Source organism: Phascolarctos cinereus, unplaced genomic scaffold, assembly GCF_003287225.1.
Source record: "Phascolarctos cinereus isolate Bilbo 61053 unplaced genomic scaffold, phaCin_HiC Scaffold_5;HRSCAF=322, whole genome shotgun sequence".
Lineage (NCBI taxonomy): Eukaryota > Metazoa > Chordata > Mammalia > Diprotodontia > Phascolarctidae > Phascolarctos > Phascolarctos cinereus.
This window is the reverse complement of record NW_027555958.1, coordinates 53,018-302,138: the sequence shown is the minus strand read 5'-3', so window position 1 is coordinate 302,138 and position 249,121 is coordinate 53,018. Positions and strand designations below refer to the sequence as shown.

Here is a 249,121-nt window from a genome sequence, read left to right as displayed (position 1 = left end):
GTTCAAATGCGGCCTCAGACAAATAACACTAGCTGTCTGACTCTGAGCAAGTCACTTAATCCCAATTGCCTCACCAAAAATAAAAGTCTCCCCAGTGAGGTGTAAGTCCTCTGAGGGCAGGGCTCAAGCTTTCTGTCTCTGTACTCTCCACCAACAGTACCTAGTACCTAGATCAGAACCCAGTAGAGTTCCTTTGACCAAGTAGGGACTTCATAATAGATTTGTTTTCAAAACCCAGGCTGCTCAATTTAACCTAGATATTGAGCAAAATTCTGGGAGGGATTAGTAAGCAGATGGAGAGTGAGGTGACCCATCACCGAAGCCCCTCAGAACAAGTCCTGTCAAATTCATCCCAGTTAGTTTCTTCAGGTCTTTGAAAGAGGGTGTTCAGGAGAGAGCCTAGAGATGGGGGGAGGGGGTGAGAGCTCAGCCCTCAGATTCGGCCTTGGTTGAACAACCTTACCCAGAGAGTGATCGGTGCTGACCTGGAAGGCAGTGTGTGGAGACATCTTCGGGGCTCTGTCTACACCCCTGTCTTTTCCATTTTGGTGACTGCTTGTAGGGCCCTTGGGAGATCACCAGGTCTTCCTGTCCCTCAGTTTCTCCTGCAAAATGAGGGATTCTGCCAGCTGAGAGATAAGTGCCCTTATGGCCATGGCAGGCTCTGGCTCTGTGATATCTGGAAGACAGATTGGGCTCATTCAGTGTCACTCCGAGAGGCCAAACTGGATCCAGTGATCCAGTGGGGAGAAGTTTCAGGGGGACAGATCTCATGTCAGTGGAAGCTGCCCAGTAATGGGATGAGCTTCCTTGAGAGGTAGTGAGCTCCCTGCCATGGAAGTATACAAAAAAAGGAAGATAGCCATCTCTCAAGGATGTTGAAGCACCCTTACATTGGGAGCTAGGTTGGGCTCTGTGGTTTCTGATGCCCCTTCCTGCTGACAGGGATGCTGTGACCATAGGTAGGCTTGTGGGTGAGTGGCTCTTTGCCTCCCCTTTCCCCAGGTTAATGTCACATTTCATTCACATTTCACATTTCAGGAGGTGAGGACATTCAGAAATTCTCCACCAGGTGCCTCAGAATAGGTCCCATGCCCTGGGGCCCTTGTGGTGACCTGCAGGGCTTGGAGACTCCTCCATTTCCTAGGCTGGTCTGGGCATCTGGGGGTCCCTGGCTAGCGCAGTTCTGTAACCCCTAGGGCAGGGCTTCTTCGTCGTCTCCGTCCTGGACTCTCTTGGCCCAGGCTGCCAACGTCAATGCGGGGAAGCCTCTGGCTCTTTTCTCAGAATCGTAGGCATCAAATAAAACACACAGGACTACAAAGAAAGCCAAATGTATGAGATAGTTGTCCAGCTATTTTTAAAAGTGAAATTCGTGGACCCTACCTTGGGGGAGCCACAGGACTGTGCAGGTGAGGGAAACCAAGGACAAGGACGTCTGTCCTCCTGGACGGAGACCAGCAAAGGGCCTTCTTCCAGCTCACCCTATCTCCAGGGGGCCTGGGCCGAGTGTGCCCAGAAGCAGGGTCTCACCCTTCTCCATTGGGAGGTCATGGGTGCAACCTTCTCAAGACTGTCTCATGAAGACTTCAGGAATCTCCCCACCCTGATCTGAGCTGATATCAATTGTCCTACCACACTGGAAAACCTTAGAGTCCGATCAGACCTGGTGACCAGCTGGCTGGGGGACAAGCTCTGGTCTGTCCCTGTGATGAAGCTTAGGACCCCAGCAGGTGAGGGGGTCAGCTACACAGTCCTCCCCAATGGGGCTCCTCGGGCCTTCCACCTTCAACATGCTTGAAGAGGAAAAAGAATTCCCTTGTGGGCCTGAGCTGGGACTGCTGCCCCCACATCTTCATTCAGCATTTCTGCCTGGAGCCCTCCCGTCCCCCACTCTTCTGTGGCTCCCAGTGACTTAATGATATTTAGTCTGGTTCCAAGCCCCCACTCAGTGTGACCAGCAGACCAGCCCTCAGGAGAGCTCTTTTCTAATACCTGGCTCAAGGACTCACCTCCTCCAAGAAGCCTTCCTGGATTAACCCCAGGGATTCTGCTGATGTCCACCAGGCATGGCCACCTCCTCTCCTCACATCTAAGGGCTCTAGTCTCCTTGCCAGGGCTAGCTAGCTCACCTCCAAAAGCAGATTGCTTTCTCCTTGTGAACAAGACACCTGTCTTCACTTCTGCATTCCCTACCTCACCCAGTTACTGAGCACGGAGAAACCCCAGCCCTACTCTGAAATTCTTTGCACCTGGGGACATGTGGAGGGTCTCTGCTCAGGGGAGACCCTCAGCAAAATCAGGAGGTAGCTGAGGCTTGGTAGACCCAGGCCTCCTCTCGCACCCATCCCCCTGCAGGCCTGCTTTCCCTCACCTCACCCCTGGTCCCCCCCTCCAGATGGGCAGCTAACATTTCAGGATGAGTGAGCTGAGGGAGCTTCCTCCCCCAGGAGGAGTTGCTTGTGTTTAGACCGAGCACTTCCAGGAGAAGGACCCCAGGGTTGTGGGACCCTCCCTAGGTTGCCTCGTTTTCCTTCTCCAAGAAATTCGGGGATGAGACCAGATGCCTCCCAGGCTCCTTCCAGCTCCGAGGCTGCTTCCAGTTACTGGGAACCAGTAAAGAAAAGGCTGAGAGGAGACAAGGCAGAGGGAGTCACCCTGAGGTCCCTGCCTATGCAGGCTGCTGTGCCCACACAGGAGGCCGGCTCCTCCAGTGTTTTAGAGGGAAGCTCCTGTAATGAATCATCTTCCCCTTCTCAAATGATTCCCCTGGCCAACTCCAAACGACAGGCGAACTCTTCCCCTCCCTGGGCCTCAGTTTCCCCTTCTGTCAAATGAGTGCGTTGGACTTGATGGGCTCCGAGAAGTCCAAGAGTCTGTGACATCCGAGAGCCTCAGTTTCCCCCTCTGTAGAAGAAGGGGCCCCTGCTAGCGTTTAACCCCCTCTTCCCAAGCCCAAGGCGATCCCTGCTTCTGTCAGCAGGTGGCGCTGCAGAACCAAGTTTCCCGGGCTCCTCCCAAAGATCCCTGGGGAATGTGGTGAGCCCCACTTCAAGCAGCTTCCAGAGACCAAAGACTAGGGGCTTTACAGGGGCGTGTCCCCTACGGTCCTTTTTAAGGACAGGTTCCAAAGGGGCGGTGAGGAGGAGTGGCTGGAGACCTGGAGTCCAACAGACCTGCTGAATGCAATTCTGCCTTTGAAGTTTTCCTAGCTGTGTCTGTGTGACACAGCCTCTCTGAGCCTCACTTTGCTTATCTGCAAAATGGGCATCCCTGCAGCATCCTTGGGAGGCCCAGCTATGGACCCTTCTTAAAAGGCTCCAGGTGTGTGGCCCTCCCTCCACCATAGTGCATAGCTATCTCTTCATGCCTCAGGCTGAAGCATACCCTCCTTGTGGCCGGTCTTGTGGCCACGCTCCTCCCCGTTTAGATGGGCCAGACTCTAGCAAGCCTTTTCAGTGCCCTGCCCCCAGCCATGAGAGGCACTGAAGAGTGGCGGAAGGGGGAAGAAGCTGCGAAGGTGAGGACCATGGAATAACAGAGACTTAGTTCCTTTGCTGGGCAATGTGGCACAGTGGGTAGAGAGCCGGTCTCAGATTTCATCCTAGGTACAAGGCTTACCTGACACATGCTGGCTTTGTTACCCTGGGTAAGTCCTTTAACCTCTTGCCAAGGCTCCAAGGCGCAGAGGAGGTGCCCCTGGCTGGGAGTTTCCTATAGCAATACCATCAGAAGTCTAGCCAAGGCCACATTCCATTCTCTTCTTCTTGGGCTGCCACACCAAAGAAAGCCTTTCCTCCTCTCCTCCTACCTTCCCAGAAGCCCAGTCATCCATGGACCCCGAGGGCTCCCACCTTTCCACCAAGCTTCCATGGTTTGGGCCCATCCCATCTCCCTGCAGCTCCCCTAATGCACATTCCAGAAGCCAGAGTTCTCTCGGCCTGTCCAGAGTCCCACCTTCTGAAATGGAACATCTGAGGGAAGCTCCACTCACCATTTATTAAGCTCCTGCTGTATGCTAGGCACTGGAATATGATGAAAAGAAAATGAAACAGGCCATACCCTTTAGGAGCCTGCCTCCTATTATGGAACACAGCAGGAATCTAGCTTAGTCGAGTAGATACATAATAAACCCAAGGTGGTTCAGGGATGTGAGGCCCTCATGGTCGGGGGCATCAGGAAAGACCTGCTTTCTATGGAGAAATTGTTGCCTGTCCTGAGGGGCTTTCTACAAGGCAGAAGTGAGGAGGAAGTGAGCTGGGAGGGGGAGAGAGAGAGAGAGGCTAGTGTGGCTGGACCAAAGACTTAGGGGAAGGGAGGGGGAAGGGAGGGGAGGCTGGAAAGGCAGCTGGGGGACAAGTGCTTCTTTAAAAGCCAAATAGAAGCAGTTCTGGTTGTCGCTCCATCTTTTTTCAATTGCGCCCTCTCTTCGAGCCCCCACTTGGAGTTCTCTTGGCAAAGACACTGGAGGGGTTTGCCATCCCTGAATGTCAAGGGGACAGCTGGAGTTTGTCGAGTTGGGTGGTGGGATGAAATTGTCAGACCTGCTCTTCGAGAAAGTCTTTGACATCAGGTGGAGGACATCAGATAAGGAGGCAGAGAGGCAGATGGGAGGGCGTCGGCGTCGGCGTCTTCTGGGCGAGCCGTGAGGAGGGTCTGCACCCGGCTGGGACTGTCCTTCTTCTGACAACCCCTACATCCCATGCAGTGAAGTGGACCCAGTGTCCAGGCTCCCTGATACCCCTTCTGGTGCCAGAGGCATCTAAGTGGCATAGTGGATAGAAGTCTGGTCCTGGAGTCAAGAAGATCTGAGTTCAAATCCAACCTTAGGCACCTACTAGCTGTATGACCCTGGGCAAGTCACCTAATCTCTGTCTGCCTCAGTTTCCTCAACAGTAAAATGGGCCCATATGCCTGGAATCATGGGAATCATTCCAAAGGCTAACCTCATAAAGTCTTCACAAAGGGAAAATAATTACTTCTGGGGCCAGGAAGAAGGAGGTATCCCTTGGACAAATGTATTATCTACTAAGTTTGAATGTCTTCTCCCCAAGAACCTTGTGTGTTCTAGAGCAGGGCATCTTAAACTTTTTCCACTCACGACCCCTTTTTGAGTTTCAGCTTCTTCGTGTTCAGAACCAAGGCTGCAGGGAAGTTGCTCCATTCAACACGGGCAAGAGCTGCCAGAAACACCTCGGATTCATTATGCATGTGATTTTGAATTAATTAATTGATTAAATCATTGCATGTTCAGAACCCTTTTACTTGCCTACAGCTTAAGAAGTGCTCTTCAAGAGGAGAATGTGTCCTTGGTTTAGGGAATGTTTTCTCACTACTGTTCTCGCTCTGCCTTCTCAGTAAACGTGCTTTTGTAAAAACTCATTGCTATCATTTGGTCAGCTGATATTGGGGAACATGCCAGAGGGGGTCCTGGGAGTGGCAGTAATGGAAACCAGAACCTTGAGGGGAGCAGTAGTCATTTCCTTCTTGGGATCCTGATCTGCTCCTCCGATATGAGTTGGGAGAGTGAGCCTAAACAGGGTGTTATAGTTGGGGGGGCAGCACTGATCCCTGAGGAGGCCTTCTCCTCAAGCCTTAAGTCTCAATCTCAGCCACCAGCTGTTGTCAGCAGCCTCGACCTTGGGTGACCTCCACCTGTTGGCCCTGCTGTTTCAGGCTCTTGTCCGAGGTTAGCAGCTGCCGGTCAGGAGTGATCTCGACCGTGTGAATCGCCAGGCCTGGTTCTGGTGTCTCAGAGACTGTTCAGATCTGGGCAGAACAGTCCAAGTTGCATTTGGAGGTTGGCGGGGCTGGGCCTGCCCAAGCCCAGCTTCCTCAGGAGCTCACTCTGCAGACACTGGCTCTGTCCCCTGCTAGAGCAGCAGAAGAGAGAGACCACCATGGACCCCATGGTGGCAGAGGCTGAGACCTGCCCTTCTCTGTGGAGCTACAGAGACCAGCAGGCCCACGTGGCTGGCCCACAGCTCCGATGGCTCTCAGAAAAGCCCTGCCAATTGTCTGGTCATGGTGGCCGCTGGCTTTGTCCACGAGGGGCCACGAGTACGGTCATTCTCGTCACCTGTGCGGGTGAAGGTGCTCAGTGTCATCAGCTTCTAAAGGGAAGCTCCTAGACCCCTGAGGGGCAGAATCAGAAGAAGGGTCTCAAAGTTGCCTAGGCCAGCCCCCTTCTCTAGTTAAGAGGCCACCATCCACCAAACATCAGCAACAGAATGGGGTCAGGCCTGGCCTGAGAGGCATCACAGGCCATCTGGTCTGAACCCTTATGGTAGCAGATGTGGAAACTGAGGCTCAGAGAGAAAGTGGATTACCCAAGGTCTGAGCCCACTCCCTTGGTTCCAGAGCCCATGATTAAGGCCTAGGCTCTCATTAACTGAAAGCCTCGAAGGGGCCTGAAAGAGGTCCCTTGGCAAAGTGAAGGATCACAGGGGTCATGAATTCAGGACAGGGAAGGATCTTGGAGGTCATAGGGTGCAATCCAATCCCTTTAAAGATGAGGAAACTGAGGCCCAAGGTCATACAGGCACTACACAGCAGAGCCAGGCCCTGATCGAGGACCTCAGAGTCCACCCTGCCTCCTTAGCCCCCAACCCGGGTTTTAGAGACAAAGTTAGCATCCGCATATGGACTTGTCCCCACAAGTATTTAAAAAATGCATTGCTCTGGGTTCCCTGACCAAAGGATGAGCACCTTTTCTCCCTCTCTCCAGCCCGGCTTATCATACAGGTTTTGTTCCAGTGGAAAGAAAGGGCCAAGAGGAGCCCCAGGGCTGCCAGGGGGTGGATGTCTGGGCTGAGGCGCAGATAAGAAAGGCCCACTCAGCACCCCAACACACACATACACACCACACACAAACATACACGCACGTATACATATACACATATATACCATACATACCACACACATACAGAGACATACACACATACCACAAACACACAACACACATACACATACATACCACACACACATACACCCCCCATGCATATACAGACTACACACACCACACACAGAGAGACATACACACACACCATCCACACACCACACACACACACATACCATACACCCCCCCACATACATACCACACACACATACACCCCCCATACATATATGCACTAAACACATACCACACACACACACACACACACCACACATACATACCACACACATGACACACACACTCACCCCCCACACATATACACACCACACACACCACACACCCACCACACACATACATACTACACACATCATACACACACATACACACACAGCTCCCTTAAGCCTGGACAGTGGCAACTGCAGTAATTATTGTTATTGCCTGAGGGAGAGAAGATGCATAGAGACAGACAGCATCCTTCCCAAGGGGGTTGGGTCCGAGGAGGTCGGAAGTTGTCCACCAGGCTTCAGATGTGTCTAACTTCTCCAGCGGGGCTGGTGGACTTGGCCACCCCCAGGGTCAGGCACCCGGCTTGGAAAAGCCACTAACTCGAATTGTGCTTTTTATACTGAATGAAAGCAAAAAGCCTTTTAGGGACTAATAGAGGGGACAAGAAGGAGGAGAGGCCAAGCTGCCCTGACAGGTGCAGGCAGGGACAGTAAGGATTCTTGTCCTGAAGCCTGTTCCACCCAGCCAGGTGTCTGGACAGGTGCCTCCCTGAGCAAACACCCCACTGGCTCCAAGCTCAGAATCTCAGGGCATTGGGAGGCAGGTAGATGAGCCTGAAGTCCAAAGGCCTGGGTTCAGATCCCAGGGCTGCCCCTTCCTACCTGTATCCCCATGGGCTGATCACTTATTTCTCTGGATATCAGCCATTATATAATTCAGATCCAGAGTGGGAAGGCAGCCCAAAGGTCATCTAATCCACCCCCTCATTTTAGAGATGAGGAAACTGAGGCCGGGAGAGCCCAGAACTCATCAAGCATTTGTTAAGCACAAGGTACGATGCTCGAGGCTGTGAGCACAATTGCAGCACCAAGAGACGCTGCCCTGGGGGGATACAACCTTCCACTGAGGCCCCCCTGGACCTTGGGCAGGTCCCCCCACCAGGTCTGTTTCCTCACCTGTAGAATGAGAGGGCTCTGCACACTCACTTCTAAAGTGCTTGCCACCTTTAGCGTTCTGATCCCAATTTAACCAGGTAAGTGCATATAAGAGACAATGAGAGAAAAGAGCTAACCCCTGGGGGGGATTGTCTGGGCTTCCCAAGGAGGGGGCACCTGAGCTGAGCCTTGAAAGAAGCTGGAGAATCTAAGGGAAGAAGAGGAAGAGGAGGGGGCCCCCTGGGCCAAAGGCGCTGACCGTGGTACCATAGCTGGGGAGAAGCTAGCACCAGTCTGCCTGGAGTCGAACATGTGAAGGAGGATGAGCTGAAATAAGTCTGGGAAGAAAGGCTGAGGCCAGAGTGTGAAGGGCTTGAAATGTCAAGGCAGGGAGCTCGTACGTGGTCCTCAGGGACAAAACCTGTATGATAAGCCGGGCTGGAGAGAGGGAGAAAAGGTGCTCATCCTTTGGTCAGGGTGTGTGTGTGACAGAGACAGACAGAGACAAAGGCAGAGAGGGCTATCCTGGGGAAGAGAGATTAATCTGGCCCGCCTGGGTGCTACTGCTCATGCCTGGCTGTCATTTACACACTCCTTAATTAAAGAGAAGGAAAAATGCCTCTAGTTCACAGTGAGCTTCACAGACAAGATCTCTGATCCTCACAGAGAACATCATCCCATGGGCCTCTCAATGCACTGGTGTGGGAGACAGGGCATGAGTCATCCCTACCTCACAGATGAGAACACTGAGGCATGAGGCGTAGGTTATCATGCAGAGCCTTGGCCTGTTGGAGCTGTTTCTGCTGACACCCTCATTTCACAGCTGAGGGATCTGAGGCCAAGCAGAGTTTCCTTACTGCCTGCTGAGTCTTCATTCAGCCTCTCAATGCTGCCCCTGTGAGGAGGGTGGCACCAACCCCTGCCCACCTTGCCCTTTAATTGAACAGGAGACTGGGCACCAATCAGAGCCATGCCCTGCAGCCCAGTGGGTGGTTCCCTCCCCCATCCCAAGGACTCCCCCTCAAACCTCCATTCTGTCAACTGAAATGACAGAGGCCCCACTGACGGCTTGTCTGGCCAGATGTGCTCTGCCCTGCCAGCCGGGCCCTCTTCTGCCAGGCTGGGATCCACGGTTGCCTAGTTACAGATGCCCACAAGCAGGTCAGCATTTCTGCCAGAGCAAGAGATGAGCTGGAGGCTGCAGCCCTGATCCCCAGAGGCACTGAGCCCAGCCACGATTGGCTCCTCTTGAACAGGACTCCCACCTTGCCCTGACCTGAAGCAAGGCTTCCTTTGCCCAGGCTGCAGCAGCAAAATGGGGCAAGCCCCCACCCCCAGGCTGAAATAACCATCCTCTTGTGGCTGAGCCCCCTGGAATGATCAGGAAGGGGGGCTGTGGGATAGGGTCCCAGAATCTCTGGAGAGGCCTCAGAGCACTTTGCTCCAAAGGAACCTCCTGGGCAACATCCCAGTCAGAGAAGCCTCCAGTCTCTGCTTGGAGAATTCCAATGATGGGAAGCTCATCACCTCCCAGACAAGCCCTTCCATTTGGGTTCAGCTCCCAACTGTGTAAAGTTCTGACTGACATCAGCCTACTTCTGCCCCCTTGCTTCTGGTCCTGCCTGCTAGGACTGAGAAGAACAAGGCTAGTCGCTCCTCCAGCAGGACAGGCCCAGCTCCCCCTAGCTCTCCAACTTGTTACCTTGGCCAACTACCCTTCCAGCCTGGTTGTCTGAGGCTCCCCTCTCAAAGCCAGTCACCCACTGGGGCCTCAGCCCACTCCCTTGCCACCCTGCCCTCCTGGCACCATGCCCCCCAGTCTAGGATGGCCCCACCCATCCCCACCCAGGAAGTCCAGGCTCAGCCCCAACATTGCTGCTTCCTCCCCAGGTAGTTTTCAGACCACAGAACCAAGTCCTGGCAGTGCTGCCTAGGAGTGTGTGCATGGGAGTGCACGCCTATTGGTGAATACAGGTGTTTGGGCATGTATGTGGGTGGTGGTTGTTTCTTTTTTTAAGAAAAGCTCATGTGAGGCCTCCCCATCTCTTCATCTGTGAAGCTGCCCTCAGATGTCCAGGCCTCAGCAGTGAGATGGGAGGGGGCATCCATGCCCCCAGATACTCCAAAGACTTGGCAAAAGAAAGGAGAGGGGTTCCATGGGACAGCCCCCTCAACATCCAGGACTGAGTGGGCTGGAGGCAGACCAGCCATCTTACTCAGATGGAAGCCCCAGAGCTGCCCCAGGCAGGGCCTGTTCTTTCCCTCCTAGTCTTGGCCTCCCACGTGATCCATCTACAGACATAGGGGCAGCTCTGAGTCACTGGGCACCAATGGCCTGCTGAGTCATGGGACGGAAACTAAGCTATACTCAACCCACCCACAGAGCCTTCAGTGACTCAGACTGCTCAAGCCCCCAAGGCTCCAGAGCTGGCCACCAGCCCAAGTCCTCACTGCCCAGGTATGTGTGTCTGCATGAGTTCACATGTTCACACCAGTGCTGTGTGATTTCATGTCTCAATAGCACAAGGTGACCTCCTTTGGGAAGGAAGGGCCAGCCCTGCCTGGCCCTAATGTGGGGGAAGGTGTAGGAAAGGTCTGTTTCACTCAGATAAAACAGGAGTGCATCCCAGCACAGGATGTGTCCAGGCAAGTCATATCAGGCAAGCCCCTAGCCCCAGCACAGATCAACAACCAAGGTCCTGCAACCCTGGTGCAGCAGGCAAGTCCTCAGGCCCAAAGAGCCTAGCACAACAGGCCAGTGACCAGGCCCCTGGGTGCATGAAGCTTGGAACAGTGCCCTCTGTACCCCAGAAGCAGAGCCCAACTTTTAAAGTCATGTAATAGACTGGAAAGTAAGTGAAAGGAAGGAAGGAAGGAAGGAAGGAAGGAAGGAAGGAAGGAAGGAAGGAAGGAAGGAGGGAGGGAGGGGAGAGAGAGAGAGAGAGAGAGAGAGAGAGAGAGAGAGAGAGAGAGAGAGAGAGAGAGAGAGAGAGAGAGAGAGAAAGAAGAAAGAAAAGAAAGAAAAGAAAAAAAGAAAGAAAGAAAGAAAGAAAGAAAGAAAGAAAGAAAGAAAGAAAGAAAGAAAGAAAGACAGAAAGAGAAAACCTCTTGACCATGGAAAGCTACTACAGCAACAGGGAAGATCAAAACACAAACTCAGAAGAGGACAACAATGTCAAAACACCACACATGATACCTCAAAGAGAAATATGAATTGGTCTCAGGCCCAAAAAGGACTCTTGGAAGAGCTCAAAAAGGATTTTAAAAATCAAATAAGAGAAGAAGAAGAAAAATTGGAAAAAGAAATTAAAGTTATATAAGAGAATCATGAAAAAAGAATCCACAGCTTGGTAAAGAAAGCACAAAAAAATGGGGGGGAAAATGTACAAAAATTCATTGAAGAAAATTACTTCTGAAAAAGTAGAATTGGCCAAATTGAAAAGGAGATACAAAAATCCACTGAAGAAAAGAACTTCTAAAAAAGTAGAATTGGCTACATGGAAAAGGAGATACAAAAGCTAACTGAAGAAAATAATTCATTAAAAATTAAAATTGGGTGGGTGGAAGCTAATGACTGAGATATCAAGAATCAATCAAATAAAATCAAAAGAATAAAAATAGAAGAATATGTGAAATATCTAATTGGAAAAACAACTGACCTGGAAGGTAGATCCAGGAGACAATTTAAGATTAATTGGATTACTTGAAGGCCATGATCAAAAAAAGATCTTGGACAGCAACTTTCAAGAAATTATCAAGGAAAACTGCCTTGATATCTAGAACCAGAGAGTAAAATCATAATTGAAATAATCTATCCATCACCTCCTAAAAGGGATCTCAAAATGAAAACTCTCAGGAATATTATAGGCAAATTCCAGAACTCTCAGGTGAAGGAGAAAATATTGTAAGCAGCCAGAAAGAAACAATTCAAATATCGAGGAGCCACAGTCAGGATTACACAGAATCTAGCTTGGAACATGATATTCTGGAAGGGAAAGGAGCTTGTATTACAACCAAGAATCAACTACTCAGAAAAACTGAGCATAATCTTTCAGGAGAAAAATGAACATTCAGCGAAATAGAGGAATTTCAAATGTTCCCAATGAAAAGACTAGCAATAAACAGAAAATTCAATTTTCAAGCACAAGATTCAAGAGAAACATAAAAAATTAAACAGGAAAGAGAAAACATAAGTTATCCAATAAAGTTAAACTGTTTACATCTTTACAAGAGAAGATGATACTTGTAACTCTTAAGAACTATATCACTATTTGGACAGTTAGAAAGAGTATCCATGGACAGAGGGTATGGGTACAAGTTGGCTTTGATAAGATGAAAATTAAGGATGAGAAAGATGATTGCAGTGGCAGAAGAGGGAAAGAAGAGGTAGAATGAAGTAATTTATCTCACATGAAGAGGTATGAAAGATCTATTACAGTGGAGGGAAAGAAAGGAGGGGATGACCTGAATCTTACTCTCCTCAGATTTGGCTCCAAGAGGGTACAACATACACCCTCAGTTGGATATGAACATCTATCTTACCCTATAGAGAAACAGAAGGGGAGGGGGATAAGATAGAGGGCTGATAGAAGAGACAACTGATTGAGGGAGGCAGTGGTCAGAAGCAAAACACTGACAAGGAGGGACAGAGTGAAAGGAGAGAAAGAGAGAAGTACAAATGGGAAAAATAGGATGGAGGGAAGTACAGTTAGTAATCATAACTGTGAATGTGAATGGTACGAACTGTCCCATAAAATGAATAGCAGAGTGGATTTAAAAAACAGAATCCTACAATATGTTCTTTACAGAAACACATTTGAAAAATAGTGACACACACAGGGTAAAGGTAAAAGACTGGAGCAGAATATATTATGCTTCAGCTGAAGTAAAAAAAAAGCACGGGTAGCAATCATAATCTCAGACAAGGTAAGGGCAAAATTAGATCTAATTGAAATAGATAAGGAAGGAAACCACATCCTGCTAAAAGACACCACCCAAAATGAAGTAATATCAATACCAAACATATATGCACCAAATGATATAGCATCCAAATTTTTAAAGAAGAGGTTAAATGAGTTACAGTTAAATGAATACAGTATTGGGCAGCTAGGTGGTGCAGTGGATAGAGCACTGGCCCTGGATTCAGGAGGACCTGAGTTCAAATCTGGCCTCAGACACATAACACTTACTAGCTGTGTGACCCTGGGCAAGTCACTGAACCCATTGCCTAACCCAAAAAAAAAAATAAACAAACAAACAAGCAAACAAATGAATGAATGAATGAATGAATGAATGAACAAATAAATAAATAAATGAATACAGTAAAACTATACTAATGGGGGACCTCAACTTTTCCCTCTCAGAACTAGATAAATCAAACCACAAAATAAACAAGAAACAAGTTAAGGAGGTGAATAGAATTTTAGAAAGGTCAGACATGATAGACCTCTGGAGAAAACTGAATGGGGAAAGAAAGAAATATACCTTCTTCCTAGCAGAATTTCACAATCAAATGCAGAAAGACAGACATATTAAATTCATTTTTTCAGATCATGATGAACTAAAATTACATTTAATAAAGGCCAATGGAAAGATAGATTAAAGTTAATTGGAATTTAAATAATCTAATCATAAAGAATGAGTGGGTCAAAGAAGAAATCATAGAAACAATCAATAAAACAACACACCAGAATTTATGTGATACAGCCAAAGCAGTAATTAGAGGAAAATTTATATCTCTAAATGCTTACATCAACAAAGTAGAGGAAGAGCAGATTAATGAATTTGGCATGCAACTAAAAAAATGAGAAAGAAGAACAAATTAAAAATCCCCACACACCAAATTGGAAATCCTGAAAATCAAAGGTGAGGTTAATAAAATTGAAAGTACAAAAACCATGGAACTAATAAATAAAACTAGGAGCTGGTTTTATGGAAAAAAAACCCCAATAAATAGACAAATTATTGGTTATTTTTTTAATGAAGAAAACCAAATTACCAGTATCAAAAATGAAAAGAGTGGACTCACCACAAATAAAGAGAAAATTAAAGCAATAATTAGGAGTTATTTTGCCCAATAGTATGCGAACAAATCTGATCATCTAAGTGAAATGGATGAATACTTATGAAAATATTAATTGCCCAGATTAACAGAAGAGGAAATAGAATACTTAAACAACCCTATCTTAGAAAAATAAATTGAACAAGCCATCAATGAACTCCCAAAGAAAAAATCCCTAGGGCCAGATGTATTCACAAGTGGATTCTACCAAACATTTAAAGAACAATTAATCTCAACACTATAGAAACTGTATGGAAAAATAGGTGAAGGAATCCTACCAAATTCCTTTTATGACACAAATATGGTGCTGATACCTAAACCAGGAAGAGCCAAAACAGAGAGTGAAAACTATGGACCAATTTCCCTAATGAATATTGATGCAAAATTTTTAAATAAAATATTAGCAAGGAGGTTATAGCAATATATTACAAGGATCACACACTATGACCAGGTGGGATTTATACCAGGAATGCAGGACTGGTTCAATATTAAGAAAAATACCAGCATAATTGACCATGTCAATAACAAAACCAACAGAAATCATATGATTATCTCAATGGATGCAGAAAAAGCTTTTGACAAAATATAACACCCATTCCTATGAAAAACACTAGAGAGAATAGGAACGAATGGACTTTTCCTTAAAATGATAAGTAGTATCTATCTAAAACCATTTGCAAGCATTATCTGCAATGGGGATAAGTTAGAAGCTTTCCCAGTAACATTAGGAGTGAAGCAAAGATGCCTATTATCACCACCGTTTTTCAATACTGTACTAGCAATGGTATCTATAGCAATAAGAGAAGAAAAATAAATTGAAGGAATTAGAATAGGCAACAAAGAAACAAAACTTTTACTTTTTACAGATGATATGATGGATTACTTAGAAAATCCTAGAGAGTCAACTAAAAAACTAGTTGAAATTATTAACAATTTTAACAAAGCTGCAGGATATACAATAAACCCACATAAATTATCAGCATTTCTATAAATTACCAAGAAAGTCCAGTAGCAAGAGATAGAAAGAGAAATTCCATTTAAAGTAATTGCAGACAATACAAAATACCTGGGAGTCTACCTGCCAAGACAAATCCAGGAACCATATGAACACAATTACAAAACCCTTTGCACACAAATAAGGTCAGATCTAAACAAATGGAAAAATATTAATTGCTCATGGGCAGGTAGAGCCAATGTAATAAAAATAACAATTTCACCTAAGTTAATTTACTTATTCAATGCCATACCAATCAAACTCCCAAAAATTACTTTATAGAGCTAGGAAAAATAATAACAAAATTCATCTGCAAGAACAAAAAGTCAAGAATATCAAGAGAATTAATGAAAACAAATGTGAAGAAGGACAGCCTCACTGTACCAGATCTCAAACTGTATTATAAACAATCTTCTCCTGGCCAAGAAATAGAGTGGTGGATCAGTGGAACAGATTAGGTACACAATACATTGTAGTAAGTGACCATAGGAATCCAGTGTTTGATAAACCTGAAGTCCTCAGAATTTGGGACAAGAACCTACTATTTGACAAAAACTGCTGGGAAAACTGGAAAACAGTATGGCAGAAATTAGGTATAGACTAACATCTCACACTCTATACCAAGATAAGATTAAAATGAGTACATGATTGAAACATGAAGGATGATATAGGAGAGCAAAGAATAGTTTACCTGTCAGATCTATGGAGAAGGGAAGAATTTGTGACCAAACAAGAGATAGAGAGCATTACAAGATGTAAAATGGACAATTTTGATCATATTAAATTAAAAAGATTTTGCACAAACAAAACCCAATGCAACCAAGATTAGAAGGAAAGCAGAAAGCTAGGAAACAATTTTTACAGTCAGTGCCTCTGTTAAAGATCTCATTTCTCAAATATATAGAGAACTGAGTCAAATTTATAAAAATACATATCATTACCCAATTGATAAATACTCATTGGATATGAACAGGCAGTTTCAGATGAAGAAATCAAATCTATCTATAGTTGTATGAAAAAAAAATGCCCTAAATCATCATTGATTAGAAAAATGCAAATTAAAACAACTCTGAGGTACCATCTCACACCTATCAGATTGGCTAATATGACAGAAAAGGAAAATAATGAATATTGGAGGGAATGTGGGACACTAATATACTGTTGGTGGAGTTGTGAATTGATCCAACCATTCTGGAGAGTAATTTGGAACTATGTCCAAATGGTTATAAAACTGCACATACCCTTTGACCCAGTAATAATACTATTAAGTCTGTATCCCAAAGGAATTTTGAAAAAAAATGGGAAAGGACCTATTTGTACAAAAATATTTATAGCAGCTCTTTTTGTGGTGGCAAAGAACCAGAAATCAAGGCAATGCCCATCAACTAGGGAATGGCTAAACAAGTTGTGGTATGGAATTGTAATGGAATGTTACTGTGCTATAAGAAATGATGGGGGCAACTAGGTGGTGCAGTGGATAGAGCACCGGCCCTGAAGTCAGGAAGACCTGAGTTCAAATCTGGCCTCAAATCAAACACTTGACACTTAACTAGCTGTGTGACCCTGGGCAAGTCACTTAACCCCAATTGCCTGAAAAAACAAACAAACAAAAAAAGAAATTATGAAAGACTTATATGAACTGATACAAAGTGAAATGAGCAGAACCAGGAGAACACTGTATATGGTAACAGCAGCACTGTATGATGATCAGCTGTGAATGATGGAGCTATTCTCAGCAATACAATGATCCAAGACAATTCCAAAGAATCCACGATGAAAAGTGTTCTCTACCTCCAGAGGAAGAACTGATGGAGTCTGGATGCAGATTGAGGCAGACCGTTTTTCACTTTCTTTGTTTGTGTATGTGTTTTTTCCTTCTGGACTGTGTCTTCTTTCACAACATGACCAATATGGTAATATGTTTTATATGACTGAACATGGATAACCTATGTCAAATTGCTTGCTGTCTCAGGTAGGTGTGAGGTAAAGGATGGAGAGAGAAAATTTGGAATTCAAAATTTTTAAAAAATGAATGTTAAGGGGCAGCTGGGTGGCACAGTAGATAGAGCACTGGCCCTGGATTCAGGAAGACCTGAGTTCAAATCCGGCCTCAGACACATAAGACTTATTAGCTGTGTGACCCTAGGCAAGTCACTTAACCCAATTGCCTAGCACCCCCCCCCCCACAAAAAAAGGTGAATGTTAAAAATTATCTTTACGTGTAACTGGGGGGAAATAAAATATTATTTTTAAGCTGCTAATGGGCTGGCCTGGCTTGCCCACTAGGGTGCTTGACCCTGTCTGAGTCTCTTCCCCTGCCTAACTTAGCTGCCAAGCTACATCTTCTATGTACATGAACTGACGTGAGTGAAATGAGCAGACCAAGGTAGGCTGTTTTCATAACTACAGCCCTGTACACGGACAGAGCAATGACCGAATGAAACAATGCTGTGAAACTGTACTCCATCAACCAATCAGTACTCCACCCTTCTGCCCAGGAGGAGGAGGCACTGTAGTGACAAAGACAAAAAAGAAATAGTTCCTGCCCTCAGAGTGCTTCCAGTCTATCAGAGGGGACAGCATGTCCAGAGTAAATTAGATATAAAATGCCTACCAATTTAATGCATGAGTATGTAGCTCATCTTTGCCCACGCCCCAGGGGCAGAGAGACATGGCGGAGGGGATGACCTGTTGGATCAGTGACCCCACTTTCCACTCTTCTGGTCCCCTAGACTCTTCTGAGTGTGGCTGAAGATGGTACAAATCTCCTAAGACAAGATAATGGGAGATGGGGAAGAACTCTGGACACAGAATGCTGTGGACACTACCAGTCTCATTTGGTGGGTCAGCTAATTTTTCTGAGTCCCTTTTTTCCTCTTTCCTTTTTCCTTTTTATTTTAAAGGACAGCTCAATAGGTGGGGAAAGGGAGGGTATATTGGAGGAATGAAAGTGATGTAAAAACCAAAATGACCAACAAAATGTTTTTTGAAAACCAGTAGGCTGTGTCTCCTGCCCCTCCTCCCCAGACCCCAACACATTCCTCAAGTTTCCCATGGCATCTTGTGCTGTCCAAAGATCCCCTCCTAGTTACAAAAACTATGGGCCTGACTTTTTAGGCAGAGAAAAATTTGGGAGAGGAGGGAGGCAGGGGGTGGGGGGAAGAGGAGCTCCCAGTGTCTAATGGAAGAACGGGAGGGGTGACCTAAAAGCCAGGGTAGCCCACACCCAGATCCTCCTTCCATGAGCTGTAGCTCCTTAGCCCTGGGCGTGAGCCACCAGATTCCCGTACACACTTTACCGGACAAGGACGACCAAGTGAGCAGCCAGGGCCGCACAGAAATTCACCTAATCCTTCAAAGCCCCTAGCAGGGCCCGTGGGGGAGGGCTCCCAACGGCTCTGCACTTACTGCCTAAGCCTGCGCAACGCCCTCTGGACCCTGCTGAGCCCTCCAAAGAGTCACCAGTTACCTCACAGCCCCCAGGAGGGCTGGGGGATAACGGGTCCTACAGAGAGAGTACAGGCTGGGCCAGAAAAGAGGGCTGCTTCCTTCCTTGTGGTCAATCTTAGTGAAGCTTCATGTTCCTTACTTGATTAGATACAAAAGAAGGATAACCACAAGTGTCAATGTCTTCTGTAGCTGCTCCCCCAAGTCTCTGTGGGGACTCCTACAGTGCCCCCCCCACAGAGACCTCCCCACTGTCTCAAACAGCCTGCTGCTGACACCACTGTGTTCCTATGCATGTCACACACGTATGTCCAAAAATGTGGACATACATCTATGTAAATGCACTCCCAGGGACAAGCAGCAGAGCTCCAATACACTATGAGTAGGTAAAGGACTTGTCCAGAGTCACACCATCAGACAGGACTTGAACCCAGCTCTTCCTAACTCCAAAGACAGTCTATTGTCTGCTACCCTATGCTGTCTGTGTATCTCAGAGCCAAAAGACATCATAGGAATGGTGCTAATGTTTCTTAAAAAGGGGTAGTGGTCCCCAAGTTCAAAGGAAGTGAATGAAGAATACTCACTGGTCTACTTGGCTGCCTACTCATGTCCTACCTGCCTGCCCTTCTGCCTGCTAGGCTTGGATTTTTATTCTTTGGTTCACACTCCGAAAGATGTAGGTGGGGGGTGGAGCCAAGATGGCTGAGTAAAAGCAGTGACTTGCTTGAGCTCTCCCCCAAACGCCTCCAAACACCCATAAAAATAGCTCTAAAAAAATTCTGGAGCAGCAGAACCCACAAAAAGACAAAGTGAAACAAATTTCCAGCCCAAGACAACCTGGATGGTTGATCAGAAAGGTATATCACACCAGGCTGGGAGAGGAACACAGTTCGCCATGGGCACGCAGGCTGCAGTGAACCTGGAGCAGGCCTCAGAGGCCTGAATTGCAGGCAGCTATGGCAATTTCCAGACTCCTCAACCCATGAACACCAAAGACAGCTTAGAAGGTCAGTGGGAAAAGTCTGTTTCTTCAGTGGTGAGAAAGAAGCGCAGGGTCCCAGCCCCATTCCCCAAGCTGTGGCTGCCTCCTGAGCTTCCAGCCCACAGACTGAGGGAGAATTGAGTGGCTGATCAGAGGGGGATTGCAGGGACCTCTCTGCTGGTGTAGGATTCTCTTGCTTTGCCCATGCTTGGATCTGGGTCACAGTTCTGGGTGGTGGTCCTGGGGCGAGGAGGAGCACTGGTATGGCAGAGCTTGTAGTAGCTGTGAAGAGAAAATCCTCCTCACAGTTCCAAGACAGATAAGAGTTCTTGTGATCACTCATACAGCAGAGCACAGAACAGGAAAGGAGTAAATACCTCGCCCTTGATCATAGCACCTTAGAAGAACTGAAAATTTACAGGTCCTTAGAAGTATCTCTGAAAACAGCTGCACAAAACCCCTGAAGCTTGGGACAGTGTCCACACTGGAAACAGACCCCTACCTTAATGAAGAGTTTATAATTCAAGTAATTATCTGGGATCATGAGCAAGCACCGCGAAAAGAGTCAGACTATATTATCTTACTTTGGTGACAAAGAAGATCAAAACACACAGCCAGAAGAAGACAACAAAGTCAAAGCTCCTATATCCAAAGCCTCCAAGAAGTATATGAATTGGTCCCAGGCCATGGAACAGCTCAAAAAGAATTTTGAGAAGCAAGTCAGAGAAGTAAAGGAAAAATTGAAAGTGATGCTAAAGGAGACCCAAAAAAATCAAAGAAAATAACACCTTAAAAAATAGCCCAACCTAAATGGCAAAAGAGGTCCAAAAAGCCAATGAGGAGAACAATGCCCTAAAAAGCAAAACTGGCCAAATGGAAAAGGAAGTGCAAAAGACTACTGAAGAAAATACTTCCTTAAAAATTAGAATAGAGCAATTGGAAGCTAGCAACTATATGAGGAATCAAGGCACTGAAACACTAATCTGAAAGAAAGAAAAAAATAGAAGAGAATGTGAAATACCTCATTGGAAAAAAACAACTGACCTGGAAAATAGATCCAGGAGAGAGAACTTAAAAATTATTGGACTATCTGAAAGCCATGATCAAAAAAAAGAGCCTAGACATCATCTTTCAAGAAATGATCAAGGAAAACTGCCCTGGTATTTTAGAACCAGAGGGCAAAATAGAAATTGAAAGAATCCACTGATCACCTCCTGAAAGAGATCCCCAAAGGAAAACTCCTAGGAATGTTACAGCCAAATTCCAGAATTCCCAGGTCAAGGAGAAAATATTGCAGGCAGCCAGAAAGAAGCAATTCAAGTATTGTGGAAACACAATCAGGATAACACAAGATTTAGCAGATTCTACATTAAGGGACCAGCGGGCATGGAGTATGAAATTCTGGAGGGCAAAGGAGATAGGATTACAACCAAGAATCACTTACCCAGCAAAACTGAGTACAATCCTTCAGGGTAAAAAATGGTCATTCAATGAAATAGCAGAATTTCAAGCATTCCTGAGGAAAAGACCAGCGCTGAACAGAAAATTTGACTTTCAAATACAAGACTCAAGTGAAATATGAAGAGGTAAACTGGAAAGAGAAATCATAAGAGACTTATTAAGGTTGAACTGTTTACATTCCTACACAGAGAAAGATGATATTTGTAACTCATGAGTCCTTTGTCAGTATTAGGGTAGTGGGAGGGAAAAAATTACATGTATGTATACATAGATAGATACAGGGCACAGGGTGAGTTGAAGATGAGGGGTAATATCTGGAAAATAAAATTAAGGGGTGAGAGAGGATTAAACTGGGAAAAGGAGAAAGGGAGAAGTAGAATGGGGTGAATTATGTCAATGAAACAGACAAGAAAAGGCTTTTACAGTGGAGGGGAAATGGGGGAAGGTGAGAGGGAATGAGTGAATCTTAATCTCATAGAATTTGGCTTAAGGAGGGAGTAACATACACAGCGGGGTATGGAAATCTATCTTACCCTACAGGAAAATAAGGGGGAAGGGGACAAGAGAGCAGGGGGTTGATAGAGGGGAGGGCAGATTGGGGGGTGGGGATAATCAAAAGCAAACACTTCTGAGGAGGGACAGGGTCAAAAGAGAGAATAGAATAAATGGGGAGTAAGATAAGATGAAGGGAAATATACTTAGTTTTTCACAACAAGACTACTATGGAAGTGTTTTGCATGACTACACATCAATAATCTGTATCGAGTTGCTTGCCTGTTCAATGAGGGTGGGTGGGGAGGGAGGAAGGGAGAAAATTTGTAACTCAAAGTTTTAAAAACTCATGTTGAAAAATAAAAATAAGTTTAAGAAAAAAAAGGAAGATGTAGGTGGTTGGTTATTGTTTTTTTTTTTATTATAATACATCAGTTGTGTCTCCTTATTCATCCTGTGTTTTTTGTACTCTCTGAGTCAGCAGGTCTTACCCAGATTCATTCACTGGTCTTGGTGTCATCCATGCAATGTTCCTGTACAGGCGAGGTGGCTCCTTCCACTTCAGCTGCCCAACTGAGAAGTTAGAAAGACTGTCATAATGGCCCATGGGCATCCTCTCGGGGCCACTCTGGTTCACTCTCCATTTGCTAGTCCACATGTGGCAAATGGCTGGCCCTTTGGGAATTTTCTCCCTCCCTCTAGCCCCAGACGTTGTACACTGTGCCATGGGCTTTCACATGGCACACAGCCCCCAGGCCGGCAACACCTCGCCAATCCCTGCCTCTGTGATCTCTCCCAGGCAGCACAGCAGACTCCCCTGGGCCACAGACCCATCTCAGGTAAGCAGACTGACCAGCAGTATCTGGAGCCTGACAGCTTTGCCTTCTTGGCTTTTGGTGAATAAAAACAAGGCACACTCATTGCTGGAGACAGGAATCAAGACCCATGAGGCACAGAAGAGCATGACTGAAGGAACAAAAAGACCCTATTTTCCTGGTTGGTAAAATGGGTGGGTTGGACTCGATGCTCTCCTCCACCCCTTCCAGATCTCTGAGGAGCAGCCACAAGAGGCCCGTCTCAGATTCCTTCCCCCGTGAATCTCAGTAAGAGCTCTGAGCTTTGGGCAGCTGGTGCCCAGGGCCAAGTAAAGACAGTCTGCTTTGGAAGCAAACCCTGGAGTCCTCCAAGTCAGCTCCCTCCCCGAGCTCACTAGACAGCTCCTGCTCCTCCATGGGGCCTTGGGGAGGTCTTCACTAACGTTTTTTTCCTTCAGGGATCCTACTCAGACATGGACAATTAGGGGCTTGTGTGTTTTTGACAAATGCACCTTTAGAAGAAAACCCAGTGAAATCAAGAGCAGCCTGCTGGCGATGTGGCTGTGGTCCCCTCAGCCTGGGCTTATGGGAAAGCTCTGTACAGTCAGCAGGGCTGGGACGCTACAGCTCCAGGCCCACACCAGAGGCACTGCCAATGGCCAGGGTGCCAGGGGACATGTTCTTCAGGCACTCCAGGTGCTTCCTGGCATCGTCCTGGTTCTGCCGCACATAGTGTATGATGTAGGTGATAACCATGGCAAACCAGCCAAACATGGTAACGAACATGGCGACGTCTGTGGTCTTGTGGCGGGAGCTGCAGAAGTTGGCTCCTGAGTCGAGGACTTGCACCAGTGGCTTCCCTATGGCCTCTTCCTGCACAGATGTCTGGCAGGCCATCTCATTAACAGACACGGGGTCCAGCTTCACCTCCCAAAGGACTTCCTGCAAGGTGCATTCACAATGCCAAGGGTTATGTGACAGGCGGATCTTAGCCTTCAACCTGGCTAATGCCTCCTTGGGAAGGCTCCGGAGATGATTGTGGGAGAGGTCCAGCAGCTTGAGGCCACTTGACAGGCCCTGGAAGGCCGCAGTATCCAGCTTCTCAATCGTGTTCTGAGATAGGTCTAGTTCCTGCAGAAGGGTCAAACCCGAGAATGCGTGGCTTGGGATGTGGGTGAGCTGGTTGGCATCGAGCTTTAAGAACACGGTGTCCTTGGGGATGTCCCTGGGGATTTCCTTGAGGTTCTTTGAACTGCAGTGGACAGTCATCAGACCACTGCCATCTGAGCACTGGCAATGTGGGGGGCAGGAGATGCCCAGGGGGAGGTAAAGCAGGAGGAGGAAGAGGCAGAGAGCCCCTCTGGAGGGCACCAGTGCTGAAGACCGAAGGTCTGCCCCTATCTGAAGCATTGTGATCATGGTGCAGAGAGGCTTTGTTGGATCAGCATGACAGCCACGTTCTCCCAGAGTTGACCGATCTCTGCTTAACTTAGCTTCCATCAATCCCAAGCCAATCCACAGGGATTCTCTAGAAACAGAAGGCTCGCCACCTTCTCTGATGTCCCCAAATGTACCATTGCCAATCCTAGACAGAGACAGAGAGACAGAGACAGAGAGAAACAAAGAGACAGAGAGACAGACAAAAACAGAGAGACAAAGACAGAGAGACAGAGACAGAGAGACAAAGACAGAGACAGAGAGACAGAGAGAGACAGAGACAAAGAGACAGAGAAGTGGGCAGTCCCAAAGGGACTTTAGTGACTGTACATGAAAGAGCCTGAATCTAAATAGGGGAGTGGAGAGGTGGGGATGCATGAGCCACTGGATGAACTGGGCTCTGGGATGGGCAGAGAGGTGAGCTTCCCTCTATACCTGTCACCCACTGGCAGTTTCTTTCCCCTGTTAAAATCTGCTCAGTTGGCCACCACTCAACATCAAGCCAAGGCAACAGGTGTGTAGTAAGTGCCTCTATGTGCCAGGCTCATGCGAAGCACTTCGGGAAATCTGGAAATTAAACTCAACCCTTGGATTTCTCTGAGGCAGCCTGGTATGGTGGAAAACAGCAGAGACTGGAGTCAGGGGATCTGTGTTGGAGCACCAGCTCAGCCACATCTTACTTGTGTGACTGTGGCCAAGTCCCTAGCCCTTTCTGCAAGCCTCACTTTCTTCCTCTGTAAAAGGAGGGGGTTGTATTACATGGCTTCTTAGGGGCGCTTACAGTTCAAGGTCCAGGGTCCCAAGAATCAGGCTGAATAAAAGTAGGGAGCACCATGTTAACTGAATAAAAATCGGGAACTGACTCCCTCCCTCACATTGGTCATGAGATTAGATCAGAGCTTCCCCACCAAAAGCAGGAGGTCTCTGCTTTTGCAATCCTGGCTAGGTAGGCCAAGGTTAGAGACAACTTTCACTTTGGGGCCAGTAAGCAGCCAGAAGTGGCCTCCTGAGAGGTGGCCTTATAGCCCCCAAGTTACTCAAGGTCACCTCCACTAGAGACAAGAAGTCACAAGTGTTCCCTTCCCTCAGGAACCTGCTGCCTGATTTCCTACATCTTGCTCTAAGAATAAAAGGGGAAGGAACCCATGCCCTGTCCTCCCTGTCAGCTTTCCCTGAGTCAGGCATCTGGGAAGACACTGGCGGTACTATGGCAAGAGAGTATAGCCAAAGTCCCCAGGGCTGGCCAGTCTGAGGGCACCCAGAAAAGGGCTGGAAGAGCCAGCCTGGGTTCACTTTCCTTAGGGGTGTGTGTGTGTGTGTGTGTGTGAATGAGGAGTATGAATTTGTGTGTGCATGTGCACATGTGCACGGCCCTCACACACATGACCCAGAGGCATTACCAGCCTGGGACTCTCACTCACCTGTCAAACCAAAGCTTAAGGAAAGCAGTTTCGAAGGAAGGCTGACCTGAGGCAGAGGGCTCACTGCCTGCCTTCGGGAGGGCATCGGCGTCGGAGCTGGGACAGGCTCTGGGAGGGGCTGGATTTTGGGCAGCCCGGGAAGGGGGCTGGAGCTCAGTCACTTCTGGCGGTTGCTTCTTGGGGTGCTCCTCAATGCAGCGGTGAGAGCCTAAGGGATTTCTCTCTCTCTTTCTCTCTCTCTCTCTCTCTCTCTCTCTCTCTCTCTCTCTCTCTCTCTCATCCTCTCCTCCCCCCCCTTCCCCGCCCCACCCTGCAGCTCCGCGTTTCCCATCTCCTCCACCCTAACCTCCCCCTCCCTCCTGACCAGGACCTGCCCTGATTCTCATTGGATTGATTCCTCCGTTCTCCATCCTTCCTTTCTCTACCTCCCTCCTTCATCCCCGCCCCCATCCTTCCCGCCCCCATCCTTCCTCGGCCGGGTCTCCATTTCACCTACTCAGTGTTTGATCGGGGACATGGGATTCAGATGGACCCCAGCTCTCCGGCTCCAGAGCTAGGGAGGGGACATTCATCCCATCCATCCTTGGTCTCTCCTTTCCCCAGACCAGGCGCTGGCTCGCTCTCTCTCTTCTCTCTCTCTCTCTCTCTCTCTCTCTCTCTCTCTCTCTCTCTCTCTCTCTCTCTCTCTCTGTCTCTCTGTCTCTCTGTCTCTCTCTCTCTGGCTGTCTCTCTGGCTGTCTCTCTGTCTCTTGTCTCTCTCTCCCTCGCTTTTCGATTTCTTCTTCTCTCACACCAGGAGTACTTTTGGAGCCCCACCTCCCAGCCATGATGGGAAATCATCGCTATCATGGTAGGGGAGCGCTAGAGTCCCACTCAGAGAGTGATAGAGGAGGATGCCTAACAGCCCCCGCCCTGGGACTGGGGCTGTCTGCCTTCCAGCCTGCCCTGGCTTTGTGCTCTAGGATGGGGAATAACCCAAAGGGCGCCGGTCACTAGCAACATCACATGTGAGGCAGTTAGCATTGCTGGCTCTGCTAACAAGCTAACATGGAGATTCCAGGGAAGGTGGGGGGACTTCCAGCCCTCGCCTCTGCCCACACCCCCGTCGAGCTGTTCTCTGGTGACTCTGGGGTGGGGAGGAAGGTGCTGCTGCTGCTGCTGCTAGGCCTTCCTTAGCCCCCCACTCTCATACAATGCTAGCCCCTTCACAGTCGGTCAGGGTGACTGTCCCTGGCTTCCTTTGAAAATCCAGGATACTGTCACCTGCATTTTAATTTCCTTTTTGGTTTTGTGTCCAGGACCCAGGGTTCAGTGGGTGCTTGCTTCTTAAATGTTTGTTGAAGAGTGGATTGAGGGGGGGAGAGGGAGGCAGGAATAGGGAGGCTGCAACTTCTGCTTAGCACAAGAGGAAGCTATTCCAGTATTGACCTTGGAAAGGCCTAAAGCATTTCCCCCACCCTTCTTTTCATTCATCCATGAGCCCCTTCCCATCTCCACAGAGCTTGGAGGCACCTAAAGACTTGGGCCAGCCTCTAAGGACTCCCCAGAGAGGTTCTGCATTTTCCCAAAGTTTCCATGGGATAACTGGTCTGCCCTCAAAGATCACTCTGGTGCCCTCTGCCCTTCATCTAGACTGAGTCCCGGATCTTCATCTCCACAGGAGGCTAATTAGATTCTCCGCCTCCCTCCCTACCCCAGCCCCAAGCCTGATGATCTCAGTCACAGTCGTCCCCATGTGGCCCTGCCTGGGACCCAGAAGAGAGCATTGCATCTTGTCAGCCCATGTAAGCCTTTTCCATCAAAATCCAGAGCAATAAATTGTCACCCATCATTAGAAAGGAGCTTCTTTAATACTGCCCAGGTCCTTGACTTCCTCGAGGAGTCAGAGGCATGGGGCAGGATCTGGAGGCTGCTGGTTTATTCTGTGTTCATCATTGGGCTCCAGGATGGATCATGCACAAGGGGCCCCACCCAAGATCCAGCATGGGGAGCTCCCCGACTCTGCTCCTCTGGGACTGATGCCCCATAGTAACCCTAGCCTCCAAAAGTCTTTCTTCTCCTTTAGTGCACACCCCAACTGTGTCCCTCCTGGCCATTTACAGGATCAAATCTAGAGCAGCTCACTCTTCACTTTCCATCTGCAAACCTTCCCCCATTCCTCAGTCTCCTCTCCCCTCTGATGGAGGAAAGAGGGTGGGGCATTCAGTTCTTCCCAGAGGGCAGAATCTTCACTTTCTGTCTGCACAGAACAAGAAGCCTTTGGACCAGACATACCCTGGTATTCCCTGCCCTCCTTCCAGTCTCCTCTTGGGGTTGTCTTCCCCTAGACTGTAAGCTTGTTGAGGGCACGTGTCATCGTGCTCCTTGAGTCTGCCGCAGCTCTCCAGGGAGGAGGGAGGCACAGAGATTTCCTCACCAGGAAGCTATGACTGACAGTGACAGAAAGCAGCTTTTAGAAAGCCTTGCAATGTTCTTTTCCTTTTCATCATTATGGTTGTTTGGCTGCCTGGCACCCAGGCAGTGTTTAATGGATGTCACCTGATTGATGGGCTGATTGGTTCTAATATTTCACTTAACATCAGTTTATGCAAGCCTGCCCACCTGCCCTTTTCCCATGGTTGCCTCTGTCCTCCACCAGTGACAGCCTGGTTAGGGTGCCCCCCTTCTAGTCACCTATCTGGGTGTGGGAGGCATGGTGACTCACTCGCTGTCTCTGCTCTCTATCTCTATATCTGTCTTTCTCTCTGTCTCTATGTATCTCTCTCTTTGTCTGTCTCTCCTTCCCTCCCTCCTCTCTCTCTCTCCTCTCTGTCTGAGTCTTTCTGTCTCTCTCTCTCTCTCTCTCTCTCTCTCTCTCTCTCTCTCTCTCTCTCTCTCTCTCTCTCTCACACACACACACACACACACACACACACACACAGATCCATCTAAAACAATAGGTCTCAGGAGAGGATGTAGTGATGAGTCAGTAACTGAAGGAGCAGCTTTCTTGTAGCTAATTGGGACTAACCTCTTTAATATAGAACACACACACACACACACACACACACACAGAGAGAGAGAGAGAGAGAGAGAGAGAGAGAGAGAGAGAGAGAGAGAGCGAGAGAGAGAGCTCTGACCACCATCTTCTAGTGCCAGCCTGACTAAGGTGCCCCCCCTTCCAGTCACCTATCTGGGTGTGGGAGGCATGGCGACTCACTCTCTGTCTCTGCTCACTCTGTGTATCTCTATATCTGTATTTCTCTCTGTCTCTGTGTGTCTCTCTCTTTGTCTGTCTCTCCTTCCCTCCCTCCTCTTTCTCTCTCCTCTCTGAGTCTCTCTGTCTCTGTCTCTGTCTCTCTCTGTCTCTCTCTCTCTCTCTCTCTCTCTCTCTCTCTCTCTCTCTCTCTCCTCTCTGTCTGAATCTCTGTCTCTCTCTCTCTAACACACACACACATTTAGATCCATCTAAAACGATAGGTCTCAGGAGAGGATGTAATGATGAGTCACTAACTGAAGGAGCAGCTTTCTTGTAGTAATTGGATCTAACCTCTTTAATATAGAACTGACTCCCCCTCCCCACAGCTCTGACCACTATCTTCCAGTGACAGCCTGGCTAGGGTGCCCCCCTTCCAGTCACCTATCTGGGTGTGGGAGGCATGGCGACTCACTCTCTGTCTCTGCTCTCTCTGTCTATCTCTGTATCTGTCTTTCTCTCTGTCTCTGTGTGTCTCTCTCTTTGTCTCTCCTTCCCTCCATCCTCTCTCTCTCACCTCTCTGTCTGAGTCTCTCTGTCTCTCTGTCTCTCTCTCCTCTCTGTCTGAGTCTCTCTGTCTCTGTCTCTGTCTCCCTCTCTCCTCTCTGTCTGAGTCTCTCTGTCTCTCTGTCTCTGTCTCTCTCTCTCTCTCACACACACACATTTAGATCCATCTAAAACGATAGGTCTCAGGAGAGGATGTAGTGATGAGTCACTAATTGAAGGAGTAGCTTTCTTGCAGTAATTGGATCTAACCTCTTTAACACAGAACTGACTCCCCCCATCTTCCAGTGCCAGCCTGGCTAGGGTGCCCCTCTCTAGTGGGTCAATCAACAAGCATTTGTCAAGTGCCTACCATGTGTCAGGCCCTGTTTGAGGCACTGGGGATTCAGAGAGTCGATAAAATAATTCCTCCTTGAAAGAAGCTCACACTCAAATGTGGGAGGAGGGAGAGATGTCATTTGGCCTCTGGACAGAGCTCTCTGTCTAGCCCCTCCTTTTTCAGGCCCAGGGAGGTTGCACGACATGCCTGGAGTCACACAGCATGGGGGCAGCACCCTTGCCTCTATGGCTTCCTGTGGCGTCACCAGTGACAGACAGTCACTTCTCCAGCTCCTGGTTGAGCAGTGGTCGTGAAAGGAAAGCACAGGAGGAGGCCTGGGGAGAAGCCTGAGGGGCACTGTCTAGCAGGCATCAGCGGGAGGGAAAGAAAATGAGGGCGAGTTGGCTGGAGAAAACCCAGGCAGAAAGGGTGGGGGCAGGGCAGAAGCTCCCCTGGGAACTTGGCCGTGGGGGGTCCCACATCCCTTTCAGGCCCAACTCAACTTGTTGCTTTGGTTGCCCAAGTGGAGATGACTTGACAGCCAAGCCAGGGTCCTCCAGTCCTGTCCCTTCCCAGTCTGAGGACTCCTGGGTGCTTGTGTCTACACCTGGCCTCCACTGGGGATCATAAACTCCTCAAGGCCAGGAGGCACACTTTTTCCTTCTGTAGTCGCCACTTCACCCCCAGGACCTAGTCCAGCATTGGGCATCCAGTGGGTGCTCAGTCAATAAGCACTCATTAAGCCCCTACTGCATACATTCTGGCCAATGGACCAAAACACAGACTGACCATCCAAATTGAGCAACTAGTTGATTGGTGCCCATACTGACCAATGGACAGGCCAGCTAACCAACAGACTGACTGACCAGCCAACCAGGGAACTGGCTGAGACAAGGAACTGTCAGGGTTCAATCCTCCTTCCTTTCTAAGATCTACAACCCTATAAATCAACCAATCTACAAGGACTCGTTAACTCCTTGCTTTATGCCAGACCCTGGGCTGGGCACTGGGGAAACCAAGACAGTGACAAAACAATTCTGCCCTCATGGAGCTTACAGTCCATCTGCCGAAGACAGCATGCATACACAGTCTACAGGTACATGCAAACTATAGCCCAGCTGTGGGGGGGCTGTGAGGAAGTGACCAGGACATGGGCCCCTGCTGGAAGAGGGATGCTGGCCATTAGCCTTAGCTAAGACAGTGTTCTGCCTGTATGTGCTCCCAGGGAGACCACAGGCTGTGGCACTGGCCATGGTGCTGAAGTGGTCAGCATGCCTCTGCTTGCCCAGAATACAGGTAGGGGCCATGTTAGGCCAGGCCCTCCAGCCTTGCTGACGAATTTCTTTGTTTGGAGCCCACATGGAGGCAATGAAAATGGTGGAAATGCAAGCCACATGAAGCAAAGTCATGTCTGAGCTGCAAGTCTCCAGGCAAAGACAACAAAAGCCTCTTTGCACCGAGAGCTGGTGAAGGCAGCTGGCCTTTGCCTAATCTGGTCCCTTGCAGGGTCCTACACCTTCCTAAGAGGATGTGTCTCCCTAGGCGTGGGAATCTATCCCATGTAGCCTCCCAAGCACTGTTTATCCCCCAGACTGGAGGGCATCTAACTCCCCAGGGGAGCTAAGATTGTAGGAAAGCCCCAGGAACATGGGGCTGGCAGCTTCTCACCTCCTTATCCTTCACTGCCCCAGAGCCCCGGGCAGGGGCACCCACGGACTACCTTCCTGAGCCTACAGCCACACCCTCCTGTCCTGGGTCTCCCTTCCTCAGAGGAGCTGCTGCATACTTCTTCAATAAGTCTGTCTGCTGCTAAGGTGTGGGTGGACAGGCACACAGATTATTTGACCTATTATTTCAGCCAGACACATCTAAAGTGTAATAAGTTCAGCCATTTTCAGTTGTGTCCGACTCTGTGGTCCCATTTGGGGCCTTGCTGGCAAAGATAATGGAGAGGTTTGCCATTTCCTTCTCCAGCTCATTTTGCAGATGAGGAAACTGAGACAAACAGGGTGAAGTGACTGGCCAGGGCCTGGGTGGGGGAGGCAGGGGCTGTCTGTCTGGGCTGGCAGGCAGATTGAGATGGAACTCTGTGGATCTGTGCTCATGGCCAGAGCCAATGAAATGTGAATCTACTTACAAAACATTATGCCATCTTTCTTCAGGTTTTCCTTTACAGAAGTCAATTCGCTCGCCATCGCCAAATAATTCACAATTCACAGGGTCATACAGATAGTAAGTGTCTGAGGCCAGATTTAAACTCAGGAAGGTGAGCCTTCCTAACTCCCTGCCTGGTGTTCTATCTACTGTGCCACCTCGCCACTCCTTTAAAGTGGAATAAAGGGTTTTAATACTTTAGCTGAAATAATGAATCTCTAATAGTGAAAATTCCAGGGACTGAAATTTTACAAGCACCTAATTTGTTGAATTAGGATTAGAGGTTTACAGGGCAAGGTAGGTGGCAGAGTGGATAGAGCACCGGCCCTGGATTCAGGAGGACCTGAGTTCAAATCTGGCCTCAGACACATAACACTTACTAGCTGTGTGGCCCTGGGCAAGTCACTTAACCCCATTGCCTAGCCAAAAAAAAAAGATTAGAGGTTTGGAGAAAGGGGCAGAGAGATCTTGGGGTCACAAAGACAGCATTGGAACTGTTCAGGAAATCAAGTCAGGAAACATGGATGAGTGTTTTCAGATCTAGAAAGGATGTGACAAGAGCCTTGGGCTGGAAGTCAGGAGCGCTGGGCTCCCATGCCAACCCTGGTGCTAGCAAACGCAGCCGTGATGCTTGCCCTTCCTCTACCCCATCTTGGGCCCCTCTGTGAAAAGGGGAGGGCAGTGGGCTAGACCAGGGGTTCCTAATCTGGGGCTTGAACCAGGTTTTCTATACATTTTTATGACTCTATTTTGATATACCTGGTTTTCATTTTGCGTATTTTATTTTGTGCATTTTAAAAACATGATTCTAAGAAAGGTTCCGTAGGCCTTGCCAGAGGAACAAAAAGAGTTAAGAGTCCCTGGCCTGGATCGAGCAGAGGTTGCACGGTGTAGAGGGCAGGCCCTGGACTTGGCATCAGGAAGATCCGAGTTCAAATCTCTCCTCAGACGCTCTCTTGGGGCCTCAGTTTCCTCCTCTGTAAAAGGATGGCCTCCAGGGTCCCTTCCACCTGCAGATCAATGAGACTATGACCACAGACACCATCAAGGTCCCTTACAGCTCTGGCTTTCTAATAATAATAGCAGATAATTAGTAATAATAACAGGGATCTAAGTCATGGCACTGCAGGACAGTGGTAGAAGAGAGATGAGGGCCAGTTCAGGAAGCAGGCCTGAAGCAAAGGGGTGAGCTCAGTAAACTGAGGAAGTTCCCAGGGAAAGCTCTGGGGGCAATTTGGGAGGCCGGGCAGAAGGGTCTGTTTCCCCTACAGTTGGGAGAAGTCCCATGACCCCTTTTCCCTGCTCCTTTGTACCCCCAAAACTGCTCACACTCAACATGTTCATATTCTTCCCAGGATTGTTTCAAAATTTAGGGCCATCTGATCTTAGCTGGACAGGACTCTGAGACATCCTTAGACAGAGTTCCTTGTGAAATGGTGAACCAGGGTTCTTAATGGCCTGGGGCAGAGGAGGCAGGGGGCCGTCTCTTCAGGTTGGCAAGCAGATTGAGATGGAGCCCCTGTGGATTTGTTCTCATGGCCAGAGCCAATGAAATGTGAATCTATTTACAAAACATTATGCCATCTTTCTCCATGTTTTCCTTTACAGAAGCCAATTCACTCCCCACCTCTAAATAATTCACAAATATCCAACCTACATTCTCAAAAACAGTCTTCACTTTCCATGCTCACAGGACCCAGCTCAGAGCTGGATGAGACCTCAGCATTCCTACCAAAGGGTTGTCCATCACTGGCTGGAAGCCCTCCAGGAATGGGGAGCCCCACACCTCCCAGGGCAGCCCACTCCCCTTTGAGCCAGCTCTCACTTTCACTTGGTCTCCCTGCAGCTTCCACCCATCCCCCAACCCAGAGTCATCCCACAACTAGTCCAGCAAAGTTTGAAGATGCTCCTTAGAAGGAGACTGGCCACCAGTTGTGAAGTGTTTTGGCTGTACCAACATGTGGCAACTGTGTATTCAGACACTGATGGACTGAAATCTAAATTTGTGTGTGAAATCCCTGCACCTTCAAAACATGCAAGTCAGAGTTCTCTTGTCATGAAGGAGTCTCATCACACCTATGGGCTGTGAACTCCTCTGAGTTGTAGCTTAGGCTTCTGGTTCACTCCCCACCCACAAGCCTAGTAGGATCCTTTGAATGGGTTCAAAGTGCAGTCAGTAATAACCAATCAATTGATTAGTCAAGGTGTCCATGGATGCTGTTCCAATGGATGCTCCTGGACATAGATTCAAGGCTCTTCATCATCCTCAGATCCTCTGGTCATTCCACAGATTGTTGATTTCCTTCCTAAAGTGGGGCACCCACGACTGAAGACAGCGCTGTCGATGTCATTGGAGCAGGATGGATTAGGTCAGGGCTGTCCCCTCACTAGCCCTGGACACTCTCCTAAAGCAGTTCAGGCATCATATCACATGGAGCTTGGGGTCCACTGTAACCCCCAGATTTTTAGATGAGCTGTTCTCTAGACATACTTCCACCATCTTATTTGATTTTGACCCCTTTTAAAACTTTGCATTCATTCCTGTTAGATCTACCTTATTATATTTGGCCCAGGACTCTAGCCCACATAGCCTTCTTGGACCTTGACTATTATTCAGTGTATTAGCTGTTATTCTTTCCCAGATTTGCACCCTATCCCAAGCTGATCACTATGCCATCCCTACCCCCCAAGTCATTGATAAGTTTCTATGAGCTCATTTTCCTCAACAATCAATGGGACACATCCCCCATTACCTGGTGCCCCTTCCTATGGGATGCATGGATATGTTCTGGGCTGCTTAGCAGTTGTTTCATTCTGGCCTAACCAAATCCCTCCTCTGAGATCTCTTCCTGGTGGGAAGGCAATCCCTGGGGCTCTCAACAGCCCTGGCAGGGAAGTATAAGCCCTAGAAGATGCTGCTTCTCTGAGGAAGCTTTGGGCATGCATCTGTCAACTGGACCAAAACACTACACATCTGCCAGCCAAGGATGGTCCCAGACAACCAGGCTAACCTGGTTCCAGTACCCCTCTGGATTGCACATATGCCAAGTCTGAGCAGGGTAGTGAATCGCACCAGCAGAGATGAGACCTGTACTGAGCCAAAGTGCTGAATCTAAGTACTAAAGGACCAGGTAAATGTCCAGAACATCTTGGTTCTTCTCTTAGCACCAAAAATTCTTGCAGCCTCTATTTATGCAGCCCTGACTCTCCCTGATCCCCAAATGCCAGTGAAATCTCCACACTGATACCGAGGTTACAGTGTTCCCACCTAACACCTATAGCCTGACAATGAGACTGAGCTGGGAGCAAATGTTGGCTGTTATGATCCACCAAGGAAGAGAAGGAATACTCTAGGCTGGGGCATGGCAGGCCAGGAAGAGGCCTCAGAGCTGGAATGCGGGTCACAGGATGATCAATGGGAACATTCTAGGAGCAAAGCTGGATCGCGGGCAACGTGGTAGGAATGAGCTGAGCATCAAGAAATCCCTGATTTAAACCTGCTCAGGTTTGGGAGGTGGGGGTGGGGGGAGAAAGAACATCAGACTAGGCATGGGGTCTTAGGGATGAAGAGATTCAGAGAAAAGCTGCAGGGTTTAAGCAGAGCTGTGCTGCCCCAGGGTCAGAAGGCTACACATTTGTTCCTTCTGAGTCACATCAAGCAGGCATGTGGGGTGGTGTGCAGGATAAACTTGGAGACTGGGAGGAAGGGTCTTGTGAGTGACTCAGCCCTGTGGCCCTTGGCTCTCCTGTCTTCTGCCACCTTCAGGAAATCGAGCACACAGAAGTTCAAGGACATCCCCACCCCCATTCAATCCCATGTTTGTCCTGATCAGCATCTACAGGTCAACCCAAACAGAACAAGGCAGCAGCATGTGAGGAGGAGTCAGTGAGCAGGTTTAATGTCACATCTGTTACCAGGTCCCCATCCTCAGAGCCACTTGACCATGGCACATCTCATGAGAAGACACTAACAGACACCGAGGCGGCTTCATTAGGGCCCTCAGAATCTGGCCTCTCTCATGGGGACCAGCCCACCCCGGTGGTCCCATGAAGCCCTGGGACACTCCTTGCTTACGACAGTTTGGCACCTGCTGCAGATGGGGAATATCCCCAGACCACAGGCCTGAGACTTTCCCGGGGGGGAGGAACTGGGGGGGGTTAGATCCATGCTAAGTCCCAATTACAGAGGCTCTGGGGTCAATCTCATGAGAACATGGAGCCTAGCAGAGTTGGAGGGCCCTGGGCAGGGGCAGGGAAAACACTATGGAAAAGAACAGAAGGGTGGCATGGGCTGGAAAGCAGTGGGCCTCTCAGGTTAGCCCCTCCCTGGGGACTGGAGAAGGTGAAGAAAGGGGATGCACTTCCCCTGATGACACTAGCTTATCATCTGCAGACAAGACCAGTCCCTGCCCCTCCCTGTCCTTCACCCCAGGCCTGGATCTTAAGACTGCTCCCCTTCCTCACCCCCCAGCACCACCATCAATGTCTCTAGGGCAGTCTGATTGCCAGTCTGGATTGCAAGGAGACAGGGCGTGGCAGGAGGAGGTCAAGGCCAACACTCCAAGGTGGATTCTGACTCTTCTGCTGACATCTGGCCCACGTTGGCAGCCTACACCCACCAGGAGCCTCGGTCCCACCTCTAAGAGGATGGTGGTGAGTCCACAGGAGCTGAGTAACAGGGTGAACATCTTTCTCATCATGGCAGGCATGGAGATCATTAGACCAGATGGCTCATTTCTGGCCAATAAGAGCCCAGCCCTTTGCCATCTTCCCTTGTCAGGGCATGTGGAGTGGTGGTCTGGTCTTAGTAATAGGCACCAAACAGGGCGGAGGCCTTCTGAAGGATCTCCTTGTGATTTGCGTAGAGCGGGATTCGCTTGTCGACCACCTGCCATCGGATGGAGACCTCTGGGTCGCAGACTTGGAGGTGCTGGGAAGAAAAAGTAGCAGCCACTCATCACTCAAATCTCTTTCCTCAGATCTTCCCAGCCCTCCTGAGTCAACTTTCACTAGACAATTTTGTCCATGGGATGCTACCTACCTTTCCCTTCCCCATTTGAAACTAGCTCCTCCAACTGCTATGGCACATGACACACTACGCTTCTCTGTCCTGCACCAGGAATGCCCAGAGGGAGCACCTCCTTCATTGATCAGGTCTTCCTTGGTGTCCTCACATGGGACGCTCTGCCTCCCATCTCCATGACTTTGCCATGCCCATCCCTCATGTCTGGAAGGCCTTTGCTTTCTCTCATAATTCCTGGCTTCCTTCAGGACCCAGCTCAGCACCACCTGCAGCTTCCCCCAGCTGCTGGTGCCCCTCCTCCCATCATCTTGCATCTACTTCGTATATAACTGCATGGTACACGTTGTCTCCTCTCCTCACTCCCTGGAGTCAGGGACTGTTACTCTTTATCTTGGTATTCCTCATGCCTACCACAGAGTGTGGCACATAGTAGGCACTTAATAAATATTTGCTGATTGATTGATTGATTGGTTGGTCAAAACCAGATTTGTTAAAGAAAGTAGTTCCATCTGCCATTCCCCCACCTTTTAGAGAATGACTCCTCATTAAGGGAGGTCAAAGAGCTGCTAGCAGCACAAGCCAAGAACTGATGCATCGTCCTTTCCAGACGCCCCTGTCATCATCAAGCCTCTGTCTGTGATCTTGGTCTGCAACTCATCCTCTATCCCCTTCTTTGGCCAAGCTGTCCATTGGACACATCTGCCACCCACTGATTCAATGTCCTCCTTCGCCGAGTCACATACACGTGCTTGCATCCCCACTGTGGGGCCATCACCTGAGGCTGTCTTTGGAATACAAGGGGCTGTCCACCATCCTTCCTGAGCCATGTGCCTGTCACGGATCTCATCCCACCAAGTCTCAGTAAGACCTGTGAGGTCAAACTGACCTTGGTGCCCAGGCTAAGAATAGTGGCGTGTCGGCACCCAAGCCCCCCCCCTTGTCTTAGGTATCCTCTGCCACAAACTGTTAGTCATTTCCATCTTTTAATGCTGCCATTTATTCTCTAAGAGACCTTGGGCAAATCATTTCACTGCCCTGAGCCTCCTCTGCAGAATGAGAATAATAATCCTTGTACTACCTTGTATTACCTGTGAGGAAAGAGACTGTTCCACCATTAAGTGGGACCTAGACCATGCTGCTCTTGCTGGGAGAAGCAAAGGCTCACTTTAACAGTGAGACTAACAATTTCATCGACCAGATCACATGCCTGTGACATTTTCACAGACCTTTGGGTGAGTGGGGAAGGCATCAAAAGGTGCTTACTGAATTCAGTCGCTTCAGTTCCAAGTCATTCTGGTCCTTGAAGTGAACACTGATAGCAATGGTTTCTATCCAGGCATTATCTGTGTTCCTCGGGTCATCGACATAGCCTTTATAGACCTGGGGAGGCAGAACAGGGGAAGGCGATCACTCAGTCTTGAGGAAGCACCCACTGTGTGTTGGGCACCGTCAGGGCCACAGGGCTTCTTCTTAGCTCTGCTTGCCCAGGGCCACCACCTGCCCTTGTCATCTCCTTACTGGTTTCCCCACCTCCACTACCCTCATCTCTAATCCATGTGCCACAGCTACCAAAATGAACCTTCCTCTTACCCCACTAAAAGCCTGGGGCTCATGTACTTCAGTGGCTCCCCACCCTCTTCTGAATGGAGTCCCAATTCCTTATCCTGCTCATCATGCCCCTCCCCAACATCCCACTTCACCTCTACTGAGTCTAGCTGGGCTGGCCTTCCTGCTTGTCCCCTCCCCAGACCTTTCCTCATCCCCTGGGATGACCTCTCTCCAGTAACCTCTACACCCTCTCAGCCAGCCTCCGAGGGAGCCTTCCCAGATCAGCACTTCCCACCTACTGAGGCAGGGACCCCCAAGGTCACCTTACCTCAGCACCTTGCTTCAGCAGTGTCTCAAAGTACTGCCAGAATTCCTGGCTTAGGATCCTCTTCAGTTTTCGGGGCAGCATCTCACCTGGCTCCAGAGAACCCTGGAGAGAACCAGAAAATTACATGCAGCTGGCCAGTCTCAATCCATGAACAAGGGGGCTTTTCAGCTAATGGAATGCCTTTGTCCCAGCATCCCCGTTTTATAGATGATCAAGCCAGGAGTCAATAAAGGCATTTGCCTGTGGTCAAACAGTCAGAAATGTCAGAGCTAAGAATGGAGCCCAGGGCTCTGCTGGACCACAGAACTAGAGCTGGCAGGAGCCTTGAAGGCCACTGTGTCAAATTCCTAACACTTGACTCCCTTTGGCAACATTCTTGGAATGTGGTCACCCAGACTGCTGGGAGATGGTCCAAGGCAGCCTAGTTCCCTGTAGGGCAGCTGCAATGCACCAGGTCCCAGACGATTTTAATGTCAGACTTAGAATGTATAACCTCTGAGGCAGAAGGGACCTCAGAAGCATCTGCTCCAGCCTCTAGCCATCCAAGGATTCCCACAGCAATATATTTGACAGAGTGTGGGGTTCAGGACCTGGAGAGAGGGAGCAGTCACCCGACAAGTGACCACCCAGACCCCAACGATGAAGGTCCCCCCACCTCCTGGGGCAGCCATTTCCTTTGGTAGTTAGGGAAGCCTTGCCTTTTGAAGTAGTCCTGCAGCAGGAGCAGGGGTGGTCATTAGACAGAAATGAGGCTATACAAGTAAGAAATTGCCAAAGGGTCCAGAACAAAGTCTATGGAAAAGTGGTGAGTAAAATATTATGTTGCACAGTGGAAAGAGCATGAATTTGGAGTCAAGAAGGCCTACATTCAAATCCTGGCCCTACAACTTACTACCAGTATGACCTTGGGCAATCCTCTTCACCTCTGTGAAGAGGCCAGAGTTCCCTCATTTGTAAAATGAGGGGGTTGGGCTGGATGACCTCAAAGGTCATTCCAGCTCTCGAGCTGTACTACTATCATACCAAGGCAAGGAATGGAGATTGGTGAAGTCAGAGAGGAAATTGGGCTGGAATAATCAGGTCCCAAGACTTCTGAATTCCTAGAAAGGATGAAGAGCAGGATGTGGGGTGTGTGAGCATATAGAAGAGGGCAGAAGATCGGGGGCTATGGTCAGAGAGAAAAGATTCAAGTTCTCACTCTTCTAAGTGGTCTGTTTCTTAGGGATGGGGTGGACTAAAGGGTGACCATTGTGGGGCTGAAGGAGAATGGAGGAGGCCATTTGAATTTGGGGATTAGGAGGTCAGGTTATTATAAGGGGGCATCAAAATTAATTTGATGATCTCTAAGGCCAATGGCAAGAAGAAAGGTAAAGAAGACTGTGAGCTAGGTCCTATGTGCGTTGAAAATGCCAGAAGAATGACCTGGAAGCTGATAGGTGAAAGCCACGAAGATGAAGAGGAGATAAGATGAGGCCCATGTGCTCTGAACGATGGTTTTATATAGCCCTACATCACTCTCCCCTCCTGTAAGGTCCCAAAGGAAAGGGAAGTGGTTTATTGCCCACCCCCTCCATTCCTATCAAAGTTCTGTTTTGGTTCCTCAGCATGACTTGGGAAGACCAAGGATCTTCAAAGCCATCCCAGTGGAGGCTATAATGATGGAAGGGCTTTGAGACTGGGCCCAGTAACAGACTGTAGATGTCTGCCAGCTGAGGACCAGAAAGGATAATTACCTGGCTGGCCACAGGGACATGGACATTTGGGCCATGGCTTCTCACAAAAAAAACCTACCTGAGGCATATAAGCACTGTCCTCTGCCTTTGTGGAGAGGCCATGCCCCACACCAATTAAGTCACAGATCCTTGAAGAAATTATTCTGACACCAACACTAATGAAGTATTTATCCCTTGCCTTTTAGCACAGGTCCTCGTGCAGAGTGAGTGTTTAACAAATATTTGTTGAATAAATTAATGAAAGAAAAACTGAAGGAAGGAAGGGGCATTGACATCCACCCATTGGCCAATGGCCACATACCCCCGGCAAAGCCCAGTGTTCTGACAGGGCATGCTTGACGACCAAAATTTCCAGCATCTTCTTTATGCTTTTTCTACAAATGGCTCCATCTTGATTCCGCCGCCAACTGTAAGAGATGAGAGATACCTGCCCTGGATCACCCTGATGTCCCAATTTACCTCCCAACCACCAAACCTAGGAAGAATTCAAGAAGTTTACTGAAGGGGGTCCATCTGCTCTCCTCAGATTTCCTTTGAGGTACAGAATAAAAGAAGCTGGTAATTGTGCTCCCAGCAGCATAGAAAGAATGCCCACCACCATAAGTCTACTCACCGTGTGATAACAGGGTGCAGGGCGTGGTTCGGTCCAAAGCAACAGAGGCTTCCCCTGCCCCGTAATCCTGTGCGCCCCATGGGGTTCCTGGCACAGGGAGGAAGCGTGGTCAGCATAGGGTCTCTCCAGAACAGAGTCCCCAAGGTCAAGGGTAGAGCCACAGCTAATGGAATGCAACCTTCTTGTGACAGGTTTTCGGCTTGAAACTACAGAAGCTGCCTCTGCCAGCTTCTCTCCTGTGGATGCCTCTTTTGGAGAAGCCCTGGACAAGCTCAGGTTGGGGAGGAACATCCCAGATGGCCTGAGGCTCTTACATGTGGCAACAGCCAGAGGCTGGAGGGCCAGGAAGACCCAGGTTCAAGTCACCTCCAGAAAACCCCTGACCTCTCACTGCTCTAGGCAGCTTTTCAAGATTATTAGCTGGAGAAAACGTGCCAACCTGCCCTGGTGGAGGGAGTTCCCTCACAAGAGAGTTCCCTGCATAAATGAAATCAGAGCCACTACCTTTCCAGGAAGTGTCATTGCTCACTGGATCATGAGAGCCTGGGTGGGGAGGGGGGAGCGGTGGGTCCATCCGGCAGGTGGAACCGAGGGGCGGGGTCAGAGTGCAAGCAATCCAAGCTGACTCACAGCGAGAGCCCATCCTGCACCATATAAGGTCCATGGAAACTCTGCCTGTTGATCAGTCCATCCATGGCGTTATAATTGATCCTGGACAGGGACTCCAGAGAACTGAAAGACAGCAGAGGCAGCCCGGGGCTCTGGGCAGAGCAGGGAAGGCCAGGAGGGGAAGTGCTCTATCCCAAGGGGCTTTAGCTCCCACAACATGGGAGGGCTTCAGGCTGGCCTGACAGAGCCTGCAGTCACCAGTATGTTCCACCCCACCTGGGCACCCTGGCGGGTCGTAGCAGCAGTCCCAGAATGCCAGGGTTGTCCCCCGTTCTCTGGATGACCCAGCTCCTCCTGACGGGACCATGGCCTGCGCTCCAGCCCGCCCCGCCCCCCGGCCCCGGCTTCTCTGCATCCATCCCTGTGCCCCCTCCCCGTCCAGAGGCCCAGCATCTTGTGGAGGGCAGGAAGCTTATCACCGACTGACTCACTTTCCCACAGGGTCTGCTGTGGCCTTCTCCTTCCTCTCTGCTGTGTAAAAGGGAGGATCATAGATATGGAATTCCTGCTGTGAAGAAACCATCTTTCAACCACCACTCTCCCCAGGCCCGAAGGCTGGCACCTAGTCTAGGGCACAGCGCACAATCCAGGCCGCTGCCCCCCAGCTCCCTTGGGTGGCCGGCACTGAGGGGCCTCTGCTCGCTCTGCCCCGAGGCCCTTACCTCCCAGGGCACCTTCTCATTGGGCACAGGGAAGCGCATGACGGTGGAGTTGGGGTACAGAAGATGGCGGGCATTCACGTGGTACAGGTCCTCTGTGTCCTCTGGCTTGTCTCCTGGGTCATATTCCTTCCCTTCCGGCATCTTCCTGGACACTGGGGGTGGGGGAGGGGCCAGGAAGACTCTCAGGAGCCCCCCTCCCCACCAGGACTCTGGAGGCCCCAGCCCCTCATGTCAGATCCGCCTATCATTCCTGACTCCCCCTCCACACACACACACATACGTTAATGCACATACGCACACGCATACACACATGTGCACACAAGCGCACACGTGCACACACACTGCACACACGCACAGACACACTTGTGCGCACATACACACGCGCACACACACAAACAAACTCTCAGAATGCATCTTCACCCCTCCCCCCCACTACTGCTTGTCCTGGAACCTTCCTTCCTTCTAAGGGGACACACTCCACCTCACTCCTGTCACCTCACCCTAACTCTGAGTCCCCCAGAGCTCACAAACTGTGCCCCATCTTCCAGAATCTCTGACCCATACCTCCTCCTCTGGCCCCCAATCACAGTGAGCATTTAGACAGTATTTTAAGGTCTATAAAGCATTGTACAAATATCTCGTTTGACCCTTACTACAATCCTGGGAGGTAGGTGCTATCATTATCCCCATTTTCCAGATGAGGAAACTGAAATCAGATGCCCCTTTCATAATCTTTCAGTAACTTTAGTAAGCACGTGAAACGTGGACTGGCTTCCAGGTGGCTAGACCAGAGCTCCTCCCTCTCCTCCAATCCCCCACCCGAGGGTGGGAGACCTTCAGGACTGATCTCCACCCTGTCCTTAGTAGACTGTCAGTGAAGACTCAGGTGTGAACCACTGGTGAGCCCTAGCCCCAGAGCTGGCCATGACCAATCAGTCCCTGGGAATCCGACTGGGGGGAGGGGATATTCCCACAAGCCAGGAAATAGCTAGGCATGGCTTTCCTTTCCTGATGCTCCCATGGTGTTTAAACAGCAGGAAAAGAAAACCAGCACCAGCCATCCCTGCAAAGCCCCTGGGAGCCAGGGCAGGAGAGACAGTGTGATATAGTCGGGAAAGAGCTGACTCTGGGGCAGGGGACCAGAGTTCACACTACCAGTGCTCACTTGGGCACATTGCCCATAAGACTTACCTAAGACGGGCACGTCCTCCTCAGAGCCAAAACCATTGTCCCTCAGCGCCCGGATGATCCAGGTCAGGGCTTTAGTTGACTGGAACATCTGACCAAAACATGCCAAGCAGCCTGGGTGAGGGGCCTTCTCAGTGCCTCCTCTCAGGCACCAGCAGGTCTGAGCATTGGGGAAAGCATCGTGTCAATTCCATTCTGTTCCTGACTAGGGCTGACTGACGTCCAGAGACATTAGCTCAGCTACCCCTGAGACCAGGGGCCCAGGGATGAGGGCCTGGAGCAGCCTCTCATGTCAACCACAAATGAAAGCCCCACTATGTGGGTACCTCGCCAGACCTTTGGAGCTCCACAAGAAACGTGGCTCTAGAGACAGAGCTTCCTGGGCTGGGAAGTGGCTGGGATGTGGCCCTCAAGCACCCCTTTTCCCCCCAGCCCCCAAGAATAGGCCTCAAGGACATTTGGAGGCCCAGAAGAATAAGTTAGGAAGGTCACCTCCAAATCCAACCAACGGCAGCCAAGTCCCTCCTAAGGTGGATCATCCAGGTGCAAGGGGCACCTGGTGGCCAATGGTGCCACTGAGGAATCACACTCTGGGTGTGGCCTGTGGTCCTTCCAGCTCCATGTTCGTGTTGTTCGGGGGGGAGGGTGTGGCAGTTGACCCCATCATCCAGCCTCAAAAATGAGGGAGGCCTTTCCCAAGCTAACTCTGTGCCCTCCTCACCCATTCTATGCTCCAGCCAATGAGCCTTGACATTAGCTGTACATGGCATCCCCTCCAACCTCCCCATGCCATCCCCTCTGCCTCTGGAGATCCCTCCCACCTTTGAGGCTCAGCTCTCCTTGCACCTTCCGAATTCTCCCCATTGTGGGGTGTCTGGCTTATGTCTTGTTTGCTTATCTGTGGCCCTGCTGCCTTCCCTAAGTAGAAAGTAAGCCCCTTGAGGGCAAGGCCTTGTTTTAGTCTTCACACAATGGCTGGTCCATAGTGAGCAATTAATAAATGCTTGGTATGCCCCTACCCCCCACTCCCCATCCCTGAGTCCGCCTAAGCCTGAGAGAACCTAGCCCTGTACAGAGTCTAAGCAGGAGCCCACATAGCTCTGACCCGTGACGCCTGAGCCTTCATGGGCTCGTCTGTAAAATGAGGCAGTCAGGCTGGATGCCCTCTAAGCTCCTGCTAGCTCTTGAGCTAGGAACTTAGCACAGTGCCTGGCACACAGTAGGTGTTTAATGCACGTTTACTGAGTTGAATTGAGGATGCTATGGAGGAAAACCAGTCCAGGAGATGTGGGCCCTGGAGGAAGCTACCTGTCCTCAATCTAGCCAGGAATCTCACCTCCTCGAGGCGTCTCTCTAGCATCTGCCCCAGTGGTTGGCATACAAAAATCATGTACTGAGTGCTGGTTTAATTGAACAGAACAAGTTCATGTCAGCCTTGTCCACATCCACCCTACACACGCTTGCGTGCATGCGTGCACACACACACACACACAATCTCTCTCTCTCTGCTCTGCACTTCCCCTTCACACTGAGGGTAGAAAGTGGGTCTCCCGCTTTGCCCCCTCCTGCCTGCTCAGGCCACAGTGCCGGCAGAGTGAGCACAGGTGGGCACCAGCCCCTTCTCAGAATGTCAGTGCACCAACCTAGATCCTCAGCAAGTTCAGGAGGGCTGCTGCTCAGAGGCACCCTCCATGCCCTGGGGCAGCGGAGCAGGGTCGCCCAGGATAAGCCGTGAGCATCTGCTTCCCTAATGCAGGGGGGCACAACCCCTCACTGCCGCGTCGTGGGCAGGGCTTACCTCTAGAGGGCATGGGGCGAGTGGACAAGTCCACTCCTTGGGTCTTGTTGCTCAGGGGCCTTCCAAGCCCACCTCTGTCCCCTGCTCCACCCCAGCCCAGAACGCACTGTCCTTGTGCCCACCAGGTCTTGCGGCTGACCCAATGTCCCAGGTGTCCCAGGAAAGGTTGAGGCCACCCACCCCTGCTTCGGAGGGTCCAGGCTCACCTGCTCTTCCAGGTACCCCAGCCGCTGCTCCACAGAGCTCATCCTTTTCAGGTGATCCAGGTCCAGCAGATCCATCATGATGTCAATCCTGGGACACAGCACACATCCTCTCCCTCAGAGAGGGCAGGCACCAGGCCAGCACCTGACACAGATGGCGCCGCAGCCCTTGTGTGTTCACGCAAGTGACCCGCCCATGTGCGCGGGACCCTCTTCCTCCCCTCCCACATCCTCCTGGTCCTTGCTCCTCCCTCTCAATTCTTGGGACTTGGGGCTCCACTGAAGCCCCAAGTCCCCCATCCTCCCTCTCCTAAAACGCATTCCTGGGAATGGCTACGCAAATGAGGAATAAGAGGAAGAGAGCCAAAGGGGCCAGGCTTGGCCCCAGACAAGAGAGAGGAGAGGGCGCCTCCCCTCCTTTCTGTGCAGAGGTGGGGAGTCGCGGGGGCCAAATGCGGCACAGACCGCCAAACCTGGCCGACACGTGGTCAGGTTCACTGAGCCTCTTCCCCTTTGTTTCTGCTTTGTTCTAAGAGACAGCTCTGGGAAGAAGCCGTGAGTGGGTATATGTTAACCCCTCAAGCCTCCATTCCCTGGACACAAGGCCAAGGTCAATCCGGCCTTCCTCCCTCATCTCTCACCAGCTGCTGACCAACCCCCCCGCAACCTGCCATGTTTCTCAAGCAGCCTGTGTCAGTCTGCCCATGAGAATTCTTAGCTCTTAGAGAGCAGGTACTGGGACTTGCTTTCCTTTCCCAGGATGCCGGGAATATGCCAGGCTCACAATAAAAGGTGTGGTAAACCCCAGAGGGCCCTTCCTTTCTGTTTCATTGAACCCTGGCGACTCTCAGTCCTCTTGACCACTCTTTGGCTGCCCTCTGCTCAGAACTTAGTACCCTGGTGACCTTCAGCCTGCCCACCTGCCTGCCTGGCACCCATACTCAGAACCCAGTACCCTGGTGACCCTAGGCCAGGCTGCCCACTTGGCACCCCTGTTCAGTACTTAGTACCCTGGTGACCCTCAGTCTGCCCACCTGCCTGCCTGGCACCCCTGTTCAGAACTTACTACCCTGGTGACCTTCAGCCTGCCCACCTACCTGCCTGGCACCCCTGCTCAGAACCCAGCACCCTGGTGACCCTAGGCCAGGCTGCCCACCTGGCACCCCTGTTCAGGACTTAGTACCCTGGTGACCTTTAGCCTGCCCACCTGCCCACCTGGCCTAGGCCAGGCTGCCCACCTGGCACCCCTGTTCAGGACTTAGTACCCTGGTGACCCTCAGTCTGCCCACCTGCCTGCCTGGCACCTGTTCAGGACTTAGTACCCTGGTGACCCTTGGCCTGCCCACCTGCTCGCCTAGCACCCCTGTTCAGGACTTAGTACCCTGGTGACCCTTGGCCTGCCCACCTGGCACCCCTGTTCAGGACTTAGTACCCTGGTGACCTTCAGCCTGCCCACCTGCCTGCCTGGCACCCCTGTTCAGAGCCTGATCGTACTTGTTACCCATGTCTTCAATCTTCTGGTCTGTCCTTTGCTTGAGCTGGTACTGCTGACTCTGCAGGTAGTTCTCCTTCAGGTAGATCTCCCAGGACAGCAGAGTGGCCTCCTCATTCTTCTCCAGCTTCTTCTCTGTTGGAAGCGAGGCTAAGGTGGAGAAGCCAGCATTTCCACAGGCCGTGGATATGCCCAGGCACTCCGTGGCAGCCCACCATGGTCTGGCTGGTAGGTCATGCGGCCCAGGAACTGGGCAAAGGAGGAAGAGGGCCCCTGTGCAGAGGAGGTCCAGGATCCTGGAGCAGTCCTACCAGCTGCCTGATCTCAGGTGTCCTCTACAGTGCCAGGGTCCAGACAGAGGCCACGAGGGAGCCAGGCTTAGTTTGGTGCAAGCCCAACAGGCCTCTTGTGGGCCTGCCACTGTGCTCAGGCTGGAGACACAGGCCTGAAGGACCCAGGCCCTGCCCTTGGCCTGCAGACAAGGAGTGTCATCTGATTGACACTGAGGCCTGGGAAGCTAGAATTTTAAAAGACATGGAGGTGGGGGGGGTGGGCAGAACCCGGAGGACGGGTAGGCATGTGCAGGTGAGAGGAAGAGAAGGCAGCCTGGCTTCTGAGCCCTCCTGGAAGGATGGGCCAGAGCAGATGGTAACCCCCTCCCAGCAGAGGGCCATGGCAACAGCCAGCATGACAGGTACAGGCATGTATGTGGGTGTGGGCATGCGCATACATGCATGCCTATGTGTGCACATGCATGTTCTTGCGTGAAGCCCCGTGCTGGGTGCATCCTCGAGCGTGCATGCGCGTGTGCACTTACTCAGCTGCTTGTGCCTCTTGGCTGGCTTGCCCAGGATGACTCTCTTGACAAAGAGCTGCAGGTGGTTGAACAGGATGAAGGGCGGGGGCGCGGGGGGCCGCCCATGATACTCCTCGATCAGGTCGTGCCGCTGGAACTTCCAGATCTGGTCCGTGTGCTCCTGGACCTGCTGGAAAGTGTAGCTGGGGGGGGGAGGGCGGCTGGTGGTGACCCAAGGCCCGGCCACTCCCCGCCCGCTGGACCCCACCAGGCCAGGCTGCGGGTCACCCGGGCCAGCTCCCCATGCCCTTTGGCGAAACTGAGGCCTGGAGAAGGTACGTGACCTGGCCATGGCTACCCAGGCCCCAGCACGGCAGAATGGGGCTCCAGTACCCTCCTCCCCGGAGCCTCACAGGGGCCCCAGCTCCCTTCGCTGGGAGTCTCTGTGTCTCTCGGGGAAGGGTGGAGCAGCTGGACGGGGGGGGCAGGGGCTGAGGGAGATGAGCCGAAGGGTCCAGTCCCACCCCACCGCATGGCCGGGGCTCACTTGAACATGGCGATGAGCAGGTTGAGGAGCAGGATGTTGGTAAAGAGCAGGTAGAGGCAGAGCAGGATGACCGTCAGCCACTCGGGGAACACTGGCTTGTTGCTGACCTCGCTGCTCTCAGGACACTTGGGCTTGTAGGGGTCTGTTCCATTGGGGCTGCACTGCTCCGGATTGAAGTTCACCCCTGGGACACAGCCAGGCAGAGGCAGTGGTCAGCCAAAGCCAAACATCCTCACCCGCAGTGAATCCAGGAAGTTCTGGGTTCAAGTGCTGCTGACTGTGGGGAGGCCCATTCACCTCTTTGGGTCCTCTGAGGCACGGGCAAAACTCCACTCAGAGAAGGAGCTTCCACACTGGGAGCTCTCCCCCCACCCTCCCAGAGCCAAGGGGACAGAAAAGGAGGAGGAGCCAGAGCCTGGGCCAACAGCTCTTGGCTGGCCTTGGCTGCTTTCAGTCTGGGTAACTGTTGGTTCCTCTGTGACCCTCCAGACGTTATCTTGTGTGTGTAAAGCTGTGATTCTCAGTAGGGGACCACCCATGGGCTTCAGCAGCTGACAGCTGAAGGGGTCACCACCCCTGCCTGATCTACAGTCCTGCTCACTTCAAGGAATTCACCTGTCCCCTTGGATACAGAAGAACCAAAATCCCCAAATCTCCCTGGGCAGGGCAGAATATAGAACAACCCAGGGCGTTAGCACTGTGGACTGCCTTTATTAAGCACCTACTGTGTGGGGCACTGGCTGAGAACTCTGTGAATAGTCCCTCATCTGATCCTCACAACCACCTTAGGAGGTAGGTTCCATTATTATCCCCATTTTACAGATGAAGAAACTGAGGCAAACAGAGGTTAGGTAAGTGACTCCCAGGGTCCCACAGCTAGTAAGTGTCTGAGGCAGGATTTGAACTCAGGTCTTCCTGACACTCTGGGCGCCATGGTGCCCCCTACCGTCATTTAGCACACAAACAAGGGAAGCATCTGAATCTGGTACCGTCGATGTAGGTCGGGATCTGCCCAAAGATGGTTAGATAAGAATGGTAAACCACCCCTCGGAAGATCCAGTCCACTCGACTCTCATTGTGGATCAGGATGGCCTGCTTCGCAACCCCAAAGGACACGACCCAAACAGCCAGCAAGAATAGGAAGAAGAAGACGTCCTTCATCTGCAACAACAGGGGCAGAGGCAATGGTGGATGTGGTCTGGGGCCTCCCCACCCCCGACTGTGGACTCATCCCACATCTTCTTGTCACCTCCAGAGCCCTGGCCACAGGAGCCATGCCAGCACGGCTCAGGCCACCCCGAGACAAGGGGGACAGCTAACCACAAGCGCAGCTATGCTGCTGCCCTCCCTTGGCAGAGCAAGGGCTCCCCAGGTCAGGGAATGGACCTTCAGCCCAAATTCTTCAGGCATGTCCCCTCCCCCTTGGGGACACCAGACTGGACATTGGGACTGAGTTCCTGATCTACCATGGCCTTGCCATGTGGCCTCAAGCCAATCTCCTCCGATCTCATTCTAAAATGAGGGGCAGCTCATTTTATGCCATGGGTTGGCCCAGGCAGGCTGGTTTGGGGGCAGGTGCCCAGGCAAGGGGTCCTCCTGGCCCCATCCTCCCTACATATGCCATCATGCTCCTTCCTTCCACCCAGAGTGGGCTTACATGCAGGCACTCACCATTCTCTTCACAATGATGATCTTGGGCCCCAGAGTTTTGCTCACTGTGAAAATGTGCATCAGTCTCAGACAGAACATGATGAAGTCCAGAGACAGTATGATCCGTCCTGGGTACAAGGTTGCTGGGATCAACCTGGTCAGCACAGTGGGGAGTTAGAAATGAGGGAAACTGGGACTTTCCACAGGCAGGAGAAAGATATTGCAAGGGAGAGAAACTTGGCAGCTTTTTGTCTACTAGGAGGGAGTCTCCCAAGGCCAAAACACGTTATGGAGACCAGAAGTCAGAGCATTCTGCACCACCCCAAACTGCCTGGAGAGCCAGAACCAATGTCCACCCTCTATCCCTCTAAGCACATGTTTGGTCACACAGCAAAACTTGCTCCAGAGGATAAATGAGGGGTGTGGTCTGGAGGAGGAAGAAGATGAATGGGAAGGAGGAGGAAAAGGAGGGAAAACAAGATGAGATTGAGGATGATGAAGGGGACAGTAACAATGATAGGAGTCTTATATTGCACTTTAATGGGAGTGCAGCACAGTGCCCTGGCCTCCTGAACTCCCAGGCTGCAGGGGTTTGGGGACGGCCTTGGGGTACTGGCTTCAGGCTATCCTACCTCTGATCCAGTCCTGTGAGCTCCAGTCCCCCCCCCCCAGAGGTGGGATACAGGGACAAATCCATAGCTATGACTGACATTATTCTTAGTAAGGAGATTCAGACAGCTCATTGTAACCTGGGCTAGCAGGGAAGTTGGCCAATCTGGGCTCTGCAATTCTGTACTTTTCTGTCCAGCAAAGGTGCTGGAGAGAATCCAAGAGCTGAAAAAGATCTTCTGTTGAGAGGTCACAGAAACCAAAGGACAGATAGCCCAGAGTCTAGGGATGCTGGAGGAGCAATGATTTCTGCCCAAATTGGCAGATTTGGGCAAGAACCGACTATTTAACCAAAACCATTCTGGCAGAGATTAGATCTGGGTCACACCACATAGCAATTCACATCAGAGAAACAAGATACATAAGGAATTGATTCAGATTTATAAGAATAAAAGCTATTTCCCAATTGATAAGGATATCAGCAATTTTTAAAATAAGAAACACAAACTATCAATATAATTGATAATATAATTTAAAATGCTCCAAAACATTAATAATTAGATAAATGCAAATTACGACAACTCTAAGTTTCTACCTCATGACCATCCAAAGAAAAAGGACAAATGTTGAAGAGGCCATGAGGAAGCAGACATGTGCATGTGTATGCACTGTTGCTAGAGCTCTGAATTGTTCTATCCACCCACTGGGGAGAACAATTTGGACCTATATCCCCAGAGTCTCAGGTGTGCATACCTTTGACCCAGTAATAGCGCTGGGCTCTGCCCCCAAGAGATCAAAGAAAGAGCAAAGGGGCCCTTATGCAAAGGGGCATATATACCTTCTGGAGAATGGCTGAGTGTGAATGTGATAGAACACTATTGTGCCATAAGAAGTCATGGAGGAGGGGTGGAGCCAAGATGGCAGAGTGAAAGCAGTGACTTGCTTGAGCTCTCCTCCAAACCCCTCCAAATATTCATAAAAAATGGCTCTAAACAAATTCTGAAGCAGCAGAACCCACAAAAAGACAGAGTGAAACAAATTTCCAGCCCAAGACAACCTGGATGATTGATCAGAAAGGTGTATAGTGCCGGGCTGGGAGCACAGTGCAGCGCGGCGTGGGTACACAGGCTGCAGGGCGGGCTCGCAGGCTGCAGAAAACCTGGAGCAGGCCTCAGAGGACTGAATCTCGGGCAGCTGTGGAGGTTTCCAGACTCCTCAATCCACCAATGCCAAAGACAAACTAGAAGGTCAGTGGGAAAAGTCTGTTTCTGTCGGTGCCTGAGAAAGGAAGGCAGGGTTTCAGTTCCATTCCCCAAGAGCGTGGCCCTGTCAGGGGGCAGCTGCTTCCCGAGCTTCTGGCCCACAGACTGAGGGGGAATCCAGTGACTGATCAGAGAGGGATTGCAGGGATCTCTTTGCCAGTGCTGAGGCAGGAATCTCATGCTTTGCCCGTGTTTGGATCTGGGCCACAGTTCTGGGCAGTGGTGCTGGGGAGAGGAGGAGTGCTGGCTTGGTGGAGTTGTAGTGGTTGTGGAGAGGAGCCCCTCATCACAGTTACAGGACAGAAAGGAGTACTTGTAGTCACAGGCCAGGAAAGGAGTAAACACCTTGCCCCTTATCATACCACCTTGGAAGAACTGAAAATTTACAGGTCCCTACAAGTATCTCTGAAAACAGCTGTACAAACCCCCAAAGCTTGGGACAGTACATTCTCCACACTGGAAACAGACGCCTACCTTAACAAAGAGTTTAAAACCCAAGTAATTGGCCGGGATCATGAGCAAGCAGCGCAAAAAGAGTCAGACTATATTATCTTACTTTGGTGAAAAAGAAGACCAAAATATACAACCAGAAGAAGACAACAAAGTCAAAGCCCCTACATCCAAAGCCTCCAAGAAAAATATGAATTGGTCCCAGGCCATGGAAGAGCTCAAAAACAATTTTGAGAAGCAAGTTAGAGAAGTAGAGGAAAAACTGAGAGTGATGCTAAAGGAGACCCAAAAAAATACTGAAGAAAATAACACCTTAAAAAATGCCTAACCCAAATGGCAAAAGAGGTCCAAAAAGCCAATGAGGAGAAAAATCCCTAAAAAGCAAAATTGGCCAGATGGAAAAAGAGTCCAAAACTGAAGAAAATACTTCCTTAAAAATTAGAATAGAGCAATTGGAAGATAGTGACTTTATAGAAATCATGACACAGTAGAACAAATCCAAAAGAATGAAAAATTAGAAAACAATGTGAAATATCTCATTGGAAAAACAACTGACATGGAAAATAGATCCAGGAGAGACAATTTAAAAATTATTGGACTATCTGAAAGCCATGATCAAAAGAAGAGCCTAGACATCATCTTTCAAGAGATTATCAAAGAAAACTGCCCTGATATATTAGAACCAGAGGGCAAAATAGAAATGAAAGAATCCACAGATCTCCTCCTGAAAGAGATCCCCAAAGGAAAACTCCTAGGAATATTATAGCCAAATTCCAGAGTTCCCAGGTCAAGGAGAAAATATTACAAGCTGCCAGAAGGAAACAGTTCAAGTACTGTGGAAACACAATCAGGATAACACAAGATTTAGCAGCTTCTACATTAAAGGACTGCAGGGCATGGAATATAATATTCCGGAGGGCAAAGGAGATAGGATTACAACCAAGAATCACCTACCCAGCAAAACTGAGTATAATCCTTCAGGGGAAAAAATGGTCACTCAGTGAAATAGAGGACTTTCAAGCATTCTTGATGAAAAGACCAGAGCTGAATAGAAAATTTGACTTTCAAATACAGGACTCAAGTGGAACATGAAGAGGTAAACAGGAAAGAGAAATCATAAGAGACTTATTAAGATTGAACTGTTTACATTCCTGCATGGAAAGATGATATTTATAACTCATGAGACCTTTGTCAGTATCAGGGTAGTTGGAGGGAAAAAATTATATGTATATGTAGATAGATAGAGGGCACAGGGTGAGCTGAAGATTAAGGGGTCATATCTGGAGAATAAAATTAAGGGATGAGAGAGGATACTTGGAGAAGAAGAAAGGGAGAGGTAGAATGGGGTAAATTATCTCACAAAAAAAAAAACCAGAAAAGTCTCTTACAGTGGAAGGGGAAACAGGGGAAGGTGAGAGGGAATGAGTGAATCTTATTCTCATAGGATTTGGCTTAAGGAGGGAATAACATAACATTCAATTGGGTATGGAAATCTGTCTTACCCTACAGGAAAATAGGGGGGAAAGGGGACAAGAGAGCAGGGGGATGATAGAGAGGAGGGCAGATTGGGAAAGGGGTTAATTGGAAGTAAATACTTCTGAGGAGAGATAGGGTCAAAAGAAAGAATAGAATAAATGGGAGGGCAGGATAGGATTAAGGGAAATAGAGTTTGGTTTTCACAACATGTCTACTATGGACGTGTTTTGCATAACTGCACATGTACAACTTATATTGAGTTGCTTGCCTTTTCAATGAGGGTGGGTGGGGAGGGAGGAAGAGAGAAAATTTGAAACCTAAAGTTTTAAAAACACATGTTTAAAAAAAATGTTTTCACATGCTACTGGGAAATAAATATAGGAAATGGGGTACAGAAGTCTATCCTGCCCTACAGGAAAATAGAAGGGGAAGGGGATAAGAGAAGGGGAGAGAGATAGAAGAGAGGACAGAGTAGGAGAAGGGATATTCAGAACGCATGACATCTTGGGGTGGGGGGAGGGGGGGAAATGGGGTGAAAATTTGGAACTCAAAAACTTGTGGAAGGGAATGTTGAAAACTAAAAATAAATAAATTTATATTAAAAAAAAAGAAGTCATGGAGGGGGAGTGAAAGCAGTGACTTGCTTGAGCTCTCCCCCAAACCCCTCCAAATACCAATAAAAATGGCTCTAAAAAAATTCTTAAGCAGCAGAATCCACAAAAAGACAGAGTGAAGCAAATTTCTAGCCCAAAACAACTTGGATGGATGATCAGAAAGGTATATCGCGCCGGGCTGGAAGTGGAGTGCAGTTTGGCATGGGCGTGCAGGCCACAGGGAACCTGGAGCAGGCTTCAGAGGACTGAATCACAGGCAGCTGTGGCAGTTTCCACAACCCATGAACACCAAAGACAACTTAGAAGGTCAGTGGGAAAAGTCTGTTTTTGCAGTGCTGAGAGAGAAGCGAGGTGGTCTCAGTTCCATTCCCTGAGATTGCCCAAGGCAGGGGCTGCCTCCTGAACTTCCGGCACACAGACTGAGGGGGAATCAAGTGGCTGGTCAGAGGGGGATTGCAGGGATCTCTTTGCCAGTGCTGAGTCAGGAATCTCTTACTTTGCCCATGCTTGGATCTGGATCACAGTTCTTGGCAGCTGTCCTGGGGCAAGGAGGAGTGCTGGTATGGTGAGCTTATAGTGGCTGTGAAGAGGAAGCCCTCCTCATAGTTCCAGGACAGAAAGGAGTGCTTGTGGTCACTAATAGACCAGAGCACAGGCCAGGAAAGGAGTAAACACCTCGCCCCTTATCATACCATCTTGGCAGAACTGAAAATTTACGGGTCCCTACAAGTATCTCTGAAAACAACTACACAAACCCCCAAAGCTTGGGACAGTACATTCTCCACATTGGAAGCAGACTCTTACCTTAACAAAGAGTTTAAATCTCAAGTAATTGGCCAGGAATGTGAGCAAGCAGTGCAAAAAGAGTCAGACTATATCTTACTTTGGTGACAAAGAAGATCAAAACATACAAAGAAAAGACAACAAAGTCAAAGCTCCTACATCCAAAGCCTCCAAGAAAAATATGAATCAGTCCCAGGCCTTGGAAGAGCTCAAAAGGGATTTTGAGAAGCAAGTAAGAGAAGTAGAGGAAAAACTAAGAAGAGAAATGAGAGTGATGCAAGAAAATCATGAAAACAAGTCAACAGCTTGCTAAAGGAGACCCAAAAAATACTGAAGAAAATAACACCTTAAAAAATGGCCTAACCCAAATGGCAAAAGAGGTCCAAAAAGCCAATGAGGAGAAAATGCCCTAAAAAGCAAAATTGGCCAAATGGAAAAGGAAGTCCAAAAGACTACTGAAGAAAATACTTCCTTAAAAATTAGAATAGAGCAATTGGAAGCTAGTGACTTTATGAGAAATCAAGACACTGTAAAACAAATCCAAAAGAATGAAAAATTAGAAAAATGTGAAATATCTCATTGGAAAAACAACTGACCTGGAAAATAGATCCAGGAGAGAATTTAAAAATTATTGGACTATCTGAAAGCCATGATCAAAAAAGAGCCTAGACATCATCTTTCAAGAAATTATCAAGGAAAACTGCCCTGATATATTAGAACCAGAGGGCAAAATAGAAATTGAAAGAATCCACAGATCTCCTCCTGAAAGAGATCCCCAAAGGAAAACTCCTAGGAATATTGTAGCCAAATTCCAGAGTTCCCAGGTCAAGGAGAAAATATTACAAGCTGCCAGAAGGAAACAGTTCAAGTACTGTGGAAACACAATCAGGATAACACAAGATTTAGCAGCTTCTACATTAAAGGACTGCAGGGCATGGAATATAATATTCCGGAGGGCAAAGGAGATAGGATTACAACCAAGAATCACCTACCCAGCAAAACTGAGTATAATCCTTCAGGGGAAAAAATGGTCATTCAGTGAAATAGAGGACTTTCAAGCATTCTTGATGAAAAGACCAGAGCTGAATAGAAAATTTGACTTTCAAATACAAGACTCAAGTGGAACATGAAGAGGTAAACAGGAAAGAGAAATCATAAGAGACTTATTAAGATTGAACTGTTTACATTCCTGCATGGAAAGATGATATTTATAACTCATGAGACCTTTGTCAGTATTAGGGTAGTTGGAGGAAAAATTATATGGATAGATAGATAGATAGATAGATAGATAGATAGATAGATAATAGATAGATGAGATAGATAGAAGATAGAGGGCACAGGGTGAGTTGAAGATTAAGGGGTCATATCTGGAGAATAAAATTAAGGGATGAGAGAGGATTATACTAGAAGAAGAAGAAAGGCAGAGGTAGAATATAGTAAATTATTTCACAAAACAAAACATGAAAGAAAAGGCTCTTACAATGGAGGGCAGGAGGAAGGTGAGAGGGAATGAGTGAATCTTATTCTCATAGGATTTGGCTTAAGGAGGGAATAACATACACATTCAATTGGGTATGGAAATCTGTCTTACCCTACAGGAAAAGGGGGAAAGGGGACAAGAGAGCAGGGGGATGATAGAGAGGAGGGCAGATTGGGAAAGGGGTAATCAGAAGCAAATACTTCTGAGGAGGGACAGGGTCAAAAGAAAGAATAGAATAAATGGGGGGCAGGATAGGATTAAGGAAATAGTTAGTTTTTCACAACATGTACTATGTTTTGCATAACTGCACATGTACCATATTGAGTTGCTTGCCTTTTCAATGAGGGTGGGTGGGGAGGGAGGAAGGGAGAAAATTTGAACTCAAAGTTTTAAAAACATGTTTAAAAAAAATTTTTCACATGCAACTGGAAAATAAGAAATACAGGAAATGGGGTACAGAAGTCTATCCTGCCCTACAGGAAAATAGAAGGGGAAGGGGGTAAGAGAAAGAGGGGAGAGATAGAAGAGACGGCAGACTAAGGGAAAGGGTATTCAGAATGCCTGCCATCTTGGGGTGGGGGGAGGGGCAGATGGGGTGAAAATTTGGAGCTCAAAAGCTTGTGGAAGTAAATGTTGAAAACTAGAAATAAATAAATTTATATTAAGAAAAAAACAAAAAAAAAGTCATGAAGGGGACAGTTTCAGAGAAGCCTGAAAATTTGTATGGACTGATGCAAAGTGAATTAAGTAAAACACAGAGAGCAATTTCTATAACATCAATAGTACAAGCTTAAGAACTCTGATTAATGCAATGACCAACCACATTGCCAGAGGACGAGTGATCAAGCATCCTTCCCATCTCCTGACTGATGTGGGGGACTCAAAGTACAGAAGCAGACACACATTTTTGGACACAGGAAATGGGAAGAATTTATTTTGTTTGACTATGCATAATTGTTACAAAATTTTTGGTGTTTTGCTTTTCAAATGGGGGCAGTAATAGGGAGGAAATAGTTGTTTGTTAATTGAAGGAATAAAATTAAAGTTTAAAAAAAATGAATCAACACTTGGACAAACAAAAATCATTGGACACAGATCGATGAAATAAGTAATGAATACTCCAGAAAGACAGGTAGGTGGTGCCATAATGCATAGAGCACCAAGCCTGTAATGAGGAAAACTCATCTTCCCGAGTTCAAATCCAGCTTCAGACATTTACTAGCTGTAGTAGCCACTAGCTGTAGTAGCCTGACCTGGGCAAGCTGCTTAATTCTGTTTGCCTCAGTTTCCTCATCTGTAAAGTGAGCTGAAGAAGGAAACAGCAAACCATTCTCAGTATCTTTGCCAAGAAAATCCTAAATAGGGTCATGGAGAATCAGACGCAACTGAAACACAGCAACTCCAGAGGCTGATGGTGAAACATGCACCCATCCACCTTCTGAAAGAGAGGTGGGGGCTCGGTGCAGAATGAGACATATACTTTTGGACTCAGGCAATGTGGTAATGTATTTGACTTGACTGTGTATGTTTGTTGCAAGGTTTTTATTTTCTTTTTTAAAAATTTGAGTGGGGGGCAGCTAGGTGGTACAGTGGATAGAGCACCAGCCCTGGACTCAGGAGGACCTGAGTTCAAATCTGACCTCAGACACATAACACTTACTAGCTGTGTGGTCCTGGGCAAGTCACTTAATTCCACTGCCTAGCCAAAAAAAAAATTGAGTGGGGTATTAAGGAGTGGGAGGGAGAAGGGGGGCCAATGATAGAGTTCTCAAAAGAAATGAAAAAGAAAAGAAGGACAAGAGAAAAGATGGGAGGACAAAAGAAATCACAGCAGACAGGACAGCTTTGAAAGTTACATGTTGAAGTCATTATATACTCAAAAGGGAAAAGCAAGTTGTCCATGAGAGAGATCTGCAGCTTGCTATATAATCCCTTCTCTGACCTAGTTTGTATGGGGCAATGTTCATTGTGTTTGATGCTTATTAAGTGGAGAAAAAAAATTAAAAATAAATGAACTCTCAGCTTTTTCATTCCTGGGGGTAGGGCACGGGGATTAATGGTGAGGGGGAGGTAAGGAAACAAGAGCACAGGTGGACTAAGACTAGACTGGAGTAGAATCTCAGGCACTTGCCTGCATGTGAGCCCAGCTATGAAGATGAGGATAGCACCAACGTCGAGCTTATTCCAGAAGTCATTGAAGTACAAAGAGGCCATCTTCAGGAGTCCAAAGCCATCAGGGTCGTAGAAAAGCTTGAAGAGAAGCACAGTGTGGGCAAAGGACCAAAAGTGACCCAGGGCACTAGGTGCTCCACCTGGGAGCAGGGTCTGGAGAGAAGGGAGCACGGACTCAGGCAGGTGCCCAGGGCTTGAGCAGGCAATTCTGGCCACGACCAGGCCTGGGGCACCAAGTATAGATACCGCAGGACCCAGGATTAGCTAGGGTGCAACTGTCCTCTCAAACCATCCTGAGGGCACATTTAGAGTGACCAGCTTTGACTCAGCTGGAGCAGACCTGGGCCGGGGCGCCCATGGGTGCCTATGATCAGCTGTCATCACTAAATGAGAAACATCAAGGTTGCCCTCAATTCCTCAGCAGGACTGGTCAGAGGGGACACAGAGGAGGGTCAGTAGGAGGTCAAAATTAAGTATGGAATGGTCTCTATGTGACTACTGGACAGGGGCCCAGTTCTTTTTTTTTTAATTTTTTTAAATTTTTTTGAATTTTTTTGAATTTTTTATTTTTATTTTTTTTTAGGCAATTGGGGTTAAGTGACTTGCCCAGGGTCACACAGCTAGTAAGTGTCAAGTGTTTGGTTTGAGGTCAGATTTGAACTCAGGTCCTGCTGACTTCAGGGCTGGTGCTCTTTCCACTGCACCACCTAGATGCCCCAGTTCTTACTAGAGGAAGACGCATATCTAGTGCCCAACATAACTTATTCCTGTCCAAACACTAGCCTTTCTTCATGCTCTTAGGCCTTTCAAAGCCAACCAGCTCATAGCTTAACCATTGATGCATCAGCAAAAACTGTATTTCTGCATTTCTTGATTCTATTTGACATGAATTTTGCTCCATTGGAATCTTTAAGTTAAGAAAAAGAAGGTCCCCTTTTACACTCTGCCTCAGATGCTGGACTCTCAAATTCTTACTGATCACGGGCAAACCATCACCCCTCGGTTTCATGTAATGGGGCAGGGAGAAGAGGAAGATGACCTTGGAGGTTGCTTGAGATCTAACAATCTATAATGCTATGGTTTGGTGACACCAATGAGATAGTGGTCCACCTCCCAGCACTTCTTCTTGGGTCCAGCAGGGAACTAGAAATCCATGGCTCTATGGAGTGAAGAGGTGGAGGTGAGGGTAAGGATTCCCCCAGAAGGCAAACACTGACCAAGAGATTTGTCTGGAAGACTATCCAGGTCAGCTGCTTTACAGAAAACAGATGGGACTCAGGGTGTCAGGACAAAGGATAAGAGCCATGGCCATCTTCAGGGAGGGCTGAGACCCAGGACCCAATTTGAGGGGTTGGAAGAGCTGGGGCTTGTGTACAATACCTGCCGTGTCTCCTCACACACAAGTGAGAAAAGCCAGAAGTAGATGACATACTCTCTCCAAGATGGTGTGGGCTGGAAATCGATCATGAGTACGTAGGCAAAGAGCCAGAGGAAGGTGAAGTAGGAGAGGATGTTGAGGTGGAAGATGACCACGGGTGCGGTGAAGAAGGCACAGAACCGGGCCAAGCAGCTCACTGGCTGGAGCCTCTTCTCCCTAAGGAGGAAAGCAAAGGGAAGTGTGAGGCGAGGATGCAGTCTCTCCAAGGAGCAGTGTCAGAGCCCTTTGCTAAGTTCTATCAGCAGGTTATGATGGACCCAACAGATCCTGCTCCCTTCTCCCTCTGGAAAGCCCAATCCAACCTCAGGCAGCAGAAGTGGATCATCCCCTGTGCCACTGGAGCTGGGCTCCCTCTGCTCTGCTGGTGAAGCCATCAGTCACAAGCCAAAGGGGATGGGGACCTTTTGTTAGAGTGGGTGTCCTTAGTCAGATCTAGGTTGGATTGGAGGACCCCAGAGGTCCCTACCAACTCTGAGGTTATTTGATCTTCCTAAATGGGAGGATCTGAGATCCTGCCTTTGCAGCTCTGAGCAATTTGCACCATCTATCTGGCCTCCATTTTCTTATTTCTAAAATACAGAGGGCAGGAATAGAACATTACAGTGTCACATGACCAATAAGATGGAAGACTCGATATTTCCTCTAGTCCCTATTAAGGCTCAAAAAGAAAAAGAGAAAAAAAAAGGCAATGCCAAATCCCAAGAGGCATTAGGTCCCAGAGGTCCAGTAATTACAGCTGTCAATGAAGCAACAACCTCAGGAACTCATACTGAAGAACATCCCACTCCCTTTGGCACCATTGCTCTAGATCTAGAAGTACACACAGATCAACCCACCAGCTTGTGCTCTGGGACCCACTCAGGAATCTTCCTGCTACTACAGGTTGTGCTGGCACACAATAGCCCCCCAGTGGCACTCTTACCCAATAATTCTGTTGAAACAAACAATGGACCTCAACTCTGTCCAGCTACAGGTGGAAGAAATATGGGAGGGAGGACCATATTCTGCCTGGGGTAGCCCTAAGTTAGTGAATCCAAAAGTGGCAGAAACTATGCACAGAATGCCATCCTTACCATCCCCCAACCCTTCAAATGCACAGACACTCACCCAGTCCAGCCAGAGAACTAAAGAATGGAATCATAATGGGGGCCAGCACATAGGGCTGCACTAGGCTTAAAGAAGGACTGACACCAGATCAAAGCATACTATTTTTGCTATTTTTTCTTCTGTTGTGTTTTCTTTCCTCTTTCTGATGGTTCCTCCTATTGGTTTTAATTCTTACTTACAACATCACTAATGTGAAAATATGTTTAATAGGAATGTATATGTACAGTCTATATCAGATTGTGTGCTATCTTGGGGAGAGTGGTGGGGAGGAAGGGGGAGAAAAATTTTAAACTCAAAAGCATATGGAAGTGATTGTTGATAAATCAAAATAAATTAATTTTTTTTTAAAAAAAAGGACTGACACCAAACTGAGGCTGGTTTAATTCCCCCTAGAAGTCACTCGGGGCAGGCAGGGACTGAGGCTGATAAAAAATGGGTTCCCCAACACGGAAGGAGGCCACAATAGCTTAGAGGTCCAGCCCCAGGGGTAGACTCACCCTCAAAAGGGAATGTGAGAAGAATATAAGAGGAAAAGGCTAAGACCACCAAAGATTTCAAGATGAAGAAAACTCAGTCAAAAACCTAGAGCACGCGTAGATAAATCAACATAGAAGGTACTAAAATCAGAAGTAAAAATGAGTATCAAGACAACTAAAAGATTGCAAATGTCTCTAAATAAATATTGTAAGAAAGGAAATTAGTTCAACAATTGATGAGACACAGAACTCTATGGATTCCCAAGAAAGCATTGAACGTTAACCGGATGTTCCAAAATAGTTTAAGAGACAACTTAATTGCCTCTTGAATCAGTCAACCCCAACCTTGAAAGAAGAAATGAACCTTAGGTAAGAACAAATGGTCTGCACAACAGAAATAATTAGGAGAATAGAAATACTTGAATCCACTGTGGCAAGTGCCTCCAAAGAAGCAAAATGGAAAACAACTGGAATAAAATATGTTGAAGTAAAAAATAATCTGAAAGAAGAGAAGCAAAAAGCAGTATAGTAACATTAAAAGAAAACAAGATCTCTCCATGCCAGCAAAATACATTGATCTCGAAGACAAGATGTATGGAAACAGCTTAATAGCCCTGTCCTCCTAGAACATGACAAGTCAGAAAACTTAAATACCATACCACAAGAAATAATACAGCAAAATTGCCTCAAACTTCTGAATACAGAAAAAAGCACTATTTGAAGCCTCAAGGGAAAAAAGTTCTGTTTCAAGCTCCAAGACACATGGTGGTTAAATTTAACAATTTCAATGACAAAGAATACATTCTGCAAGTGATCAGGAGAAAAACTTTCAAATACAAAGAAAAGAAAATTAGAATAGCACAAGACTACTTGGCACTCACCAGAAACCTCAAGAAAATGGAATAATATATTCCAAAAAGTAAAGGAGCTCAAGATGCAACCCAAATGATATAATTTATAAGCTTGAAACTAATCATCACTGAAAAAAATCAACTCAGTAAAATAGATGTATTTGAATCATTTTTTGAAGAAAATAAAGCATAAATGTGAGCAGATTATTTGACTTGCAAACACTGTTATAACAATAGAAATGTAAGAAAGGTAAATAAAAGTGCAGTGGGTAGACCAGCCAGCTTCCAAGATCCCTGTGATCTACATGCTACTGAATTGGGAGTTAGAAGTCTAGAATTCCAGGCTGGCTCTGTCATCTATGAGATGGTGACTTCTGACAAGTCACTTAATCTCCCTAGGTTTCATTTCTACATGTGTAAAAGGAAGGAGTTGGATCAGATAACTCAACTCCAACATTCTATGGCCATAAGTTTCCTAACCACAGAAAAGGGGTGAACATTTTGGTCTCCCAGCTGCTTTCACAATGAGCATGAGCCTATAGAGGCTAAGAAAATTAATTGTAAACCATTCCCCATGTGTCCTGTGATGACCACGGTGCCTGTGAGCTTTTGAGAGAGTCTGGATGAAGAACACAGCTGGTACATGGAGAGATGTACTGCTAGGGCAGCCTAGTGCACCTCATAACCAGCTATTGCCTCTGTCGAGGCAAATACCCATCCCAAACTACTCTGGTCAATCTGGTGCCTCCTGAGCTCAGCAGGCACAGCCTACATTCCTGTGCTATCTTTAGCATCCCACTTCTTATCTCTAACCCAGGGCTTGTAGATGAAAAGGTGATTTGGGAGAAAGTTCGATCTCACTATTGTGAAAGACTATTGAGAAAAGTGCCTGCTGAAGAAAGGTGGATTCTCCCCCAGATGAAGAACGTATCTGTTTTACAGACTAGGTCTCCCTATCTCACCCAGGATGGAAGCACAGCAGCCACTTATGGCCTGATCCCACTACCAAAAGGGTGGAAACTCTGACGTGGTTCCTTTTCCAGCCTGGACTCAGCCCTCAAGTTGATGAGAAGAGATTAGAGGAGCAACAATGGGTGTTTTTCTACCACACTTTGGTCATAATTACCTCCTGCAAAGGTTTAATTTGTGTAAAAAAAAGCTGTCCAATAAAAAGGCCAAAGGTGCCCAGAAACAAACTACCCACATCAGCAAGAATGTGTCCCCCTTTCCAAGCACAGAAAGAGAGAGAGGTGGTATCTGAGGGCAATGTCTGTTTAGAATACAAGCTCATTTGTAAAACACCAGATGATGGTGGGACACAAAGAGCAGTATCACCTCATAAAACAATGAAAAATAATAGAGGAAAAGGTAAATGTATGGAAAGCTCCACATGAGACCCAAATTTACTATGTCATTTCAAGAGCATTCTCAGATGAGGCTGACAGGAGGAAAATGGAACAGATTGGGCAGTATTTCTGTAATGATCCATCTGAATCTGTGGTGGTAGAGGAACTACTTCATCCCAACCCTGAATTCTGGTCCATGATGTGCTGAATGAGGGAAAAGAAAAAGCACTAAAGAAAATGAGGTAGGGGAAAATGGTTGGACGAGACCATGTAGATACAAAGAAAATCTGTGCGGGAGACACCGCAACCCTAAGCATTTCTCCAAAACATCTCAAAGAGGAAAATGTACCAAAGAATGGAAAAATCCACAGATTGTATTGTTACCTAAACAAAGGTAGTCAAAAGAACGTGGATAGCTATCAACCCACTCATCTTTCTCGTCTCTGTGATGCTGGGGTACAGCTGTAGTGAACACTTTCCATTGAGAACAGTGAGAAGGGAACAGAGTCTGACCACACTTTGGCAGTTACAAAATTGACTAAAGAGTACAGAGAAGCCAAGATCATCCTGCACTTGTTTATCAATCATTGTAAAAAGCATCTGGCTCAGCAGAGCAAGATGATGCTTTCAAGTCTGTCTTCCAACAAGACACCCTCCATGCCTGTGCTAAGATGACAGGTGATCACTGAAACCATGAGATGATTATTCAACGCCTCTGATTATGTCCATCAAGTGAGGCACCAAAGAGCAGGACATTTCTGTGCATCTGAGCACCAATGGTATTGGACAGCTGTTTGTAGAGGTCTTGGTCTTAAAGACATCTAAGATCTCCTTGAATCTTAAGAAACCCAATTTCCATGAGTCATGGTTTCTGCTTCTTTCATACATCTTTATGTCCTCTACTTCTCCCCAGAAGCATCCTCTCAGTGTAGGGCCAACCTTGAGTTCTCAAAGGCAATATAAGCTGAGCGTGAGTTCTGGAAGTGCCCCCCCATGTGTGGGCAAGGTCTGTCATCTGAGCACCAGCCAAGACTGATTGGCCACATGGTAATCCAGTTTCCAGCCACACTGCCTCTCTAAGACCCCCACCTCACCCCACCCCACCAGCAATGGCCCAACTGATCTGTATTGGAGGAGGCACTTCCCTCACTGGTGACATAACAGAAGCTGCCCCTGGAGCAACCTTGTGGCAGAAGTGCTTGTGTCCATGCCAGGCAGCAGGGCACACACCAGAGCGGGAGGGGCTAGGTGTATGATGCTCTCTGGTTTCAGACAGATGTGGCAGCAGAAGGACTGGCCACCAGGGGACCCAAATCTCAGGTCTGTCCCTTCTGTTCTCTGTGCCTCAGGCTTCTTCTCTGTGTAATGAGTTCACTGGCCCAGATGACTGCTAAGGCCCCTCCCAGCTTGACTGTTCTAACCCAATGGGACCAGGTGGAACCAGACCACAGAGTTTGGAGGGAGAGCTGCCAAAGGTCAGGTGGGAGACACTGAGCTGTCCAGATGGCCTGTTACCCAACTTCCTCTTTAAAGTCCTACCTCCTTAAAAATGGAACAAACCCACCAGCACGCAGGAAGCCTAGGCTGGCACCTGAAGGAGATGATGCCCGTGTAGAGAAGAGGGAACGCCAGCATGCACAAGATTACCCGCCAGAGGCCATTGTCCACACACAGCTGCCCCCACCAGACTTTGGTCAGAAAGGCCTGGGGAGAAAAAGGGAGAGAGAGGTGCACTGAGCAGAGTAGGCGGGGCCCCTCTGGAGCCATGCACATCTATGCATGCAAAAACACAGGCACATGGAACAACGAAGCTGACAGGCAAGGGGCTAGCTAATGCTGACAGGTGCTTGAAGGCTGACAGAGCCCCTCATATCTCTCCGTCATTCCCTGGGAAATACAGAAATTTCTCTTTGTTTTCTTTTCCTTTTTCTTTCTTTCTTTCTTTTTTTTTAGGCAATTGGGGTTAAGTGACTTGCCCAGGGTCACACATCTAGTAAGTGTCGAGTGTTTGGTCTGACGCTGAATTTGAACTCAGGTCCTCCTGAATTCAGGGCCAGTGCTCTATCAGAAATACAGAAATTTCATACACATGTTTGTGAGCCCCAGCAATATCATGAGCACCAAGTCAGGCATGGGGGTGGGGGGGGCCACGGTCCAGGGGGATGGGCAGAATTCCACCCAGACAGACAGGACCCAGCCCAGCCTTCAGGGACCTCTCAGCCAGGCGTGACCAAGTCTACCAGGCTGGGGCTCCTGAGGCCGAGCAGCTTGGCCCACCCTCCCCTGGGGAAGGGGCCTGGGGTTGTTGGTTTTAGGCCACTTCCATGTTGGAGGCCCCACTTATCCTGGTACTGAGTTGGATCAGAAGACATGAAACTTCTGTGAATATCCTGTGTAATCCAAGCTGCCCCTGGAAGGGCCTTGTGGCAGAAAAGCATCAGAGGATTTGGTGGTGAAGGGACTTTATTGCTGTCAGTTTAGAGCTAGGGAGAGGACCTTAGCCTGGGTCCAATCTTTTTGTTTGACAGAAAATAGGGGCATGCCTTGCCCAAGGCAACCTACATTAAAGGGAAGATGCCAACCCTCCCTGACTCCTGAGGGCCCCAGCTCAGAACCCCATCCTCTCCAGAACCTGTCCACCTTCTCTGCTGCTGAGATGACCACTGACCTTCTGCCATTCTGCCTCCAGCCATGCACACCTGCAAGTTAGCTCCCTGCTCCCTCAACACCTGCTTTGGGGCACATGCCACAAAGCTGTGGTTTGCTGATTGTCTCCTCCTAGGCTGTGATAAGTGAATGGAGTGGTGCACACAGTTGATGTCTGATGCCCTGCAGCCCTGACCCAGAGCTAAGGAGTGGCAACCTCTGCCCTTACCTGCTGCATAGTCTCCAGCAAGACACTGTTCTCTGAACCTTAGAGCAAAGAACCTGCCTGCACAACCTGCCCCAAAGAGCTGCCATAAGAAAAAACCACCCTCTGTATGTGCGAGCTAGGACTAGGAATGAGCACCCCCCACCCCAGGTCCATGCTCATGCAGGGAGAGGGGGCTGATGCCCTGATGGATGGATGTCCATGGTCAGTCATGAAATAGAACTGTCCAATTCTCCAGAGGAAGACCCTCCCTCTACATACCCATCCATACACACACACATGCACATACGTACACACATGCTTGCACACACATGCTTACTCCAGGAAGGCTAACCTGGATGCCCCCATGGGACACAAATTTCATGTCTTTGGCCTCCAGAGCCAGCTGCAGACAAGTTGTCTTCCCCCAGGCCTCAGACACTCGGATAAGGAGCTTCTGGGCTCTCTCCTCGTCTTTCCGATAGCACTCAGTGAAGACCCCTAAAAGGTCCAGGGATGGGGAGCGTATGTCAGCAGCTACCCTGTGCTCCATCCCCTCCTGCCACATACCTGCCAGGCAGACACAGGTCGCCATGCTGGAATGGGAGCAGGAATCACCCAGGAGAGGGATCAGCCCCTGAAAGCCTCCCATCATCCTAGAAGCAAACTTACCAATGGCTCTGTGTTCATATTCCTCAGCAAGGGTGAGCATTTCCTCAGAGCTGTCTGTATCATCCTCCTCCTTGGACAGCTCCTTTAGGATCTTACTGCAGGCCAAGGCTGCCGCAATGCAGTCCTGGCTCTGGAGACATCAGGGGGAGAGGACTGGGTAGCCAAGCCCACCATGAGGCCAGCTCTAGGCAGACCCTGTCACTTTTGGATACATCCCAGCTGTTCTTCCTGGGGCCCTCCCACAAGGCTGCTACAGGGAGAACCCTTCTGGAGGATAACCACTCTATGGAAAGACCCCTCTGCAGGGAGGAAGGGCTTCTAGGTGCCACCTAGAGCAAACCCCTGAGGACTAGAGCCTGCTCTTAGAGGCACAAACAGAGTTCTAACACAGGGCCTGAGGCATGACTCCAAGCCCCAGAAGTGACTGAGATCCATTGCTGTGCCCTACCAGCCCAGCCCATACTCCTGCTAAGGGAAGGTGGGCTCTAAGCTCACCTCTTGACCTACCCCAACTTGACCTTCATTAGGGAATGGTATGACCAGTATTTACTCAGCATTTGCAAATCACTTGATGCCACCTTCCCCGCCAAGTGGATAGGCATCATGTACCTTCAAGGTACATGGCGCAGTGGAGAGATGGGTGGACCTCGAATTCTAGCCAAATCTGACATGGTGGTCAGTCTGGTGTCCAACCATTGACCTACTCCTCCTCTTTGCACCTAAAAGCCCCTACTGGGGGTTGGGACCACCTGGCACGTGCACCAGAGCTACTCTGTGCTTGGGAGGGGTGTACAGTCTACACTCCATTTCACTTCCTACCATTGGTAGTAGATTCACTGGCTGCCAACTAAGAGTAAGAGGTAAAGATTTTCTTCAGAGAATAAGAAGGAGGTTAGTTTCATCCCCTCTTTATTCTTGCTGCCTCCTCCAGTGTGAGAGCCAAGCTCCCCACTCCCAATCCCTGCACCTCTAGAAAACACATCCCTCTTTAGCACTGCTATGCTTCCCTGTTACTCACTGGCCCACAAGGAGGGAAGGTCTGGTCACCTTGGCACAGGCCCCTTTGAAGAATGCCCACTCCTACCTACACTATCAGTCCACCCAAAAATAATCTTGCAGTATTGACAAGGGTGAGTCCCATGACCTGCCATCCTAGAACTCCCCAGGACCTCATCCATCTGCCTCCGTGCAGCCCAGGCCATTGAACATTGACCTCGGGTAACAACGATGGCTGGCAGAAGTCCCCCTTAAAGACCCTACACAAGGAATGTCTTATAGACATCTACTCTCCACTGGGTACCTGGGCCCAGATGATCTCTGCCAGTTCTTTGCGGTTCTGGACAATGGCCCAAATGAGGAGGTCTCTGACAGGGTCCATGGTGAAAGTGACACGGCCTGGAGAACGCTTGTAGAGGGACCGCAGGCTCACTCCTTGCACCTGGTGAGCACGTGACAATTAGAACTCCACCACAGGAGACTGGCTCTAAGCAAATGAAGGAATCAAGAGATTGAAGCATCACCGAGGTGATAGGAGGGTGCTCCCATGGCAGGAGGTAGGCATTTATCACACCAACCATGCATGAGGCCTCCAGATCAGTATGAACAGCACTACGATGTACATGACTGTCTATCTTTGTCAACCCCCAGTGCCCAGCACTGAGGATGGATGAATGGATGGATGAATGAATAGATGAATGAATGAATGAATGAATGAATGAGAAATACACCACTTTGCTCTAGACCAAAGGTTCCCAAACTTATTTGGACTACCACCCCCTTTCCAAAAAAAAAAAGTTAGTGCCCCTCTGGATATTTACTTTCTTTAACCCTTTAATTGTTTTTTTTTTTAAATTTGTGTCATTTCAAAAAAAAATTAAATGACATTAAATTTAATAATTTATTGTAAATGTGTGGGTTCTTTACTGCATTGAATTTTTTTTTTTCTGCCTTTTGGTGAGGCAATCAGGGTTAAGTGACTTGCCCAGTAAGTGTCAAGGGTCTGAGGTTGGATTTGAACTCAGGTTCTCTTGACTCCAAGGCCAGAGCTATATCCACTGCACTACCTAGCTGCCCCTATCTGCACTGAAATTTTGATGACACAATATTGCGTATTGCATCATGTAACCATATAATATTGTATTATAAACAAGTCATTACACACACATATTCCTGCCGATGCATGCTGGACTTCCTGACAATACGTGACATGCTCACCTGCTAACACTTGCTTATTAAGACCTATCAGCAGACTTGATCACTGATAGGTTATAACTTGCATTTTGTGTGTTTATTTGGAAATAACGTAATCACTATCACTTTAACTCTGTTAAAGATAAAAGATAGATAAAACATGTGCAAACAGTTTTCCAAGATTTTCTCATCTTCTTTTCTTTCTTTATGCTTCCACTGCCCCCTTATTTTTATTCAATGCCCCCCAGTTGCACCCAAGGCTACTACTGCCCCCCTGAATCATTCCAGTGCCCCCAGGGGGCAGTATCACCAACTCTGGGAATCTATGCTTCTAGACTATATACAAAGGAGCACAGCACTTACCTATCCAGCTTCAGAGACTGTAGGATCACAGAGGGTCAGAGTTGGGAGGGACCTCTGACTTTACAAAGGAGGGAACCAAGAGTCAAAAGGGGTGAAAGATCTGCCCAAAGTCATTCCCTATTATATGGAAGACAGATTCCACTTGGGAAACATATCCTTCTAAAATTGACTTTCAATCACTTGAAGCCAGATCTTTATAACAAATAAAACTTCTGCCCTTAGAAAGTTTCCTGGGCCACCTGCATTACAATGAGATATGGGGATATGAACTTCTGGCTTTCTCAAGGACCTTTGGATGAGACCCCTCAGAGAAACTAAAAAGGGTCTGGAAGAGAAGGACCTTTAGACAGGCCTGGCCTGGGGACTCCAACTGCGCAAGCAGCGCCAGGGTGATTGGTCATGGGAGGTATTTCAAGGGGATTCCTTTGGGGATGGACTGGTCTGGATACCTGCTGAAGTCCTATCTAGTTGTAAGAGTCTGTGATTTCAGGATTCTAAAAGTTTAAGTAATTGAGCCTTCTTTCTGGAGTGTGATTTCCTCTGAATCTACTGGAGGATTTTCTGTTCTTGGAAGAGTAGCCATGTCCCAGGTGAAATGGACAATGAAGCCCCTGAAATGCAGGGCAAAGACTGGCTGAGGTGGGTCAGCCAAGGGGGGCTCTCTTTCCATTGGCTATCAATCAGTCCCTTCATTTGGCTCACAGGATCTGAGAACCACAGAAAGTCATAGTGGAGAGGGACCTCAGGAGCCATCAATCCAACCCATGCACCAAAGTGTTTATCCAAGTCCTTGTTGCCATCCACCTGGGAATGGAAACTCCTTATGGGCAGAGATTAGTTTGTTCATTTTCCTTGCATCCCAGGGACTAGCACAGTACTTAATAAATGTTTATTGATTGATTAAATGATGGACTGAAAGTAACCCACACTCTAACAAACCCCTCAAATGGCTGTCCAACCTGTTTGAAGACCTCCAAGGAAAGGGAGCTCTCCACCTTCTGAGGAAACAGCTCTCATGGTGAGGAAGTCTTTCCTGCCCTCAAGTCTTTGGTGGCTGCTCCAAACCCTGATATTGAGTATGCATTACCATTCAGTCAAATCTCCAGATCCTTGATTTCCACTTCCAGGAGCCAAGATGGTGGAGTAAAAAGGTACTCGCTCTCACTCTCCCCTATCAACCTATGAAAACCCAGAAAATATCACCCCGGAAAAAAAAAAACCTGGAACAACTGAACTAGAAGAAAGACAGGGAGCAGCAGTGCAGCAAATGGGTCTCCCAGCGCCTCAGCAAAAATAAGGGAAGCAGCACTACAAAGGGCCCCAGGCAGATAAGCACCTGCAGCATTCATCTGAAAGGAGCTGAAGAAAGCAACCTAGAGTCTTCCTGAAGTCCCAGCCTTGCTGATTCCAACCCAACACCAGGTAAGCTGTCAGAACCCTACAGCCTCCAATTGTCAACCAGGAGGAGACCGTGAAGCCTAGGTGGTAGAGCAGGCAAACACCAACACCTGGACCTCTGAGTGCCCCCGTGAGGGCAGGGAACCGGTGGAAACCAGTTCAGAAAAACACCAGGTGCCTTACCGCAAAGGAATCTCCCAGTGCATTAGCACAAACAAGGGAGGCAGTATTGCAAGGGGCCCCAGGCAGATAAACACCCTGCAGCACCCATCTAAAAGCAGCTGAACAAAGCTAAAGGAAAGGAAAAGCTGGCAACCTAGAATTGCCTGAAAGTTCCAGCCTTGCTGATTCCAGCCCAAAACAAGGTAAGCTACCAGAACCCTACAGCCTCCAACTGCCAACATGAGACCCCAGCACACAAAGCCAGTGACCAAGACCTAGGATCCCAACACAAGAAGCTTGAGTCAGTGCTCTCTGTTCCGCAGGAGAGTGTAATCTCTTTAAATGCCAGGGAATAAAGAAACCATGACTAAAAAGAAACGTACCATAGATTCATATTACGAGAAGAGTGAAGATCAAGACAGAAATTCTGAAGAGGACAACATTGTCAACAAACCCACATCTGCAACATCAAAAGGGAATATGAACTGGTCTGAAGCCCAAAAAGCCTTCTTAGAAGAGCTCAAGAAGGATTTTAAAAGTCTAATGAGAGAGGTAGAAGAGTCCTTAAAAAATACAATTGGCCAATTGGAAAAAAAGTACACTGAAGAAAACAAATCCCTTAAAAATACAATTGGCCAATTGAAGAAGGAAGTACAAAAACTAACAGAAGAAAACAATCTGTTAAAAACTAGAATTGGACAAATGGAAACTAATGACTCTATGAGAGAGCAAGAATCAGTCAAACAGAAACAAAAAATGAAAAAATAGATGAAAACATAAAATACCTCATCGGTAAAACAACCGACCTGGAAAATTGATCCAGGAGAGACAATTTAAAAATCATTGGACTACCTGAAAATCATGATGAAAAAAAGAGCCTGGACAGTATCTTTCAGGAAATCATAAAGGAAAACTGCCCAGAAGTCCTAGAACCAGAAGGTAAAATAACCATAGAAAGAATACACCACTGACCACCTGAAAGAGATCCCAAATTGACAACGCCAAGGAATATAATAGCAAAATTCCAAAATTACCAGATGAAAGAGAAGGTGCTGCAAGCAGCCAGAAAGAAACAATTTAAATATCATGGAACCACAGTCAGGATTACACAGGACCTTGCAGCTTCTACATTAAAAGACCAGGGCATGGAACATGATATTCCTAAGGCAAAGGAGCTTGGATTGCAGCCAAGGATCAACTACCCTGCAAAAATGAGCATGATTTTTCAAGGGAGGAGATGGATATTCAATGAAATAGGGGACTTCCAAACCTTCCTCATAAAAAGACCAGAGCTCAACAAAAAATTTGATCTTCAAGTACAAGATTCAAGAAAGACATAAAAAGGTAAATGGGACAGAAAGATACAAAATGTTGTTAATAAGGGCGGACTGTTTACATCCCTACAAGGGAAGATGACACTTGCAACTCTTGAGAACTGTATTGTTATTACACCATGTTAAAGGAGTATACATAAAGGGGTGGATATTAGTTGACTTTGATGTAATGATAAAAAAAAATCTAATCAAGTGGGTTAAATGGATCCAAGTAAGTGATTAGTCTGATCTTAGAAAATGTACTGAGAAAGGAGGAGGCAGACAAGGGTAAATTACATTACAGGAAAAGACAGAAAATCCTATTACAGCAGAGGGAAAGAAGGAGGGGGTGAGCATTGTTTGAACCTTACTGTCATCAGATTTGGCTCAAGAAGGGAATAACATAATCAGTTAGGTATAGAAATCTAACTTGCCCTATAGGCAGTAGGAGGGAAAAGGGGAAAGAAAAGGGAGGGGGGATAGAAGGGAGGGAAGAAGCAGTAAGGGCAAAGGGGAAGAAAAGGGGAAGGGATAATAGAAGGGAGGAGAGACTGAAGGAGGTGGTGGTCAAAAGCAAAACACTAGTGGGGGGAAAGGAGAAAGGAGAAAGAAAAGCATAAATGGGGGGGGAAAGGATGGAGAAAAAGATAGATAGTAATCATAACTGTGAAAGTTGAATTACTATCTTTTTTTTTCTCTTCTGTTGAGTTTTGTTTCCTCTTTCTGACGGTTCCTCCTATTGGTTTTAATTTTTACTTACAACTTCACTAATGTGAAAATATGTTTAATAGGAATGTAAATGTACAGCCTATATCAGATTGTGCACCATCTTGGGGAGGGTGGGGAGGAAGAAGGAGAAAAATTTTAAACTCAAAAGCTTATGGAAGTGATTGTTGATAAATCAAAATAAATTAGTAAAAGAAAAAAAAGAAAAAAGAATTAAAAAGAAAAAAAATAAACAAATCTCCAGATCTTTTTCAGAACCACTCTAGTCTATCCAAGCCATGCCATGCCATCTTCTCCTTGTAATATTGATTTTTTGGGCCCAGTGGCAAGACTTTATATTTATTCCTACTGAATCTGATTTTGTTCAATTCAGCCCATTGCCCCAATCTGTCAAATTCCTTTTTGATCCTGACTCAGCCATCCAATATGTTAGCTATCCCTCACTATTTGGGAGTCATGCCTTATCCAAGGCATTGACAAAAATGTTACATAGCACAGGAATGCAAAGATAAGTGAGGGCAGTGTGGTACCTTGGGCAGACTCAGGGAACCTCTCAAATGGGGAATGAACATGGAGGTTAGCAGGGAGTGAGTGGGGTGAGAAAAGGTAGTACCGTACATTGAGCTTGATGTGTGGCACAGCCAGGGACAGCCGGGGCCGCTCGCTGTGCTTGGGCTTGGGGTACAGTGGTTGTGTGAAATCTCCAAGCAGCTCCCTGAGCACCTGGGACACGTGGTGCATCTGGATTTTGGGCAGGGATGAGTAGGCAGAGCGCTCCATCTCCTCCATCAGCACCTTCTGCAGCTTGCTATGGAACAGACTGGAGGGTGCCAAGTTCTCATAGAGGTAAATCAGTGTATCCCAGGTGACAAATTCCTTCAGGCGGACACCATTCTCCAGGAAGAGCTTCACAAACTCAGGCTTGTTGGTGATGAGGGCAGCAGCCATCATTGGATGCAGATCTGAGGGCTGAGCCAGCAGCAAACCAAGGTCAGTCATGGAAATGACCAGAGGGCAGGGGGCCAAGGACACCCCAACCAGAGCAAAACTAAGGTCGTTTCCCATTCACTCATTTGGAGTTACCCAGATGAATAATCTGGTTGGGTTAGCTTTTGGCAGTTTCTAGGGGCTCCCCACAGGTTTCCCAAATGTTTCTATTTCTCCCCTGTGGCTGTTAGAAGCATGAGTTCACACCCATCCCAGAGAGCACAGTTAATGCATTGCACAGAAATGTCCATGGCCAAAGGCAGTGTTTGAAGTGAATTCCTTGCAAGTGCCCTGGCCCCAACCTCTCATATAGGAGGAGGACTCTCTTTAATGCCAGAAAACGCCACAGACCCTCCTTTACTGACAACAGGGCCATTTGTGTCCCTGGTGGACAATATGTGTGACAATGGACCCAAGCTTGCTTTTGAGTGGTGGCATTTCATTCACCGCATCACCTCTCCACAGGTTTGCTAAACAGAGATTACTGATTAGGCTGGAGCATTGAGTTTGCTTGTGGTCCCCATGGAATTACTGGCCAGGAGTAAAGGCTTGGATTCCTGCAGTAACTCTGAGGCCTCAGAGAGTCCACAAGCCACAGATTGGGGACCATCGCCTAGGTAGCATTTTTGGGGGTGCCCATTGCCTAAAACTATACAAAGCACCCAGCAGTGTCTCCCATCAGAGTCCTGCAAAAACCCACAGCTGGACTGCTAGCGAGATGACCAGGCCCACTTAATATAACCACCGCATTGCTGACCCTACACCATTGCCGCCATGCCTTGAGGGACCCACCTTCCACTGGCGCTCATCTGTGAAAATCTCACTTCGAGCAATATCCACCCGGTTCCAAGCCACAGCCAACTTCAGCTGATGGTCCCAGTTCTCATGGCCCACATGGTCATGGTTCCTTGAGGCTGAAGGTGGAAGCAGAGAAGGGAAGGCTTTGGCTGGGGCTCAGAGCATGTGAAGTCCAGGGTCCCTGGCTTCCTCACTTGCCCCAGCAGAACCCAAGGGTCCAGCATTCGTCCCTGAATCCAATCCCATCATTGGCTCAGGTGAGTACATTACAGTTAATTTGCCTAACTTATTCCCCTTCCTTCCCCCATTATATTTTTGCTGATGTTTTTTGCTCTTTCACCCTATTGGAATGTAAGCTCCTTGTGGGCAGGGAAGGTCCTGCTTTTTGTCTTTGTGTCTTCAGTGCCTAAAGTAGTACCTGGCACATAGTGAACATTCAGTGCTTTTCTGTTCATTTGTTCATCCATCTATCCATCCATCCATCCATCCATCCATCCATCCATCCATCTATCCATCCATTCACATGAACCAGGAGCAAAGCAGGTGTCAGCATTTAGCACCTCCCGGCCACTCCCCAGGCTCTGCTCACACCCTCCATGGGAACCCCCTGCCCTGATGCTCACCTTTCAGCAGAGCCTGGAGGATGGCCACGTCCACATCCTGCTGGCCATTTTTGCCTTCACGGTAGATGGTCAGCAGCTGTCTCTTCCGTACAATGTCTTGGATCTGCAACAAATCGCCAGGGATAGATGAGCTGTACCAGCAAGGCCAGACCCCATGCTTATCTAAGCAGGTGCTGTTTCTTGCACTCAGGGAAAGGCCTGTGGCCAATCCCCCTCACTAGCATATGGGCTTGAGGGGAGGCCGCCCCAGTGCCAGGCCCTGAGTCCATTTGCCACAAAGTCACCCTGAGCCCTGGGGCTCACTCTAGCCATATTGGAGGCAGCTGACAGTCCCACAGCTAGGGCCCACAGCTCCCAGGGTTCACTATTTTGCTGGCCAAGAATGAGCCCAACTCTGATACAGTGGGACCCTCCAAAGCAGGTGGTAGCCACAACTACAGATTATAGCCCCTCCCTGACTGGACAGAAGATTACAGGAGGTTCCGTGGCCCCAAACCATTTGTGTCTAAGCTGGTACTCTATGACATCCCAACACTATTTTCCTTTTTTTTTTTAAGCTTTGAAATTTATTTTCAAATAAAGATCTGCCTTCTCTCCCTCCACCGCCATACCCTATATCCATGTATACACTCCACACATACAAGCATGCACGTGCACACACATGCATGCTTCACCTGTGCTCACATCACACATATAAGCACATGTGTGCACACATGACACAGTCATGCATACATACAACACGCTTGCACACTTCACCTGTGGGCACATGCCACACACACAAGCACGCAGCACACACATACACGTACCACACACATACACACACACTCCCCTCAGGCCATCTCCATCAGCTGGCATCTATTTGAGAAATGTAAACTCATTTTCCTATTAACTTGCTCTGTGACACTTAAGACACTCATGTTGACTCAGGGGTCCCCTGGGACTCATCTGTCCCTTTCTCTCTGCAGGCACCTTGCAGAGGTGTCCTTGGTTGGTGTCCCATGTCTGCCCAGCCTCCTGGTCATCAAGGCCACCTCCTAAAACCCTCGTCCTCCTGAGCTCCATGACTGCAAGTCAAAGGGAAGCCTGCTGCTCAGTGCAACAAAGCGAATGGGCTGCCTACAGGGTGGTGAACTCCCCATCACTGGACTTGTTCACAGATTCAGAATGACTACTGGTCAAGGATGTCACAGCAGGACTGGGCAGAAGGACAAGTCAGCTCACCAGATGACTGAAGCCATGTTCAGTGACCGTCACCCAGAAGAGGAAAACACGGACCCTGCACATCCCAGCATCTACACGGCCACAATGAGCAGGGTGGCATGTGACTCCCTGGGACATCTTTGTCCCAGACTGTGCTGAGGAGTTGGCTGCCTGGCTTCTCTCTGGCTGTGCTGACCCAGCCCTGCTGGGCCCCAGCAGAGGCCCAGAGAGTGTAAGCCCTCAAGGGCAGGCACAGTCTCCCTTTTGTCCATACACGCCCAGCACTGAGTGTGGCCTGGCGCACAGTAGGAGCCTCACGAGGTCTTGCTTGTTGGATGCTAAAGCAGAGCTGGTGATGGGGTGTGAACGAGCCTGGGCCTGGTGCCCCTCCGCAGGCCCTCCTAACCCTGCCTCCCAGGTCTGTTCTGTGCCTGGCTGGCATCTCCCGACAAGTGTGGCCCCTTGGCACAGTGCCCCACTGTGGCCTGGGCATGGTCTGACCTTGTGCTGCCCTTCTCTCCCAAGGCCTCACCTTCTTGGTCCACTCCACAATCTTGCTCTCAGTAAACGTCTCAAAAGTCTCATGGAAAAGCAAGCTCAGCTTCTTCTGGATCAGGGAGATGGTGATCTCCGAGATGGGCAGGTTTGCCACCTGCGCAATGACATCAGCCACGCGCCCAGAGCCCTCCACGATCACACAAGGGGTGCCGTTGGTCATGGCATTGAAGATGGTCTGGGGCACAGAGCAGAGGGCTTTGGGGAAGCCTGGGGTGGGTAGGGTGCTGAGACCCCTAGCCCAGAAGGGCTCCCTGGTGGGGAGCCCTTTACAAGTCATGAATCACCAACAAGGAATCAGTTCAGGGGACTCCCAGATGAGGAAATCCCTCTACCAATGGATACTGATACCCTTCCCTGCAGCTTTCTAACCCTTAGCGAGTTGTCTAGAACTCTGCAAAGTTAGGCGACTTGTCTGGAGTGCCAGAGTCGGGACTTGAACCAGATATTCCTGGCTCCACGGCCAGCTCACTGACCACTACCCCACCAAGCTGCTTGACAAACGAACCAACTCACTTCTGATAGCACTTTCCCAGCTATCTGGTTTAAGGGTGATTTTCTTCTCCCCTAATGCTCCTTTCTCTTCCTTCCTTAGGACACCATCCCCCGGCCCCTGTGGTCCCTGGTCTAGACTTACATCCAGTGTGCCAGGCCCTCCCTCTAGGACCACACAGACAATTGGAATCTTGATTGCCACCCCTGTGGACAAACACAGGTTAGGTAAGATGAAAGCTCAGACCTAGGGATAGCCCAGTTGAGAAATAAATATATTTATTTCTAATCATGACGTCCCCTCCAGCATGGGCCTGTCCTAGGCAACATGGCCAGCTCAAAGAGGTGGCCAAGAGGAGGTAATGGGAGGAGGTCCCGCCTATCTGTATCTACTAGTTCAAAAGTTTCCTTTTTAGGTGGTGAGACACCAGTGGGGGCTCTTCTCCCAGACAAATATACCCCCACACAATTCTCCCTCCCCTTCCGGACTCCCCCCCTTACTGCCTGCACCTGTTACCTCCTTTCTCTTTTGTCTGCTCTGAGATGAATTTCTCCAGCTTGGTCCTCAGGAGAATCTCCACACCATATCTGCCATGGGTCCCGTCATCCACAAGGATGAAGTGGGAGTGATTGTTGTCCAGACAGGAGAGATTTCCTTGGCTCTCCTCATCCAGGATATACTCAGCTGGGAAGCCTCCCTGGGGATAGCCAAGAGAACGTTTGGGGTCCTGGGGTCCTGGGCTCATCAAACTAGGGCCGGGAGGGTCCTCAGAGGCCAGCTAGTCCAAGTGAAGCCCAGACAGGAAGATTGTCTTGCCAAATTTGGCAGACAGGGTAGCAAATGTGAAGTCAGATGCCTGTCACCACTGGAGGGCTGGCCTGGATATGTCAAAGAGTACCAGACCAGGTTGGCTACAATTCACGAGGCCTTTCCTGACCCCTCAGCACCTGCTTCCAGCCCCAAAACAAATGCCTTCATATTGACTCGGTTTAGATTCTGCCTTTCCTTAGATGTGTATATGTCATTCCATAGATAGAACAGAACCTCCCTGAGGGCAGGGTCTGCTTCATTTTCACCTTTGTATCCCTGGTACCCAGCACAGTGCCTGGTATATAGAAGGTGCTTACTAAATGCTTGTTGATTGGTTGACCACTGGTTTGTAATAATAATAATAATTTGTATAGTACCTACTATGAGGCAGGCACTGTGCTGAGTGCTTTATAATTATTGCCTCTTTGATCCTTGAGATAGGTGCTGTTATTATGCCCACTTTACACTTGAGGAAACTGAGGCCTGCAGCAGTCACTTGCCCAGGATCATGTAGCTAGGCAATGTCTGGGGCCACATTTGAACTCAGGTCTTCCTGACTCCAGGCCCAGTGCTCTGTGCATGGTGGCACCCTCAGCTGCCTCCCTAGCTGTACTCATCCCCATTTGAAATTTGAAAGTAAGAGACTTTCGATGACCCAACAGTGAGTATCAGACAGGCAGGCATAGGTATTTAATACATGCCTGTTCATTGATTGGTGGATTGACTGAAGTCAAGCCCTAACCCTCACTAAAGTGGATGCTTGGGATGTGTCCTATGGAACCTTGCAAATCTCCTCCTCTCCCCCTCTCTCCTTCCCTTTCTCTTCTCCCCTTCTCACTCCCTTTACCTCCCTTTTCTCTCTCTGCCTCTTCTCCTCCCTCCCACAGGTATGCAGTGTCTTGTGCTCTGGTCCCCCACAGCCATAGGTCCAACTGTCCAACTCACCGTGGGATAGATCAAACTTTCGCGGTTGTGCACAGTACCCCAGGTGGCGATTCCAATGGTGATGACTTCCCCTTCCTTGTAGCTGCTGCTCAGACTAAAGTCTCGCACAGCCTCCCCCACCTGCTTCATCACCCCGGTATGTGAGCCTCCAGTTATGATCCAGGCCCCTGGGGAGAAAGGGTACAGATGGACAGGGATCTAGGCTTCTCCTGACCCCGATGCTCAGTCCCATATCCTATCTGTTATTTTTCAGGCCATGGAAAACATCTCAAACTGGATGTTCAGTAGAGATCTCAAACTCATCATGTCTAAAGCAGAACTTATTATCTTTTCTCTTAAACCATTCCCCCCCATACACATCTTCCCAATTACTATAGAGGGTAACACCCTCCTTCCAGTCTCTCAGGCTCCCAAACCTTGGAGTCATCCTGGACCACTCATTATCTCTCCAATACGGTGCCAAGGACTGTTGATTTCACCTCTGCTACATCTCTTGTTGATTTCACTTCTGAGCATCTCTAATCAATTTCATCTTTGTAACATCTCTTACAGATTTCACCTCTGAAACATCTCTTGTCAATTTCACCTCTGCCGGTATCTCTTGTGATGTCACCTCTGCAAGCATCTCTCCAATATTCCCCCTTCTCCCCTCTGGCCCTGCGCCTACCCTGGTGCAGGCCCTCATGTCTTCACACCTGGACTATGACCATAGCTGCCTGCTTCAAGGCCTTTCCCACTTCAGTCCGTCCTCCACTCAGTCACTTAAGCGATTTTCCTAAAGTACAGGTCCAATCATATCACCCCCTACTCAGTAAGCTCCAGTGCCCTTCCCCATCACCCCAACAAAATCCTCTGTTTGTTGTTCAAAGCCCTTCTCCAACCAGCCCCCTCCTCCCTTTCCAGTCTTCTTACACCTTAGTCCTTAACTCTTCAATCCTGTGACCCTGGCCTCCTGGCTGTCCCACAAACAAGACCTTCTCTCTCTTCACTCTGGGCATCTTCTCTGGAATGCTCTCCCTCCTCGGCCTTGATCGCTGACCTCCCTGGCTTCCTTTAAGTCCCAACTAAAATCCTACCTCCTACAGGAAGCCTTCCCAAACCCCTCTTAATTCCAAGGAAAAAAATAATCACCATCATCCCAAAAAAGTGTTTCCCAGTCTCCTTCATTTTTAACCCTGCTGGGACTTTGCAGCCTCAGGGTCAACTTTCTAAAGACAACCAGACAGTGCAGTCCTTCTGATTGGGAGCTACCACACTGGCCTCTTGTAGGATCAATATATTTGGAAGCAGGAGGGGCCTTCAAGGTCATCAAATCCAAGCTCCTCATTTTACAGAAGAGGAAATTGCAGCCCAGAGAAGTCGAATGACTTGCTCAGAGTCACACAGTCAGTAATTCAGGCAAGATTCTAACTCAGGTCTTTCTGACTCCCAAGTCCAGAACTCTGTACCTGTGGCACCCTATAGCTGTAATCTGGCTATAGCCACAAACTATGCCAAGAAAATGCACATTCACAGCACTTTTAGAACATTCCTGCTCAGACTCTGCTCAATGCCAAGAAGGTTCACTTCACAACTGATCATCAACTAATAAAAGGCCTCCAAAGAGTTGGATCAACATAATGACCAACTCTGATTCCAGAAGACTCATGATGAAACAAGCTACCCACCTCCTGAGGTAGAGGTGATGGCTTCAGAGGGCAGATTCTGCTTGGGTGGATGGGTAGGTACATGAATGGATGGATGGAAGAGTGAATGAATGGATGGATGGATGGATGGGTGCATGAATGTATGTGGGGGTACATGAAGGGTAGATGGGCAACTAGATGGACAGTTGGGCAGAGGAATGGATGAGAGTGATGGAGAGGTGACGGGTGGGTGGAAGGTCCTGATCCATCTCCTGCCCACCAGCCCACCTACCTGTTGTCTGTGCCACCTTGACCAATCCCCTTCTGAAGATGCTCTTCAGTCTGACTTTCATGTTGAAATTTTTTGCTCCTCCAGTGACGGAGATCAGGAGGTTGGGAACGTCAAGCCCCCAGTGCTGGGTCATGAGGTGGTAGATCACACCGGGTGGAGTGTCCTGAGACACACGTACATACTGCAGAAGGGTGAAAACACACAGAACCAAGAAGGAAATAAAGGCCCTGTAGCCCCTGCATTGGGCTGTTTCTGTCAGAAAAGGCCACCAGGATTTGTCACAAGGGATGGTGAAGAAACAAAGTAAGGAGGCCCCAGGAAAGCTGGCTTTTCCTACTTCTCCCAATGAGCTCCAGTGCCTCCCTATTATATCCAGGATCAAATACAATGCCAGAGTTTGGCATTCAAAGCCCTCCACAGCCTGACTCCCACTTTCCTTTCCACTTTCCTCCCCTTCAAGCATTTTATAATCAGCCTAATTGGCTTATTTGCCATTTCTTACCCACAGCCTTCATCTCTCGCCTCTGCACCTTTGCACTGGAATTCTGCCTACCTGGAATGCCCTTCCTGCTTACCATCACTTCTCAGAATCTTGAGATTTGTTCAAGTGCCACCTTCTATATGAGAGTTTTCCTGGCCCCCGTAGCTGCTAGTGACTTTTCCCCACCCTTCAAAATTTTATCTAGTATCAGTTTTGCAAATACCTATCTTGTTTTCCCTGTCTAGATGACAAACTCTTTGAGGGCAGGGACAATTTCCCTTTTGTCTGTGTGTCTCCAGCACTCAGAACAGTGCCTAGCTCATAGCTGGTGGTTAATAAATGCCCGTTCTTTGATTGATTGTCATCCTGTAGACTTGTCGGAGAGTTAGACCAGCCTGACCTCCCAGGAAACATTCGTTCCTTCCTTAAACCCACAGGGAAGAATAACTCCCTGGAAGCCCAAAGGGGGTGCTACTCTTGTAGGAAAGAAAGGGACAAGGCCACCTTCGGAAACCCACCTCCCTCCTCGATGGGATCTCTGAAAAAATGGGGTCTGGGCTACCCCTACTCTCACAGCTGAAAGATGCCACCCCACCTCAATTAGATTATAAGCCCTTTTAGGGGCAGAAACCAAGCCTTTTCAGTTCAATTCAGCCAACATTTATTAATTGCCTACTGAATGCAAGGCCCTAGGATACAAACACAATGGCCTTTGTCCTCCTGGAGTCTGTGTTCTATCCATCACTGTGTCCTTCACAATGCCCAGCACAGGGTCTAACCCACGACATGTCTCCAGTCAGTATGGGCTAACCTGGGCTGATTACACCAGGATGAAGCCACCATGAAGAGACATCCAAAGCATCTTCCCATTTTCTTCCCCCATAGGGGATGGGGGGGAAGAGTGGCGATGCCCTGGCATGGGGAGGTGGGCATTTCTTTGGCTAGAGGCAGCTGGTGGCTAGTGGATAGAGTTCTGAGTCTGGAGTCAGGAAGACCTGAATTTGAATTCTGCCTACTAGCTGTGTGACAAGTCGCTTTAACCTCTGTCTACCTCTGTTTCCTCATCTGTAAAATGAGGATAATAATAGCATCTACCTCCCAGGGTTGTTGTGAGGATCAAATGCTATCAGAATTGTAAGACAGTCAGCATAGTGACTGGCAAGCACCCCTTCCCTCAGGCTTCAATGGCCTCACTTACCCAACAGGAGCATGCAAACATCACCATGACAGAATCTGGGAACCAGGAGTCCCCCAAGAACAACAAAGTCACAGAGAACCAACCTTTCCCACCTTCTGTCCCAAGCCTGTGAAGACAATGTCCCCAAAGGCATCGGTGGGCATCTCCTGGACGTGCCTCTTCAGGTCCCATTCTTTGCCCTGGAACACTTGAGGCTTGGTGGCCTCCTCCAGGTGCTGCTCCCGCGTGTAGCCACACTCACACACCACCTTCCTAAAAGGGCACATCCCTCATCAGTCATGGCCCACCTATGAGCACCTAGGAAGCACCAACTGTATGCCAAGTGCAAGAGATGCTCAGATTGAGGGGCCCAGACAGTCCCTGCTCTCAAAGATCCATGGAGGGGGAGCAGGAGGGATACAGGGTGAGGATGCTCACAAATAATTCATGGTTCTTTCAGCAGGAATGGGGCAGAGGAGGAGGCCCTAGGGCTGAACCTCAGAGGAGGCAAAGAATCCCACGGCAGAGCTTAGTTCAAGCCTTATCTGAAGCACAGGTAAGCCTGCTGCTACACTATCCTCGACAATTCAGCCTCTACTTGAATACTTCCAGTGATGAGGAAATCACCACCTTCAAAGGCAATACATTTCATTGCTAGACAAGTGGATTTAGAAAGTTCTTCCTTAAGTGATAAATGTTGGAGAAGATGTGGGAAAATTGAGACATTAATGCACTGTTGGTGGAGTTGTGAACTGATCCAACTATTCTGGAGAGTAGTTTGGAACTATGCCCAAAGGGCTTTAAAACTGTGCATACCCTTTGATCCAGCAATACTACTACTGGTTCTGTATCCCAAAGAGATCATAGAAAAGGCAAAAGGACCTACATATACAAAAATAGCTCTTTTGGGGCAAAGAATTGGAAATTGAAGGGATGCTCATCCATTGGGGAATGGCTGAAAAAGTTTTGGTATATGATTGTGATGGAATGCTACTGTGCTATAAGAAGTGATAAGGAAGCAGACTCCAGAAAAAGCTGATGCTGAACTGATACTGAGTGAAGTGAGCAGAACCAGGAGAACGTTGTATACAGTAACAGTAACATTGTAACAATGATCAACTTTGATAGACTTGGCTCCTCTCAGCAATGCAAGGATCTAAGACAACTCCAAAAGACTCAGGATGGAAAATGCTATCCACATCCAGAGAAAGAACTGTGGAGTCTGAATGCAGATCGAAACAGACTATTTGCTCTTTTTCTTTTCTTTCTCATTGTTTTTCCCTTTTGTTCTGATTCTTCCCTCACAACATGACCAATATGGAGATATGTTTAACATGATTGTACATGGATAACCCATATCAGATTGCTTGCTGTCTTGGGGGGGAGGGGGAGAGAGTAGGAGAAAAAATTGGAACTCAAAATCTTTTAAAAGTGAATGTTGAAAACTATCTTTACATGTAATTGGAAAAAATAAAATACTATTAAGTGGAAATTTTTTTTTAAAACTTCTTCCTTGTCTTGGGACAGAATCTACGCTCTTGCACCCTGTATTTTTTGGTGCTAGCTCAGTAACAAGTCTGCGCCTCGCTGACAGCGGAGAGTTGTAGACAGCTTCCAAACCCTTCTTCCTCACGCAGGGCCCCCTCACCTGTTTCTGCCTCTGCTCATGGGAGAGTTGTAACCATCCTTGCCGCCATCCTGTGATGGCCCAGCTTCCCACTGAGCCCCTGAACATATGGTGTCCAGAGCTCGACATGATCCTCCTGATGGATTGTGGTAGAAGCAATATTCTAACCCCTGCCTCCATGCAGTTCTTAAAGACTGGGTCGGCTTAGGCTGTGGACGTCGCTTCCTCAGCACTGGAGCACAAAGCTGCCTCATGAGTGCCAGGTGCCCCTCTGAGGCTTGGCCATGGACCACGACGGACAACATAGCCAGGAGAGCATCACCTGGTTGTGTCAGCCCAGATGTCCTCAATACCTGCCCCTGTCGAATCTCCTGCTGTGGTGAAGTCAACCTCTTTCTGCTAACTGTCAAACAATCCATTGTAAGTGACTCCTTTTTTCCAGTATAGCTCATATAACCACCAGGAGACAAGCCTGAGGCAGGCCTGGCCCAGAACAATTAGCTGGTCCTGCGGGATTAAACACTGAGGTGGGGGATTGGGGATAGGGAGGATGGTGACCCTGGACCGGCCTCCATGCTTCTGATGGTGCTTTTGGTAATACCTAGAGGTCTACCAAGGCGATTAGAGGGGTGAGCTGCCTGTGGCTATTCTACAAGGAGGGGCAGAAGTGAGTCTGTTCTGGGTCCTGAAGTATGGGATCTTAAAGATCATTTTGGTAAAGTGTGTTTTAGGCCTTCCGGCCTGGTCACTTCATTGTGCCTCCCACCTGTTCTACTGGGGGATAGCTTTAGAACTCACTTGAGATTTCCCCCAATAGAAAAGGGCAAGTTAGCAGAACTAGATGAATTTTGCCCTTTGATGGGCCTTTGTCTGACTGATGGCCACCATGATCCCTTGGCCTTGGGAAAGGTGTCCAACTGTAGAGGAGTCACGTCTGTATGTGAATGAGGAAGGATTCTTTGGTTTAGAAATGACAGTGCAGCCCAGTGAGCAGCCTGGCACCCTTTAATGATATATGGACATGGCTAGCTACTTGTAATCCCCTCGCGTGAACTTTGTCTCATGCACCCAAGGGGCTGCTCTTCAGCATTGACTTTCTGAGCGACTACATAGGACTTTATATTTATCCTAGCTCAGTTTAATCTCCCTAGCTTTTCCCTATCCCAGAGCCTTAAAGGCACTCAGAAACTTGTCCAGCCATTGTCCTGTTATTGACCCAGAGGAAGGGAAGTCTCAGAATTTGACTTCCTGAAATATGGACATGGATGAGGGTGAATGGAAATTCCAAAGGCTGATGGGGCAGGAGGAAGAGGGCCTCAGCAGAGAAGGGCCAGGAGGCCCTGCTACTGACCCAGGGGAAGCCTCCTCAGCCATTCCTTGATGGCGGCCTCTTCACAAACTGCTCCCAGGCAAAATAGAGAAGAGAGATGAGGAAGAGATTTGGGGATGAGACCCAGCCAAAGCATCTTTCCTACCCAGAGTCTGATGTCTTAGAACTTTCGACAAAATACACACACTCCTTCTTCTTAATGTTCTCTGGAATCCATGAGCTGAGGTTCTCCTGGGAGGAAGAAAAGCAAAGAGGTCACTGGGGGGGGGTGAGAGAGCGTTGGGCATCTTTATCGCATACAGCGTGGGATGATGGTGCCCAAAGTCCTCCCTCCCAGCCAGGTTGCCATTCCAAATGAGCCAAAGGAGGCCCAGAGCCTCAAGCCTCACGTCTGTGGCCTTCCAAAGCCCTGAAGCCAGCTGAACCCATTCTCCCCACAAGCCCTCAGAGCCAGCCCCAGAAGAAAAAGTCTCTCTGGGCCGCTCGTCACTTGGCCCAGGGAATCTCCCATTTCTGCTGCCCCCTAAGGCTCATAAAGTGACTCCAGGGAGGCAGGTCATGAGAGCATCATTACCTCATTTTATAGATGTGGCAACTGAGACTCTGACAGACTGAGTGACCTGCCTCGGGTCAAATGGAGGATTCAAACCCCAGGACTTCTGGCTTTGCACTATAGCCACCTCACCATGCTACCCCCTAGAGCACTGGCCTCCCTGTACATCTCTGGTTGCTAGAGCTGTCCTTTGACTGCTGGCCTCAGCCAGGGGCCACTCACACCAGGAGAGAAGCAACACATGCTTCTCTGGCCTTTGGCCAGTCACTGTCCCATAGGGAGGACAGGACAGGGCCAAAGGAGGGAAGCAGAGGGGCAGGGCGGGGCCAGGGCGGTCTGATGAAATCACCAATAATTGTGTGAATCAGCAAGTAAATGAAGAAATGAATGAAATGAGTAGAAGCTACCTGGCTGAGGTCCAGACTAATGGGAGATAGGTAAAGAGACTGCTGAGAGTGGAGGAGGTGGGGTGGGAAGAAGGGGGGAGGGAAGAGCACGGGGTGGGGGTGGGGGTCACACCTTCTCATTGCTGCCACAAGCATACTGGGGCCTCTTGTTTTTGGAACGGCCGCTGTTGCTTCTCCTGAGATTAGGGACCATTTCGAGTTTCGAGATCTTCTTGGGAGGGATGATGTAGCCTTCCTCCTCCTCCTCGTCCTCCTCCTCTTCAGAACTGGTCTTCTTCAGTCGGAAGGGCTCCATCCGGGCACCCTGGGCTCAGCACTGGATCTGCTCCCCTCCTGAGAGCAGGCATCTCCCACACTCACGCTGCTGGGAATCTCTGGAATGCTGCCTTTGAGAGATATTGACGCAGATCAGGCAGGGATAAAGTACCGATGGGAAGGAGGCACCTGGCTCAGAACCCTTTCCAAGTCAGGAAGCCCTGGGCTCAGGTTCTGAGGGCTGGGGTGACCCTGGGCAAGTCACTTAACTCCTTAGATCCTGAAGCAGGTGGTGACCTGCATCGGTGGAGGGAGTTTCCTGACCTGGGAGATCCTTACACCGATAAAATTGTGGGTCCTGACTAGAGAAGATACCAAACCAACCTAAAATGAGATGAGCTGCTTTCTCTCCCCATTTGTGGACGCCTCAGGAAGTTTCGAGATTCACACAGCTCTAAACGGTTTGGATCTGTGATCATGGCGGTTGTGAAGGTCCTGCCCATCTGGGAGCTGCATGGCCATGCCTTCTGCCTGCAGGCGGACACAGGAAGGACATTCTCCACCTCTACCACTTTAACAGACAACATCTAGAGGGCCTGAGTAGGTGTCCAGAGTGTGGAGTCAAGTCAACACAATTCCATCTTCCCCTACTGAGTGCCTGCTGTGAGCTGGCACTGGATGAGATGGGACCTCTGAGCAGACGCTTACTGTCACCTCTGTCTGCCTCAGTCTCCTCAAGGGACAAGAACAGTCCCTACCTCCCAGAGTTGTTGTGAAGATCAAATAAAATCATATAGCACTACAGCTTGGTACATAATAAGTGCTAAATAAATGCTTTTCTCCTTCCCTCCCCTTCCCCAGACAGACTGACCTCTCTGTGCATCCCCTTACAGCACCCTCTGCTGTAAAAGCGGTTCTCTAGGCAGAGGTTAGATCTAGGCCTTAAGATCAATTCTAGGTCATGGAATCATAGGGACCTGGGACCTCAGAGGCCAGAAGGTTTCTGATCTCTATTTTCTGGGAAGGCTTAGTGACTTGGCCAGGGTCACTCAGCCCAGTAGAGATGCTACTTGACTTGACATCCTCCAACTGCAGAAGGAGGGCTTTCTCTCCTGCACTAAAATCTCTCAGGTCATCTATAAATTAACATCTGTCCTAGGAAGTCTCAATGTCCCCCAAAATGAGGTCTGGGGACATGCCACCTATTCCAGACCCAGTTTGGCTGCTTTCTACTTGTGACCTTGGCCAAGTCACTGCCCTATCTCTGGGCTGCATGGCTTCCACATCTGTAAGTTCCTCAGCCCTAAAAACATCCTTCATTGATCCTGCTGTCCCATTAGATATCACCCCACACCTCTCTCCCCTCTGTGGCTAAACTTGAGAAGGCCATCCGCATCAACTCCTGTCTGGCTTCTTACCTCTTGAGCCAACTGAAACTGCCACTCCAGAGTCACCAGTAATCTCTCAGTTGCTAGATCAGACAGTCTCTTCCCAATCCTCATCCTTCTCGGTCTCTCTGTAGCCTTGGACACCACTGACCAGTCCAGCCACACGGCCTATTTACTGTTTCTCACACCTGATTCTTAATTTCCCACCTCCACGCCTTTGCACTGGCTGCTCCCCTGGAATGTGTTCCTTCCTTGCTCCCACTCTCAGACCCCCTCACTTCTGTCAAGGTTCAGCTCAAACTGCCCCACCTGCAAGGAGACCTTGGCTGGTGTCTCCCAGCTGCTCAAGCTTTTCCCTCTGGGGTCCACTTCCATCCTCTCTGTGTATCTCTTGTGTGTATCTGTGTAAATGGCATCTCCTGCATGGGCCTGTGAGCCCCCCAAGGGCAAGAACCGCTTTTGCCTTTCTCTGCCTCCCCCACACCTGGCAGAGTGCCCAGCACGCAGTAAGTGCCTCATAGATGCTCAGCGATTGGTTGAGCGGTCCTCCCCTCTGCCTCGGCCTGTCAAACCTCCAGGCCTAGAGATTTGGGTCATTCTGATGCTTCTTGTGGCCCAGAAGACACTATTCTCCTCCTCTGGGCTCACTTTTCTTGAGCCAGAGCTAAGCAGGTCCACCACACACCATCTTTTACCTGGGAATCTCTCACCCCTTTATCCTGTGACTACTGACACTCACCCCCCACCTTCCACCATCTTCCTTTCTCCTCAGTGCTGCTGATCTGATGATGGAGGAAGTCCCAATCCCAACTGAACTGGCTGGCTCTGCTCCAAATGCACATGATCACACCTCTGCTGGACCTTCCCTGCCCCCCACAGTACACAGAGCACTGAGATGGAGTGAGGAAGAACTGAGTTCAAATTCAGGCTCAGACTCTGATGAGCCACACGACACTGGGCTAGTCACTTGACCTCTGTCTACCTCCATTTCTTCAACTATAAAATGGGAATAATATCACCTACCTCTCTGGATGGTTGTGAGGACCAAATGAGATCATATTTTAAAGGGCTTGGTATCTAGTAGGCTCTTAATAAACACTTGTGTCCTTCCTCCCCTGCTTCAAAGAAGGCAATCCTTCTATTCTACCCTGATTTACCATCTGTTAGGATCCCCAGAGAGGCTGCTATAACACCTCCCTTCTCTCCTCACATCTCCCATGCTCACAGTGGAATATCTCACCTCACGCTTTTTGGAGAAGATAGGGACAGGTAGGTGGTGCAGCGGATAGAGCATCTACACCAACCCCGGAGTTAGAAGTACCCAAGTTCAAATCTGGCCTTAGGCACTTACTAGCTGTGTGATTGTGGGCGAGTCACTTGACCCTGATTGCCTATACACATACACCACATACCACACGCACACACATACCCCATACACACACACCGCACATACACATACACCACACACACGCTGCACATACAAACACACACACCACACACCACACACACACCACACATGCACATATACCACACACACACACACACACACACACACACACACACACACACACACACAAGAAAATCAAGGTCATTGGCCCCGAGCTCCCTCTCCTTCCCTTGACTGAATCTCCCACCTGTGACATCAGCCTCTATTTTCTCCTCTTTTGCTCCTGTCTCTGACAAGCCCCCATGAGCCATACCTCCCCTCCACCACAATCCTGCACAGGAACAAAGGGGTCTGACTGTACCTGTCATCACACATTACAGTGCTTTAGAGCTGGGAGGGACTTTGGCAGCTGCCCAATCTCATCCATATTTGAAAACAATACCTAGTGACTGGTTCCCCAGTGACCTCTGTTTGAGAAGCTCTGATGAGAAGAAGCTGCCAACTCACCATGGTCACCCACGCCGTAGGATGGCTCTTCTTGATGCCAAATCAGCCTCTCAACATCCCTACTTCTTGAGCAGAGCAAGACTAGACTCTTTCAAATAGCAATAATTCCAAATGAAGATAATTACCATTCTTCTTCTCCAAGCTAAATATCCATATTTCCTCCAACTGGTCCTCCTAGGACATGGACTCCAAGTCTTTCACCATCCTGGCCTCTTTCCTCTGGATGGCTTCTCAAACTGAGTTCCCTCCACCCAAACACAACAGTATCTGACCAGGCCAGAGTGCACAGGGACCACCACCCCCTCATTTCTGGAAGCTCTTACCCCTCAGGACAGCCCAAAATTGCGCTGGCTCTTTTGGCCAACATTTCACACTGCTGATTCATAAAGAGCTTGAGGCCAACTAAAACTTCCAGCTCTTCCTCAGATGAACTTGTGGTGAGCCACAGCTTTTCATAAAGAGCACTTTGGTATAACAGAAAGAACATTAGTGCTAGAATCAGAGAACCTGGGTTCAAATCCCCTTCTGCCAGTTACCCAGGTTGGACCAGTCACTTACACCCACTGAACCTCACTTTCCTCAGCAGCAAAATGAAGGGACTGAACTCTTCTAAGGTCATTTCTAGGTCTAGAATCCCAGGATTGTGCACTTAAGAGGTGGTTTTCTTGAACCCTTTGGTAGAGCTTTAAATGTGTCTCTATTAGCTATAAAACTGTGCATACTCTTTGGTCCAGCAATACCACTGCTAGGTCTATATCCCAAAGACATCCAAAAAAAGGGAAAAGGACCTATTTGTATAAGAATATTTATAGCAACATTTTGCAGTGGCTAAGAATTGGAAATCAAAGGGATGCCCATCAGTTGGGGAATGGCTAAATAAGCTGTGGTATAGGATTGTGATGGAATATTATTGTGCTATAAGAAATGACAAGCAGGATGATCTCAGAAAAACCTGAAAAGACTTATAGGAACTGATGCAGAGTGAAGTGAGCAGAACCAGAAGAACATTGTACACAGGAACAGCCACATTGTAACAATGATCAGCTGTGAATGCCTTAGCTCTTCTCAGCAACACAATGATACAAGACATCCCAAAGGACTAGTGGTAAAGCGTACTCTCCGCCTCCAGAGAAAGAGCTGATATTGAGTGAAGACAGACTGAACCAGGCTATTTTCCATTTTCTTCTTTTACTCAAGGCTTCTTGTACAAAATGACTAATATAGAAATGTTTTACATGATTGCACATGTATAATCCATAGTTGCTTGCTTACCATCTCAGGAAGGGGGGAGGGGAGGGAAAGAGGGAGGAATAGAATTTGGAATTCAAAACTTCAAATAAAAATGTTTAACAAATGTTGTCCCTATTAGACTCCAACTGATTGGACCCAACCCAGTGTTCTAAGTGTTTTGGCTTTGACTCTCATCTGTCATGCTAGGTATGCCTCCTATGCCCTTATCTAAGTCACAGATGAATGTCTGGATGGTACAGGGCCCAGGACAGATAGATCCCTGGGGCCTGCACCTTTCTACTGGAGACCTTCTGTTCTGTTGACATCAAACCACTCATGGTTGCTTCTTGCATCTAAGCCTCTGTAACTAAGTCTGATTGTGCTGTTGTATTGCCCACACAGCACCACCATTTCCACAGGGATAAACTTTACTAAAAGAAGTCTTTGTAAACTGAGTGCCCCTGGCATTCCTCAGACTGACTAGAAATTCCTCCCAAAGAGCAGTCGATCTGGGAGGCGGGCTGTCTCTTGGTGATCATCACTTACCAGCCTGCTGCTCACCAACTGTTTCTGTCACAATGAATGCCGACATTTTCCTAAGAATCAAAGTCAAGCTCATTGGCCCACAATTTTCGTCCCCTCTTTGAAGACCATGACAGAACTTTGCCTTCTCCAGTCCTGAGGTATCAGACAATGCTGATGGGGGCTCAGCAATCGCACCTGCTGATTCTATCAGGACTCAGCATGTGGCTCCTCTGGACCAGAGGCCTGGACTTCACCACGATCTCCTTCCTCCCCATGCCCTTGGCTACTGGGAGCATTTGCTCTCTATTGGCCGCTTCTGCTCTCTGGTGATTCCTCTTTTGTAGAGAAGACAGAAAGCACGCACTGAGTAGAGGCCCCAGACCACTGAGCCCCTATAGATGTACCAGATGAGAACATGCCTCGATTGTTTACTGGTACCAGTAAGGCTGGGTTACCTCTGTAGGTGTGACAGGGAGTCTGTTGGGATTGGAGGAAGGACTTGGCTGCCTCCCACGCCTGTGATGCCCTTCCTCCTCACCTACACCTCACATGCTCAGCTTTGGGGCCATCTCCCATGGAAGCCCTAATTACTGACCCCACCCCAACTGTTCATGTTCTCTCCTCCCTGACATCATACTCAGACTGGGAAAATGTTGTTTCCTGCCTTCACACAGTAGGTGCTTCATGAATGTTCTACTGGAGTGAGGCGTTGCTCATTCTCTGCCCTGGGACTCCCTCATAGAAGGGGACAACCAGTGGCCATGGGAGCAGGCCTCTGGGTATATAGGCCCAAGTCACCATCATGACCCATATGTGGTTCCCCCTGTCTGCTCTGTTGATGTTGATTGATATCCAGAGAGTGAGGGTCAGCCCCCCACCTATACCCTAGCATAGAAGGCAGAGGTCAATGAGATGGAGCCCCACAATTCCCCAGGCAGCACAGCCAAGGAGGGGCGAGGGACTCTGCCCTACCTGCTCACTGTCCATCTGCTGCCCACTGGCCGCCAGAGCTCAGAGAGGTTTTTAACCACCAAACCACAAATGCTAAGTGGTAAGAATCATTTTCTGTCTTTTACAAATGGAAGAGGCAAAAGCAGAAGGCCCCTCTGGGGGCTTCCCAGTCCTTGCCCATGCCATCCCAGTGGGCCAGGCCAGGCCTCTCAGCAAAGAGAGATAAAAAGTCCTCAAAAGACCACCCTGAGCCTGCCTTCAGGTAGTTCACTGTCTAGACAAGAGCAAACACAAGCAGAAGGCCATAACTAGTGTACAATCACAGGCTATGAGGGCCAAAAGGAGAGCTGTGTGAGGAGCCCACAAAGCTCTCATGGAGGGCCTCAGAAAGAAGAGGGCATCTGAGGACAGGGAAGGAGGGAGGACACTAGGGCAAAGGACAACAATCTGAGGGAAAGTGAGGAGGGTGTGTTGGGGGGCTGAGGGGCTGTGAGGCTGGAGAGGACTGGGATGCCAGGATAGATAATAGGAGAGAGAGAGACTGCTGTAACAGCCCTGGTGGGCATTATAGTAAATGACCATAGTAATCTAGTATATGATAAACCCAAAGATCCAAGCTTTGGGAACAAAAAACTCATTATTTGACAAAAACTGCTAGGAAAACGGGAAAACAGCATGCAGAAACTAGGTATAGACCAACATCTCACACTGTATACCAAGATAAGGTCAAAGCAGGCACATGATTTACACATAAAGGGTGATACCACAAGTAAATTAAGAGACCAAGGAATAGTTTACCTGTCAGGTTTATGGAGAAGGGAAGAATTTAGGACCAAAGAAGATACAGAGAGCATTACAAAATGTAAAATAGACAATTTGGATTACATTAAATGAAAAAGATTTTGCGCAAAAAAACCCAATGCAACCAAAATTATAAGGAAAGCAGAAAACTGAAAAAAAAATTGCAATAAGTGTCTCTGATAAAGGCCTCATTTCTCAAATATATAGAGTACTGAATCAAATTTATGAAGGTACAAGTCATTCCCCAATTGACAAATGGTCAAAGGATATGAACAGAAAGTTTTCAGATAAAGAAATCACAGCTATCTATAATCCTACAAAAAAATGCTCTAAATCACCATTGATCAGAGAAATGCAAATTAAAACAACTCTGAGGTACCATCTCACACCTGCTGGAGTGGCCAATATGACAAAAAAGGAAAATGTTGAATGTTGGAGAAGATGTGGGAAAACTGGAACACTAATGCACTGTTGGTGGAGTTGCGAACTGATTCAACCATTCTGGAGAGCAATATGGAACTATGCCCAAAGGGCTATAAAACTGTTCATACTCTTTGATCCAGCAATAGCACTGCTAGATCTATATCCCAAAGATATCCTCCAAAAAGGGAAAAGGGCTGGGGGAAACCAGAAAAGCCACCTGAGGCCAGACTGAGCTAAGAGACAGGCAAGAGTCATAAGAAGGATCAGCAGACTGGAGCTCTATTCCACGGTCCCTTGCCAAAAAATGAAGGGCAATGACAGCATTCCGGGAGGCAAAACCAACAGACCATCCAGTGTATAGTAACGGGGCTTCCCAGATTATATCAGCCTATCAGTGACTTGATATGTTTCCCTCCCTTGATGCAGACTGCAGCCCACCTGGGTCTGTCCACTTTGCCTGATATTGTCTATGTCCTCTCACGAGACCACCAAAGAGGGTGGACCCAGTGTGCTCAGGGCTTTTCCCAATTTCTTTTGACATCCCAAGGATGTCAATGCAGCATACTACACAGGCTGTCTGTCCATGGGTGCTCCTTCCCTCTTGGACACCATAGCTAGCCCTTCCTCTTCTCTGATCACATGTTTATTTGTTGATATCTTTCATAATTCTTTTTTTTTTTTCAGTGAGGCAATCAGGGTTAAGTGACTTGCCCAGGGTCACACGGCTAGCAAGCATCGAGTGTCTGAGGTTGGATTTGAACTCCTGACTCCAAGGCTGGAGCTCTATCCACTGAGCCACCTAGCTGCCCCTATAATTTTTTATATGTAATGAGCTGCTACCTTCACATCTTCCCTGTGCCCTTTGGATGACCCTCAATCTCAATTCCCAGACATCCAACATGACCAGGAGAAAAGTGGTACCATACTGATGTGCCTTTGCTTTGAGGTGGAGCTGGGAAGAGTCATCAAAAGAGCTTGGCAAGTTCCCAAGGGTAAAGCAACTCTCTCTCCTTCTATTGTTGAGTTCTGGGTCCAACTCATGGTCCATGGTCCATAGATAACCATGATTCTGAGTTGTTGAGAGACAGACAGATAAACAGATAGATGGACAAAAGAATGGATAGACAGAAAGATGGGTGGACAGGTGGACAGAAGGATAAATGGGTTAATAGAAGGATGGATAGACAGAAAGACAGATAGAAAGATCGATAGATAGAAAGGTAAGTGGATAGATAGATACGTAGGTAACTAGACAGACAGACAGACAGACAGACAGACAGACAGATAGATAGATAGATAGATAGATAGATAGATAGATAGATAGATAGATAGATAGATGATAGATAGATAGATAGATGGATGGATGGATAGAAAGATGGCAGACAGATGATCAATAGATAAAGATAGATAAAGAGAGATAAAAGGATAGATGATAAAAAGATGTATAGAGAGATGAACAGAGGGGTGGATAGATAGAAAGATAAATGGATAAATAGATAAACAGAAAGATGGATGGATGGATAGACAGAAGGACAAATAGATGGATAGAAAGAAAGACAGGCAGAGAGACAAGTAGACAGATAGATGACAGACAGACAGACAGAAGGACACAGAGAGATAGACAAGAATTGTTTCATTCTTTGTATGTGTTTCCCCAGCACCTAGCAGAGTGCCTGACTCAGAGCATCCACTTAATACTTTTTGTTTGACTGATTGATTGATAGGCTCTATAAATTGTCCATGCACCTACAGATCCCATTCTGAACAACATATTCTTCATCCACTTGGTTTTTCCTGGCTGGCTGGTGAGGTCAAGCTCTTTTAATTCACTTGCCGAGTGGAGAAACATGGCAACCATGGGCAGCACCAGTTGAGAATATAAATTCACTTATCAAATTTTACAGAGAAAGACAGTGGGGCATTACAAGCAGTATCACCTCATGAAACAATAAGATGCCATGGAGGGAAAAACCAGCTTAAAGACAGCTTGCATAGAATGTCAATTAAGCAAAATCTGGCCAAGGGCATTTTAGAACGAAAATAGGGGAACAGCAAACAGATGGATAATGGAAAGATGTACCAAGCTTTTTATAGCCTGTTAACTTCTTCATAAACAGTAGGGAGCCTCCCCTCTTTGCTCTCAAACATGCTGGCCTCCTACATACTTTTTAAGAGGTACAAATGGCTCTGAAGGAGACAGAGGGAAGGGAAGAGCAGCCAGAATAGAGCAGGTGTAGACAGATGAGATCCACACTGAGGACAGCATGATGGTGAGAGTACTCAGGACTCAACTCCCAGGGTGGCTGAAGAAGTGGAAAAGACCTGGCACTTTATTACTAGCCCAAAAAGGTGACCAAGAGAGTGATTGCTGCTAGTTCATGGGCTTGCTTTCCCTTCTGGCTATTTAAAGTTAGCCAAGATTCATTAGTTTAAAGGAGGAGCTGGCCAGCAGGCTTCTCTCTCTGGGCGCCTTCCGCATTTGGCCTCCTACTGATGGCAGCTGTAGAGACTCTTAGGTCCTCCTGCAAGAAGGGCTGGGTCCTGGCTCTCTTCCTCCTTGGAGCTTTGGATCCTAGGGTCTCTCCCTGAGCTGTCTTCCACTACCATCCCAGCAGAATTGTCTTAAGAAATTGGTGTGAGGATGCCTCTCAAGGTACCAGCATTTTTTTTTTTAGAACTCTGGGGAAGGCTGGGGACAGGTGATGACAGGGAAGGGGAGGGACAGCCTCCTCAGTTAAAGAGGCAGAAATACCTACATGAATACCTATAGGATTTAGGGCGCCCATCAGGTGAGCTGCAATTGGCTGTAACTCTGGCTAGGGTTTTTTCTGAAGCAAAGCCCCAGCTTCTCCCACTGCCCTTCTGGCAAGGTTGGGATGGAAGATGTAACTTCCTCAACACTCTCTTAGGACTGTCCAGGTTTGCCAGCAGGCAAACCTCAAAGTCCATTTGAATTCTCAGGTGGGTGGTTTGACCCTGGGATGGAAGCAGGGCTTGACCAGCACATGGCAGGCTGTATGTGTGAAGAAAGAGTGAGTCCTAAGGTTCTTTAAGATATGTAAGGACACTTAAGGGGACAGATAGTGAAAGCCATTTCGGGCATCCCACAAAGCTGGCTTGCTGGGCCCCATCCATGTCCATTTACCCTGATTCTCTTCCCCTTCCCCCCTTGGGTTTCTGGACACTAACCTACTAAGAGCTCAAAGGGCTGTCTCTGCATTGACCCCCCTGAGTCTTGCTATATTCCCAGGTGGGAAGAGAAAATGTCATCAGCAAAGCCAGGACTTCCCCAGAGATCTGGGCCAAGGAGTAAAGACACACCTTTATCTTTAACCTCCCTGTTTCTGGTGGAGATCTGTCAAACGAGACTGTGTGACAGCATGGCATGACAAGAAGTCTGGAGTCAGGGGTTCCCAACTCGGCTCTACCCCTTACTACCCTTGAGACTTTGTGTGACTCAGTTTCCCTACATGTAAAATGAAAGAGTTGGACTAGAAGACTTAAGATCCTGGCTGGCTCTAAAATGGATTCTGTAAATCACTTCCTCTCATCTGTGAAGTGGGACAATGCTGTCTTCCCCACCTCCCTCTCCTGACTGTTGTGAGGATAAGGAAGATGAAGAATGTGTGGGGGAAGGGTGGTGGTCAGGAAGAAGGTAGTTTCTCTCACAGGCCTTTCTCCACGTCTGGGGTTCCTCTCTCCCCCAAGAAAGTCTGTAAGGAGGACTAGAATGAGCCAGCCTGGGTTCAAGCCCCATCTCTGATGCAGACTGACTGTGACCTTGAATAAGACACTCAAAGCCCCAATGTCATTGAGGGGATGCTTGTACCCCCAGACTCATCACATCTCTGTTCAGCCCTGACCTCAGACTCCTCCTGCTTCTTCAGACTTGCTCTCTTCCTCCTGTTTCCTACTCTGTACATGCCCAGCTTCTGACTCCTGCCTGTCCCTATCAGAGGCTCTAGCCAAAGTCCCAGGTGGCCATTGTCAGTGTCCCTAAGTCCGACCATGTCCGTCTGTCTCCCCTTGTCCTACAAACATTCATTCATTTGATGATCATTTAGTAAGTGGCTGGTCCCTGCCTGGCTCACTTCCTTTCTTTCCCTTTTCTACCCCGATAGCTGGCACCTTTTGTCTCCTTCCTTATAGGAACACCAGCCCACCAGACTCTATACACATCTGTCCATGGACCTCATTCCATGAAAAATTAAACAAATGGCATTGGAAGGCAGGCCAGACTCAACGGCCATATCTGTGTGGTGAAGGCTGCTGTAACCTGTCAAGGTGCCCAAGGAATGGGACAACATCCCCCAAGGAAGCAAGGAGTGCATGGTATTGTGGGAGCAAGGCTTAGATTGGAGATTGGGACAGTCTATTGGTAGCACCAGAAAAGGGCCCTGAACTCCAAAGAGACACACCCAGATACACCGGTAGCTGCTGGCTCTTAGACCTGGCTGCTACTGCTGCTGCTGCTGCTGCTGAGGAGGGTCTCCAGCTTGACCCCCTCTCCATGGGCCAGCTCACCAGAACTCCTTCCCGAATACCAGACTATCACAAACCACAGTCAAACAGCTCCTAACATGTTCCTCCTGGGAGGGATGAGATAAGAAGGTATAAAAAATAGAGGCAACTTGTCAATGGGCACTGCCGCATCTCCGTGTGTGATTCACAGCATGCCAGCCAGGCTGCCTCTGCATTTCTAGCATCCTGTATGAGGGCATGGCAGGGCATAGATGGGGGAGGGGCACTCAGGCATTCCCCCCCCCCAAGATTCCAATGCCCTAATGGCACCTTGGAGAGACCAGTGCCAAATAAGGGCTATGTAATGAGAGCTGAAAAATAAAGATGATAAAGCCCAGCCCTGTCCAACAACTTCTCAGGCTCAGCCATAGGAAGGGGCTGGAAGGGAGCCAGAAGGGCACCTAGTCCCACCCTGCTGAGCTCCCCACCCCCACCCCCCACTCCTGCAGGGTGGGAGGTCCTCTGGCTCTGGCCCCCATCCAAGGTGGGCACTTGGGCCCTCAAAGGCAGGCTGGCCAAGTCCCCCCAGAGACAGACAGACAGATACACACACACACACACACACACACACACACACACACACACACACAGAGCTATGGAGCTAGAGCTGTCCATGGTACCTGGCCTCCTGAAGCGGGGACTCCCCACCCTGCCTTTCTGACTCCAGGGCTCCAGGCAAGGTGCAGGGAACACTCGCTCTCCCCCTCAAAGCCAGTTGGGTTATTCCCAGAGCTTAGGCTGCTGCAGACAGAAGCATCTGCCAAAGTATCTGAGGACTGACTGCGGCTCAGAGGAGAAGAGCAGGGGGGAGGGGGGAGGGGGGAGGGAGGGAGGAGAGGATGAGGGGGAGGACAAGAGGACAGGAGGAGGAGGGGAGGAAGAGAAAAAGGAGGAGGAGAGGAGGAGCACAGCTGCTGGTAACTCTGCTCCAATCAGATTGCAGAGCCCAAGGGGCTGGGGAAAGAGTGAGCTGGTAAGGGAAGGCAGAGTCCTCCCAGTGCAGAGCCGAGCTCTGGTGCAGTGCACACAAGGAGCCTGACTGCACACGTACACCTCCGTCTCTGTCTCTCTTCCTCTCTCTTCCTTTCTCTCTCTCTCCTTGCCTCCCCTACAAAGGACAGCACCACACAGGAGGTAACCCAAAGAAGGCGTTCCTCTTTCCATCTCCTTGAAGCCTTCCATTTCCAGCCCAGTCTAGTCCCCCTGATGACTTGTCCTCTTCCTCTCCTCCCCTAGGATCTTACAGGGCCTTCCTCTATCAAACATCCATAGAAACACAGGCATCTGAAGCGTCTATTTTCAACAGAGCCAAACAGCCACATCCAACTGAGGGAGAGAGACAGTTGGTGCAGGGCAGGATGTGGAGGGGTTGGACTAGCTCAAAGGTCCAATGTTTGTTCAGGAGCGGGTCATGGAGGTCATCTCATCCACCCCCTCTACCTGGCACATCTGGAAACTGAGGCTCAGACTGACCAAAAGTGCTGAGATGATCCCTAGAGTCCCTTGCAGGAAATTCATCATCCTGGGAACGGATACTCCGAGGTGATCCCATTGAATGAGTGAGAGGGACCGGGCAGGCTCTGGTGGTCTGGGACCAGGGCACAACAGCTACTCTTGGGCTGTGTGCTTGCTATTATGTTTGACCAGCCCTTGTATTTCTGGACACACTCAAAAAGAGGGTGGCCAACATGTCCTGCTACGGGCTTTACCACCATCCCACAGCGTGGTGTGGAGGGGCACCAGGGTACCCACAGAGCCAAGGAACCCAGAACCAGAAAAGCGGAGCAGGCATCAAGGACCTAACTAATCCTGGTGTTCCAAATTCCCACTTGGAAAAGAACTGAAGGAGAGCAAACCAAAAGCTATGGTGAAGTAGATGAGCAAACAAAAATGGGGGGAGGAGGAGAAGGAGGAGGAGGAAGGGAGGAGGAGGAGGGGAGAAGAAGAGAAAGAAGAACAGGAGGAAGAGGAGGAGGGGAGAAGAAGAAGAAAAGGAAGAAGAGGAGAGCAAAGGAGGAAGAGAAAGAGGAGGAAGAAGAAGAGGAAGAGGAGGAGGAAGAGGGGACAAGGAGGAGGAGCAGAAAGAGGAGGAGGAGGAGGGGACAGTACAGTGCAGAGGCCTGGACCTGGAGTCAGGAAAACCTGGGTTCAAATCCTGGCTCAGCCCTTCACCAGCTCCATGACTTCTGGTGCTCCCTGTCTCTGAGTCTTTGTAAAATGGGGATCATGACGAACTATCTCCAAGGGCTCTGGTGAGGAAGAGAAGCAGGGATACTGCACCAAATTTCAAAGCTCTTGAGGTCATGGCCATCTCCAAGAGGCCAAGCCCCAGGGGTTGTAGTCAGTGGGCAGTGGGGAGGGCCTGAGACCTCTCCCCAACTACACTCTCTCTCTACCTATCTCTAAGTTCCAGGCCCCTGTCCCCAGTTCTGGCTACATAACCAGTCAACAAGCTCTTCCTCATGTGAACAGAGTGAAGCGCACCCCTCACATACAGAGGAGGCCACACGGAGTTGGAAGCAGAAAGGTTTTATTAGAGGAAAATCCGACACTCATGCTGAGGCCCCCAGTACAAAGCACGAACAAGGGCAGGGACAATTTCTGCTTGAAAACTACCAAGGGAAGTTTTGGGGAGGGGCTGGGGTGGAGAGTGGACAGCCTTTCCCAGGAGCAGGTGGATCCTCTGCAGGAACAGCTGACCACAAGGCTGGTTTGGGGGGCACGGCTCAGAAAGGTCAGCCAGCAAACACTGGCAAAGGAATCTGGGAGGAGGCAAGACTGGCTTCCTACAGGCTCCTGCTTGGCTCCTTACAACACGTCCAGTGCACTTGCCTGGTAGCATTCTGCATAGAAAGAGGCATCCTCGGGAGTGCTCTTACATTCACCATAGATCTAGCTGGCGCATAGTAGGAGCTACACTATTGCTCCTTCTTCCCTTTCATCTTCTGCTTAGCTGGCTGGAAGCAGAGTGTCTGTGCTTGCCCTAAGTTGGGAAGCAGCAGGGCCTTCCCATGGGAGAGATTGCAACCCCCCCCAAAACCCTGTTACATAGGATCCTAGATCTAGAACTGGTGGGGGGGGCTTCAGAGGCCGTTGATCCCAACCTCCACACTTTTACACAAGAGGAAACTGAGGCTCAGAGAAGGGGCATGACTTGGCTAAGGTCCCAGAGATAGTAAGTGTCAAGATTTGAACCCAGGTCTTCTGACTCCCAAGCCAGGGCTCTTTTGATGCTATCCAGTAAGGAAAGTGGAGTGTATTGGGCAGGATAGCCCCTCTAGGCTGGCTCCAGAGCTTCTGATGCTCCTAGCTCTGGATCTGGGCCCTGGAACTTCTTGAGGCAGCCCTTCCCTTAGCTCCCCAGAGGGCCCAGGCCTTTCTCAGAGGATTGGGAGCCCCTCTTGACCTGGCTGGATGTCTGCAGTGGGGGGAAGCAGCCTTACAATTCTGGAACAAGAGCATTCCTTAGCAATGGAGAAGGCTGACAAGGGCAATGAAGGTGCTTGTCTTCTGTGGGGGCTGGAACTGCCAAATCTGGGCAGAGACAGCTTGCACTAAAGTGTTATTGCATGGTCCATCCATCCATCTCTTCATCTGTGCCCTTCCTCCCTCCCTCCTGTGCTCACTGAGGGTGTGCCTGGTACTAGGCTCTCTGGGGATGTCAAAGAACAAGCCTCTGGGACCTTCCAGTTTCTGCTTCTCAGTGGATCCCTACAGTGGGAGATGGGGTCCCTTCCCCCACCAGTTTGGGCTCAGTATTGGAATGAAATGGAGCACTCACTGGTTACTCAAGAGTTAACAAAAGGAGGTTCACTTCTGAGACCCGGGCATCAGCACCTAGCTTGGGTGGACATGGCCCCCCCCGGCCTCCACAAGGAGCTGTCTGGTCATCATTCCCATGGGACTCCACATAGTTGGCTCCTCTGAGGTGCTGGAGTGACCATGACACCACTGGGAAGCTGTGATCACAGCAATCGCTTGGGTTCAGTGACAGCTGGGTCGCCTTTGCGGGAAGGAATTAGCTTCACCTCCCTGGCAGAGGGGGGGTGGGAAGGGGAGCACACTCCTCAAACCTGTGAATCATAAGGTGGGGGTGAGGTGGGAAAGCAACCCAGAGATATCTTCAGCTCCCTCCAAGCTGACTCAGCTCCCCAGGACATCTCTACTGTGCCACAGAAACCTCTAGATCCTGGATGCCCATCGCACCCCAGGACTGTTTTCACACTACCAAGTATCCCTGCCCCCACCCCCCACCCTAGCCCTCACCTTCCCATTGGCTGCTTCCTCCTACTCTCTCTCTCTCTCTCTCTCTCTCTCTCTTCTCTCTCTCTCTCTCTCTCTCTCTCTCTCTCTCTCTCTCTCTCTCCCTCGGCTGTACTGTGGACTTATTTCCATAGGACTTTCTCTCCTGTGACCCACCCCTATCTTCTTCATGAAAATGTAAACTTCTTGAGGGCAAGAAGTTTCTTTCTATTTGTATTCCCAGCACTTGGTACAGTGCCTGGAATACATTAAGAGTATAATAAGTGCTTGTTGGCTGATTCATCCTTTGGAGCCAGAATGAGGATCAATGGGCAGCCGTGGCAAAGAGGCCATTTTAGGCTTGATGTTCAAAAGCTTCCTGAGGTGTCCGGGAAGGTGATGATAACCGCTTGTCAGGTGTGTCCTAGTGGAGATTCTCACACAGGTGTGGGTTAGACCACATGGCTTCGGAGGCCCCTCCACCTTGACAAATACTGTAAAGAGCATCCCACTGCCCCTGTGCTGCACAGACATCTCCTCCCTTACCAATGCACAAGGTGGCAGCCCTTTCCTGGCCAAGGCACTTGCTTTGTGTGGACTCTGACCCTGAGCCCTCCCCTGACCCATAAAGCTCCCTCAGACTTCCTCAGATCACTTACTGGCTGGTTGGCAGCATCAGGCTCCCCCTTTCCCTCCCCGGGACTATTCTGAATGGCCTGGGAACCGTCTGTACCAATGAGGTCATAATCCAAGGGAGGAAAATGTGTACTTCATAGTCACAAACAGGTATCCCAAAGGGGGCAGTTCACCAGTACTGGCCAGGCCTATGGGGCTGGTGATGGACAGCTGGTGAGAGCATTGTCCAAGGCCAAGTCGGAAGGGAAGATGCACAGTTCAGAACCCTGTCTGTAAAAGCAAACACCTGAGCCCTTGGGCCTCTTGGAGAACACTGGGAAGGTAGAGAAGAGAGCGTTCCTTTGGCCAGGGATCAGCTCCCAAAGCCAAAAACCAAATGTCCTCTCTCTGCATTAGTGGAACGTGCATGTGGACCACAGAACACGGACTGCTCTGCTCATCCCAAGGCAATGCTTTAAAATTCAAAGAAAGGAAAATCAGGACAGAATGGCTCTTTTACACGTTTCAGAAACACCAAAGAGGCCATTACACCAAGGTCAGGAAGACCTTGGTCAGCACAGGCCAAAGCTTGCCCATGAAAAATGATTAGAACCAGTGAAGGCAGAGCCTGTACCTTCTGGTCATGAATAATAAACAGGAGCAAAGAGGCCATGAGGGTCCTGCGGAGAAAAGCAGGAGGTAGTGGAAACAGGGGTCAGCCCAAGGCCAAAGAAAACATGCCAATAGGTCTCAGCCAGGCGACCAGGCTGGTCTTTCTTCTCTCACCGACTCTTCTCAGAAATTCTTGCTCCTTCACACTCGTTTCCAGGAATATATTTTTATGAACACTCAAGAGTGGGCTCCTGAAAGCTCTCCACAGCTGCCTAATCAGGCATGGAGCCTTTCCAGTGTCCCCTGGGGCAAAGAAGGAGCCGGAGGCCCTGAAATGCAGAGCAACACCTCAGCAGTCTCTTAACCATCTCCTTTCAGATCCTCCTCCTCCTAAAAGCAGGCGAGAGCAAAAGGCTGCTGCCAGGAGATGCACATCCTTGCCTCATTTCTTATTAAGCCTTAATCCTTGCCTGCCCTCAAGGAGTGCAGAATTGAGCAGGACAGTCAAGGCGCTGGCACCCATCTCAGGAAGTGGCATCCAGTTTGGTGAGGCCTCTGCCAGCATCCCCAGTCTCAGAAGAAGATGGGCAGGGGCCCACTCAGAAGCAAACTCCAGTTTCTATTAGACTGCACAATACAATGGTTTCTGCCAACCACCCCTCTCTCCATATGACACTGTTTCCCAGACATCCAGGCTGGCCTCACTCCATCCCACAAAGAGAAGATTTAAGCTGACACTGGTGTATGACCAAGTGAGGTGTAGACCAAGTTCATCATATACTAGTCTGTATACTATACTAGTACTACCTCCTCAACTCTCTTTCTAGGAATCCAATTTCCTCCAAAAATTGGTTCAAAGGCCACCTGTTACCCAAAGTCTTCCTGATTCCCCCGCTGCTGGTGTCCTTCCCTCCAAAGCCACCTAGCTACATTTTCTATGTAGTTTGTACATTCCTAGGAATGTGTGTCTTCCCCATAGACTGTCAGCTCCCTGAGGGCAAAGAAGACTTCACTTTTGGACAAAAGGATCTTGGTGGACTTTGTGACTGGTTGCTGTCTGTCCTTTGTTCTCAAAGAGGACCATGACATCAGGGAGATGATGCATGACATGCAAGTAAATTGTATTTAAGTGAGGGAGGACTGTGCAAAGTCACCAGCCTCACTTTCTCCTCCTGAGCCATCTGGGTCCAGTGGCCAGTTGTAGATTGGGACAACTGGAGACGACCGGGATGCAGTGGGGATCCTTGGCTTTTCCAAGCTAAGGTCTTTAACGAGTCTCAGTTTGACTGAGGCATCGCCCAGTCAGTGATTAAGGCTTAATAAGAAATGAGGCAAAGAACAGCCTCTTTAAAAACAAAAACAAAAACAAAAACAAAAGCAAAAACAAAACCCAACAACAAGAAGATAGATCTGGGAGGGGAAGACCCTCAGGGCTTCTAGCCAAAACTGGTGACTGGTAAATCTGTGAAGAGACCCCTCTTGTGGTTAAGCCTCTAGGTGATCTCACTTTGGGGTAACAAAGGTTAGTCTGGTCGCTGACTACATATGACTACAACCTTTGACAGCACCGCCTTGGGGTCACCCTCACCTCCCACCTCCAATCTGGTGCCGCATCTGGTCAGTTCTGTCCACCTGAAAGTGGCCTAAAGAGGCAACAGGCTGGGTGAAGTAACTTCATGTTGCTTATTCCCTTAAGCTAGCAGCACGTATGCGGAGCCAGAGCTTTAACTCAGACTGAATCAAGCAATTTTAGAAGGACATTTAAACCCTGACTCAGGATGTCTGTGTTACTCAAAAAAACATAGCCTCCATATGTTTTTACATATAGCATGAGAAAGGAAGTTGTAAATACAGTAAGACAAGAGAAGTAACAAAGTGTCCACTGGAATTATAGTCCCAGGATATCTGTGTTTCCCCTACATAACATATGTCCGTAAGATATCAAGATAAGAAAAGTCCCACTATTCAAGACAGCATCTGGTCCCAGGCATCCTGTCCTTCATGATCACAGACAGGAAGAATGCTGGTCAGTTTCATCTGGTCCTGTAGTTGCTGACACAGGAAGGGGTTCAGGTTTTTATTCCTTATTGGGGCTCAATTGATCTTAAATGATTACCAGTTCTAACATCCACCCCCTCATTATCCAGGCCCTCATCACCTCTCATCTACAAGTAATGTATCTAGATCTACCTAGATGATTATTTATTTATTAAAATAAATAAAAATATGATAAGACATAGATAATGTTAATTCAACAGACCTAGAAAATCACAAATTAACATCTATGTTTTAACATATTTTTATTTATTTTAATAAATATTTTACAATTCTAATTACATCTACATCTGCCCCAATCCATTCTCCATATCTGCCAAAGTGAGATTTTTAAAGCTCAGATCTGAATACAAATATAAGGGTGAGATTGAATTAAATCAATCAGTCACCCCACCTGGCCCCAGAATCCAGGATTAATCCCCTGGCCAGGATCCCTTTATGAAGTAGGAACATCTCCAATGAATCAATCCATCAGTTAGAGGCATTTGGATAGGTGCAGCAGTTAGTAGGTTTAGCTTGGAGAGGAGATTCCTGGCAAGCCCTAATGAGCAGTGAGTTTGCACTTCCACTGGCCAGTGTCCCTCCTGGGAGGGGTGGAAGAACGGCCCCGCCCCCCATGCCCAACATTCCATCCCCCACTCCTGCAATGTTCTCCTCCTCCCCTCTGACTCACAAAGGGCCTGATTTCCTTCAGGACTCAGGGAACCTTTCCAGATCCCCCTCCCCACAAACTACTTGGATTTATTTCACATTTGTTCTGCATAGCTTATAGGGGCCCACGGCATCTCTTCCATGAGGCAGGGAGCAGTTCATTTCTGACCTTGTATTGCCAGTGCTTGGCCCACAGTAGCACTTAATAAGTGCTCATTGGCTGACTGATCCTATGGTCCAGCCACTCATCCCCAAGAGTTAGGGGAAGAGTGTGGTGCCAGGAGAGACCAGACTCAGTCTCCCCATCCCTGGGAGCTGGGAGAGGGAGGAGAGGGAACATATGCTTATAGAGCACATACTACGGCCAGGAGCAAGACTTCACAAGTGTCACTTCATTTGATCCTCACAGTGACCTACCTAAGCAGCTTCTTAAGAGAAAAAAGACTGCTTTGCTTGGAGCCTGCTTGTGGCTGGTGTTTCCTGGATGTTATCACACATGGGGGTAGGCAGGTGGCTTGGGGGATAGAGCGCCAGGCCTGTAGACAGGAAGACCTGAGTTCAAGCAAATCCAGCCTCAGACACTTGCTGTTGTGTGACCCTGGGCAAATCACTTCACCCTGTTTGCCTCAGTTTCCTCATCTGCAAAATGAGCTGGAGAAGCACATGGTCAACCACTTCAGGATCTGCCAAGAAAACCCCAAATGGGGTCACAGAGAGTCTGACACAACAACAAAAACCGTGCATTGGTTAATTTCCCAGTTTAACTTTCACTTGCCTTAGAGGTCCAGGGATTTGTGAACTGGATCTGAAAGGGTCATAGATCATAATGGCTAGCATTTAGATAGAGCTCTAAAGTTTGCAAAGCAAACTCGATTTAATTTTCGCCACAGCCCTGGGGAGTATAATTATCCATGTGTTACAAATGAGGAGACTGAGGCACAAAGAAGGTTCCCACAGAGCTAGGAGTGTGGAATTTACCCCCAGGTCTTCCCAACACCAGGTCCAGTGCTCACCCCAAAGACAAGGAGTTGCAAAAATGTGCCCAAAGCAATGGGAAGTAGAGGGGCGGTTGCATAGTTGGTCCACATGCACTTACTAGGCACTGGGCTAGGCACCGAGACAGGCCAAACCAGCCCCTGCCCTCAGACAGTAGTTGAGGACGCTCCGGATGTCTATAACTGCTTGGCATCTGTCTACAGTGTACCTTTTCTGTCCATTCCTACATGAGTTGTTCCACTGATTCAAAGGAAGCTCCCTGAGGGTAGGCGTTGTTTTCATTCTCTGTCTTTGGATCTGGCAAGCTACTGGACCTCCCTTGACCTCAGTTTCCTTATCTGTTAAAAGGAGTTAGACTAGAGGCTCTCTGAAGTCCTGGGTCCCAGAGCTCAGCCCAGTGCATGTCCACAGTAAGGGCAGATTGATCAATATTAACACATCATTATTCATAGTTGGGTTGGAATCCTGGCTTTTGACCTCATTCCCTATCTGTGTGACCTAGCATATGTCACTTGACCACCCTGGGCCTCAGTTTCCCTCTCTGTAAAGGGGGTTAACCTAATGCTCACGGTCTGTGAGCTCCTTGGGGGCAGGGTCTTGTATGGACTGACGGCACTTCAGGCCCCCTTTTCACACGGTTGTCATGGATCCTTCCTTCTGCTCGCCTCCCCCCACCTCCCCTCTTTCAGGTAGTGTGTTGCCATTCTGCCTGGCCCATCCCCCACACCCAACTAGCCCGGCAAGGGGGCAAACTTCGAATTATCGAGGGTGGGGCCGCAGGGGCCCCAAAACTGGATCCTGACTTAGGACAACGGGGTGCCAGGCCCATCACTCAGGACCTGGGGTGCCACCTGACCACCCTCGTGGGTCACTCGGGTACAGACACTGGGATACCAAGCGACCTAAGACCGAGCCCGGGAGCCTAACACGTTGTACACTTCGCGGCCGGAGCAAGGCCTCGGGACGTTCTGCGCATGTCCCCAAGTGTTCTCTGAGAGGGGGCAACATACGCAAAGGGAGAACAGCGCCATTCTGCGCAAGTCCTGCGGAATGATGGGAGGAGCCCCGTGGCTGACACGTGACCCGAGCGAGCCCTTAGGCCCCGCCCCCTGGGGCCGCTCAGGCCCCACCCCTTAGAAACGTGCCACCGCCCAAGGATGGCGTAGTTCAGGTCCGAGGATCGACCCGAGGGCGTGTAGCTTGTTCACTGGCTTCCTAGCTGGGCCGGCGGCGGACCGGCAGCCCAAGCTGGGGCAGGCCATGAAGCTGACCCGGAAAATGGTGCTGTCCCGGGCCAAGGCCTCTGAGCTGGAGAGCGTGAGGAAACTAAACTGCTGGTGAGGGGGCGGGCCAGAAGGAGAGCACAGCGCATGCGTCCCTTCCCTCCCCCGCCTGTCTCTCTTCCAGGGAGTAGGCAGAACTGCGCGTGCGCTTCGCCATTAGCCGGGGGTGGGGGGAAAGAGAATAGGCGGGCCTGTGGAGCCCTGGTACCTCTGGGTTAGGGTCAGCATGTGCAGGATTACCCCGCCCCCAGCCCTAGGGTGGGGCAATGCCCCCCTCCATGGAGGACCTGGGTTCAAATGCTACCAGAGACAGTTACCAGTAGTGTGACCCTGGGCAAGTCATGTCACCTGTCTGCCTCAGTTTCGTCGTCTGTAAATTGGAGATAATAATGACCACACCTACCTTCCAGGGGTGTCATGAGGATCAAATAAATCCTTGTAAAGTGCTTAGCACAGGGCCTGGCACAGCCATTATCATGGATCATGGAGCCAACTCATGGTTACACATTCTGCCCAGGTCACTTGACCATGCCAGTGTCCATCGCCCGGTACTGATCAGGGCAGAGGCCACTGGGCCAGGCTCTGCGGCCCGACCCACCAGGGTCACACTAGTGGACAATGCCTTCCTGGCATTAGGGGGAGAGCTTGGAGCACTCCGCCTTCTCTGTTTTCTGAGAGTCACCTGGCTGCCAGGCTTCCTCCTCTGCGGGGCGGTGGGGGGGGGGTGTTCTCCTTGTGCCATGGAGGCTCCTTCTGGGGTTTTTGGGTCAGCCGGGCCATGTTTCTCGGGAATATTTAGGGGGATTTAAAGTATTGTTTTTGGCTGCTTTTGAAAAAACTCCATGTTTGTCTTTGTTATTGTTTTCAGGGGCAGCCGCCTCACCGATGTAAGTGCTGATGTTGTCTGAGTGGGCCCTTTCATTAGGAGGTGATGGAGGCTTTTCTCCAGGGTGGGTGGGCACATCTTTCATCTGTGACACTGTAGTCCAGCCCAAGAGGGGCCCCCTCCCCGGCCTTCCCGATGGAATCTCCTTTGTGTATACAAGTCGTCTCCTCCCTTCAGTGGGGCCTCTGACCATCAGCAGCCCCGGGGTCCAACTGGCTACCCCAGCTTCCCCAGGGGGTCTTCCTCCTTCTGGGTCAAGCCCAGGTAGGGAGGGCAGGACAGAGTGACCATGAGGCCCCACCCAGCTGAGGGCCCTGTCTGGCTGGTCAGTAAGGAAAGGGAAGAGCGCCCTTGGGGGCAGGTCCTCTTCATCAGCCTTCTTTGTGCTCCCAGATTTCCATCTGTCGAAGTTTGCCCAGCATCGAAGTGATCACACTCAGGTAGGTGCCGGAGCATCCTCTGCCAGGGGGCCTGGGCTTCTAGACACTGCTGGCCCCCCAGCTCACACACGCATGTATAAACATATGCCCCCGACATGGCCTCCCCACCCATGTACACACCAGACAGACACACACACATACACACTTATGTACAAACATATACCTCTCCCACATGACCACCCCCTCCATGTACACACCAGACAGACAGACAGACACACACACACACACGTACAAACATATACCTCTCCCACGTGACCACTCCCTCCATGTACACACCAGACACACACACACACACACACACACACACACACACACACACGTACAAACATATACCTCTCCCACATGGCCACCCCCTCCATGTACACACCAGACAGGCAGACAGACAGACAGACGCACAGACACACACACACACGCATATGCGTACATACATATATACACACCAGACACACACACACTTACGTACAAACATATACCTCTCCCACATGACCACCCCCTCCATGTACACGCCAGACAGACACACGCTTACATGTTCAGGTAGCATCTCTTGGCCCTTTCCAGGGGCCTCAGCCTCAGTTTCTGTCAGTTGCCTTCTTCAGCCTGGCCTTGGTCTGAGAAAGGCCATTGGGTTTGTCCATTAAGGGATGATTGGTCACTTTGGAGAGGGCAGTTTTAGTTGGTAATGACCTCAGGAGTCAGGTTACAAAGAAGGTGAGTTGAGGTGGAGGCAGCCTGCGAGTGTAGGTAGCTTTTTCTAGGAGTTTGCCCAAGAAAGAGGAAAGATGTAGAGGAATAATTTGTTGAGGGGGCTGGCCAGGCCTGGTGAGGATGGGGGGAGGGTCCCCAGCATGGTCTTGAGACAGCCCTGGGAAGTGGGGGTGGGAAGAAGCGCCTGCTTCCAGATCCCTGTAAAGTGAATGGATGATGACCAGAAGGGCAAGGTGAGAGAGCAGGTGAAGCTTCGGGGGGGGGCACGATCTGGGAGTGGGGCACCTGGACATATCTGGTCCAGAGGTGGCCAAGCTGGTCCGGGCTCCCAGGGGACTAGACCATCAGGTTTGGGGAGCTAGGTTTGGTCCCTTTGCTTCTTTGGACCTCCAGAGCTAGGCTAGCTTGGCCCCCTGCAGCTGTAGGAGACCCTGGTCACTAGGGACCACCCACACACATAGAGAACCTCCTCCTCTCCAGCCTCCTTGTGGCTGTCCCAGCATCCCTCACTCTCCCTCACCTGCCAGGGCCAGAGCCTCCAAACCTCACTGGACCACCCCTCTCCCCCTCCTCCACTCTCTAAGTCATCTTGTACCTTGCCCTACCCCAGGATCCCCCATCTCGGCTTGTCTAATTGAGCCTGAGGGAGGGTGAGGGCTAGCCTGTTAGGATTTGGCCTGGGTCAGAATGGGTTCTGGGTTACCCTTCCTGAAGGATCCCTGAGCTTTTAAAGAAATAACCCTAACCTGGTGGTAGGAGTCCTCGCACCTGTAGGTGTGGCCCACGTGGCCCCAGGAAGGCCACAACGGGAGCCCACGAGCGACTCCCACAATCTCCATAGAAGTCAGTCAGCACCAACTAGGCCCCGGCTGGCCGGTGACCCTCGCAAAAAGGCCACGGGCTCCCAGGCTGATGGATCTCAGCACGGCCAGTGTGCCGGTCCAGCTTCTGGCCTGGGTGACCCGGGGGGAAGGGAGGAAAAGGGATTCCTGGGGAGCAGGAAGAAGTCAGTGGCCCTGGAGGAAAGTGCCAGGCTGGGCTGGCCTGAGCCTGGGGTCCAGCTGGGGGGCTGGGGTGAGGGCAAGAGGCCCTTCGGGGGCCTCCCACCAGCCCCTTCCTCCACGCAGTGTCAATAGCATCTCCAGCCTGGAGCCCATGAGCCACTGCCTGACCCTGAGTGAGCTCTATGTGCGGAAGAACAGCATCTCCAGCCTGGGCGAGCTCTTCTACCTGAAGGGCCTGCCCCGCCTGAAGGTCCTGTGGCTAGCGGAAAACCCCTGCTGTGGCCCCAACCCGCGACACTACCGCATGACCGTGCTCCGCAACCTGCCTGGCCTGCATAAGCTGGACAACCAGAGTACGTGCGTAGGGGGGAGGAGGGGCGGCCCTCGGTGCCTCAGTTGTGTGCGACTTTCTGTGGCCCCATTGAGCGCTGTGCCATTTGACAGATGAGGAAACTGAGGCCAGCAGGGTGAAGTGACTTGCCTAGTGTCACGCAGTAAGTGTCTGAGGCCGGGTTTGAACTCAGGTCTTCCTGCTTCCCTCTATCCACAGCACCTGCTAGCTGCCCAGAGAAGGGAAGGGGCTTGCTCAGGGTCACCCCACGCTTTGTCTGCCCTGACCCCAGTCTCTAGGAGCGAGTCACCTGGCAGCAGGGGCTGTGCCTTCCACCCTGGAGACCTTCCCTTGGCAGGCAGCAGCCCTGCTGTGACCTGGGCCTCAGTTTCCTCATCTGGAAAATGGGGGTAGGGGAACTGGGTGGCCTTTGGGGTCCCTTCCAGCTCTGGTTTGAGCTCCAAGGATCAGTAGCCTCCCATCCCTGCCCCAGCCCACCACTGTGTGTCTTAGTGACGAGCTTCATCGAGCTTTGTGGGAGAATCTGGGAGTTTGCACAAACCTCAGTTATGCCTGGAAGGCAGGAGATGGGCCTCAAAGCCTCCTGTGTTCTGGGGGACAGGGTGGGGGCTCCTCTTGATTCATGTGCAGGCACCCACCCTGGCTTCTGAGAGCTCCGGGCGCACCAGGCTCTTCGTGCTTGAGGAGGGTCCCACCCAGAGGGGAGGATGCCCACGTCTGCGCCACGGCTCCAGCAGCATCAGGGCAGAAGTCTTGGGCCCGGGGGAGGTGGGAAGTCTAAATGTGCCCCACCCTTTGATTCAGGGGAGACCCCCATGGGGGTCGTGGCCCCCTTTGTCCGGAGCCTTCCAGGAGGCCCTTCCCAAGGCTGCGGCCTTTGTTCTTTGGGTGGGGGCAGCCCATGTCCCCCAGTCATGGCTGCTCAGGTGCCTTGCTTCTTCCTGCCCTTGGGTCACCACCAGCCACATACTGGTCCTGAAAGAATATTAGACTAAGCCAGGTGTGCCTGGGCCAGCTCAGGACCCCTCCAGGGACATGATGGCAGGGTCTGCCCAAAGAACGTTGCACCAGTGTTGGGATGACCAGGCTGGGCCGTGATCCCCAGGCAAGGGGGGAGGGGCGGGTCACTGTTCTGGGGAGGGCATATCTGAGTCCGACCTTAATTTAAATGATGTCCGTGCCTGGGAGGTGACGGCTCTGGGGACAGTGGGTCTCTGCTGTCCCCACAGCCGTCACTGAAGAAGAGCTGTCCCAGGCCTTGATTGAGGGTGAGGAGATCACGGCCGCTCCAGCGAGGCAGGCGTCTGACCACAGTCATCCTGAGCTCTCCTGTGAGCTGAGCACTGTCGACTCCTCTGCAGACACGGAGAGCGACCTGCTGCGTGACAGCATGGAGAAAACCAAGTGAGCCTTCACCTTGGGCCAGGCACCCGTGGGGTTGTGCGCCAGGCACAGCGCTCAGGGCAGGGGACAGAGGGGCCTGCGATGTCAGTAGTGTGGGACTCTCCATGGGGTTTCCTGGGCAAGGAACCTCCCACCACCCGGGCAGGTGGGCTCCTTCTCTGCATCCTCAAGCCCTGAAGATGCCTTCTGGCCCCACCTCCCCTCGGTGCCTCTCTCTCCAGGCACACTTAGCTGCTGGCCAGGGGGATTGGGATGGGGGAAGGTGGGACCTGGAAGAGAAGGGCCCAAGTAGCAGAGAAAGCATGCCAGCAGGGACCAGAGCCAGGGCAAAGGCCTGGAGGCAGGAGGGAAGGGCTCTGAGGGCGGAGCTCGAGGGAACCTTGTCTCACCTCAGCACCTCCAGACTGACCCCTGCTCCCACGCCTTCCGTTTTCTCTCTGTCCAGCAAAATCCGGGAGCAGTTGGGCATGAGGCCTCTCCCCAGAGATCGGTTTTCCTCCTTCACCTCGAGAGCATCAGTCAGTAACCGAAAGAAGAGGGTGAGTATGCCTGGGAGCGCTCTCCCATGTACCCAGTGCAAGGACCAGCCTGTGGGAGCCCCAGGGCTCCCCACTTTTCCAGAGGCTGGACTTCTGGCAGCGCCCCCTGAAGTGAGTGAGAAAGCGTCTGGGTTTGCCAGGGCCACTAGGCCTCATGAGCATTAGTGGAAGACCCTAGCGTGGGACGGGGCCACGCTGTGCCTCCACACGCCCTGAAAAGGGATGGCGGGCAGGGAGGGGGGCATTGTAGAAAGGTTTTCTCCAAAGAGTTAAGAAGAGTTGGTTCTCAAAGGGGTTAATGTATGAGAACTGTCCCGGTAACGAGAGACAGAGCAGCTATCATTCCTCGGCCTGATGGTAAATGAGGTGTGAGGGGTCATCTCATGACCTTTTACTGTGTGCTGCCAGGCCCGGGGGTCCTTAGGGTTGTCTTGGGTCCTGTGGCTTTGGGAACGTGGCTTGGCTCCCTGGCCGTCTGGCTGCCGGTCACCCGAAGCTCCAGAGCTACCTTCCTAGAGGCTGGCCGAGGCCAGTCAGTTGATCAGCATTTATCAGCTACCTACTGTGTGCTATACCTAGAGCTGTGAGGGAGGCTCCTGGCTCCAGTCACCTGACTTCTCTGGCTGAGTCTCTTTACCCACCACTGTCTCTGCAGGTCTAGAAGCACCTCCATGTTGGTTTTGCCTTCATTGGTGCAGATTACCACCCATTCTGGGAGGGTGGGGAGTTGTCCCTGCAGGGCTTTGGGTGTGCCTGTTAACTCCTGTTCCTGGAAGTCTTTTAGACAGGTGTCCTGAGCACCCCTGAGCTGGGAGGAGGCAGGCTGGATAGGCTGAGCCCTCCCTGCTCCCACCCCCAGCTCACCCCTTGGTTGTCAAGCTGGTGGCTAACTTCAGGAGCAGTGAAATCAGGTCATGAGTAGTCATTGGCAGCAGATAGAGTTCCGGCCCTGGGGTCAGAGAACCTGAGTTCAAATCTGGCCTCAGACACTTGACACTGGGCAAGTCACTTGACCCCAATTGCCTCACCAAAAAGCAAAAAAAGAAAAAAGAGTAGTCGTTGGCAGTGTTCTTCCTTATGGTGGTGAGAGGGGATGGAGAAAGGGGACCCGCTTCCCCTCCCCCCATCCTGTGTGCATCTTCTTCCTACAGGACAGTGGTTTGTGTGGGTGCTGGGCTCAGAATTAGAGGGAGGGAATGATGTTTTTGGTTCCACAGAACAACATCCTGAGTGCTGTCCTGCTGCTTCTGAAGGAACTGGACACTAAGGAGCTGGACGTTGTCCAGCAGGCAGTTGGCCACCGACTCCAGGCCCTTCGGAAACCAGAGCTGCCTGAGGAACACTAGGGCCTTGGCCCACTGTGTCCGCCTGCAGGTCATCCGCTACAGCCTGACCCCAGCCGAGTGCTTTCTTGGACAGACCTGTGCGGGGAAGCCTTTGGCCTATGGTCAGCCCCCGCAGTCTGTCACATGGCTGCTCCCCACCTGGGTGGCCAGCGCACCAGGGGAACAGGCTGCCGTGGGCAGAGAGAAGAGGCTCTGGGTCTGTCCAAGGCCACGTTCTCAGAGCTCACTCTAGTATGTGACTGTTTGGCATCTGCACCAATGTAGTGGCCAGGCTTTGTGAAAAGCTCTCGCTTTTAGATCTTAGCTTTCCCATTGGGTGACAAGGGATTCATCTCGGGGCAGTGCCCTCAAAGGCCATTTCTTTATAAAGGTTTTCCCCGAAGTGCAGTCTTCCAAGTAGATGTTTTCTAAATGACAAGACTTGTTTCCAAGTGTCCTTGCCTGGAGAGATCCGCGGAAAGGCGCCCTCAGAGCCAAGCTTCCAGGGAGAATTCCAGTCACGGGGTTTCAGCTGAGCCTCCATCCAGGCACCAGGGATGAGTCCAGTGGCCGCCTCTGTCCTCTTCAGTCATGTTCATCGGCCCTTCCAGCTGGGCAGAGCGGGATAGCTACAGCACCCTGGGATGTGGGCCTTCTGGACCTCTGGCAGTGCAGGCTATGGAGCGCCATGGGCCTACAGGCCTTGAGGAAGGAAGAGGGGCCGCCCTTTGCCAGAAGGTCTCCAGCTGCCAGAGGGTTGGGGTCCATGAAGGGGCCCCAGGGAAAGACTAACCAGCATTCGCCACCCAGTTCCTGGGGGCCTTGGATTGGATCAACTGCAGGCTCCCTGCGGCTGCCCCTTCCTTTCAGATTGCTTAGCTTTGATACTGAATTTGATGGGCACAGTCATTCACAGTGGGCCACAGAAGAGCCACAACAGCACTGGTGGCACGTGGCCATCTGTTGGAATGGTTGGCCCTTGGACAGGATAGGAAAGGGCCGCCTTGTGGGGAAGGAGTTGGGAGTGCTTACTGCTTGTCCTTTCCTTAGGCTTCCTCCCACAATCATCTGAATCTTAGTCAAATAAAGCATTTTCAGAACAGCAGGTGGGTGGTTGTCATCTGACTCTTGTTTGCCTGAGTAGTTCCTGCAGGACTGCTCTGAGCTTAGGCCGGCCCCTCCCCACACAAGCCATCCACCTGCCCTTCATCTGTCCCTCAGCCCAGGGGCATCCATGCGATTGGAGGATGAAGTCTGAGGACAGAAGGAAGCAAACCCCTCAGAAAATCAGCAGCGTGGTTGTGTGAATGGACCTCTGGTCTTGCTGCCTCCTTCGTACCATGTCAGAAGACAAGGGCCATCTTTGAGAACAGTGACCAGTTGACCACAGTGGCCAACGACTTGGAAATGCTCCCTTGTACTCAGAGTAGTGAGCCCAGGTTAATGCTGGCCATCAGCTAGGGCAGCATGCAGACCTGGATCCCGTGATGGTGGTGGTGGTACCGGTGATTCAGTCGCCCGTCTTGACAGTGGTCAAAACACAGCAAGGAAGAGGGCTGTTGCCACTGACCCCAACTGAGTCTTGTGGTTAGCTGTGGTCTCCACTATTGCATCAGGGTTAGGGTTACCATCCATAATGTTAGGCACCAGGCCGAGGTACCACAACCCGGATCGCCCCAAAAATTTGTGGTGTGATTGCCATGCCATAGACAGTGGAGAATGGGGCAAAGACATTGCTGGCCTGGAAGTCCATGAGAAGGGTAGGAAGCTGGACTTCAGCTCCCAAAAGTTTCCTAGACCATTATGTTAGAGACACATTTTTGAGTGTTTGGAAAAATGTCAAGGTTGGACTGGCCAAAGAGGGCCCTGTCATCAGCATGACAGATGTGGATTTCAGTACGGTATTTGATCACGGCTCTCAAGATAACCGTGTGGATAGAGCTAGCAAAAGGAACCAGACTACCGTGATTTCTTAGGTCCAAGCTGCTTCAATGGCCAGGCCTGAAGATCCAGGGCTCATCTGTGGAGATCAGCCCAGAATCTCCAGTAAAGTGTCCCCAGGCCCTGTCCTTGGCCCTCCCCAGGTCCAGGTTTTTTTTATCAGCAGTTTGAATCAAGGCATTGAATGGTGTGTTTTACAGTGGAGGGTCTCAAACTTTTTGGACTAAGGCCCGCGTTACAAAATTATCAAAGATCCCAAAGAGCTATTGTTTGTGTGGGCTGCATTTGTTGATAGTTACCGTATTAGGAATTAAAATCAATAAAATTTAAAAATATTCATGTTAAAATATAAATCTGTTACCTGTTAACAAATAATTCTAATTTAAAACAATATTTCCTCCCAGAATAATGAGGAGGTATTGTTTCACTCATTTGCAAATCCTACTATGTCTGGCTTCATCAAAGACAGATTCTCATTTTTGTCTTCTGCTGCAATTCAAACTGCTGCAATATCTTATTTTGGCTGGATGATACGAAGAGAGGCCAGCCTTACCTAGAGGGTGAGAAAGGGGAGAAGTAGATCTGTCAGATTGTGGCTTCCTAGGATCAGGTGCTGTGCATGGCATCATCCCGTGTTGTGTTAAAATCTATTGGTGTCACTTTGAAAGGATCCTTTACACCACATGTAATAATTTGGTAATTTCTTGCCTTGTTCGTTGGGAAAATGTGGGTTTGCTGAGTTACATAGATCTTTCAAATGTTGACACATTTCGTTATACAATGACAAAAAAAAAGAAAAAATCACATTTGTTAATATGAACACAGAATCAGAACCATCTTTCATGTTTGCGACTATGTCAGGTACACAGTGGTAGGTACTGGTTTGCCAAGTTCTGATTTTCATTTGAAAGCTCAGTTTTTATCACTGGTCACAAATATGGTCAGTTGTTTTCCCTGAAGTGACAGACTCACTCGGTTCATTTTTTAGAAGATTTCTGCCAAACACCTGAGACTGAACAAACGGTTCGTTGGTCACTCTTTCAGAAAGAAATGGTGTCCCATGGAAAAAGCAGCCAGTCTAGCTTGCTTGGTGAGGCGTCTCCCACGCCATCCTGCAGACAGTGAGAAGATGTGTCCTGAAGTCAAGGCTTCCTGGAGTTCATTACTTCCAGCACCTAATGACGTTCTTAGGTAGAGCTGGGACTTGGGGTTTTTCCTGGGAGTGCACTTGGCGCCCCTGCCTTGACTGGCGGGAAGGCAGCCCTGGCGGCTTTGTTCCCCATCAGGACTGGTGTCAGCCTCACGGCTCCAAGATAATCCAGAAGATTCAGGGGAGTTATTCAGCACTTTGAATATTTCCACTCCCCTTGTGTCTGTTGGGCACATCTGGAGATGCGTCCATTTGCAAGGCCAAAGTACCCTTCTGCAAATGAGATGCCTGCTCTTCATGTCTACAGCCTAGTCATTCATTCCGAGGTCATGTAGCCTCTGAGAGAATGGGGGCTGAAAGGGTAAATGGGGTCTTAGTCTGAGGTCCATGGGCCGCACTTTGAGATGCCTGTCTTTTTTTTAATTTTATTTTGGTTAGGCAATGGGGTTTTGTGGCTTGCCCAGGGTCACGCAGCTATTAAGTGTTATGTGTCTGAGGCCGGATTTGAGGTCAAGTCCTCCTGAATCCAGGGCCGGTGCTCTTTCCACTGCGCCACCTAGCTGCCGCATAAGATCCCTGTCTTAACATAGTTCTGGATGACAAATGGAAGCTAAACATTCTCAGGGCCTGGAATAATGGGGTTAAGTCGAAGACAACAAAATGTTATAGAAATAAGTGTAATTTCCTACACCTGGGTAGGAAATCAGTTTCACATGCACAGAGCAGGGCTTGGTAGTTGTCACTAAATAGCAGTTCATGGGGAAGAAGATCTGGGGAGGCGGGGCATTAGTGAATCACAAGCTTTCTAGGAGTCTACAGTGTATCATATGGTGCTGTGGGATTTTAGGCTTCACTAACAGAGGCAAAAGGCTGGGAACTCTGTCCTCTACTCAGACCCCATCTAGCGTATGGCATTCTGTTCCAGCTTCCCTCCACATTTTAGGAGGGACATAGACAAAAATAAATACATCATATTCATAGAACGTTTCTGACAGCTCTGTGAAGCAGGAAGTAGTATAAGTACTATTTCTCTTTCCCTCCTTCCCTTCCTCTTTCTCTTCCTCCCTTTCCCATCTCCTCTCCTACTCCCTCTTTCCTCTCTCTCTCTCTTCCTCCCCCCTGTCTTTGTGTCTCTGTGTCTGTCTTTCTCCCTCTCTCTGTTTCTCCCATCTCTCTCCTCCCTCCTCTCTTTTCTCTTCCCATCTCTCTGTTTCTCTTCTCTGTGCCTGTATGTCTGTCTCTCTGTCTCTCCCCATCCCTCTCTGTCTCTGAGTCTGTCTGTCTCTCTGTCTCAGCTGGTAACTACATCTCTCCATTTCTGCTCCACCCTGAGCTGGGGGAGGTGTGGGTTCCATCCTGGCAGAGCCATCACCACCGCCTGCTCTCTGGTGGAGGGGTTCACTTCAACCTGTGTTGGATATAGAGCTCCAACTTTATGCAAAGCTGCAAGGGGCAAAAGGCCTGGAGAATTCTCTGGGTAATCTGCACACCCCCCCCCCCAGGCAAAAATCAATTCTAGAGTAATGGAGAAGGTGATTTGATAGGACAGTGACCCTACAAGGGCTGCCTCACCAGTGCAGATCATGGGAATAACCAGAAGGGATGGGACTGCCTGGGGTCCCACAAATAGGCTGGGTCAGAGGTCAGGCAGGAGCCCAGGTCTTTGGGCATTCTCCACCCTCTCTCTGCCATAGTCTCTGCTGTGCTCTAGGAAGAGACCACCAGAGGAGGACACTGAGGCTTGAGAGATGGAGACACACAACCAGTAGCATGAGATTGGCGGTCAGGTGCCCATCGCCATCTAGTGAGGCCCTTGACAATGCTTTCCAAATATTATCATCACGTTTCAATGAAGGACCAGGTGTTTTAATGCTCTACACAATAATACTGTGTGTGTTGTGGACATCAGATAATCAAGGAAAATGAACATGGCATGATTTCGGTGGATGCCAGGACCAGGGTGTGCACCCTCATTGTCTTCCTGTTGCCTCTAAGATAAATGACCAAGTCTCTGCCTGACATTTTTTGTTGTTCAGTCATTTTTTAGTCGTATCTGTCTCTGTGGCCCCATTTGGGGTTTTCTTAGCAAAGATACTGTAGTGGTTTGCCATTTCCTTCTCCAGTTCATTTTACAGTTTACAGACAGTTCATTTTACTGAGGCAAACAGGGTGAAGTGACTTGCCTGAGGGTCACCCAGCCAGTGTCTGAGGCTGGATTTGAACTCAGGAAGATGGGTCTTCCTGACTCCAGGCCTGGCACTCTAACCACTGAGCAACCTAACATTAAAGGTCTCCCTCATCTGGCTCCCTCCTCTTTCCAGGGCTCTGAACTGGCCTGCAAACCATTCCCCCATGCTGGCCTCCCTCCTCCTCCTAGCTGCCAGCCCCCTTTCAGGAAGTCTTTGTCTGGTGCCACTGCCCGTGCAGCCCTCCTGGTGTGGTCACTCTCTCCCCCTCAGACTGATATGCTTCGCCACTCCTATTTCCAGGGAGCTTCCCCTGGCAGAGTGTAAGCTTCTTCAGGGTAGGAACATATTCTTTTTTTTTTTTTTTGGCTAGGCAATGGGGTTAAGTGACTTGCCCAGGGTCACACAGCTAGTAGGTATTATGTATCTGAGGCCGGATTTGAACTCAGGTCCTCCTGAATCCAGGGCCAGTGCTCTAATCCACTGTGCCACCTAGCTGCCCCAGCAGGGCCATATTCTTGTCTGGCACAGCCTGGTGCTAGGCTCAAGGTGCCTCCTCCCTGTTCCCTGGGCAGCCAGGTTCTGTGTCTCTTGGCAGTCAGCCCCCACACAAACCCATTTGGAAGACTTCAAGAAAAGTCCCCCAAAGTATTATCAACAGGGTGCCGAGAACAAGCTTACCATGGGGCCTGTCGGCTCCTGTTAGGCCTGCCCCTCCTGCATGAGCCTGTGTGGCACGGTGCTGCTTGTGCCCAGAGCTTCCCTACCACCACCACCAAGGAATGCTCAGAAAGGCCGTGGAAGATGGTTCCCCATGAAGAGGATCTCCTCTCCCCACCAGTTCCCCTCTATGCAAGCAGAGACACGTCTGGTGGTGGACCTTGGAGAGCCACAGGGATACTGCCTGCACTCAGAGTGCCTGTGCCTCTGGTCAGACTGCCTCTACCTTCTCCCTGAGCCCAGGTGAAAGATCCCTAGCTAGGAGGAAGGCCGCCTAACAGTGTGGGTTCATGGGAGAATGGGAGGGGCCACATAACTTTGTACAGGTAACCCACTTTTTGGTCTGCTCTTGTGACTCCATTGATGTCAGGAGCCCTCCACCAGCACAGATGGCACCTCCTGTGTGCCTGGGGCCCAGAGTGATGAAGTCCTTCCAACTCCTGAGCTGGCTCTCCATTGGCCACCATGATGCCTCCCCAGGTGACGTGTTCCTATGAGTTACTTGTCAATCAGACACTTGTAACTGAACTAGGAGAGGTCATCATTCCAGACCACCAACAATCATTTGACAGCACAAAGGGTTGTCTTCATCTTCAGCTGCTGAGAGACTTTGGGTGTCCAGGGAATGCATCCTCTCCGAGGGGGCCCTGCCCAGGATGTCTGAAGCTCACCGCAGATGCAGTGATGGCCAGATCTGCCCAGGAGGCCATCGGCCCACTCTTTCTTCATAGCCCAAGCTCTTGGGTTGGTGAACCCAAACTGTGGAGTCATTTTTAGCAATACCTCTATTTGAGATTCTCCTCCTCCAAGCTGCTTCCAGTCCTTGAAACCTAAAAGCCCTGCCCAGAGAAGGGACACATGTTCAACCCAACAAAGTGTTTCCTACGTGGCTAGTTGGGACACGCCAGGCGTGTGCATACTGGGAGACAGTAAGAGGAAGCAGGTCCTGGCGCCCTCCCAGGGATGGCCAGAAGAGCCCATCAGAGGTCCTTAGGGGAGGGGAGGACCTGTAGGAATGCCCCGGGGGTGTGACAGGGAGAAAGGGGAATGAGGCTGGCAGGGAGTGGGAGCCAAATGGTGCCACAGAATGTGGCCAAGTGTGGGAGGACTCAGTTCTTGTTTAGACCACTGTGAGGGGAGTGACCAAACACAGGGAGAGAAGCCATCTAGGAGACTTCTAATAGACCAGGTCAGATGGAAGAGCAGGTATGGTGAAGCCTGGAAAATCCGGATTCTGGTTGGAGACAGTCTTTTTCCAGATGAGGAAACTGAAGCCTAGTGCTTGGAAGGGATTTGCCCAGAGTCACATGGCCCCTCCGGCCACCTGCCTGGGTGAGTCACACTGACTCTCTCCCCTCCTCCACCCCCAGGCTGTACCACTAACAGCTGGTGGGACAGCGGAAAGTCCTTGGTGCCATCTCTTGGTGCTTCAGTTTGCCTTTTTGTAATTTCAGGAAAACTGCTCCTGAGTTAGGATGTGCACAATAGCGGACAATGTCTGTTGCCCAGAAATGGCGTGTGGCCTTGGCCCTGTTACCCCTTTACTAAATGCTATGCAAGGGACGAGTTAATTGATATTGGAATGAGAGCCACAGGTCAGCCATAAATACTTTTATTGAGTTTGGAAAGAGTCAAGCTGAGCAGGCCTCAGGCTGGCACCTAAGGGCTGTCCACGGCCCTCCGGAAGGAGCCCAGCACTGCAGCACCAGCGCCCCATTCGCTGTGCCGCCGGTACTCTCCAGGCCGCAGGAAGTACTGGCGGCCCTGGTAGTTGGGCTGCTCGTAGAGGACCCAGTACCCATCCAGGACGTTACAAGACAGGACGTCCCTCTGGTGGAAGTGGTCATGGATGGAGGGACAGTCCTCAGTGAACTCCATCATCTGCCCCGCACAGTTCTCCCTCTCATAGATCCGCATGCGGTAGGAGCCTTCATGCTACAAGGGAAGAAACCGGGGAGTTGGGGGAGGCCTTGAGCTGGGGGTCACAATGGGGGCCTGGGATCAAGGCCCCTCCTTCCAGAAGGACCACCCAGAGCACATAGGATGCCCACAGGTCTGGGCATCCTTTCTGGAGATGCCGGCCAACCCCCTTCCTTACTAGACTCTGCCCCAGGAGGGCCGAGGGGCTCCCAAGAACTCACCCTGGGCACCAGACGGCAGGAGCGGATGGAGTCGCTTGTGCCCATCCACTGGCGATAGTCTGAGTACTCGCCACGCCTCAGGAAGTACTGGCAGCCTTTATAGCTGGGCTGCTCATACAGGACCCAGGAGCCACTGTCCACACGCACTGAGTTGCAGCGGCTGAAGTAAGCCTGTAGGTCGGCACAGTCACCGCTACATTCATAGCAGCGGCCCTGGAAATGGCGGTCCTCATAAAAGGTTATCTGGGGAAAGACAGCAGGGTCAGGGCCCCAGCTGGGTGCTGCCTCCATCCCTCGCCCTGGCCCTCTACCCCATGCCACAGAGCTGTGAGCCAGGACCAGAGCAACTGTAAGGAACCTCTGAACTCTCCGATACTTTCATTTTATACCAAGGGAAACTGAGGCCCTGAGAGATTAAGTGATAGCCAGGCCATTCTTCCTGTTTTCTCCATGACTCCCTGCAGCCTAAATGTGATCCATTGTTTGGTGTCTGAGGCTCGGGCTGGGCCATGGAAGGCCATGTGTGGGCTGTTTTCCTGACCATCCTGTTAGACTAGGGCTACCCAGCCAGCCCCTGGGCCTCCACTGGAAGGCTGAGACAGAGCTCAACCTCTCCCTCCTTTCCTCCATCACAGCTGTCCATGCCACACTGGTTACCTTGCCCTGAGCAGCCGGGTGCCCCCAGGCCTCCCCTCTGCTGTCTACCTGGGCCACACTAGTTACCATGCCCTAAGCAGCTGTGTCGCCTCCCCTCTCCCATCTGCCCGGGCCACACTGGTTACCTTGACCTGAGCAGCTGGATACCCTCCCCTCTCCCACCTACACGGGCCACATTGGTTACCTTGCCCATATTGCAGGAGTGCTTGGGGCAGAAGCAGGTGGCCCCAACTGCCTGGGCCACCCTTCTTTATAGCCCCACTCCACCCCCAACACTCTAGGTCAGCACCCTTTCAATGGGGGATTTGCAACAGCCCCGAGTCAGCAGTCAATAGCCCACGCCCCTTGGGGGCCTTGCTGAGCCTGGCACTTCCTTTGTGTGGGGAGGGTTGGGACCCCCCATAGGAATGATTTTATACACCGAGCATTTTACTTTGGGTAAGCCAAAGCCTTTTCATTGCTGGATGACTGAGTTGAAATGACCTGGAACAGAGACTTTCAGAAAGAATCCAGTCAAGCTACTCACTCCCCCAGGCCCCCACTTCCCCCACCCTGTGAGACTCTCTGGCCCCAGCCCACATGGCCTGAGAGCAGGGCCCCCTCAGAGACCTTTCTCCTGCCCCATTGCCATTGGAAGGCCTCTGGTCCATGCATCAGAGGCGGACAAAGGGAGGGGACACCCACCAGTCTGCCCTTGGCCCTCATGATGACCCCATATGTCCCTATCACCTAACCCTGGCCACATCTGGGGGCATTCTGCCAGCCCTGAATCCCCCACCCTGCTACAGCATTGTCCACTTTCCCTGCTCCCCATCCCCTGCCCCCAGGACATCCCTTTACCATCTTCTCATCAGCTTCTTACCCTCCTACCTCCCTCATCCTCAAAAAACCCTCACTTGAGCCTTCCCTCCCCTCTAATTCTCCTCCTACATCTATCTCCACTGCCCTATGTAGCCAAACCCCAAAAGGCTTTTTAGTGGTATCTTTATTTGAGGCTGCTCCATAAGGGCTTTCACTTCTCTCTCACTCTCTTCCTAATCCAGTCTAGCTTCCAACCTCATTGTTCCACTGAAAGTGAGCAGTGAGCTTTTAGTGACCTTTTCTCAGTCTTTTTTCTCCTTGACATCTCTGCAGCCTTGGACACTGGGGGGCACTCTTCTCCTGGACACTATCATCCTTCTAGGTCTTTCGGATGCTCTCTCCTGGTTCTCCTCCTCCCTCTGCTCCTTCTCTGTGTCCTTTGCTGGATCCTTCTCCAGGTCATGCCCCTAACCATGGGTGTCCCTCAGGGATCTGTCCTGGGCTCTCTTCTCTTCTGTTCTCCCTCTATCCTACTTCCCTTGGGGATCTCATCAGCTCCCATGGATTTAATGACCATCTCTATTCAGATGATTCTCAAATCTACCTTTCCTGCCCCAAACTCTCTGCCAATCTCCAGTCTCACCTCTCCAACTGCCCTTCAGCATGTCCAAAAGAGAACTCGTCTTTCTCCCTAAACCCTCCCCCTTGCATCTCCCATCTTCTGCATAGTGATTATAGGGGGCAGTGACCTCCTCACAGGCCCTCAGACCCATGACCTAGGAGTCATCCTGGAATCCTCTGTCACTCTCTATATCCAATATGGTGGCAAGGCCTGTGGATTTCACCTCTGCAGCACCTCTGGTCCATTTCACCTCTGCAGCATTTCTTTAATTTGCCCCCTTCTCTCCTCTGACACTGACCCCACCTGGTACAGACCCTCATCACCTCAACCCTGGACCATTACAATAACTGCTGGGGCAGGAAGGTTGCTTACCTCATCTCCACTCCAATCCATCCTCCATTCAGTCACCAAAGTGATTTTTTTTTTCTGGGGCAGCTAGATGGTGCAGTGGATAGAGCACTGGCCTTGGATTCAGGAAGACCTGAGTTCAAATCTGGCCTCAGACACTTGACACACTCACCAGCTGTGTGACCTTGGGCAAGTCACTTCAGCGCATTGCCTCACCCCCCCGCCAAAAAAAAAATGATTTTTCTGAAGCCCAGGTCCAACCATGTCATCCCCTTACTCAATAAGCTCCAGGGGCTCCCTACAACTCCAGCATCAAATAGAAGATGCTGTTTGGCATTCAAAGCACTTCGTAACCTAGGCCCCTCCTCCCTTTCCAGCCTTCTTATACCTTACTTGCTGATGCTTATCGATCCAGTGCCCCTGGCCTCCTGGCTGTGCCCATCTCTTAGCTCTGGGCATTTTCTCTGGTATCCCCCAGGCCTGGAATCCTCTCCCTCCTTCACTCTAACTGCTGACCTCCTGGCTTCCTTGAAGTCCAAACTGAAATCCCGCCTCCTACAAGAAGCCTTCCCCAGTTTCCCGTTTATCCTGTATAGAACTTGCTTTGTACATATTTGCACATTGTCCCCTCTATTAGTGTGAGCTCTGAAGGCAGGAGCCTTTTGCCTTTTTGTATCCCCAGCACTGAGCACAGTGCCTGGCACACAGTAGGTACTTCATGTTTACAGACTGGAGAACTGAAAAACCTGACTCTGAACCAGTGTGTGGCATGCTTGAGGGCAGAATGGAGGGGGTGGTGCCAAGGGGCCCATTTAGGCTGGATCCAAGCAAACAAGAGCTACCCACAAGTGGAAGTGAGCTTCCCATTACCAGAAGTATTCAACAATGGCCAGATAAGTAGAGGAGCTTTCTGTTCAGTTAGCACCAAGATCCTGGGACCCCCACAGCTCCCTCCTCAGGCGCCCCCTCCTCCACTGAGCTCCTCTCCTGCTCCACCCATCCCTTCTCTGTGCTCCTAACCCTCTAGGGTCCCAGTCCTCCTTCCCCTTCCCGCCTCCCGCAGAAGACTAGCCAGGACTGCAGGAAGTGTAAACAAGGGACATGAAGTCAGAGCTGAGGCCTGGCGGGAGGTAGATTTGACAGGACACATGGATTGATGGGAGGAAGGCAATTGCACAACCCCAGGGTTTTGAGCCTAGGCTCCAGGGAGAAGGGATGGGGAAGGCAGGTTTGGTAATTCTGAAACCATAATTCACTCTACACCCCACTGGCAGCTGCCACCCAGCCGGCTGTCGGGGATCTGTGTGGCCTCAGGACCTGCCCAGATGCCCGCACAGCCAATGTCTGGCTGTTGCCAAGGGGCCTCGGCCTCTGGAGGGGGCAGCAGCAGGCAGGGCTGCCTGTCCAGCCCAGTGGTGCTGTCTCTGGGCCTCTCCTGACACCCCCACTTCCGGGCTCAGCCAGGACAGCCTCCCCAAGGTCCCCTCCTTTGGTCCCATTTGGCACAAGAGCCTCAGCCACACCACAGCTCGCTCATCAATAGGTTTTTAATCTAACACAGACATAGCATGATCACAGTAGGAATGTTTGCACAGCTCGAGGTCCTGGCTCTAGGCGGCCAGCTCCTGCTGAAGTGACAGAGCCCCATGCCCACCCCAACTCCAGCAGGTGCCAGTGTTCTCTAATGCCTGGGAGAGAAGGGTGCTTCTCCCCCACACTGGCATGGACAACAGGTCTGGGGAGAAGCAGTGTGGACAAAGGCCGGGCCTTTCCTCGGCTGAGTGACATGGGGAACTTCACTTTGTCCTCCATCCTAGCAGCTCTGGGAAACAACTCTAAGACCAGACGATTCCACGATTCCACCACACGCCGCAGTTTACCTATCTGTCAAATGAGGTGCTCAGCCATCAGGGTCTCTAAGGTCCCTTCCAGCTTCAATGAAAGGTCACTCCCCCACTCTTAGCTTCAGTTTCCCCAACTACATAATGACGAACTTGGCTTCTGAGTCTATGCTACCCGAACTACACAGAGTGCCTGGTTTTGGTCTGGTACATTTTCTTCAAATGCTAAGATGCGAAGGACTGGAGACAGTAGATGGTGACACCACCCTGCCTTTCATGTAGCAAGGAAGTGACATGCCCAAGGGGTCGTGTCTACACACTACGCTGCCTCCAGACAGTGCACCCACAGCGGAGCTAGTGAGGAAGGCAGGGGGGAAGGGGAGGCTGGGGCTAACACCGCCACTCAGAAGCCCTTCTCAATGCTCAGGGTGCGGCGGGTCACATGCTCCATCTTCCCAGAGACGTATTCAGTCAGGCTGATCTGGTAGTTGGCCAGCATCTTGAGCATGAGCCGTAGGTCCAACCACCACTGGTCTTGGGGCATGCGGTGCCTGTGGCGGGCAGAGAAGAGAGGGAGTGGCCTCAGCGCCTGGTGGGGTCCCCTCTCCCCCGGCTCTGACCTTCTCCAGTGGGGTGCCCTTTGGAGGGCCTTGGCCCCAAGACCACGCCCTGTCCTGGAGCTCAGCAGCCCATCCGCCAAGCTTCCTCAGACCCTTTCCACTTGTCACCGGCCCTCCTCCTGTTGCCTGGCCCCACCTGAAGGCAGTAAGGGCAAGAAAAGAGCCCCCACCCCCATTACCATAAAAGGACATGTCTGTGTGGCTGATGAACGCAGCCTGGAGGGGACCTAGGCTGAGGAGGCCAGTGTGGAGACAGGAGGGGCAGGGAAGGGTGGGCAGCACTTCAGTGCTGGGGACAGGGCCTAGAAGGGAGCTTTCTCTCCCCTCCCTCTTGGGCGGGGCAGCAGGAGCTGCCTAGGCTTTGCGGTCAAAAGGGTTGTCTTGCTAACCCTCTGGGTTAGCGATCAAGCCAGACTCACTCAAAATCCGTGATCTTCTTGAGTTCAGTGACTGGGCTGAAAGCCACCACCTTCTTCCTTAGGCCAATCACACAGGCCGAGTCTGTAGCGTTGGCAAAAACCCGCCCTGGAGGGAGAAGCACAGAATAAAAGGCAGGAAGGGGAAGGAGGAGAGAGGGTGACAGATAGGGGAAAAGAATGGGGAGGGAGAGAAGGAAGGGGGAAGGGAGGAGAGAGGACAGAGGGAGGAGGGAAGGAAAGGGCAAATGTGCCATGTCCTGGCTGGGCGGGGGAAGTGGACTCCTGATCCCTCGAGGAGTGTGGAGAGCGGGATGCCCACATTTATAGCTCCCCCCAAAGGCTTTCAGGTGGCTGGGATGGGGGTCCTGGCACGCACCCTTCCGATAGGCCTCTCGCAACTTGTCTGACATCCAAAGCATGGCCTTCACCCCAAGCTTGGTGCCGTAGTTTCGGTCAAAGGGCGTGGGGGCTCCTCCCTGTGCAGATCCGGCCAAGGGATGGTTAAGGAAGTCGATGAGGGCAGACCCTCAGGCACCCACCCAGAGGCTGGACCCAGAAGCTACATCCAGCTGGGAGCAGGCTTGAGGCCATGGAGTCAAAGGCCTGGTTTCTAATCCCAGATAATCTCTGAGGCCACTGCGATGCTGGCCGTGTGACCTTGGGTAAATCACTTAACCTCTGAACTTTGTTTGCGTACAAAATGGGACTATCTTGAATTCACTCATTCACTCAAAGTTCTAGCTAACCCCCTGGAATCCCAGTAGTGACAGTGGCCCAAGGTGGGGCCTCACTGTCCCTTCCTCTGCCTGTGCACTGTGCCCCGGGCAGAAAGCCCTCCCTCCTTCCCACAGAGGCCCTAGGTCCACCTCGCAGTCTTCACAAAGAAAGAACCCAAGGCCAAGAGAAAAAGAAGAGGGCCCCAGGAAGGGTGGGACGCGGACCCTGCAGCAGGCGCCTGGGTCCGCCAAGGATGGCTGCAGTGCGCACCTGCTGCAGGTGTCCCAGGACGTTGGTTCTGCAGTCAAAGATGCCCTTCCCCTCTGAGGAGTACAAGTTATATAGAAACTCTGTGGTGTAGTGTTCATGGGACTTCTCATTCCTGGGAAGAGATGGGAATAATTCACTGGCCGGCCTTCTCCTCCCCTAGAACATCCGCGGGCTCACTGCTGCCTTCAGACGCACCCTCCTCCACCACCTGACCCCTTCCTCTTCCCCTGCGCAGCTGGCCTGACATGCCATCCCCCACCTCCACGCCTTTGCCCTGGCTGTTCCCTGGGCTTAGAATGCTCACATTCGTGAATAGGCCAGGGTCTTGCCCTGGTGATGGCTGCTATGCTGTCCGCTGACCTCCTGCCTGTGCCTGGCTCCCCCAGGGCCCACATCTGAGAGCAGACTCCTGGAGGGAGAGGGGGACTCACCGGAGCACCAGACCCCGCTGGATATCCGTCTTCATCTTGTCTGTCAGATGCTCAACGTTGGCCTGAAGGAAATGGGGGAGCCATGTTCCAGGGGTGACCCTTCCAGCCGACGGCCCGAGCCCACCTAGGGCACACTGGCCCCAGAGACCACCCCCTCCTTCCCCAGGAGCTGCAGGTCTTTGCTTCTCAGTTTCCACATCTGAAAATAACTCGTTTCTCTCTCCATTTCTTCACCAAATAAGGGGATGGCAGCTCACAACTGGGGTGGGCCCTAGGACTGCAGGAGGGGCAGGGCTGTCCAGCTGGGCCTCCCTTCTGGCCTACCCACTCTCCCCAGGCCACAGAGCCTGCCCCGGGACTACCTCCCTGCCAATCCTGCCATGACAAGTTCAGGGAGCTGCTATCAGGGCCACAGCCCTGCCCTCCAAGCGCTTCCAGTTGAAGGGGCCATAAGACCAGTGCCCAGGAAACAAGAAGGACCAACCGAGTCAGCAAGGGACAGTCAACAGGCCCCAAAGCTCTGCTCTGTGGACCTTCCTGGCCGCTGGCTGGTTGGCTCAACTGTGGCCTCATCAAGTGCTCAAGGAGGAGCTCAGGCTCAGGCAGAGGACCTGAGTTCAAATCCTACATGACACTGGGCAGCCCTGCCCCCTCTCCAGACTTCCTCCTCCATAACCCACCATGCCCAGTTCCCTCCTTCTGGGCTCCCCGCCAATGACTGCCATCACACCTTCAGGTCATGGATGGTGAAGGGGTCTTCAAATACATAGGCAGCATCGGCTCCCACCGCGATGCCTGTCACCGTGGCCAGGTACCCGCAGTAGCCCCCCATCGTCTCCACGATAAACACCCGCCGCTTGGTGCCGGAAGCCGACTGTTTGATGCGATCGCAGCTCTGTGGAGGTGAGAGGAGAGGGATGGGACGCTCCTTCCCTCCCTCCCTCTCAGGGGCAGCGAGGTTCCTGCACCTCGGCAGGCTGCCTGTGCCTCATTACTAACACAAACCCAGCCACCACTGTAGCCACAAGACTACTGAAAATGCACCTGAGGGCAGGTGGAAGCCAAGAGCCCCAAGTCAAGGGGCTAACATCGTGACCCATCTCCTACCGACCCTATGAGGGTCACTTTCCCCCACCCCCTAAGCCCTGTCTGCCCAATCTGTAAGAAGAGGGATTGGCCTGAGGCACTCTCTCACACCCCTCAGAGTGGCTAACATGACAGAAAAGGAGAACGACAAATGCTGGAAGAGATGTGGGAAAATAGGTACTCTGATACATTGTTAGTGAAGCTGAGTCCAACCATTCTGTAGAATGATGTGTGGAACTCTGCCCACCCAAGGGGCTATACAACTGTATCGCCTTTGACCCAGTGATATTGCTACAAGGTCTGTACCCCAAAGAGATCAAGAAAAGAAGAAAAGGATTTACGTGTATCAAAATATTGATAGCAGCTCTTTTTGTGTAACAAAGAATTGGAATTAGAGGAGAAGCCCACCCATTAGGGAGGTGAATTAATGTCTGGAATGGTTGTGGTGGAGCCCACTCCTGGAATGATCTGGAACCCCACTGTGGACTTTTTTTGCTTTTCTAGGATGTCAGAGGAGCATCTGAGGGCCTGTCAGGGACCCTCCCACTGAAGGTGCCTTTCCCCTCCTCCTCGGCCTGAGCTTTCTTCTCCTCTCATTTTCCCAAACTGCTTTTAATCACGTTGAGGTTGGCCTCCCCCTAGGGATATTAAAGTGTCTTTAGTAAAAGACCTGCTTATTTGAACCCTGAGCCTCTGAGGAACCCACCAGGCCAGGACCACCTCGGCATCAGGTGTTTAAAAGACGTTACTATGAGGACCAGAAAACCAGACCCCCACATGGTCCTGCAAAGGCACCTCAGGCCAAGGGAAGGAAGGGTTTGACTGCATACCGCACATGCCCTTCAGGACAGGGCATGAGCCAGGCACTGCGAAGGCCGCGGAGGTCCAGAGCCCCGAGGGCAAAGAGGGAAGAGAAGCAGGAGCCCCAGCGGGGGCCCTGCTGCCCAGGTGCCCTGCCCTCACCTCCATGGCAGCATTGACGGCCGTGTCCGAGCCCAGGCTGAAGTCGGTACCAGGGACGTTGTTACTGATGGTGGCGGGGATGACGCACATGACGAGGCAGAGTTCCTCATACTGACCTCGGGCCTCCACCAGCTGCAGCACGCCCTCATAGGCCTGGCAGAGAAGAGGCATGGACCAGCAACTCCCCCCACCCTGGGCCTCTGTGGTCTCCAGGGCCCTGCCTCCCTCCTCCTGGGATGTCCCTAGGCCTCCCTCTGCCTGCTCCTCTCTAAAGAGTGATCGGTGGAGCCCAAGAGCCTGAGAGGGCCTGCTTACACCAGGGCTCTGCCCACACCAGAGCTGGGGGCCCAGCAGGAACCATCTGACTTCTCTGTGGGTATCCCCAGAGCTAAGCCCAATGCCAAGCAGAGCAAGTACTTAATCAAAGCTTTGCTCATTCATTCCTTCACTCACACAGTACTGTTTTGGGGGCCTGGCCTGTCCACATCTGGGCCAGCAAGGGCCAGGCATAGTTATACAATAACCACATGGTCAAGAAAAACAACCGAGTCTGAAAGACTGGGGAAAACCCTCTCAATGAAGAGCTCCCCACTGCGGAGGCCCAAGGGTGCAGCGTGGGACCAGCCTCCCCCCACCCAGGGATGGAAGATGGGCACAAGTGCACGTATGTTATAAGGGTTTGAGTTTTCCAATAAGAGAATGTGGGAGGGGGAGAAGATAAATGCTTGGAAAAACCACCACCCTTCTAAAATAAATGTCTCCACCCCCGCCCCCATTACGTCTGGCCTCCATATTGTCCTCCTCCTCAGGCCTTTCAGTGCCTGAGGGGAGGAAGGGTGGCCAACTGGGGGAAGTGGCGCACTCCCCTCAGGACTAGCTCTGACCCCATGAAGGCCTCTAGTCCCTGTGCCTCGGGGAGTGACCAGGATTGCTCTAAGCATCCATTCATTCACTGGGGCCTGAGGACTGCCTGGCCCAGCTCCTGGTCCTCTGGCCCTGCCACTGTCTCCTGCTGATTCAGGGAAGACGCACCTTTCCAGAGGCCTGCTGCTGGCTCAGCCCACTCCCTGGGGCCCCAAAGGAGATCTCACCTCAAAGCCACCAATGACCAGCAGGGCTTGGATGTTGTAAGTCCGAACATTTTCCACAATTTTCTCCAGGCAAGTTTTGGGCAGAGTTCTGTAACCAGAGACCAGTCACTCGCAGGCTGTTGGATGGAGCCAGCGACTCCTGATCCGTCACTGCCTGGGCACACTGGCTGCCCCCAAACCCTGACATCTCCTTATAAAGCATCCTCCCCAAGGCCAAGATTACTGGCATCATAATCCCCATCCCCAACCCCACCCTACCAGCTCTGAACCATAGAAGCAAGTCAAGCTTAGGCCCCCCCGGCCCAGGTGAGATTTTCCCCCCCTTTCCCACAGAGCCAATTGGTAGAATTTCCATTTAATGTGGAAGAAAACCCTCCTGATGCTCAGAGAGTGGACCCTAAGGGGCTTGAGCTGCCTGGGAGGTAGTGAGCTCCGACAGTGGAGGTCTCCACATACAAGGAGATGACTGTTAATTTTTCAAGCCTCTGAGCCCATCCTGGTTGCTGGGATGCAGGCTCTCCAAGTGCTGACCTCTTAGTACCGAGCATGGATCCTCCTCGCCCCAACCAGCCAGCGACATCATGCCAGCCCACCTCACGCACCTACAGAGAGAGGGGGAAGGTCACCAAACACGGGGAGACAGCTCTGAGGAGTGGAGGCTAGACTGGGCCAGCAACACCTGGGGGCCCGGCCCTGGCCTCTCAGCCCACCTCCTCCATGCAGACGTACCTGCCCTTTAGCCAAGCCTTCAAAGCCATCATGAATGACATAGACCTTGTGCCCCTGGGATATGCCGGTTCGTACTGCGGACCTTACGGCAGCATTCATGCCGGCGGCTGGAGCCCCCACATTCAAAATGGCCACGGAGAAGTTACTCTGGGCAGAGGGGAGAAAGACCAGGAGTCTGAGGTCCAGGCACAGTGTCCCCCATACCTCACCTCTCTGGGCCAAGGCTACTCCAAAGGGGAAAAGGCACACTGCCTGCTGCTGAATGAGGGAGGTACCACTTGGTGAGATTACCAGGGGACCAGCACAGCCAGCAGTGGACTGCCATGGTCGAGGGCTGACCAGGGAGTTAGGATTTATTGACACATGCTGGCCATGTGACCCTGGGCAAGAGCCTCTGGCAAATGCTAAGATGCTAAGTTAGATGGGGCACCATTAGCATTGGCAGAAGGACTTTGCATACCCAGAGTTCCCCAACACTAGTGAAATAAAAAATCTGGGCCCAAGCCTGATGTCCTCTGCCTCCTACATACTTGACTTAATTTCCACCCAAACCGGAACATTCCCAAATGACTTCTGATCAGTGCCCCACGGGCAGAAAGAGGAGAAGGCTGTGCTGTAGCCCTGGGGAGGCAGACATTCACAGTCCAGACCCAAGATCCCGTGGAAGGGACCTCTGGGGCCACTGAGTCCCACCCGGAGGAGGAATGCCCAAGGAACCTCTGCTAGAACCACCTCTGCTTGGAACCCTTGAGCCCAGAGGCAACCCCCCCAACCCTAAATGGGCCTCATCCTCCCTTCCCCCCACAAGCCTAGTCCCTTCTCCACAAGGCAGCCCTTGGGACATGTGGCCGGCCGGCCTGTCCCCCAGGCCTCCTAGGGCCTGAATTACTCCAGGCTCCGGGCCATGCTGGCTGCCCTCCTCCTGATGCTGCCTCTGTGGCACCCAGCACGGAGCTGCAGCCTTGGAGGAGGGTCTGCAGGGCAGAAGACACTGGACGAACTTGGGTCACCACCCCTCTGGCCATCAGGCCTCCCCGTCCCGTGCTTGGGAAGCTGGGTTTTTGTAGCTATGTTCATTCTCCTAGAGGGAGTCCCCTTATCAACTTCAGTCCAGCCAACGTGCCTTTAGCCAGTCAGGTCACAGCCTCCTGGGCCACCCCCCCAACCGGACTGAATCTATCTAAGCTTATTCTCATCTAGTCCTCTCCACAAGAAGGGGGTAAGATGGGAAATCCTTGGTTGAAGCCTACTGGTTTAATAAGAAGGAATCAGAACCCTGCCCCCCTCCCCTGCCCTGCCTCTCCCAGCAGTCTAGTTTGGCTCCAGCAAAGGTGCAGTCACAGAGCCTGGGTGACAGCTGGGGCGGGGCCCATCTCCAGTGCCAAGGAAGGTGCCTCAGAGGCTGATGGGGACAGCCAGAGCAGGGCCCCTGAGGCCAAGGTAGGTGCCTGCCTCACATGGGAGGCACTCCCCAGGTGGGATCCTCTGGCACAGGGGCCGTGGCCAATTCCCTTCTCTCCCTGTCTGCTACCTTGCTTCTTGGCCTGTAAAGCAAGGATCCTTCCCAGCCCAGAGACTCCGTGAGAGCCTCACCTTCTCCTCAGATTGCTTCTGGTGAGCCAGCAGCTTATAAATGTTCCAGTTGTTTTCAAAACTCCTACAAAGGAAAAAGCCGGAGAAGAACCTCAGGGTCAGATGCCCAGATCTAGCCTCCGGTCACCAACCAGACTCTTGTGTGTAAACAAATGCACTGGTTCCAGGGGGATGGTGCAGGGGGTCAATCCGGGACCTGACCTGGAGTCTTAGCTCCTCTCCTGGTGAGAGAAAGAAACAGGGCTTGGGGGAAGTGAAAGTGAGAAATTTGGGGGGGGGGTGGAGAAAGAGATGGAGGCAGGGAGAGACAGAGGTGGGGGGGGAAGAGAGAGAGAAGAAAGAAAAAGCTGTGAATCCCTGGGCAAGTCACTGTCCTGCTCCAGCCTGTTTCCCCATCCACAAAGTGGGTTGGGGATACTTTTACCACCTTCTTCATTGCTTTGTGGAAGATGCCACTTTACTCAAGCTGGGACCAGCACTTACCATACCCACTTCACAGATGGGGAAGGAGACCTTGGGCAGTGAGGCACAGAGCGGGGATGAGAGGCAGGCTCTAACCCTCAGCCACAGGCCGCTTGCAGCCAGAGCCTGCTCAGACTCTGAGCTGCCTCTCTCTCTCTCTAGACTCCATCTGGGGTACTGAGTCTTGGGGTGGGGGAAGGGCCAAGGAGACCCAGGGACAAATCACCAGTAAGTGAATCTGCCAGGGCTGATGTGTGGTCATCTTGAACAGCGTGTCTCCACCTCCACAGAAAACTGAACTTCAAAGCAGTTAACAAGACACCCACAACTCAGGACAGCATTGTCCCGTGGCGAAGCCTTGGCCCTAGCCCTGGAGTCAGGGCCCTCTGCGCTTACTACTGGTGTGACCTGGAGCGAGGCACTTCCCTTCCCATTCCTCCTGTGTAAAATGAGGGGGCTTAAGTGTGGTGGCCTCTTCAGGGCCTTCTGGCCAATGAGCAGATGAAGTTAGCCAACAGTCAAAGTATGGCCCTGCCTAGATTCCTTCAGCCCACACCATCTGGGCCCAAATCACTTGGGCCCACACCACCCAGGTCCACGCCACTCAGGCCCATACCACCTGGGTCCACGCCATTGGGCCCATGAGCTCATCCTGCCTCTCACCTCCCCCGCAGCTGGATGGCTTCATCAAATCTTTGCCCACACCACCCGGGTCCACGCCACTTGGGCCCACACCACCCGGGTCCATGCCACTTGGGCCCACCCCAACTGGGCCCACCCCACCTGGGTCCACACCATTGGGCCCATGAGCTCATCCTGCCTCTCACCTCCCCCGCAGCTGGATGGCTTCATCAAATCTTTGCCCACACCACCCGGGTCCACGCCACTTGGGCCCACACCACCCGCGTCCATGCCACTTGGGCCCACACCACTGGGCCCATGAGCTCATCCTGCCTCTCACCTCCCCCGCAGCTGGATGGCTTCATCAAATCTTTGCCCACACCACCCAGGTCCACGCCACTTGGGCCCACACCACCTGGGTCCACGCCATTGGGCCCATGAGCTCATCCTGCCTCTCACCTCCCCCGCAGCTGGATGGCTTCATCAAATCTTTGCTCATCCATGGCCTTCTGCACATCCTTTGTCTTTAAAGAGAGAGAGCACAGGAGGGGGGTGAGGCATCCATGGCCCACCCAAACACACCCCTGGCCCCCTTTACCTGCCTCCCATCTCTAGGGAGAGTGGGGGAGGGGAAGGAGGTCCAAGAATCACACACAAGTTCTTTCTTGAGGTGAGAAGTGGAATTAAAGTGAGGGAATCAAAGCGCAGGCTTCCCCCGCCCCCGGCCCCAAAGCCTGTGCTGGCACCTTAGCTCGTCAGCAAAAGCCCCCTTCTTGTCCGGCTGCCAGGCCATTCAGCAACCCTGTGAAGGGCCCTGCCTCCATGCCCCTCCCTCCCCATTTCCAGCGCCCCAGGCCACAGATACTCACCACCTGCACACACTCCATCAGTGGAAGCCGCACATTCTGGTTCCCGGAGAGGCTCACCACGCAGGCTGGGGTATCCGGCGTGGCTTCCAACAAGGCCATCACAGCCTCCATGCCCATCTTGCTGCTCTGGGGAGGACACAGTGGCCAGACCTGCACTGATGCCCAAATGCCCTCCCAATTCCTGCCCTTCCTTCCCACCCAGATAGCGTGTAAAACTGTGCTAAGCATGGCCATGCTTGTGGGAATGTGCCAAATCAGACCTGGACAGCAAACCTGACAGAGGCTGCTCCTTCCTTCCCAATGCGGGGTCTGGGACTCTCCCAAGCACCGCTGCATCCAGAGGCCTTCCCTGTTAGAGATCTATCTGGCCCCCAGGCCAAGTAGGAAGACCACCATGTCTACCAGTAGGAGGTGGGATTGGCTTTCTCTGAGCCACAGGTCCAGTGGGGAGAGGCTTGAACCCATCTTTCTGAGCAGTCCCCAACCTGGTGTACGCCAGGGCCAGGCATGCCTAAGGCCATCAAACAGAGCCAGGGGGCTTGGAGGAGACGCAAGCCAGGGACAGTGCTGACTGCCGGGCCTCCAGCCCTAAGGCTCCCACAGCGATGGGCCTGCCTGCCAGCTTCCTGGGTTCTGAGGTTCCCACTCACTCCACCTGCCCACTGTCTGCTTTCTGTCTGGCTCCCTCCCACAGTACTTTGTTAGTGAAGTGGTCAGATCCTCAGCCTCCACAGTCACCCACAGAACACCAGCCCCTCTGCTTCCCCTGCTTCATTTATTCTTCAACATAAGCACTTGTTATGCTTCCACAATACTGTGCTCACAACCCCCAGTTAGATCTCCCAAGCACCCAGTGCACATGCTGCTCCAGATACTTCCTTATGTCCCAAACTGGAGCAGCTACAAATGCTCACTCCCACGTTTCCTGGGGAAAATGGATAGGGAATATCTCTCTCAAGGAGGGGCAACAGCCATCTGCCCCTTTACCACTCAGCCCCCTCCTAGGAAAGCAGCTGCGACCTGGCACATCGCTATGGAGGCTAAATGGAGGCCAGAGAACCAGACACCCAGCAGGCATAATGCTTGAAAAAGAAGCTGTGCCGCCCATTCCTCCCCTTTCCAGGCCTCAAATGTCCACAACCAGACACCAAGCTCCTAACGTGCCTGTGGGAGGCTCCACACCCACCCTCCTCACGGCCTGAAATGGCCTGTTAAAAGCGAAAAGTTGCTTTCTGCACTCTGAGGCCTGCCGCGTATCTCCCAAGGGACCAGAATGGGGGTGAGAACTAACTCTGCCAAGCCCAGGCAGTGAGGAGAAGCCAGCTTTCCATGTCTCCAGCCAGGATGTCCACACACACCATTGAGCAAACACTGATACTGCATCCATGGGGCACACATAGGCATACACGTGGTCAGTGTAAGCAAGCCTGCCTAACAGGACATGGTCTCTCATGCACTCTCTGTGTCTGTGGCTCTCTCTCACACAGACACAGACACACACACAGAGTGGACAGGGGGAGTAGGAAAACTTACCAAGACACGGTCAAATGCAGAAGGCGTCCCTCCCCGCTGCACGTGGCCCAGAACAGTCACCCGAGTGTCAAACCCCAGGCGCTGAACCACCAGCTAATGAGGAGAAGGTAAGACTCCATGTCAGGCCCTGAGGCCGTAACTCTGAGGTCCCACTTGGGTTTCAAGGGAGCCCCTGGAGAAAGCCAAGCACTAGCTGGCCGGCCCTGGTGCCCAGGTCTGTGCCGCCCGACACCAGAAAGGTGTGGGGGGGAGACAATGAGAGGCAGGCAGTCATGGAGCTCAGTGTGGCTGGGGGTACCCTGGTCAGCAGGTAAATGCCACTGAACACTGAGGGTCCCAAGACAGATGAGCCACTGGTGAGTGGGCAGCCGTGCTCTTGCTCCTGGTGTTTTCAGACTGCAGTTAAACCCACCTGGGTTCAGAGAACACACAGACCTTTATCACACAGGCCTCAGCGGACCAGGATGGCCAGCCTCGGCCAGGTACTCACATCCTTCACATATGTGGATGTGATGGGCTTTCCATGGCGGTCGATGGCACCTTCTGCAAGGATGATAATATTCAGCCTGGATCCCCTGCTCCGAGTCTGGAAGGCAATGAGGACTCTCACTCACTTGTGCTCACACTCTCTTTGAAGGCCCTGGCCTGGGATGAGAGCGGATGAGCCCCCTTTCACAGATGAAGCTGAGGCTCAGAGGGGAAGGGACTTTTCCAAGGTCATACAGACCCAGGCTTGCGACTTGTTGGACGTGTGGGCAAATCTCTTCCCTGAGACTATGGGCCTGAGTCTCCCCCTCCTTTGTGACATGAAGGGGCTGGACAGGATGCCTTCTGAGGCTCCCAGCCTGGACATTAGAGGGAGATTCTATTCTCCTGTAGGCATAGGACTGGGCGGCCCAGCAGTTAGCCCTGAGCCTCCCCACTCCTGAACGCTGCCTTGAGTCCAGGCCCAACTGAGAGCCCTAGGATGTCAGTGGTCAGGCCCGGACCTGGCCTTGGCAGAGGCCAGTGAACTTGCATCCCAGTGACACCCCTCCAACAGAAGAGGCCGCTGGAAGCTCTGGGCCCGTCGGGCAGGCTCACTAACCATCAGAGGGTGCTCTCTGGACACCGGACCCCCAGAGAAGACAGTCAAGGAAACGGGTGAAAGAGTGCCAGGGGCACACAGACTGCACCGCACAAGGAGAGGGCAGGGACGGAGCCCGGAGAGGCGGGAAGAGAAGCCGCCCCTGGGGCCAGGTAGAGGGCAACTGGTGCTGTGGGCCCAAGAACTCGGGGCTTGGTCCGATGCAGAACACCCCTCTCTGGCTCTCAGGCCAACAAGCCCCGTGACTTACTGACTTGGTCTGAGGGGGCTGGCTAAGGTTCAGGGGCTCATCATAAAACTCTGTGTGGTGGGATCTGAACCCAGGACTGCTTAGCTCCAAGCCCACCACTCCGTCCACTAGGCCACTGCTGGCTGAATGCCACTCAAGGCCAATGATGGGCAGCAGGGCCTGTGAAAGTGGGTGGGACATGTGTCTGCCTCTGCCTCCATCCCAAAGCAGCTGGCCAATGAAGGGCTGCCAGAGGGTGGCACTCACCTCGCCAAGTCGCTCACACATGAAGTTCTCCCAGCCGTCCTCAGGGGGGGATTCGGGGATAAAGAGCCAGTCGGCACCTGACGCCAAGGCTGATACCAAAGCCAAGTACCTGGGAAGCCGGGGTGGGAGGTGAGGGCCGGCAGGGGGCAAGGCCGCTGCCCCCCCCAACCCCGGGAACCCTCACCTGACACTGCCACCTTTGCCAGCTCTGTGGCCCCAAGAGGCTCAGAGACTTCACTGCTGAGAGAGTCTCCGGCCCTTGGGGCCCCTACCCCAAATCTCTCATTTTCCAAGGAGATCCAGAAAGGTTTCACAGCCCCCCCCTCCTCACTCGAGGGCCTCAGTGGGAAGCGGCTAGCTTCTGTAGTAGCTCTGGCACTTGTGCCCTTGGGCAAGTCTCTAACTTTCCCCTGCCTCAGTTTCCTCTTCTGTAAAATAAAGGGGCTAGGCTGGACCCTGCACCTCTAGATCTGGGATCTCTAGAACCTCAGGTTTGACTCTTCCTATCAAGCTCAGAGTCAGTTCTGAGCAAATCAATTTCCTGACTCCCTGCTCCCCCTGCCCCCAGCGGTGTGCTCTGCACTCAGTGTGCGTGTGTTCACACACACACACACACACACACACACACACACACACATGCACACACCTGTTTCGTGGACAGCATCTTTCAAACGTGGTTAGCCTCAGCTGCATTATCCGATCCTCATGGGAAGGACCCTGGGTGTACCTCAAACCCTCCCCTAGGCTGGTCAGTCCTCTCTGCTTCCCACCCACTGCTATCGGAGGCTCCCCTTACCCACAGTGCCTGCCCATCACCTCCAGCACAAACGTCCTCTGGTGACTACGAGGAAAGGAGAACAGAGATGAGGCACATTGCTAAGCCCCGCCCTCCAGCCCCATGTCTCGGCCATGCTTCCCCTCCCCACCAAGGGCTTGGATGCTGCCCCTTGGCTGAGGCTAGTGCCAGGCAGGCAGGGAGGGAGCTGCCATCCCTGCTCAGCTCATGAGGGACACCCCCAAGGGCAAACGGACAATCAAAGGGAGACCCAGGTGCTGGGAGGGGATCCTGGAGAGAACCAACTGACACCATTTGGGGCCAGATTTGCTTGATTCTGTTTCTGTTTTTCTGGCACTGCACTTCCCCCAACCACTTGTCTGCTCATTACAAAAAAAAACCCTCACAGGCCTCTGAACAGCCCAGGAACTCACCCACTTCCCTTTCCCCTGTCTAAGAAGGCTGCATAAGAGCTTAATCAAGGCTGCTTAGATACTACTTTCTTTGGCGTGGTGTAAACAACTCTGCCCAAGGCCTCTGGCATGGCTTTTGGACCCTCTGTGACCCTTCCTCTACCTGTCATGCGGGGGTCTGCCTCATCCGACCCAAGCTCTGGGCCACCTAGGTTGGGAAAAGAGCATTGATATGTCCTCTGGGGCACGGTTACACCCACGTTTCTCTGCCCTACTGATGGGGTGTGCCCAGCGCATGACCTGCTTGGCAAGCCTGCCCTGGAGGGCTGGGGCCAGCAGACCAGGGTGCCTAGAATGGAGAAGAAAACAGAGGGTTGGGACAGTGCCCAGGGGGCCAAGCAAGGCACTGACCAAGGTGCTGATCATGCTGATCCAGCCCTGATGGAGCCTCAGAGATAAAAACACAGAGGAAAGACCATAGGACCTAGGTTTGAATCCCAACTCAGTTGTCCTATGTCATATGGCTGAACAAATCACTTCAAATCTCTGGGCCTCATTCATCTGAGGCTCCCAGCAACACCCTAGCCAAGCCCTGGGGGGCAGTGAGGATGCTGCCCTCCCAGGGCACCATGTCCCACAATGGCTCAGCACCCACACTGGCCAGCCAAGCCTCATGCGGGGGAAGAAGATGGGCACAGGGCGGGCCGGAGACCAGGGTGCCTAGAAGGGAGAGGAAAACAGAGGGTTGGGACAGTGCCCAGGGGGCCAAGCAAGGCACTGACCAAGGTGCTGATCATGCTGATCCAGCCCTGATGGAGCCTCAGAGATAAAAACACAGAGGAAAGACCATAGGACCTAGGTTTGAATCCCAACTCAGTTGTCCTATGTCATATGGCTGAACAAATCACTTCAAATCTCTGGGCCTCATTCATCTGAGGCTCCCAGCAACACCCTAGCCAAGCCCTGGGGGGCAGTGAGGATGCTGCCCTCCCAGGGCACCATGTCCCACAATGGCTCAGCACCCACACTGGCCAGCCAAGCCTCATGCGGGGGAAGGAGATGGGCACAGGGCGGGCCGGAGACCAGGGTGCCTAGAAGGGAGAGGAAAACAGAGGGTTGGGACAGTGCCCAGGGGGCCAAGCAATGCACTGACCAGGGTGCTGATCCAGCCCTGATGGAGCCTCAGAGATAAAAACACAGAGGAAAGACAGCCAGGTGGCAGCTCCCTCACCTCTGGGCCGTGGTGGTGATGGCGTCGATCACCTCCATGATGCGATGCAAGGCCGAGTCAGTGCCAATGGTCATGTCTGTCCCACAGAAGTCATTGTCGATGGAACCCACCAGCCCGACGATGTTGAGGTGTGAATAAGTCTGGGCCACATCTTCAGTGATCTTGCCTGAGGCAAAGCAAGAAAGAAAAAAGAGCCAGAGAGGATTGAGAGGATGGATGGCAGTCCCAGCCTTCAGCCAGGTGCCACTGACCGTCCTCTGGCCCTCCAGTGCTCAGCGTCCCAGCCCCAACAGCCTCCCCGAGAGTTAGCTCTGCTCAGGTCGCCGTCATGGCCCTCCTCTCAGCAAAGACTGTGGAGGATCAGTGTAGACAAGGGTGAATGAACACCCCCAAGGCAGGGCTAGGCTTGGCTGGCAGGAGCCTCTGGCACTAAGGAGATGCTCCTCTTTAGACTGTAAGCTTCTTGAGGACTATAGTCATTCAACATCTCCTGTGAGAGTCTGTACACAGGAGACACCTGAGAAATGCTTGTCGACTAAATCAGAAGGAACTGGATTCAAACACTGCTCCACTGGCCAGGCAGACCTGGAGTCAGTCCTACTTCTGACCCACATGGGCCATGTGACCTTGGATGCCAACAGGCATGGTTCACCAGATCACACAGCCAGTCAACAGCAAATGCGGAATTCAAATTCAGGTCCTCTGCCTTTAAGAGCCTGGGCTCCTTCCTTCCAGAGGCCACTTGCCTCCCTCCCTTCACTCACCCTCAGTCCCCAAGGAGCCCCATTTCCCTCAGCTCCTCTCTAACCACCAGCATCAGTCACTCTCCACCTCTGAGCCTCAGTTTCACCCAAAAAATGGGTCTCTATGGGTTGAGTGAATGGCAAATCTCCACAGCCTGAGAAAGGGGGTGAGAGGGAGCCCAACCAGCCAACAGTAGCTGGGAAAAGCAGCCCCACTAGTACCATCAGGGGAGGGCCTGCCTTCTCCCATCAATCCTGCCTGGGTCCCATGTTGGCTGGGTGACCCTGGACCAGCCTCTACTCTCCCTCAGGGTCCCAGGCAGCTTGTTAAGACTACAAGCAAGCAGGAACTCAGGGGAGGCAGATGAGACCTGGATTTTAAAAATACAAAGCATTTACTGGGCACCAGCTGTGTGAGGGGCTATGGAAGGGGCTGGGAGACAGGACATGGGGATGACCATCCCACAGGCCCCCAGAGAAGCTAGGCCTACCTAGGCCTCTGATACCCTCAGGAAGTACATGCAAGGGCCCACCAGGCATTTTGGAGGTGGGAGCCTTGGACTAGACTTTAAAGGCAGGCTAAAGTGGGGGGGGTCAGGGCCAGCTTAGCACACACTAAGGCTAGCAGGGACCTGCCTGTCTGCCCACCACCCCCGCCCTCAACCCTGCCCCAGGACCCAGCCTAGCCCAGCCCCTCTGACCTTCCTTCACCAGCTGCTGCAGGAGGCCTCCCCACTCCGTCCGGAAGATGTTGGCCCCTGTCAGGCTCCCGTCCCCACCAATGACACAGAGGTTGGTGATGCCATGCTGGACCAGGTTGTAGGCGGCAGCCAGCCGGCCCTCCCTGGTGGTAAATGCTTTGCAGCGGGCACTGCCAATGATGGTACCTCCCTGAGGAGACAGGACAGCCAAGTGAGGGGAAGCAAAGGCATCACCAACCAACAGAAGAACACAGCCTCAAACAAGCAAAGGAGGATTTCTTCCAGTTAGCCTGTTCACTCCGGGATTCATGCTGAGAATAGGGTGACCCTCACCCAGCAGACACAAGGATGGCTCCCCACCACCCGTGCTCCCGATGCCCGAGCTAAGCCCCCTTCAGCACTCATAAGCACGATGCCAGGATCAAGGGTCCTGATTGTCCAAGCCATCCGCTGGCAGCTCCCACCTTTGGCCTGACCCCTAACCAGCCCACCAAGACTTGTTCCTGGCATCTCCTGTCTACACTCAGCCCCCAGGCTCTCCCTCTCCCTGCCCACGTGGACATCCTTGGCACAGGGCTCTGCCCCCTCGCCCCCGAGGCCCAGCCATCCCCTGAGGTCAGCCCTTGGCACCTCCAAGGAGGAGGACATCAAGGGCTATGAGCTTGGCTACATTCCACGACCTGGCTCTGCCCTACGCTCTGAAAGTCATCCACATGGCCAGTGGAGACTGGAGAAATGCATGCTCAGGACTCAAAACCCAGCAGGACCCTCCACTTGGAAGAGGAAAGGCCAGGAGGGAGCAAGGGCCAGTGGGGACTGACAGCTCAGGCAGCTCCCGGGCATGGACAGACAGAGGGAGGGCTGCCCACACCAGGCTCAGGGGCCCTGAGAGCCGAGGAGCCAGGAGTGATGACTGTCCCCCAAAAAGCCAAACCAGTCTAATAGCTGGAGTGGGGGAAGAACGGGACAGGACCACCAAGTGCATGCCTCCTCTTCCAGGAGGTCTCCTTGGATTGGTGAGAGCCACACTCAGACACGGAAGGCTGAGGGGGCAGGAGCAGCACCCGGGGCCTCCAGCTGGTACCTGAGCACAAAGACACTGCTGCTCCCCCTCAGTGCGGAAGCTCAAGGGACAGGGAGTGAGCCCTGTTGCCTCCCAGATCTAGTGGGTCACAGCTGCCTCTGGCCACGTAGCAGCTGGGCAGCTATAAGCCTGCTATGTCAGCTCATCAGGCCTTCCTTTATTGGGGCGAGATACTGCAGGCAGCCCCCCACGAAAAGAAGTCGGGGCCAGACTGGTGCCCTCATGGAGTTCCCTGGAGCCGCCAGACTGGGTTAGTGACCTCAGAGTCACAGTGGGGGAAGGGGGGGGTGTGCCTGCTAACTCTGGCCTAGGGTCACCAAGGCCAGAAAGCCAGCTCCTCCTCCCTGATCTGGGCAGCTCAGGGACCCTGAGAGCACAGGGAATGGTGGGGGGCTGGGCCACAGAGCCAGCTATAGGTTGTACTGCAGTGATGAGTCTGCCCCCAGCTGCCCAGTCCCTGCATGAACCAAGCCCACCCATAGGCCTCTCTTACCATTTGGATGATGTTAGAGACGCTCAGCCATGTGGCCTGCCGGATGTTCTCACCTCCTTCTACCAGGCCCTCGTAGCCCTGCAATCAGGACGGGAGAGAAGCAGGCAGAGGTGAGGGAAGGGAGCCAAAGGTAAACAAGCCAGCCCGCCCAGGGAGGACCAGCTCAGCAAACCCACAAACAGCCTGGTGGAGGCACAGAATCCGCAGGAAGTCATGAGCTTCTCATGCAGCAGCAGGGGTCCAGCCAGGCCCCAGCCCTCTCAGATGGCCGAGGACCACACCAAGGAACCCAGAGCCCGGGTTCAGGGTCCAGGAATAAGTCAGGACCCTTGAGCCTAGACAAGACCCAACCAATGTGCATCGGGGAGGTCAAGTCACCAGAGAAGCCCATCCTTCCTCCCGCCAGCGCTCATACCCCTGACCTTTGCGGTGACCCAGTTCTACCTGGTTCAGGATGCTTAACGCCTGCACACATGTGCACCTGGAGACGTATTCACCTTGTGATACCCCTCAACAATTTAACTTGGTCTCTGGGTGATGGGTGCAAAGGACCTGCCCTCAAGGAGATTGCAGTCTGACTTACAAAGTGCCTCCACGTGGGGGCTTGGCCTAAGAGGAGCTGAGTCTGCCAGGTCCACACCCCCAGCTCCAATGGGAGGAGGGAGATGCATCTGGCCCAGGGGACAGTCCCCTCCCTTCCCCTCCCCACAGGTCCCAGGAGCCCCAGGGCCCAGCACTGACAAGCATGCTCCCATCCTCTCAAAGGCCCCTTCTAGTTCTGACCAGACATCCTGGGATGATGGCCTGGGATCTTAGCAGGAGATAAATAGTATGTCTTGAAGACAATGTTTCTTTTCAAATGAACCCTCCCAAATCCCGAGAGGATGATGGGGTCACCTGTCCTGGGAAGGAGGGGGATCTCCTTGTACTTCCCTCCCTCTCTGTACCACATCTTTGCAGCAGAGATACCCAGGGCTGGAAGCTAGGAGGACGTGAGGGCTGGTGGTGGGGGGAGGTGTGCAAGCTCAGCCCCGGCCCCCCAGGCAGCAGCCATGGCTTCCTACCTTCACGCCCCTGCCTGTCAAATGGTGGAAAGTCTCCCCTATAAGGCACCAGCGAGGCCTCCACCTACCTCATAGATGAGGAAGACTTTGGCTCCAACATAGATGCCCATGCGGGTCACGGCCCGGACCGCCGCATTCATGCCTACAAGGAAACACCTCAGTGAGCCAGGTGGGGGGGCACTCCCATCTCTGACACTGTGTCCCCCAGGGAGAAAAGCAAGCGCCCTAGGCCACTCAGGGGAAGGGTCAAGGTTAACTCTGGGCAGAAAAACCCTTGGAAAGGCCAAACAAAGGGTTGACTTCAAGGCCTGGCAAGTCTGGTTGAACTCTCCTGATCACTGACCAGCCGGCAGCCAACCAGGCTCCACTTCCTCACCTTGGAGATGGGCAGCTTCCCAAGGCCAGCTGAGCCATCTCACTGACTGGCCAGAGGCATCTTGGGGTGTTGGTTCTCACATCTGCCCACTGTAACATTCCCTCTGGGACCCTCCTCCTGCTGCCTGGAGTGGGCTTGACCCTCCCCCAAGATGGTCTCTCAGGGAGCTCTCATCCCCTGCAGCCTCAGTCCACATGGGGCATGTAGCTGGCCTTCCTCCAGGCCCTGGATCTGCACCCAGTACAGATGTAAGGGCCACCCCCAACGGTGGTCCTGGGCAGGTACACCTAGTGTCCATGGGAGGTCAAGGGGATATCCCTGGGCCTAGGACATAAGACAAGGACATGGGCCATGGGAGAAGTCCCTTAGCTTCTCCCCCACACCCACCAATGTCACCAGGGAGCCAGGACATCCAGGGAGAACTCACTGTGTGACCTGGGGTGAGCCCCTACCCCTCTCCTGTCCTCAGTTTCCCCATATCTGCAGAGCTGGTCTTCCAGTTCTGACTTGGCATCTTGTCAGCCCGTGTTATCAGGCAATAGAACCAGCAGAATCCAGAGGAGGAAGACAGGTGGGAGTGGGGAGAAGCGAAGGGGGACAGAAGGGGCTTGGGTTTGGAAAGGAGCCCATTTGTAAAATGGGCACAAAGATCCTAGTCTAACCCTGGGGCCAGTGGGGGGGTCTCAGCCTGAGTTCAAAGGCTGTGACTGGTGTCTTTGTCCTGGTTTCCAGGCTTCAGACCAACAGTAATCAGTTGTAGCCAGCCTGGGGGGCAGATTGCCCTCTGCCCCGAGGTGGGAAGGAGGAGGGTCATCCGGGAGGGGGATTGGGGGAGGGTTTGTCTTCCAGGCCAAGCTTATCTACTCTCAGAGACTGTGGGCCACAGGGCTTCCAGCCCTTGAGCAGGACTCCTGAACTGGCCACAACTGAAGGCAGCCAGGCCTGGGACATTCACCGTGTTCTAGCCCTGACTGCCAACACCCCCTTCCTCAATTTCCCTCTCTGCCTGGATGGGATGAGAATTAGGTTGACAAAGGACTTGGTAAGGGGAGGGAGCACTTCAGAGGACACAAGCTTGGGCATGGCCTGGGGGCAGCTGGACTCTCCCCTGAAGCCCAACGCCTCACCCCTACCATGTGGCAACATACACATTTGCCTGACCCCTGAGGAAGGAGGAGGGAGAAGAAGGGGGCAAGGATAAGGGGGAAGAGGATGGTCTGGACCAAGGGTCCCTCTAGAAGACTATCGTGGCCACAGAAAAGAGAAATCTTGGCTCCCCATTCACTTTTTGTTTTCATCAAGTGCCCACCTGGCTATGGCAGCTCCCTATACAACCCTGGGGGGCTATGGGACCACACCAGGCAGGAATAGTGGTGCCCATTTTACAGAGCCAACAACTGAGGCTCTGAGACCAAGCAGCTGATGCCACTACAAGGCACAGAGCACTGAGTCTGCAGTCAGGAAGACCTGAGTTCAAATCCAGCTTCAGAGACCTGTCAGCAGTGGGACCCTGGGTAAGTCACTTAGCTGACATCTGCCTCAGTTTTTCAATCATAAAATGGGGATAATACCACCTGCCCTGCCCCGTGGTTTTTCAGATCCAATGAGACAGGAGTTATGTGATGTGCCTGGCACATAGTAGGTGTAGGATTTATGTTACATGCCCAACACATAGTAGGTGCTTTCTCCCTACCAGAACCACCCTCCTCCCATACAAGATCACTCTTCTCCTAATCACCTCCCTCCCATTTCTAGGCTGCTTTTTCTCAAGCAGGCAGGGGCATCCTCAGCCCTGTTTTACAGATGAGGACACTAAGGCTAGGTGACTGGCCAATGACCACCCAAGTCCCCAGCTCTCCTCTGCCCCAACAGGTGGCAGAGCTATGAACATCTGGGCTCCCTTCCTGCCTCTGACACTTAGCTGTGGGTCCCTGGGCAACATGCCAAGCCCTTTTACCTTTTACCTGTTCCCTTGCCTGTTAAATGAGGTAACAGACTTTCTTCTACCCATATCACAGCACTGGTGTGACTCACAGGGGGCACCAAACTCCTTTCTAGCTCTTGTCTGCCTCAGTTTCCCCACCTGTAAAGTGCTCAGCATTAGGGTGAGGGATGTCTGGGCCAGTGACAGTGGGTAATTCTCACCCCAAGTTCCTTCCAGCCCTAGTTGGCCTCAGTTTCCCTGTCTGCAAAATAGGTTGGGGTGTGTTAGACTACATAGTGGCTGAGGTCAATGTCACAGCTTTAGATCTGACACCCCCAGAGTCTGTTGGGGCCAATTTTCCGGCGAGTTCCAGCGCCAACCCCCCACCACCCGAGGATCCACAGCGGCTAATAGCTGAACCAGCCGCCGGAGCCGTGTAGACACGCACGTCCGCAGCCCGCCCCTCCCCCTCCCGCGGTCCCCGCCCACTCGAGGCCAGACACATGCGCAGTGTGAGGCCTTCGGGGTGAAAGAGGAAGGCGGGCCCCTCCCCCCTTGCGTGGCTTGGGCTCCCAGGTTTCCGCGCCCACCTACGGGCAGGGATCGCGGGCGCCCCTTGGCCCGGGGCCCTCCTTCTCCTCCTCCCCTACGGCGGTGCGCCCAGCTCCGAGCCCTCGACGGCCCCAGTCTCAGCCCCGTCCCGGTGCCGCCTGCCTAAGTGGGCTGCGCCCCGCTCCAAGCTTACTTGTCCTTTTCCACCCCCAGCAGCCTCTGTAATCAGCCCATCCCTGCCTCGTGTCTCCTGTCTCAGTGGGCTGCGCCCCGTTCCAAGCCCCCGCGCCCCTGCCCGTTTCCACCCCACGGCGGCCTAGGTCTCAGTCCATCCCCCCACCTCGTGACCCCTCCCCCGGTGAGCTGCGCCCGACCCACCCTGCTCCGAGCCCCCGACGGTCCCTACCCCGTTACGCCCTCCGATCCCTGTCCCTGGCGCCCCGCTGACCTTGGGCGTCCCCGCCACTCGTGAGCACGGCCAGAGCTCGGCCTGCACCTGCCCCGCATATCCGCAGTTGCTCCAGGCCCCCTAACGCTGCCGCCGTGGGGCTCGCCATGATGTGCCCCGGCCAGTCCAGGTGCGCGCTCGACTCACTTCTCAGTTAGGTTCTTCGGCCCCTCTGGGTCCAGGCTGTGGCTGCCCCGCCCGCTAGTCCTAGATGGGAAGGGAGGAGCCTCCGCCTGTCCCGCCCCATCCCTCCCCTCCCCACTCCCATCCCGGTCCCCAGAGAGAGGCCACGCCCCTGGAGGGGAGGTTCGCGGGACCGGGCAGACCCTCCCGAACACTCGGACTGTCCCCGGGGGGCTGGAGAGGCCCCTTAAGTTTTATCATTTGGTTCAGCCCTCTCCTCTTTTTGCCGAGGGGAAACTGAGGTCCCTCGGGCCAGGAACTCATCTTGGGCCACCACCATGGAAGCCGAGGCCGAGCCAGGAACTGAAACTGGTTTTAGAAATGGGGGGTAGATAAGGGCCCGGCTGGAAGGAGCTGCTTGCCCCCACCCACTTCACGTCCTGTAGTCCTGGAGTCTTTAGTCATACCTGGGTGAGGAGGGGGAGGTTTTTAAGGCAAACCCCTCCCTCCTCTGGGAGTCATCCTGCGCCTGTCCCCTACAGAGCGCACTCTCTGTCCCCAGCCTCGGCAGACACCACAGTCCGTCACATGTCCATCTTCGCACCCTTGCTCTGGAGGCTGCACTCTCTGATCCGATCCCCTCCCCGCTCCTCAGCTCCTACGGTAAGGCTCAGTACTCCCCTGCTCAGGAAATCCCACGGCTCCCCAGTGCCTCTAGGATCTAGCTTCTGCCGACTTCTGCGGGGGACCTCCCCAAGTGCATTTAGAATTAGTCTAACGGGCTGACCAGCCGAGCCACGCCCTGTCCCACAGGCCCCCAGCCTAAATTTCTGTCTCTCACTGGAGAAACCCGGGTACCTTTCTTAGCTTAGCTCAGGAACCACCTACCCGGGAAGCTGAGGCTGATCCCAGAGGGTGACAGAGCCTCCTCTCCTTGAAATGTCTCCTTTGTATCTACTGTTCTCTCCTCTGATGTCGTTGGCCACCATCTTCCTCTTTCTACCCGTCCCACATGAAGAGGTAGGAAGTCCTTCCCTCTCCATGAACCCTGGCTGCCATCCCTCCTGCTTCAGCACATCCCCCCTCGCTTCACTTTTCTATAGGGTGTTTAGGAAGGACTCACACTTCTGGTGTGTGTGGGTGTGTGTGCGGGTGCCTATTGGGCCCTTTTCAAGGCTGCTCTTCTATCTTTGGTGTCCACCTATTCCCCAACTTCCCTGTGGGTCCAACAAGTGGAGTGTGAGCAGCAGCCACACCCTGGGCACATGCGCGAAATCAGGCAGAGGGTCCACAGATGTGGCCTGACAGGTGTGGGCCAGTTAGGGGCTGTGAAGACTTCTCCCCGAGGAATGGGCAGGTAAGAACAGTTTGTTTCCAGGCCGTGAAGGCAGCTGAAGCAGGTTCGCAGAGCTTGGTCAAACACCGAGGCTGCCAAGGGCGTCCTCTGCATCCTGGGCCCTCACCCTTCATCCTGACTTTTGTTCCGTTGCTGAATGCTGATGGCTCAAAGAAACTGAGGCTGCTCATGTGCAGCTCTGCCTCCTGTAAATCATGAGAAAGTCAAGACATCACCCTTCGATATCATTGACCCTCTTCCAAGAGGACAGATGAACAAAGCTCCCTTCCTGCTCCCTACAAACATGCCCCATTCCCTCCAAATCCTTCTATTTCTCCCATCATCTCATCTCTCTCCTTCTGGGGGCAAAACCCCCTGAGGCAGCAGTCCTCCTGTGGAACATAAACCGGTCTCCGCACCTCCCCACCTCCTCCTCCTGTGGTCCAGCTTCTGACCTCAGCTCAAACTCCTCTCCTCTAAGTTACCTGGATCTGGTCTTTTCTCAGGCCCTTCCTGCTTGGCCTCTGCAGCTTTGGACGCTGCTGACCACTGTCTCTCCTGGTGCTGCCAGCTCCTCCTCAGTCTCCTTTGCTGCCTTCTCCATGAGCCTCCAGACCCTAACTTCCTGTCCCCCAAAGTCATCCTGAGCCTTCTCTTCCCCCCCCCATACCTTCTTCCCAGCTCTGGTTCTGAATCTTTTCCCCTTCTGGATCTGGACAGCCAGCCAGCTTCAGGCCCCCTTCCCTCCTGCCCAACATTACCAACTCCCTGGGAGGCTTCGGGGCCTCACTCTTCTCCTACCCTCCATGCCCTCTGTGAGCCAGCAGCAACATCTACTCACTCTCCTTAGCCAGGAGAACACTCCACCTCCTGCTTCCCACTCTTTGCTGTAGGTTTCTCCCATTTACCATCCCCACATGCCCCCAGTACTTTCTGAGAACGCCTCTAGTGTGCCCTCCTCCTATTCCCCCAATTAAGGGTCTGGTCCTTGAGGGCAGGGCCTCAGTATTGGCCCTTGTTCATCTCCCCAGGGTTTGGCATAAAGCAGGATCCCTTAACAGCCACCATGGATGGAGAGAGATTGGGCCCAAAGAGAAAGCAGATTCCTTAGGGGTAAGGACCCATTTCCTCCTGTCTTGTCTCCCCAGCACTTAGCCCAGGGAATGGTTGTTCTCTTGTAATTAGGCCACTTGAAACCTGACTGTTCAGGGCCCAAAAAAGAGGCAAGACACATATGTCCAAAGGGAGCAGAATAGTACAGATTAGATCTGCAATTCCATTGGTGGGAGGAGTTCCTGAGGCAGACCCACCTCTCTGTTTGCTTTACCACACTACAGTGGACAATTCGCCAGAAAGACCGGAGTTCAAATCCAGCTTCAGACACTTCTTAGCTGTGTGACCCTAGACAAGCCGCTTCACCCTTTTTGCCTTGGTTTCCTTATCTATAAAATGAGCTGGAGAAGGAAGTGGTGAAACACTCCATATCTTTGCTAAGAAAACTCCAAGCGGGAACACAGAAGAGTTGATGTGACTGAATAGTAACACAGATGGAAATCCATGTGCCATGGGTATTCTGTGACCTTGCTCTCCCTGGGTGAGGTCAGGTACATCTCTCCCCTTGGATCCTAGGGGTATCTTTGAGAGGCTGGGGGGTGTTTAATGCTATCTGCTCAAACTCAAATCCCAATGTGGTCGCCACTGTGGCTAGTGCATTAGTCCCAATTACACAATTAAAATGAATTCACTTTTACAAAGGCACAGGTGCTTTGATAGCCAGGACAGAACTAGGAACATTTCCCCCTGACACCTGGAGGCCTCCATGGGCTCACAGAGTGCAGGTCCAACCTAGATGCCATCAAAGGCATCATCATGGCTGCCTCAGCTACCAGTGGGCTGGGTCCTCGCTCCTCAGGGCATCTAGGCTGAGGCTGCAAAACCCACGGAGAACTGAGCTTCCAGACTCAGATTTGGGGACACTTGGAGGCTCACTCCTCTGATCTTTCCTGACTTATCAGCTTGTGGCCTCCAACAGAAACAACAGAAGCACTCATTCAGAGCCGAGTTCCAGAGAGCCAGTTGTGAAATATTCAGTGTGAGCCTTTACACTTTGGAAATGCACAAACTGCCCACGGTACCTGGTTTTTTTTTTTATTGTTTTGTTCATTGTCTAGACAAAAGAATGAGATGGAGAAAATGTTCATGCAGATTCCACTGAAAAGAGTGGGACCCTCAATTCCCCTCCCCCCACCCCCCAGCACAAGCAGCTCATTCTGTCAGGGTCGTGGGGCCAGGGGATTGTCTGTGGTTTCACTGGGACTTGGACGCCAGGAAGAAGTCAGACAGGAAGATGGAGCTAAGAAAGAAAGGAGGTCCACTTGACTTTGACATTCCTCTCTCCCCCTCCCCTCCCCCCCCAGCTCAGAATTCATAGCTGCTTCCCTTTGTAACAAAAATAGTCAGCCTACAATCAAGGGCTAGGCAATCCTACTGTACCTCCCTTATCAACTCATTATCTCGGTGTCCTCAGAGGGCCTTCCAAACCTTTCCATCCCTCCTCAGGCACCTCATGCTTCCCTCTTCCGCCCACTCTTTCGCCTGAGAACCCTAAGAACTCATTTGTTGGAAAAAATGGAGGCCATTGAGCCTGAGCCGCATCTTCCTCACCTCCCATCACTCAGGCGCTTTCTGCTTCTCTCTCCTCAAGCTGGGCATGGGCTTCTTAGAAAGCATTTGGGCTGAGGGAGGGGGCTGCTGGGTGAGGGGGTAGGGATATTCCCCAGCTTCACCCAGCAAGTTGTTTTATATAACAAGAGAAAGTAAGCCAAAAAGCTTGGGAATCTCCAGAGGAAAGAGTTAAGGATTTATGAAATAATTGGAGGCTGGGGCAGAGGCTGACCTCAGGAAATTCATGGGCCTGGGAATTTCTATCAGCTTCCCTCAGCTCATGAGGTACTTGGGTGCTTGTACTTGGACCCCGCTTCCAAGATCATATTTCTCCCTAGCCTCAAAACAATATTCCTGACAGTTTCCCTCCAGCCCAAAGACTCTCTCTCTGCCAGTGATTCATGAGTGGCAGTGAGGCAAACTATCTCTCCCTGTTCCAAGAACAAGCTGACTGACCACTGTAGAAGTTCCCTTGTACTATCTTGTATCAACAAAACTATCAAGTATAGATGCCCCCAGTTACCGTATACAAGCCAGGGTTCAAGCTATAGATGTCAGCTCCTGAAGATATCTTGTTACAGACATAACAGACCAAAATACACCCTTTAGGAACCCCCTCCCCCACCCAGGTTTCCAGTAGCGAATAACATAGTTGTATGTTATCACTTAATTAGCATACTTGGCACATAATTCACTGCTTTTGCTATGTAAGCTTTAGCATCATCCCTGTTAGGTTGCAAGTTCCTCAAGGAGCTCTGCCCACCATGGGAGAATTCCTTAAGGACCTCTGCTAGCTGTATAGTGTAACAATAAATCTTCACCACCTTGACTTAAAGAATGTTTGAGTCTGTGAATTCATTCCAGACAACCCCCTGCTGTACTCCTGTCTTTGAGGGGTCTCTAAACCTCTTAGACCTCAGCACCCCTTACAACTTGGCTTGGACCCCATCATTCACCCAAACTGCCCTGCTTACAATGGGAAAGGCCTAACTTGAGTGATCTTGGCTGAGAGGCACAGTTCATGGAATCTCTTCAGGTCTTCTCATATCTTTTTCTTTTTCTTCTTGAGGCCTTCAGACTTGCCGAGCATTGTTGTTGCCTCCCACCCCACTTCTCCATGGTAACACAGGAAGAAAAAAAAGGTTAAACAGAATTGCCCGCCACAGCACCACAGCAGTGCATGGAACATTCTGGACTCCAGACCGCCAGCACTCACCCTGAACGCAGGTCTGCTCTGCTCTGCTGCCCTCTGCTCTGGCTTCTCTAAGTTTAAGAAAAAGAAACTAGTTTCTTGCTTTCATCTAACACGCCTAATTTCAGTGACTTCTCTCATGTTCTTAGGCTGAAATAATTCCTTGCCCTAACCACAGCATAATCACTGTTACATACTTTAAAGTTTGCTCAGCATCTCTGATACATTTCATTCGATTTGTTCACACACACTAACAATGTATCCATGCGTTTGCTTTCCATTCTTTTCTCCAACACTTCCTAACTTTGATTGTTGCCTCTTTGAGGTATTCAAGTTCAAACCTCTGATCTGGGCTCAGTCAATAGATGCCAGACCTGAAGTCAGAAAGCCCTGAATTCAAATTCGGCCTCAGACATTTACCAGTGGTGTGACTGTGGGCAAGTCATTTAACCTCTGTCTCAGCTTCCTCCTCTCTAAAACGGGGACTACCTCTCAGAGTTTTTGTGAGAATCAAATGAGGTCTTTGTAAAGGGCTTTTGCACACCTCCTGGCACAGAGTAAGCACTATATAAATAGTAGTTAAAGTTCTTATTATTAAATTTATATTCTTTTATTATTAGTGACAGAGAACATTCTTCTTCATTTGCAGGGGCTGCCTTTTATAAAGACCCAGCAGAGAGCTGTGGGCTGCACACAGTGTAACTGAGTACATGCTAAGGTAAGGTGGCCTCATGCATGTACGTAGGGCCATATAGTTCAGACACCTAAACATCCATGTATCTCCCACCCTTAAAAAACAATCACTTGATCCAATTATCCCTCCATCTCTCTTCTTTTTCTCAGAAAATCTCCTAGAAAAAGCTGCCTATACTAGGTGTTTTAACTTTTTCTCCTCTCATTTGACTCGGAACTTTCTGCATTCTGGCTTTCAACCCAAGCATTCAACTGAAACTGTTCTTTCTTAAGTCATCAATGATCTCTTAATTGCCAAATCTAATGACCCTTCCTCAGTGCTCATCCTTCTTGACCCCTCTGTAGCCTGTGACACTATCATCCTTTTCTCCTGAATACTCTGTCCCCTCTACGTTTTTGTGACCCTTACTGCTTTCTCCTGCTTCTTCTCCTGTATGACCCCTTTCCCAGTTTCTTCCTGGGTCATCTTCCAGGATACACCCACTAGATATGGATGTGTCTTGAGGCTCTATACTGGAGCTACTCTTCTCTTATATTATCTTATTTGGTGCTCCCATCAGCTCCCATAAATTCACTTCTAATCTGTATGTAGATGACATCATGATGTCTATATCTAGCCCTAATCTCTCATGAACTCCAGTCTCATGTTACCAAACATCTTTTGGACCTCTAAAACTAGATGTCCTGTAGGCAACTGAAATTCAAACATATCCAAAACAAACTTAACTTTCCAAAGAAAACAAACAAACAAAACCAACCCAAAACAAACCTTCCTCTTTTCACATCTTGACTATTTCTGAGGAGGGTACTTCTATCCTCAAAGTCACCCTGACTTTCACCTCATTTATCATCCTCCTCTCCCAATACTCACCTCACTCATTCTATTGTCACTTTGTTTCTACAGTTGCAATCTCTCCTGTATGTATGCCCTTCTCTCCACTCACACAGTTGCTACCTTTATGAAGTCTCTCACCACCTCTTGCCTAGGAGATTGCAATAGCTTTCTGGCTGCTCTCCCTGTCTCAAGTCTCTCCCCATTCCAATCTATCATCTTCACTCAGACGCCAAAGTGAATGACAGCAAATGTCTGACCATGTCCTACACACCCCAGCCCACCCAATAGACTCCAGTGGCTCCTTGTTACCTTCAGACTCAAATTGAAAATGCTCTGTATGCTATTTAAATCCCTTTATGAACTGGCATTTGCTTATTTTTCCATCTGGGAGTGCAGTAATAGAGTGCTGGGCTTGGAGTAAGGAAGACTTGGGATGACTTTTGTTATTCTGGTAGCTAGTAGGCTGCTCTGAGGGCTGACAAGCTTGCCATGTTCATTACATGACTAAGATTTCCCTCAAGTATGAATACTCTGATGTTGAATAAGGGATTCTCTCAGAGAGAAGGCCTTGACACACTCATTACATTCATATTGCTTCTCCAGTATGAATTTTCTGATGTTGAACAAGTTGTCTTGTCTGGCTAAAGGCCTTCCCACCCTCAGTACATTCATAAGGTTTCTCTCCAGTATGATTCTTCTGATGTAAATCAAGCTGCCTTCTCTGGTGGAAGGTCTTCTCACATTCATGGGATTCATAAAGTTTCAGTCCAGTATGAATTCACTGATGCACAGTAAGAGATTCTTTCTGCCTGAAGGCTTTCCCACATTCATTACATACATAAGCTTTTGATTCAGCATGAATATTCTGATGTTGAGTCTGCTGTCCACTCTGAGTGAAGGTCTTCCCACACTCTCTCCCATGTGATTATTCTGATGTAGATGAAGCTGCCGTCTCTGTTAAAGGTCTTCCCACATTCATTACATTCATAAGGTTTAAGCAATCCTCTGTGGTGGAAAGTCTTTGCACACTCATATTCACAAGGCTTTTCTCCACTATGAACTCTCTCTGATGCAGAAAAAGCTGTATGCTGTGGAGGAAAGGACTTGAAACATTCATAAGCCTTCTTCTTAGCATGAATCCTTTGATGGGAAATGAGGGAAACACCATGGTTGAAAGGCTTCCCCATTCACTATATTCATAAGGTTTCTCTCCAGTGTGAAATCTCTGGCATTCAAAGCTATACAGTTTTGGGGAAGCCTTCTCAAATTTACTGCAGTTAATGGTTTTCTCTCCAATGGCAATTAGTGTGCAGATTGAGATTGAAATCTTTTTTATGGTTTTTTTTTTTGCAGTCATTATATTCCTGCCCTTGACATTCTTTGACATTCATTATGATTGGCTTAGAAGTGAGCTGACTTAAAGAAATTAAAGAGACCTTTTCAGTTACTTGAAAATTTTAAAACTGCATAAAGGATACCATTGGAATCAGAATGAGAGAATGGAGGAACCCTCATAATGGTTATCTCAGAAGAAGATTTATAGGGATTGGGAACATCTATGTGTATGACCAAAACCCACATTCCAGTAAGGAAATGGTCAAACACTTCCTGAAAAAGAAATGCGAACTATAAATGATTTAGAAGATCTTTCAAATCACTGATAGTAAATAAGAGAAATCTGGATTAAATCACCTCTAAATTGGCCCCTCATTCAAGATAATGACAATATTCTGTATTGGGGGTATGAAGCATTGGGAAAACCAGCCTCCTACTATTCTGTTGATGGCCATGAGAAATGGGCCAGGCATTGTGAAAAAGTTTGGAATTATGCAGGAAAAATAATTTAGTTGTACATACCCTTTGATTAATTTATCCCACTGCTGGGTATACGTGCATGCCAAGGAGATTAATGACAAAAATAAAGTTCCCATATGTAAGAAAATATTTGTAGCAGCACTGTTATTTTAAAATAAATTTTCATTGCTTTTTGGTTTTTATATTGCCTGTATCTTTCCCATATCCTTTCCCAGAAAGCCATTCCTTATAACACAGAATTTTATAAAAGAAGAGAATGAAGAGGAAAAATCAGCATAAGCATTCTATCAAAAAAAAAAAAAAAGAAAATATGTCCCAAACCTTTGTATCTCCCACTTTTGCAAAGAAATGAAGGGGGCTGTCTTCTCACGTCTCTTCTTTGGAGCCATATTTGTTTTTTGTAATTTTGCAGTGTTCACTCTTGATTGCTTCTTGGAAGTGGTTATCTCCATTTACATTGCTGGAGTTGTTTTGTGTATGGTGTTTTCTTGGCTCTGCATCACTTGAATAAAGCTTTCCATGCTTCTCTTACAGTATCCACTGTATAGACTTTTTTTTAAATAACAACAGAGCAATTTCATTACATTCATGAGCCACAATGTGTTCAGCTATTGTCCAGGTGACGGGCATGTACTTTGTCTCCCGTTTTGACCACCATGAGCATAGTGGCATTCTTTGTGAGGACAAAAAATTCTGTCCCTTGATCAATTACGGATTCTTTCCCTGATCACAGTGGACTTATGTTTTCCTTTTCATGATTAAATTCCTTGATAGGGTCATCTACAATTGGTATCTCCACTTCCTTTTCTTTTACTCTTCTTAACTCTGAAGTCTGGCTTCTGACCTCATCATTCCATTGGAACTGCTCTCTCTAAAGTAATTAATATCTTTTAATCATCAAATCCAATGGCCTTTTATAAATCCTCATGCTATTTGACCTCTCCGTAGCCTATGGATGTAACACTATGGACCACCCTCTTTTCCTTTATTTCTCTTTTTCTCTAGATTTTTGGGATAGCCATCTCTCCTACTGGACATCTCAAACTGCTGATCTCATAGATATCTTAAACTCAACATGTCCAAAATTGAACTCATGATCTTTTCCCTCAACCCTTACCCCTCCTTTCTAACTTGCCTAACCTGGTGAAGAGCACTATCATTCTCCCAGTCACTGAGGTAGTGAATCTCTTCTGTTCTTTACTTACACCAACTCCTCTTTGAAAACAATTTCATAATATCTTATAGCACAATCTTACATTTACATTTCATAATTTCTTTAATCATTCCCCTCCTAAGAGAAGGACATCCTCTTAGTTTCCAATTCTTTGCTACCACAAAAGAGCTGATATGAATATTTTTTGTACATACAGGTCCTTTTTCTCTTTCACCTTATTGAGGTATAAGCCTACTAGTAGTAGTATAGCTCAGTCAAAAGGTAGCCACAGTTTAGTACCTTTTTGGACATGGTTCTCACCAGTTCACAGCTTCACCAACAGTGCAGCAGTGTGATGGCTTTCCAGTAGCCTCTCAACATGTGTTATTTTCCTCTTTTGTCATCTTTGCCAGTTTGATAAGGATGAGGTAGAACCTCAAAGTTGATTTAATGAATATTTCTCTAATTATTGATAGCATTTTTGGGTGGTTGGTAACAGTTTAGATTTCTCCCTTTGAAAACTATCTGTTCATATTCTCTGACCATTTAGCTATTGGAGAATGGCTTAGTCTTGTAATTTTGAATCTTGTGTATTTTAACTAAGAGACCTTTACTGGAGAAACTTGCTGTGAAGACTTATTTTTTTTACCCAGTTAACAGTTTTCCCTTCTAACTTTAAGTACATTCGATTTGTTTTTCAAACTTTTAAATTTTATATAATCAAAATTGTCCATTTTATCTTGTGTGATTCCTATTACTTGTTTAGTCATGAAGTCTTTCCCTCTCCACAATTTCTTCCTCACACCTATAGTCTACCTATAATGTGAATTTTAGATGTAGGTCACATATCTATTTGGAGCTTATCACGGCATATGGTAAAAGGTGTTGTTCTAATCCCAATTTCTGCCAGACCATCATCCAGTTTTCTTAGCAATTTTTGTCAAAGTCCTTCCCCAAGGAATTAGGATCTTTGGGTTCATCAAACACTGGGCCACTGTTTGCTTCTGTATGTTGTGCACCTAATTTATTCCACTGATCAACTCTATTCATTGACCAGGACCAAGTCATTTTAGTGGTTACTACTCTGTGTTATAATTAGAGAACTGACACTAATAAAGCTGCTCCCTTCCTTCCCACTATAGTGTAAAGCTCTGTAATATATTCCTTAGGTAGTCTGATAGAGCACCAAATACATAAATTTAGGTAATACTGTCATTTTTAATGAGTTGACTCAACCTACCCATGAATGATTAATAGTTTTCCAGTTATTTAGGACAGTCTTTATTTCTGCAAAGTGCTTCATAGTTGAATTCATATAGTTCCTGGATGTTATTCTGAATGGAAATTCTCTTTCTAGCTCTTCTTGCTGGATTGGGGGTTGGGGGGAGGTTGACATACAGAAATGATTATTTGTGTGGATTTATTTTGTATCCTGAAACTTTATGAATTTGTTGTTCAAATTAATTTTTTGGTTGACTTCCTCAGGTTTTCTAAGCAAATCATCATATCATCTACAAAAAAAGTGATATTTTGGTTTTTCTTGGCTTATGCTTACTCCCTAGATTTCTCTTTCTTGTCTTACTGCTATATAGCTAGCACTTCAAGGACTAGGTTAAATATTAGTGGTGGTGATGGGCATCCTTGCTTTATTACTGATCTTACTGAAAAGGCTTCTAATATTTCTCTTGCATTGGGTGTATTCTTGGATTTAGATAGATTTTATTCGCTATATTAAAGAAAGCTCAATTTATTCTTATATTTTCTAAAGTTTGTTTTAACAATATAAATAGGTGTTAGATTTTGTCAAAAGCCTTTTGAGTACATATTGATATAATCATATGACTACATTTTTTATTATTTTTATTTTTTAGTCATCCTTATGTTGAATCTACCTTGCATTCCTAGTATAAACCTAACCTAGTCATAGTGTATAGTATGTGCTTGAGGCCTACTTGCTAATGTTTTACTTAAAATGTCTGTATTAATTTTCATGAGGGATATTGATCTGCAGTTTTTCTTTCTCTGCTTTGTCTTTCCTTTCATTAGGTATCAAGGCCCTTTTTATGGGCCCTGGGTGAGAAGCAGACAGCACAGGAATCACACCAAAGGAGGATAACAGGAGTAATTCCAGGTCAGGGTTTGGCAAAGTGCAATCAGTGGTGGAATGAAGAGGTAAGGGATTTGAGCATAGAAGACAGTGTAGAATTGAACTGGCTTAACAATAGGTAGAGAAAGGGAAGGGAAGTAAGTGTAGCCAGGACAGGGGTGATGGCCTGGGAAGGAACTGGGAGATGGAGAAAATACAGATCACAAAGAGGAAGAATAGAGGTAGGAGTCACATGGCAAAGGGGAAGATAAAATAATAAAGGACTATGACCAAAGGAATCTTAGAATTCATGAACATCCAAGTGGAACAGATGTGGGTTATGGCAAGATAAACATGTATAGAGATGGGTATAGGAGTGGAAGAGCGGCTGAGGGGGGGGGGTAAAGGACCCGGAAGTGGAGGTGTTTGCATGGTCATCAATATGTATATTGCAGCCCTCAGTAAGAGGGAAAGAGTTGGGGAGGAAAGACTGTGAGCCAGGCACTAGACTCAGAAAGGAAGTTATGGATTGGGTGATGAATCTGGATAGCATAAACCTCAATGGAAGAGAGGTTGCTGAATTGTTTTGGTTGGTAAAGGAAAAGTCTGGAAGTGACAATGGGGAGTTAGGAGTACTCCAAAACCCTAACAATGACGTGAGGGGAATGAGAGTATAGCCAGTAATGGAGAGGGTAGTGACAGAAACAATGCAATCAAGAGGGATAGAAAATGGAAGGAGCAAGAAAAGAAATTTTAGATGAAATTTAACTATGGAGCAGAAATTCCAAAGGGCACAATGGAAGGGGACAGCAGATACACATACAGTGGGACATTGTGAGGTAGGGTTGAGATGGATGCGGATGGGGATTTGTAGAACAGTTCAGAATTATTAAGAAGGACAGAGTATAAGAGCTCTTAACATTTATTGAACACTTATACCCCCAGCACTATGCTTAGTGCTAGGAATATAAACACAAGCATATAATCATCCTTGGCAGGGCCCAGAGAATGTGTTCCACTTTTAGCATAAGACACCCTCATGCTTCCCAGCACAACAGCTGATGTGCTCCTTGCTCTTTCCTCTTCTCTTAAGCTATAGAGAGCTTTTAGAGAGTAACAGGGCAGCTAGGTGGCACAGTGGATAGAGCACCAGCCCTGAAGTCAGGAGGACCTGAGTTCAAATCCAGCCTCAGACCAAACACTTGACATTAAATAGCTGTGTGACCCTGGGCAAATCAATTAACCTCAACTGCCTAAAAAAAAAAAGAAAAAAGAAGAAAAAAAGAAAGAGAGTAATATAGGTACCCTCAGGATACACTTCTTTCAGGGTGTAGATGGTGCTGAAAGGCAGCAAGCCCAGTTCTTCACAAGCAGGTACAGAAGCTATCAGGCTTCAGTCGCCTCTCAGCTGATTCAGACTTTCCCTAGCCAATCAGCAAAGCAATGCCTCTCTTCTCACCTACATGGTTCCCAGAAAAGCCCCTGAAGAGTGTGCCTGTCAGCCTCTGTCTTGTATTATGTAGGTGGCTTCCTTTGTCACTTTCTGTCTTCATTCCCAGGCTTCTGCTCCTGTCCTAACCTAGAATATCTAATACTTTGGATCAGGGCCTCCTTGTTTTTAGTGACATATCTCAAATTTACGATGTGAAACTCCAAAAGTTCACCTTTCTGTTGAGGGTGCCCCTCACCTCTAACTTTTTTCTCAGGCCTATAGAACAGTCAGTGTCTTTTCCTAATCCCTACTCTAACCCTAATTCCAACACCAACAATAACTGATATCATTCTGGAAGACACAATGAAAAAGGGAAATCCCTGGGGCAAGCCCTACAAGGCAAGGGTAGAAAGGGCCTAGCGGAAAAACCTAGAAAAGATACCTTGGAAGCTTTAATTACATAAAGAACAGAGAGAAAAGAGATACACATACACACAAACACATACATACACACATGTATATGCATGAACAGGACTAGCTGAGGTGGGGAGTGAGGTAGGGGAGGTACTTGACTAATTGAGAAGAAAAGAGGGGAGGAAGAACTATTTAACCAGATAAAAGTAGGAGAGAAAAAAGAACTTATAAACAAAACATCAAAGGGAAAGGTTTAACAAATGAGAGGAAAGGATCCAGCAGAAGGATGAAAAAAAATTTAACTTGAAAAAAACCCCAGTATTACTCAGACAGAGGAAAACATTAACCTAATTCTTTACAACTTTAAATGTGAATGGATTGCAGGAGTAGGGATCCTGTGGCCTTGAGGCCACATGTAGGCCTTCTGGGTCATCAGTGTGACCCTTTGACTGAGTCCAAGTTTTATAGAACAAATCCTATTACGAAGGGGATTCATTCTGTGAAGTTTAGATTCAATCAAAGGGCTGCACTTGAGGACCCAGAGGAACGAATATGGCTTTAAGGCCGCAGGTTCTCCACCCCTGGGTTAAATAACCCAATAAAATGAAAAAAGTGACAGATTAGCTAACAAAACAAATTCCAACAGTACACTGCATACGAGAAACACAAAAAAAGACATAAGCAAAATAATACTGAGGTGATGGAATTTTACTATGCATTAAGCAAATCTGAAAAAAAAACAAAAACAAAAAAACCCAGCTGTTGCAATCATGCTGTAATAAAGCAAAAACAAACATTCAAAAAAAAATTTAAAAAAAACAACAAAACTCATACACTCCAAATGCCTTAGAATCCACATTCATAAAGAAAGCATTATCTGAGCTACAAGCAGATATAGACAGTAACACAATAATAACAGGAGAGACTTCAATAATCCTCTCTCAGTTCTGGATAAGTCTAACAGAAAGAAAAATAAAATAAAAAATATGGAATTGAACAAAGCTGGAGAACCTAGACTTAAAAGACTGATGACATCTAAATGGGACAGCAAAAGAATATATACATTTCTCAATGCCACATGGAACTATAATAAAAAAGTGACCATATATTAATGTAGAGAGATATTGCAAACAAATATAAAAAGGCATAAATAGTTAATACATCCTTTACAGAACCTCAAGCATACCACAGGGAGGGAAATCACATCTTTATAAACATACATTAACAAAACAGAAAAGGACTGATGAGCTAAATCTGCACTTTTTTAATTAAAAAAAACACATTTTATATCACTTTAAGGTTCACAAAATATTTTTTAATGCTAATTTTCTTTTATTTATTTTTAATTAATTAATTAATTTTTAGTTTTCAACATTCACTTCCACAAGATTTTGGGTTCCAAATTTTCTCCCCATCTCTCCCCTCCCCCACTCCAAGATGGCATGCCTTCTGAATACTCCTTCCCCAAATCTGTCCTCCCTTCTATTTCCTCATCCCCTTCCCTTCCTATTTTCCTGTGGGGCAGGATAGATTTCTATACCCCATTGCCTGTATATCTTATTTCCCAATTGCATGTAAAAACAATTTTTAACATTTGTTTTTAAAACTTTAGGTTCCAAATTCTCTCCTTTCCTCCCTCCCCACCCAACCTCACTGAGAAGGCAAGCAACTTGATACAGGTTATACATGTGTAGTCATGTAAAACACTGCCATAATAGTCATGTTGTGAAAAACTAACTATATTTCCCTTCATCCTATCCCACCCATTTATTCTATTCTCTCCTTTGTCCCAGTCTCTCCTCAAGTGTTTGCTTCTGATTTCCCCCTCCCCTAATCTGCCCTCCTTTCTATCATTCCCTCCTCCCCCTATTTTCCTGAAGGGTAAGATATATTTCCATATCCAACTGAGTGTGTATGCTATTCCCTCCTTAAGCCAAATCCGATGAGAGTGAGATAATTTACCCCATTCTACCTCTCCCTTTCTTCTTCTCCCCATATAATCCTCTCACCCCTTAATTTTATTTTTTAGATATCCCTTCATCTTCAACTCACCCTGTGCCCTCTCTCTCTCTCTCTCTCTCTCTCCACACAGATACACATATGTGTATACATACACACACACACATGCATGTATGTATATATATATATATATATATTTTCCTCTCCAATTACCCTAATACCGAGAAAAGTCTCATGAGTTACAAATATCATCTTTCCATGTAGGAATGTAAACAGTTCAACTTTAATAAGTCCCTTATCATCTCTCTTTACTACTTACATTTTCATGCTTTTCTTCAGTCTTGTATTTAAAAGTCAAATTTTCTATTCAGCTCTGGTCTTTTCATTAAGAATGCTTGAAAGTCCTCTATTTCACTGAATGATCATTTTTTCCCCTGAAGGATTATCAGTTTTGCTGGGTAGGTGATTCTTGGTTTTAATCCTAGCTCCTTTGACCTCCAGGATATCATATTCCAAGCCCTGTGGTTCCTTAATGTAGAAGTTGCTAAATCTTGTGTTATCCCAATTGTGTTTCCACAATACTTGAATTGTTTCTTTCTGGCTGCTTGCAATATTTTCTCCTTGACCTGGGAACTCTGGAATTTGGCTATAATATTCCTAGGAGTTTTCCTTTGAGGATCTCTTTGAGGAGGTGATTGATAGATTCTTTCAATTTCTATTTTACACTCTGGTTCTAGAATATCAAGGCAGTTTTCCTTGATAATTTCTTGAAAGATGATGTCTAGGCTCTTTTTTTGATCATGGCTTTCAGGTAGTCCAATAATTTTTAAATTCTCTCTCCTGGATCTATTTTCCAGGTCAGTTGTTTTTCCAATGAGATATTTCATATCATCTTCTATTTTTTCATTCATTTGGTTTTCTTTTATAATGTCTTGATTTCTCATAAAGTTACTAGCTTCCATTTGCTCCATTCTAATTTTTAAGGAAGTATTTTTTTCAGTGAGCTTTTGGACTTCCTTTTCCATTTGGCCAATTCTACTTTTGAAGGCATTCTTCTCCTCATTGGCTTTTTGGACCTCTTTCACTATTTGGGTCAGGCTATTTTTTTAAGTTGTTATTTGCTTCAGTATTTTTTTGAGTCTCCATTAGCAAGTTGTTGACTTGTTTTTCATGATTTTCTTGCATCACTCTCATTTTTATTCCCAGTTTTTCCTCTACTTCTCTTACTTGCTTCTCAAAATCGTTTTTGAGCTCTTCCATGGCCTGGGACCAATTCCTATTTTTCTTGGAGGCTTTGGATGTAGGAGCTTTGACTTTGTTGTCTTCTTCTGGTTGTTATGCTTTGATCTTCTTTGTCACCAAAGTAAGATTCTACGGACGGGGTTTCTTTTTTGTTTGTTTGTTGTTTTAGCTGTTTGCTCATGTTCCCAACCAATTACTTGAGTTTTAAACTCGTTGTTAAGGTAGGGGTCTGCTTCCAGTGTGGAAGATGTACTGTCCCAAGCCTCAGGGGTTTGTGCAGCTTTTCAGAGATAATTCTAGGAACCTGTAACTTTTCAGTTCTTCTAAAGTGGTATGATCAAAGGCAAGGTTTTACTCCTTTTCTGGCCTGTGCTCTGGTCTATGAGTGACCACAAGCACTCTTTTCTGCCTTGGAACTGTGAGAAGGATTCCCTTTTCACCACAGCCAGAAGCTTCACCGTGCCAGTGTTCCTTCTCACCCCAGGACTGCCACCCAGGACCATGACCCAGATCCATGCACGGGTAAAGTAAGAGAACCCTGCACCAGCAGAGAGACTCCTGCAATCCCCTCTGATCAGCCACTTGATCCCACCTCTGTCTGTGGGATGAGAGCTCTGGAAGCAGCTGCCCCAGGACCGGGGAATGGACTGCACTCCTCTCTCACTAAGGTGCGACAGACCTTTCCTACTGACCTTCTAAGTTGTCTTTGGTGTTTGTGAGTTGAGAAGTCTGGAAACTGCTACAGCTCCCCTTGATTGAGTTCCCTGAGGCCTGCATGGCCCATGCTGAACTGCACTCTTCTCTCAGCCCGTCACAATAGACCTTTCCCATCCAGGTTGTCTTGGACTGGAAATTTGTTTCATTCTATCTTTTTGTGGGTTCTGCTGCTCTGGAATTCGCTTAGAGCCATTTTTTCAGGTTTTTGGAGGGGTTGGGGGAGAGCTCAAGCAAGTCACTGTTTTACTCTGCCATCTTGGCTCCACCCCCTGAAACTACATTTTAAAAAACATTGGTCTAGCTATAGTTTCTGCTGTCCTGCTTTCCAGTTTTCCCAGCTATTTTTGTCAAATAATGAGTTTTTGTCCACCACTCTATTTCTTAGCCAGTACCAGACTGTTTTTGATGATTACAGCTTTATAGTAGTTATTAGCATATTCACAGTTTCTCAGAACAAAAACAACCCCTTATATTCATAAACTATTTTGTTCAGCCATTTCTCAAACAACGGAAAACCATTTTACCTCCAGGTTTTTGCTACCACAAAACTGCTGATATGAATAGAATACTGTATTATGTTTGCCAGACGTGTAATACTGTATGTCCTACAGCATATTCAATTCTGGATCAAAAAAGCATTATCTATTCTGGTTATTGTTCTCCTCAACAAGGTCAACTTCTTTATGTGACATCATCCCATTTTCTCCAGAAGATTGTATCAATCACCTCTGCTCTTACCTCTTCCAAACTTCCAACTCTCCCCATCTGCAGGCTCTTCACATACTGTCCCTATCCCTTTGCAGTATATCTTCATAACAAGTCCATTTTTGTAATGAAATTAACACTAACTTTCCTAGAAAGGATATGTGTCAGTCAATTATCTTAAGGCTTCATTCACCATTTCTAACTGCCCAGACCAAAACATGTCTGGGGCAATCACTATATGTTGTCTAGTCCTATTATGATGTAAGTTCCTTGAGGTCAGGAACTATGTTGCTCCTTCTAATTGCATCCACAGAATTTAGCACAGGATCTGGCACATACTCAGGGCTTAATAAATGCTTATTCATTGGGAAATGAAATAAATATCTTAGTAAAACATTAACATCTAAACATATCTAAAACTGTACAAGTGTGCAAGTTAATGTATGTGTAGTTGAAAATGTTTTGAAAGCTCATAGCTGTTTTTACAGGCCAGAAAAAGCAAATTCTTCATCTGCATGAATGCAACAACCCTTTTAATTTCTAAAAATTGTATATCTATCTATCTATCTATTTTAAACAAAGAAACTAAGATGTCTAATGGATGAGTTTATCACATTTCTCTTTCAAGGAAGAACTGTTTGATGTTGCATACAGTTTTTACCATGGTAGAATGCCTATTACAAATTCCATTCATAATCTCTCTGTAGTATGGATTTTCGACATTGCATAAGCTTTGTGATGGCACACAAGGAAGGCCTTCCCACATTCATTACAGTCACAGAGTATTCAGAATAAATGAACTGATTTCAGGCAAGCTCTCCATTCTGGAAGAAGGTCCTTTTACATTTGCTAGAGATCTTTCTTATAGTCAACACATATTAATTCTGGGATGGCAAGTTAGCAGTGCAATCACAGGGAAGACTTTCCACATTCATAAAATTTCTATCTAGAATGAATTTTTTGTCGTTAGATCACTATATACTCAAGAAGATGGCCTGTCCACAGTTTTTTACCTTTATTAGGTTTCTCTGCAATTAATACTCCTGAAGACAAGAAAGTTCTGCATTTTGAAAAAAGGTCTTTCCTTGTTCCTGACATAAATACTGTTTTTCTCCATTGTGACATTCATGATATGTCAACTCAAGGAACAGAGCACCTCAGCACAGTCAATTATAAAGTTACACAGTTACATTCATTAAATTATTTTTCACCCTAATTTCACATTAAATATGTTTATAAGGTTTCTCTCCAAAGTGACACCACTGATGTTGGGTAGCTGTGTGTCCAGACTGAAGCCTTTCCCACATTAAATATATTCAGCAGAATATCTCTTACATGAATTTCATAACATCGGGTAGCGATATCCTCACTTGGAAGGCCTTCTAACATTCATTACTTTTATAAGGCTCCTCATCAGTATGAATTCTCTGGTGTAGAATAAGGAGATCTCTAAAGCAGACTTTCCCAAACTAAAGAATAAGGCTTTACTCCCATATTTATTAACTGATGTACAGACAGAAGGCCTGTATGCCTGAAGGCCTCATGACATTGATTTTATTCATACAATTCCTTACCAATATTAATTCTCTGATGTAAATTATCAGATTGAAAGCCTTGGTACAGTGGTTACATATACAAGGTCACTCTCCAGTATGAACTCTCTGTTGCAGGGTCATCTGTATGCTCAGGCTGAAGGTCACTCCGCACAGAATATATTTATAAAATTTTTCTCTGCTATGAAGATTATCATGTCAGATGAGTCATTTCTTCACATGAGAAACCTTTTCACATTCATAAAGTTTCCAGTGTGAACTGTCTGATGTTGAATGGTTTTCTCACACAAAAAAATCTTTCAACATTAATTTCTCTCACAAGGTTTATCTCTAGTATAAAGGTTCTGTTGCTGAGTAAGTTACATGTTCTCTTTAATGGCCTTCCTACACTGATTATATTGATGAGATCACTAATATGAACTCTCTTATGCTTAATAAGATGGTGACTTTGGCTAATGGCTTCCCACATTCATGACATTTATAAGATTTCTCTTCAGTATGAATTATCTGATGTCAGATAAGAATTCTGTCAATGGGGAAGGACTTCCCATATTGACTACATTCAAAAGATTTCTCTCCAATATGAATTTTCACATTGACTAAGATTGCCTTTCTGGCCAAAAATCTTCCCACATTGATCACATTTATAAATTTTTTCTCCAGTATGAATTCTCTTGTCAGGTAAAATGTGTTCTCCGAAAGAAGGCCTTCCTACATTGATTACACTCAAAAAGTTTTGAACCAGTATGAATTCTCTGATGCTGGGAAAAGTGTGTGCTCTGATTGAAGGGCTTCTCACACTTATAAGGTTTTTCTCCAGTATGGGTTCTCTCATGCTCAGTTAAGTTGCCCTCTATGGCAAAAGACCTCCCAACAATGATTACATTTGTAAGGTCTCTCTCCAGTATGAGTTATCTGGTGTAGGATGAAGTGTGTGCTTAGCTGGAAGGTCTTCCCACAGTGATTGCAATAAAAAAGGTTTATCTCCAGTATGAATTCTTTGATGCTGGGTAAGCTGCACACTCAAGCAGAAGGCCTTCTTACAGTGATAACATTCATAAGGCTTCTCTCTATTATGAATTCTCTGATGTTGGGTAAGCTCTTTCTTCACATGGAAGGCCTTTCTGCATTCATTACATTCATAAAGTTTCTCTCCAGTATGAATCCTCTGATGCTGAGTAAATGACTGCCTTGTGGAAAAGGTCTTCCCACAGCGATTACACTCGAAAGGTTTCTCACCAGTATGAATTCTTTGATGCTGGGAAAGGTGTGTGCTCCGATGGAAGGTCTTCTCACACTCATCACATTTATAAGGTTTCTCTCCAGTATGGGTTCTCTCATGTTCAGTAAGTTGCCCTCTCTGGCGATAGGCCTTCCAACAATGATTACATTTGTAAGGTTTCTCTCCAGTATGAATTCTCTGATGTTGGGAAAGATGTGTGCTCTGGTAGAAGGTCTTCTCACACTGATCACATTTATAAGGTTTCTCTCCAGTATGAATTCTCTGATGCTGAGTAAGTGATTGCCTTGCGGAAAAGGTCTTCCCACAGTGATTACATTCAAAAGGTTTCTCACCAGTATGAATTCTTTGATGCTGGGAAAGGTGTGTGCTCCGGTAGAAGGTTTTCTCACATTGGTCACATTTATATGGTTTCTCTCCAGTGTGGGTTCTCTTATGTTCAGTAAGTTGCCCTCTCTGGCGAAAGACCTTCCAACAATAATTACATTTGTAAGGTTTCTCTCCAGTATGAATTCTCTGATGTTGGGAAAGATGTGCACTCTGGTGGAAGGTCTTCTCACATCGATCACATTTATAAGGTTTCTCTCCAGTATGAATCCTCTGATGTTGAGTGAGTGATCGTCTTGCGGAAAAGGTCTTCCCACAGTGATTACATTCAAAAGGTTTCTCACCAGTATGAATCCTTTCATGCCGGTAAAGGTATGTGCTCCGGTGAAAGGTTTTCTTACACTGATCACATTTATAAGGTTTCTCTCCAATGTGGGTTCTCTCATGTTCAGTAAGTTGCCCTCTCTGGTGAGAGACCTTCCAACAACAATTACATTTGTAAGGTTTCTCTCCACTATTAATTCTCTGAAGATGGGTGATTTCTGAGCTCTGGGGGAAGGCTTTTTCACATTCATTACATTTGTAGGGTACCTCTCCAATACAAATTCTCTGATGAATTAGCTTCCCACAGTCATTGCATCCATAAGGTTTCTTCTCAGTGGAAATCCTCTCATGGGAAGTAAGGGATGAGCTGTGATTGAAAGGCTTCCTAAATTCATCATACTCATAAGGTTTATCTTCAGTATGGATTCTCTGATGTTGAATAAATTGTATACTCTCTGGAGAAGCCCCTACAAAGCTGCTGCATTTAGCGTCTTTTCCTTCAATATCTGTTGCCTGATGGCAATTAATAAATAGGTTGAGGTTTATGTCTTTCCCACATTCCTTATACTGAATCATTTTCTCTCTAGGATATAATCTAAGGTAATCAATAAAGTCTGACTGAGAAGTGAAGGATTTCCCACATTCATTATACTGAGAAAATATCTTCTTTGAGCAGACACTATTATATTTATTTGAGTCTGAAGGTGGAAGGAAGTTCTTTCTGTGTGTAGCACATTTATGGAGGTTCTTTCCTGGAGATACTCCACATTGTAGAAAAAGTTTTGGTTTCAGCCTCACACTCTGACTGTATTTAGCACATTCATGACCTCTCACTTCAATTAGAGATTTTGTTTGGATGATTTTTACTTGCTGAGAATTTTTCAACTCAGTGCTCTGCTGCCTCCCTAATCTGGCATCACTTTCCCAGTCTTTCTTTAAATTGGAGAGACAGAGAACATCCCCTGTACATCTGTTCAGTCCTAACTGTTCCATCAAAAAGCCCAGTTTTGCAGTTGACTCCTTGCTTTCAGGCTTAGTCTCTAAATCTGAAAAAAATAAAGAAAATGGAAATGTCCCTTTGTGACAACTGCTATACGCTTTCCCCAGTTCTGCTTCTCTTCTTAAAATAATAATTTCATCAAACTTTAGGAGAAAAAACAATGACAATACCTTGTTGAGACACACCTTACTTATGGTCTACAAAAAGCTTTCACACTGATCTTCCCAACAACCTTGTGAGGAAGGACAGGTATTAAGGCTCCTAAAAGGAAGCTGAGATTCCAAAGAGTGGAGTGATTGGATCTGGGCCCACAGGTCATCAGTAACAGATGGGTGTCCTCCTCACTATCCTCACAGTCTTTCTGCTGCTTCCTCATAGTGGAGTCAGCTCATGGTATCTGGAAGTCCTTAGGCAGAGGCTAAATGACCATCAATCAGGAGGACCTAAGGAAGGACACCTGCCTTTAAATGTGGCTGGGGCAGAAGTGGAGGCGTAGTGATTGGACTGGCCTCTAGCATCACTGCATACCTCAGATTCTGACTCTAAGTCTTACAATAGGGCTCACTGTCTTTCTTTTCCATTTATCTAAATCCTAAGGACCTCAGTACATGACCTTCAAAGGCAAAATGACAGGCTATCAGTATGTGTTCCTGGAGACATGGATCAAAGTCTAATTTAGATCTGAATATTACAGAGCCTGGATGAAGATGAAGGTGATGAGTTAAGGTGAGGCTTCACTGTGGGTGTGATGAGGAATTCTGACCAATCAGCACCGAGGACCCTGCCTCTTTACCTGCCCAAGATTTATTTTGTATCCTAGCCTCATGAAGTACTAGACCCTGGACTTAGTGCTGGGAGAAAGTGACAAAAAAAGAAACCATCCTTGCCCTCGAGGGTCAGACTTTCTCTTGGGAAGGCAGGGGAACAACACTTACATATGTAAACAGATTCTCTCTCTCTCTCTCTATCTCTCTCTCTCTCTCTTTCTCTCTCTCTCTCTCTCTCTCTCTCTCTCTCTCTCTCTCTCTCTCTCTCTCTCTCTTTCTCCTAAGATCAGAGATGGTTTCACTTTTGGTGTTTACATACAAATCACCAATAGCAGTGACACATTAGCACTGTCTTCAGGGTTCCTATGCAATGCTTGTCTATGGGATTTTCCATATTAGTTCCATTATAAATGCATAAAATCCAAAGAAGAAATCTGGTTTTGTTTGGCGTGGTATTAGATATGTAAATTATTTTGAGAAGTATTATCTTTTTAGGAAGCAACTAGGTAGCAGATGGATAGAGTTCTAATCTAAAGTCAGGAAGATCTAAATTCAAATTTGGTCTCAGAAACTTATTGTGCAACCATGGGCTAGTCTCTTAACATCTGTTTGCCTCAGTTTCTTCAATTCTGAAATAGGGATAATAAAAGCACCTAACTCTCATAGCTATTAATAAACACTTTTTCCCTTCTTTTTACTATATTCATCTGATGCATTCCTGAATATTTAATTTCCACCAATTATTTCATTTTACTCCATGTATAATCATTTTATAATTGCCTGTATATGGATTCTGTGGCTTCTTAAGCAGTTGAGTTCTAAAAATGAAATTATTTTTACTACCCCAAAGGGGTTCTAGCTGTTTAATGTTTTACTGACCTTGATTTTAGTAAATAATAATAATGATTGTAACTTTGAATTAGGTGACCCTAATGATTTAAACTATGGTCTTTGTGAAAAATTTTCAGTTGAGAAAAGCTAAATTTTAGATAAAGCATCATGTTATCTCTAAGTAATTTGACCTTTTGATTTCTGATGTGAAGTCACCTAATCACCTTTATTTGTCTTATGCAGACACTCCATGATATTTGCCTCTGAGAAGTGCTCTGTCACCATCTTGTAGGTTTGGATATGTCAATAAGAAGCATTTATTAAGCACCTACTGTGCACCATCCATTGTGCTAAGTGCCATGGATACAAAAAAAGGTAAAAGACAGTCCCTGTCCTCAAGGGTCTCACAGTCAACATGCAAACAACTCTGTACAAACAAGAGATGGACAGGGCAAACTGGAGATAATCTCAGAAGGAAGACAGAAGAGTGGTTGGGAAAGGTTTCCTGGAGTAGGTGGCCTTTTAGCTGGGACCTGAAGGAAGCCAGGGGGTGCAGATGCAGATGAGGAGGGAGAACATTCCAGGCAAGGGGGACAGCCAGAGAAAATTCCCAGAGTTGGGAGGAGGGGCTTGTTCAAAGAACAGCCAGGAGGCAGGAGGCTGAAAGAACACTGGAAAGTTATGGGCTCTTAGTATCTTTTGTCACTTAAAGATTTGCTGTCCTAACTTATTGTCTAACCCCAAAGGTTTAATGAGGTAACTTTTTCTTTTTCAATGAAGGTTTGTAGGTTGGCATTATTTCTTTTTGTCCAATGCTGAAGACAGCTCAAGAAGAGAGACTTTGAGAAACACCATCAGACTGGGAAATTTAAAAATCATGGGCAATTAGAGAAAGACCTGTTCAGTTGAGTGATGAAGTCAGAAGCCAAAGTGCAGAGGGTTTGACAGAGAAGAAGCCTAGAAGAAGTCAAGCACTCAGTGTAGATGGATGTTTCAAGGCCCTGAGCTGAGAAGGGGAGAAGACAACAGAGCAACAACCAATGGGTGGTTGGGATTACTCCAGAGAGGGTGAGAGCTAGGGTGAGAGTCAGATCTTGTTCTGATCCAGCATGAATGTGATACATTGATGGAGAAGATGGGGAAGACCAAGGATGGAGCAGAGGGGGGAGAGAAAGGAAGGCACAGGAGCTGGAGGTACTCGAGGAAGCATCAACATGGACGTGGAAGTCCCTGAGTGTAAGGGCAGGAAGCGCCATGTCCTGTCCAAGGAACAGCAGCCAGGCCAGGGACACTGGACCATAGAAAATGTGAAATGGGATGAACGGTAAGAAGATGGAAAAGTGGGACAGAATCAGGTTCCTAAGAGTGCTCAAAGCCAAATGTAGTTATTGACCTCTGTGGTGCTGAAGAGGTTGTATCACAGAAAGAAAGTACAGATATGGGATGCATCCTGACTTGGCTTTGGGGTTGGTGGCCATGACACGGGTTTATATGCTGGCCCTGCCTCTGGCTGCCTGGGTGACCTTGGCCAAGTCACTACACTCTCTGGGCCTCAGTTTCTTCATCTGTAACATGAAGGGGTCAGAACAGGTGGCCTCTGAGGACCCTGCCAGCTCTACATCTGGGATGCCAAGAGCCTTCTCTAAGACTGGCAGTTGTCAGGAGACTGACTTGCTGAGGTGGCAGGGAACGGCCTTCCTTTGGCTGACACACAGTGGGGGCTTTTCCTCTGAGGCCTGGGCAGCTCTGAGCAGAGGCTCCTGTCCAACTCTGGAAGGGGTTGCACTGACTGACCAGTGAAGACACTGTTGCCAAGCACTCCCTGCCCTGGGGGTCAGTCACTCACTCACCTGGACAGCTGCTCTCTGGGATTCTCCTCTCTGGTATCCAAGGAGCCTCCCTTCGCTCCAGCTGGCGTATCACCTGGGGCTTAGACATGGCGAGTCCTGCTCAAAGGAAGTGGGAGCCCTGGGGTAAAGACACAGCTGTGGAAGGTTCCAACCAAGACTCATTCCCCGAGAATCACCCCAGAGGAGATGAAACTGAGGACCAGGGGAAGCAGAGATTCAAAAGGAAAAAAACCCAACCCAAACCCCGAACCCTGGTAGAATTCCCAGCTTTCGTTAAGTCTTACACAAAGTGCCCCGTTACATGAGTGCTAACTTGATCTCCTGAAAGGGACTAGGGCCTTTACCTAATGCCCATCCCAGAAAAACTAGGGGCATTTACTGAATGGCATTCATGTCATTCCACTCAAATGGAATGTAAGCTCCTGGGGGGGCAGGGACCATTTTGTCTCTGGGTCCCCAGCACCTAGCACTGGGCCTGGAACACAAGAGGCGCCTAACACATGCTTCATGAATGAGGGAATGAGCCTCTTGGCCCAAGATGAGGACTCCCTAGTCTCTGAAGGCCAAACAGTCCCCTCTAAGCCTTTTCCCAAGGAAGGACCCAAGGACCCTCTGGGTGTTGGGAGGGGGAGACAGAGCCCTGGGTCCCAGGGGAAGCCATGCTCACCCAGGCAGAGCAGATTCCGGTAGGTCTCCAGCATCACATCGCGGTACAGCTCCTTCTGGGAAGGGTCCAGGTAAGCCCACTGCTCCCTTGTGAAGACCACCACCACATCTTGGAAGGTCACTGGCTCCTGAAACACCAAATACCTTTGTTTGTGCTTGTCCAGGGACCAGCCCTCAGATGGACCTGGGAGTAAAGGGCCTAGACACTGGGGAGAGGGGGTGTAGCTATTGGGGTTCTGGCTTCCCTGAGATCCATCCAAATTTCTATCAGTGCTTCGGTTTGTAACAGCCTCTGACTCATCTAATAAAGGAACTGCTCCCATGCAGGAAACAGCCTGGAGTGGCAGGAAGCAGGCTGCATTACAGGTAGAGGACCTGTGTTCAAACCTCAGCTCTGCTCCTGACTGTGACCTCAAACAAATCCCCTCCCCTCCCGGGCTTCAGCTTCAACTCTGGAAAAGGAGAGGGTTGGAGCCATTGTGGGCCCTGCAATGGCCTAGGCTGGAGGCCCCCAAGCAGCCCCAGAGAATTCCTCATGCACTTTGCCCTCTTCAAAGGGACACACCTTCTCCCAGGCCTCTCCTGACATTACAAATCACGGGAGGACAGGATTTCCCTGGAGGTGGCATCCATTGTGACCCGGCCATGGGCAGGAGGCCCTCCTGGTGGAAGCAGGCACATCATAACTTATTAACAGCCTTCCCCGAAGATGACTCCCAGGATGGAAGGCAGGCCTGTCCCCCCCCCCCCCACAATGTGGGCTGAGCACAGGTGTCAACTGGACTGGAATCAGACTTGAACCCGGCAATGGCCAGAGCTGAAACACAGCAGGCCAGAGGCTGAAGAGTCAGGACACAAAGAGAAGTTTAATGAGAGTGAGGAAAACAATGCTTGCAGACAGAAGGCCCCCCTCCTAAGAAGGAAGGCTTATCCTGCAGGCAGAAGGGCAGAGTTTATATGACCATGATATAATCATTTGTAGGTCTGTTCCCAAGGCAGGCTCATGTGTGGTGTTCCTGAGTCCCAGGGGGACCATTCTTAGATTGACTGTCTCAAGGGTTGAGGGCTGTGATCTGTCTGTGGGGTACAGAACCTGAGTTCTGTGATGGGAACAGGATTGTGAACATGTCAGAGACATGATGGATGTCGGCTCTCAGGTCCCTGGGAAATAACGGGAGTGAACACCTGGTGCTGGTCCAAGTAATATACTTTGCCAGGTGGTGAAATCATCCACAGTGCAAAAGACTATTGTTATGCCAAGCTCAGGGCACAGTCTGCTTGCTGGGCCTCAGCTCTGGGAAACAGGGATCTCCAAAATATATTGACACAGGGAGGGGAGAGCAGACTGTCCCTTCCACCCTTGGCCCCTCCCAGCCAACGCCCAAGGCCACAGCAGCTGTATTGGCTGCCACAGTTCTAGGCTGGCCAACTTACACTGACCTTGGAGACCATCCACAAGCCTCCCTGACCCCAGGATAAGACTTTACATTGATGCCAACTGCATTCCATAGCACTAGATTTGGTCCAACCTTTAACCAAGAGGGCTTTCCTTCCTGAATTCCTGCTGATGCTAGGATCCTGGGCAAATCTCCTCCCTTGGAACCTCAGTTTGACTTTCTGTAGAATGGGGATGGCCTTGCTTGTACCCCAACAAGTTATGAAGAGCTCCAGAGGTAGAAGGGGAAGATTTGCTATTCTTCATGGAAGACTGCTTCTGCCTCCCTCCCAGCACAAAGCTTAGTAGGGAACCTGTAGGAACCCCAAAGTCTTCAACAAGGGCTGGAGTGATCCCTGGGTACAAAAGGGAAGGGACTCAAGGCCAGGGAGAGGTGATCACTAAATCATTCCTCAGATGGGGAGGGAGGTCCTGTGGACTGGGGCTGTCAGAGATGCAGCTGGGGTCAATGGATCTGCATTCGAATGGGCAGGTGGTGTTCCCGCTTGGGGCCTCGGCTTCTTCTTCTGTTGGGTGAGGGGACTGGCCAAGGTGAATGAACAAAGGTTCTGGCCAGCTCTGCATGTAAGACTCAGAGCTATGTGGAAGATGTGCTCCCCCCAGGTCTGGGGCCACTCACCTGGCAGACCCTTGCTGTCAGGAACACAGGGGCCATTCCTGAATCCAGAGAGCTCACTCCTCATGGGAAAGCTGGATAGGCAGGGCTGGGGAGGAGAAGCAAGCCATGAGCAGGGCTGGTCCTGCTGAGGGTGGGTGGGGGGATTAGCTGCCCCTTCCCCTTGAGCCCTTCCCTGTACCTAATGGGAGAGTTGGGCAGGCAGGGCTGGGGAGGAAAAGCAAGTCATGAGCAGGGCTGGTCTTGCTGGGGCTGGAAGGGGGAAAAGACCCCACCTCTAAGGAGCCCCCTTTCCTATTCCTCATGATGAAGCTAGGCACAATTGGTGAGGCAGAACTGGGAAGACAAACAAGACACGAGTGGGGCTGGCTCTCTGGGGGAGAGGGACGGGCTAGAGAAGCCCCTACCCCATTCCTCATGGGGAAGCTGGGCAGAAGCAAACCATGAGCAGGGCTGGGCCTGCTGAGAGAGGAAAGGGGGGAGAGGCTAGAGACTCCAACCCTAGGGTGTCCCCTTCCATTCATTCCCACCTGAACATAAGGAACAGTGACCCTTGCAGGCCATACAGACAAAAAGCACCAGTCTCTAGTCTCCAGGAGCTGAGTTGGGAAATCCAACATTTAGGGGAGAGGCAGGACCCTTGGCCCGATAGCCACCCTGTCACCTGGGACACAATCCCATCTCTCCCCAGAGGCAAGATCATGGGCAGGTCATGGAATCCTCTCTGAGCTCTGCTTTCTCCCAGAAAATGGGGGTAAGGAGCACATAACTCCAACTATTTTTTTTTTAAAAATAGGATTTTGCTAGTCTTAGGTATTTTAGTAACTAGACTTCTCCCTGGATCCCTCCAGCTACCCTCTGCCAGGGTGCCATCCTCTAAAACAGGGATTTGTTTATAAATAAACAGGACAAAAAGAAATCAGCCAGACAGATGAATTCATTGATGAATCAGTCAGTGTGAGCCAAGTTCCTTCCACCCCTTGTCGTCATCTCCCACACCCTCAACGTACTCTCACAAAGCTCCTCTAGAAAGAACTAAGTGCTTTGGCACCAGAAACATCAACTGTTGACACTCTCAGGTACAGAGGTAATGAAGGCCAGATCATAAGCGGAAGTGGCAAAAGCCACCCAAGACTGCCAAGGGCTTGCAAAGGCAGGGATGGAGAAAGGGGGACAAGCCGTGCAAATGCACGGAGGCTGGACATGAGCAGGAGCTGGCCTCCAAAGGACAAGAGGTGGCAATGGGGAGCAGGAGGGGCGGGGCTCTCAGAGGGATCCTGAGAAGCTGGGGGCGGCGGGCAAGGGTGGAGGCCAGCCTGAGAGCCAAGAAGGCCTGGGTACGAGCTGCTCTTCCACTCAGAACACGATCTGCACTGGCAGAGTCCATCTGCTCCCCGGGGAGTTCCCTCATCTTCTCCTGATCCTCTCCAGTCTATTCTCTGCTCCAATCCCTCCCTGGAGCCCAGGGCAGGCAAGAGGGCAAGTGACTCCTGAATAAGAGGGATGGACACCCTTGGGAGCAGAGATGGTGGAGAATGAGAAAGCTGTGGGGGAGGGGAAGGGAGGCAGGAGGGAGGGGAGAGTGGGAGTAACTGGGAGGAGGGCAGAGGTGGGGGAGGGGAAGAAGAGGGAGGGGATAACCGGGATCAGGGCTGAGGTGGGGGGCCGGGAGAAGGCCGAAGGTCAGGGGGTGCAGAAGGAGAAAGGGGGCGTCTGGTAGAGGGATGGGGGACACACCGTGACCCCTCTGGCCACAATGACCCCCGTCTTCCCTCGGAACTGACCGCGGCCGGACCGGCCTCTCCCCTGGAGGACTGCGACCCAGGATTAAGCACAAAGCGGAAGTTGCGTCAGACGGCACGCTCCCATGTCCCGCCCAGCCTGGCCGTTTCCACGACAACCGCTCTGGCTGGGTGCAAAGGAGGCCTGGGGGCGCTCAGCCTTCTGGGAAACAGGGCTCTGCGGCCCGCCCGGGAGTGCGCAGGTGCGACAGTCGTTGGCCCGTCGCTTTGCGCTTGCGCCTTCCACTCCCCCACCCTATTCTTTTTGCTAGGTGATTTCGCCATCTCTTCTCCCGAGAGTGATTGGTGACCTCCTAGGGGCTGCTCCCCAATCCCCTGACTCCATGTGTCCACGTGCCAGCCAGAGGCGGGGGTCAGGGAGGGTCAGTCCGTCCCCAGGGGATGTTCATAGGCAGCAGAGTCAGTCAAAGCGCATTTGCTGAGTACCTACTGGGTGCCTGGCGCTGGCACCTACCAGGAGCCACTAACTGTGCACAAGAGCTGCCCCCTCCCTCGATGGTGTGTGCATAGGGGAGCAGCCTTGTGAGGGCAGTGCTCTCTTTTGTCATTGAGGGCCAAGCACAGTGGGGGGACCCTGCTGGCATGGAACAGAGCCCCTGGGGGGAGACAGGTTGGGATCTGAATCCCTGGAGGGGTTGGTTTTGCTGCTAGCAGGGCAGGGGCAGGCACATAGTGGGTGCTTAATGCCCCAGCATGGGTAGGAATCACCCAAGATCGGTAGCCAGGGACCTGTCATTTCCATACCCCCTACTCAAGCTAATCAGTGTGTAGTTTATAATTATTTGATGGGTTATCTGTGAATTAAACAGAATAGGATTAAATTTAAGTCGTTGTATTAGAAGAGTTATGACTATGTGTTGATGATTATATTACTTATATATCAGCTAGGTTCATATTGTTAGTTAGAAATGTACTAAGAATATAATTGCCCCTGCACCCAATGTAACATGCTGTATGTAATAAGGGTCATTTGCTGGTGCAATACCCTCTCCCCACCCTGCATCACTATGTCCATTCCCTACTTACCTCTGCTTCAAACCCACAACTTCCTTGGACCCTAGGATACTGTTGGTTGATTGATTGATTGGTTATTTGACTATTCCATATACCCAAAAAGCAACTTAGCCCTCAATCCATTGCTGAACGAATTAAGAATCCTTAGCAATCACAAGCACAGTACTTGGGTGACTCTGAAACACAGTGGGACAACCATAAAAGAAAATTCACATGAAAAAATAAAAATTTGATTTTTGAGAAACCCAGATTGAAATGCAATGCCTTCTGTACCTTTTGAGTCATTTTTCAGGTGTGTGTGTGACTCCTTGTGACCCCGTATGGAGTTTTCCTGGCAAGGATACTAGAATGGTTTGCCATTTCCTTCCCCAGTTCATTTTACAGATAAGGAACTGAGGCAAACAGGGTTAAGTGACTTGCCCAGGGTCACAAAGCTACTAAGTGCCTGAGGTTGGATTTGAACTCAGGTCTTCCTGACTCCAAGCCTAGCACTCTATCCACTGCGCCACCTAACTGCGTATTTCCAAATGGGTATCTGAAAAGGAAAGAAAATCATTCCTGCCTTGGAGAAGTAGACAGGTAAGCCCTTTGACTGAACCCAGACTTCACAGAACAAATCCTTTCATTAAATGGATTTGTTCTGTACAACTAGGCCTCAGTCAAAAGGATGCACCCAAAGACCCTGAAGGCTACACGTTTCCTTGAGGCCGAAGGTTCTCCACCCCTGGACTAGGCAGAAAGGAACATATGTGATGAGTATAGGTGGCCAGGACCCCTGGCCTGGTCACCCAATGGACCTACTTCCTGCTGTCTGAGAAAAATAAAATGATTAAGAATTATGACCAAAGGAATCTTGGAGTTCATGAACACCCAAGTGGAACAGATGTGGGTCGTGGCAAGATAAAGGGAGTGACTGTTGCTGTATAGAGATTGGGGTAGGAGTGGAAGAGTGGCTCAGGAAGTTTACATAGGTTAAGGAACTAGGAAGCTGAGGTGTTAAGGCACCAGGAAGTTGGTCATCAATATGGATGTTGTAGCCTTTAGTATGAGGGAAAGAGCTGGGGAGGAAAGACTGTGAGCCAGGCCCTGGACTGAGAAAGGAAGTTATGGATCGCGTGATAAATCTGGATAGCATGAACCTCAGTGAAAGAGAGGTAGCTGAGTTATTTTGGTTGGTAGAGGAAAAGTCTGGAAGTGACAATGGGGAGTGAGGAGTACGTGGGGGGAATGAGTGAGGTATAGCCAGTAAGAGAGATTGGTGATAGAAACAGTGCAATCAAGAGGAAGCCAGGTCTCAGTGAGGGATAGAAAATGGAAGGAGCAAGAAAAGAAGTTTTAGATGAAAAGAAGCTTAACTATGGAGCAGAAATTCCAAAGGGCACAATGGAAGAGGATAACATGTATTATGGGGATAGGGTTGAGACGGATGGGAGTCAAAAACTGGGCAATTGGGCTTGGAAGGGTTGTAAAACGTTAGCTAGATGTTCAGAATCATTGGGAAGGGCAAAGCATAAGAGTTTTATTTAGCATTTATTAAGCTCTTACTACATGTTAGGCACTGTGCTTAACACTGGAAAAATAAATACGAAGTATCAAACTCTTTTTAGGACACAGCCACAATCTGCAGGGCACTGAGAAAGTGTTATGAATGCTCTTTTAGCAAAAGATACTTCACACCTCCCACAATAGCTACTAGTTGTGCCCTGCTCCTTCCCTTTCTCTTAAACTAGAGAAGGCTTATAGAGAACTCTACAGGTATGTATCCTCCAAGGGTTCCTTTCTCTCAGGATGCGATGATGCTAGAAGGCAATAAGCCCAACCAGTATAAGAGCATATACAGTATAAAGGTGTGGGGATATTCTAAAACTATAGAGGATACAACTTTACCACTTCAGAATTTGATTTAGGTTGGACCTTGACGAAATAAATGCCTTGAAGCACTATTGATCTGCCTCCCTCAATGAATCTCTCTCACCAAATTCCAGACTCTATGCATTTGCACAGACTGTCTCTTCTTCCTGGAGCGCTTTCTTTGTCTATAGCTCTCTTACATAATGTTGGAATTAACTGTTCTATTGGTGTTCTATAGAACAAATGTAAATACATCTATAAATACATATCATCCCGGAGCAACTAGGTGGCTCAGTGAATAGAGCACTGGCCCTGAAATCAGGAGGACCTGAGTTCAAATATAGCCTCAGGCCAAACACTTGACACTTACTAGCTGTGTGACCCTGGGCAAGTCACTTAACCCTAATTGCCTTAAAATATATATATATATAGTCTTGGATTTTTCCCCCTTTGGGAGTTCATTTGTGGTTTGTTCAATTTCCCTTTCTGACATCGGACTATTTAAATAATTTATTTCTGTTAATCTAGGTATTTCATATTTTTGTAAATATTTATACATTTCACCTAAGTTATCATGTTTGTCAGAATATAATTGAGCCAAATAGTTTCTGATAGTTTCCTTTATTTCATTTTCCATGATTGTGAATTTTCCTTTTTTTTGATACATTGTTTTACTTTTCTATTTAAAAAAAATTAGATGAGGTATCTCATTATTTTCCCCCCAAAATCCAGTTTGTCCTTTCATTCATCTATTCAATTCTTTTTCTTCAATTTTGTTGATCCCCAATTTGATTTTTCAAAATTATAATTTGGTGTTTAGTTCTCCCCTCCCCCATTGGTTCTTTTTCTCTCGATGAAATGTGTTTAGAGATGTAATATTTCCATTAAGGTATGCATTAGCTGAGTGCCAAAGGTTTTAGAATGTTGTTTCATTGTTGTTATTTTCTTAGACTGATAAATCATTGTGCATTTATTAAGCACCAGACACTCTCCTAAGTGCTAGGGATACAAAAAAAGGTAAAAGACATTCCTGTCTTCAAGGAGCTTACAATCTAATGGGGAAGACCACATCCAACTCTCAATTGTTTCTATCATTTATTTTTTGACCTGCCACTTCTTTAAGACTAAATTATTTAACTTCTAATTAATTAAAATTCTTTATTCAAAGTTTCTTTGTGGGAATACATACATACATACACATATACATATATTTGGCATTTGTGGTAAGTAATGTGTTCACAATTTTTACTTTTCTGCATTTCTTTGCAAGGGTCTTATGCCCTAATACATGTTCAATTCTTTTTGTGAAGGTGCCATTAACTCTCAAACACAAATCCAATGGCCTTTTCTCAGTCCTCATTCTCCTTGACCTCTTTGCAGCCTTGGACACTGTTGACTACCCCCTCCTCCTGGATACTCTCTTCTCTCTAGGTTTTTGAGACACCACTCTCTCCTGGTTCTCTTCCTACCCCTCTGATCACTCTTTCCATCTCCTTTGTGGGATCTTCCTTCAGAACACGCCCCCTAACCATAACTGTCCCTCAAGGTTTTGTCTTAGGTCCTCTTCTCTTCTCCCTCTACACTACTTCACTTGGGGAGCTTATCAGCTCCCATTAATTACCATCTCTATGCTGATGTGTTCACATCACATTACTCAAATCTCCCTATCCTGCACCAAACTCTCTGTTGACCTGCAATCTCACATCTCCAACTGCCTTTCAGATATCTTAAATTGGATGTATAATAAATATCTTAATCTCAATATATCCAAAGTGGAATTCATTATCTTTGCCCCTAATACCCCCACTTCTATCTTCCCTATTACTACAGAGGGCAACAACATCCTTCCAATTTCTCAGGCTCCCAATTTAGGAGTAATCCTCAACTCTTCACTCTCTGTCACCCCACCCCCATCCAATATGGTGTCAAAGCCCGTCAATTTCACCTTTGCAACATCTCCCAAGTATGCTTCTTTTTTTCCTCTGATGCTGCCCCCATCCTAGTGCAGGCCGTGGTCACCTCACACCTGAACTACTGCAGTAGCTGTAGGGAGCAGGGGAAGGAGGGTGTCTTCCTGCCTGAAGTCTCTCCTCATTCCAGCCCATCCTCTACTAACTGCCAAAGTGATCCCCTTTAAGCACTGATCCAACCATGCCACCTCCCTACTCAATAAATTCCATTGGCTCCTTATAGCCAGGATCAAATACAAAATCCTCTGTTGGTGTTCAAAACCCTTTATAACTCAGCCCCCCTCCTACCTTTCCAGTCTTCTTATACCTTACTCCCCAACACATATTCCCATCCAGTGACACTATCCTCCTGGCTGCTCCACGAACAACACACTTCATTTCTTGACTGTGGGCACTCTCCCTGGCTCCAGGCATCCCCCATACCTGGAATGTTCTTCCTCTAATTTGACTATTGACCTCCCTGACTTCCTTTAAGTCTGAACAAAAATCACATCTTTTACTGGAAGTCTTCCACAACCTATCAATTCTGCTGCTTTCCCTTTGTTAATTATTTCCCATTTAACCCATATATAGCTTACTTCATATATGTTTGCATGTTGTCTCTCTCATTGGAATATAAGCTTGAAGACAAGGACTGTCTTCTGCCTCTTTTTGCATCCCCTGTGTCTTGCACGATGTCTAGCACATACTAGGCATTTAATAATAATTTACTGAGACACTCCACTCCTGTGGCTTCTCCCTCTGATGAGCAAGGATGCCCTGGCCAGCCACATCTTCATTCCCCCTGATTCTCTGGACTTGCCCTCCTTTGCCATTTTCCCTAGTTTTAACTTCCTTTTATGTGTTGTTTCTCCCCACTAGAATGGAAACTCCTTGAGGGTAAGGACTATTTTCCTGCTTCTTTTGTATTCCCAAAGGCTTAGCACACAGACAGGCACATTGTAAGCTTTTAATAAATGCTTGTTGACTTGACTTGAAATTTAGATCTCTGATCAATGCAACTATAAATCACAGGTTCTAATGAACAAGTGCTCCAAATCTATCATGAAAAACACTGTTTACTTCTGGACAGAGAGATAATGAATGCTGTAAGACATTCTCAGAAGTGGCTACTGGAGGAGATTGTTTTTTCTGGATTATGCAGCTTTGTAGTAAAGGCTTTATTTTAAAGTTTTTTTTTCCTCTAATTTGCCCAATGGTGGTAGTGGGAGAGGCAGATTAAAAAAAAATCTTAATTAAATAACAATAACAAAAACAATAACTTAGAAATAAATCTATATAGTTTCTCTAGTATGTATATAGTGTCAGGTAAATTATTTTTCACCTGTTAGATAGTTCAACATTAAAATATGTTAAAAGGTTTCTCTCCAGTTTGGATCTTTTGATGCCCATTAAGGGAAACTGTTAGGTGTCTTATATTTACCTATTCTGCATTTATTTTGAATATATTTATTGCATACATACTTCAATAAGTACATATTGTCTTCTCTAATGGAATATCAGATCCTTGAGAACAAGGATCGTTTGCTTTTATCACTTGTATTTTTAACACTGAGTACACCTGCCACTTGAAGGGTGCATCAACATCCTTTTTTTGGTTATCTGTGCAATTCTTGTCTATTTCTCCATATGAATATCATTAAGAAATCCTCTGGAATCTTTATTGGAATTATTTTAAATATTTTAATTGATTTTAGAAGTAGTCTTTTTTAGTTCCCTAACTAGTTTAGTTCTATGAACACCAAATTCCCTTGAAGTGTTTAGCTCTTACTTATTTTCAATTAACACTACTTCATAGTTTTCTTTTTTATAAATTCCATAGAGCCCTAAGTAAGTCAGTCTCCAAAGACTGGATGACTTATATTTTGATGTTGAGTAAGATATCCTCTCAGGAGGAAGGCCTTCTCACATTATGGGGCAGCTAGGTGGTAAAGTGGATGGAATGCTGGGCCAGAAAGTCCGGGGTTTAAATCCAGCCTCAGATATGATCCTGTGCAAGTCTCTTAGCTTTGTTTGACTCAGTTTTCTCATCTATAAAAAGGTAATAACAGTATCTATCTCCCAGGATTATTGTGAGCATCAAAAGAGATAATTGTAAAGCATGTAGCACAGTATTAGGCACATAACAAGTGCTCAATGAAAATTAGCTGCTATTATTATTATTATTATTACTCTTCATAACATTCACAAGATGTCTCTCCAGTATGAATTGACTGATGTTTAGTAAGAAAGCCTCTCAGTCAAAAAACCTTCCCACATTCATTATACTCATGAGGGTTCTCCAGCATGAATCATCTGATGTACAGTTAGATGTCTACGCTGGCTGAAGGTCTTCTCACATACATTACATTTATGAGGTTTCTCTCCAGTATGAATTCTCTGATGTAGAGTAATCTGTGCTCTCAGGCAGAAGGCCCTCTCACATTCATTACATTCATAAGGCTTTTCTCCAATATGAATCCTCTGATGTCTGGTAAGCTCTGTGCTCAGGCAATAGGTCTCCCCACATTCCTTACATTCACAAGGTTTTCCTCAGTAGGACTCCTCTGATGTTTAGTAAGAAGACCCCTAAGGAGAAATCCTCAGTCATTACACTCATAAGATTTGCCCCCAATATGAATTGTCTGATGTCAAGTAAGCTGGCCTCTTTGGCTTAAGGCCTTTCCATATTCATCACATTTATGAGGTTTCTCTCCTATATGAATTCTTTGATGTCTAGAAAGGTGTGCTCTTAGGTGAAAGGCCTTCCCACATTTATTACATTCATAAGTCTTCTCTCCAGTATGGATCCTCTGATGTCCAACAAGGTTTGTGCTTAGGTAGAAAGACTTCCCACACTCCTTACATCTATAAGGCTTCTCTCCAGTATGAATTCTGTGATAATCCAGATAGGTCTCCTCTCTGGCTGAAAGTCTTCCCACATTCATTACATTCATAAGGTTTCTCTCCATTTTGAATTCTTTGGAGATGAGGAAGCTGGGACCTCTGAAGGAAGGACTTCTTCTCAGTATGAATCCTTTGATGCGAAGTACAGGATGAACCATGGTTGAACGACTTCCCACATACATTATATTCAGAAGGAATCTCTCCAGTGTGGATTCTCTGGTGTTCAATCAGTTGCATAGTTTGGATGGAATCCTTCCCAAATTTATTACCTTTAGAGGTTTTCTTTCTAATATTAATTGTGTGATAAGAATTAATATATGGGCTGAAGCTGACAGCTTTCCTGTCTTCATTAGAATCATCAGGTTTCTCTCTAGGATAAAGTCTATGGCATGCAATAAAGCCTGAAGGAGAAGGGAGGGGCTCCTCACATTCATTACACCTAGAATCTATCTCCTTAGAGCAAATTCTATGGTACTTTCTAGGTTCTGAAGACAGAATGAAGTTCTTTCTGGCTGAATCCCATCTGAGAAGGTCCTTTCCTACAAATACTCTCCATCTTATGAAAAGCTCTGGTTCCAGACTGATGCTTTGGCCATCACTGGGTGTTTCCCTCCGGGTGACCTTTACTTGCTGAGAAGTTTTCTCCTCAATGCTCTGTTGCCTCCCTGACATTACATCACAGGCCAAGGCTTCTTTCAAGCTGGAGACAGAGAAACCATCTCTTGTAAGTCTGTTTTTAGATGAATTCTCCACAGAAATGCCCAGTTTGGGATCGGACATTTTGGTTTCAGGTCTAGTCTCTCAATGTGGAAGAAAATAGAAATGAAGATATCTGGTTACCCATATGCTGCCCTACAACTGGTCCTACTTTGTACCTCTTCTACTTCCATAATTACTGTACAACATTAAAGTGTAGAACAAGGTGTAATACTTCATTTGTATATTAATTTATAATCTATAAAAATCTACCAGCGGGTCCTCACAAGTTTGTAAGGAAGGGAAGAAGGCGAGGAAGGACAGTGAACAGTAACTCCAGGTTCTTCCTAAAAAGATGGAGACTCATGATGATTTTGTGACTTGCCCAGGGCCAGATCAAGGATGTGGGCCTGCTCATGCCCCTCCTCACCAGGAGAGACAGCTCTCAGGACCTGGAAACCACTAAAAAGAGGCTGGAGGACCCTCAGCCAGGGAGGACCTAGGAAGGACTCCTGTATTCATTGGGGAGGCTGATTGGATTATCCCAGTTCTGAAAAGTGAAAGTAACCGTGTGTGTGTGTTTGCGCATGGGTGCTTGTGTGCGCGCGTGTGTGTGTGATAAAGACACAACTACCAGCCATCAATGTGTTTTATGAAACAGGAATGAACATTCAATATAGTTCTAAATAATATATCAGGATAAAGAAATGAACAAGGCCTTTCTGAACATGCCTGGGATTCCCTGGTCCCTAAGTACTGTGTTGTTCACAATCTTGCATTTATTTTATATTTATTCTCAGTATATGTATACACATGTATATATGCATGCAGGGCACCTAGATGGTACAGTGGACAGAGAGCCAGAACTGTAGTCAGAAAGACCTGAATTCAAGTTCAGCCTCAGACACTTACTAGCTGTGTGACTCTGGACAAGTCACTTAACCCTGTTTGCTTCACTTTCCTCATTTGTAAAATGATCAGGAGAAGGAAATGGCAAACCACTCAAGTGTCATGGCCAAGAAACCACAAGTGGTGTCATGAAGAGCTGGGCATGACTGAAATGACTGTACAACAAATATATGCATGCATGTATGTATGATGGATGAATATATGTATGTGCATGTTTGTATGTATGTATGTATAGCACCAACCCCCAATAAAATGCTAGGTCCTTCAGAGCAGGAATTAATTCACACTTTTCCCTCACATTCATAGCATTTAATAACTTACTGATGTTCAGTCATTCAGTCATGTCTGACTCTTCTTGACTCTGTGCACTATAACACGGGGTTTTCTTGGAAAAAATACTGGAGTTGTTTGCTATTTCTTTCTACAGTGGATTAGACAAACAGAGATTAAGTGACTTGTTCAGGGTCACACAGCTAGTAAGAATCTGAGGCTGAATTTGAACTCAGGTCTTCCTGATGCCAGACCCAGCATTCTATCCACTGAGCCATCGAGCTGCCTCATAACACATAGTAGGCACTTGAATGATAAATCAGCTTTTCATTTTTCAGTGTTCCTGTATAATGCTTGTCTGTTTCTCAATATAAATGTCATTACAATTGTATCCAACTTCACGAAAAACCTCATTATTCTGATTGATATCATATTAAACATGGAAATCAATTGTAGAAGAATTGTTCTAATTTCTTCTATTAATCAGATCCATCTTTGAACACTAAATCCCCTTACTTTATTTCAGCTATCAGCATTTTATCATTGTGCACATCAATAATTTCCAACAGGCTAATTTCCAAAAATTGAATGACTTTTGTCACTCTGATGTTAAGGTATCCTCTTGAATCATGTGCCTCTGGTTCTCCTCTCTTTTGTCTGTATCAGTCCATACAGTATACTTTTTCTCTCTGAGTTCCTGACATCTGTCACTTCTTATGACATTATGATACACACCACAATTATAAATCACTTTTTCAGCTGTTCCCCAACTGATGGGGACAGACTCTGTTCCCAGAGTTTTGCTACCTTTTGCTTTCATAAAAGTGCACCTAAGTGCATTGTCACACTTATCAGATTAGCTAACTTGACAAAACAGGAAAATGATAAATGTTGGAGAAGATGCGGGAAATTGGAACACTTGGTGGAGTTGTGAACTGATCAAACCATTCTGGAGAGCAATTTGGAACTACGCACAAAGGATTATAAAACTGCACATACCCTTTGACTCAGGAATACCACTTCTAGGTTTGTATCTCAAAGAGATCATAAAAATGGAAAAAGGACTCACATGTACAAAAATATTTATAGCAGCTCTTTCTGTGGTGGCCAAGAATTGGAAATTGAGTGGATGCCTACCAATTGGGGAATGGCTGAATAAGTTGTGGTATACAAATGGAATGGAATACTATTGTTCCATAAGAAATGATGTGCAGGTGGACTTCAGAAAAACCTGGAAAGACTGACATGAACTGATGCAGAGTGAAATGAGCAGAACCAGAAGAACATTTTACATAGTAACAGCCACATTGTGCAATGACTAACTTTGATAGAAATATTTCTGCTTAGCAATGCAAGGATCTAAGAGAACTCCAAATGATTCATGATGGAAAATGCTATCCACATCCAGAGAAAGAACTTTGGAGTCTGAATGCATATTGAAGCATAATATTTGCTCTCTCTCTCTCTGTCTTTTTTTCTGGTTTCTTCTTCCTTATGCTTTCTCCCATTGGTTCCAATTCTTCTTTACAACATGATAATGTGAAAATTTTTAAAAAAAGTGCACCCATGAATATTATTATGTGTGGGACATCAATCTCCTTGTCATATAGGCCCACTGGTGGGAGAACTGGGTCAAAGGGCATTTATAAGCCAAGTGATTATTGTTGCCTCATTCCAAACTGTTTCTGAACCGCTGGACCCAGGCCCAGATTCTCTCAACAGTGGATTAGTGTGCCCTTTACTCATGGCTCCTCCAGCATCAAGCACGGTTGTCATTATGGGCCCGATGAGTCCCGTGGTCTGACTCCAGGTGTTTTACTCTGCATTTGTCTTGTTTGCTATTGGTGACTCAAACCATTTTCATGTGTCATTGGTAATCTGTATTTCTACTTTCAGAACGTGGTTGTTCCCGTTCTGCAATTGTTGTTGGTTTGGGATTGGCTTTGGGTCACATGGATATGAATGTATGTGAATGCTTGTGTGAGTGTGCATATGAATGTGTGTGAATGTGCATGAATATGTTCATGTAAGTGGGCGTGTGTATTGTTTTAAGCCAAATACCACCAAATTCCTAACCTCAGATTTCAGGCTTCTTTGAGAGACATTTAATGAGAAAGTTTTTTAAACTTACCTATAGGTGTTTGTCCTAATCTGATTCCAATGGTTTCCTTTGTGAAAAAAGTTCTAAAATTTTATGTTATAATTGAAATTGTCTCTTATCTTGTTGGGTCATCTCTTGCCCTTGTTCAGTTATGAATTTTTTCCCTACTTAGAGGTGAAATGTTTCTTTTTCATTCATGCCTTTTGACCATTGGAGAATGGCTTTTGGCCATCTACATTTGAGTCAAATTCCTATACATTTTAGATACTAGACTTTTGTCACACAAATATGAGGTGAAGATTTTCCCTCAATGACAGTTTCTTGTCTTAGTCTGCTTACATACAGACTTTTTATTCTGAAAAAGTTTTTGAATTTTATGGAATTGAAATTATCTATTTTATCCTTTTGGATTACCTCCATTCCTTGTTGGGTTGCAAATTCTTCTAGGACCCAGGGCGCATCTCCTTTCATTCTTCTCCTGATAGGACCTTTAATATTTAAGGAGAGTCTTCACTGGCACTCAAAGGGGTATTTGGTGTAAAATGCTCATCAGTGCCCACTCCCAGGGAAACTGCTCTTTAGTTTTCCCTGCAGCTCTTGTCAAACAGGGAGTGATTCATCCAGTGGTTTATGCTCACCCAAACCTGGAGTAGTGAATTTGATTGTCTCTGGAAGAAGGAAAAAGGCTCAGAGATAAGAAGCTGATATAGCCAAGATGAAGGAAAGAGAAAGAGAGTATCTGAGGAGTCTGTGTCACCAGGCCTAGGTACTAAAAAGAACAAAAAAATCCCCCAGAGGTGGCACATGTAAATACTGTGCCAAAGATGTCTGAGAGATCAGAAAGACTGGAGTTGTACAGCAGAGATGGAGAATGTCAGATTTCAGGATTTTCAAGAAAAAAATGGGAACACAGGCTGTAAACAATAGGCCAAAGACCTTGACTCCATTTTCTGGAAAAAAATCTTTAACATGTATCATTAAGGGAATAGTTAATCAATGTCTAGGAAAGGCAGTGGTGATCACAAAGGGCCGGCCTGGCTCCCACAAGAACAGGTTATGCTACCTAGACTCCATGGTACCTAGCTACCTTGGCCTTGGCTCCCCATTTCTCATTCAGGGTTTATATAAAAGTACTAATTATGAACAATTACAGCAATGTTGATAGAAATAAAGGAAGGTCAAAATGATTGCCAAGATCTTCATCCAAAAGGATGATACCTACAGATTCAATGCTATATACTAATCCAATGGCCAAAGGGATACCTCATGAAAAATAAAAAAGATAAAATTCTTAATAATAGATAGATATGGCATTTTGAGTAATTAATGAGAAAGGTAGAGATTCAGGGAGCCTAGCAATCCACATCTCAAGTTATTTTACATCAATCAATCAGCATTTTTAAGCCATAGAAAAATAACGTGTAAAGTTTTGATATCTCTCTAGGCAGAGAGTTGACCCAAATGTATATAACCCAAAGCCATCCTCCCATCAACAAAGGTCAACAGGCACCCACAAATATGGTTCCACCATGGCTAAGAGAGTAATATACAAATCTGAAATCTGAGTCACCTGGAGAGAGATGGTCATTGAAGGCATGGCCGCTAAGGAGGTGACCAATGGGAGAGAGGAGAGAAATGAGAAGAGGGCCCGGACAGAGGCTGGAGGGACACCTACAGTTAACGCTGTGGATGAAGATCTGGCACAGGAGGCTGGGAAGAAAGAACTCCAGGAAGAGAGAGTGGTCCACTGTCGAAAGCTGCCGAGAGGTCAAGAACAAGGAGGACCAAGGAAAGGCCTGTTGCCTGGGGACTCTGGAGAGAAGAGCTTCTGTTGAATGGGGAGGTTGGAAGCCAGATACTGGAGGGTTTAGAAGAGAGTGAGAGAAGTGGCAATACCTTTGCCATGTTGAGATGAGAAGGAGAGGAGAGATATGGGAAGACAACTGGAGGAGATGGTAAGATCAAGGGAGGGTTTGCTAAGGATGGGGAAGTGACTAGTAGATAAGGAGAGACTGAAGATTGGGGGTGGTGGGGGAGAGGAAGGAGGGAGCAGTCCACTGAAAAAGAAGGAGAGGATGGGATTGAGGATACCTACAGAAGGGCTGGCATTGGTGAGGAGGAGATTGTGGTGGAGGATGTCAGAGAGATGTGAGATGTGCAGATAGGGAGAAAAGGCAGCTGGAGGTGAATGGCCTTGACTGCTGAGAGCATGGGGGAGGCCTGAGAATAGCTGCTGTGGTGAGTGGATGGAGAATCAGAAGCAGAAGGACTGCACTGATGCAGTGTGGGCCCAATGGAGGTTTATCAACCCATCAACATTTATTAAGCACCTACTATGCACTAGGCACCATGCTAAACCCTGGGGATACAAAAAGAGGCAAAAGACAGTCCCTGCTCTCAAGGAGCTTACAGTCTAATGGGCAAGCCAACATGCTAACAAGTCTAGACAAAGTGAGTTGTAGACAGGATAAATAGGGCATGATCCAAAGAGGGAGGGCACTGGAATGGAGAGGGGCGGGGAAAGTGTAGCAAAGTCAGCAGTGGGCCCAATCACAATGGTTGCATGCCTTCCTCAAATCCTGTTCAGTAACACATGAATAGGAGCAAAGGATTTAGGTGGAAGGAGTCATCCAGGACTGTGGTTGGACCAGGTACCACCACTGGCAAGACAAATGGAAAAGGGATTCGAGAGAAGAGGAAAGTATTGAACTGGGTCAACAAGGGATCAGGATTAAGAAGGAAGGAGAGGGGAGTCAGACCACGGCTGATGGCCTTGGATGGACAAGGGGGCAGAGGTCAACAATGAAGATGCAGAATAAGCTCAGGAGCAGTAAGGCAAGGGGAAAGATGGAAGGAGACATGATTAGGAACGACCTTCACAGTCCTTGAACAAGCAAGAGTGAGACTTGTGAGTGAGGGTGAGATCAAGAGTGTGACCAACCCCAGGAACAATGGAGGAGTTGAGTGAGAAATCGGAAGACTGGACCAGCATACGCACCATTGTTCTTGGAAGGAGAGCAGGAGACCATGAGACAGGTAGTCACTGATAAAGAGGGGAGAATGTCTTGGGGGTGGGATGGAGGGGAAGAGTAGATAGTGGGCACCAAGATCTGGATTGGGTGATAGGTTTGGCTCAAAAGGAGAAGGTGCTGAGTGATGGTGGGAGAGAAGAAAGTGGGAGAGAGAAAGAAAGAAGTGGAAGGGGAGAGAGGGAATGAAGGAGAGAGAGGGAAAGAGAGGGGGAGGGGGAAGAAAAGAGAAAAGAGAGAGGAAATGGAATGGAGAGAAAGAGAAATAGGGAGAGGAGAGAGAAAAAAGGAGAGGGGTGAGGGAGAGAGAAAGGGGGAGAGGGGGAGAGAGAGAGAGAGGGAGAGAGAGAGAGACAGAGAGAGAGAGAGAGAGAGCGAGAGAGAGAAAGAGAGAGAGAGAGAGAGAGAGAGAGAGCGCAAAAAGAAGGAAGAGGGCAGGGAGAGAGACAAGGGGTGGAGAGAGACTGATTCTGGAAGTAAGCAGATTGAGGAGATTTCTGACTCACCTATCAGTGAGTCAGGGTATAGAGAAGATACTTTAACTAGTACTAATCGTCAAAAATAACTGTATTGGTAAAAAAAAAACATAAATCAATGGAATATGCCAAATCACACAAGTACAGTAAGCTAGTGTCCAATAACCCAAGACCACAAACTACTAGGGAAGGAGCTTTTATTCAACAGGAACTGAAGAGGAAATGAGAAAACATTTTGGCCAAAAATAGGTTTTGACCAACATTTTATGATACAATATATTCTAAAGGGATTAATCAAGGAAGAAAATATCTCATCCCTTTTGTTAAAAATTGAGGAAAAGAGAAGGTCTTATCCTTTACAACTAAATGGCAGAAAATTTATAATTGGACAAAGATTAGAGTTTATAAAAGACTAATTGACAATTCTGAGCATACTGTATTTAAATTTAAAAGCTTTGGCATGAATAAAAATGCAGCCAGAATAAGAAAACTTATGGATTGGGGGAAAAATATCTTTGCATCAAACAATTCAGAGAAGTTTAACATCCAGAATCTATGGGGCATTCACATATTTACAAAATTAAGAGTCATTCCCCACCAATTAAGCAGTAAAAATTTCCCAGAAGAAAAAAAAAGCCTCAATAAGAGAAATGGAATTAAAACAACATTAAGTGTTGTTTTACCATATCAGCCTCACACTCATCCTGTTAGACGCCACTAAGTGGTATGGCAGATAGCGTGCTGGGCAGGGCCTGGAGTCAGGAAGATTTGATACTTTCTAGCTGTATGACCCTGGGCAAGTCACTTAACCTCTGCTTGCTTCAGTGTCCTCATCTGTAACATGAAGATAATAACAGTACCCATCTCCCAGGTTGTTGTGAGGATCAATCCTACACACAGCAAGGGCTACTTAAATGCCAGCTGTTTGCTGTTGTTATTATCATCATCATCATCATCATCATCATCATTATATTGGCAAAGATGGTAGAGGTGGACGAAAAGAGTCAGTGCTAGCAACACTGTGGGAGGCCCATTCCACTAATCCAGCGATTCTAGAAAACGTCTGGGAGCCCCTGTGATCCAGGAAACCCACTACGAGGCACGTCCTCAGAAGGTCAGTGACAGGACAGGAAGCGATGGAGGAACTGAAACATTCACGGCAGAATTGTCTAGAGCAGCGAGAGCCGCTGACCACGTGATCTCTATGACATACGGAACGACAAAGCCAGCAAGCCTGGAACCAAAGAAAGCAGAAATGACAGAAGAACGCACAGGGCGGAGGCCCGATTCCAAGCCACCAGCTTCGGCTCAACGAAGGCCAAGGGCGCCCCCTGGTGACTGACGTTCAGACACCTGCTTTAACCCAGAGACTGTGGTCAAGTACTCCCCTGCCTAGCATCAGTTACTCACCTGGACAGCCGCTCGCTGGGATGCTCCCCTCTGGCCTCCAAAGTGCCTCCCCTCACTCCGGCTGGTGGATCACCTCAGGTCTAGACTCAGGGAATGAGAGTCTTGGGATAAAGAACGTTGCAACGAAGCCCACGTCCCCAAGAATCATCTCCAGAAAAGCTGGAAATCAGCACCATGTGAAACGGGGATTCCAGGAAAATCAAGGAGCCTCTGTCCAGTTCATAACTACTCAAGAAGACCTGCAGGTATTCTAATAGGGAATGAGTCAAGGGACCAAAGGGTATGGGGTGGCCCAGGAGTTTGGAGACTCAGCTCCAGTAACCCATTTAGATTGTTATAAATTTTGCTGGCCAAGGCAGTTTCTAATAATTTCCATGATTTCCTCTTCAACTGTTAATTCTCTCCTTTCATTTTTGATACTGACAATTTGATTTTCCTCCCTTTTTTTCCAATTATTTTTGCCTTTTTTCCCCCAAAAAACTAGCTTCTAATTATATTATTTCAATGAATTTTTTGGTATTTAATTTTAATTCCTTTGATTTTCAAAGGCTCTATTTTAGGGTTTAGCTGGGGGGTTTTAAGTGCTGCTTTTCTAATTTCTAGTTGTATGGTCAATTAATTGGCACATTCATTCTCTTATTTCTAGATGAAAGCATTTAGAGATTTATATAGTTCCTTAAGGCTTATTTTGGATACATCCCTAAAGTTTTAATAAACCAACTCATTACTGTCATTTTCTTTCACAAAAATTATCCATTATGTCTATGATTTGTTCTTTGTTCTATCAATTCTTTGCAATTAAATTGTTTAGTCTCAATTTGTTTGGATTCTTTATTCAAGGGTCATTTAATTATAATTGTTATAACGGGGTCAGTAAAAGAGAAGTTTAACATTTCTGCTTTTCTACATTTGTTTATGAGGTTTTTATATATTTGTGCATGTCAGTTTTTGTAAAGATGCTGTGCAGAGCTGAGAAACAGGTATATTACTTTCTAATCCCATTTGGTGACTACCAGGGAGCTATCATATCTAACTTTTCTAAATTTTCCTAAAATTGATCAGGTACTTGATTTATCATTTTGTTATTTTTATCTAGGTCTAAATGGAGCAGTTTGAGTCACCCACAGCTATTACTGATTTACCATCTGTTTCTCCCTGTAATTCCATGAACTTTTCCTTCTAGTACATAAATACTCTGTCATTTGGTGCATATACATTAAATACTGATATTATTTTATTAACAATGTTGCTTTTAAATATAATTTTAAGTAGTTTTCCTGCTACTTTTTTTTTGGGGGGGGAATGCAAACCAGCTCTATTTTGTTTTAAAGGGAAGAAATCACTGCAGTGCCATCTGTCTGTTACAGAACAAGTTTCTGGGAACCCTGAACCGTTTCCTGATTATCTGCAAAATCAGAGAAGGTTCACAGAATAGAGAAGGGATGATGACCCCAAAGACCATTTCTCTCATTCCCTCATCTCAGAAAGGATGAAGCTGAAGCCCACACAACCCAAAACAGCAGGCAAGTTGCCTCATTCATAGATGCCAATGGATGTGATTTTCTGGGCTGAACTGGGGGTGAGGGGAATTTTGAGATGATTCCACAAGGTCAGTATTTACAGCTAGGTCACACAGTGGATACAGCACTGGGCCTAGAGTTGGGAAGACCTGAGTTCAAATCCCACCTCAGACATTTAGTAGTTGTATGACTCTGGGAAAGTCACTTTTTTCTATCCCAGTTTCTTCAGCTTTAAAATCAGGATAACAGGACTCAGGATTATAGTGAGAATCAAGGGAGGGATTTGTAAAGTATTTAGCACAATGCATAGATGCTTGTTTTCTTCCTTCCTCCAGATTTTTCTGAAAGATCGCTTTGACACTAGCCAAAGAGGAAGAGTGGGTGGTTGAAGCAATGAAGGCTCTATCCAAGAAGAGAAACCAGGTTCTGTGGGAATAGAATCTCTCTCTTCTCTCACTCTAAACCTCAGTTGCTTCTCTTTCTTTTCTTTTTTCTTTACTTTTTTTTTTGGCAAGGCAATTTAGGGTTAAGTGACTTGCCCAGAGTTACAGAGCTAGTGAGTATTTTGTGTCTGAAGCCAGATTTGAACTCAGGTTCCCCTGCCTCCAGGGCTGGTGCTCTATCCACTGTGCCACCTAGCTGCCCCGTTAGTCCCTTCTCATTGTTGACACAGCAGTTATGGAGATAGCAGCATGACTGTTCGTTGGTTGAGACTGAGCCGGAGGGCCAAGTTCTACACCATGCATCATGCTGGAACAAGCTGGGTAGGAGCTGAGGCCAAAGCTAAGTCCCTGTCCTGCTCCTGCAAGGTATCTGGGGAAGACTCCACGGTGGAAGTGAAGCTGGAGAAACAGGGGCTAGGCTTTGGACTTAGTCCCAGAGCTGGGTGAGCTAAGCAGCTCTGGGGAAATGGAGCCAAGGAGGCCCAGGCTCTCCACTGGGTTTCTGAGGTTCTTCAGAGACAGCTCCCAGCATCCCTGTCACATTGGCATCCTCCTGTCTTTTCCTTTTTCCACAAGTTTCCACGATCAAACATTTTCTTACAGTTCCACAGAACCCCACCCTGCTCCTCCTCCTAGTCACACCCCTCTAGAACTGAGCCGAGAGCGAGCTAGGAGTGATCAACTGCAGGGAGCATGGGGGCGATCACTGTCCCCTGGTCCAGGGGCACCCGGAGTCTGACCGAGTGAGGGCTCCCTGGTAATCACTTTTAACCACATCTACTTTTGTTATTGCCTTCTTGTCTGAAATGATGGTTCCTACCCTGGCTTTTAAAAATTTGCTGATTCTGCCCTAGCCCCTGATTCTAACTCTATGTTTCAAGTATTTTGGTATAACTCAAATATTACAGAATTGTTTGCAAAAACAGAAGAGAAAAGGATCCTACCATATTCCTCCTATGAGACAAATATGGTTCTAGCACCTAAACCAAAGAACAGAGAAAACTACAGAGCTGGTGCTCTATCCACTGAACCACCTAGCTGCCCCATGCAACATATTTTTAAAAAGACTATAAAACATGGCTAAGTCGCACTCATGATAGAAATGCAGAGTTCATTCAATATTAGGAAAACTAGAAACATAATATGTAACATTAATAACAAAAATTAAAATAATTAGTTATACCCACAAATGCAGAAAAGGCTGTGACAAAACATAACACCCAACTATTTTAACAATATTGAAAAGCACAGGAATAAGTAGGCCTTTCTTGAATATCCTGGTGCAAGGCAAGAGGCCATTCTTGTAGAATCAAGAGTGAAGGGTAAAATGTCTATTCTCACCACCGTTGTTTGACAGAAGTCAAGAGATGCACTATGTGGCAATGAGAAAATGAGAGAAGCACAGACTCAGGAGAAACAAATGGATTTCATATGGCAGATGAGATGATGGTTTAGCTGGAGAATCCCAGAGATTCAACTCAAAACTTAAATTAAAAAACTTTAGTCAAGTCCCAGGATATCACATAAACCCATAAAATCTTCAGTCTTACCACATCTGAACAACAAAGCCAGCAGGAAGTGGAGGAAAGAGAAATTCCATTCAAAATAATCACCGGATGTGCCAACTCTCTAGGGAGGAATCATATTTACAAAACAACTAAACGTTGTTTGTAGTTGGGCCCTGTCCATGGAATCACAAAGCTGAAGTGAGGCTGCCTAGTTTTTCTATTTGCTTACAAAGCAAATAGAAAAGTTGATTAGTCAATCAATTAGCATTGATGAAATGCCTACTGTATGCCAGACACCATGCTAAGCACTGAGGATACAAAAAGCATAAGAGTGGCCCTGCCCTCAAGGAGTTGACAGTCTAAGGATCAGAGAAACAGACTGTGTCCATAGACCACATAAACACCAAGTGGATTAATGACCAAGCTATCAAAGGTCATCTCACAAACAAATTAGAATGGAGGAAAAAAAAAAGACAGCTTTTACAACTCTGCATGGGGGAAGAACTCTAACCATCATGAGAACACATTAAAAACCAACTTTTTAGATTCTCTGGAAACATTACAAAATACTCTTTCTCCACAAGAACCCCTTAATTCCAGACTTTTCCCTTTAGGAAAGTGGGAAGGAAATTATAAGCATTTATTAAGTGCCTACTCTGGGCCAGATCCTAACTTACTCATAAAATGGAGGGGACATGGTAAACCTTAGCTTAAAAAGGCCAAGGTCCCCCTTGCATCCTGGGCCACCCAGATGACTCCAGAGGGGAAAGCGAGGCTGGTAGCTTTGCACAGTCCTCCGTCCCTTAAATCCAATTCACTTGCAGGTCATGGCATCACCTCCCTGATGTCACGGTCCTCTTAGAGAAGGAAGGACAAATCACCACCACCTCCCTGACTTGCTGTAAAAGACTGGGCTGATCTCCATGTCTGTGTTGCCAAAGGCCTGTAAGATCACTCTAGGCAGATGTTTCCCAGGCCACTCAGCCTTAAGGAGTCCGAAACAAAACTTTTCTTTTGCCCTGAATTCTCTCTCCATCTCCCTGTGTCTATGGACACAGAGCTCACAGAGCTCTGAGGGACCTCCACTCTTCCCTGTCCCTCCCCAAGTTTCCCATCTGAATATTTACCTTCTCTTGGGGAGTGTGGACCATCATCTCTTGCCTAGACCTGCGCTGGCCCCCTGCTTGGATCGATTTGCAACTATGCCCAAAGGGCTATCAAAATGTGCATACCCTTTGACCCAGCAATAGCACTTCTAGGGTTATATCCCAAAGAGATCATACAAATGGGAAAATGACCCACATGCACAAAAATATTTATAGCAGCTCTTTCTGTGGTGGCAAAGAATTGGAATTTGAGGGGATATCCATCAATTGGGGAATGGCTGAACAAGTTGGGGTATATGAATGTAATGAAGTACTATTCTGCTATAAGAAATGATGAACAGGCTGACTTCAGAAAAACCTGTAGAGACCTGTATGGTCTGATGCTGAGCGCAGAGCCAGGAGAACATTGCACACGATAACAACCACATTATATGATGACTCATATTGATAAACTTAACCCTTCTCAGCAATACAAGGATCTAAGACATCTCCAAAGGCCTCATGATGGAAAATGCTTTCCATAAAGAAGAACTATGGAGTTTGAATGCAGATCAAAGCAAACTATTTGCTATTTTTTTTTCTTCTGTTGTGTTTTGTTTTCTCTTTCTGGTGGTTCCTCCTATTGATTCTAATTCTTCCTTACAACACCACTAATGTGAAAATGTTTAATAGGAATGTATATGTATGGCCTATATCGATTGTGTGCCATCTTGGGAAGGGTGGTGAGGAGGGAAGGGGAGAAAAATTTTAAACTCAAAAGCAAATGGAAGTGATAGTTAATAAATCAAAATAAATTAATTAAAAAACAAAATTAAATTTAAAAAAAAAGCACCATTTCCATTTAACAAGAGGCCTCTCAGGCCCTACCATCTTGTTAGAAGAACTAACTTTTCCTTACTCAATTCACAATAGGCAAATTTGATGAAGGACATTGGTCTGACCTTGCGTCACCCACTCAGTAGCTAGGGTCCAATAACAGCTGAATGACTGCTTCTCAAAAGTAGTATAGAGAGGCCATTTTGGGGAACTCACAGCTCCATAAGCCTGTTGGTCATTTGGTTTGGCCACTCATAGATACCTGCCACAGACTCCATTCAGCTTGGCCTTTATGGAGATCTCTGAAAATATGGGGTCATAAAGGCTCAGTGAGGGAAGACTGTTGGATGGTTCACTTTAGTCTTTTCAAGAATGTATTCTGTTCTGGGCCCCAATAAAAAAGGGGGGGCTTACAGGTGTTTCAGTAAATGGGGGCTTAGGCAGGTAGTGTGGGTTTCCTAAAAACCTGAATTCAGTTAAGTGTTAGGGTTTCCCTTTCCAACTCTGGGAAGACAAATGGCAAAAGCTCATTTTGGAGTGTCTACATTAATGGGGTTCCCCTTATTCATGGTATTCCCCCAAATCTGGCAGCAGGCTAGATTCTGGATTGTCTAAGAGTTGATTTCCCACACCTTTCTCTCAAGTGGGGTATCATACAGTCCATGTCATTGGCAAGCTCAGTAAGCATGATGTCATCAATGTAGTGTTATACATCAATATCTTCACACAAAGTGAGGCCTTGCTCCACTTTTTGAAGACCAGACTATGGCAGTATGTAGTCCTAGGGGCAGATGATAAAAAGTATACTGAACTCCTTCCCAAGTGAAAGGAAAGGGCTTCTGATTACTCTCAGCTCTAGGAATAGGGAAAAAGACATTAGTGAGGTCAACAAACCCCCACCACTCAACCACTCCATGACACTAACTAGGTCAGAGATGGCCTCAATCATTGGTATGACAATTTTGTTTTGTTTCATTTAGTCCACTGTAAAATTCCAGGTGTTACCTGCATTTCTCATTGATCAAAGTGAATGTGAGTGGAGCAGGTATATTCAAATGCACTGGCCTCCTCTATCTCCATCCCTAGGGCAGAAATGGGATCCCATATCACTTAGTGTTGACTATTCAGAAAGGCTTGGATAATTCCAAGGGCGGTAAATAGTTCAGGGCTATTTCCACAATTTTCAACCAAACTCTACTTAGCTGAGAGTTGTTGACCCTCCCAAACACTGAAAAGAACACATACCTTATTCTGAGATGTGTAGACAGAGAGGCATTTGTGTCAAATCACTCCCCCCATTAATAACTTTAATTTATGCTTTTTATAATCTCCAGAATAACTTCCAAATATACCATCTACATAAAATCCTCTTTTGTAACAAAGAAAACAAATAAAACCTAAAAGCTTAAGTAATCACATCTGACAGTATATGCAACAGTTTATACCTCACCTCTCTAGTGAGAAGCTGGAGGTCCATTTCCTCTTTTCTTTGGGAACAAAGCAGGTTAATACAATTGATCTGCAGCACTTTAGAAATGGTTTAATCTTAATTGCTGTAATCATTCTGCTTCATGTTCTTCTCGTTCTCCTTTTTCCTGTATCAGTTCATACAATCTTTCCATGGCTCTCTAAATTTCTCATATTTATCATTTCTTGTTACACAGTAATATCCCAGCTCAAGTACACAGCAAAATTTGTGCAGTCATTCCGTAACTGACACATACATAATGTGTTTTTAGCTTTTTTGCTATCCATTGCATCCAAAAAGCTGCTACAAATGGACCTTTGGCATAAGTGGTATAGTGGATAGAGTGCTGGGCCTGGAGTCAGGAAGACCTAAGTTCAAATCTGGTCTCAGATACTTAATAACTGTGTGGCCCTGAGCTAGTCACATAACTGTTTGCCTTCTTTCCTCATCTGTAAAATGAGATAGAGAAGGAAATGGCAAACCACTACAGTATCTTTGCCAAGAAAACCCCAAATGGGGTCATGAAGAGTCAGACACAATTAAAATGACTGAACAAGAACATAAGACTTTTCCCTAGTGATCTTGGCACATGCCTAGTGTTTGGATAACTGAGTCAAAAGGTTTGAACAGCTAAGAAATTGTTGGTATTTTGATGAGTATTCTATGAAATTTGTCAGAAAAAAACATGAATACTGAATTCCATCCAATTATTTGGCTTTTTAATTCACTTCTCAGAATTTTGTGGTTGTCCATATTAAGGTCTTACAAAATCTTGGCTTAATTTCCAAATATGGGATGACATTTGTTACTCTGATGTCGAGTAAGTGATCCTCTCAGGCTGAAGGCCTTCCCACATTCATTACATTCATAAGGTTTCTCTCCAGTATGAATTGTCTGATGTCTAGTAAGGTGTTCTCTCCGGCTGAAGGCCTTTCCACATTCAGTACATTTATGAGGCTTCTCTCCAGTGTGAATTCTATGATGCTGAGTAAGGTGTTCTTTCAGACGAAAAATCTTCCCACAGTCATTACATTCATAAGGTTTCTCTCCAGTGTGAATTCTCTGATGTCCAGTAAGATGTCCTCTCTGGCTGAAGAACTTCCCGCATTCATTACATTTATAAGGTGTCTCTCCAGTATGAATACTCTGATGGAGAGTGAGTAGTTCTCTTGCATGGAAGGCCTTTCCACATTGACTACATTCATAAGGTTTCTCTCCAGTATGAATTCTCTGATGTACAGTAAGATGTCCTCTCTGGCTAAAAGCCTTCCCACATTCATTACATTTATGTGGTTTCTCACCAGTATGAATACTCCAGTGGAGAGTAAGGAGTTCTTTTAAGTGGAAGGCCTTCCCACATTGATTACATTCATAAGGTTTCTCTCCAGTATGAATCCTCTGATGTCGAGTAAGGTGTTCCCTGAGGCGGAAGGCTTTTCCACAGTCATTACATTCATAAGGTTTCTCTCCAGTATGAATCCTCTGATGTCGAGTAAGGTATTCTCTCAGGTGGAAAGCCTTTCCACATTCATTACACTCATAAGGCTTCTCTCCAGTATGAATCCTCTGATGTCTGGTAAGCTCTGTGCTCACATGAAAGGCTTTCCCACATTTATTACATTCATAAGGTTTCTCTCCAGTATGAATTCTCTGATGTCGAGTAAGCTCTGTACTCAAGTGGAAAGCTTTCCCACATTCACTGCATTCGTAAGGTTTCTCTCCAGTATGAATACTCTGATGTCGAGTAAATGATCCTCTCAGGCTAAAGACCTTCCCACATTCATTACACTCATAAGGCTTCTCTCCAGTATGAATAGTTTGATGTCGAGTAAATGATTCTCTCAGGCTAAAGGCCTTACCACATTCATTACATTTGTAAGGTTTCTCTCCAGTATGTATAATCTGATGTCGAGTAAGAAGCCCTCTCCGTCTGAAAAACTTCCCACATTCATTGCATTCGTAAGGTTTCTCTCCAGTATGAATTCTCTGATGTCGAGTGAGGTGTTCTTTCAGACGAAAGAGCTTCCCACAATCATTACATTTATAAGGTTTTTCTCCAGTGTGAATTCTCTGATGTAGATTAAGATGGCCTCTCTGGCTGAAGGCTTTTCCACATTCGTCACATTTATGAGGTTTTTCTCCAGTATGAATACTCTGATGGAGAGTAAGGAGCTCTCTCAGGTGGAATGCTTTCCCACATTCATTGCATTCATAAGGTTTCTCTCCAGTATGAATCCGCTGATGTCGAGTAAGGTGTTCTCTCAGGCGGAAAGCCTTCCCACACTCATTACACTCAAAAGGTTTCTCTCCAGTATGAATTTTCTGATGCTGAGTAAGCTGCCCTTTCCGGTGGAAAGCCTTCCCACACTGATTACATTCATAAAGCTTCTCTCCAGTATAAACTTGCCGGTGATGAGGAAGCTGTGAACTCTGAAGGAAGGACTTCAAACAATGATTAGGTTTTTTCTCAGTGTGAATCCTCTGGTGGGAAGTAAGGGATGAACCACGGTTGAAAGCCTCCCCATATTCACTATATTCCAGTGTCTTTCCAGTGTGGATTCTCTGATGTTCAATTAGTTGTACAGTTTTGATAGAAGCCTTCTCAAATTTATTACATTTAGGGACTTCCTCATCAATGTCAATATTCTGATGGGAATTAATATACGGGCTGAAGCTGACAGTTTTCCTGTCTTCATTACAATCATCAGGTTTCTCTCTAGGATAAAGTCTATGGCATACAATAAAGTCTGACGGAGAAGTGAAGGGTTCCTCACATTTATTACACCTAGGATCTATCTCCTTAGAGCAAATTCTATGGCACTTCCTAGGTTCTGAAGACAGAATGAAGTTCTTTCTGGCTGTATCCCATCTGAGAAGGTCCTTTCCTACAAATACTCTCTGTCGTACAAAAAGCTCTGGTACCAGACTGATGCTTTGGCCATCACTGGGTGTTTCCCTCTGGGTGACTTTTGCTTGCTGAGAAGTTTTCTCCTCAATGCTCTGTTGCCTCCCTGACATTACATCACAGGCCAAGGCTTCTTTCAAGCTGGAGGCAGAGAAACCATCTTTTGTGAGTCTGTCTTCTGATGAATTCTCCACAGAAATGCCCAGTTTGGGATGGGACTTCTTGGTTTCACACCTAGTCTCCCAATCTGGGGAAAAAAAAAGAAAGAAAAGAAAAAAGGAAAGAAAATGGAAACATCCTCTATACCCACCTGCTATACTCTTTAGTCCTATTTTGTGCTTCTTCCAAAAACAATTATTGTTAGACATTAAACAAAACAAGTAATACCTTGTTTATATACTCATTGATAGTTTATTTTTAAAAATGAAGCTTTCCTATTGATCCTCATAAGGTTTTTTTTTTTTTGGCTAGGCAATGGGGTTAAGTGACTTGCCCAGGGTCACACAGCTAGTAAGTGTTATGTGTCTGAGGCCGGATTTGAACTCAGGTCCTCCTGAAACCAGGGCCAGTGCTCTATCCACTGTACCACCTAGCTGCCCCCAGAGCCTCATAAGTTTTTGAGAGAGCGAGAAAAGCAGAGAAGACATTTATTACAGTTTCTCATAGAAAACTGAGGCCTGGAGAAACATTTTGAGTTTCCAGCTGTCACATGACTAACTAGCAGAAAAACAAGAGCATAGATCATCCTTATGGTCTCTTTGCCACACTGTGCTCCAGACAATGGAGCAAAGCTCAAAGTGCTTGGAAATAATTAAGCATTAGCTAGATGACTATCAGTCAGGGGTGTCTAGGGAAGATTCCTGCATTAATAAGAGGCCAAAGGGACTGCCCCTCAGTTTCACTGACAATCTTGGATTTGGATCCTAAGTCTTCTTTCTGCTTAGGATGATGAAAGTAAGAATACTGGGTCTAGTTAATCCAGTTTCTTTTCAACGTATTAGGGAGTGTAATAGGGAACTCAGCACGTGACTTGTAAAGGCATAACTGCAGGCTACCGGTGAGTTTTACTGGAGACCCAGATCAGATTTTAATTTAGATCTGAATAATATATCGCCAGGATGAAGACTGGGGTGACGGACATAGCTTTAAGGTCAGCATGACGAGGACTGTTGCTCCTTCAACTGCTTCCCCCTTCCCTCTTCAACCGTCTTCTATTTAACAACCTTGCACATATTTTACATTTATTCTGTATTTCTGTGCACATATTGATGCTCATGTATGTGTTCTTCCCCACGAAAATGTCAGATCCTGGTGAGAAAGGATGATGTCATTTTTAGAGTTTGTATCCCCAGCACTGAGCCCAGAGCCTCACTCATAGCAGGCACTTAATAAATGACTGCAGGAGTAATTAGCTCTGCTTTCAGGGTGGCTATACAACTCTTGCCTGTTTGTTTCTCCATATGAATTTCCTTAGAGTTGTGTTTAATTCCATTAATAAACTCCTTGGTATTTTCATTGGGATAGCTTTCTAGGCTGTTTTGTAGCAACCGTGTTGTTCTGTTATTGTTTGTCCTTCATTTTGGAGAGATCATTGTGAGGGGACGTCCTGACTTGCACGTAAATTAGATTAAAGCGAGGCAGAGTTGCATAAAATCGTCAGCCTCACCCTGTCTTTCAGAGTCATTAAAGTCCAGTAGCAAGACCAGAGTCAGGGTGACTGGTGACGGCCCAGGACACAAGGGACGACCCTGGGGACTTCCATGTCTGGCCAAGCTCTAAGCGCTCCACATCACTGGTTTCAGCCACCTTCGTGGCCGCTGGAAGAAACTGTTCACATACACCCGGCGTAGATACCACCCTAACTCACCGATAGGTTTCCTGGCAGTTACCCTCAACCTGGTTTAACCTGTCTGCCAAGATGCTTTACCAGGGTGTAGCTGCTGCGCATACTATAGCTTCTTGGAGCCATAATGAGAGTTGGAGAACATGCAGAAACCAAAAGTAGATGAGCAGCCCTGTAAATCAACATTCAAGTACTGTCCTCTTTATTCTAAGGAGATGCCCATGAACGCTGAATGCCCTCTCATCATTTCACCTGGACATGGCTTTACTTATCGCTTACAGCATTGTGTAGATGTCTTGCACCAATCTGATGGACTCCTACCTAAGTCAGCTCCCACACAGAGGCTGGTGTTGCTTATTATTCCCAACAGAGTTCTCTTTCTGGGGACACCTTCTTGATCTTCATGATGAGTAAATCATAGTGGTGATTATGACTTTGTGTCCTGTTCCTTGATGCCCTAATTGACAGTCTCCACTAATTTTCTGAGCTGAAAAGAAGAGGCTTTCGCCACATTACTGGGTCATCTCCATGTCATTTGGCCTATCTCTTGCCAGTGGTAAACCAGCCACCAAATGTGCTCTTTCTTTTCCTATAGAGGCATTCAGAGATATCAGTCTGCAACTAAGACCTGCTTTGGTTTCCTCCCACTAGGGTCAGAAATGTGCTACTATTGCGGTTAGCTTTTCAATAGGTAGCTCTATCTTGCTGGCCAATTATTTAACTCCAAAAGTTTAATAACTTCTATTTCTATGAAGTTTTATGCTTTTATTCATGTGATTTCATCTTAATTTTATTTCACTAGGGTATGAATAGGCAAGATATTTGTTATGATTTTGTCAAAGTTCATACACATAAAAAAAGAGAGAAATTAAAACAGGAGGAGGGCTGCTGAGGATATCACACCACAGAAAGGAGGGACAGATATGGGATACGTTCTGACTTGGCTTTGGGGTTGGTGGCCATGACAGGGGTTTAGATGCTGGCCCTGCCTCTGGCTGCCTGGGTGACCTTGGCCAAGTCACTACACTCTCTGGGCCTCAGTTTCTTCACCTGTAACATGAAGGGGTCAGAACAGGTAGCCCCTGAGCGACCTGCCAGCTCTACATCTGGGATGCCAAGAGCCTTCTCTGAGACTGGGAACTGTCAGGAGACTGACTTGCTGAGGTAACAGGGAACAGCCTTCCTTTGGCTGACACACAGTGGGGGCTTTTCCTCTGAGGCCTGGGCAGCTCTGAGCAGAGGCTCCTGTCCAACTCTATGGAAGGGGTTGCACTGACTGACCAGTGAAGACACCGTTGCCAAGCACTCCCCGCCCTGGGGGTCAGTCACTCACTCACCTGGACAGCTGCTCCCTGGGATTCTCCTCTCTGGTATCCAAGGAGCCTCCCTTCGCTCCAGCTGGCGTATCACCTGGGGCTTAGACATGGCGAGTCCTGCTCAAAGGAAGTGGGAGACTTGGGGTAAAGACACAGCTGTGGGAGGTTCCAACCAAGCTTCGCTGCCCTAAGCTTCACCCCAGCAAAGATGAAATGAATACCAGACGATGTAGAGATTCAAGAAAAACCAAAGAGAAAGCTTCCATCCAGGGAGATGGCTGGAGCTCGTGGATGCTCTGCTCAGAGATAAATCAGGGAATCTGACACTAGCCTGACTCTGGCTGTGCGTGGGCCCTGGACCTGGACACGCCATCCAAGAAAGCCACACAGGGCAGAGCCTGGCTTGGGCAGAAGGCCTCAGTCCAGGGGCTGAAATCATGAGTAACTAAAAAAAAAGTCACACACAACCCAAAGGGAAAACCCAAGTGATCAGAATCCACAGTCAGTCCCAGCAGAGGCACAAGGACTCCATGAGTGTAGAAATGAAGCCAAAGAGAAAGGGCTGCTCTGTGCTCCCTGTCCTGCCCTTCCACTAACTCCCACTCCCTCCTGATGATGGGGCATCCTCGGTGTGAGGGGAGCAGCACATCCTTCCCTGGCTTCCTGCTCTCATGCAAGGGGTCCCAAGCACAGGTGAACAGTGTGTGCCAACATCAAATCTGAACCAAGAGGGCACATTTAGGGTCAGAGTGCCCACAACACCTGGACCCTTCCCAGCCTGAGTCTGAGCGCTATCCTGACTGTGCCCCCTAGGACTCTCACCCAGACCCCCAGAAATAATTGATATTTTCTTAATTGTAAGATGTCAACAACATTTTATGAGACACACACTTGAAGCAGAAAAATACGCACAGAATTAAAACCTAGGAATGGACCAGAAATCTATCATACTTCTGCTAAACTATAAGAGGCAGGAGTCACAATCATGAATGAATGACTCCCTCGGACCAAAGAGGAAGAGGACTCCCCACTCTCTGAAGGCCAAACAGTCCCCTCTAACCCTTTTCCCAAGGAAGGACCCAAGGACCCCTCTGGAGACTGGGAAGGGGAGGCAGAGCCTGGGTCCCATGGGGAAGCCAAGCTCACCCAAGCACAGCAGGTTCCGGTAGGTCTCCAGCATCACGTCTCGGTACAGCTCCTTTTGGGAAGGGTCCAGGTAAGCCCACTGCTCCCTTGTGAAGACCACCACCACATCTTGGAAGGTCACTGGCTCCTGAAACACCAAAGGCCTTTGTTTGTGCTTGTCCAAGGAACAGCCCTCAGATGGACCTGGGAGTAAAGGGCCTAGACAGTGGGGGAGGATTGTGTAGTTCTCAGGCATCTAGCCTCACTATAATACAAGCCAAATATTTATCAATGCTTTAGTTTGTAACAGCTTCTGAAGCACGTGAAAAAAGAATAATCACTGGGAGAGAAACAGTAGAGCAGTAGAAGAAGGTTGGATTTGAAGTTAGAGGTCCTGGGTTCAAATTCTGGCTATCCTACTTTCTGCCTGGGTGAGCTTGGACAGATCACCTAATCTCCCTGGGCCTCAGTTTCCTCACCTAAAAGATGAGGGGGTTAATCACCATTCCAGCTCAAGAACTAGGATCTAACATCGAGTGATTCTCACATTTCTATTTTTTGCTTTTTCAGAAAGGAGGTCATCATTCAAAGACCCAGAGGATCCAGACCACCCCCCGGCTCCAAAAAAAAAAAAAATAAGACTCCATCAGGGCTTAGAGATGTGTCACTCTCCTAGCTAGGCCATAGAAAGAATAACCTCTAGATGCCTCTATCCAGCCCAGGCATCCACAGAAGGTCCCCTGAATTCCTTTCAGTGACTGTGGGAGAGGTGAGCTGCTGGGCCAGGTGGAGAGCTAATCCCAGGGCTCCTGGTCTCAGGGAACATCCAGTGTAATGCTCTAAAACAAAGAGCCTGAGGTCAACTCAGAACCAACAGGGCCCCAACCCAGCTGAGCATAGGGCCTCAGTCTCAGGACTTCTAGGGAAAACTCCAAGGGGCACCAAAGGGAGAAAGGCTCCAGGCAAAATCCAGCCTAGTCATTCTCAAAAGCAAGTGGCCAGAGCCCTGTCCAAGAATACTCCAAGCCCAGCAGCAGGGATGAAGGACCCCATGGGAAACTTACAGCAGGGAGAGGTCTCAGCAGAGGAGGGAGTCCCCAGGAAGAGTCCTAAAGTCTCTTGAAGGAAGGACCTAGTCTGGCCCATTCTACTCAGGATACAGCAGACCCTGGCCTATAGGTACATAAGCTGACCCAAGTGCAGTCTCATTTTTCCATGACCAAACCAAGGAAAACACCAACCACCACGAGGAGATACCTTGACTGGAGAAAAAATTAGGGACAAAACAGAAAGAGGATAGTGATCTCTCGGCAAGACTGGGGAAAGCCTTATAAAAAATGCTTTGCATTTTTTTTTAAGACACTGCAGGAATATTTGAAGAAATGAATCAAGAGATACAGAAGCTACAAAGGAAAGAATAGGAAGGAAAACTGATGTCTTAGAACAGATGGTAGAAAACCTCACACAAGAACTGAACGCTCTGAAAATTAGAATGGGCTAGACATGACAATGACTGAGCAACACAATGAGAGAAAGAAAGAAAGAAAGAAAGAAAGAAAGAAAGAAAAAGAAAGAAGAAAGAAAGAAAGAAAGAAAGAAAGAAAGAAAGAAAGAAAGAAAGAAAGAAAGAAAGAAAGAAAGAAAGAAAGAAAGAAAGAAAGAAAAGACAGAAAGACAGAAAGAAAACACCACAGGAAGTGACCTGGGCTCCTAGACTAGGCCATTGGAATACTGTTGTTTGTCCTTTGTTCTCAAAGAGGACCATGAGGCCATTCTTTGCCTCATTTCCTACCTAGCTTCAATATGAATATTATGAGAAAAAGAAAATATCAGACTTTTTTGTGACTGTTTTGCCATTTTTCAGTCATGTCTGACTCTGTGACCCCATGTGGGGTTTTCTTTCCTTTTTTTTTTTTTTTAAGGCAATTGGGGTTAAGTGACTTGCCCAAGGTCACACAGCTAGTGTCAAGTGTTTGCTCTTAGGCCAGATTTGAACTCATGTCTTCCTGACTTCAGGGCTGGTGCTCTATCCACTGAACCACCTAGCTGCCCCATTTGGGGTTTTCTTGGCAGAGATATTGGAGTGGTTTGCCATTTCCTTCTCCAGTGCATTTTACAGATGAAGCAACTGAGGCAAACAGCATGAAGTGACCTGCCCAGGGTCACACAGCTAATATGTGCCTGAGGCCAGATTTGAACTCAGTTCCTCCTGACTCCAGGGCAAGTGTTCTATCCACTGTGCAACTTAGCTTTTTAAAAAATTTTAACAAAACTGCCCAGAACTCAGGAAGAGAGCAAAGTGAAAATAGAAAGAATCCAACAGTCACCTCTAGAAAGAAACTCCAAAATGAAAACTCCCAGGAACATAAGCCAAAATCAAGGGCATCTAGGTTAAAGAAAAAAATGTTCCAAGCAGCCAAATCAAGGTCTCACAATAAGGATTACACAAGACTTAGCAGTCACAACTGTAAAGAAAGGAGAACTCAGAATATTGTAACAGGTAAGGGATAAAGGTTTAAGATTGACCTATCCAGCAAACCTACAGGGGGAAAATGGACTTTTAACAGAAGAGAGGATTTCCAAGTGTTTCTGATGAAAAAACTAGAACTGAATAGAGATTTGGAAATGGAAATGCAGACACCATGAGAAACATCAAAAAGTTCACATATTTGTATACCTGAAAGGGAATATGTGAGAATAAAAATGGACAAATATCCTCTCAGAATCTTAATATATTTAAAAATTATAGAGAAAAGGTAAAACAAGAGAGCATCTATGCATGGTTTTGTTGTTTTAATTATTTTAGAAGGCAAAAATAAAATAGATGCGGGATTATAATGGTGAAAAAAGGAGGAAGTAGAAGAAAATTACCACTGCATAATAGAGGTACATGAAATGAAGAGTATAGTCACAGAAGAAGGGGTGGGGGGATGAGAATTCTATGAATCATATTTTCATCTGAATAGGATAAAGGAAAATTGAGTAAAATCACAGTCAATTCCACAACGAATATTTATTAAGCACCTACATTATGCTAAGTGCAGCAGATACAAAAAGAAGCAAAAAATAGTTCCTGCCCTCAAAGAGCTCACAATCTAAATGAGGAGACCACAAGCAAAACTGTACAAACAAGATAGATAAAAGATAAATAGGAAATAATGAGATGGAATAACAAAGAGGGGCTGGGTAAGGCTTCCTATGGAAGCCAGGGAGGTCAGCATGTGAAGATGAGGAGGGAGAGCACTCCAAGCATGAGGGATGGCCAGTGAGAAACCCCAGAACCAAGAAATGGAGGGTCTTGTTTATGGAACAGCTAGGAAGTTAGGGCCGTTGGATCAAAGAGTACATGTTAGGAAGTAAGGTTTAAGAAGACTGGAAAGGCTAAGATACGGAGGGCTTTGAAGGCTAGAGAGCAGTCTGTATTTGCTCCTAAGTCAAAGGCGACATGTCTGGACCTGTACTTTAGGAAAGTCACTCTGGTGGGTGAATAGAAGATGAGGCAGGCCAAGTGACCACCAGGCTATTACAATGGCCCAGGTATGAGATCACGAGGGCCTGTACTGGGGGGTGGCAGGGTCAGAGGAGAGAAGGGGGGTGCATTAAGATGTTGCAAAGGAGAAATCAATAGCTTGGATATGGAGTCGGGGAGAGGGGTGGAGAGAGAGGAATCCAGGGTGACTCCTGGGTTGTGAGCCTGAGTGACTGAGGGGAGAGCGCTCTCCCTCCTCATCTACATCAATAAGGAAGGTAGGAAGGGTTTGGGGAAAGAAATGATTTGTTTTGAATATGCTGAGTTTAAAATGTCCACTGGACATCCAGTTTGAGATGTCTGCAAGGCCAGTTGGCGATGCAATATTGGAAGTCAGTAGAGACTGGGGGAGGAGAAGATGATTTGAGAATCATCAGCTTAGAGATGTCAATTAAATCCATGAGAGCTGATGACATCACTGAGTGAAATAGGACAGGGGGAGAAGAGGGCCCAGGACAGAACCTGAGAGACATCCATGCTTTGAGAGTTCTGGAGGAGGATCTAGGAAAGAAGACTGAGAAGGAAAGGGGTCCTGAAAGTCTAGAGAGGAGATTTTGAATATCAAGGAGAAAAAGGTGAACATTGACCAAAGCCTGTGGAGAGGTCAAGGAGGAATTAGGATAGAAAAATGACCATTGGATTTGGCTCAAAGAGATCACTGGCCACTGTGGAGAAAGCAGTTCTGGTAGAATGATGAGGTCAAAAGTCAGGTTGTAAGGGATTAAGAGAGTGAGAAGAGAGAAAGTGGAAGTACCAATTACAAATGGCCTTTTTGAGGAGTTCAGCCAAAAAAAAAATTAGGGCAATAGTTAGAAGGGAGGGACCAAACGAGGGTTTATTCATAATGGTGAGGCATGAGCATGTTTGTGGGCAGTAGAAATGAGCCAGTAAACTGGGAAAGACTGAAAATGAGAGACAGACTGGGGATGACAGAGGGCTAATCTGTTGGAGGAGACAGGATGGAATGGGATCACTTGAGCAGGTAGAGGGGTCGAGAGTAAGGACACCTCATCGAGTGAGACAGGGATGAAGTAGGAGAGAGTGGCAAAAGGCATCTGGGTAACAGGTGAGGAGGGAAAGAGGAAGCTCATGGCAAATGGCCTCAATTTTTCTGTAAAATAGGAGGCAAAGATCTTGGCTGAGAGTGAGGGGTGGGGCATGGCAGGTTTGAGGAGGGATGAGAAGGCTTGGAAGAGCTGCTGTGGAGAACAGGAGAGTGCAATGAAAAGAAATGCAGCGGAAGGTGGCCTAGCAATTCCAGATCTTAAATTGTATTATAAAGCAGCAATCATCAAACTGCTTGGTACTGGCTAAGAAAGAGTGGTGGATCAGTGGAATAGGTTAAATATGCAAGACACAGTAGTCACTAACTATAGTAATCTATTATTTGATAAACCTGAAGACCCCAGCTTCTTATAAGAACCCACTCTGAAAAAAACTGCTGGGAAAACTGAAAGAATATGGCAGAAACTAGGCATAGACCCAAATCTCACACCACATACCAAAATAAAGTCAAAATGGGTTCATGACTTAGATATAAAGGCTGATACTATAAGCAAACTGGGAGAACAAGGAATAGTTTACCTGTCAGATCTATGGAGAACAGAAGAATTCATGACCAAACAGGAGACAGAGAACATTATGGCGTACAATCTGATACAGGCTATACATTTACATTCCTATTAAACATATTTTCACATTAGTGAAGTTGTGTGTGGCTGAGGTGGCTGGAGGAGTAGCTCATAAAAGGTGAGTAGATTGAAGAACTTAGAGGTTATGGTGTTTGACGGAGAGTTAATACATATGTTGAAGTCCCCTACCATGAGGACAGTACTGAACTTATCTAAGGAGGCAGAGAAGTAACCAGCTCTGCAGAAAACAGCTACAAGGATTTTCATTGGATGGTAAAGATGACTAGCAAAGATTACTGAGTGATGGAGGTAGGGAGAGAACCTGCAAGCGATATTGGGGAGAGGAGGAACATCCCAACTTCTCTGCCTCATCCAGCGAGTCAAAGAGAATGAGGTGCAGCCAATAAAACAGCAAAATTCACTGAGCAGAGCTAGAAAGAGAAAGTCTATTCAAAACAACTACAGAGGGTTTAAAACACTAGGGCAAGGAGGCAGCTAGGTGGTGCAGTGGATAGAGCACTGGCCCTGCAGTCAGGAGGATCTGAGTTCCAATCTGGCCTCAGACACTTCCTAACTAGCTGTGTGACCTTGGGCAAGTCACTTAACCCTCACTGCCTAAAAACAAAAACAAACAAAAACCACTAGGGTACACATTCTCCAAGATTAAGGAATATAACTATTAAACACTTTGCAGAAACAGACCCAAATCAGTGAATAAACGTTAATTGTTCATGGGTAGGTCAAGCCAATATAATTTAAATGATAACTGTACCAAACTCCCAAAAGAATATTTTATAGAGCTAGAAAAAATAACAAAATTCCTATCAAGGAACAAAAGGTCAAGAATCTTAAGAGAAATAATGAAGAAAAAAAAAAGTGGGAAGGAAAGACTGTTAATCAGTACCCAATCTTAAATTATACTGCAAAGCAAAAATCATGAAAATGATTTGATACTTGTTTTAAGAAAGAGAGAAGAGAAAGAGGGAGAAGGAGAGGGAAGAAGGGAGGGAGGGAAGGAGGGAGGAAGGGAGAAAGAAAGAAAGGGAGAGAGAAAGAAAGAAAGATCAATTAGTGGAACCAATCAGACATACAACATGCAGGGGAAAATAAACACAGTAGAATAGTAGCTGATAAACCTAAATTTCTAATTACTGGGGAAAATTTTTAAAAAACTGCTGAGAAAACAATATAGTAGTCTGACAAAAATTAGGTTTAGCCCAAGACCTCACACCATACAACAAGATAAACTCTAAACAGATACATGACCTAGTCACATTATAAACAAATTGGAAGAGCAATGAAGAAATTACTTTTTGGATCTATGGATAGGGGAAGAGTTTATAACTAAATAAGTGATAAAGAAGATCACACAAGATTAAACTGAAAATTCTAATTTACAGAATTTAATTTTTTTTTTGCCCAACAAATCTAATACAGTGAAAATTAAAAAGGAAACAGGTAACTAGGGAAAAAAAATCTTTGCAACATGTTTTTCTGTTACAGGTCTCATTTTTAAGATTACATATGAGGATTTATTCAAATGTATTAAGAGCCATTTCTCAATAGATAAAAGGTTAGAGGATATGAAAAAGCAGTTTTTAAAGAAAGAAATTCAAACTACCAATAATGGTGAAAAAAGAGCTGTAACTCATTAATTATTAGGGAAATACAGGTTAAAATAACTTTGAAGTTGCTCCTCACACCTATCAAATTGCAAAGAGGACAAAAAAAGAAACTGACAAAGGATGGAGGAGCTGTGGGGGTGGACTGTTGGTAGAGCTGTCCAGAGTGGTCCAGCCAAATCTGGACAGCACCTGTGAATGATGCCCCAAAGGTACTAAGCCGGGCACGGTCTTTGCCCTGGCTGTACTGCTCCTGAGCCCTGTCACAAAGAAATCAAGAAGGGAAAAAGAACCCCCACGTGCAAAAGTATTTAAAGAAGCTCTTTGTGTGATGGTCAAAACTTGGAAACCAAGGGGGTGCCATCTCTTGGGGGAATGAATGGGTGAACAAATTGCTACCTATGAATGTAACAGAATATGACTGTGCCAGGAAAAACAATGAAGTGGATGCTTTAGGAAGAAGATCTCTATGAACTGATGTGGTATGAATGAGGTCAGCAAAACTCAGAAAATATTTATCCTATGATAACATGATACAGAAAAACAACTCTGAAAGACCCACACTGGGTAAGTTACCCTTCACCTGTTTTACGACTTTGCTTGCTGATGGCAATGCCCCCTGCCTCCCAGAGCCCTTCAGGTTGTAATAGAATGGAGCAGCCCAGCCCCTTGGTCCCCAGAAGAGGACACTCGCCTCCCTTTTCTGGGGGCTCCCCAGACCTCTCACCTACCCCTGCTGATACAACACAGGCAAACACAAGATACAAATATGCAGGCTTTATTTATTCCTGGCCGGCTTGGAATGAAGAGGACCTGCAGGCAGGAAGAAGCCAGGAGCTTGGTCTACCAAGAATCCAGAACCTCAAGCTTGGAAGAGGCACCAGAGACAATGGGAGGAAGCTCAGTGCAGTGGCAAGAGGGTTCAACCAAAGGAACAGGGCCTGAGTTCAAGTCTGGCATTCAAGATTTACAACTAGTGTGACCCTGGGTAACTCCTGACCTCTCTGGACCCATTTCCTCACCTGTAGAATGAGGGAGATGGATAGATGGCCTCGGAGGTCTCTTCCAGGGGGAGATCTGGGGCCTAGGACTGCACACTCTACAGCTCCCCTAACGAGGGATCAGCTGGGCTCCAGGGGAAACCCACCAGGGCTGGGGAACTCACTACCTAATAGGGCCCAGCCTCCTGGATGGCTCCAATGCTGGGGAGCTGTTCCCGACACCAAGCCCAAACAGAACCCATCGGACCCTACAAATACCGGGTAACAGTTATCGTGGCCTCCCCAAGAAAAGCGCACTCCTTCAAAGCTACCCCCATGACACGAGCCCCAGGCCCTTTCCCTCCCTGGTCCCCTCCACTGGACACCTGCCTGCTGCTGGGCCTGGGCCCGCACTGGTTTGGGGACTGATCCCCTCCCTCAGGGCCTTCCCCTCCTGGCCTTCTCCCGTCCACCCCCATCCAGAGCATCCAACCAAGACATGGGAAGGAGGCTCCTCCAGCTCTTCTTCACGTCAGGCTCTCAGGCTGCCCATCCCCCATCCCTCATTCTGCCCCCCATCTGTGGGGGTCCTAAGGGTCTTTCCCGACACCCCTTAAGCTATGTGGGTCACCAGTGAACTAGGAGTCTTTCTACTACTGCCCTGGGTAACCCACAACTCTGAAGCCTCAGAACGAGGTGTGTGGCCACATATCACTGCTCCAAGAATGTACGTGTGTACGTGTGTGCATGTGTGTGAGCAGAAGGTGGGTGTTTGGAAGCAAAAAGAAGCCCAGAAGGGTTACTACCATGTTAAATTCAATGTACATTTTATAAACAAAGTACCTAACAGAAATTTACAGTTCCATGTAAATCCTTTTTCTTGTTTCTTCTTATGTATCGGAATGCCTCTGGAGGTGTAAGAGTGGTTCTGGATTCAAATTCTGAACCTGCAATTTAAAATCACTAAATCCTTAGGGAAGCTGCTTCCCTGAACAGAGCCTCAATCTCCCTTCTGTAAAATAAGAAAGCTGCACTAGTTGACTGAGGCTTTTCCAGCTCTAAATATATAGCTGTGCTGGGCCCGGGGTTGGGGGGCATTTCTGGAGGCAGGAACCCCCCACTCACCTGGTGAGCCCTGGCTGTCAGGAACACAGGGGCCATTCCAGTGTCCAGAGCTCACTCCTCTCGGGGAAGGGCAGAGAGCTGGGAAAGAAAATGAAACCATGAGTGGGGCTGGTCCTGCCTCACAGCAGCCCGAGATAGGGGCTAGAGCATACCCTCAAAAAGCCCTCTCCTCAAACCTTCTTTTTTTTGGGGGGGTGAGGCAATTGGGGTTAAGTGACTTGCCCAGAGTCAAACAGCTAGTAAGGACCATCTAGCTGCCCCCCTTGCCTCAATTCTTTAGCACTATGTATGGCATGCTGGGGATGCAAGGAGAAAAGAAAGTGCACCCTGCCCTCCAGAAGCTTACATTACCCTAGGAGAGGCAGGAAAATATGGTCTAAGAAGACTGGACTGAGAATCAAAAAAGACTTGGGTTCAATTCCATCTCCGAGCAGAAGAACGACCTCTCTGAGCCCACCTGCTTCAGAGGGCTAGTTTGGCCTTTGGGGCCATGGACATCAGCTGTTATTTAGGAGTGGGGACCCTGTGGCCTTCTAGGTCCTCAGGTGAAGCCCTTGTGACTGAGTCTAAGTTGTACAGAACAAATCCTTTCATTAAGGGGATCTGTTCTGTGAAGGCTGGATTCAGGCAAAGGGCCACACCTGAGGCTCCCCACCCCTGAAACCTACGCAAAGTGCTTTGCAAACCTTAAAGCCCCAAGTGCTGGCCATCGCTGTTATCACCATCATCATTATTGTTTCCAAGGAAAATGGAGGTTGGGCAACAATCCAAGGGCAGAAGATGGTGGAAAGGGGGGCTCTCAGTCCTAGAGCAGAGGAGAAGGAGGGAAACAAAGGGGAAGAAGAGGGGGCTGAAGAAGGGAGGGAGGAAGAGGAGGGGAGGAGGGAGGAAGAGGAGGAGAGGAGGGAGGAAGAGGAGGGAAAGGAAGGGGAAGAAGAGGGGGCTGGAGAAGGGGAATGAGGAGAGGAAGGAAGGGGAAGGAGTGAGAGAAGAAGGAAGAGGAAGGGAGGGGTAAGGGGAGGAGGACAGCAGGCAGAGGCTACGGGCAGGGGACAGGAGGTGCAGCCCTACACTGACCGGGAACCCTCCTCAGACACCCGTGGGTCCTACCCGAGGAAGGACCCAGAAAGCATGAGGAAGCGGAAGTCACGTGGAAAAATCACCAATGAGCCGCTCCGCAGGGCGGGATCTGCCGACGTTTCCACGGCAACACCACTGGGCAGTTGACGGCAGTCAAGGACTGGCGCGCCAGGCTTTCTGGGAAATGTAGTCTTGACACGGGAGGGCGGTGCGCCTGCATCCGTCTCTAGTAGATGTGCGGCCCGGGTCGCTGTCGCGCTGGGGTCCTGGCCCTGCCCGGGTGGAGGAGGAGGGGCTGGGGAAACCTTTTAGCGAGGCCGAAGCTGGGGTGGGGCGCTGCTCGGGTCTTCCTGCTGCCTTGCCTTTTGTACCCGTAGACCTGCAGAGTCAGATGGTCAAGGCTGGGCACGGGGTGGGGCAGTGGCCCCCACTGGCAGCGGGGTCAGAGGATGTGGGTTCAGGTCCTGACTCAGGCGCAGGCCCTGAGGGGCAGCCCCCTAGACTGTGCCTGGAAGCCAAGGATGTCAAGGAAAGGGGGTCATCAGGGCTCCATAAACGACGGTCTTAGGAGCCAGGCCGGGTCCCTGATGTCACCCGTTTCACCATCTCCTTTCCATCTGGCTTCCGCTGGGCCGCTTTATTTGTGAGGGTCGTGAGCCCGGGCAGAGGGGCTGCTCAGGGGAGAAGTGGCGGAGACAACCTCCCAGGGCTTGGGGACGGGCCCAGGGCTCGGAAACCAATGGCCCGGGGAAGGCAAAGGTCTTGTCCATGGCTCAGTCTGCCTGTCCTTCTGGGTGTAAAAGTGAAAAGGGAGCCCCACGACCCCGCGTGTCCTTCGATGTCCCCGAGGGAAAGTGACCTCGCTGAGCGAGGTTCTGTGGGGAACCCTTCCCAACCCCTTGGGCATCCATGGGATGCCAACTTGAGCCAACTCAGTGACCCCAAACTAGGAGAAAGGGCTCTGACCCTCTCCCCCAATAATAAAAATTAAGATAAAAATCAAGAATCAAAAAATTTGCAAAGCGGGGTCAAAGACCCCTGGCTCTGTTTTTGTTAGGGATCTGATGTCATTTTTCTGTCATCTTGACAAGTAAACCTCCACACATAAATGGATAGAGATACAGATAGCTATCTATATCTCTACATATTGAGACCAATGAAAAGTCCAAGAGACAGTTTCTGGGTAATTAATAATTTATTAGGCTACCAAATAATAAATTGAGGTCAGTGGTTTCTCTCCTCACCAAAGACCTTGCATGGGGGTCACTGAATGCTTAAATGTTTAAAAGGGGATGTCCCTGAGGGTGAGAATCAACTCTGATTGGTGAACAACCAATGACAGAGTATTATCATGAGAGGTGGGCTTTTTCTAATGAGGAACTGGAGGGACCTTGACTTTGACGATATTGACACTCCTAGCTCATTCTTTCTCGAGCAATCTATACAAAAGAATCTCATTTCTACTGGGTCCTACTGGAGTTGAACCACAGTGGGGTTACAGGTGGAATTCCTGTAGATAAGGTAAGATGGTCTGGGTGGGGCAACTTTGAGGCAAGGTCAGAAATGTCCTTGAGAGACTGCTTTGAAAAAAAAAAAGACAAAATCCGACAGAATACTTACTAGCTGTGTGACCCTAGTCAAGTCACTTAACCCCAATTCCCTAACCCTAACCCTAATTGCCTCACCAACAACGAAAAAGAAAAAAGACGACTTTGAAGGAGAAAGAAGAAATGGGGATCTTTGAGTCCCATATATAAAACTGGTTATTAATATAATTTAAAAAAATAATCTCTGCTACAAATTTTACAAGTTTATCTTTGAAATGCAAATTTTGACCTTTTCCTTTAGGCAGCTGTATTTATTTTTCTTCTGTTGTAATTAGTAACTATGTGAGCCTCTTCAGAACTTTGTCTATGGCCCTGAGGTCACGTAAAGCCCCAAGCCTTGGCTCAGAGCTGTTCCTATCACTGAATCTTTTGAGGTCTCCATCACCTTGGTTATCTTGCATAAAAAGTTTTCAGCTGGCTCTGTGGAGGCTCAGGCCTCTAAACTTGGACACTGAATTTGAAGGAAAAATGTTCTCTCCAGCTTAACAAACTTCTGAGACCAGAACGGTGGAGTCCATACTTTGATTTCTCTCCTTACTGGCAACAACAGGAGGAAAAAGAAAGTTTCTATTTTATTTTTTTTGTTTATATACATATATATAAACTAAACTAAATTTTCTGTATATATGTTATATATATGTGTGTGTGTGTGTATATATATATATATATATATATACACACACAAACATATAAAACTCTCTCTCTCTACATATATATGTAGTTTTCAACATTCATTTCCACAAGATTTTGAGTTCTAGATTTTCTCCACATCTCATCCACATGCATTCTGAATATGCCTTCCCCTAATTTGCCCTCCTTTCTATCTCCCTGCCTTCTCTTATCTCCTTCCCCTTCTATTTTCCTGCAGAGTAGGAGATTTCTATAGCCCATTGCCTGTATATCTTATTTCCCAGTGGCATGTGAAAACAATTTTTAACATTTGTTTTTAAAACTTTGGGTTCCAAATTTTCTCCTTTCCTCCCTCCCCACCCACTCTCATTGAGAAGGCAAGCAACCTGATACAGGTTATATATGTATAGTCATGCAAAACATTTCCATAGTAATCATGTTGCGGAAAACTAACTGTATTTCCCTTCATCCTAACCTGCCCTCCATTTATTCTATTCTCTCTTTTGACCCTGTCCCTCCTCAGAAGTGTTTGCTTCTGATTACCCCCTCCTCCAGTTTGCCCTCCCCTTTATCATCCCCACATTCTCTTATCCCCTGCCCCCCTATTTTCCTATAGGGTAAGATAGATTTCTATACCCAGTTAAGTGTGTATGGTGTTCCCTCCTTAAGCCAAATCCAATGAGAATAAGATTCACTTATTCCTTCTCACCTTCCCCCACTTCCCCTCCACCAGCCTTTTCTTGTCTGTTTTATGTGAGATAATTTAACCCATTCTACCTCTCCCTTTCTTCTTCTCCCAATGTAATCCTCTCTCACCCCTTAATTTTATTCTCCAGATATCACCCCTTCATCTTCACCTCACCCTGTGCCATCTGTCTATCTATTTATCTATCTATCTATCTATCTATCTATCTATCTATCTATCTATCTATCTATCTATGATTGTTGATAAAGCAAAATAAATTAATAAAAAGAAAAAAGAAAAAAAAAGAATGCTTGAAAGTCCTCTATTTCACTGAATGTCCATTTTTTCCCCTGAAGAATTATACTCAGTTTTGTTGGGTAGGTGATTCTGTGCTGTAATCCTATCTCCTTTGACCTCTGGACTATTATATTCCAAGGCTTCCAGTCCCTTAATGTAGAAGCTTAAAGTTTCTATTTTAAAGGGGCCCCTACCTTCTTAGAGATTTCTTGCCAATTCAGGGAGTTCTGAGAACTAAGGGCAGAGACAGGAATTTCCCACAATTTTTTTTTTCGAATGAGTTCCTTCCTTATCTCACTAGTTCCATTTATTGACTTTAAAATTTTTTTTGACAAGTATCAAATGTTTGTGATGGTTGCTATTTATAATAGAGTTTGAGGTCGGGGCATGATATTCTCCACTCATTCCTACCCTTTTTCAGTCAATCAGGGAACATTTATTAAGCTCCTACTATGTATCAGGAACTGTGCTAAGCTCTAAGGGTACAAAAAGAGGCAAAAGACAGTCCCTGCCCTCAAGGAGCTTATAGTCTAATCAGGGAGATGGCATGCAAACAAATGTACACTGACAAGCTCTATAGGGGAATAAATAGGAAATGATTTATAAAGGGAAAGCACTGGAGCTGAGGGGTTGGGGAAGGCCTCCTGTACAAGGTAGGACATAAAGGAAGCCAGGGAGGTTAGAACTTGGGGTGGAGGAGGGAGCATGTTCCAGGCCTGGGGGATGCCGGCCAGAGCCGAGGGATGGAGGGGCTTGTCCGTGGAGGCCCTTTTTAATTCTTTCCCTTGATATCCCATGTAATTTCTTTCCCCTAAATGAGTTTTATTATTTTGTCTGTGCCTGGCACAGGTATCCCCTCAGTGTTCTGGTTGGTGTAGCACTAAATCTGTACGTAAACTTGGGTAGCATCTTAATTTTTGTTACATTGGCACAGCCCAGCCATGAGCTCTGGATATTCCTCCAGATGTCTAAGTTGTTCTTTATCTCTTTGAGAAATGTGTTGCGTTTTGTAATTGTATTTTTTAAAGCCCAGAGTGTACTATGATAGGATGACTTTCAGATATTTTATAAATATTTTGAATGCTACTTAATTGCTAATATTTCTTCCCAGATTGTGTTATCACTATGTAGAAATACTTTACATTTTTGTGAGTTTGTTTTGTGGACTGTAACTGTTCTGGAGCCATGGTCTCTGTTATTTTCTTTGTTTTCCACATTGTTTCACAGGGAGCACCATTTGTTGGGCAGGAGAACACAGGAGGGCTCCTAACACTAACAGGTGTTCTAGCACAGGTTCACTTTTGATCCAGTCAGACAGGAAGACAGCTTTGGAGGGGCTAATAAGCTTACTTTATTCTAGCTTAGTCTTCTTAAAGGAGTTTGCCGATAATGGGAGCATCAACTCCTATAGCATTCTCTAATCACGCTTCTTGAAGGGGTGGGTGGGAATGGTGGGAGCTACAACTCCTACCTGTCAATGGGGGCTGGTTAAAGCAAACACAGATTCCCCCCAAGCCTTGATGGGGGCCTATCAAGGCAGGTACATGCATTCCTCTATGTACTACCCAAATCCCAAAATGGGCTCCCCACTTACTGACCAGTGCCCACTTGCTTTATAGGGCAACAGACAAAGAAGGCATCTTGCCAACGGTAGCCTCACAGGTTAACTTTAGCGATATCATCATGACCTAGCATAGTGCAGGCATACATTATGTCATCCTTATGTCTCACTGCACAAGTGTGGTGGAGATGTTTATACACCATGACTGTGAGAAATATCTATTTTGGCCATGGATCTTGGGACCTATTATCTAAAAATAACAAAAATCCTCCTTATACACACTAAAATCCACCTTACTTATGTATTTTCTAAGTAAATCATGAGAGCATCAGCAAATGGGGAAAATTTTGTCTCCTCGCTGTCTGCCTTTGTACCCTATCTTTCTTTTTTCTTATTGCTTCTAGCATTTCTAGAATTATATCAGATAACAGTGGGGAAGAGTAATCCTTGCTTTGTCCTGGTAATTATTGGTAAAACTTCTGGGATTTCCCATTGCATATGATCCTAGCTTTTTTATATAGATTTTAAAAATCACATAAATTATATCTCCTCCTCTGCCTAATAGTTAATGAGTATCTTAGAATCAGTAGTGGTGATAGTAATATCTTTTCACATATTGGGCTTCCTGGAAGGAGGGAAGAGGAGTTGAGATGCAAAACCTCTTATCGTACTGCTTCTGCCTCCAGCCAGATCTCCAGCCCCCAGTCAATGATGAACATTCTGACCCTTCACATCCCAATGATTATGAACCTCTGAAAGTTATTATCTAAACCCTGTTCCCCACCCTCACCTCCTGATTCCTTATTTCCATCCCCCTCAATCCTCCCACCTGAAATTTTCAACCAAATACTACCCAGTTCTTCCACTGTGCCCTCTGGAATGCCTGTTCCACAGGCAATGAACTTTCTTTCATCTTAACTCTTTTCCTCTCCCACTGCTTTCATCCACTAGCTCTATCTGAAACCTGGCTCCCTTCTAGTAACTCAGCCTCCCTGGCCAGCCTTTGCAGTACTGACTACACCTTCACTCACTCCCCTTGGCAAGGGAGTTAGAATATTCCCCATTGCCACTTGAAGGTGGCATCAGACCATCTCTCTTGCACTAGCCACTCTCTCCTCTTCTCCCATCTTGACCATTTGGTGACTCAATTTGACTCTACACTGTCCTCCTCTCTTGAATCTCAGGTCCCCTTATCATATCACTGATTACTCCCAGCCAAACCTTAGACTTGGATCACTCCAACCATTTGTTGACTTCACTCCTACACACCTGCTATTGAATGATGGTGGAGAAAATCATACCTCCATTCTGAGTTGGGCCCACTGCAAATTTGTGTTACACACTTTCAGTTGGGCTCTCACTGCTGCTAGGCAATCCTACTGTAACTCTTATAAACTCACTCTCTCATTCCCCACAGTGACTCTTTCAAACTTTCTCCTCCCTCCTCAAACCTCCCATGGCTCTTGCTTACCTCTTAGCTGAGAATCTTGTCTCATATTTTACAGGAAAAAAATGAGGCCATTTACCATGAGCTCCCTCTTCTCCCCTCTTCTAACCCATCTCCTATTCCTCAGGTGCCTTCTGCCACTTTTTCCTTCCTTCCCTGTCTGTAATGATAAAGAGAAACTGAGACACAAAGTTTTGAGCATGATCAATTTATTTGTATGGCTTGCAAATACCAACAAATTGGATCCAAGACCCCTCAGCAGTCAAGGATGCATCTGCCAGGCAGAGCCTCTCTTAATGCATTTATGCAGTGACTCCTAAATGGTTGGTGCTTCTTATATCAGCTCCTCATTAGGTGGACCAACATCCCCTGGAAAGTCTTATGGTAGACAAACATCTTATCACCAGATTGACTCATCTCTCACTAATGTCAGCAAAAGCTCACAGATGAGCATTTTTGTGGTTGAACTTTAGCCCATGGAAATAGGGAATTTAAACTCATCTAAATTTTTACTGATAGGGCCCATACAATCAAGTCTGAATGTGATTTACAAATATTGAGTTCTGATGAGATACAATTCTCAAGCAATAATTAATCATGTCAAATTTCATAATAGACAACTGGAATTACAGGCCTAAGGACTGTCAAACTCACATACTGAGGGGGCCAGCCAATACCTAGTGGATTGATAATAATAAGTTGACTAAGCTTTATTAAAATAATACAAAACAAAGTGATGTATCAATTTTCAATTTCACATTTTTGCCATGATGAGGTGGGACCTCCTCCTGACCGAGGCTAACCCCTCCACCTGCTTAAGCCATCCCATTTCATCCTGTCTCCTCCACATTGCCCCGCTCCATCAGCCCCGCTCTTTCACTTCTTTTTAGTCTCACTCTGCACTGGCTCATTCTCTTCTGCCTACAAACATGCCCATATCTCTTCCATCCTAAAAAACCCTCACTTTTCCCTCTTATCCCTGCTAACTATTGTCCTATTTTTCTTTTGCCCTTCGTGGCTAAACTCCTCAAAAAGCCCATCTACACCAGCTGCCTCCACTTCTTCTCATCTCATTCTCTTCTTAACTCCTTACAACCTGTCTTCTTACCAAAACTGCCCTCTCCACAGTGACCAGTGACCTCTTAGTGGTCCAGTGTCCCTGGCCTGGCTGCTGGTCCTTGAACAGGAGATGGCGCTTCCTGCCCTCACACTCAGGGACTTCCACATCCATGTTGATGCTTCCTCGAGCACCTCCAGCTCCTGTGCCTTCCTTTCTCTTCCCCCTCTGCTCCATCCTTGGTCTTCCCCATCTTCCCCATCAATGTCTCACATTCATGCTGGATCAGAACAAGATCTGACTCTCACCCTAGCTCTCACCCTCTCTGGAGTAATCCCAACCATCCATTGGTTGTTGCTCTGTTGTCTCCTCCCCTTCTCAGCTCAGGGCCTTGAAACATCCATCTACACTGAATGCTTGACTTTTTCTGGGCTGCTTCTCTGTCAAACCCTCTGCACTTTGGCTTCTGACTTCATCACCCAACTGAAACAGGTCTTTCTCTAATTACCCATGATTTTTAAATTTCCCAGTCTGATGGTGTTTCTCAAAGTCTTTTCTTCAGCTGCTTCAGCATTGGACAAAAAGAAATAATGCCAACCTACAAACCTTCATTGAAAAAGAAAAAGTTATTCATTAAACCTTTGGGGTTAGACAATAAATTAGGACAGCAAATCTTTAAGTTACAAAGGTAATAAGAGCCCATAACTTTCCAGTGTTCTTTCAGCCTCCTCCCTCCTGGCTGCTCTTTGAACAAGCCCCTCCTCCTCCCAACTCCGGGCATTTTGTCTGACTGTCACCCTTGCCTGGAATGTTCTTCCTCCTCATCTGCATCTGCATCCCCTGGCTTCCTGTGGGTCCCCTACTCCAGGAATCCTTTCCCAACCACTCTTCTGTCTTCCTTCTGAGATTATCTCCAGTTTGCCCTGTCCATCTCTTGTTTGTACAGAGTTGTTTGCATGTTGACTGTGAGACAGGGACTGTCTTTTGCCTCTTTTTGTATCCATGGCACTTAGCACAATGGCTGGCACACAGTAGGTGCTTAATAAATGCTTCTTATTGACATATCCAAACCTACAAGATGGTGACAGAGCATTTCTCAGAGGCAAATATCATGGAATGTCTGCATAAGACAGATAAAAGTGATTAGGTGACTTCACATCAGAAATCAAAAGGCCAAATTACTTAGAGATAACATGATATGTATAACCTTTATCAAATTGCTTACCATCTCAGCAAGGGGTAAAAGGGAGAAGGGAGGAAGAGAATTTGGAACTCCAAATTAAAAAAAAAAGAATGTTAAAAATTGTTTTTATTTGTAACTAGGAAAATATTTTTAAAAAGAGATAATGATTTTTTTAAAAATTAGTTTAAACTAAACTAAAAAAAATGTTCACAGAGACTATAAATTAAACTAGGGTTGCACAGTTCAAAATTATAATCATTTGTATTATTTACTAGAATAAAGTTCAATAAAACATTAAACAGCTGGAACACTTTTGGGATAGTAAAAATCATTCCATCTTTAGAACTCAACTGCTTAAGAAGCCATAGAATCCATATACAGGTAGTTATATAGTGAATATTAGTGAATTAGTTACACAGTGAATATAGTGAAGAATCAATGTCAACAGATTAGAGTTATTCTCTGAGTGGGAATGGTTTGTTGCTAACTTGGAGGGAAAGTTGGAGGCAACACACAGCTGGTAGAAAAGGACTGTGCAGCTTTCAGAGATTAGGTGTATAGCACTGCATTTGCTCATCTGGGTCAGAACACTCACAAACATTACGACTGGTTTGATGAAAATGATGGGGAAATTCAGAAGCTACTAAATGAAAAACAAGAACTCCACAGGGTTTACCAGCAGGCTAGTTCATCCATCTCTAAGAAGGCTGCAGAGAGATGCAGGATTCTTGGCTCAGTAAGAAGGCAGATGAAATTCAGTTTTATGCTTATAGTAACAATCTAAAGTGCTTTTATGATGTCCTGAAGGCTATTTATGGGCCAAGGACCTATGGTGCATCTCAACTACTCAGTGCTGATGGTGCCACATTGATTAGTGACAAGGACACGATCCTGGAGAGATGGGCTGGACACTTCCACAATGTTCTCAACAGACCATCTCAACCGATGCTGAAGCCATTGACCATTTACCTCAGGTTGAAGTCAATCCCTCCCTAGCTGAAGTTCCAACTGAAGCAGAGGTTTGAATGCCATTGGACTCTGTTTGTGTGGCAAAGCGTCTGGTGCTGATTCTGTTCTAGCTGAGATTTACAAGGCAGGTGATCCACTGCTCATACAAAAGCTGATGGACACTTTCCAGGTTATATGGCAAGAGGAGGTTATCCCCCAGGAGTTCAAGGATGCCTCCATTGTCCACCTCTACAAAGGTAAAGGAAATAGATTGTCCTGTGACCATCACGGGGTGGGGGGATATCTCTCTCTTGGTCATTGCTGGCAAGATTCTTGCCAGAGTCCTCCTTAATAGGCTGATCCTTCACCTGGAAGATGGTCAGCTACCTGAGAGCCAGTGTGGCTTCAGAAAGGGCCGAGGAATGGTCGATACGGTGTTTGCTGCCCAACAACTCTAGGAGATATGCTAGAAGCAGAACAGAGGTCTATATGCAACATTTGTATATTTGACCAAGGCCTTTAATACTGTTAGTCATGAGGGCTTATGGAAAATTACGTCAAAATTTGGTTGCCTGGAGAAGTTCATCAGCATCGTAGGTCAATCTCATGATGGCATGCTTCCCTAGGTTCTGGATAATGGACAATGCTCTTATACTTTCCCAGTCACCAATGGAGTGAAACAAGGCTGTGTGCTTGCCCCCATGCTTTTTAGCATGATGTTTTCAGCCATGTTGTCAAATGAGGATGAATATGACATCAAGGTCAGCTACCACACTGATGGTAAATTCTTCAACTTGAAAAGAGTACAAGCCAAGACCAAAGGGAAGTGAGTGTTGGTGCATGATTTTCTGTTTGCAGATGATTGTGCACTCAATGCAACCTCTGAGGCTGAGATGCAACAAAGTATGGATGGATTCTCTGCTGCTTGTGTTAATTTTGGTCTAACAATGAACACCAAGAAAATACAGGTGCTCCATCAGCCATCCACCACCACACCATCCATATGTGGAACCATCGGTTACAGCAAACAGAGAAATTTTGAATGCTATGGATAAGTTCACTTATCTTGTTAGTGTACTTTCCAGGGATGTACACATTGATGATGAGGTTGAAGCATGCACTGCCAGAGGTAGCTCAGTGTTTGGGAGGCTCAGAAGGAAAGTATGGGAGAGAAGAGGTATTAGATCGACTACCAAACTGAAGGTCTACAGAGCCATTGTGCTGACTTCATTGTTGTATGCCTGTGAAACCTGGACAGTATGCCAGCCCCACACCAGGACACAGAATTGCTTTCATTGGAAATGTCTTAGGAAGATTCTGAAGATCACCTGGCAGAATAAGATACCAGACACTAAGGTCCTTTCTTGAGCTAAACTGCCAAGCATTCAAACTCTGCTTCAGAGAGTACAACTCCAATGGGCTGGCCGTGTTGTTTAAATGCAAAATGTACACTTGCCAAAAAGACTATTTTATGGAGAACTCACAAGGGGCAAGCATTCACATGGTTGTCAGAAGAAGCGATACAAGGACACTCTCAAGATCTCTCTTAGGAACTCTGGAATTGATTGTGTGACACAAGAGACACTGGAACAGGACTGCCCAGCATGGCATGCCCACATCAGAAAAGGTGCTGTGCTCTATGAGTAAAGCAGAATTGAAGTAGCTCAAGAGAAATGCAAGATATGCAAACTTAGAGAATCCACCCCAAAGGTTCAAAAGGATTTGTGCCTGACCTGTGGTAGGTATTCTGAGCTCATATTGGTTTGATCAGCCACAGTGAGACACACTAAAACTTGACTGTGGCATCAGGATGTCATTTTGGTCCTCTTTGTTGGAGGAAATTAATGTTCAGGAATGGGTCAGATAAATATAGTAAAAAGAAGGAAATAAGTGTTTACAAAGCATCTACTGTTGGCCAAACACTGCAGATATCTAGTTCAATTTTTCATAACAGTTATGAGAGTTAGATGCTTTTATTAGCCCCACTTCAGAGTTAAGGAAACTGAGGAAAACAGAGGTTAAGTGACTAGCCCAGTCACAGAATTAGTAAGTTTCTGAGACTAGATTTGAATTCAGGTCTTCCTGACTTCAGGCCAGATTTCTATCCATCTGCCACTTAGTTGCTTCCTAAAAGGACAATACTTCTCAAATTAATTTACATATTTAATAACACACCAAACAAAATAACAGGTGATGGGATTTTATGAATTTATAATGGAACCAATATGGAGAACCCTACAGACAAGCATTGCATAGGAACTCTGAAGACAGTGCTCATGTGTCACTGCTGATGGTGCTTGGGATGCAAAGACCAAAAGTGAAACCATCCCTGATCTTAGGGAGCTTCCATTCTCTTTGGGGAGATAACGTCTATCTACATCTACATATGAATTATGTGTCTGTGCGTGTACATAAATGCTCACAGAGAGAAAAATCTGTTTACATATATAAGTGTTGTTCCCTGCCCTCCCAAGAGAAAGTCTGACCCTTGAGGGCAGGGATGGTTTCTTTTTTTTGTCACTTTCTCCCAGCACTAAGTCCAGGGTCTAGTACTTCATGAGGCTAGGATACAAAATAAATCTTGGGCAGGTAAAGAGGCAGGGTCCTCGGTGCTGATTGGTCAGAATTCCTCATCACACCCACAGTGAAGCCTCACCTTAACTCATCACCTTCATCTTCATCCAGGCTCTGTAATATTCAGATCTAAATTAGACTTTGATCCATGTCTTCAGGAACACATACTGATAGCCTGTCATTTTGCCTTTGAAGGTATTGTACTGAGTTCCCTAAGGTCTAGATAAATGGAAAAGAAAGACAGTGAGCCCTATTGTAAGATTTAGAGTCAGAATCTGAGGTATGCAGTGATGCTAGAGGCCAGTCCAATCACTATGCCTCTACTTCTGCCCCAGCCACATTTGAAGGCAGGCATCCTTCCCTAGGTCCTCCTGATTGATGGTCATCTAGCCTCTGCCTAAGGACTTCCAGATACCATGAGCTGACTCCACTATGAGGAAGCAGCAGAAAGACTGTGAGGATAGTGAGGAGGACACCCATCTGTTACTGATGACCCGTGGGACCAGATCCAATCACTCCACTCTTTGGAATCTCAGCTTCCTTTTAGGAGCCTTAATACCTGTCCATCCTCACTAGGTTGTTGGGAAGATCAGTGTGAAAGCTTTTTGTAGACCATAAGTAAGGTGTGTCTCAACAAGGTATTGTCATTGTTCTTTCTCCTAAAGTTTGATGAAATTATTATTTTAAGAAGAGAAGCAGAACTGGGTAAAGTGTATAGCAGTTGTCACAAAGGGACATTTCCATTTTCTTTATTTTTTTCAGATTTAGAGACTAAGCCTGAAAGCAAGAGTCAACTGCAAAACTGGGCTTTTTGATGGAACAGTTAGGACTGAACAGACCTACAGGGGATGTTCTCTGTCTCTCCAATTTATTTATTTATTGTTTGTTTGTTTTTTGGTGAGGCAATAGAGGCTAAATGACTTGCCCAGGGTCACACAGCTAGTAAGTGTCAAGTGTCTGAGGCTGGATTTGAACTCAGGTCCTCCTGACTCCAGGGCCAGTGCTCCATCCACTGCACCACCTAGTTGCCCCCTGTCTCTGCAATTTAAAGGAAGACTGGGAAAGTGATGCCAGATTAGGGAGGCAGCAGAGCACTGAGTTGAAAAATTCTCAGCAAGTAAAAATTATCCAAACAAAATCTTTAATTGAAGTGAGAGGTCATGAATGCACTAAATACAAGTCAGAGTGTGAGGCCGAAACCAAAACTTTTTCTACAACATAGAGCATCTCTAGGAAAGAACCTCCATAAATGTGCTACACACAGAAAGAACTTCCTTCCACATTCAGACTCAAATAAATGTAGTAGCATCTGCTCAAAGAAGGTATTTTCTCTCTAATGATTGTGGGAAACCCTTCACTTCTCAATCAAACTTTGTTGATTACCTTAGATTATATCCTAGAGAGAAAATGATTAAGTATAAGAAATGTGGGAAAGATATAAACCTCAACCTATTCTTTAATTGCCATCACAACAGATATTGGAGGAAAAGACCCTGAGTTTAATAACTTTGAGGAGGCTTCCTCTGAGAATATACATTTTATTCAACAGCAGAGAATCCACACTGGAGATAAACCTTTTGAGTATGGTAAATGTTGGAAGACATTCAGTCACAACTCATTCCCTATTTCTCATGAAAGGATTTCTTCATGAGAAGAAAACTTATGAGTGCAATGACTGTGGGAAGATGTTCTTTGAGAGTAGAAATCTAACTCATTGCATAATTCATGTTGGAGAAAAACCCTATAAATGTAATGAATGTGACAAGGCCTTCCCCCAGACCTCAGAAGTCACCCATCATCCGAGTATTCATAGTAGAAAGAAACTCTATGAATGTAATCAATGTGGGAAGGCCTTTTGCCTGCACACAGAATTCACTCGACATCAGAGAATTCATACTGGAGAGAAACTGTATGAATGTAAAGGATGTGGGAAGACATTGGTTCTAATTCTTTACAACATGACTAATGTGAAAATATGTTTAATATGAATGTAGATGTAGAGCCTATATCATATTGCATGCTGTCTTGGGGATGTGGTGAAGAGGAGGGGAAGAAAATTTAAAACTCAAAAGCTTAAGGAAGTGAATGTTGAAAACTATAAATAAATAAATGAATTTTATAAAAAAGAATATAGGAAGACTTTTGGCCACAGAGGCAATCTTATTCAATATGAGGGAGTTCATACTGGAGAAAAACCTTATAAATGTAATCCATGTGTGAAGGAAGGCCTTCCACCTGAGAGCACAATTGTCCAATATCAGAGGATTCATACTGAAGGGAAACCTTATGAATGTAATCATCATGGGAAGGCCTTCTGCCTCAGAACAACCCTTGCCCAATATCAGAGAATTCATACTGGTGAGAAACCTTATACCTGTCATGAATGTGGGAAGGCCTTTAGCCAACAGGGGAATCTTATTAAACAGGAGAGGGTTCATATGGGAGAGAGACCTTATAAATGCAATCATTTCAGGAGAGCACTCAACTTATTCAGCATCAGAGACTTCAGCCTGGAGATAAACCTTATGAGAAGAATCAATGACAGAAGACCTTTATTGTGAGAAATGCCCTTGCTTGGTATCAGAGAATTCTTACTGCAGAGAAATCTTATTGCAAAAAACTTTCCATGTGAAAAAACATCTTTCTTGGCATGAGAATTTTCATAACAGAAACTATTAATACATTCAATATGAGTAGACCTTCAGCCTGCACTGAAGCAGAGACTTCTTCATTTGAGAATAACCTTATGAATGTCATTACTGTATCAAGGCTTTCAGTCTAACATCTTCCTCTCCATCAGAAAATTTCATACTAAGCTTTCAACCACAGAGGCCTTCTTCCTATACATCAGTTAACACAAACTGGAGTAAAACCTTATTAATATAAAAAGTTTAGGAAAGGCTTCTGCCCTAATGATCCTATTCTAGAATCTAGATCATAGAATGCAATGGTGAGAACTCAATAAAATTAATGGATGTGAGAATGCCTTCTTTAATAGCCCAGGTCTTACTTGATATCAGATAATTCCTAATGAAGGGCAACCTTGTGGATATAAAGAATGTAATAAAAGGCAGAACTTTTCTGACACTCAGCGTTTACTAGGCAAAAAACCAAACAAATATAGCGATTTTGAGGAGACATTCTGTTTGAAGAGGTTAGTCAATATTATGGAATTTATATAGGAGAGAACTCTGAACATATTCAACATGACAAAGCCTTTGGTCTGAGCACACAGTTACCCAACATCAGTGGTGTCATTCTAGGGAGAAACCTTATGAACATAATTAATGTAGAATTAGGGTGAAAAATAATTTTAAGGAATATACCTGAGAGAAACTTCATAAATGACTAGGCTATGGAGAGATACTCTGCTCCTTGATTTGGTGTAATATCTTGACTGTCAAAGTGGGGAAAACAAGCAAACAAAAAACCAAAAACGACCTCTGGCGGGAACAAGGAAAAACCTTCCAAAACTGTTGAGATTTCTTTATGGTGAGAATACTCATTCCAGAAAAAACTCACAGTTATAAGGACATTGGACAGGCCTTCTGCTCCCACATGTGGCTGACCTAACATCAGAGAATTTATTGGAGAAATAATTTCTTTTTTTTATTAATTCATTAAATTTTTATTCACATTGTTCACAAACCATACACCTGGGAGGAAAAAAAAACTTAATAAATCCCAAAAGGATTATTTTAGTTATTCACGTTTCCTTTTAACATATTAGTTTTTTAAACTTTGTTTTTTGTTGCATTTGAAGTTCCAAGAAGTCTCCCTTCCTTCTTCCCCAACTCAGACTAGCGAAGGCCACCATTTCATACACACACACACAACCATGCTATGCACATTCTATTTATCACTTCTTTCTCTGGAGATGGATAGCATCTTCCTTCATAGGTCTTTTGTAGTTTATTTGAATATTTGTAACACTCAGAATAACTGTTAGTCATTCACGCTTCTTCTTTGAACAGTATTGCTGTTGCTGTATCTAATGTTCTCTTGGTTCTGCTCCTTTCAGTCTTCATTCATTTCAATCCATTACATGTTTTTTTTTAAAACCAACCTGCTCATCACTTCTTACAGCACAGTAGTATTACAGCACAACTTGTTTAGCCATTCCCCAATTGATGGATATCCTCTCAATTTCCAGTTCTTTGCCACCACAAAGAGAGCTGCTATAAAGATTTTAGAACAGATAGGTTCTTTTTTTTTAACTGATTACCTTGGGAAACAGGCCTAATAGTGACATTGCTGGGTGAAAGGATACATGCAGTTTTATAACTCTTTGGGCATAATTAAATTCCAGATTCTCCCCAAAATGGTTGGATCAGTTCACAGTTCTACCAACAGTATATTAGTATCCCAATTCTTCTGCATCCCCTTCACATTTGTCATTTTCCCTATCATTTTAGCTAATCTGATAGGCATGAAATGATAGCTCAAAATTGTTTTAATTTGCATTTCTCTGAACAATAATGATGTCGAGCATTTTTATATGATTGTGCATTTGTAATTATGAAAACTGCCTGTTAATATCTTTTGACCATTTATCAATTGGGGAATAACTCATAATCTAATAAATTTGACAGAGTTCCCTATATATTTGGCATATGAGAGCTTTATCCAAGAAACTGTCTATAAAAATTTGCCTGAATTTTCTGCTTTCCTCTTAATCTTGGCTACATTGGTTTTATTTGTAGAAAATCTTTGTAATTTAATTTAATCAAAAGTATCTGTTTTGTGTTTTACATAATTGTATATGTATAACCTATATCTAATTGCTTATTGTCTCAGGGAAGGGGGAGGGAGAGAGTGATAGAATTTGGAACTTTAAAAAATGTTTTAGCATGTAATTGCTAATTATATATATACTAAATATATATACTAAAAAGTATCTATTTTATATCTCACGATGCTCTCTCATTTATTCATAAATTCTTCTGCCTGTAAGTCTGAAAGGTATTATGTTCCATGTTCTTCTAATTTACTTATGATATATCTCTCTTTATGTTTAGGTCATGTATCCATTTTGACCTTATCTTGGTAAAATGTGTGAGATGTTGTTCCATACCGAAATTCTTCCAGATTGCTTTCTAGTTTTCCCAACAATTTTTTTTTTACCAAACAGTGAATTCTTATCCCAAAAGCTTAAATCTTTATATTTGTCAAAGAAGATTACTACAATCATTTAGTACTATGTATTGTATGTGTGCTCTGTTCCACTGATACACCTTTCTTTTTCTCAGCTAATACTAGATAGTTTTGATACTGACCTCTTTATAATGCAGTTTAAGATCTGGTCCTTTGAGACCTCCATCTTTTACATTTTTCTATTAATTCTTTTGATATCCTTGACCTTTTTTTCTTTGAAATGAATTGTTATTCTTTTTTTCTAGCTCAAAATAAATTTTTGGTTTTTTAATTGGGATAGCATTGAATAAGTAGATAAGTTTAAGTAGAATTCCCATTTTTGTTACATTGGCTCATCCCACCCATGAACAATTAATATTTCTCCAATTATTTTAATTTGATTTTATTTGTATAAAAAGTGTTTTATAATTATGTTCATATAGTTCTTGGGTTTGTCTTGGCAGGTATACTCTCAGGTATTTTATGCTCTCTATGGTTATTTTAAATAATGTATCTTCTTACTATCTCTTGTTGGTGATATATAGAAATGCTAATGATTTATGTGAGTTTATTTTTATATCCTGCTACTTTGCTAAAATTATTAATTGTTTCAACTAGCTTTTAGGTCAGTCTCTAGGATTTTCCAAGTATATCATCATATGGGCTACAAAAAGTCAGTTTTATTGCCTCATTTCCCATTCTCATTCCCTTAATTTCTTTTTTCTTCTCTTACTGCTATTGCTAGCAATTCTAATTATATTTCCAATACACTATTGAATAATATTGGTAATAATGGGCATCCTTATTTCACTCCTGATCTTTTTGGGTTAGATGCCTTCTGTCTTATCCCTATAACAAATAGTACTTGTTGATGATTTTAGGTAGATGCTTCTTATCATTTTAAGGAAAAATCCATTTATATCTATGCTTTCAAGTGTTCTTTAATAGAAATAAGTTGCATTTTGTTAAAAGCTTTTTCTGCATCTATTGATATATGACCATATGATTTTTGTTACTTTTGTTATTGATATAATCTATTATAGTAATAGTTTTCCTTATATTAAACTACCCCTGCATTCCTGGTATAAATCCCACTCAGTCACAATGTATAATTTTTATGATATATTGTTGTAGTCTCCTAGTTAGTATTTTATGTCGGATTTTTGCATCCATATTCATTAGTGAAATTGGTCTGTAATTTTCTCTCTCTGTTTTTGCCCTTCCTAGTTTAGATATCAGCACCATATTAGTTTCATAAAAGGAGTTTAGTAGGACTTCTTTTGCCTATTATTCAAAATAATTTATTTAATATTGGAATTAATTGATCTTCAAATGTTTGGTAATGATTACACATGTATAACCTACAGCTAATTGCTTATTATCTCAGCAAGGGAGGGGAGAGAGAAGGGAGGAAGAGATAGAATTTGAAACTCAAAACAAAAAAAAACCATAAATGTTAAAAAATTGTTTTAATGTGTAATTTGGAGAAAAAATGTTTCATAAAATTCATTTGTAAATCCATCTGGTCCTGATGCTTTTTTTTTTAATTAGGAAGCTCATTTATGGCTGTTCAATTTCTTTTTTTAAAGTAGTATTTAGATCTTCTAATTCTTCTTCCATTAATCTAGGCAGTTTATGTTTTTGTGAGTATTCTTTCATTTCACTTAAATTGTTAAATTTGTTAGTATATAATTGGGTAAAATAACTCCTAATAATTTCTTTGATTTCACCTTCATTAGTGGTATATTCACCCTTTTCATTTTTGAGGCCAGTGATTTGTTTTTCTTTTCTTTTGTAAATCATACTAACCAAGGGTTTATCTACTTTTTTTTCCCTTTCATAAAACCAACTCCTGGCTTTATTTATTAATTCAATGGTTTTCTTACATTCAATTTTATAATCTACCTTTTAATTTTTAGGATTTCTAATTTGGTGTTTAATTGGGGATTTTAAATTTGTTCTTTTTCTAGTTTTTTTTAATTGCATACCCAATTCATTGGTCTTCTCTTTCTTTTATTGATGTAAACTTTTAGAGATAAACATTTTCCTCTAATTACTTTTTAATTTTTTAAGGAGCACTTTGTAATTGACTCTATACAAGTCTTTTGTGTGTTTTCTTCAGTTGATCTCCAGGTATTTTATGCACTTGGTGATTATTTGTAATGGAATTTCCCTTTCTGTTATTGCTTCATGTGTTTTGTTATTATTATATAGAAATCCTGTTGATTTTTGATGATATATATTTTAGCCTACAACTTTGCTAAAACTATTGTCTCAATTAGTATCTGCTGATTCTCTAGGATTGTCCAAGTAAACCATCAAATATCATTAGCAAATAGGGCCAGTCTTGTCTTCTTGCTGTTGCTGGCATTTCCAGAACTAGATCAAGTAATAGTGGGGAGAGTGGGTTTTCTTGTTTTACTCCCACATCTGTTGAAAAAGGTTCTAGCATATATCCATTGCATATGACGCTTGCTTTTGCTTTTAGATAGATACTTTTTATGATATGAAAAAAAAGGTCCTTATACTTTTTAGGGTTCTTAGCATAAAAGATAGTTGTGCTTTTTCCAAAGCCTTTTCTGTATCTACTGTATTAAGATGATTATATGCTTTTGGATGTTTTGGTTTTAATATGATTATGTTGTTTTCCCAATGGTAACCATCCTTGCATCCATGGTATAACTTCTACTTTGTCATAATGAATAATTTTTGAATAAATTGTTGTAGTTTGTTTGACAGGATTTTTATGAAAACTTTTGAGTCAGTGTTCATTAATGATGTTAGTTTATAGTTTTGGGTATTAGACTCATATTTGTCTCACAAAAAGATTCTGACAGGGTTCTTTCTCGATTTTTTGACAATAATTTGTAGAGTGTGGGTGCTATTCTTTAAAAGTTTGATAGAATTCTCATGTGAATCTGTTTAGACTAGCAGTAGCAGTAGTAGTAGTAGTAGTAGTAGTAGTAGTAGTAGTATTGTTGTAGTATTACTAGTACTTGTTGTTGTTTTGCTAGTTCCTTTACCTCTAGTTTTATTTTCTTCTTTGAGATTAGGCTATTTAAGGTCTTTATTTGCTCTTCTGATAGTTTGAACATATTTTTTAAGGTATTCCTCTGTTTCCTTTGGGTTCTCAGTTTTGTTAGCACATAACTGCACAATATGTTCTGATTATTCTTTTTATTGCTTCTGGTTTGCTATGATTTCACCTTGTTTATTTACTACTTTATTGATTAGATTTTATGCTGTCTTCTTTTTAATCAGATTAGTTGAGTTTATCACTTTTAGTCTTCTCAAAGAACCAGCTTTTAGCTTCATTTATCATTTCTATGGTTGCCTGCCATTTATCTCTTTCCCCTCTAATTTTTAATATCTCTTCTTTTGAACATATTTTAGATTTAATTTGTTGGCTTCCTAATTTTTAAAAATGCATATCCAGTTCATAAATTCTCTTTTTTCTCTTTTTGTTTATGTATGTTTGTAAGGATCTGACTTTTTTCCTTCTTTAGCTTTAGCTGCCTTCTGGACATTTTTCTATATTGTTCATCATTATTTTCATTTATATAGTTATTAATTGCTCCCATGATTTGTTCTTTGCCCCACTCATTATTTAGATTTCATTGTTAAACATATATATATATATATATATATATATATATATATATATAATATTATATATATGTCTCTATCTTTAAGTTTATGGTTCTTGAAACAATTGCTATTTTTATTGTGTTATGATCTAAACAGAATGTACTATTTCTGCTTTTTTACATTTGTAATATCTATGTGCCCTAGTACATGGTCAATTTTTATAAAAATTACATGTGGTGCTAAGAAATATGCAGCCCAATTTAGAAGAAATCATAAGTCTTTTAAGTTTAGTTTCTTCAGCAATCTGTCCCCTATTTTCCATTTTGTTTATCTTTTTGTTAGACTTTTTCCAAAACTGTGAGAGGGCTACTGAAATCTCCTACCATTTTACTATTTATGTCTTCTTGTAGCTCAGACAATATTTCCTTCATGAATTTGGATCCTACAACAATTGGAAGTGTATAAACTTATTACTGATATTAGTTTATTGTCTATGGTTCCTATCAACATAATGTGTGGCTCTATAGAGTCTTTCAGCCTAGGAGCACAGTAACTTTTAGCATAGTCCTGGCATATAGTAGGCACTTAATAAATGTTTGTTGACTATCAGCTGTTGTCTTCAGCACAGCACATGAACCTACAGTGGAACCACCAAAGTATGTGACCAAGACCAAAGAGGAACCAGCATTTCAATCACTGGACCTGCAGAACCTCCCAGTGGGCTAACAGTAACTGAGTCCAGGGGCAATCTACTCAACTATACGTGAGCTAGCAGATCTAGGTTGGAGACCTCTGAGCACTAGGGCAGGGATCCCTTACCTGGATCATACCACTTTGGAAGCACCCAGACTGAACCATGAAATTAGCAGGACATAAAAGGACAGAGCTTAGGACAGACTTCACCTCCTCCAGAAGTGAACTAACATAAATCCCCAAATCAAGAAGTAGGCTGAACAAAGGAGCAAAGAAGAAAAGAACCCAACCATAAAGAGCTACTATCGTGATAGAGAAGCTCAAGACTCAAACACAGAAGACTATGTCTTAAGGGAACCAAGGGCCAGAAGCAAAGCAAACAAACTCTTGAAGAGAGGGAAACATTAAAAAAAAAAAGAGATAGGTATAAGAGGAGAAAACAGAGGGAAACACATTGTTAGCAATCATAACTGAGAATGTGAATAGGATGAACTCATAAAATGGAAGAGAATAACAGAATGGATTTGAAACCAGAATTCAACATGGTGGTGTTTACAAGAAACACACTTAAAACAGAAGAATACATGTAGAATTAACATGAAGAGCCATGAGGGTGGGGCATTGTTCCAAGCTTCAGGCTCTTGTGCATTGCTGTTTTTGGAGCTAGTTTGGGGATTTGGAAGTGATAATAAGACAACATAACAAAATTTGTGGGATGCAGCCAAAAGAATAACATTAATAGAAGACCAGATCAATGAATTGGATGTGCAACTAAAAAACTAGAAAAGGAACAAATTTTAAAAAAAACCCACAATTAAATACCAAATACCTGAAAATCAAAGGAGAAATTAATAAAATTTAAAATTAAAAAACCCATAATTGATCTAGTAAATAAAATTAACTGGCTTTATGAAAAAGATGCATAAACCATTAGCTAATTTGATTTTAAAAAGAAAATCAAATTACCAATGCCAAAAAAAAGATGAATCCACAATTAATGAAGATAAAATTAATGAAATTAAAAACTATTTTATCCAACTATATACCAATAAAACTGACAGTCTAAATATAATGGATGAATATTTACAAACCTATAAATTGCCCTGATGAATAGAAGAGGAAATAGAATGCTTAATCCTTTCTTAGAAAAAGAAATTGAACAATCCATAAGTTAATTCCTTAAGAAAAAAAAAACTTCAGGACTCCCAGAGGCAAAGCCAAGATGGCAGAGTAGAAGAAGCTCTCAGCTGAGCTCTCCTAACATTCCCCTCCAAACAACTTTAAAATAAGACTTCAAATCAAATTCTGACGTGGCAGAGCTAACTAAAGGTCAAAGTAAGACATTCTTCCAGGCAAAGACAACTTAGGAGTTTGGAAAGAGAGATCTGTGATATGGTGAAGAGGCTGACCTGGAGCCCACATGGATGCAACTCTAGTGGTGGTACTAGGTGGTGGTGACAGAAAAAGCAACAGCTTTCAGGAGTTCTCAACCAGAGACAGTAAGGGGACCTGGCAATGGGTCAGAAAGGGATTACAGGGGCCCCTGTGGTGTCACTCAATGTAGGACTGGAAGCTATTTGGCAACTCCATTGCCTATACCCACTTTTGAGCCACAGTTCAAATGCAGAGAGGCACGGTTTTAGTCAAGAGGGAGCAGGGACCCTAAGGAGCAGTATTACTTCTGATTTCAAGGGAACAGGGTCCCTGACAAGCAGTACTGATTGCAGTTCCAAGAGATCAGGGGCCCTTTCTGGGAAAGTACTATAGAACAGATTAGGAGAGCAGTGGCTACACCTCTTCCTGGATCACATTATCTTGGAAGCACCAGAAACTTCCAAATCCCCCAAACTAGCTCCAAAAACAGCAATGCACAAGAGCCTGAAGCTTGCAACAGTGCCCCACCCTCATGGTAGCAACACAGCCCACTTTTAACATAAAGTTCAAAATTAAGAAATAGCATGGAAAAATGAGCAAACAACAACAAAAGAACCTGACTACAAAAATCTACTCTGATAGGAAAGAGCAAGACACAAATTAAGAAGATGATAAAGTCAAAGCAGCTCCAGGCAAAGAAAAAATGTGAATTGTACACAAGCCCAACAAGAATTCCTGGGAGAGATTAAAAACAATTTTTGAAATCAGAGTGGTAGGGGAAAGATTAGGTAAAGAAGTGAGAATGAAGGAAGAAAATTAATATGTGGTAAAAGAGGCACAAAAATATTGAAGAAAATAACATCTTAAAAACAGAATTGGCTAAATGGAAAAAGGTACAAAACTTTGCTGATAAAAATAACTCCTTAAAAATAGAATTGGCTATATGGAAAAAAGAGGTACAAAAGCTCACTGAAGAAAATAACTCTCTCTCTCTCTCTTTTTGGTGAGGCAATGGAGGTTAAGTGACTTGCCCAGGGTCACACAGCTAGTAAGTGTCAAGTGTCTGAAGCCAGGTTTGAACTCAGGTCCTCCTGATTCCAAGGCCGAAGCTCTATCTACTGCACCACCTAGGTGCCTCCAAGAAAATAGTTCTTTAAAAATTCAAATTGGGCTAATGACTCTATGAGACATAAGAAACATTAAAACAAAATCAAAAGAATGAAAAATGGGAAAAAATATGAACTATCTCATTGGAAAAACAACTGACCTAGGAAAACATCGAGGGGAGATAATTTAAGAATTATTGGACTACTTAAAAGTCATGATCAAAGAAAGAGCCTAGACATTGTATTTCAAGAAATTATTAAGGAAAATTGCTTTGATATCCTAGAACCAGAGAGTAAAATAGAAATTGAAAGAGATCTCAAAATGCAAACTCCCAGGAATATTATAGCCAAATTCCAGAGCTCCTGGGTCAGAAAGAAAATACTTCTTCAAGCAGACAGAAATAAGCCATTTGAATGTCATCAACTACCAAGGCAAAGGAGTGGAGGGCTTGGAATATGCTATTCTGGAAGGCAAAAGAACTGGGATTACAACCAAGAATAACCTGCCCAGCAAAACTGAGTATAATCCTTCAGGGGAAAACAGTCATTTAATGAAAGAGAGGACTTTCAAGCATTCCTGATGAAAAGACCAGAGCTGAATAGAAAATTTGGCTTTTAAATATAAGACTCAAGAGAAGCATACAAAAGTAAAAATGAAAGAGAAAACATAAGGGACTCAATAAAGTTAAACTATCTTTCTATATAGGAAGGTGATACATTTAATTTCTAATAACTTTATCATCATTACAGCACTTAGAAAAATTCTACATAGAAAGAAGGCATTGAAATGAGTCGATTATGTTGGGATGATGTAAAAAAATGGATAGTTGAAAAAGACAAATGCCCTAGAAGAAGGAAGGAAGAAGAATAGGAGAAATTGTCTCACATGAAAGAGGTGCACAAGGAAGAGCTTTTACAAATGGGGTAGGGAATGGTGGGAAGGGGCAGATGATGCCTGAACCTCACATCTAAATTGGTTCAAAGAGGGAATACACACACACACACACACACACACACACACACACACACACACACACACACACACACACACACATATATAGATATACTCCATAAGTAATAGAAATCTATCTTACCCAACAGGGAAGTAGGAGGAGAAAAGGGATAAGAGAAAGGGAGGGTGATAAAAGGGAGGGCAGATAAAAGGAGGCAGTGGTCAGAAGAACAGACTTTAGAGGAGGGGCAGGATTAAAACCAAGGGAAGGATAAACAGAAGAAAATGGGATGGAGGGGAATGCACAGTTATAATTGTGAATGAGATGAACTCACCCATAAAATGGAAATGGAGAGCAGAATAGATTAGAAACCAGAAGTCAACAATATGTTGTTTACAAGAAACATACCTGAGACAGTTAAAATAAGGGGCTGGAGCAGAATCTATTGTGCTTCAGCTGACATAAAAGAGGCAGGGAAAGCAATCATGATCTCAGATAAAGCAAAAACAAAAATGACCTAATTAAAAGGGACAAGAAGGGAAATTACATCTTGCTAAAGGGTACCATAGACAATGAAGCAATATCAATACCAAACACATATGCCCCAAATGGCATAACATCCAAGTTATTAAAGGAAAAGTTAAATTACAGGAGGAAATAGACAGTAAAACTATACTAGTGGGGAACTCATTTCCCCTTCTCAGAACTAGATGAATCTAACAAAAAATAAATAAGTTAAGGAAATTACAGAATTTTGGAAAGGTTAGACATGAAAGACCTCTGGAGAAAACTGGACAGTAATAGAAAGGAGTATACCTGTGAAGGTACATGGCATCTTCACAAAAATTGACCATGTATAAGGGCATAAAAAACAATCAAATGCAGAAAAAAAGAAATATTAAATATACCCTTTTCAGACCACAATGCAATAAAATTACATTCAATAAAGGGCTGTGGAATTATAGATTAAAAATTAATTGGAAACTAAATTCATCCCAAAGAATATGTGTCAAAAAACAAGTCACAGAAATAAATAGTAATTTTATTAAAGAAAATGACAATGAGACAACATTCTAAAATGTGTGGCATGCAGCCAAAGCAGTACTCAGGGGAAAATTTATATCTCTAAATATGCACATCAATAAAAGAGCAAAAGAGCAGATCAATGAATTGATCATGCAACAACAACAACAACAACAAAACTATAAAAAGAACAAATTAAAAATCCCCAATTAAATATCAAAATGGAAATCCTAAAAATCAAAGGAGAGATTAATAAAATTAAAAGTTAAAA

General features: G+C 47.3%; 7 protein-coding genes, 2 long non-coding RNA genes and 1 pseudogene across 13 annotated transcripts; 3 read left to right on the top strand and 7 right to left on the bottom strand.

Annotated features, from left to right (window-relative positions):
• Nucleotides 1-21,941: 21,941 nt before the first annotated feature.
• On the bottom strand, nucleotides 21,942-25,403 carry LRRC3 (leucine rich repeat containing 3). The gene is made up of 2 exons (XM_020980015.2): nucleotides 25,166-25,403; nucleotides 21,942-23,892 (listed from the first exon to the last, which is right to left on the bottom strand). The coding sequence occupies exon 2, from the start codon at nucleotides 23,805-23,807 to the stop codon at nucleotides 22,929-22,931; it is 879 nt and encodes a 292-aa protein (XP_020835674.1). The 5' UTR covers nucleotides 23,808-23,892; nucleotides 25,166-25,403; the 3' UTR covers nucleotides 21,942-22,928.
• Nucleotides 25,404-35,250: 9,847 nt separating this feature from the next.
• TRPM2 (transient receptor potential cation channel subfamily M member 2) lies at nucleotides 35,251-100,047 on the bottom strand. 2 transcript variants are annotated; one of them, XM_020980019.1, is made up of 33 exons: nucleotides 99,878-100,047; nucleotides 87,382-87,655; nucleotides 86,455-86,540; nucleotides 83,457-83,625; nucleotides 81,695-81,875; nucleotides 79,778-79,944; nucleotides 78,539-78,719; nucleotides 78,167-78,228; nucleotides 77,507-77,707; nucleotides 75,775-75,877; nucleotides 75,146-75,267; nucleotides 73,985-74,335; nucleotides 68,515-68,652; nucleotides 67,215-67,344; nucleotides 66,898-67,043; nucleotides 65,283-65,395; nucleotides 59,854-60,067; nucleotides 58,433-58,551; nucleotides 49,649-49,781; nucleotides 48,967-49,138; nucleotides 47,978-48,161; nucleotides 47,452-47,633; nucleotides 46,637-46,769; nucleotides 45,146-45,233; nucleotides 43,145-43,232; nucleotides 41,954-42,105; nucleotides 41,723-41,799; nucleotides 41,253-41,354; nucleotides 40,623-40,709; nucleotides 40,311-40,416; nucleotides 38,277-38,378; nucleotides 37,664-37,780; nucleotides 35,251-36,307 (listed from the first exon to the last, which is right to left on the bottom strand). In XM_020980019.1, the coding sequence occupies exons 2-33, from the start codon at nucleotides 87,562-87,564 to the stop codon at nucleotides 36,182-36,184; spliced, it is 4,515 nt and encodes a 1,504-aa protein (XP_020835678.1). In that variant the 5' UTR covers nucleotides 87,565-87,655; nucleotides 99,878-100,047; the 3' UTR covers nucleotides 35,251-36,181. The 2 variants fall into 2 exon arrangements, with proteins under 2 accessions (XP_020835678.1, XP_020835680.1); XM_020980021.1 differs by having other exon boundaries at nucleotides 41,723-41,796.
• Nucleotides 100,048-109,542: 9,495 nt separating this feature from the next.
• CFAP410 (cilia and flagella associated protein 410) lies at nucleotides 109,543-121,469 on the top strand. 4 transcript variants are annotated; one of them, XM_020980007.2, is made up of 7 exons: nucleotides 109,543-109,765; nucleotides 110,580-110,598; nucleotides 110,991-111,037; nucleotides 112,870-113,099; nucleotides 114,328-114,502; nucleotides 114,948-115,041; nucleotides 116,259-117,471. In XM_020980007.2, exons 1-7 carry the CDS (start codon nucleotides 109,689-109,691, stop codon nucleotides 116,385-116,387), a joined length of 771 nt encoding a protein of 256 aa, XP_020835666.1. In that variant the 5' UTR covers nucleotides 109,543-109,688; the 3' UTR covers nucleotides 116,388-117,471. The 4 variants fall into 4 exon arrangements, with proteins under 4 accessions (XP_020835666.1, XP_078010699.1, XP_078010697.1 ...); XM_078154573.1 differs by lacking the exon at nucleotides 116,259-117,471 and adding an exon at nucleotides 121,169-121,469 and having other exon boundaries at nucleotides 109,732-109,765; nucleotides 110,991-113,099; XM_078154571.1 differs by having other exon boundaries at nucleotides 109,732-109,765; nucleotides 110,991-113,099.
• A 2,509-nt stretch (nucleotides 121,470-123,978) lies between these two features.
• Nucleotides 123,979-125,674, bottom strand: LOC110203506 (gamma-crystallin B). The gene is made up of 2 exons (XM_020980009.2): nucleotides 124,505-125,674; nucleotides 123,979-124,298 (listed from the first exon to the last, which is right to left on the bottom strand). The coding sequence occupies exons 1-2, from the start codon at nucleotides 124,793-124,795 to the stop codon at nucleotides 124,023-124,025; spliced, it is 567 nt and encodes a 188-aa protein (XP_020835668.1). The 5' UTR covers nucleotides 124,796-125,674; the 3' UTR covers nucleotides 123,979-124,022.
• Nucleotides 125,675-128,461: 2,787 nt separating this feature from the next.
• On the bottom strand, nucleotides 128,462-151,784 carry PFKL (phosphofructokinase, liver type). The gene is made up of 22 exons (XM_020979993.1): nucleotides 151,565-151,784; nucleotides 148,333-148,406; nucleotides 147,201-147,278; nucleotides 145,624-145,813; nucleotides 144,180-144,345; nucleotides 142,557-142,601; nucleotides 141,761-141,869; nucleotides 140,668-140,763; nucleotides 140,178-140,270; nucleotides 138,645-138,770; nucleotides 138,235-138,299; nucleotides 136,693-136,756; nucleotides 135,100-135,246; nucleotides 134,902-134,972; nucleotides 134,371-134,458; nucleotides 133,280-133,432; nucleotides 131,961-132,125; nucleotides 131,231-131,292; nucleotides 130,800-130,911; nucleotides 130,189-130,288; nucleotides 129,813-129,918; nucleotides 128,462-129,324 (listed from the first exon to the last, which is right to left on the bottom strand). Exons 1-22 carry the CDS (start codon nucleotides 151,671-151,673, stop codon nucleotides 129,177-129,179), a joined length of 2,367 nt encoding a protein of 788 aa, XP_020835652.1. The 5' UTR covers nucleotides 151,674-151,784; the 3' UTR covers nucleotides 128,462-129,176.
• A 37-nt stretch (nucleotides 151,785-151,821) lies between these two features.
• LOC144457448 (uncharacterized) lies at nucleotides 151,822-163,847 on the top strand. The gene is made up of 4 exons (XR_013486752.1): nucleotides 151,822-152,350; nucleotides 156,757-156,914; nucleotides 157,529-157,597; nucleotides 163,422-163,847. It is a non-coding gene; the product is annotated as an uncharacterized LOC144457448 (long non-coding RNA).
• Nucleotides 163,848-170,442: 6,595 nt separating this feature from the next.
• Nucleotides 170,443-182,392, bottom strand: LOC110203491 (uncharacterized). The gene is given in 7 exon segments (XM_078154569.1): nucleotides 170,443-172,336; nucleotides 172,422-172,452; nucleotides 172,454-174,420; nucleotides 177,823-177,918; nucleotides 178,490-178,616; nucleotides 180,564-180,648; nucleotides 182,298-182,392. Coding segments are annotated over 6 exon segments (2,433 nt in total). The 5' UTR covers nucleotides 180,600-180,648; nucleotides 182,298-182,392; the 3' UTR covers nucleotides 170,443-172,160.
• LOC144457449 (uncharacterized) lies at nucleotides 176,220-181,479 on the top strand. Its single transcript, XR_013486753.1, has 2 exons — nucleotides 176,220-176,347; nucleotides 176,753-181,479. It is a non-coding gene; the product is annotated as an uncharacterized LOC144457449 (long non-coding RNA).
• A 7,045-nt stretch (nucleotides 182,393-189,437) lies between the features above and the next one.
• On the bottom strand, nucleotides 189,438-190,320 carry LOC110203494 (uncharacterized; annotated as a pseudogene).
• Nucleotides 190,321-206,532: 16,212 nt separating this feature from the next.
• On the bottom strand, nucleotides 206,533-223,036 carry LOC110203514 (uncharacterized). Its single transcript, XM_020980017.2, has 5 exons — nucleotides 222,598-223,036; nucleotides 221,912-221,989; nucleotides 213,046-213,172; nucleotides 211,921-212,016; nucleotides 206,533-208,987 (listed from the first exon to the last, which is right to left on the bottom strand). Exons 2-5 carry the CDS (start codon nucleotides 221,945-221,947, stop codon nucleotides 206,613-206,615), a joined length of 2,634 nt encoding a protein of 877 aa, XP_020835676.1. The 5' UTR covers nucleotides 221,948-221,989; nucleotides 222,598-223,036; the 3' UTR covers nucleotides 206,533-206,612.
• Between the last annotated feature and the right edge of the window lie 26,085 nt (nucleotides 223,037-249,121).

Coding starts and splice junctions, on each gene's coding strand:
- TRPM2 (XM_020980019.1), bottom strand. CDS start 87,564: ATGGAGCCCTTCCGACTGAAGAAGACCAGTTCTGAAGAGGAGGAGGAC. Junction 75,878..77,506: donor TTGTGGAGTGGACCAAGAAG/GTGAGGCCTTGG, acceptor GATTTGTTGCAG/ATCCAAGACATTGTACGGAA. Junction 67,044..67,214: donor ATATGAACACAGAGCCATTG/GTAAGTTTGCTT, acceptor TGGACCTTTTAG/GGGTCTTCACTGAGTGCTAT.
- PFKL (XM_020979993.1), bottom strand. CDS start 151,673: ATGGCGAGCCCCACGGCGGCAGCGTTAGGGGGCCTGGAGCAACTGCGG. Junction 148,407..151,564: donor GAGTGGCGGGGACGCCCAAG/GTCAGCGGGGCG, acceptor GTTTCCTTGTAG/GCATGAATGCGGCGGTCCGG. Junction 130,912..131,230: donor CAGCGGGGTCTGGTGCTCCG/GTGAGTCCCCCT, acceptor ATCTCTTCCCAG/GAATGAGAAGTCCCATGAAC.
- LOC110203514 (XM_020980017.2), bottom strand. CDS start 221,947: ATGGCCCCTGTGTTCCTGACAGCCAGGGCTCACCAG. Junction 213,173..221,911: donor TGACAGCCAGGGCTCACCAG/GTGAGTGGGGGG, acceptor TTGGTGTTTCAG/GAGCCAGTGACCTTCCAAGA. Junction 212,017..213,045: donor CCGGAACCTGCTGTGCTTGG/GTGAGCTTGGCT, acceptor TCCTTTGAGCAG/GACTCGCCATGTCTAAGCCC.
- LRRC3 (XM_020980015.2), bottom strand. CDS start 23,807: ATGGAAGCTAAGTTAAGCAGAGATCGGTCAACTCTGGGAGAACGTGGC.
- LOC110203506 (XM_020980009.2), bottom strand. CDS start 124,795: ATGGAGGCAGCACCCAGCTGGGGCCCTGACCCTGCTGTCTTTCCCCAG. Junction 124,299..124,504: donor CCTGCCGTCTGGTGCCCAGG/GTGAGTTCTTGG, acceptor CTTCCCTTGTAG/CATGAAGGCTCCTACCGCAT.
- CFAP410 (XM_078154571.1), top strand. CDS start 112,655: ATGGATCTCAGCACGGCCAGTGTGCCGGTCCAGCTTCTGGCCTGGGTG. Junction 113,100..114,327: donor GCATAAGCTGGACAACCAGA/GTACGTGCGTAG, acceptor CTGTCCCCACAG/CCGTCACTGAAGAAGAGCTG. Junction 114,503..114,947: donor GACAGCATGGAGAAAACCAA/GTGAGCCTTCAC, acceptor CTCTCTGTCCAG/CAAAATCCGGGAGCAGTTGG.